This window comes from Oncorhynchus masou, chromosome 3 (assembly GCF_036934945.1).
Source record: "Oncorhynchus masou masou isolate Uvic2021 chromosome 3, UVic_Omas_1.1, whole genome shotgun sequence".
Taxonomy (NCBI): domain Eukaryota; kingdom Metazoa; phylum Chordata; class Actinopteri; order Salmoniformes; family Salmonidae; genus Oncorhynchus; species Oncorhynchus masou.
The window spans coordinates 41,037,573-41,319,398 of NC_088214.1; the positions used below are offsets into that span (position 1 = coordinate 41,037,573).

The 281,826-nt window shown below is 43.8% G+C and overlaps 4 protein-coding genes across 5 annotated transcripts; 3 read left to right on the forward strand and 1 right to left on the reverse strand.

The window, feature by feature from the left end:
- Nucleotides 1–3,683: 3,683 nt before the first annotated feature.
- LOC135516825 (low-density lipoprotein receptor-related protein 8-like) lies at nt 3,684–204,212 on the forward strand. The gene is made up of 19 exons (XM_064940961.1): nt 3,684–3,750; nt 4,674–4,796; nt 85,246–85,368; nt 117,381–117,502; nt 128,795–128,803; nt 140,797–141,184; nt 153,967–154,089; nt 154,525–154,647; nt 166,579–166,698; nt 167,468–167,593; nt 169,586–169,757; nt 171,909–172,142; nt 172,663–172,781; nt 178,047–178,186; nt 192,779–192,920; nt 193,971–194,123; nt 196,072–196,368; nt 198,688–198,756; nt 200,318–204,212. The coding sequence occupies exons 1-19, from the start codon at nt 3,684–3,686 to the stop codon at nt 200,662–200,664; spliced, it is 2,997 nt and encodes a 998-aa protein (XP_064797033.1). The 3' UTR covers nt 200,665–204,212.
- A 1,424-nt stretch (nt 204,213–205,636) lies between these two features.
- On the reverse strand, nt 205,637–236,809 carry LOC135516841 (KN motif and ankyrin repeat domain-containing protein 4-like). The gene is made up of 10 exons (XM_064940962.1): nt 236,607–236,809; nt 219,907–220,066; nt 218,091–219,713; nt 216,094–216,169; nt 215,508–215,870; nt 214,974–215,058; nt 210,942–211,161; nt 210,543–210,685; nt 208,335–208,535; nt 205,637–207,166 (listed from the first exon to the last, which is right to left on the reverse strand). The coding sequence occupies exons 2-10, from the start codon at nt 219,923–219,925 to the stop codon at nt 207,068–207,070; spliced, it is 2,829 nt and encodes a 942-aa protein (XP_064797034.1). The 5' UTR covers nt 219,926–220,066; nt 236,607–236,809; the 3' UTR covers nt 205,637–207,067.
- Nucleotides 236,810–252,270: 15,461 nt separating this feature from the next.
- On the forward strand, nt 252,271–255,641 carry LOC135516857 (angiopoietin-related protein 3-like). Of its 2 annotated transcripts, none has more exons than XM_064940963.1 (7): nt 252,271–252,891; nt 253,244–253,354; nt 253,471–253,594; nt 253,765–253,878; nt 253,960–254,055; nt 254,289–254,561; nt 254,772–255,641. In XM_064940963.1, the coding sequence occupies exons 1-7, from the start codon at nt 252,376–252,378 to the stop codon at nt 254,981–254,983; spliced, it is 1,446 nt and encodes a 481-aa protein (XP_064797035.1). In that variant the 5' UTR covers nt 252,271–252,375; the 3' UTR covers nt 254,984–255,641. The 2 variants fall into 2 exon arrangements, with proteins under 2 accessions (XP_064797035.1, XP_064797036.1); XM_064940964.1 differs by having other exon boundaries at nt 254,738–254,822.
- Nucleotides 255,642–256,904: 1,263 nt separating this feature from the next.
- Nucleotides 256,905–266,805, forward strand: LOC135508260 (phosphoglucomutase-1-like). The gene is made up of 11 exons (XM_064928327.1): nt 256,905–257,227; nt 258,004–258,166; nt 258,439–258,585; nt 262,966–263,091; nt 264,292–264,482; nt 264,939–265,093; nt 265,286–265,401; nt 265,508–265,643; nt 265,983–266,166; nt 266,261–266,395; nt 266,523–266,805. Exons 1-11 carry the CDS (start codon nt 256,970–256,972, stop codon nt 266,610–266,612), a joined length of 1,701 nt encoding a protein of 566 aa, XP_064784399.1. The 5' UTR covers nt 256,905–256,969; the 3' UTR covers nt 266,613–266,805.
- Nucleotides 266,806–281,826: the final 15,021 nt, after the last annotated feature.

The following is a 281,826-nucleotide window of genomic DNA, read 5'->3' on the forward strand; positions in this document are numbered from 1 at the left end:
AGTGTCGCTGGACAGCTACTTTCAGGTCTCTCCAGAGATGTTTGATCGGGTTCAAGTCCGGGCTCTGGTTGGGCCACTGAAGGACATTCAGAGACTTGTCCTGAAGCCACTCCTACGTTGTCTTGGCTGTGTGCTTAGGGTCATTTTCCTATTGGAAGGTGAGCCCAGTCTGAGGTCCTGAGCGCTCTGGAGCAGGTTTTCATCAAGGATCGCTCTGTACTTTGCTCCCTTCATCTTTGCCTCGATGCTGACTAGTTTCCCAGTCCCTGCCGCTGAAAAACAATTGTCCTTGTTTTACTATCCTTTTGAGAACTTCTGGTCCCCACAAGGATAATAAAACCAGACACACACACAATATATATTATGTAGTGCCTCCTACTTAATTCTTTGTGTGTCAAATGCATTTTCATTCAATCTTGATTCACTCTCTGCGGCAAATTGGCTGAAAACTAAATTCCGTCTGCGTTATCTTCAGTAGATGAGATTCCAATTTGATCTAGTGAATTTCTGACACTTACAAATTCCAAGTGATTTCACAACATTGTGCCATCTATCATTCTCGGTTGTGCTGTGGCCAGCAATTCTGTTCTATGAGTGGGGTTACAGGTTTGAGACTATTTATATTTAGGTATACATTTGCATATTTTTGCATCCAAACTTTGCCTGTGGTGTTCCCATGCCTATTACATAACTAAGCATTACACCTTAAACCTGACAGTGATGTATTTTTTATTTTAACACTTAAATTACTCAGATGGTGACAACAAGTGTAACATCATCTTTGTCTGAGAATGATTATAATTCACTTATCCTTATATTGGGCTCCCGAGTGGCGCAGCGGTCTAAGGCACTGCATCTTAGTGCTAGAGGCATCACTACAGACCTTGGTTAGAATCCAGGTTATATCACAACTGGCCATGATTGGGAGTCCCATAGGGCAGCACACAATTGGCCCAGCGTCATCCGTGTTAGGGTTTGGCCCGGGTAGGCCGTCATTGTAAATAAGAATTTGTTCTTAACTGACTTAAAAAGAAAATAAAAAAAATATTGAAGATCATGTGCATGTACCTTTCAAGAGGTCTAGAGTACAGTCCTCCAGTATTTCTCAGCTGGCAAGGGAACCGATGTCCATAGCCCTTTGGAGAATGAGACACCCCTAATCAGTGATATTCAGGCCCCCAATTTCTGCTTCTGCTTACTGGGGCGAGAGCAGGTTTCCATGGAGGTCTTGAAGTCAGTTATTGTATTTTTCTTTGCCAAGCACTCTGCTCTGTAATCTACTCAGTTGTATTTTTTTTGTAGCACTAGAATATAAGTTCCGCTTCAGTTCATCTCCATTAAAATGACGTATTATGCTGTCAGCAATGGTCGTGCCCTAGATTTGACTGACAGCATCATTTGTTCTGTAGATACGGATTATTGCACTTTTTTTTCCCACAGTGTAGCAACCTCATTGTGTTGGGCAAGACCAATAACAGTTTCATGGTGGGTAATGAGGGGAAGTAGTAGTGCTGTTCACTCATATGTGGCCATTACCTAGCTGTAGCCGAGGAGTATTATTTTGCATAATTGTTTGGTGAATAGTCTACTAAGACTAGGGTTGTTAAAAAGATATGGAAGTGTCAAAAGGGAATCGATTCTGTAACTATGCACGCAGGTGGGGACAGCAAAGTCACTTAGGGACTCGCCGACCCTTTTTAAAAGATGCCCAAATTGAGTGTTTTTGGTAAACAGGTCTAGACGTGTTTTGAACACCTGCAGGTGCAGAATCATTTAACCTTCGTAACCTCATTTACGACACCTTCTGTACTCCTTCCACTCCTTCCTTCAGTTTTTCAAGGACAAGACACCAAAATAAACTCACCATTGACCGATCATTCTCCCTCGGCCAGATCCTCTATCACGTCAACCTTGACTTCCATTGCTATGCCGATGACGCCCAGATCTACCTCAGCACCAAATCTCTCCTCAACCCACCTCTGACCCACATTGAATCCTGCCTCTCTATGATAAATACATGGATGCAGCAAAACATCCTCAACCTCAACAGTGATACAATGGAACTCCTACTCCTCGGCATCAAATCCACCCTCAACAAAGACCCTCACCATTGACAACACCACCGTGTCTCCCTCCCCCACACAGGCAACGTTGGCGTCATTCTCGACACCACCCTCTCTTTTGACCACCACAAGACAGATGGTCAAATCCTCATTCATCCACCTCCGCAACATTGCCAAAGTCAGGCACTCCCTCACCCGTTCTGCCGCTGAAACCCTCATACATGCATTGATCTCCTCCCGTCTTGACTAATGCACCTCACTACTCTCCGGCATCAACTCAAACTGCCTCCATAAGCTCCAAATTGTTCAAAACTCTGCAGCTCACCACACTCAGTCTTGGCAGCACGTCACCCATGTTCTCCGTGAACACCACTGGCTCTCAACACATTGATTACAATATCCTCCTTTGTACCTACAAAGCCCTTCACCACCTTGCCCCCCCTTACCTCTCAGACCTTCTTCTCCCCTACCAACCCACATCCCCAGGTCGAAGCTCCGAAGCTTCAGCGACAGGGACCTCACCAGGGATGCTCCTAGGCTCTGGAAGTCCCTCCTTTCAGCCATCTGTGACTCTGAGTCCTTCACCACCTTTCAGGGTCCTAATGCCCCCCCCAATCTCGCCCGTTACCCTAAACCGGGTTTGCATCTAAACCCAAATCCTACCTCATACACTGATACAGTACGTCACACACTTTCCCTTTCTTGAGCCGACCCCTCTCTTTGTTTTTTGTTTCGTCTGATGTTATATTTTGACTCCTGTTTTTTATTTTATTTCTACAATTGTAAAGTGATTTGGGGTCTTTAAAGTGCTAAACAAGTCCCATGTATTATTTGGATAACTATTTTCCTCTGCCTAGCACCTTCCTCTACCTCACTTAACTGCCTATCATGCCCCCCCAAAGAATCTGGTTGGGTAGATGTGATTGTGTATATCTAGCTCGCTCTGTGTGTGCGTGTGTGTGCCCCAGGGAAGTGTTTCTCTCGCTTAAATATTTATGTGTTGGCCTACATACAATTATTTTTCAGAACATTTTAAATTAAACATTTAATTAATGATTTAAAAAATAATAATTGTGTATTATTGTGGTAGGAGGAACCTTAGCTTTGGTCTGTGTTTTCCAGGGGACTCCAATTAGTAAAATATATGAATTCAACCTTAGACCTGTTGTTCGGGTGAGAGCTTTGTTCTGAACATCCACTGTGAAGTTAATCATTAAACATTTTGGAAATATATTGCTTTCATCTATTGCAAATAGAATAGGCTACTGTAGCCTAATAACGTTTTTTTTCACGAGTTCTTGGTCAATGCATCTTCATCTTTTTCTGCCTACTGGCGCGTGTAAAACAAAGTTCAATATTTTCGGCAATTCCCGCCAATGTTTTGGCTCCGCGAAGAACATTGTAAAAAATAATTATACTCGACAGTAGACCTGAACATATTTGAAAATACTGCTTTGTGGTTATTTGTACGAGCACAATTCCCGCCCATACACGCCATCGTCACTGATTCAAATTGCCAGAGAGGTTTTAGTTTGGTGAAGTACCACTGTCGCATCGCTAGAGGAACGGATACTAGGTCAGGCTTTGTTTGTGGATGAGCTCCATCACCTCCTCCCAGAAATGTGGACGGATATAAGGAAACTACTGCTCTTTCATTTGTTAGCCCTGGAACTTCATTCCTCAAAAGGTTTGTCCTATTTTATTCGATCCTTAAAATGATGGTAATCGGATGAAAGTATGCCGGTAATGAGCTAAACGGAGAGGGATCCAGCCTAACGCGGTCTCCTCCGGATGATAGCGAATGATTTCATGCGCTAGCCTACTGTTGCAACGATGTGGGAGAACCACTCATTGTTAGTGGAAAACTGAATGAAAATATCACAATACAAATTGTGGTAATATAAACTGTATGTTTGATGAACATTTATGGGAAAATGTATGGGAAATGTGTGCGTCAGCGTTTACTTGGCAATGTTGACATGTGTTCCTTGGATGTGAGAGCATCCATATAATTACAACATAGGTGGTAGTAGCCTAGGCTACATTAATCTTTGTTTCATTGTAACGATACGATGGTTAGGCCTAACGTGCGCCCACTCCCTTTTAAAATGCTATAATTATAAATGACAGAATCGGTCCTCACAATGGGCAAAGGCATCAGTTGAACTTCTAGTTTTGATTTACATTTGGTTGAGTTGTCAATGTCAACTAACGTGAAATCAATGTGAAATAAACAAACAAAAAATGTACCATGTCATTGCATTTAGGTTAAAAGTTGTGTGAAAAAAACGAAATTCCCTTACATTGATTACTTTTTTCAAACCCAATCAGTTTTCCACGTTGATTCAACGTCATCACATTTCTTTTTGTTTGTTGAAATTACGTGGAAACAACGTTGATTCAACCAGTTTGCCCAAGTGGGTTATGTTTCTATTGTAGCAAAACAACAGCCCAAAGTGACGCTCATAACGGAATCCTATTTCAATACTGACTGACTGGCTGAATATGCGGCATATCATAGGCATTCATTAGCAAATTACATTTTGAGCCCATGTATTAGGTGGATGGCGGGATGTGCGCGTATTATTTATGTTTTTTCCAACATTGCAGGAGCAGAGGCAGAAGAGTGTGAGGATGGTCAGTTTCAGTGCAATAACAAAAGGTGTATACCGACCATATGGAGGTGCGACGATGATGACGACTGCTCAGACAACAGCGACGAGGAAAACTGTGGTAAGTAAAACAATTCATAATAATGTCTGACATGGCCTTTAAATTGCCTACACGTGACACTTAGGCAACTTTTCAATTTCTAAAAACACACATGGACACTTGAGCAACAGACCATGACTAGGCTACTCAGAATAATAGTGACTTTTTGGCACATTTGGTGGCGGTGGCAAACTGTGACTATAGGACCATCAGAGGGATCAAAAATCTTCCAATACCTTGTATCAAACTCAAAAAATCAAGAAGAAAACATAGCATCACTTAATGTGCCCAACATATCTTCTGTAGATGTAACATTCTAGTTATAGTGAAGGAGGAACAATGCTTTTTGACATTATGAATGAATCAAACAGGCCTGGCCGCGCTTTGGGCTGCCTCACAAACAGAGATAGAACAGGCATGGAAACAACATGTGATACACAGCATAAAATAATTGGACCAGCAAAACAAAAAACACACTTTTTACACAACCTATGGTAGGCCAACACCTCTATCACCAAAAGTGACAGCAAAAGTGTCACATCTAAGGTGACAGGGCTTGTGGTGCTGAAAGGACAGGGACCGTAATACCTGTGCACTCCATAGCGCTGAAGGAGAGACAATTTTGGTCAAACAAGACAACTGGGAATCCTGCCAAAAACTAGCTCCGACTGGGATGATTATTTTTTGAACTATCATCAAACTCAGATTTCCAACTCAGGAACTCGGGCCTCTTTCTAGAGCTCCGACCTCAAGATCACTGATGTCATGATTTTGACCTCGTTTATATTTTTTGAGTTCCATGTTGTCTTGAAAGCACCAATAGACATTTAATTTCCATTAGAATATTTTTTAACAGACCCACCAATTACAAGTCAAAATGTGATTGGTTCATTGCACTGTCACTCCAAAATTCTGCTCTAATAGAGTTTAATGGCAGAGGCCTTCTGTCGAGCTTCTGAAGGCCTAGCCAATGGCTGGCTGAGCTAGATTTTTCTACCCATAGACCACCAATGAAAATAAATCCTGATTGGATATAAATTAGTATTAACCCTTGTCTTTCCAACACAAACTGAAGCGATGAAATCAGAAGATCATACAATTGATTGTAAAGATGAAATAGAAATTAAAACAACATTTTATTTGACATTTATTTATAAATCCTTAGGCCTTCTCTGAAGGCTTTAAAGGGGCTCCTTATTCCACTCTATTTTGTAGACTATGGTGGTTTGGTCTCGTTCTATCACCATAAAAATGTATGCCTATGTCAGATGATGTTAAAAGCAAGTAATGTTAATTCTACTCTCCACAGTAGCTATGTTGAATCGGGTGGCTAGTGCCTTGCATGTAAACCATTCCCCTTAATGTTTGAAAGAACAGGTGGATAGGGAGGGACCCATGGCATACAGTTGGGGGAATAACACACAGAGGGGACCGGTGCGACATCACACCTGAGTTAGGACGCTCGAGGGGCCTGTCATGCCAAACAGTGTCCACCTTCCAAAAAAGTGTCCTCCCTGCATCACAATGGGAATCGATATTCTATTAGCGTCCGTATTAGCGTCCGTTGCTATATCAGCGGTGTGTGATGACCTAATGCGTTGAATTTTGGAGATCATTACAGCCACAAAACATTTTTTAAATCCCCGCTATGTAAAACAAATCAGATTTCTTTGACAATTTAGCTGCTTAAACAACTTTTGTTGAGCTAATAAGATGAAAACTACTTTTGGGAACCTTGTTAACATGTCATCAACCTGAAATCCATGTCTTAAAAGTGGATATGTTTCGGACATAGCGAAGGAAACGTCTATTCGCTTGACAAGTTAATATTGCTTACCTTACATATCACAAAGTCAGCTAATTTCCACTCCATTCATAAGCACATCGATTTGATTCATACTCTGGCTTGTCTGGCTGGCATGTTTTTATTTTGAGCTTGTCTTGTCTACACTTAAACTCTATTATGATTTTTAAAAAATCTATATATCTCGCATGGCTCATTAGTACACCCTTGTGGTTGAATATATATGTACCTAGTGTCGGTCCTAGGCCAACAATGAATAATGTTCAACTAACAAATTACCGTCACGGGCTATGTTACAATTTACAACAGTGAACAGCTTGTGAAACAGTGAACAGCTTGTGAAACAGTGAACAGCCTTGTGAAACAGGTGCGTCAATTGACTCTAGGGGGTTAAGAGAAGGGGACCGAGATGAAAACAAGCAAACACACAGGTTACAGGTAGTTCAGGTATTGATTGATTTAAGTGTTCGATTAGACATGCAATAATGTAAATGGCAGTCAAAAAAGAAAGGATATCCGTCTGTAATTTTTTACACCAGAGGGGTTGATGAGTGCGGTAAGGAATAGGAGGAGGTCTCCAGAGATGGGGAAGGGATGGGATGAGGTCTCCAGAGATGGAGAAGGGATGGGATGAGGTCTCCAGAGATGGAGAAGGAATGGGATGAGGTCTCCAGAGATGGAGAAGGGATGGGATGAGGTCTCCAGAGATGGAGAAGGGATGGGGTCTCCAGAGATGGGGAAGGAATGGGATGAGGTCTCCAGAGATGGAGAAGGGATGGGGTCTCCAGAGATGGGGAAGGAATGGGATGAGGTCTCCAGAGATGGAGAAGGGATGGGATGAGGTCTCCAGAGATGGAGAAGGGATGGGGTCTCCAGAGATGGGGAAGGAATGGGATGAGGTCTCCAGAGATGGAGAAGGGATGGGAGGAGGTCGCCAGAGATGGAGAAGGGATGGGGTCTCCAGAGATGGGGAAGGAATGGGATGAGGTCTCCAGAGATGGAGAAGGGATGGGATGAGGTCTCCAGAGATGGGGAAGGAATGGGATGAGGTCTCCAGAGATGGAGAAGGGATGGGATGAGGTCTCCAGAGATGGAGAAGGGATGGGATGAGGTCTCCAGAGATGGAGAAGGGATGGGATGAGGTTTCCAGAGATGGGGAAGGAATGGGAGGAGGTCTCCAGAGATGGGGAAGGGATGGGATGAGGTCTCCAGAGATGGAGAAGGGATGGGATGAGGTCTCCAGAGATGGAGAAGGAATAGGATGAGGTCTCCAGAGATGGAGAAGGGATGGGATGAGGTCTCCAGAGATGGAGAAGGGATGGGGTCTCCAGAGATGGGGAAGGAATGGGATGAGGTCTCCAGAGATGGAGAAGGGATGGGATGAGGTCTCCAGAGATGGAGAAGGGATGGGAGGAGGTCTCCAGAGATGGAGAAGGGATGGGATGAGGTCTCCAGAGATGGAGAAGGGATGGGATGAGGTCTCCAGAGATGGAGAAGGGATGGGGTCTCCAGAGATGGGGAAGGAATGGGATGAGGTCTCCAGAGATGGAGAAGGGATGGGAGGAGGTCGCCAGAGATGGAGAAGGGATGGGGTCTCCAGAGATGGGGAAGGAATGGGATGAGGTCTCCAGAGATGGAGAAGGGATGGGGTCTCCAGAGATGGGGAAGGAATGGGATGAGGTCTCCAGAGATGGAGAAGGGATGGGATGAGGTCTCCAGAGATGGAGAAGGGATGGGGTTTCCAGAGATGGGGAAGGAATGGGAGGAGGTCTCCAGAGATGGAGAAGGGATGGGAGGAGGTCGCCAGAGATGGAGAAGGGATGGGAGGAGGTCTCCAGAGATGGAGAAGGGATGGGAGGAGGTCTCCAGAGATGGAGAAGGGATGGGAGGAGGTCTCCAGAGATGGAGAAGGGATGGGAGGAGGTCTCCAGAGATGGAGAAGGGATGGGAGGAGGTCTCCAGAGATGGAGAAGGGATGGGATGAGGTCTCCAGAGATGGAGAAGGAATGGGATGAGGTCTCCAGAGATGGAGAAGGGATGGGATGAGTGGGCAGATTGTTCTGCAATCAGATGTCACTAGATGCAGAATTTCGTCTGGAGTGAGAGGAGAAAGAGTTGAAAGATGATGGAAGAGACAGAATCAAGAGACAGGAGGTGCTACTTCTTCCTGTCACTTGTAATCGACAGGCAGCCAGTCTCGAAAGGGGGGCTTGAAGCTTGCTCAAGCTGGTCATTGTCTTGTCTCCTCGCCATCTTGAAACATAGCAGAACCCCTGGAGATCAAAAGCAGAGTAAAGGGAAAAGAGGTGGCGGGATGAAAAAGCAAACACAAAGGCTACTTCATTTTCAATATCATGGGCTTGGTTTTGTTGAAAGCCCTCACCACGTCAAGGTATAGGCTGTGAGTTTTTTCATTTTTTAAATTAAGTCCCTTAACCCACTACTCTATTTTTTCAGTGTTTGATCTGATGGGTAGGTGTAACAATATGGTGATGACCCCACCCTGCGTGTAATGGGCTCCGGGACACCTCTGTCATATTATTTACACAAATCTATTGCTTTTAAATTGTTTAACTTGGATCAAACGTTTTGGGTAGCCTTCCACATCCTTCCCACAATAAGTTGGGTGAATTTTGGCCCATTCCTCCAGACAGAGCTGGTGTAACTGAGTCAGGTTTGTAGGCCTCCTTGCTCCCACATGCTTATTAATTTCTGCCCACAAATCATCTATAGGATTGAGGTTAGGGCTTTCTGATGGCCACTCCAATACCTTGACTTTGTTGTCGTTAAGCCATTTTCCCACAACGTTTGAAGTATGCTTGGGGTCATTGTCCATTTGGAAGACCAATTTGTGACCAAGCTTTAACTTCCTGACTGATGTCTTGAGATGTTGCTTCAATATATCCACAAAATTTTCCCCCTAATGATTCCATCTATTTTGTGAAGTGCACCAGTCCCTCCTGCAGCAAAGCACCCCTATAACATGATGCTGCCACCCCCATGCTTCACGGTTGGGATGGTGTTCTTCGGCTTGCAAGCCTCCCCCTTTTTTCTCCAAACATAATGATGGTCATTATGGCCAAACAGTTCTATTTTTGTTTCATCAGACCAGAGGACATTTCTCCAAAAAGTATGATCTTTGTCCCAATCATCAGTTGCAAACCGTAGTCTGGCATTTTTATGGCGGTTTTGGAGCAGCGGCTTCTTCCTTGCTGAGCGGGTTATGTCTATGTTATGTCTGAGCGGGTTATGTCTATGTCAGGTTATGTCTATATAGGACTCGTTTTACTGTGGATATAGATACTTTTGTACCGGTTTCCTCCAGGATCTTCACAAGGGCCTTTACCCTTGTTCTGGGATTGATTTGCACTTTTCACACCAAAGTACGTGCATCTCTAGGAGACAGAATGTGTCTCCTTCTTGAGCGGTATGATGGCTGCATGGTCCCATGGTGTTTATACTTGCGTACTATTGTTTGTCCAGATGAACGTGGTACCTTCAGGCATTTGGAAATTGCTCCCAAGGATGAACCAGACTTGTGGACTACAATTTTTTTCTGAGGTCTTGGCTGATTTCTTTTGATTTTCCCATGATGTCAATTAAAGAGGCAATGAGTTTGAAGGTAGGCCTTGAAATACATCCACAGGTACAGCTTCAGTTGACTCAAATGATGTCAATTAGCTTATCAGAAGCTTCTAAAGCCATGACATAATTTTCAGGAATTTTCCAAGCTGTTTAAAGGCACAGTCAACTTGGAGTATGTAAACAATTGTTGGAAAAATTACTTGTGTCATGCACAAAGTAGATGTCGTAACCGACTTGCCAAAACTATAGTTTGTTAACAAGAAGTTTGTGGAGTGGTTGAAAAACGAGTTTTAATGACTCCAACCGAAGTGAATGGTAACGTCCGACATCAATTGTACATGTGCCTAACAAGTTGGAAGACATTGGTTGTTGAAATACTAAAGTTTACATACATCTCCACCCTGTCTTTCTCTCTGTTTTTCTGCTTTTCTCTGTCTCTCTCTCTCTCTTTCTCTCTGTCTCTCACTTGTATCCTCTTTCTCACTTACTTTTGTTCTCTGTCAGTCTGTTTCTCTCTCTCTCTCTCTCTCTCTCTCTCTCTGTCTCTCTCTCTGTCTCTCTCTCTGTCTCTGTCTCTGTCTCTGTCTCTGTCTCTGTCTCTGTCTCTGTCTCTGTCTCTGTATCTCTCTGTCTCTCTCTGTCTCTGTGTGTGTGTGTGACAACTAGTTAAGGGCAGTTGGTGTGACCATAATTGCTTACTATTGCTTAATCCATTTGTTTGATCTGGGTTAACTTATAGCTAGATACCTCAATATGACATAGACATATACTGTAACTATATGTATAGCTAGCAACATGTAGATGGCTAAGTATTGAAAAATGGTTGTACACTAAATCCTTCCAGTGATCTAATAATAGTTAACTACTTAACGTTTCCCTGAATTGTGAATTTCTCTGCCCCCCTACGAATGTTGCGCCTCTTGTCGAGATCACTGGTACCTTCATAGTACTTTTGGCTGGTTAGAAAATAAAATGAAAACTCCGAGGGATGCCATTAAAGTGCAAGCTACATACAAACAGAAAGGAACAATAACAGTTAGCTAGCTAGCTAACGTTAGCTAAATATAACTTTCTGGCTAGCTTGCTGACTAGGCAGATTGAGTAGCTAGCAATGTCAATATTTATTCCTATTTAACATTATTTTCTTATATAATGACAGAGTACCAGTCAAAAAATTTGGACACACCTATTTAAGGGTTTTTCTTTATTTCTACTATTTTCTATATTGTAGAATAACAGTGAAGACATCAAAACTATGAAATGACATATGGAATCATGTAGTAACCAAAAAGTGTTAAACAAATCAAAATGTATTTTCTATTTGATATTCTTCAAAGTAGCCACCCTTTGCCTTGATGACAGCTTTGCACAGTGCAAAGCTGTCACCAAGGCAAAGGGTGGCTACTTTGAAGAATGTAAAATATATTTAGATTTGTTTAACACTGTTTTGGTTACTACATGATTCCATATGTGGTATTTCATAGTTTTGATGTCTTCACTATTATTCTACAATGTAGAACATATTAAAAATAAATAAAAACCCTTGAATGAGTTGGTGTGTCCAATTTTTTACATTATAGCCTTATTCTATTCTATTCTTTTGACTGGTACTAGCGACATGTTGGTAAAGAAAGTTTTGTCTATCCAGTCTTTTCAGTCTTCTGAAGCAGTAGGAAGCAGGCAGGTAGTCACCCTCAAAACACTGTCCTTGGAGAGCGATTTTAAGTTAGTAAATTTGCACTGACCGAGCGAGCGCTTATGAGGTGAAATAAAACTAGAACTGTCCTCCGCGTCCTCCGTCCTCCACGACCGCTACAGAGGCAAGCAACGGGCGCTTTGGTTCTTTACGTAGGCCGGTCAGAATTTTGCCAGTTCTAGAAACTGCCCTAGCAACAGAAGCTAGAGCTCATCGAATTCCCTTGTGACGCAGGGGGTGGGGACACTTTTTGTCAGGTGGACACTATTTGGCATGATGGGCCCGATTTGTGTGCAGGTGATTTAACTTCTTCTGTCGAGAGTTCCTGGCTATTTTTCATTTAGGGCAGTGGTGCTATGTTTGTTTCTCAGGCCTCAGGGGCAATTTGTGGTGGAGGCGTGAACAATGATTGGACTGCACATCTTCCCATCTCTTCCCACCCACATAGAGAAACCAGCTGACAGATAGTATATAGCAGCCTATGAGAGCCTATAGAGCTTTGATAGTTATCCAGAATCCTGTCAGACTCCCTCAGAAAAAATAATAGAATTCCAATCCCCTTGCTCTTTGTGTACCCAGCCCGTGTCCTATATTTTCAGGAGAAGCACAAACAAAAACATTGGTTGTACTCTTGGCATGCGTTTCTCTTTTGTCTCTCTGGGTTAATTGTGGCTCAAGAGAAATTCCTACTGGTACCCACTCTGTGCACAACTCTCTCTGTCTCCCTCTCTTATGAACACGCACGCACACACACACACACACATTTTCACTATCTTTCGCTCTTCTCTCTCCTTTGTGTCTGTCTTAAGGCTTCTGCATGCTTCGGTTTGGCGTGCTTGCGTGCTGCCTTAAAAGACCTTTGCTTGAAAAATTAGAAAAAGCAGCAATAGTACTGTTTGTCCAGGATACACTTCCTCAAAATCGTCCCAATTAATCTAAAAGAATTCAATAAATCTTTCATTAATTTGGGCGTTTTTGCCGAGATCTTAGTTGTGCCGTTTTACATCTATTTCTCAAATAAAAAAAATGTGCATGAAAACGTGTCAATCGTTGAATGACAACAAACACTTAATTGAAAAATCCCTACTGTTGACCAATGGCCAACGAAGGGTCGTAGAGTTCATCTCCAAGCCTCCGCTTGTAGTGTGCATCAACAGCTGAAAAAACCCTTGCCGAAGACCAAAACAAACAAAAAAACGCCACAAACAGTTCCGAAATGATTCGGACGGGAAGCATGTGGACGCCTTTACTTACACAGATGGACACACGCATACCAGTGGTGGCTGCTGAGGGGAGGATGGCTCATAATAATGGCTGGAATAGAGTATAATGGCTGGAATAGAGTATAATGGCTGGAATAGAGTGTAATGGCTGGAATAGAGTATAATGGCTGGAATAGAGTATAATGGCTGGAATGGATTGCATCCGCTCCATTCTGGCCATTATTATGAGCCCTTCTCCCCTCAGCAGCTTCCATTGACCCACACACACACACACACACTTTGTAGAGCATTTAGATCTATTGTGGCGATAAAGCCAGTCTCCGGAGGCCGCTTGGTATCCTTGCCCCCTCGTCTCTGACAGTGACACCAGCAGGTTGAGTCCTCAGGCCTCAGTGAAAACAGGTCATTTGGAGCTTCTCTCTTCGTCTCCCTAAATGATTAATGTGTCACTGTTGCCTTATTGTTAGCCAGATTGTCGCCATCATCCTCATTCCTCATACAGTTGACCTGCTCTCAATGGGCCAAGACCCTTGCAATATTGGAGAATTACTCCCTTTTCAAATAGGCTAGGTTTTCAGAGGACTAGGCTTTATTATGAAGGTTGGAAATAATAAAATGAATACATGTACTGTATGTTAAAGAAGAATGCATGTAGGCTACTTGTACTGTATGAGAGTATCCCCTTTTCGAGGCTATTGTATAATAAGATGAATTTCCATTTGTGTGATGGTTCGACAGCATACTACAGTGTATGCATTTTGTCTATGTTAAAGGCCCAATGCAGTCATCAACATGATTTTCCCGTGTTTTATATATATTTCCACACTATGAAGTTGGAATAATACTGCGAAATTGTGAAAAATATGATAATTTAGTGTAAGGGCTGTTTGAAAAGGCCACCTGAAATTTCAGCCTGTTTTTGGTAGGATAGAGTTTTGGCCTGCCTGGTCGGTTAATAGACCAATAAGAAAGAGTTCCAAACCTCTGCCAATAACAGCTAGTTTTCAGTTTTCCCCTCCCAACTCAGGCTACTCCCAGACAGTCCTAGTAAAATTCTTGCTTGAGAAATCGCTCTTAGCAAAATAAGCTATTTTTATTTATTTGGGCAAATTGTAATGGAAAACAATCACAGTAAGGTACTTAATTGTAACACAGAAATGATTTGATATTGAGATAAATGCATTAGTATGTCGAAAGTGTTTAAGGCTAAACATAAGATGCGTTTACTGTATGGTGTAATGAAGGTAATGACAAAGGGGTAATGTGGGGCAGAGGAATATACATGTTTCCAATAGGGATGTGCATCTTTCCCTTTCAAGACCATTCGATACGTATCTATACTGAACAAAAATATCAATGCAACATTCAATGCAACATTCAATTATCTGGCAACAGCTCTGGTGGACATTCCTGCAGTCAGCATGCCAATTGCACGCTCCCTCAAAACTTGAGACATCTGTGGCATTGTGTTGTGTGACAAACCTGCACATTTTAGAGTGACCTTGTATTGTCCCCAGCACAAGGTGCATCTGTATAATTATCATGCTGTTTAATCAGCATCTTGATATGCCACACCTTTTCAAATGGATGGATTATCTTGGCAAAGGAGAAATGCTCACCAACAGGGATGTAAACAAATGTAAACAACATTTGAGAGAAATAAGCTTTTTGTGCATATGGAACATTTCTGTGATATTTTCTTTCAGCTCATGAAACATGGGACCAACACTTGCGTTTATATTTTTGTTCAGTGTAGACACAGTTGAAGTCGGAAGTGTACATACACTTATGTTGGAGTCATTAACATTTGTTTTTCAACCACTCCACACATTTCTTGTGAGCAAACTATAGTTTTGGCAAGTCGGTTAGTGCATGACATGTAAGTTCTCCAACAATTGTTTGCAGACAGATTATTTCACTTATAATTCACTGTATCACAATTCCAGTGCTTCAGAAGTTTACATACACTAAGTTGACTGTGCCTTTAAACAGCTTGGAAGATTCCAGAAAATAATGTTATGGATTTAGAAGCTACCTTCAAACTCAGTGCCTCTTTGCTTGACATCATGGAAAAATCTAAAGAAATCAGCCCCCAAAAATTGTAGACCTCCACAAGTCTAGTTCATCTTTGGGAGCAATTTCCAAACACCTAAATGTACCACGTTCATCTGTACCAACAATGGGACGCAAGTTTAAACACCATGGGACCACGCAGTCGTCATACCGCTCAGGAAGGAGACATGTTCTGTCACCTCGAGCTCAACGTACTTTATTGCGAAAAGTGCAAATCGATCCTAGAACAGCAAAGGACCTTGTGAAGATGCTGGAGGAAACGGGTACAAAAGTATCTATATCCACATCAAAGCGAGTGCTATATCGACATAACTTGAAAGGCTCCACAGCAAGGAAGAAGCCACTGCTCCAAAACTGCCATAAAAAGACAGACTACGGTTTGCAGCTGCACATGCGGACAAAGATCATACTTTTTGGAGAAATGTCCTCTGGTCTGATGAAACAAAAATAGAACTGTTTGGCCATAATGACCATCATTATGTTTGGATGAAAAGGGGGGAGGCTTGCAAGCCGAAGAACACCATCCCAACCATGATGCACGGGGATGGCAGCATCATGTAGTGGAGGTGTTTTGCTGCAGGAGGGACTGGTGCACTTCACAAAATAGATTGCTTCATGAGAAAGGAAAATTATGTGGATATACTGAAGCAACATCTCAAGACATCAGTCAGGAAGTTAAAGCTTGGTCGCAAATGGCTCTTCCAAATGGAGAGTAACACCAAGCATTCTTCCAAAGTTGTGGCAAAATGGCTTAACGACAACAAAGTCAAGGTATTGGAGTGGCCGTCACAAAGCCCTGACCTCATCCTATAGAAAATGTGTGGGCAGAACTGAAAAAGCGTGCGCGAGCAAGGAGGCCGACAAACCTGACTCAATTACACCAGCTCTGTCAGGAGGAATGGGCCAAAATTCACCCAACGTATTGTGGGAAGCTTGTGGAAAGCTACCCAAAACGTTTGACCAAAGTTAAACAATTTAAAGGCAATGCTACCAAATACTAATTGTGTGTATGTAAACTTCTGACCCACAGGGAATGTGATGAAAGAAATAAAAGCTGAAATAACTAATTCTCTCTACTGTTATTCTGACATTTCACATTCTTAAAATAAAGTGGTGATCCTAACTGACCTAAGACAGGGAATTTATACTAGGATTAAATGTCAGGAATTGTGAAAAACTGAGTTTAATTGTATTTGGCTAATGTGTATGTAAACTTCCGACTTCAACGGTACATGTGCTCTTATACAATACAGGACTAATACGTTTTAGTGTGAAATGTTTCAGTGCAATTCGGTTTTTTAGAGGAACAAATAGATGCGATTTGGTTTTACGAACATTTGTTGTCGTGCTGTCCGTCACAACAATTCTTGGTAGTCCAAAAGTCATCTGTTCTTTTGACAAATCGATTGGTCTACATTTTTTAAACGTGTATTTTTCCATATATAGACACACCCTTTGTTTTAATCAAATCAGCCATATGCATTGAGCTAGTCTGATTCTTTAAGCACACTATTTGATTAAATAAGACACAAATGACTCAAGAGTGAGCCAGAGATCAAGATAACCAGAAGGAAAAACCTTAACCTGACCCAACCGCTCCCCTGAAAGGATCAGTAATAGGCTGCACGAGGAGTCGGCAACCTTTTTCATGTGGAATGCCAATTTATCTTACCATTTCTACTGATCTGTGTGTTAGTTATGGTTTTCATATGCACATTTTCATTAACAGTTTAATTTAATTTATAACAACTTCATATCGCAAAGTAATTGTCATGTGGTTAAATCAAAATTCGATCTAAATATAAATGAAAATGAATCAAATCTAAAAAGTTGCTTCTATTGCCATTAATATCTATGTAAAAATAGTGTAATTAAAGCCAACAAAATAAAAACATTGCCATCTGCAGGTAGAAAATATCCTGATAAAAAGAAATATCCTATGAATCACATTGGCTACGCATGGCCAGTCTGTAACAAACTGTAAACATTTTATTCTCTTAGGTCCGGCTAAAGCTCGGCCAGCAAACTTGCAACATTGGATAAAATATTCTGGGCCCTCGAGTTTTCCGCACCAGTGAGCTCAGGACAGACACAGCTGTAGGCTATTTGTGCAAGGGATAACAGGTCATCAGGTAATTTAGGATGTTTCCACTGGATCAGAGCATTACATTTTTTCCATTTCACGCTGAGTGGTTATTGAAAGGGAGAGACCTGGAAAGATTTGTTAAATATTTTGAGGAACTATTGTCATCCTCAATGGATGTAAAAACTCTGCTTTCTTGCTGTTTGAGGTGAAGAAAACATTACTTTGAGAAGCTCTACAGCTCATTAGCGGTGATGCTTTAAGCCAGTCAGAAATACTATCAGATCCCCAAATCGGCACATTTATATTCCTAAATTTGCGTGCAGGCCAGGTAGCCTATGGGCCTACTACTATGTGTAATCAGGTCCGCATCCTTACTAAACATTGATAGGAGCACTCCAAACAAAAGACAATGACTAAATTGACAAAACTTGTAAATGGAATGAAATAAACAAAAACGTGTTTCTTGTTTCTCACGTGTAGGATAGGTTGTTTACTCTGCAAACAACATGTCCACTCTGACAATGGGAAAGGTAAAAGACTGGAATAATAATATATTGATTGCATTAACAGAAATTACCGTAACCAAGCAAACATTGTAGATGACAAATTATAGGAATTAATGGTAAAAGTACTACTGTTGATATACAGTATTTAATGGGGAATTGATAGACACAAATGCAAACAATTCACACGATGAAGTTATGAAATAATGACTGAGCACAAATTGGCGGGAGAGAGTGCATTCTGTGCACATCTCTCTCCAGAGCCACACTCCCCTTCTTCTTGGACTGTTCCATCCCTGCGGCCTCCGCAATGGATTAGTCTCGGCCTCCGCAATGGATTAGTTCACTGAGATCAGTGTGAATCAGACGGGTGTCTTGTGTGCCATAAAAAAACAACAACCTATGTATATATATATATATATACACACACACTCTGGTCAAAAGTTTTAGAACACCTACTCATTCAAGGGTTTTTCTTTATTTGTACTATTTTCTACATTGTAGAATAATAGTGAAGATATTAAAACTATGAAATAACACTTATGGAATCATGTAGTAACCAATAAAGTGTTAAACAAATCAAAATATATTTGAGATTTGTCAAATAGCCACCCTTTGCCTTGATGACAGCTTTGCATACTCTTGGCATTCACTCAAACAGCTTCACCTGGAATGCTTTCATGGAATGGGTTTCCATGGCTGAGCAGCCGTACACAAGCCTAAGATCACCATGCGCAATGCCAAGCGTCGGCTGTAGTGGTGTAAAGCTTGCTGCCTTTGGACTCTGGAGCAGTGGAAACACATTTCACCGTCTGGCAGTCAGACGGACGAATCTGGGAAAAGGCTAATGGTCCAAATGCATAGTGCCAACTGTTTGGTGGAGGAAGAATAAAGTTTTGGGGCTGTTTCTCATGGTTCGAGTCCTTCCTGGTTAAATAAAGGTTAAATTAAAAAAATAGGGCCCTTAGTTCCAGTGAAGCTTAGCTCTACAGCATACAATTACATTCTAGACGATTCTGTGCTTCCAACTTTGTAGCAACAGTTTGGGGAAGGCCTTTTCCTGTTTCAGCATGACAATGCCCCCGTGCACAAAGTGAGGTCCATACAGAAATGGTTTGTCGAGATTGGTGTGGACGAACTTTACTGGCCTGCACATAAGCCCTGACCTCAACTCCATCGAAGTCCTTTGGGATGAATTGGAATGCAGACTGCGAGCCAGGCCCAATCGCCCAACATCAGTGCTGGACCTCACTAATGGTCTTGTGGCTGAATGGAAGCAAGTTCCTGCAGCAATGTTCCAACATCTAGTGGAAACCCTCCCCAGAAGAGTGGAGGCTGTTATAGCAACAAAGGGGCCAACTTCATATTAATGCCCATGACTTTGGAATGAGACTTTGAACACGCAGGTTTCAACATACTTTTGGTCATATAGTGAATATAATAGCTTGCTTTAACTCTGGTAAAATACAATTTTCAACAGCGCATTGGATAACAATAACGTAGCAAATTACAGTGGTTGACACTAAACTAGTAAAGCCTAATATTGCCTAAGCCATTTCACAAGCATTTGAATGCTGAATGTGCAGATATGCAAGATCGGGAATATACCTCTTTTTGGTCAGCACTTGCTGCGCATAGTGCGCAGTTTGTCTCGGCTACTACTGTAGCCTGGGGTTGTTCAGCATGCAAAATGACTTATAGATCAATGACTGTCAATGCAGTTACGTGCTTAGATCGACACTGAAGGAGAGGAAGCATCAGTTATCACAAAAGATGTCTTTTTGGAAGGAAGAGAAAAAGTAATATGAAAAAAAACAAACATTTTAGTGAACAGGCGATTCGCAATGTTTGAAACGATTTTCTGACATGCATGCTAGATTTGGATCGGTTTGGCGTCTTGTGGACTGATGCACTCTTGTCTTAAACATTTGGACCGTGGACCAATCTTTATAGGTGAATTGTTACATCCCGTAGTTTCCAACCAATTTTGTGCAGAAGGAGAGAATGGGGAGAATTGAGATGTTTCAGAGAGCAAAGCCATTCCAGAAACTACTGCAAAATTATTTGGAGTGATTCTTACTAATGTTCTGGTTAAAGAACTACTGTGCTGCGTCTCACACTATGCCCCAGTCAGGTCACTTGACATTTCACATTTGAAAAATGTGTATGTGCGTGTCCAGTATTGTGCATTTATACTGTATAAAGTGCTGTGTGTGTGTATGTTGGAGATTGAGTCAAATGCTATGAAAACTTTGAAGGAATCTGTTCTGTGTTCCTTTGGCTTGAATAAAGCGTTGCATTTCTTAGGAATATGGCCGTTCCCTTGGGTAGACAGACAGGTGCGTTCTCAAACCAACCATCTGATGGTGGTACTGATGCTAGTCTGTCACTGTTCCTGGTCTCCATCCCCCACCATCTTCTCCACCACTACACCATCCTCCTCTTGCTACTCCATCCCCCACCAGTCCTCCCCCTAAGCACACCCCACTCTCTCTTAATCCCATGCCCTCCAACTCTCATCCTAGCTCCATAGACCCCACTGACTGGCCCCCCTCACAAACCCTCACACACTGACACACACACTTGCATGCATAATCTCACACACTCAGGCATACGTGCGCAAGCCCCCATCACACACACACACACTGGCATTAGTGGCACATTTTGCACTCACAGCTTATTTTTCTGCTTATGAATTATGAAAAAATTCAGACAATCAATTTAGTTAATATGCAATACCACAACACCATTGTGATATGCTCTGTTGTTACGTAACTTAGTTATTCCATTCTCGGCCAAACAGAATTTTATAATGCAGAGACACTCTTCTCATCTTCTAACAAGTTGACAGCACTGTGGATCGCACAAAGGAATCCTGTACAGCGTCCTGAAGTCATATTTGTGCCAACCCTGACATGGTGCCTAATATAGCAATATCTCCCAGGATGCGTCCCAAATGATACCCTATTCCTTTTGTAGTGCACTACTTCTGACCAGGGCCCACTATAAAGGGAATAGGGTTCCATATGGAACGCTGAGTTTGTCTCTCCCATGTATTCTTTTAAACCGTCCCTTGAAAATCTCGCTGGCCGCACTCTTTTCCCTTTCTTTTATTGGGTTGTCATCCAGATGGCAGATTATACCATATCTAGGCCTATTCCAACAACAATAGGCTACTCATGAATATAACATGTTTTGATATCGACACCAGGAGAGGGAGGCTCTCCATTGTCCATGTCAGGTTGAAACAGTTCTGTTTGTCTATAAACAGACATTTACATTTTAGTCATTTAGCAGATGCTCTTATTGTGAGTAACTTACGAACCAGTAAATTCAACTATGGTAGGTAAAGCAACCACATATCACAATCAGTCTCAAGGCCATCAGACTGTTAAAAAGCCACCACTAACATAGAGAGGCTGCTGCCAACATACAGACTCAAATCTCTGGCCACTTTAATAAAGGTATCACTAGTCACTTTAAATAATGCCACTTTAATAATGTTTACATATCCTACATTACTCATCTCTTAGGTTTATGCTGTATTCTATACCATCTATTCTTGCCTATGCCGCACGGCCATCGCTCATCCATATATTTTTATGTACATATTCTTATTCCATCCCTTTACATTTGTGTGTATAAGGTAGTCGTTGTGAATTTGTTAGATTACTGCGCTGTCGAAACTAGAAGCACATGCATTTTGCTGCCCTCGCATTAACATCTGCTAACCACGTGTATGTACCAATAAAATTTCATTTGATTTACAAGAAATTGCTTCTATCTACAAATATCAGTGCTTGTCTTGTATAAGTACAAACAATGGACAAGATCAACAGCCTAAGTTTGAGTCCTGGTCTATTTGCTCTATTTTTACAGCTAAGATAAATCCAGGCTTGTCTTTTGGAGGCATAGTGGGGTAAAAAACCTTGGACGCTCTCTCACTCTCTCTCTTCTTACCCCCTGTAGTGTTTGTTTATTCCTTCTTTCTTCATACCAGGTGTGCATCCCAGATGCTACCCTATACGCTGTATAGTGCACTACTTTTGACAAGCACTAGACCTATATAGGAAATAGGATGCTATTTTGGATGCACACCAAGTCTCCGATTGGATGTGGTCGATTCTTATTCTGTGCCAAAACACTTCATCCAATACCCACCACAATCCGCTTATATCAGGAAGTTATTTTGGGTGGGGGCACCAGTTTGATTGGCGGCGGAGGTTAGTCATGACTTTGGAGCTGCAGTGTTGCTGTGTCCCAATGCAGCACTCAATCCCCGTTGTGCTTTGGGGACAAAGAGATGATTTATTTACCCACGTTGACAGTACTGTCTTCTGTTCTGACTGCAAAAATTAACGCTTTTTAGAAATGCATTGCCTTCTGTCATGTGGTTGGTTCCACGTTTGCAGTATTATTTTCGGGCAACTTAAAAAAAAAAGCTATTCAGAATGTATTTCCACATCTATTTTCTCCTGAGTCATAATATAGACCGACAACAGTTCAATGGTTCAGGTTTGCATTGTCTTCAACAACTAAAAGCCTTTCAGAATGTATTTCCTCCTGTCCTGATATAGTGTATTCAGACCCCTTCACTTTTTTCACATTTTTGTTATGTTACAGCCTTATTTGGATCATATTATTTATTTGTGTTTTTTATTTTATTTTATTTAAATGACTGGGACGCGTCCATAGATACAGAACAAAAATACTTAATGACTGTGTCTCATGTCTGGCAACCAAACCGATAGAACGAACGAACGACCGGCCGGCTTGGGCAGCAACCTTAGATTTGTGTCGGGACTATATCTCGTGTAAGGATGAAATAATATGTTTTTTATGAAAATATGTCAATCATTGTTTGAATATGTTGGTAACCCATATAAAAGTGATGCCCTCAAAGCCAGTGTTTGGAGGATATATTGGCATTAGGCACTAGATGAAATCAAGGGCCAGCAAACCGTGCCAATATATCCTCCAAACACAGGCTTCGAGGGCATTATCACTTAAGTCCGCCACAGTTTTTTTAATGATCCTTTGAACCACTACTACTAGTTTGATGGTTGTAGCCGTCAATTGTTCCATTAACATCACCCATATTAGCAAACGTATTTCATTTAAAACTTCACATTTCTTTAGTATATGCTACTCCTCGTAATGAAGAAAATCAGCAAAATGCCTGCGATAAGCGATCAGTATGGTCGTTGTCGATAATTTTTGGTTTATCGGACCCAGCTTTACTCTACGAGCATATCCAGTTCTAGAGTGGGATCTCTGCTAGTTTTAAAGTTGTGGCCCATTTTAAACAGATAAATAGGCATAGTAGGCAATGTAACCAATCACAGTCCTCCTTTTACCTGTATCATTGCACATCTTTCAAGTTCCTTGGTGCCCACATCACCAACGAACTATCATGGTCCAAACATACCAAGACAGTTGTGAAGAGGGCACGACAAAACCTTTCCCCCACAGGAGACTGAAAAGACTTGGCATGGATCCCCCAGATACTCAAAAGGTTCTACAGCTGCACCATCGAGAGCATCCTGACTAGTTTCATCACCGCCTGGTATGGCAAATGCTCGGCATCTGACCGTAAGGCGGTACAAAGGGTAGTGCGTACGGCCCAGTACATCACGAGGGACAAGCTTCCTGCCACCCAGGACCTACATAATAGGCGGTGTCAGAGGAAAGCCCTAAAAATTGTCAGACTCCAGTCACCCAAGTTATAGACTGTTTTCTCTGCTACCCCACGGCAAGCGGTACCGGAGCGCCAAGTTTAGGACAAAAGTCTCCTCAACAGCTTCTACCCCCAAGCCATAAGACTGCTGAACAATTCATCAAATGGCCACTGGACTATTTACATTGACCCCTCCTCCCTTGTGTACACTGCTGCTACTCTCTGTTTATTGTCTATGCATTGTTCATGTGGATAATCTTGTGACAAAGCTTAAATTTAAATGAGGTTTTTATTTTTGTAAAAAGGCATGCTTCCCGCTTATGGCTAGAAAGAAGCTTGTTAATGTCACACCCTGACCATAGTTTGCTTTGTATGTTTCTATGTTTTGTTTGGTCAGGGTGTGATCTGAGTGGGCATTCTATGTTACATGTCTAGTTTGTCTATTTCTATGTTTGGCCTGATATGGTTCTCAATCAGAGGCAGGTGTTAGTCATTGTCTCTGATTGGGAACCATATTTAGGTAGCCTGTTTGGTGTTGGGTTTTGTGCGTGATTGTTCCTCTCTCTGTGTTTGTTTGCACCAGATGGGCTGGTTAGGTTTTTCACGGTTATTGTTTTTTGTATACTGTTTGTGGTTTCATCTTTATTAAAGATGTATACAAGTAACCTCGCTGCATTTTGGTCCGCCTCTCCTTCAACTCAAGAAAACCATTACAGTTAAGGCCACTTTTCTCTATGTAATTGATTATGGTGACTTGTTGTATATGCATTTAAATAATTAAAAAAATATATATATATATATATTTCACCTTTATTTAACCAGGTAGGCTAGTTGAGAACAAGTTCTCGTTTACAACTGCGACCTAGCCAAGATAAAGCAAAGCAGTGCGACACAAACAACAACACAGAGTTACACATGGAATAAACAAACATACAGTTAATAATACAATTGATAAAAAGTCTATATACAGTGTGCGCAAATGAGGTAAGATAAGGGAGGTAGGCAATAAATAGGCCATAGTGGCGAAATAATTCACAATTTAGCAATTAAACACGAGTGATAGATGTGCAAAATATGAATGTGCAAGTCGAGATACTGGGGTGCAAAGGAACTAAATAATAAATAACAGTATGGGGATGAGGTTGTTGGATGGGATATTTACAGATGAGCTATGTACATGTGCAATGATCTGTAAGCTGCTCTGACAGCTGGTGCTTAAAGTTAGTGAGGGAGAATGGGTCTCCAGCTTCAGTGATTTTTGCAATTCATTCCAGTCATTGGCAGCAGAGAACTGGAAGGAAAGGAGGCCAAAGTAGGATTTGGCTTTGGGGGTGACAAGTGAAATATACCTGCTGGAGTGCGTTCTATGGGTGGGTACTGCTATGGTGCTATGCTGCTATGCAGTGAGCTGAGATAAGGCAGAGCTTTATGCATGCAACTTCCTCCGTCTCCTAGAGACGGGCCTCTGTTTATCATGCATCCTTGCGCTTTATTACAAATGCCAAGTCACTCACCCACCGTTTCACATTGTACCAAATGGTAGGTTGGACCTCACTTTATATGCGCAGAAAGACACATTTGTATGTGTTCGTCTACAAAGCCCTTTTGGGTAAACCCTCTTTAACACTGTAGTCTGGTCTCCTTCACCACCAGCAGTTATCATACTTGGTCTACTAGGTACCCCTGCACACAGACTCAGTACCGGTACCACTGTAGGCTACCCTGGGGCGGCAGGGTAGCCTAGTGGTTAGAGTGTTGGACTTGTAACTGAAAGGTTGCAAGTTCAAATCCCCGAGCTGACAAGTTACAAATCTGTTGTTCTGCCCCTGAACAGGCAGTTAACCCACTGTTCCTAGGCTGTCATTGAAAATAAGATTTTTTCTTAACTGACTTGCCTAGTTAAATAAAGGTAAAATAAAAAATGTAGCCTCGTTATTCTTATTGTGTTCCTTTTTATTCTTGTTTTTTTACTTTAGTCTATTTGGTAAATATTTTCTTAACTCTTCTTGAACTGCACTGTTGGTTAAGGGCTTGTAAGTAAGCATTTCACGGTAAAGTTTACACTTGTATTCGGCGCATGTGACAAAGTTTGATTTGATTTTGATTTGATCTTACAAATCACCAGCAGAGGGCGACCATTTTCAATCCATTTTCACACTCACTCTGGTGATAATGCTTACAAAATGGATCAAAACTCCAATTTTTCAGTTTTTGATTTGTTAAAAAAGTTTGAAATATCCAATAAATGTCGTTCCACTTCATGATTGTGTCCCACTTGTTGTTGATTCTTCACAAAAAAATACAGTTTTATATCTTTATGTTTGAAGCCTGAAATGTGGCAAAAGGTGCAAAGTTCAAGGGGGCCGAATACTTTCGCAAGGTACTGTACTCCCAAAATTGTGGCACAATGTCTTAATGACGACAAAGTAATGGTATTGGAGTGGCTATCACAAAGCCCTGACCTCAATCCTATAGAAAATTTGTGGGCAGAAATGAAAAAGCATGTGTGAGCAAGGAGGCCTACAAACCTGACTCAGTTACAACAGCTCTGTCAGGAGGAATGGGCCAAAATTTACACACAATTGTGGGAAGCTTGTGTAAGTCTACCCAAAACGTTTGACCCAAGTTAAACAATTGAATGGCAATGTTACCAAATACTATTTGAGTGTATGTAAACTTCTGATCCACTGGGAATATGATGAAAGAAATAAAAGCTGAAATAAATCATTGTACTATTATTCTGACATTTCACATTTTTAAAATAAGGTAGTGATACTAACTGACCTAAGACTGGGAATTTTTACTGGGATTTAAATGTCAGGAATTGTGACAAAACTGAGTTTAAATGCATTTGGCTAAGGTGTATGTAAACTTCTGACTTCAACTGTATATTTACCTGTATGAAAAGGTAATGTCTGAATTTTGTTTAGCCACATATCAGACAATGTTTCTATCCCAGTGGTATCTTTGTCAGGTGACAAGTTGCAGAGAAATTTTTCAGGTAACCTTGTGGTCTTTAGCATACAGTTTGTGTGTGTGTGTGTGTGTGCACACGAGAAGATGAATATAATCCCATATAGGCCTACCGAAGGTAACAGTAAGCAAGCAGGCTTTAACTAAGATACGTGAAACTGTAAAAACATAAAACAAATCCATCACCTACTATTCCCTGCTTGCAATTTTAAAGCCCTCTCACATTTTTAAGAAAAGAGCAGAGAACCCACTATTTTGAAATCCTATTAAACTCTATTAATGATTCGCTATAGGCTAATGATGTCGGGAGAGAACTGCTTCACTGTTCAAATTTAAAGCCTCCCTAGGATTTTCACTGTGAAACAACTTAGAAGAGAATACTGTGGGAGAGAATACTGGTTGAAGGGAATTTCTGTGAGGATAGCGTTTTTGAGGACAATCCAACCCTCTTTTCTCCTTCAATTTGCCTCCTCTCCTTGTTCCCTCCCTTTCTCCCTTCATCCTCTCCCTCCCTCCTTCCTTACATCTTCTCCTCTCCTTCATATTTCACGCTCCAGACCCTAAAGGCATACTACAGTTGAAGCCATCTCTCCAAGTCTCTGTCCTTCCTGCTGTTGCCACTGTGTGTTGTCAGTGCTCAATGGCGCTCCACTAACATTCTGTTCCTCCCCTGCCTGTCGTAAGCCTTGGGGATGCTGTGAGACTGAGACATACCGACAGGTTCTTTTTTAACTTGCGTCATAATGTGAGTCTCTCCTGTGTGCTGTCATCCACCACACAATGCAATAGAGAGAGCCATAGACATCACAGTCAATACATGAGTGGTCGTATTCAGCTTCATAATTTTTTTATATTATTTGGAATGGTGTGTGTCTCTGAATCTGCGTGTCTGATGTCTATGTCCAAATACTTTCTTTGCTCTCTTCCAAATACTTTCTGCGAATAATCAGTGACAGTGATACATCTTGTTTGAGCTTGCCTGGCTCAATGGGACCATTGGAATAGTCACAACACTGAAAAATCCCACCCCTCTGGCACTCCAGGCAGGTTTAATCAAACACTCAAAGCATTTGAAAGGAAACAGGTTGGATGTGTGTGTCTTACGTCTATGCACGCGCAGCGATGTGAGACAGAGTACACCACAAAGAGATGGATTTGACGGTAAAGTGGATGTGTAAGTGAGAGAAGTGTGATGTTGGAGAAAGGAGGTGGGGTGACAACTAGGGATTGAGGTGGAGTGATGGAGACTGGATAAGAGAACAGTCATAGAGAGACAGAGTTCGGGAGGTTTGTGTCTCTGACAACCACTTTTTTAATCATCTCTGTATTTTTTTTTTGCAGATGTATGAAAATGATAATCTCTCAATGGAATTAAGTGTTTTCATTGCCCCTCATTTCAGAAACCAGGCTGTCGTAAATAACAATTTGCTCTTAACCAACTCGTCTGGATGAATAAATGTTGAATGAAATAGCCTATAAAACACAGCTGAGTTCTATACAGTGTTAAACAGAAAGCCTGTCTTTTCTTATGCCTATGGGAATCTTTTCCACCTAGATAAAGAGGTTGCTCAGTCAGTCCTACCGAAGGAAGGCTTTTAGAGAACACAATAAATTTGACTTCTCCTGCAGTATCTCCAACTACTCTGTTCCCACGTCAGTCTGGCTAGTGCCAAAAAGCCAGCAGTAACTCGGCCCAAGAGATCTGCGTTAGCTCTATCTTGGGGTCAGTCATCTGTACCTGTTGGTCATTTCCACGTAAAAGGACCCATGAGCACAAATGTGAAGTTTATAGGAAGATGTTAAGTCCCCTATATGGTCCTGGACCGGTTCCAAATGACATTTTGGTGTACAACGCGTTCTGTGAACGTTGTATGGTCCCAAGGGTTACAGTGCCAGAAAGCTCCATCTGTGTGCTCTCCACTGCCACTCTCCCAGCGAAGCTGACTTGAAGGTCATCACTGGGGCCAAGCTTCCTGCCATGCAGGACCTCTATACCAGACGGTGTCAGAGGAATGCCCTAAAAATTGTCAAAGACTCCAGCCACCCTAGTCATAGACTGTTCTCTCTGCTACCGCATGGCAAGTGGTGCCGGTGCACCAAGTCTAGGTCCAAGAGGCTTCTTGAGGCGGAAGAAACGCACACCTATTTAGGCGTGGTGTTGGCTAGCGGAGTGGAAGACTTAAAAAGAAATAAAGGAGAACCGCGCACTCTAGGAGCTCAGATGCAAAAATATTTATGTCCAACGTTTCGACCGACAGGCTGTCTTCATCAGGGTATAATGACAAACACTGCGGGATGACTCATTTATATAGTGTCCAAAGACACACACAGGTGTCTGTAATCATGGCCGGGTGTGGCCTGTTATCATTGGTTAATTCTCATATCTTAAAATAGCATACAAAAAACATAAATGGATAGCGTACGATCATAGATACAATTTGGCTCCATAAGCCTACAAACATTTACAATAGCAAAATCACAATCATCACAAGAATGGCTTCAGATCAAAGTCTACGTTGAGACCTAAGGGAGCAAGGGTCTTTAAATTAAAGATCCAGGCAGCCTCTCATTTTAAACAATAAAGGTCTCCCCCTCTCTTAGGGAGGGTGACACGTTCGATGCCAAAATAACGTAGAGACGAAATCCAGTGGTTTTCTTCCAAAAAGTGGGCCGTAACCGGGTAAGTCCAGTTTTTGCACCTAATGGTGCTACGATGAGATACGAGATACGTACTTTTAATTCACGCTTTGTTGTGGTAAATCAGAGTTTACCAATTGATCTCTGAGGTTTCTGCCCCGCTAGAATACGACACATTACCAATACTATCATCCGATCTTAAAATGTGCCAATGTTTGAATGATTCCCTTAATTTGTTTCAGAGCACTTTGAGTAGCGCGTAGTTAGAACACAATAATGCTTATTTTTCAGAGGCTTCTTAACAGCTTCTACCCCCAAGCCATAAGACTCCTGAACATCTAATCAATTGGCTACCCCCCCCCCCTCCCCCCACTCTTTACACCGCTGCTACTCTCTGTTGTTGTCATCTATGCATAGTCACTTCAATAACTCTACCTACATATACATAATACCTCAACTTGACCCTGTACCGGTAACCCCCTGTATATAGTCTCGCTGTTGTTGTTTTACTGCTGCTCTTCAATTACTTGTTACTTTTATCTCTTATTCTTATCTGTATTTTTTGAAACTGCATTGTTGGTTGGTGGCTCGTAAGTAAGCATTTCACTGTAAGGTCCACACCTGTTGTATTCGGCTCATGTGACAAATACAATTTGATTTGATTTGAATTAGCCACAATGGGAAATCATAGTTGTCACAAAACACAGTTGCAGTAGAGAACAGTGCAGTAGAGTGCAGTAGAGTAAAGAAAAGTAGATTATAGTTCAGGGTTTCTGTGTTGCACCGGACATTTGATCAGAAGCATTTTAATTTATCAAATTATTTGCGAAATTTACTGGAACCATTTGCATTGGGTGGGTAACCTGGGTTATCCACTAGGGTTCGTCTCTGTACCATTCCGGGTTATACGGTGTGTGTGTGTATATATGCATATATGTGTGTGTGTATATATATATATATATATATATACTACGTGACAAAAAGTATGTGTGCACCTGCTCATCCAACATTTCATTCCAAAATCATGGGCATGAATATGGAGTTTGTCCCCCTATTGCTGCTATAGAAGTTGGAAGCACAGAATCGTCTAGAATGTCATTGTATGCTGTGGTGTTAAGATTTCCCTTCACTGGAACTAGCCTGAACCATGAACAACCTCCCCAGACCATTCCTCCACCAAACTTTACAGTTTGCACTATGCATTCGGGCAGGTAGCGCCTCCAGGTATACTCCAAAACCTACATTCATCCATCTGACTGCTAGACGGTGAAGCGTGATTCATCACTCCAGAGAACGTGTTTCTACTGCTCCAGTGTCCAATAGCTGACGCTTGGCATTGCACACGGTGATTTTAGCCTTGTGTCTGGCTGCTCAGCCATGGAAACCAATTTCATGAAGCTCCCGACGAACAGTTATTGTGCTGACGTTGCTTCCAGAGGCAATTGGAACTCGGTAGTGAGTGTTGCAACCGAGGACAGGCGATTTGTACGTGCTACATGCTTCAGCGATCGGCGGTCCCATTCTTTGAGCTTGTGTGGCCTACCACTTTGCGGGAGAGCCATTGTTGCTCCTAGATGTTTCGACTTCACAATAACAGCACTTACAGTTGGCCGGGACAGCTCTAGCAGAGCACAAATTGTACGAACTCCCTTGTTGGAGAGGTGGCATCCTATGACGGTGCCACATTGAAAGTCACTGAGCTCCTCAGTGAGGCCATTCTACTCCTCAGTGAGGCCATTCCACTGACAATGTTTCGCTATGGAGATTGCAAGGCTGTCAGCAACGGGTGTGGCTGAAATAGCAGAATACGCTAATTTGAAGGGCTGTCCCTATAAATATAAATCATTTTGGGGAGGGACGCGCAAAACAATTTAGCCAACAGGGATCTTGATCCAGGAGGGGATTGAATGTCTCTGCAAGGGGCCCCACCCCCCCAAAAAACAAAAATGGTGACCATTTGCCCACTGTCAGTAATGTCGCCATACTGCTGTCAGTTCAAGACCCTGGTGATGACGACGAGCACACAGATGAGCTTCCCTGAGACGGTTTCTAACAGTTTGTGCAGAAATGATTTGGTTGTGCAAACCCACAGTTTCATCAGCTGTCCAGGTGGTTGGTCTCAGACAATCCCGCAGGTGAAGAAGTTTGATGTGGAGGTCCTTGGCTGGCATGGTTACTCGTGGTCTGCAGTTGTGAGGCCGGTTGGGCATAATGCCAAATTCTCTAAAACGACGTTGGAGGCGGCTTATGGTACAGAGGTGAATATTTAATTCTCTGGCAAGAGCTCTGGTGGACATTCCTTTAGTCAGCTTGCCAATTGCACGCTCCCTCAAAACTTGAGACATCTGTGGCATTTGTGTTGTGTGACAAAACTGAACATTTTAGAGTGGCCTTCTACTGTCCCCAGCACCTGTGTAATGATCATGCTGTTTAATCAGCTTCTTGATATGCCACACCTGTCGGGTGGATGGATTTTCTTGGCAAAGGGGAAATGCTCACTAACAGGGATGTAAACCAATTTGTGAACAACATTTGAGAGAAATAAGCTTTTTGTGCGTGTGGAACATTTCTGGGATATTTTATTTCAGCTCTTGAAACATGGGACCAACACTTTACATGTTGTGTTTATTTTTGTTCAGTGTAGATTATGGTTATTCATCGTAACATGACATGCAACTCGAGGATCAACAGGATGCGTTCTTCTTATCGAATTCCAATGCGCACTTTGTAGATGTTAGAATAACTGTCCACATTTACTTTCCCTCAGTCAACAAGACGAGTTACAAACAGCAAAATCACTAGCCGTTGTCAATCTACTATCCCCCTTTTGTGGAAACGTTTAGCATTTCTATTGGTCAGCTTGTCGTTCTGTACGAGAAAGAAATAGCCTATTCCAAACAGACTCTGGGACAGTCGTGGGGCAATAGATCCCGAATTCATACAAACAGTAGTCCCAGGCTACATAAACCAAAACTTTAAAAAAGCAATGCAACAGATCAGTTTAGCTTAAAATGTTGAAAGTGTGAGTTCTTCAAATATGAGCAGGGCAGCACAAGCCAGTAGGCTACGCGCAAATGTTCCTTCCATAATACAATTAGCAGGAAAACAGTTGCCAAAAGCACACCACACATGCGAGCGGTTTCATGTCACAGAGATGAAAATATCCATTTGAAATTTAGAAAGAGGATAGATCTAAAGATGCAACAACTAGCATGGGTTGTTAATATGACTAGGAATGTGTCTTTGGCTACTGGACAATGAAAGAACATTGATTTGAAAACCAATAGAACATGAGAGAATTAGGCTACTGGTTTCAATGGCAAATGGAAGTCTTAAATCGTGGCCATTTAAAACTGTTTTTAACACGGGATTGCATTTTGAATTGTTTGCACAATGATTGGGCTTATAAAAGCATGTTTCACTCCAGCAGCAACGAACGAGCTGTGTGAGTAGCTGTAGCAGGGGGCTCCCGAGTGGCGCAGAATCTGCATCTCAGTGCTAGAGGCATCACTACAGACCCTGGTTCAATTTCAGGCTGTATCACAACAGACTGTGATTGGGAGTCCAATAGGGAAGCGCACAACTGGCACAGTGTCATCCGGGTTAGGGTTTGGCCGGGGTAGGCCGTTATTGTAAATAAGAATTTGCTCCTAACTGACTTGCTTAGTTAATTTAAAATACATAAAAGCAGCAGCTCTTGTGCTGTCTGACAGATTTTCAGCTCAAATATAGGCTCTTTATCTGTATGCTTTTTCATAACGACTAATGAAAATACACACGCGCCAATTTAGTTCCACTAAATTATGCAAATTAACCTATAGGCCGATAATCATGACCGATCAAATGTATTTACATCGACTGGTATTTCCATCAATTAATGGGATTTTTTTTTTCTTCTCCCGAAACATTTAGCCGGCGCCAATTTATTTAGAGGCTTTTCATATTTTTGTATTGGCCAAAAGCTGGTTACTATCCGCTAACGGAAACCCTGATATAGTTCAGTGGAGTACAGTAGAGCACACATGAGTAGATTGCAGTATAATGTAATATACTGGACTGAACTACTCTACTTTTCTTTAGCATCATTGGACTGAGCTTGTTGTCATTGCAGGCAATCTTAATGCTGTGCGTTAGAGGGAAGACATCCTCCTCCCTCATGTGGTACCCTTCCTGCAGGCTTATCCTGACATGACCCTCCAGCATGACAATGCCACCAACCATACTGCTCGTTCTGTGTGTGATTTCCTGCAAGACAGGAATGTCAGTGTTCTGCCATGGCCAGCGAAGAGCCCGGATCTCAATCCCATTGAGCACGTCTGGGACCTGTTGGATCGGAGGCTGAGGGCTAGGGCCATTCCCCCCCAGAAATGTCCGGGAACTTGCAGGTGCCTTGGTGGAATAGTGGGGTAACATCTCACAGCAAGAACTGGTAAATCTGGTGCAGTCCATGAAGAGGAGCTGCACTGCAGTACTTAATACAGCTGGTGGCCACACCAGATACTGACTGTTACTTTAGATTTTGACCCCACCACTTTGTTCATGGACACATTATTCCATTTATGTTAGTCACATGTCTGTGGAACTTGTTTAGTTTGTCTCAGTTGTTGAATCTTGTTATGTTCATACAAATATTTACACATGCTAAGTTTTCTGAAAATGAACGCAGTTGACAATGAGAGGACGTTTCTTTTTTTGCTGAGTTAATATTCTATTCTACTTTTCTTTGCTGTACTGAATACTGTGCTGTGCTGTACTGTGATGTCCAAACTTGTGATGCATAGATGTCTATGATTGGTACAGATTTGGATCAACCATATTTCGTCTTACCTGGGATCAGAGCTCATTAGAATACCTATTTACCATTACCATGAAGAGAATGACATAAACAATTATGCATTTCTGTACAGTACAGATCAAGGACCCAGGATGTCATTTTTTTATTTTTTTATTTCACCTTTATTTAACCAGGTAGGCAAGTTGAGAACAAGTTTACAGTTTACAATTTACAATTGCGACCTGGCCAAGATAAAGCAAAGCAGTTCGACGCATACAACAACACAGAGTTACACATGGAGTAAAACAAACATACAGTCAATAATACAGTATAAACAAGTCTATATACGATGTGAGCAAATGAGGTAGGATAAGGGAGGTAAAGACAAAAAAAGGCCATGGTGGCAAAGTAAATACAATATAGCAAGTAAAACATTGGAATGGTAGATTTGCAGTGGAAGAATGTGCAAAGTAGAAATAAAAATAATGGGGTGCAAAGGAGCAAAATAAATAAATAAATTAAATACAGTAGGGAAAGAGGTAGTTGTTTGGGCTAAATTATAGGTGGGCTATGTACAGGTCATTCTGTTACCGTCATTCTGTTACCGCCTGTTGATCCTCTTTACTTACTGTAGTTCAATAACCAAAATACATTTTGGGGAAACTCAAGGTATCATGTCATAGCTGACACCCCATTCTTTCTGCAGACATCTTTGAATCTTAATTCAGACTAGATATTTAGGAGATTTCGAAAAACGTGGTCACATAAGAAAACCTAAGGGGAATTTTACTGTCATTCTGTAACCAAACTTTGCATCGGCGCTGTTCCCCAAGTAAATATTTTTAAGGCAATTTTCAGTGGCAATTGTTAAAAGTAGACTGCTCCATGTAGGTGTATGGTTTGTTAAACTTTGCAATCAATGGTTTTTGCTTGGCATACATTTTAAAGTGAAAAAGTAAGTATCAGCGTCACTCTGTTACCGTGGGATTTCTCTGTGTGAAAGAGAAGCTCTCAGAGGTACAGTGCCTTGCGAAAGTATTCGGCCCCCTTGAACTTTGCGACCTTTTGCCACATTTCAGGCTTCAAACATAAAGATATAAAACTGTATTTTTTTGTGAAGAATCAACAACAAGTGGGACACAATCATGAAGTGGAACGACATTTATTGGATATTTCAAACTTTTTTAACAAATCAAAAACTGAAAAATTGGGCGTGCAAAATTATTCAGCCCCTTTACTTTCAGTGCAGCAAACTCTCTCCAGAAGTTCAGTGAGGATCTCTGAATGATCCAATGTTGACCTAAATGACTAATGATGATAAATACAATCCACCTGTGTGTAATCAAGTCTCCGTATAAATGCACCTGCACTGTGATAGTCTCAGAGGTCTGTTAAAAGCGCAGAGAGCATCATGAAGAACAAGACTTCATGATTGTGTCCCACTTGCTGTTGATTCAGTCAGTATCCTTGTGAGTCTTGCTATGTGTATCTATGTGAGTGTGTCTATCATGTGAGTGAGTTTGTGAGTCAGTCTGTGTGTACATGTTCATATATGTGTGTGTGTGCGCACGAATGTGTTTGTGTGTGTTTGTCTGTACTTGTGTCTGTATGTCGTGTTAAACCCTGGACAATTGGCACTGTGTCCGAGTTAGTCAGTCCTCTAATGTAATCGTTAAGGAATCCGCGGCTTAAGTCCAGCTATTATCTCAGATTAGGGCGTGATGCTGCAGGGAGATTAGTGTGTCCTCACAGAGAGAGGAAAGGGTATTAATAGGGGTGGCAGGGGCAGGCATCACAAACAACAACTTTCTCACTCACACACACAAACACAGACACAGACAGACACACACTAGGGTTTAATAGCGGAAACTGGGGAAACCGGGTTACTGAGATGTCCCGCCCAAACCCACAGTCGTTTCCCGGGATAAATAACTGCGGAAAACTGGTAAAATAAAATACATTGTTTCTATGAACAGCATGACGTGAAATAGAACTGTTAAATCAGGTCTATATGCGATGTCAAAATCTGGCTTCTCTGCGGTCGTCTTTGCTCTGCTATCAGCATGATCGATCAGGGTGGGGACAGACAGCGCATCTCAGTATGGAGCGCAGTTCACAATGCACGTATCATCTCATTAGCTCATTTTTCTTGTGACAGTTATGCTACATTTTCTGCAGCATAGCCTATGCTACAGTAATATTAGGACTAATACTGTATATCTGAATGCATGTGTGATTTATACATCTCCACCTGTCTTTCGGGGATCATTGCAGCTACAGAGTTTTAAAACAGCCTATCACTCGAATAGGTGTTTCTTTAAATCAAATTGCATCCAAAAAAGATTAATATAGACATACAGTGTATTCAGAAAGTACCCTGTTAGAAAAAAAGGTGCTATCTAGAACCAAAAAAAAAAAACAAGAAATAAAAGTAACAAATAATTAAAGAGCAGCAGTAAAATAACAATAGCGAGGCTATGTACAGGGGGTACCGGTACAGAGTCAATGTGCGGGGGCACCAGTTAGTCGAGGTAATTGAGGTAATATGTACATGTAGGTAGAGTTATTAAAGTGACTATGCATAGATAATAACAGATAGTGGCAGCAGCGTAGAAGGGGGGGGGGGGGGGGGTAGCCATTTGATTAGAAGTTCAGGAGTTTTATGGTATGGGGGTAGAAGCTGTTTAGAAGCATCTTGGACCTAGACTTGGCGCTCCAGGACCGCTTGTCGTGCGGTAGCAGAGAGAACAGTCTATGACTAGGGTGGTTGGATTCTTTGACAATTTTTAGGACCTTCCTCTGACAACACCTGGTATAGAGTTACTGGATGGCAGGAAGCTTGGCCCCAGTGATGTACTGGGCCGTGCGCACTACCCTCTGTAGTGCCTTGCGGTCGGATGCCGAGCAGTTGCCATACCAGGCAGTGATGCAACCCGTCAGGAGGCTCTCGATGGTGCAGCTGTACAACCTTTTGAGGATCTGAGGACCCATGCCAAATCTTTTCAGTCTCCTGAGGGGGAATAGGTTTTGTCGTGCCCTCTTCATGACTGTCTTGGTGTGCTTGGACCACGTTAGTTTGTTGGTGATGTGGACGCCAAGGAACTCCACGACAGCACTGCCAATGAGAATACTTGGTCCTCCTTTTCCTGTAGTCCAAAATCATCTCCTTTGTCTGGAACATATTCCAGTCTGATCACGTTGAGGGGGAAGTTGTTTCCTTGCACCACACTAAGGTCTCTGACCTCCTCCCTATAGACTGTCTCGTCATTGTCAGTGATCAAGCCTACCACTGTCGTGTCATCGGAAAACTTAATGATGGTGTCGGAGTCGTGCCCCTGAGGGGCCCGGGTGTGCTGAGGATCAGTGTGGCGGATGTGTAGTTACCTACCCTTACTACCTGGGGGAGGCCCGTCTGGAAGTCCAGGATCCAGTTGCAGAGGGAGGTGTTTAGTCCCAGGGTCCTTAGCTTATTGATGAGCTTTGAAGGCACTGTGGTATTGAACGCTGAGCTGTAGACTATGAATAGCATTCTCACATAGGTTTTCCTTTTGTCCAGGTGTGAAAGGGCAGTGTGGAGTGCAATAGAGATTGCATCATCTGTGGATCTGTTGGGGTGGCATGCACATTGGAGTGGGTCAAGGGTTTCTGGGATAATGGTGTTGATGTGAGCCATGACCAGCCTCTCAAAGCACTTCATGGCTACTGACGTGAGTGCTACAGGTCGGTAGACATTTAGGCACGTTACCTTAGTGTTCTTGGGCACAGGGACTATGGTGGTCTGCTTGGAACATGTTGGTATTACAGACTCAGACAAGGGGAAGTTGAAAATGTCAGTGAAAACACTTGCCAGTTGGTCAGCGGATGCTTGGAGTACACAACCTGGTAATCCGTCTGGCCCTGCGACCTTGTAAATGTTGACCTGTTTAAAGGTCTTACTCACATCGTCTACGGAGAGCATGATCACACAGTCGTCCGGAACATCTGATGCTCTCATGCATGTTTCAGTGTTAATTGTCTTGAAGTGAGCATAGTCATTTAGCTAGTCTGTTAGGCTTGTGTCACTGGGCAGCTCTCGGCTGTGCTTCCCTTTGTAGTCTGTAATAGTTTGCAAGCCCTGCCACATCTGACGAGCGTCAGAGCCGGTGTAGCATGATTCGATCTTAGTCCTGTATTGACACTTTGTCTGTTTGATGGTTCTTCAGAGGGTATAACAGGATTTCTTATAAGCTTCCGGGTTAGAGTCCCGCTACTTGAAAGCGGCAGCTTTACCCTTTAGCTCAGTATGGATGTTGCCTGTAATCCATAGCTTCTGGTTGGGGTATGTACGTACAGTCATTGTGGGGACGACTTCAACGATGCACTTGTTGATGACTGATGTGGTGTACTCCTCATTACCATCGTGAGAATCCCAGAACATATTCCAGTCTGTGCTAGCAAAACAGTCCTGTAGCTTAGCATCTGCTTCATCTGACCACTTTTTTATTGACAGAGTCACTGTTGCTTTTCTGCTTACATTTTTGTTTGTAAGAAGGAATGAGGAGGATAGAATTATGGTCAGATTTGCCAAATGGAGGGTGATATAGAGCTTTGTACGCATCTCTGTGTGTGGAGTAAAAGTGGTTAGAGTTTTTTTTCCCTCTGGTTGTACATTTAACATGCTGGTGGAAATAGATTTAAGTTTCCCTGCATTAATGTCCCCGGCCACGAGTTCCAGCAGCGGTTTGTGGTGGTAAATAGACAGCTACGAAGAATATAGATGAAAACTCTCTAGGTAGATAGTGTGGTCTACAGCTTCTCGTGAGATACTCTACCTCAGGCGAGCAAAACCTTGAGACTTCCTCAGATAGTGTGCACCAGCTGTTGTTAACAAATATACATAGACCGCCACCCCTTGTCTTACCAGAAGCTGCTGTTCTATCCTGCCGATACAGTGTATAACCTCCCAGCTGTATGTTATTCATGTTGTCGTTCAGCCACAACTTGGTGAAACATTCGATATTACAGTTTTTAATGTCCTGTTGGTAGGATATACGTGCTTGTAGTTCGTCCACTTCATTATCGAGTGATTGTACGTTGGCCAATTGTACCGATGGCAAAGGAAGATTAGCCCTTCTTTGCCGGATACTCACAAGTTACCACGATCTCCTTCCCGGGAAACCTCCATCTCTTTTTCCTGTGAATGACAGGGATGAGGGACTGTTTTGCTGTCTGGAGTAAATCCCTCTTGTCCGACTCATGAAAGAAAAATTATTTGTCCAGTTCAAGGTGAATAATCGCTGTTCTGATGTCCAGAAGCTGTTTTTGGTCATAAGAGACTGTAGCAGCAACATTGTGTGCAAAATAAGTTACAAAACAAAATAGCACGGTTGGTTAACCTCTTACACTTATGGTGGCGCTATTTCATTTTTGGAAGAAAAACGTTCCCGTTTTAAACAAGATATTTTGTCACAAAAAGATGCTCGACTATGCATATAATTGCTACTGTTCGAAAGAAAACACTCTGACGTGTCCAGAAATACAAATATCTTCTCTGTGCGTGCCCTTTAACGTGAGCTTCAGGCAAAACCAAGATGACTTGGCATCCAGGAAATGACAAGGATTTTTGAGGCTCTGTCTTTCATGATCTCCTTATATGGCTGTGAACGCAAGAGGAATGAGTCTGCCCTTTCTGTCGTTTCCCCAAGGTGTCTGCAGCATTGTGACGTATTTGTAGGCAGATCGTTGGAAGATTGACCATAAGAGACCACATTTACCACGTGTCCGCCCGGTGTCCTGCGCCGAAATTGGTGCGCAAAAGTCACCTGCCAGTATTTTTCCATGGGGCACAGAGAGAGAAGCAAGCTTCCATGAACTGCATGTCAATGAAGAGATATGTGAAAAAACACAAACAACGTTTGCCATGTTTCGGTTGATATTATGTAGTTAATCCGGAGAAAGTTTCACGTTGTAGGTGACTGCATTTTCGGTTCGTTTCGGTAGCCAGGCGCAATGTAGAAAACGGAACGATTTCTCCTACACACAGACGCTTTCAGGAAACACTGCGCATTTGGTATGTGGCTGGGAGTCTCCTCATTGAAAACATCAGAAGCTCTTCAAAGGTAAATGATTTTATTTATTTGGTTATCTGGCTTTTGTGAAAATGTTGCGTGCTACATGCTACACAAAATGCTATGCTAGCTTTGCATACTCTTACACAAATTAGTCAATTTCTATGGTTCAAAAGCATATTTTGAAAATCTGAGATGACAGTGTTGTTAAGAAAAGGCTAAGCTTGAGAGCAAACGCATTATTTTAATTTTATTTGCGATTTTCAGAAATCGTTAACATTGCGTTATGCTAATGAGCCTGAGGCTTAGTCACAATCCCGGATCCGGGATGGGGAGTTTCAAGAGGTTTTAAGAGCCCATAAAACGGCAGACATCCCCTCCGGCACCATCTTGCTCAAGGTGAAAGCTATGATCCCTTATTGATGTCATTTGTTAAATTCACTTCAATCAGTATACATGAAGGGGAGGAGACAGGTTAAAGTAGGATATTTAAGCCTTGAGACAATTGAGGCATGGATTGTGTGTGTGTGTGTGTGTCATTCAGATGGTGAATGGGCAAGACACAAAATGTAAGTGCCTTTGAAAGGGGTATGATAATAGGTGCCAGGCACACCATTTTGTGTCAAGAACTTGCAATGCTGCTAGGTTTTTGACGCTCAACAGTTTCCCGTGTGTATCCAGAATGGTACACCACCCATAAGGACATACAGCCAACTTGGCACAACTGTGGGAAGAATTGGAGTCAACAGGGGCCAGCATCCCTGTGGAACACTTTCAACACCTTGTCGACAAATTTAGGCTGTTCTGAGTGCAAAAGGGGGTACAACTCAGTGTTAGGAAGTTGTTCCTAATGTTTGGTACACTCAGTGCATGTATCAATGTCCTAGCCTACCTCTTCAGGCAATAAATATAGCCTCTGCACTGTTCTTTTGCTCAATTGCACCTGCTCTCTGCTGCCCTCTCTCATTCTTTTAGGTCTTGTGGAGTCCAGGAAAGGTTGGACTAGAATAGCTTGTTGGATTTTTATTGTTGTTGCAGTTCTTATACTAATAGAGCATTGGAAGAGAGATGCAAGCTTACTGTACAGCAGAATAACTGATGATTTTGAAAGAAGAGTGAGAACGCGTGAGGTCCTGTAGCAGTTATTTGTGCAGACCCATAACCATTCAATCTTTGTGAAGAGACGTGAACGCCGTTTGCATCTTATTCTAGTCCTATATTACTCAAGCATGTCAAATCCAAATCAAATCAAACTTTACTTGCCACATGCCCCCGAGTACAAGTGTAGACTTTACTGTAAAATGCTTACTTACAAGCCCTTAACCAACAGTGCAGTTCAAGAGAAAGAAAATATTTACCAAGTAGGCTAAAATAAAAAGTAAAATAAAAAGTAACAATATCATTGTGTCAACGAAACATATTTCATTTAACTGTTGAGCGCAAGGAAGGAAGGAAGTAATGAATGAATGAAGCTACAATAGGCGACTAGAGAGAGAAAGAGGACGTAATAAGCAGGCCAGAACCTTAGGGGAAATATTATCAAAGGTTAATGCGTTGGCCTACTAAATATAACAATTTAAAATAGATAAATAAAATAATCCATATAATGTACAGTAATACAGTCCACACTTGATTCATTTAGTTACTCAAGAGGGTCAATGGGCTTTTATGTTTTTCTGTCGTGTGTAATGTGCGATGACCTTTTCCTGGAATGCCACAGGATTTTGTTCCAACTAGTAGGCACCACTCCTGGCTAACTGAGCTAATTGATCAGTTAAGTGATTGCCTCGATTCAAGAAACCTGGCCTCTGATTCAGAGGGTTTGGGTTAAATGTGGAAGACACATTTCAGTTGAATGCATTCAGTTGTACAACTGACTAGGTATCCTCCTTTCCCCTTCCAGATCGGTTAAATCAAAAACATGAAGTATCTGCTGCACTCCAGGACTAGGCTTGCCTACCCCTGGCCTTTCATATGTAGCTTGTTGGATAACAGCACAATCTTTTGGTCTTTTTTGGGCTTGGGCTCATTAAAATGAGCACACAAACGGACCGTCGCGCACACACATGAACAGAAATGTGTGCGTGCGCACACACACGCTGGCACAGCTTAGCTCCCTCTATGCCCTTTTCACTGTTCACCCCCTTTTGTTGGTGGGAATGGGAGTTTAATTGCTTCATTAGCCTTTTTTTTTAGCCTTGAATGTCAGTGCCCTCAGACGTCTCTGGCATTCTTTAAAGGACACAATTTAAAAATGTATTTGGGGGTGGGGGTTATTATGGAGTCACATGTAAGAGCTACACGTTCCCTTGAAAAACATTGCGTTTCGGTTCTGCTTTGCTTCAGCATTGAAACAGCATCGTAAATGGTTAATAATACACAAAAGCTAAAGTGTAGATTGGTTGTGATTGGCTATCCTAATAGCCGTCGCCTGGAACTCGGCGGTGACAAGGCCCGTTTGTCAGTTTGTGTCAGACCACAACTGACTTTCTATGAATTGCCAGTGCCCTCAAAAGCCTTGTGTTATTGTGTTCCTATTGCATCGCAAAACCGTTAGTCAAACCCCAACACAAAGTTTTCATGTATTGGCAGCTTGGCGTTGATAGAAGGTTGTGGGAATGACATTATTCCACTCTCCAGTCAATGGGGATACAGTAGTACCAGATGTGCTATCATTTCCATAAGTGCTACTCGGATGTATCTCCCTTGGAGGCACAGCGGTACTGCTAGAAAGTAGGAACACTTTGCCAAATGATAAGTAGACAGAGAACAGAAGCTGGGGACAAGGCCCAATAGACACGTCATGTCAACTCCATTACACGACCTGACTGTCACAGCTCATTTTTATTTAGGTTTGTGTAGCATACCTGCTGTGTGCCTCTAGGCTGTATCGTATAGTGCTAGACTGCTACTATAATGTTTAAGAAATCATTAACAAGTTAGATTTCCCTATAGCGATAGATCCAGTAAATGTATTTATATTGTTTTTCCAATGTCGAAGCAGTCTGCTGGGTGAGCAGCAAGGTTAAGGTCAGAGAATGAGATCGATAAGACACATGTTGGATCTGGGTTAGTCGCTGTAGAGTGAGTCTGCCTGTTGGGGAGACTCCTGAGTCTGGACCACAGGGATACAGGCAGACAGGCCCAATCTGTCTGACAGAAACTAACACAAGAGGGATGTTTGCACACATACCAAATACTCTGCTTTTTGCTCCTCACTCAGAGCTCGCTGCTCGTTGATGTTTCGCTGCGGGGAAAACTTGTTTCTTTTGCCTCAGCTGGCATTCTCGTTAATCCACAGCAGAACAACCGCCAGGATGGATGATCCGATTGGCTGCACTGGCCTGTGTGTTGTTTTGATGGGCTTATTTGGTTTGCGATTGGTTGATTTAATGTTTTGACTTAATTCTAGGAATATAACTGCATTCGGAATCAGAAGCACTCCCTCAGAGTAAATGGTACAAAAGCTGCCCCGCTTTGGTGTAAGACTTAATTCATTGGCCAATTTGTGATGGTTAAGTAAAGGGTCATCAATCAAAGCCAAACCAGGAGTTTTTCATGAGCACCTGAATTAACTGGGGAATACGCATGCCCTAATTCTAGCCTATAATACTAGTTATAGATAATTCCTCTTGTCCCCTTTGGTATGGTGTGAAGTATGACATTTAATTGCAGGCTGCATTAGGAGTGGTTCAAAGGCAGTCTCTGACTTTCAATAGTCACTAGGGCTAGTCTGGTGACCGTATTACCGGCACACTGGCAGTCAGGAGTCATGACCATTGAGCCATGGTAATCTCCTTTTATGCACTCAGGACATGCCTTTGTAGTACTCTAATGACTATTGGGTCGCTAATGGCCTGGTACTCAGGGCACTATTGTCCCTCTAAACACTCTGACATCAATGCAAATGCAGTCGAACATAACATCAAACACTTATCATCAGAACTTTATTATGCTTTTAAAACTCACCTCACTGTGATGATCAATTTGAAGAAGTTCAACAGCAGGTTGAAACTGAGTGGAAAACATGGTCGTTGTGGATGTTGTTTTGATGCCAAACACAACGAAATGGACAGCGTTTTCTAAGTTGAGGATTAATTCAAAAATATCCATAGGCATAAATTCCAAGCCCGAAAAACCCCCCAGAATAAAAACGATGATTGCGCTGTTATACAATACATAGCATATTGCATATTACACATGGCCCGAAAAACATAAAACAAAACTGATTTTAAGATGTATTTGGTACATAATTGGTCTAGCCTATACTCCAAAATGAAACACACTTGAGTAATCGCCTTTGAGTGTGGAATGTATTACTATGCATACTGGATGGACTGGTTCCCTTATACTACACTCCCAAATGTCTATCCATGAGTTTGGGAGAGAAAGTATAGCCTTATGCGATGCTGTTGGTTCATTGATTGTGCAGGGCGGCTTACAGTTAGCTTACAATTTATAGTGCATTTGTATGTGATTTTTAATAGCCTAGTCATAAGGAATTGTTGTATATTTTCATAATTAATAGGCTGACACAGTTCCTTTTAACTCGAGAATATCTCACCACCATGCATTCTCATCGCCTCTCTCTTTTTTCCTCTTTCTCAAGCACATAGAGGGGCTTAGTGAAATACGTTTTAGTTGCGAAATCATGATGCTATCGATGTTCCTGAACAGATTTCACTTGGTTTCCCAAATGAAGCACTGGGTAGTTAGAGGAACAGGGTCGGAGAGCCTGTGGCATAAAGAGTTTGGGCAGAATATCACCTGTCGGTCAGCGGCAGCTTGCTCCTCAAACAGTGTTTGATGTGTGGAGTGAAATAAGTCTTCTTAAATGTATTTCTCAGCTGCTCATATTAAGCACAGCTCCTCTATAAAACCGAAGTTGTCTATCTGGCATCACTGAAAAACAGACCTGTGGGTAAGTACAGGTGTGAAAGCCTGCTGCCGCCATTCGTTATTCGAGCGCAAACGGATGACATGCCTTTTTCCCCCCTGCCCCTGTTTCTGCCCATTCTGAAATTGAAACTAGTTTGACATCTTAGTAAAGACGAGATTAAATTGAGAAGTCTGATGGGTGAAAATATGATCACTTGATGAGAGAACAGCTGCAGCCTGAGGCAAGGAGCAGAGCGCATGCTTTTCTTCCGGCTTTCTCAAGTCCTCAGTAGACTATAGTTGCATCATGCAGCCCATATATGTTTTTGATTTCTAAGACATTCTTAGGTTTGCATCATTCAGAACAAAAAATTGACAAGTAACTTTAATCGAGTTTATAGGACCTGTTTCAAATGATCACTTTTATGCTCAACATAGCCACTTCATATGCACAGATTATCTGGAATGTGAAAAATATCCTTTCTATTTTATTCAGATAAATTCAATTATAATCTCCTTACTATAAAATAATATAATATAATGGTACGGGACTTATAAGCATATCTTGTCTGCTAAATGAACAAGTCTACAGCCTATGGTATGGAGCATAGCCAGATATAATACAGTAGAGCAACTCATATTTTATTCATATCATGTTTCTTTAGACCTGACTAAAGTAAATAATGGATTTATTGTGATGGTGTATATTTTTTGTAATCTTTATTTTATTATTTAAAAAAAAACTTTTACCCATTTTTCGTGGTATCCAATTGGTAGTTACAGTCTTGTCTCATTCCTGCAACTCCCGTACAGACTCGGGAGAGGTGAAGGTCGAGAGCCATGCGTCCCCCTGAAACACGACCCAACCAAGCCACAATGCTTCTTGACACAATGCCCGCTTAACCCGGAAGCCTGCCACACCAATGTGTCGGAGGAAACACGGTACACCAGGCGACCGTGTCAGCGTGCATGCGCCCGGCCCAACACATGAGTCACTAGAGTGCAATGGTACAAGGACATCCCTGCCGGCCAAACCCTTCACTAACCTGGACGACGCTGGGCCAATTGTGCACTGCCCCATGAGTCTCCCAGTCGCTGCCGGCTGCGACAGAGCCTGGACTTGAATCAAAATCTCTAGTGGCACGGCTAGCAACTGTGATGCAGTGCCTTAGACCACTGCACCACTCGGGAGGCCATGATGGTGTATATTAAATTGATTTATTCGACTTTTTAAATGTAGATGTTACAAAGGCGCACATCAGCGGCTTGAACGGAACTTGTATACGTAGAGGTCTGGAGATGCTAAACTTGCTTATGTTAATTAACGGTCAGTTACCGAGAGACCGGCAGTTTTTTGCATGACAATAACCAGCTGACAAAATATCATGACCGCCACAGCCCTGACAGTCACAATAGCAGCTCCTTCAGCTGGAGTGTCACCATAGAATTAGAACTACCCATGAGGGGTGCATTCAAAGTACCATGGTCTGAAAGGCTTTTCCCGTTCCCGTTCTCCATTCTTAAATGGAATAAGTTTGGAACCACCAAGACTCTTCCTAGAGCTGGCTGCCATACTGAGCAATCGGGGGAGAAGGGCCTTGGTCAGGGAGGTGAACAAGAACCCAATGTTCACTCTGACAGAGCTCTAGAGTTCCTCTGTGGAGAAGGGATAACCTTCCAGAAGCACAACCATTTTTGCATCTCCACCAATCAGGTCTTTATGTTAGAGTGGCCAGATGGAAGCCACTCCTCAGTAAAAGGCAAATGACAGGCCAATTGGAGTTTGCCAAAAGGCACCTGAAGACTCTCAGACCATGAGAAACAAAATTGTCTGGTCTGATGAAATCAAGATTAAACTCTTTGACCTGAATGCCAAGCGTCACGTCTGGAGGAAACCTGGCACGTTCCCTACGGTGAAGCATGTTGGTGACAGCATCATGCTTTGGTTGTGTTTTTCAGCGGCAGGGACTGGGAGACTAGTCAGGATCGAAGCAAAGATGAACGGAGCAAAGTACAGAGCGATCCTTGATGAAAACCTGCTCCAGAGCGCTCAGGACCTCAGACTGGTGCGACGGTTCTTCTTCCAACACAACAACGACCCTAAGCATACAGCCAAGACAACACAGGAGTGGCTTCGGGACAAGTCTTTGATTGTCCTTGAGTGGCCCAGCCAGAGCCCAGACATGAACTCGATCTAACATCTCTGGAGAGACCTGAAAATCGCTGTACAGCAACACTCCCCATCCAACCTGACATAGCTTGAGTTGATATGCAGAGAAGAATGAGAGAAACTCCTCAAATACAGGTGCGCCAAGCTTGTAGTGTCATACCCAAGAAGACTCTTGTCTGTAATTGCTGTGCAAGGTGCTTCAACAAACTACATCAAACACCTGTTTGAAAACAATATGTGGAGATATGGGATCAGAGCATGACAATGTTCTATTTCACACTGAGGCTTGGTGGTTATCGAGGGGGTGTGTTGGAAAGATTTTTCGTATTGAGATTCTAACTGTTATCCTTAACAATGGGATGTAAAAAAAAAATCTGACTTGGTTGACTTTCTGTGTATGGAAAAGAAAATGTGTCTCCTTGCCTATTTGGAAAATGAACAAGCTGAATGCAAGCATTCAAGGGAAATACAAAAACATTCTACAGATGAGTGACCGAATCAGTGGATTCAAAGGAAAGAATCTTATTGAAGAGAGTCTTTCAAAAGCGAACCATGCCTCCTTCCCTCGGCTGTGCATTTTCTAACAGAATATAGCATCAATAAGTGTCCCACACGAGTGATGACTGGTCACCTCCAACGCTTGGAAGAGCACTTTGGGACCTACTTCCCAATCTGTTTGACTGTCATCCTGGCTAAGTTGACAGGCCTCTTTCTAGAGCTCTGACTTTCTGACCTGAAGATCACTGACTTGCTCTCGTGCATTAAAATTAAATATCGATCCAGGTTGGATGTGACAGCAGAGATGAGGTGCGCACTGTCGACCACGCCCCCTGACTTGTGAAGCTCCGATGCGACATGCATTAAGCACATCCATAATTTGCATTTCACTGTCAAAGCCTCACATTAAAAGTATGTGATGGTGAGTTGAAAAGATAATCAGAAATAATGTCATAGCACCAAATTAAAAAATAAACATAGAATGTTAATTACATAATTGTTTTCATATGGTTGGGGTCGCGAGATTTTTCAAATATCAAAATGGGGCCGTGGGCTAAAAAAGTTTGGGGAACCCCTGGCCTATATCTCCAACTCTTTGAAAGCGGCAACTTTAGGACAATTGTACCTTCTTAGGCTATTAGAATATTTTGTAAATAGGCTGCTGTTCATGACTTTAATTTGTCTTAAAGCTTTTATGATAGGCTTAGTAGAAGGATAGGTTATTGGCCATTTGGTTTTTAACCTTGCATGGAGAGATTTTTCCACCCTGCACAGATCATTTATCTTTTAATAAGCTTAAACTGATTAAACGTAATTTAATAATTAAACTTGATTAAATCATTCAATTTTTCTACATGCCATTGATATTGTTTGTTCTCTCTCATTATTAGTCCCTGCTCGCTTAAGTTTTTAGGATGGAACTCTGTTAGATGAAAGCGTATTAGCCCAAAGTCATATTCATATTGAATGGAGAGACAAGGAATATAGCCTACACTTTTAAAACAGCTAGACACAATAACGAGTGTCTGTTGTAAAACAAAAATAAGAAAAGGTTTAGGCTACAAGGCCCATGCATCCGAGAGAGAGGGAGACAATATTTTCTGACTGGAGATTTTGTGCAGATTTGGTGGAATTCTCCACTCTGTCTAGCCTACATTCCTCTCTTGCATTATGTAGGCCTATAAAACATAGGCTATTTATTGAAATAGGCTATAGTAAATAGGAACAGGCAGATTACTCTTAATGTCACTCATGTTCTGCCCTGCTGTGTGCTGCCCGGCTCTGTTTTTAGACCTACTGTGCGGCACCAGTCAAGTTCAAATAGGCTAAACCATCTGTCACATCACAATGTCACCATCGACTATGGCTGTCAATTATTGTCGATAGAAGATACTATGGTAATATGGCTCAACACTAGTTCACTATATAGGGACTAGTGTGCCATTTGGGACATAGCCTAGGTGTCACTGACTCCCACAGAGGGCTGGATTAGAATATTAGAAGCCTGTATGGTACGGTTACTCTGCTCAGTCACTCCACTCGGCTAAGGTTACTCTGCTCAGTCAATCCGCTCGGCTATGGTTACTCTGCTCAATCGCTGGGCTGGCAGTCAGTCAGAGCCATGACCTCACACCGTCTGCCCACTCGTCTCCTTACCCCATAACCAACCACAGCTCGGAGGCGTCACTTCTTGCCTGGCCTCGGACGCTAAAGGTAATACATTCCTCAAAAGTGTGATCGAGAGACATTGAGAGAAAGTTGGCTAGCTGTGAATATGTTAATGCTTTGTCACAGGCTAATGGTATTGTCACAGGTTAAACTGTCAAGACGGAGATTATGGCTAAGTAGAGATAGACCTTTTCTTCCATGTTTGTTGTGTCTAAACTGAATAACAACCACAACGCTTATTACAGTAGTTTGGTTAGTTATTACCCTATTAGTAATATTAATGGCAATAATAGCAGTCGGAGCGGCTTTGGCAATGGTAGTGGATGTTGACGTAGTAGTAGCCTAGCATCAGTAGTATTAGTAGCACATAATTATACAAATGCAGTTTTAGTGTATGCGTCAGTAGTAGATTTTGTAGTACCATCAATAATATTGCTGAGTTGAAAGACAATTTATTGCTGAGTTGAAAGACAATTTTTTCAGGGTTACAAACCAAAATCTGTCTTTTCTCTATACAGACATTCAATTTAGTTTATTCGGCATGTTCTTTGGAATTTTCTGAATGGATTAACAATTCCATATTGAACGTTGCATGGTGATGAATTACGGGCTTGGTTTCTTTTTTGTTGTGTCCCGCAAATGCACATGTACAAATGGAACACTAGAGTCAAAGCAAATTAACATTGTCTTCAAGATAAAATTTAATACCAAATAGTTTCACAGTATTTAAAAAAAATGTGTTCTCTGGTTAAAGAGGGAGTTTTGACGTCCGTTTGAGTTGTGATCAAAGCTGAGCTGAGCCCAGCCCGGAGGTGGATTGGTTTTAATGCAATGTTGCTGGCCACTGTACTCTGGCAGCTAGGAACATACACACACACATAGAGAAATTGAAACACTGCACAAACACACACGATACGCATGGAGAGGCACAAAAAGAGGAAGGACACACACAGTGTGAGCCCGTTCTATTGATCGCTGCACCCTCCAGTACCTATCCCACAGAACGGGTTCGGACATGTTAGGGTCCCCCTTGAATCCGACACTGATCACAACAGAAAGAGGGAATGAGAAAAGAGAAAAAAAGAAGTTGGAGGTAGACAGAGGAGAGAGAAGCCAAGAGGGGGGATGAGATCTGGGGTTTTCTGGATCAACAAGGGGTTTGGGTGGTGGGTGTGGCAATGGACACATCAGCTGGTTGGCGTGGCTGAATTTTAGAGAACATTTTAGAGCCCTCGATCTTGGCGGTGTAGAGAAATATTTGCATTTTTAAGCCAATTTCCTGAAATTCTACACATTATTCTATGGAGCTGAGAGAAGATGTTGCAGTTTTAAAGCTAATTTCCTGGAATTCTATGCATTTTGCCATGGATAATTCTCTATTCTTTTGCTCAAATATAACAAAATCAATACTGCTTAATTCAGTGTTTTTGGGATTTTCAATTTTCCCTGGCTGTCTAGCTTTTATTTGGGTGATTGTTCGTTCTCAAAGATTATATTACATCTACATACAGTATCAGTCAAAATTTTGGAGACACCTACTCATTCAAGGGTTTATCTTTACTTGTACTTTTTTCTACATTGTAGAATAACAGTGAAGACATCAAAACTATGAAACAATACATATGGAATTATGTAGTACCAAAAAAGTGTTAAACAAATCAAAATATATTTTAGATTCTTCATAGTAGCCACTAGTGATGCACCGATATGACATTTTTGGCTGGTGCCGATCTCCTATATTTTCCTTGCCAAAAAAAACGATACCGATAACCGATATTTAAAATCTTAGCGTTCTAGTACAGTTAAATAGATAACCCACACACATGGACACAGCGTTCTAAGGCACTGCATCTCAGTGCGAGAGGGTCACTACAGTCCCTGCTTCGAATCCTGGCTGTATCGCATCCGGCCGTGATTGGGAGTCTCATAGGGCGGCGCACAATTGGCCTAGCGTTGTCTGGGCTGTCATTGTAAATAAGATTTTTTTCTTAACCGACTTTACCTAGTTAAATAAAGGTTACACACACACACCACACTGACCAAAAAGTTATTTTGTTGGCATTTATGTTTGTCCCCATTACCAGCAAAACCGAATCAAAACCTATTTCTTTCACATACTTGCTGTGCTGTTTCATTTTTCATTTGTTCAGTCGTTTCATTCTCAACCAGGATCTCTATGGAATGCCGTTTGGGTCTTTGCCTGTCAAAAAAGTTACACGTCAAATAACACAACATAATCTGTTTCAGTAGCTATAGTTAGCTAGCTAACTATATAGCTAGGTGTTATCTTCTAAAATAACCCTAATATATAATTTATACCCCATTTTATTAATGGTGGTCGGACCCATCTATGTGAAGCTAGCCACAATAAGGATTAGCCACAATAGTGGACTTTGCGGTTAGCCTTGAAAATTAAAGAATGGCATAATTCTACTTTGTGTATTCATTTGAATCACTGTCAAGGACATACTTTTATTTTAAAGGCAAACCGGTGTACCAGTGCTCGACCAGTCGGTGAAAGCCAACATAATCCATGACAGAGTTGATTGTCAAGGGCAATGAATTCCATTATCAAATCAAAATCAAATCAAATTGATTTATATAGCCCTTCGTACATCAGCTGATATCTCAAAGTGCTGTACAGAAACCCAGCCTAAAACCCCAAACAGCAAGCAATGCAGGTGTAGAAGCACGGTGGCTAGGAAAAACTCCCTAGAAAGGCCAACACCTAGGAAGAAACCTAGAGAGGAACCAGGCTATGTGGGGTGGCCAGTCCTCTTCTGGCTGTGCCGGGTGGAGATTATAACAGAACATGGCCAAGATTATCTTGGGTTTAATGGATTTTGCCTTTTGAGTTGTCTCGCTGAAATGTTCTTACTCTTTCAAATGACTGCTTGACTTGTTGACTGCTCGATCCACACAGCAGACATTGTGTGGGCTAGGTTAGGAATGTTGTGTTGCACGTGTAGCGACAAATTTTACGTGCCGTTATTACGTGATTTACCTATGTTATATAGTTATGCACGGTAGCTTTGACATCGGTTTTTAACATTGCCGTTAATTAAACTAGACATTGGGCCGATACTGATGTTGCCATTTTTTAGCTAATATCGGCCAATTCCGATATGTTCACCAATATATCTTGCATCCCTAGTATCCACCCTTTGCTTGATGACAGCTTTGCATACTCTTGGCATTCTCTCAACCAGCTGAGGAGTGAGGAATGATTTTCCTTCACTCTGCTGTCCAACTCATCCCAACCCATCTCAATTGGATTGAGGTCGGGTGATTGTGGAGGCCAGGTCATCTGATGCAGCACTCCATCACTCTCCTTGGTCAAATAGCCCTTACACAGCCTGGAGGTGTGTTTTGGCTCATTTTCCTGTTGACAAACAAATAGTTCCATTAAGTGCAAACCAGATGGGATGGTGTATTGTTTCAGAATGCTGTGGTAGCCATTCTGGTTAAGTGTGCCTTGAATTCTAAATAAATCACAGAATGTCTGGGGGTGCTTTGCTGGTGACACTATCACATCTCCTCCATACTGACAAAGACACAGTGGTTGGAACAAAAATCTCAAATTTAGACTCATCATTCCACCTGTCTAATGTCCATTGCTCGTGATTATTGGCCCAAGCAAGTCTCTTCTTCTTATTGGTGTCCTTTAGTAGTGGTTTCTTTGCAGTAATTCAACCATGAAGGCCTGATTCATGCAGTCTCCTCTTTTATGTTGAGATGTATCTGTTACTTAAACTCTTTTACGCATTTATTTGGGCTGCAATTTGAGGAGCAGTTAACTCTAATGAACTTATCCTCTGCAGCAGAGGTAATTCTGGGTCTTCCTTTACTGTGACGGTCCTCATGAGAGCCAGTTTCATCATAGCGCTTGATGGTTTTTGCGACTGCATTTGAAGAAACTTTCAAAGTTCTTGAAATATTCTGTATTGGCTGATCTTCATATCATAAAGTAATGATGGATTGTTGTTTCTCTCTGCTTATTTGAGCTGTTCTTACCATAATATGGACTTGATCTTTTAGCAAATAGCCCTATCTTCTATATACCACCCTACCATGTCACAACACAATTGATTGGCTCAAAATCATTAAGAAGGAAAGAAATTCCACATTAACTTTTAGCAAGGCACACCTGTTCATTAACATGCATTACAGGTGACCACCTCATGAAGCTGGTTGAGAGAATGCCAAGAGTGTGCAAAACTGTCAAGGCAAAGAGTTACTTTGAAGAATCTCAAATATTCAATATATTTTGATTTGTTTAACGCTTTTTTGGTTACTGCATGATTCCGTATGTGTTTAAGAGTTTATTATTCTACAATAAAGACAAATTAATAAAAATGTGTGTGTGAGTACAAAACATTAGGAACACCTGCTCATGATGTGGACTGGCCAGGTGAAAGCTAGGATCCCTTATTGATGTCACTTGTTAAATCCACGTTAATCAGTGCAGATGAAGGGGGGGAGACATGTTAAAGAAGTATGTTTAAGCCGTGAGACAATTGAGATATGGATTGTGTGCGCATGCCATTCAGAGGGTGAATGTGTCTTTGAACGGTATATGGTAGTAGGTTCCAGGCGCACCGGTTTGAATGTGTCAAGAACTGCAACGCTTCTGGGTTTTTCACGCTCAACAGTTTGCCGTTTTATAATTTATTACAAGGTTTACAATGTTCCAAACGGTCAGAAAAAGTACATTGTAATCTAACAACACATGTTTGGCAGACATAATATGCACGCAGCGCATACTCCTTAACTTATTTTTCTTGATCTCCAGTATTTTCCACAGCCAGTCAAATTTATTCCACACATCGGATTTCCCCTTTACCTCCTGAGCAACCAAACATTGAGGGAATAGAATTGTTTTTCCTAAACAAATTAGAGAATTTGATAACAGAACCAGTTATGTTGTAGCTTCGGCAAGATGGACAGTGCGATAAACACTGTTGATGTTCTGTGGTGGTCGCTGCAGCAGGGAGGAGAGACAAAGGGTGCTAATCACACAGTGACAGAGAGGGCTGCCTCGCTTCTAGTCCTTAGGAAACTTTGCAGTATTTTATTTTTTATGTATTATTTCTTACACTGTTAGCCCAGAAAATCTTAAGTGTACAGCCGGGAAGAACTTTTGTATACCAGCGCTACAACCAGGAACACGACTTTCCCGAAGCGGATCCTTTGTCTGGACCACCTATTTGAACTGATTCCAGAGGCTGACCCAAAACATCTCCACCGGTCTGATTTCGGAGTATTACACGCTAATGTCCAGTCTCTAGATAACATGGTAGTCAAAATTTGGGCAAGGGTTGCTTTCACGGAAACATGGCTCTCAGGATATGCTGTCGGAGCCGGTACAGCCACCTGGATTCTTTGTGCTTTGCGCCGACAGCAATAAACATCTCTCTGGGAAGAAGAAGGGCAGGGGTGTATGTTTCATGATTAACGACTCATGGTGTAATTGTAGCAACATACTCAAGTCATTTTGTTCCCCTGACCTAGATTCCTTACAGTCAAATGCCGACCGTATTATCTCCCATAGGAATTCTCCTCGTTTATTGTCACAGCCGCATATATCCCCCCTTAAGCCCATACCACGACAGCCCTCAAGGAACTTCATTGGACTTTCTGCAAACTGGAAGCCGTATATCCTGAGGTTGTATTTATTGGAGCTGGGAATTTTAACGAAGTACATTTGAGAACAAGGCTACCTAAATTCTATCAGTATATTGACTGTAGCACTCTCACTGGTAAAACACTGGATCACTGCTACTCTAACTTCCGCGATGCATACAAGGCCCTTCCCTGCCTTCCTTTTTGAAAATCTGAGCACAACTTCATTTTGCTCCTCCCTTCCATGCTAAGGACTATTCAACGCTGGTCTGACCAGTCGGAATCCACTGTTCAAGATTGTTTTGGGACCTGTTCCAGGTAGCCTCAGAGAACAATATCGACGTATATGCTAATTCGGTGAGTGAGTTTATAATGAAGTGCATAGGAGATGTTGTACCTACTATGACTATTTAAACGTATCTTATCTGTGGATAGATGGCGGAATTCGCGCAAAACTGAAAGCGCGAACCACCGTATTTAACAATGGAAAGGTGACGGAGTATGGCCGAATACAAACAGTGTAGTTATTCCCTCAGCAATGCAATCACACAAGTGAAATTTCAGTATAGAGACAAAGTGTAGTCACAATTCAACAGCTCAGACGTGAGATGTATGTTTATTTTTTAAATTTTATTTCACCTTTATTTAACCTGGTAGGCTAGTTGAGAACAAGTTCTCCTTTACAACTGCGACCTGGCTAAGATAAAGCATAGCAGTGTGAACAGACAACAACACAGAGTTACACATGGAGTAAACAATATAAACAAGTCAATAACACAGTAGAAAAAAAAGAAAGAAAAAGAGTCTATATACATTGTGTGCAAAAGGCATGAGGATGTAGGCGAATAATTACAATTTAGCAGATTAACACTGGAGTGATAAATGGTCATGTGCAGGTAGAGATACTGGTGTGCAAAAGAGCAGAAAAGTAAATAAATAAGAACAGTATGGGGATGAGGTAGGTACATTGGGTGGGCTATTTACCGATGGACTATGTACAGCTGTAGCGATAGGTTAGCTGCTCATATAGCAGATGTTTATGTGGCAGGGTCTACAGACAATCACAGACTACAAAAGTAGAACCAGCCACGTCACAGACACTGACGTCTTGCTTCCAGACAAACTAAACACCTTCTTTGCCCACTTTGAGGATAATACAGTTCCACCGTTGCAGCCCGATACCAAGGACTGTGGGCTCTCCTTCTCCTTGGCTGATGTGAGTAAGACATTTAAATGCGTTAACCCTAAATAGTTATTGCATAGTTTGAAGCTGTGCTTTGGGTCATTGTCCTGTTGTAGGTGGAAATTGGCTCCAATTAAGCGCTGTCCATAGAGTATGGCATGGTGTTGCAAAATGGAGTGATAACCTTCCTTCTTCAAGATCCCTTTTACCCTGTACAAATCTCCCACTTTACCACCAGCAAAACACCCCCAGACCATCACATTGCCTCCACCATGCTTGACATGAAGCTGCCAGTTGAGGACTTGTGAGGCATCTGTTTCTCAAACTAGACACTCTAATGTACTTGTCCTCTTTCTCAGTTGTGCACCGGGGCCTCCCACTTCTCTTTCTATTCTGGTTACAGACAGTTTGCGCTGTTCTGTGAAGGGAGTAGTACACAGCGTTGTACGAGGTCTTATGTTTATTTGCAATTTCTCGCATGGAATAGACTTCATTTCTCAGAACAAGAATAGACCAACGAGTTTCAGAAGAAAGTTCTTTGTTTCTGGCCATTGTTTTCAGCTGTGCTAACATAATTGCAAAAGGGTTTTCTAATGATAAATTCGCCTTTTAAAATGATAAACTTGAATAAGATGACGCAACGTGCCATTGGAACTCAGGAATGATGGTTGCTGATAATGGGCCTCTGCAAGCCTATTTAGATATTACATTAAAAATCAGCCGTTTCCAGCTACAATAGTCATTTACAACATTAACAATGTCTAGACTGTATTTCTGATCAATTTGATGTTATTTTAATGGACAAAAAACAAGCTTTTCTTTAAAAAACAAAAAGTTCTAAGTAACCCCAAACTTTTGAAATGTAGTGTATTCATATGTAAATGTATATATTCTTATTCCATTCCTTTTCTTAGATTTGTGTGTGTTAGGTTGTTGTTGTGGAATTGTTCGATTACGTGTTAGCTATTGCTGCACTGGCAGAGCAAGACGCACAAGCATTTCTCTACACTTGCATCTGCTAACCATGTGTACGTGACCAATAAAATGTAATTTGCTTTGATTTGAAGTCTGAGCCTGGCCCAGCACAATCAAATCAATTGCGTTTGGACTCCTTCTAGTCATCTGTGTGTCTTAATTATTTAATCAAACAGTGCGCTTAAAGCATCAGACAAGCTCAGTGCATATATTTGATTTGATTAAAATACAGAAAGTATACACACCCCTTGACTTTTTCCACATTTTGTTCTGTTACACTGGCCTACATGCAATAGCCCATATTGTCAGTGGAATATTTTTTAGAAACATTTAAAAATGTACTAACGCTGAAATGTCTTGAGTCAATACGTTGCATGGACTCACTCTGTGTGCAATAATAGTGTTTAACATGATTTTTGAATGACTACCTCATGTCTGTACGCCACACATAAAATGATCTGTAAGGTTCCTCAGTCGAGTAGTGAATTTCAAACATAGATTCTACCACAAAGACCAAAGAGGTTTCTCCAAATGCCTTGCAAAGAAGGGCAGCTATTGGTACATGGGTAAAAATAAAAAAGCAGACATTCCATATCCCTTTGAGCATGGTGAAGTTATTAATTACAATTTGGATGATGAATCAAAACACCCAGTCATTACAAAGATACAGACTTCCCTCCTAACTCAGTTGCCAGAGAGGAAGGTTACTGCTCAGTGATTTCACCATGAATCCAATTGTCACGCCTTGGTCATTGTATTTTGTGTTTTCGTTATATATTTGTTCAGGCCAGGGTGTGACATGGGTTTATTGTGTTGTCGTATTGTTTTTTTTTGTAGGCATTGGGATTGTGGTTGATTAGGGGTGTGTCTAGTTTAGGCTTGGCTGCCTGAGGCGGTTCTCAATCAGAGTCAGGTGATTCTTGTTGTCTCTGATGGGGAACCATATTTAGGTAGCCTGGGTTTCACTTTGTATTTCGTGGGTGATTGTTCCTGTCTCTGTGTAGTGTTCACCAGATAGGCTGTAATAGGATTCACGTTCCGTTTGTTGTTTTTGTATTTATTAGTTATTTCATGTATCGTTCCGTTTTTTCTTCATTAAAGACATGAGTAACCACCACGCTGCATTTCGGTCCGACTCTCTTTCAACAAACGAAGAACGCCGTTACACCAATGGTGACTTTCAAACAGTTACACTGTGATAGGAAAAAACTGAGGATGGATCAACATTGTAGTTACTCCACAATACTAATCTAATTTACAGAGTAAAAACACCAAAGGTACTTCTACAAAGTAATGACTCAGGGGTTTGAATATTTATGTACATTTATATTTCTGTATTTAATTTTCAATATATTAGATTATTTTCAAAAACAAATCTATTTAATCTATTTTGAATTCAGGCTCTAATGCAACAAAATGTAGAATAAGGTATGAATAATTTCCGAAGGCACTGTATATATATATTTTACTCTGTTTGGACTTTCGGATCCCGAAAAAACGCTTAATAAAACAAAAACAAAGGTTTCATTGTCACATATGTAACCGGTGTGAAATGGCTAGCTAGTTAGCAGTGGTGCGCGCTAATAGCGTTTCAATCGGTGAGGCCTTGAAGTAGTTGTTCCCCTTGCTCTGCAAGGGCCGCAGCTTTTGTGGCGCGATGGGTAACGATGGCTTTTGTGGCGCGATGGGTAACGATGCTTCGTGGGTGTCAGTTGTTGATGTGTGCATAGGGTCCCTGGTTCGAGCCCTGCGACGGGACGGACGAAAGTTATACTGTTACACATACACCGGATAGGTGCAGTGAAATGTGTTGTTTTCCAGGGTCAGCTATAGCAGTACAATGCCCTTGGAGTAAATTAGGGTACTTAACTCAAGGGCACATTGACAAGTTTTTCACCTCTTCGGCATGGGTTTTCGAACCAGCAACCTTTCGGTTACTGCCCCAACGCTCTAACTGCTAGGCCCGACCATTGGTTTCAAAGGCAGGATAAACCCCTAGTGACAACTAAAGCTGGGTGACGGTGAGCAGGAGAGCACAGGACTACTGCAGTGCCATTGATTTTGGAGGGGATGTTTTTGGTGTTTTTGTTGTGGATGCAGATGTGGTTGATTGGACAAGAATGGCACGTTCCTGAGGATGCACTGGTTTGGTTGAGGTTATATTATATTGAAGATGTACTGTAGGTTGCCGACTGCTGCTATCTTGACCAGGTCTCTCTTCTCTATGAGACTTAAACGTTTATAAAGGTTACACTGAAAAGGAGGTCTATGTATTGTAAATTGGACTATATCATAAACCTACGCTACAGTACATAGAGCAGAACAGGATTCAGGCTTGTTATATGTCCATCTCCATAGTGTATAATCATTGGCTGTACATTATGGCCATAACCCTGTCATCATCGATGGGGAGCATAAAATAGGGCTGGACGGTATACCGTATTTTACTATATACCAGTATTGATGCACGACCGGTTTGAGTTTTTACTTTACCTTTGAATGTTTGAATGGTTTGTTAAATGTGATACGCCGTGCGTAATATCCATTTTTTAATAATATAATTTACTTGAGACATCTCTCACCGCTCTCTCTCTCTCTCCATGCCGCTTTCCACACAGACCTAGCCCCACCCCGTCACTCAAGGAGCACATTTGTTGTTGCTCGACCAAGAGACACTTGCTTTCAGTCTGCGTGGTCAATGCAGCACATGCAACAGTGTTGATGACAACGATGCTGTCTCCACTTTGCGTCGTAATATAAACGTATAAGCATTCTATAATTACACTGTTATACTGAACAATATAAACGCAACACGTAAAGCGTTGGTCCCATTTTTCATGAACTGAAAGAAAAATGATTTTTTCTCCAAATGCACAAAAAGCTTATTTGTCTCAGATTTTGTGCACACATTTGTTTACATTCCTGTTAGTGAGCATTTAATCCATACACCTGACAGGTGTGACATATCAAGAAGCTGATTAAACATGATCATTACACAGGTGCACCTTGTGCTGGGGTCAATAAAAGGCCACTCTAAAATGTGCCATTTTGTCACACAACACAAAGCTACAGATGTCTCACATTTTGAGGGAACATGCAATTGGCATGCGAACTGCAGGAATGTCTAACAGAGCAGTTGGCAGAGAATTTAATGTTAATTTCTCTACCATTAGCCGCCTCCAGCGTCATTTTAGAGAATTTGGCATTACATTCAACCGGCCTCACAACCGCAGACCACGTGTAACCACGCCAGCCCAGGACCTCCACATCCGGCTTCTTCACCTATGGTACGGGTTTATCTGGGGAGTATTTCTGTCTGTAATAAAGCCTGTTTGTGGGGAAATAATAATTATGATTGGCTGGGCCTAGATCCCCTGGCTCCCAAGTGGGTGGGCCTATGCATTCCCAGGCCCACCCATGGCTGCGCCCCTGCACAGTCATATGAAATCCATAAATTAGGGTCTAATACATTAATTTCAATTGACATATTTCCTTCTATGAAATGTAGCTCAGTAATAGTTTGTGTTTTTTTGCATCAGCAAAGAGCTAGTTTGTATTTTCTTAGCAAGTTGTGGCTAAATCGTGTTAGCTGCTAATGCTAATTGCTAGACAGCTGGGAAGATAGCTAATAAATGTACTGAGTCAGAGCAAACGTACCTAGCTATACAGCCTGATACCAGTGATGGTGTAGGCCTAAATCAGCATGTTGTTTGTGTAACAGTATCTTATAAACCAAAAAGGATTAGGTGAAGCATGAATATGTTAGCTACATGAAATAGCTAAGAGAAAACATTTAATGTAACCAAAGATTATAGGGTCCCCTAGGAAACACTTAGCAACACTTTGGTTTATACCCTATCACAGTAACATTTTCATTCATTGTCATGTCAAACAACACTGTATTCTAAGTGCCCACAATTATATTCGAACTATATAATTATAATAATCATTATATTTCCATGATTCCAACAGTTCACCCAAGTGTTTTGATCTATTGCAAGTCAACTCGCAATTGCATTTAGTTAAGAATAACATTTAGTTAAAAATAAGGCCTCGATTTCTTTTGCCAATATCGTGCAGCCCTACGTGGCAGTGTGGAAATGAACTCAAATGAGTGCAGGAAAAGCGTACATTTATGAAAATGCTGAATATTTTGGGGGGTTAAAGTTGAATTGAACAGTATAAAGCAATCAGAGTGCAGAAAGACCCATTGAAATCACTTAGAATGTATGTGTTTCCACCCTAGGGTCATGCACTACTCATAAAGCCAATTTAGAACTTGTATTGTAGAACTTGTACTTGTATTCAAAAACATAAAATACCGCCATACCATCAAAAATGAGAAAAATACAGTGCTTTGATATTTTGGCCATATGACTCAGCCCTAGCAAAAAAAACAATGGATGTCTGTCTGCAGTGTTTCCCCTACCCACATTATTTTCCAGGCAAGGTGCCCAAGGCCCCCAACTAAACATCCAGCGCCAATTTAACCAAACATTTCAATTGAAACCAATTGAAGCCATGTTGAAGAGAAAAAAACACTCTTATCAGTATCCTCTCAGAAACAAGCGGTGGGTTTAGTAACAAAAACCCATGTGGCCAAATGCTATGCTTTGTAGTAGGTCGTCTTCTCCTAGTTCCAGGCTAGTAGTAGTTCCCCTTTCACCTGGGAAGAGGGCGAACAGAGCATCTTTCGGGGAGGGTCTCATACGGTGGGAACAGATGTCTACCTAGTGCTGGGGAACATCTGGGACACATGGTGTACCTCTAGTCTACTGCCCTAGTTTTAGGCTATTTCAAGTGTCTGTTTGCTGTCTCTCAGTCATGATTGGAGTCTCCTGTTGACAGAAAGCGATACTATTGCCAAGTCAACCTACTTGCTGGCTTAAAGGTGTACTGTAGGTGTGTAGATGCCAAACATCATGTAGGCTCAATGTTTGACACTGGTTTTAATCCCTCCTTCCCTACCAGAAAGTAGTTTGAAACTAGTGAACCGTGAGATACTGAATATTAGTCACACACTTTTTAAAACCACCATATACCAGATACGTACTTATTTTGACTTTTGATATTCAGATATTGCATCACTTTTACCTGGCCAGTAAAAACCTTTGACTCTAAGGATACCAGACCAGGGTTCAAACAGTATGTGTTTTCTTTCAAATACTTTGCGTATTTGACTGAGCTTGCCAGTAGTGCCAGATGGCCGGGGTTTGCACTTTTTTGACTATTCCATTGGTTCCATTGAGCCAGCCTGGCAAGCTCAATCAAACTCCGCTGTTTGAAAGAAAACCCTGGTCTGCTGAATACCCAGGCCTGCCTTCTATTGCTGTCACATGAAGGACTGGGGGACTGTTTAGTGTTTATGGAACAGTTTATGAAGCAGGTTCCCTCCTGTGTTAGTTGAGGTCAGTGGAGATGCCAACACTTTGATGTATTACCAATGTGCTTGGCTTTTAATGAATCCACCTCGGTTTATGCCTGCACGCTTCAGAAAACCATCAAAGCTGTGATCAAAGAGCATCATATGCTGCATACCGGCATGGAATTATAACACCAAACATACACATTTGCATCCTCTGAACATTTTCACACGGACAGATGGACATGTGTACTTTGGGAGCACACACACACAGAGGCGCACAGTCACATGCACGCACACACACGCACATGCTAACACAGGTACACACACACACCTGCAAAGTGGTGTGATGTAGGATATTTATGCAGCGTGACAGTTGTGAAAGGGCATGTGTAAGGTTAAATTACTGATCATTGAGATGGAGTAGCCTAATAAGTCAGCTTCTCTCCAGCTCATTAGCAACAACAATCCTACAGACCCTACAGTACATATGCTAGGCCTTGGCCCCTCGACCACCCTTATATACAGTATGCTGTCCAACGGCCATTTTCCCTTTTCATTCCAACAGATTAACTGAGCAACACAATAACTGCAATAGCGCACGAGCACAGACAGACAGACAGTGCTGTGTTGTGTTGCTCTTGCTGAATTTCATCATAGCCCTAGACACTGTGATACACCAATGTGAAACATTATTGCATCTGTACGGTATTGCTTTGTTGTTCTTGCTGCGTCGTTGTAATGGCCCTAGACTCTTTTCAGACAGCGACGAGGAGGCTTTTTGCCATGTTCAGTGTACTCTGTAATCTCTGTCTCTCTGCGAGTGTGAAGCGCAGCCCAGGCATGACCTTGTCATTGCATATCTCTGGTGTATTCGGTACAAAGGGCATGGCTCTGTTCACACAGAGAGTCCATCATCACTGAGAGATTTTTTTTTTCAAGTATTGGGTGTTTACTTGTTCTTTGGGGTATTGCCTGGGTTATTGAAAAGCACTTTGTGTGTGTGTGTGTGTGTGTGTGTGTGTGTGTATGTTAGGGCTGCACCTTTAATCATATTTCAATCAAAATTGTGATTATTGACATGCTCAATATCCATATTGCAAGAGGCTGCAGTATTTTGATACGCCACTTAGCCATCTGTAACGCCAGTTACAGTTACTCCGTCGCTCCTCTTTTGGACGCTTCCCAATCCCACACACACCAAGCCCCGCCCCCTGTCACTCAAGCAGACAGTTCCTAATGCCCGAGATTCACTCTGCATGCGTTGATGGTATGACCAAACAATATATTTCTTCCCCAACAAGAACTACATAGCATTCCACTTTTCTTCTTAATATAAATTCACGTGTTCTATTATTTTTACTACTCGTTTGTGTAATTTGCTATCTGCAAAACATTAGCAGTTGGAATTAGCAAGCTGCAAATGTGCCTAAGAAATGTGTGGTAGCACCTAATGCCCCACTGAGATAGGGCAAATCTTGCTAGCAAACTTTTCCTCAAATACAGACTGGTACCAGTGGTGGAGTACAACAGCTTGTTATTAATCAGAGTGGAAAAAGTAAAGAATATTCTAAAATCTTTGTCTGAATGTACCTATCTATTTAAATTGAATTTGGGTGCCCTCGGAAATACTGACCAACACTTTGGTTCCTACTGTCACAACCATCTCATCCCTTACTTTTTAATTTGTAGTCATGCCCAGCAAAACTGCATTCCAAGTGCCCACTGTATTCCAAATGTTTTGCCCATATCGTGCAGCTAGGGTTGCCAACTTTTTCACTACCAAATAAGGGACAAAAGGTTGCGTGCCAGTGCACGGTGCCACGGCGGTGTGGGTATGGTGTTGTGTGAATGAATTAATATACAGTGTATATTCTTATTCAATTGGAAAGGCAAAACATTTGTATATTCCATTTAGCCTAAAGCTTTACTAAAACTGTATCATTATGTAAACTTATGTGAATAAACCTCAAAATAAATGATCAAAGAAATCACAATTTGGACCTTTACAGCAAAAAAACAACGACTTTTCAAATGCAAAAGAGGAAAAGAGGGGCATGAGTCACTCACCAAGTCTACATATTTTTTGCTGCTCTTGACTGATTCCAGCAGTCCTTTCTCCTCTTGCAGAGCCAGAGAGAAGTCATCACATGACAAATCACAGTTCCCAGTAATTTGAAGTTCATTTTTGATCAGCTCTGTGCTACATCGGTTTCTTGAGTCTGAACATTTAATGGTCATCAGACAGAAAATCTTCTCTACAAAGGCATTTGAGTCTGGCACACTGAGGACAAATGAGACAATCCTGAACATGTTGATTAAGTTGGCTTTCCCTAGGTTTTGGTAAACGGACACCTGCTTCTCACTGGTGGATTTTGTGGCATCCTGTCTGGCTTTCTGTATTTCCTCTCGGCGAGCACAAAACTCTTCATAGAGTTGGTCCATACTGACTGTCTCTCTCATTTTGAGGGCAACCACCACCTGCTCCAGGTCAGTGAAGGAGAGCTGCTCATAGAGGCCAATCAATTTCACCATAACATGTTCTGGTGAGAAATCAAACCACTTGTCAATGTATGTAATGACAGTGTCATAGAACTTCACAAAGTCCTGTTGCTGCTTGGACCTTTGTGATGACAATTGTTTGACCATCAGCTGCTTGGTCTACTTAGAAAAAGCTGTCCTGTTTCAGCTGAAGCATCTTAAACGTTGAACTTTTTGACTTCCTCGTAAACATCTGTGATGCAGAGCGTTGTTTCGTCCAGATTTTTTACGAGTTGGTCAAAAACACACCCACTTTGTGGAAAATGCACAGATAAATCTCAGCAGCTTCCGTTTTTTCTTCATACTCAAAAATATTATTCAGTGCCACAGGACAGGTCTCCCTAAGGGACCTGAAGTATGATGTAAGAGCTGGCCAGCTTTGCTGGAGACGATCGACAGCTGGATGAAGAGAGAACCATTGTGTGCAAACATGTCACAGAATTTCACGCCACTCAGTGTCGGGAAGCAGATACTGATAAGTGGCTGTAGATCTGTAAAACAATTGTCTCAATATCCACGGACCGCTGATCGCAGGCGTGCTTGCAGGCATTATGAGCTATGTGAGCTGGGCAATTAGCTTTCAGAATGCGATTGTTGGCACTGCTCAATAACTGGTAAATGGAGAGGTGTTTTCCAATTATGTCAGTTTCCACAGTAGTCGTCACGAAGAATGCGTCACGATGAATGCGCCAATATTGCTAGCACCTTTAGCTAGCCTGGGTAAGGGGTGCGTAACTGGTGGCAGGGAAGTCAAATGCAGGAGAGCAGAACTTGGTGAATAGCCGGAGCAGTTTAATATACAAAACTAATGGCATACAAAACAACAAACACATGGGTACAAAACCCGTAGCGCACCAGTAACACATAGCACACGTACTTACAAATAAACAATTCCTGACAAGGACATGGGGGAAACAGAGGGAAAATATACAACACGTAATTAGGGAATTGAAACCAGGTGATTGTGAAAACAAGACAAAACAATTGGAACATGTTGGTGTGTGTGTTTGCACACATGTGTGTTTCCGAGCAGCTAGCCTATGCTCATTGGCGAGCAGCAGCTGGCCCCTAAAGCAAGTGCTTTAATTACACTGCTGCATTTTAGCTGGTAGCAGATTTGATCTGAAATGGGGATTTTAACCCGCGGGCGGTATCGGTGTCATGGTAATTCACATCTGGAGTAGGCAATGGGGAAATGCATAATAACTACAGTCAATGTTCATTGTTCCAGCTATCTGGCTTTTCTTCAGTCTGTAGGGTCCCTTCTGTTGATTGGGGATTCAGCCACTGACTGCTTGGATTGTTCGCATGTGTGTGTGTGTCTAACTCTGTGCGTCTCTCTCTTTCTGTGTGTGTCTACTCTGCGTTATTGCAGTCATTCTCTGAGAGCACAGTGGAACAGTAGATGATCACTTGAAAACCAGGGCAAAAGGCTAACCTCCCATTTCCAGTTGCAGTGGTTTATTTAGCCGACCACCCGACACGGTGATCTGTTGTGACGCCCATATATGTAAGGGCATAATGCATCAAAGTAGAGGAGAGATTGACTGCATCGCAACTTGTCTCTGTGAGAGGTATTGATGTGTTGAAGGCACTGAACTGTCTGTTCAAACAGCTAACACACATCTCAGGCCCCCATACACAACCCACAAGAAATGCCACCAGTGGTCTCTTCACAGTCCACAAGTCCAGAATGGACACTGGGAAACACTACATAGAGCCATGACTACATGAAACTCTCTTCCACATCAAGTAACTCAAGCGAGCAGAAAACTCTGATAAAAAACAACAACTGATAAAACAACACCTCACAGCTTCAATGTAGACTGTGAAGAGAGAGACATACACACACAAACACTCGGCAGCAGCTAATGGGGATCCTAATAAATACTAAGCATCGTCCGTTGCCTTCCTCTGAGGTGCAATAGAGTGGAGTTGACTCGAACTCTACATGCACAGTGTAAAATCTATACATAACCCGCAAGACAAGCCACCAGGGGTCTCTTCACAGTCCAGAACAGACTCTGGAAAACACACAGTACTACATAGAGCCATGACTACATGGAACTTACAGTGTAAAACCTGTGTCAAGAAACCAGATCTGGCAACGAAACCAACGTTAACAGGTCCTCTATTACTGGAAGGAATTGGTGTACATCGTTAATGCATAATGTTGTCCTTATACGGCATTGTGAGACTTGTCACTAGCATGTATGACCTCTTATAATGTCTTATTATCATCTCATATTGATCCTGACGAGCTAAATACCAGCCATTTGGGTTCAGTTGAAAATGTCCTACATAGAGACCATTTTATAAACCTAAGCCTTACAATGAGACATCATAAAGACTCATGTGGATTATTTAAAATTAAAATACATTTTAAATGCCTTCCTCACCATCTTAAATACGCATACCCCATTCAAGAAATTTAGAACCAGGAACAGATATAGCCCTTGGTTCTCTCCAGACCTGACGGCCCTTAACCAACACAAAAACATCCTATGGCGTTCTGTATTAGCATCGAACAGCCCCTGTGATATGCAACTTTTCAGGGAAGCTAGAAACCAATATACACAGGCAGTTAGAAAAGCCAAGGCTAGCTTTTTCAAGCAGAAATTTGCTTCCTGCAACACAAACTCAAAAAAAGTTGTCACCTGGTTCACCAACTACTTCTCTGATAGAGTTCAGTGTGTCAAATCGGAGGGCATGTTGTCCGGGCCCCTGGCAGTCTCTATGGGGGTGCCACAGGGTTCAATTCTTGGACCGACTCTCTTCTCTGTATACATCAATGATGTCGCGCTTGCTGCTGGTGAGTCTCTGATCCACCTCTACGCTGACGACACCATTCTGTATACTTCTGGCCCTTCTTTGGACACTGTGTTAACAACCCTCCAGACATGCTTCAATGCCATACAACTCTCCTTCTGTGGCCTCCAATTTCTCTTAAACGCAAGTAAAACTAAATGCATGCTTTTCAATCGATCGTTGCCCGCACCTGCTCGCCCGTCCAGCATCACTACTCTGGACGGCTCTGGCTTAGAATATGTGGACAACTGCAAATACCTGGGTGTCTGGTTAGACTGTAAACTCTCCTTCCAGACTCACATTAAGCATCTCCAATCCATAATTAAATCTAAAAACGGCTTCCTATATCGCAACAAAGCCTCCTTCACTCATGTTGCCAAACATACCCTTGTAAAACTGACCATCCTACCGATTCTCGACTTCGGTGATGTCATCTATAAAATAGCCTCCAACACTCTACTCAACAAATGCAGTCTATCACAGTGCCATCAGTTTTGTCATCAAAGCCCCATACACTACCCACCATTGCGACCTGTACGCTCTCGTTGGTTGGCCCTCGCTTCATACTCGTCGCCAAACCCACTGGCTACAGGTTATCTACAAGACTCTGCTAAGTAAAGCCCCGCCTTATCTCAGCTCACTGGTCACCATAGCAGCACCCACTCGTAGCACACTCTCCAGCAGGTATATCTCACTGGTCACCCCAAAAGCCAATTCCTCCTTTGGTTGTCTTTCCTTCCAGTTCTCTGCTGCCCATGACTGGAACGAATTGTAAAAATCTCTGAAGCTGGAGACACATCTCCCTCACTAGCTTTAAGCACCAGCTGTCAGAGCAGTTTACAGATCACTGTACCTGTACTTAGCCTATCTGTAAACAGCCCATCTATCTACCTACCTCATCCTCATACTGGTATTTATGTATTTATTTTGCTCCTTTGCACCCCAGTATCTCTACCTGCACATTCATCTTCTGCCGATCTACCATTCCTGTGTTTAATTGCTATATAGTAATTACTTCGCCACCATGGCCTATTTATTACCTTAAATTAACTCATTTGCACTCACTGTATATAGACTTTTTGTTTTGTTTTGTTCTACTGTATTATTGACTGTATGTTTAGTTTATTCCATGTGTAACTCTGTGTTGTTGTATATGTCGAATTGCTACGCTTTATTTTGGCCAGGTCGCAGTTGTAAATGTTCTAAATGAGAACAATGGATGGATGCAGTCTATCACAGTGCCATCCGTTTTGTCACCAAAGCCCCATATACTACCCACCACTGCGACCTGTACGCTCTCGTTGGCTGGCCCTCCCTTCATACTCGTCGCCAAACCCACTGGCTCCAGGTCATCTAAAAGACCCTGCTAGGTAAAGTCCCCCCTTATCTCAGCTCGCTGGTCAGCATAGCAGCACCCACCTGTAACACGCGCTCCAGCAGGTATACAGTGGGGCAAAAAAGTATTTAGTCAGCCACCAATTGTGCAAGTTCTCCCACTTAAAAAGATGAGAGAGGCCTGTAATTATCATCATAGGTACACTTCTACTACGACAGACAAAATGAGAGAGAAAATATCCAGAAAATCACATTGTAGGATTTTTAATGAATTTATTTGCAAATTATGGTGGAAAATAAGTATTTGGTCAATAACAATAACATCTCAATACTTTATTATATACCCTTTGTTGGCAATGACAGAGGTCAAATGTTTTCTGTAAGTCTTCACAAGGTTTTCACACACTGTTGCTGGTATTTTGGCCCATTCCTCCATGCAGATCTCCTCTAGAGCAGTGATGTTTTGGGGCTGTTGCTGGGCAACACGGACTTTCAACTCCCTCCAAAGATTTTCTATGGGGTTGAGATCTGGAGACTGGCTAGGCCACTCCAGGACCTTGAAATGCTTCTTACAAAGTCACTCGTTCGTTGCCCGGGCAGTGTGTTTGGGATCATTGTCATGCTGAAAGACCCAGCCACGTTTCATCTTCAATGCCCTTGCTAATGGAAGGAGGTTTTCACTCAAAATCTCACGATACATGGCCCCATTCATTCTTTCCTTTACACGGATCAGTCGTCCTGGTCCCTTTGCATAAAAACAGCCCCAAAGCATGATGTTTCCACCCCCATGCTTCACAGTAGGTATGGTGTTCTTTGGATGCAACTCAGCATTCTTTGTCCTCCAAACATTACGAGTTGAGTTTTTACCAAAAAGTTCTATTTTGGTTTGATCTGACCATATGACATTCTCCCAATCTTCTTCTGGATCATCCAAATGCTCTCTAGCAAACTTCAGATGGGCCTGGACATGTACTGGCTTAAGCAGGGGGACACGTCTGGCACTGCAGGATTTGAGTCCCTGGCGGCGTAGTGTGTTACTGATGGTAGGCTTTGTTACTTTGGTCCCAGCTTTCTGCAGTTCATTCACTTGGTTCCCCAAGTGTGGTTCTGGGATTTTTGCTCACCGTTCTTGTGATAATTTTGACCGCACGGGGTGAGATCTTGCGTGGAGCCCCAGATCGAGGGAGCTTATCAGTGGTCTTGTATGTCTTCCATTTCCTAATAATTGCTCCCACAGTTGATTTCTTCAAACCAAGCTGCTTACCTTTTGCAGATTCAGTCTTCCCAGCCTGGTGCAGGTCTACAATTATGTTTCTGGTGTCCTTTGACAGCTTTTTGGTCTTTGACAGCTCTTTGACAGCTCTTTGTTTGCGGTTGTGAACAGGTGTTTTATACTGATAACAAGTTCAAACAGGTGCCATTAATACAGGTAACGAGTGGAGGACAGAGGAGCCTCTTAAAGAAGTTATCGGTCTGTGAGAGCCAGAAATCTTGCTTGTTTGTAGGTGACCAAATACTTATTTTCCAAAATAATTTGCAAATAAAGTCATTAAAAATCCTGGATCATCCAAATGCTCTCTAGCAAACTTCAGATGGGCCTGGACATGTACTGGCTTAAGCAGGGGGACACGTCTGGCACTGCAGGATTTGAGTCCCTGGCGGCGTAGTGTGTTACTGATGGTAGGCTTTGTTACTTTGGTCCCAGCTTTCTGCAGTTCATTCACTTGGTTCCCCAAGTGTGGTTCTGGGATTTTTGCTCACCGTTCTTGTGATAATTTTGACCGCACGGGGTGAGATCTTGCGTGGAGCCCCAGATCGAGGGAGCTTATCAGTGGTCTTGTATGTCTTCCATTTCCTAATAATTGCTCCCACAGTTGATTTCTTCAAACCAAGCTGCTTACCTTTTGCAGATTCAGTCTTCCCAGCCTGGTGCAGGTCTACAATTATGTTTCTGGTGTCCTTTGACAGCTTTTTGGTCTTTGACAGCTCTTTGACAGCTCTTTGTTTGCGGTTGTGAACAGGTGTTTTATACTGATAACAAGTTCAAACAGGTGCCATTAATACAGGTAACGAGTGGAGGACAGAGGAGCCTCTTAAAGAAGTTATCGGTCTGTGAGAGCCAGAAATCTTGCTTGTTTGTAGGTGACCAAATACTTATTTTCCAAAATAATTTGCAAATAAAGTCATTAAAAATCCTACAATGTGATTTTTTTTTTTTAAATTCTCATTTTGTCTGTGATAGTTGAAGTGTACCTATGATGAAAATTACAGGCCTCTCATCTTTTTAATTGGGAGAACTTGCACAATTGGTGGCTGACTAAATACTTTTTTGTCCCACTGTATCTCTCTGGTCACCCCCAAAACCAATTCTTCCTTTGGCTGCCTCTCCTTCCAGTTCTCTGCTGCCAATGACTGGAACGAACTACTTAAATCTCTGAAACTGGAAACACTTATCTCCCTCACTAGTTTTAAGCACCAGCTGTCAGAGCAGCTCACAGATTACTGCACCTGAACATAGCCCATCTATAATTTATCCCAAACAACTACCTCTCCCCCTACTGTATTTATTTATTTATTTATTTTGCTCCTTTGCACCCCAATATTTCTATCTCTACCTTGCACATTCTTCCACTGCAAATCTACCATTCCAATGTTTTAACTTGCTATATTGTATTTACTTCACCACCATGGCCTTTTTTTGCCTTTACCTCCCTTATCTCACCTCATTTGCTCACATTGTATATAGACTTATTTTTCTACTGTATTATTGACTGTATGTTTGTTTTACTCCACGTGTAACTCTGTGTTGTTGTATGCGTCGAACTGCTTTGCTTTATCTTGGCCAGGTCGCAATTGTAAATGAGAACTTGTTCTCAACTTGCCTACCTGGTTAAATGAAAAATAAAAATGTGCTTAGAACAGGTAATAAATCATTGTACCTGTTGAGCAATTATGCCCTAACTGTTCTGTGTACTCTCTGCTCTGTATCAAGAGCTGTATCATGTGTTCTGATAACAAATGGCCGTAGTCCACTATCTGATTCACCGTAGCTCCTCTGTGTCAGCCTCCACTGTCTGGCCAGTATATAAGTGCTGCGACACAGCTACTATTTTCTACTGCCCAGACTCTGTATCTTTATGGGCAGTTCATTTGATAGCCTCTTTCCTTAATGGGTCTCAGTTACGGTGTTTTGTCGTATCGTCATTGTATTATCCATAGCCGATCATAGTTTTTTTGATTATTGATTCAATTTAGTCTAGTGTGTGTAGTTATGATGGATTACTACTGTGAGAGAAGTGACTGCAGCGGTGTCACCTAAGTGGAGGTGCTACACTTTGGTGGATGAGATACACACACACACACACACACACACACACACACACACACACACACACACACACACACACACACACACACACACACACACACACACACACACACACAGTTGGTACCCAGTGCTGTAATGATTTTGACAGAAAGATACGGATCATCAGTATAATGAAGCCTCTGTGTTTTGACTGAAGCCAAAAGAGTCTGTTGACTAGGCAATCTGAGTATCATCAGAGCTGTGGGAATTTGTCCTCATTAATCTTCAATAATCTCCCTTTGAAACACTAGGCATGCGTGCCAAATGGCACCCTATCCCCTACATAGTGCACTACTTTTGACCATTGTCAAAAGTAGTGCACTACATAGGGAAAGGGTTGCAATTTGGGACACATCCCAGTTGTCTGAGTCATACTTGTTCTTTTCTGTTTGGTCCCTTTGAAAAAATGAGTCTTTTACTGATCCAACTGGAGCTTGGCTGTGGATGAATACACTTTGCTGGACAATGAGTGTGTGTGCGTTTGCGCGCGCTTGAAGATGAGGAAGCAGTGTGGGGTTTTGATGCTCTAAATTCCAGTATAGTTTTATTTTACATAACAAAGAGTATGTAATGGTGTGTGTGTGTGTGTGTGTGTGTGTGTTTAATTAATTGACCTGCTAGTTTTGTGTTTACTGTTCTCCCTTGAGATCTCTCTACAGGGGCTGCCAGCTCTCTCTGTGCTCTGCCCCATGGCCTGTGAACTCACATTACATCATGTTCTTGATCTCTCGGCCGTGGTATTTGATTAAGATAACAGAGCTGTGAAAAGAATATGATTAATACTGTATATGTATCAATAGCCATTAAAAGCTGGTCGAATTGAACTGAGCTAGGGCTTTCATGTTCTTGATCTTTCAGCTGAGGAAATACACTGAACAAAAATATCAATTCAACATGTAAAGTGTTGGTCCCATGTTTCATGAGCTGAAATAAAATTTCCCAGAAATGTTCCATATGCACAAAAAGCGTATTGCTCTCAACATTTGTGCACACATTTGTTACATCCCTGTTCGTGAGCATTTGTCCTTTGCGAAGATAATTGTCTTGATAATCCATCCACTTGACAGGTGTGGCATATCAAGAAGCTGATTGAACAGCATGATCATTACACAGGTGCACCTTGTGCTGGGGGACAATTAAAGGCCACTGTAAAATGTTCCGTTTTGTGTCACACAACACAATGCCACAGATGTCTCAAGTTTTGAGGGAGCGTGCAATTGGAATGCTGACAGTAGGAATGTCCACCAGAGCTATTGCCAGAAAATGTTATGTTTATTTCTCTACCATAAGCCGCTTCCAACATTGTTTTAAAGAATGTGGCATTATATCCAACCAGCCTCACAACCGCAGACCACGTGTAACCACGCCAGCCTAGGACCTCCACATCCGGGTTCTTCACCTGCATGATCATCTGAGACAGGCCACCAGGACAGCTGATGAAACTGTGGGTTTGCACAACTGAAGCTCATCTGCGTGCTCGTCGTCCTCACCAGGGTCTTGACCTGACTGCATTTCGGCATCTTCACCGACTTCAGTGGGCAAATGCTCACCTTCTATGGCCACTGGCACACTGTAAATGTGCTCTTCACAGATGAATCCTGGTTTCAATTGTACCGAGCAGATGGCGGACAGCGTTGTGTGGGTGAGCAGTTTGCTGATGTCAACATTGTGAACACAATTGCATTTTATTGCTGGAAGTTTGATTGCACAGAGATACCGTGATGAGATCCTGAGGACCATTGTCATGCCATTCAACTGCCGCCATCACCTCATGTTTCAGCATGATAAAGCACGGCCTCATGTTGCAAGGATCTGTACACTATTTCTGGAAGCTGAAAATGAACTGCATACTCACAAGACATGTCACCCATTGAGCATGTTTAGGATGCTCTGGATTGATGTGTGCGACAGCATGTTTCAGTTCCCCCAAAATCCAGTAACTTAGCACAGCCGTTGAAGAGGAGTGGGACAACATTCCCCAGGCCACAATCAACAGCCTTATCAACTCTATGTGAAGGAGAAGTGTGGCGCTGCATGAGGCAAATGGTGTTCACACCTGATACTGACTGGTTTTCTGATCGAGGGCCCTACCTTTTTGTTGTTGTTGGTATCTGTGACTAACAGGTGCATATCTGTATTCCCAGTCATGTGAAATCCATAGATTAGGGCCTAATTTATTTATTTAAATTGACTGATTTCCTTATATGAACTGTAACTCAGTGCAATCTTTGAAATTGTTGCATGTTGCGTTGATATTTTTGTTCAGTGTAGATTAATAATATAACATGGGACTATGAAAAAAATAGCTTTTTCAATGGTATATCCGTGGACTGATTCTGAGAGAATTCTCCGTTTTCAGTCCATTGGGCAATGACTACTATAGTGTTGGGAATGACAGCAGCTGAAAATGTGTCTCCCTGGATAGTGTGTAGATCATGGTTGAGTGGTATTGGATGTGAGGCTGACCAGACCAGATAAGGTTTCAGCTGTTAGGCTGTGTATGGTTCTCCCTATCTCCCCTAAATGTTCACTCGGATAGCGTGACACCTTTCCTAATGGCTAAAGATGCAGGTGACAGAGAGTAGTAGCAGCTTGTGTATCCTTTTAGTTGGGAGGCACCTAGTGCAGTGCTGCAAGCCAAATATGAGTTTGGTCCTTCAGGTTACAAGATTTCCATTCATTTAAAGGGATAGTTCACCCAAATTACAATGTTAGTTGTAAGAGTTTGTTCCCACTTAAAAGTAGTCTATGGGGTTAGCCACAGTTCAGATTGTTTCTTTAACACTCAATTACATGATTAGATGTTACTTAGAGGCTAATGAATGGCCATTTGGAACACACTAATGTTGCCTCTCGTTCCATTAGTTTTTTGGTCAATAATGCAAAAGTATTAATTGGTGTCAATGGGTAGCCCAAAACATTTGAACTATGGATTACAGTCGCTCCTCAGAGGATAGTACAAAACAGGTTGTCCTAGCTTACTTTGACCAACAACCAGAAATATATGATTTTCTGGTTCATTTAAAAAAAAAATCTAAAGTTAGATATGTGTTTTTGGTTGTTGCGTCAATTAGACCATACCAATTTCAAGCTTATCTTTCTAACAAATAAAAAGTTATACCAGAATATTTAGACTACTTAGCTGGCTAACTCCTTGATCTTGCTTTGTACAGTATTATGCCCCATAGACTGGCCCATAGACTACTTTCAGGGTAAGCAACCATCTTATGTTGCAATTGAACTATCACTTTAACATGAGAACTATTGATTCATTATCGAGAAATGACTACAGAAGTCTACTTTATTGGCTTCTGTGTGAATTTTGCAGAGATGCACACACATACAGTATTACAGGAAAATGAATCCTCTTAACACATTTTAAAACCCCGAAAACCACATCCCACCCAACAGATGTGTTGCGGAATCATTTCATTTTCCTTCTCACTTTTTTAATGAAAGCGGGATTTGGAGGCAGCTGAGGAAAATCGTGTCACCGCATGACCCTTTCGAGAGATTTTGAAAACAGCAGTGAAGGACAATTGAAGCAACTCCCCTGCCGCCTAATACCAGACTCTCCACAACCCCCCCACCCCCACCCGCTATTTCAAACAAAAGGTTATTCAAGGAGAATCTAAGGCGTCTTGAATTTAGACTCTCTGGCAGTTGTAGTTTAACTGGATGGCATTTCATCAATGTTGCACTGGTGTTATGCTGCCGTTTCAGAGCTGTCGATGGTTGTCGAGTGTTAGATGTTCAGACACCGAACTGCTATGACTAACCTAACTGATGTGCTGCACCATCTGATCTGGCTTCCAGGCTGCCTACTGCTTTACATTGGTCCGCTAAATCAATCTTTCATTTCATCCATGTATTTGTTTTTGTTGCCAGCCCAGTACATACGGTTACTTATCTCCTCTCGCCAATATGACTAGTCTGTCTTAACTGATGTTAGCCGATAGAGTCTGATGTTTCGTCTCTGGCTGCTGGTGGCTCTATATCGGTCAGTTAAATCCATCAATCATTCCACCCATCTCTGTGTTCCTATACTCTACAGCGCAACCTCTCGTTTGCTCTCACCCATCGCTCCATTCTCGCTGAGCTTCCAGAGATGTGACTTGATCTTCTGTCTACTGGTGTGCAGTTGTGAAGCTTAGACTGTCGGCGTATTGTGTGGCGTTATAATAGACACACAGAGTTGACACAGAGTAAGGTAGCAGCATAGAAAGCCGCAGTTAGGCTGAGGTCAGCCGCGTGGAGTGGGTTTTAACGGTGCTAAGGGGCAGGGACTGTACTGAAGTGTGGGTGAGTCTGTATTAAGCTTGGGCAATATACCGTCTATCCAGGTATTTCGAAATGCTGACGGTAAACATTTTAATACCGAGAAGGAAAAAAAAAATTATAATAGAAATAGCGCCCCTTGTGTGCACATCCGGTAATACTGTATACCCCGGTATGGTACAGAAACAGTATGACAGCATGAAAATCTTGATACCGCCCAACCTCAGTTTGTGTGTGTGAAAGAGAGCATTTGTTATGTGTGTGTGTGTGTGTGTGTACTGTGTATTTGTTGTGTGTTTTATGTATTTGATGTGGGTTCTTTGTGTGTGTGTCCGTGGAGGAGGAGATCAGGGTTAGCCTAAGTTCACCATAAATAGAAAATGCGCAGTGAAACCTGAAAGGAGATCAATAAATCAAAGGCTACTCCCAAATGTCAGTGTGGCTCAGAGGGAGCATTGTGCTTTCTTCGCCACTCACATATGATCAGAGGATATCTGTCAGGTGAGCTACAGTATGACCACATTCTGATCAAATGGCCAAATGGCACACATCGATGATCTCTGTAGGCCATGCTCTACTGAAGAGGAATCACATGGGTTAAAGCTCGGGGTCTTAAATCAGGCTTAGCTGCTGAACTTATAGGGGATAATTATAGGCCACGAATGGTTCTTACCGAGGACCGGGACTATTTCCTAATGACATGACTGGAATTTGACCACCGATGACCTCCATAAACAAGGGTTCAAAGTTTTGCTTCGTTGGGTCACTTGGTCTTGAGGAAATCCTGGCCCTATAGGATATTATGGCATTGTATCCAGTTTACTGATGTCTCTCTGGGATAGAAGTGCTGATGCCCCTATTCAGCTATTCAGTAGACCAATGGTGTGTTATCATTGTGAGATTGTTTCTTTAACACTCAATTACATGATTAGATGTTACTTAGAGGCTAATGAATGGCCATTTGGAACACACTAATGTTGCCTCTCGTTCCATTAGTTTTTTGGTCAATAATGCAAAAGTATTAATTGGTGTCAATGGGTAGCCCAAAACATTTGAACTATGGATTACAGTCGCTCCTCAGAGGATAGTACAAAACAGGTTGTCCTAGCTTACTTTGACCAACAACCAGAAATATATGATTTTCTGGTTCATTTAAAAAAAAAATCTAAAGTTAGATATGTGTTTTTGGTTGTTGCGTCAATTAGACCATACCAATTTCAAGCTTATCTTTCTAACAAATAAAAAGTTATACCAGAATATTTAGACTACTTAGCTGGCTAACTCCTTGATCTTGCTTTGTACAGTATTATGCCCCATAGACTGGCCCATAGACTACTTTCAGGGTAAGCAACCATCTTATGTTGCAATTGAACTATCACTTTAACATGAGAACTATTGATTCATTATCGAGAAATGACTACAGAAGTCTACTTTATTGGCTTCTGTGTGAATTTTGCAGAGATGCACACACATACAGTATTACAGGGAAATGAATCCTCTTAACACATTTTAAAACCCCGAAAACCACATCCCACCCAACAGATGTGTTGCGGAATCATTTCATTTTCCTTCTCACTTTTTTAATGAAAGCGGGATTTGGAGGCAGCTGAGGAAAATCGTGTCACCGCATGACCCTTTCGAGAGATTTTGAAAACAGCAGTGAAGGACAATTGAAGCAACTCCCCTGCCGCCTAATACCAGACTCTCCACAACCCCCCCACCCCCACCCGCTATTTCAAACAAAAGGTTATTCAAGGAGAATCTAAGGCGTCTTGAATTTAGACTCTCTGGCAGTTGTAGTTTAACTGGATGGCATTTCATCAATGTTGCACTGGTGTTATGCTGCCGTTTCAGAGCTGTCGATGGTTGTCGAGTGTTAGATGTTCAGACACCGAACTGCTATGACTAACCTAACTGATGTGCTGCACCATCTGATCTGGCTTCCAGGCTGCCTACTGCTTTACATTGGTCCGCTAAATCAATCTTTCATTTCATCCATGTATTTGTTTTTGTTGCCAGCCCAGTACATACGGTTACTTATCTCCTCTCGCCAATATGACTAGTCTGTCTTAACTGATGTTAGCCGATAGAGTCTGATGTTTCGTCTCTGGCTGCTGGTGGCTCTATATCGGTCAGTTAAATCCATCAATCATTCCACCCATCTCTGTGTTCCTATACTCTACAGCGCAACCTCTCGTTTGCTCTCACCCATCGCTCCATTCTCGCTGAGCTTCCAGAGATGTGACTTGATCTTCTGTCTACTGGTGTGCAGTTGTGAAGCTTAGACTGTCGGCGTATTGTGTGGCGTTATAATAGACACACAGAGTTGACACAGAGTAAGGTAGCAGCATAGAAAGCCGCAGTTAGGCTGAGGTCAGCCGCGTGGAGTGGGTTTTAACGGTGCTAAGGGGCAGGGACTGTACTGAAGTGTGGGTGAGTCTGTATTAAGCTTGGGCAATATACCGTCTATCCAGGTATTTCGAAATGCTGACGGTAAACATTTTAATACCGAGAAGGAAAAAAAAAATAATAATAGAAATAGCGCCCCTTGTGTGCACATCCGGTAATACTGTATACCCCGGTATGGTACAGAAACAGTATGACAGCATGAAAATCTTGATACCGCCCAACCTCAGTTTGTGTGTGTGAAAGAGAGCATTTGTTATGTGTGTGTGTGTGTGTGTACTGTGTATTTGTTGTGTGTTTTATGTATTTGATGTGGGTTCTTTGTGTGTGTGTCCGTGGAGGAGGAGATCAGGGTTAGCCTAAGTTCACCATAAATAGAAAATGCGCAGTGAAACCTGAAAGGAGATCAATAAATCAAAGGCTACTCCCAAATGTCAGTGTGGCTCAGAGGGAGCATTGTGCTTTCTTCGCCACTCACATATGATCAGAGGATATCTGTCAGGTGAGCTACAGTATGACCACATTCTGATCAAATGGCCAAATGGCACACATCGATGATCTCTGTAGGCCATGCTCTACTGAAGAGGAATCACATGGGTTAAAGCTCGGGGTCTTAAATCAGGCTTAGCTGCTGAACTTATAGGGGATAATTATAGGCCACGAATGGTTCTTACCGAGGACCGGGACTATTTCCTAATGACATGACTGGAATTTGACCACCGATGACCTCCATAAACAAGGGTTCAAAGTTTTGCTTCGTTGGGTCACTTGGTCTTGAGGAAATCCTGGCCCTATAGGATATTATGGCATTGTATCCAGTTTACTGATGTCTCTCTGGGATAGAAGTGCTGATGCCCCTATTCAGCTATTCAGTAGACCAATGGTGTGTTATCATTGTGAGCATCGTATTGAATCTTAGTTTAAACGGGTAGGCATGCTCCAGGACTCCAGCTAACGAATGTTCAAATGCACAGCAGACGCAGCGGAGAAGATAATGTCACCCGAGTCCCTGGCTGTGTTTGCACAGGTAGCTCAATTTTCCCAATTACTGGCAATAGTTTGAGTTTATTTTATTTTTACAGGGACAGCGCACATTAATCAACGTTTCAGTCTAAGTGCCGATTTTAGCCAGCCGGCTAATTTTGAAACCGCAGTCCCTGGGCAGGTTATTAAAAACAATTACAATATATACAATCAGTGAGCACACGCAGAGCAGCATAGGACAAGCAAGACATAGCATACAAATAGAGCAACACAGAACAAAAAGCAACAAGACAAGAATTGATCAACAGATCTGATCTGACTGGTCAAAATACAGTTAGTAGCAAAATATCAAAATTGAGCTGCCTGTGTAAACACAGCCACCGTGTCTCTTCGCAACAGTTTTCTGTGTCCAGGTCAATAAGTAATCCACTACCACTGAGCAACTGTCTCCACTTTCTTCCCTAATTGAATGAGTAAAACCAATACAATAGGAATTGATCAATATGGAATTTTTGTCACAGTTGGTTCAACTGGCTGAATAATTACCCTTTTCGATTGCAGTTCGTTTGGAACCACTGGCTTTTGGGTGAAATAGTATTGGGAAATCCAATTGTTTACCATTCAGTGAAATCAATTACATGTATTTATTAACCAGTTTTAGCCTACATCAGTGGTTGTCACAAAGTGTGCCAAAAAGTAAACAATCCCTTTGCGCAACTAGGGCTACTGTACAGCGATTGGGTTTCAAGCAAAAAATATTTTATGGATGGGAGTAGGTTAGCCTCAAATGCCACAAGATGTCAATCTTTTGTGTGCATTGCATGAGATTCAGCAAATAAAAACCAATCCCAGTTTTTTTCCCCAAAATTCCTGAATTTCCAAAAAACAGGGAATTTTGGGAAAGTTTACTGGTCAAACTGGCAGGCGAGGTTATCTTCTTCACTGTTAAACCAATCGAGTAAATGTGGAGGAGGAGTTAAGATGGAGTGTCACCTTGCAGTGGTGTAAAGTACTTAAGTAAAAATACTTGAATGTACTACTTAAGTAGCGTTTTGGGGTATCTGTACTTTACTATTTATATTTTTGACAGCTTTTACTTTTTTCTTCACTAGATTCCTCAAGAAAATGATGTATTTTTTATTCCATACATTTTCCCTGACACCCAAAAGTACTCGTTACATTTTGAAGACTTAGCAGGACAGGAAAATTGTCTAATTCACACACTTCTCAGGAGAACATCCTTGGTCATCCCTACTGCCTCTGATCTGGCGGACTCACTAAACACAAAGGATTGGTTTGTGTTGGAGAGTTCCCCTGGCTAGCCGTAAATTAAATGTCATCTGGTTTGTTTTAAATAAGGAATTTGGAATGATTTAGTACTTTTACTTTTGATACTTAAGTATATTTAACACCAAATATTTTTAGACTTTTACTGAAGTAGTATTTTACAGGGTGACTTTCACTTTTACTTGAGTCATTTTCTATTAAGGTATCTATACTTTTACTCAAGTTTGAAAATCGGGTACTTTTTCCACCTTGTTATTATTATTATTCCGGATGGAAACCACTTCAGAGGCCAAGCGAGCAAACGTACCGTTGCTCATCCGCTATATGTTTCACCGGGGACTGTAAACAGCGAGGCGCACGTCCAAAAGCGGAAGTCGCGTCACACTGCTCTCCGATTTCTGACAATGCCGCTGAGGGTGCCTAACAGGGGCCATTATGTTTCCTGATCAGACAACACTTCCCCAATTTACTCTCGGCTAATGAGGCCATTTTTCTTCTGATGCTCAAAAGAATGTGCTTATTGATGCATTACCTATTAAAGGGATAGTTCACTCAAATGATAAAAATGTCATTGTACGACAAGGTATGAAAGCAATGCATGCTTTGGTTAAGTTGGCCTGGCACTGTTTCCACATGATAACGTTTTTACAATTTGTGGCACAAATCCCATTCAAGTCATGGGACTTTTGTTAAATGTTAGCATGTGGAAACAGTGCCAGGGAAACTAAACCAACGCATAGATTTCTGTCATACCTTGTCCATAGACTGCTTACAGGAGAAGAAAACCAATGGGGAGAGGAGTGTGTGTGTGTGTGTGTGTGTGTGTGTGTGTGTGTGTGTGTGCCTCTGTGATGAACACAACCGTCATCACTGCTGTGCACATCACAGCACCCAATGATAACAAAGGCGTGAGAAAAATGTGTGTGTGAGTCAGGGTTTCCGTTAGCTGGTAATAGCTGGCTTTTGGACCATTTGTAAACAAATAGAAAATTAAATTGCCTCTGGCCAATTGACCGGGAGAAAAAGAAATTATCCCATTGTGAAATAATGCTTTTTAGCCTATTCATTGATGGAAATACCAGTCGATGGAAATACATTTGACTGATCATGCTTATCTGTCTATAGGTTGATTTGCTTAATTTAGTGGAATTAAATTGGCTCGTGTGTACAGTATATTCATTATGTGTCTTATTTATCACACGCGTACAGCATACAGACACAGAGCTTTTGAGCGGGAAATCTGTCAAACAGCGTGAGAACCTCTGCTGCAGCATCTCCAAAGGCAACGGAAAGCAGGCTTCATCAGCACGACACACCACTCTGCAATGAACAGGAGGCAGTGTGCATTTTGAAAACATATACTTAATTGTTTGAAACCTAAGCGTTTTAATACATATTATGAGGCAGGTCTTACCTTACTTCAGAGTAGCCTTTTCGATCTCCTCTCTTTCAAAATTTCGAACAAATATATATATATATATATATATATATATTAATCTCAGTCACATAAAACCGCTTGTGTGTGTGGTGCACTTTTTCCCGCCTAATTTCATTGTGGAACAAACATTCACGCCTAGCCTACTGCCTTGTGCGCGCTGCTGCGCTTAAGATGTGAAGAAATAATAGTTTATCAGCATTTTAGTAGCCTAGGCCTACTGGTTGTATGCATTTGTGATCTATCATCCCACAACTGTCCCTGAGTCTGTTTTGAATTGGTCAGCTTTCTCGACAAGCTGACCAATAGAATAGGTCAACTTTTCCACCATGGGGGATAGTAAATTGACATATGTTCGTGATTTTGCTGTTTGTTACTAGTCTTATTGGCTGAGGACAGTTATTCAAACATCTTCAAAGTGGACAAATTCGCACGTCGTTGCATCCTCCACTTGCATTTTTATTTGTATATGAATTACCATAATATAAATGTGATTTCTGTCATTCAGAGCACCGTGGGTGGACACCCTAATCAGGTGACGCACCCAATGTATATGGGTCTGGTAGATTTCTCAAATGTCTGGTAAATTAAAATGTTGCCGGTCAAATGTCTGGTGCCACATTTTCCTGACTGAAACTCTGGTGGGTGTGTGGGTGCATGCTGGGTAGGAACTTAATTGGTTCCTCTCCCTGGTGTAGTCGTGACCCTGCCTGATGCTAGAACCTTCGTGGGCGTTGAAGTGTGTGTATGTGAGATAGGACTGTAGTAGGAGGGTCTTTGGGGTGGGCCCCTCTGCCCCCCCCCCCTCCCAGAGGTTTATTCTCACTTCATCTGTTGATTTGACCTGGAGCTGAATTCCTCGCTCTTCCCTAGTTCCGCAGCTGGCCTGCCTTATCAGAGACTAACTGTTGCGCTTCGCCTCCTTCAATGACTTTCCATACACATCCCTTTATTCACCCTTCATTGACACAGATCCTACATGTAACGTAGTCAATAAGTGATTATATAGTGGCAGGAATAAATATATTTCAAGTTAGAACCCAACACTAGATTAACCTTCTCGGTTCTCATCTCATTTTGGAATTGGTAAATCTCCGTGTCATGCTGCACTCTTATTTATATATATATATATATATATCTCTCTCTCTCTCATATTCATATATATATGTGTGAGAGAGAGATATATATATATATATACTATTTATTTATATATACATATTTATCTCTCTCTCTCTTATATTTATATATATATATATATCTCTCTCATATATATATGAGAGAGAGAGATATATATATATATCTCGCTCTCATATATATATATATATATATATATATATATATATATATATATATATATATATATATATATATATATATATATATTATATAAAGGTCTTTGTCTATGCTTTTACAGTGTTTCAAAAGATGTTCTACCTCTTTGTTATTCCTAACAGTGTGAACGATTTGGCTTCCAACCCAGGTTTCCTGTGTACCACTTTATTGTTATCCTGCTGAGCTTAAACTTATCGTTAGCTCGGGGAGGCAACACATTTTCAGCTATTTTTCACACAACGGTTGTTCCGAACAGTCCAACAGTAGGATATGCACACAGCAGGGCATTACATCATTTTCTTCCTCAGATGAGTAAAAACTGGTTGAGTTTTCAGAGCGAGAGAGTGAGAGTGAGACTGAGAGTGTGAGAGAGTGAGAGACTCTCTGCTTCATCTTCACAACTGTGAAGAGAAACAACAACCCCAAAATATAATCCTACCTCTTGAAAATTAGTGGCCAGTGTAATGACACCAGGAAGCTAGACTGAGAGTCTCTTACGGTTAGATTTTATTAGACGAACTGCACTGCCAGTCCCATTGCTGTTGGAGTAATGGCCCAGGGAAATGGAATGGCTCTGACCTCTGTATTGGCTGTGTTTGCATTTTCGTTGCCATGCGTGTGCCGTCACTACAGGTGGCGAACACTTTCTGGCGGTAATACAGCCAGTCTGCTGGGTCGGCTCATCACCATGGTGATCTGCAGGGCTGGGCTGTACTATGTGTTAATCAGACCTGGTTTCAAGTACCATTTGAAATCATTTCAACTACTAAATTGTGTTCGATTGAGCTTGCCTGTTGCAATGGAACCAATAGAAAAGTCCCCAAAAAGCATTTGAAAGATTTCAAATAGTATTTGATCCCAGGTCTGGTGTGAGCAACGTCTATCTGTATGGGTCTTCCTTTCAGTCTTTTCTCCCCACGGACATTTCCATTCAGAAAGAGTAAGACCTTTGCTTTCTATCAGTCCATGGCTGTCTACAGTCATCGTCTATTTCGATAACCATGTCTGGAACAAAGAGAACTAAGCTTCAGTATAACCCGGAGCACACAGCATTTAGCATTCAGCATCTACTTGTCTTCCGCCGTGTGGAAAGACCTGGAGTTAGGATTAGACTAGATACTCTCAGAGACAGACAGAGGGTAGGAGAGAATGTGTGATGAGTTAGAAAAGAGTTGGGGGGGGGGGGGGTAATGAACGAATGACCAGTGACTCCATCTTCCCAACATCCCTCTCTTCTCTCCCTCCCTCTCTCTCTCTGAGCAGCCAGGAAGACGTGTGCCCCGGCAGAGTTTGCCTGTGCAAACGGCCAGTGTGTACCAGGCCGCTGGCGCTGTGACGGGGAACCAGAGTGTCCCGACGGCTCAGATGAGGCAGAGGCCACCTGTAGTAAGTCTGAGCTGACTTGGTCGCCTCAACGCTAATGGTTTCCTTTCCATTCCTTTCCATTCACAGTCACCCAGCAACACTCACCGAACTCAAACACTCAACGTTTCCCCATTCTGTCATTCCACCACTCCATTCCAAGTGTACCAAGCTATCCATAGTCACTCAACCAACCACGCTAAACTCAACTCAACCAGCCTTACGTGATCACCCAACCATCTATACCGAACAAAAATCTAAACGTAACATGTAAAGTATTGGTCCCATGTTTCATGAGCTGAAATAAAAGACTCCAGAAATGTTACATACGCACAAAAAGTATAAAGTTTCAGGTAAGACGCAGATGCAGACAGTGACAGAAGTTAAAGTGTATTACTACTACAGGGGCGAGCAAAACGACAGGTCAAGGGCAGGCAGAGGTCAGTGATCCAGATAGGGTGCAAAAGGTCCAGAACGGCAGGCATTCTCAGGGTCAGAGCAGGCAGGCTCAGGGTAGGCAGAAGTGTCAAGAAAACACAAAAAAACAGGAATTAGAACAGCCAGGAGCAAGGGGAAAACCGCTGGTAGGTTTCACAAAACAAAATAAACTGGCAACAGGGGAACACAGGGGATACACTGGGGAAAATTGGGAAGATTGGCAACACCTGGAGGGGGGTAGAGACAAGCACAAAGACAGGTGAAGCAGATCAGGGTGAGACAAAGAGCTTATTTCTCCCAAGTTTTGTGCACAAATTTGTAAACGTCCCTGTTAGTGATCATTCTCCATTACCAAGATAATCCACCCACCTGACAGGTTTGGCATATCAAGAGGCTGATTCAACATCATGATCATTCCTCAGGTGCACCTTATGCCATGGACAATAAAAGGCCACCTTAATTGTGCAGTTTTGTCACACAGCACAATGTCATTGATGTCTTATGTTTTGAGGGTGCATGCAATTATGAGATCCTGAGGCCCACTGTCGTGCCATTCAACCTCCACCATCACCTCATGTTTCGGCATGATAATGCACGGCCCCATGTCGCAAAGATCTGTTCACACTTTCTGGATGCTGAAAATGTCCCAGTTCTTCCATGGCCTGCATACTCACCAGACATGCCACCCAATGAAAATGTTTGGAATGCTATGGATCGACGTGTATGACAGTGTGTTCCAGTTCCCGCCAATATCCAGAAACTTCACACAGCCATCGAAGAGGACTGGAACAACATTCCACAGGCCACATTCAACAGTCTGATCAATTCTATGCGAAGAAGAATCCAGGCCCCTACCTTTTTTTAAAGGTGTCTGTGACAAACAGATGCTTATCTGTGTTCGCAGTCATGTGAAATATATAGATTAGGGCCTGATAAATTTATTAAAATTGACTGATTTCTTATATGAACTGTAACTCAGTAAAAAAAAAATGTTTGCATGTTGCGTTTATGTATTTGTTCAGTATATTTACCCATCCAGTGCTTCAGAATTTACCCTCCCTTCTCTTCCTCTCCACTCTATCCCTCTACCTCACTCTGCTCAGCGAGTCATTGAGCGTAATTTCCAAAGATATTGGTACCAAAGTATCATTCATAAATAGGTCCAGAGGGAAGATGAGGTCCTAACCAACTAACATTCCAGATCATCATACCTCTGCATTTGAGAGGCTAATAGGCCAGGCCGATTTAATTACAGGTCTATTCTTCACACTCACGCCCCAATTTGAATATTATACAGCTTCTCCCCGCTCCGATGCACCAGCCAGACAGTCAGCATCTAATTTGGCTCTTGAAACCTAGACCCGTCGTTTATAATTTCCCCTGCTACTCCACTCAGGCACCGGTACAGCCACCTCCCCCTCACGCATCCAGCCAGGGCCCTTGCCTCGGCTCGCTTCTCCTCGCCCACACACTTCCCCATTACACCAGCGTCTGATGTTGGAGAGAGGCAGAGGTGTAACCTGATTAATGCCAAGCTCTTAGAGTAGGAGGGGAAAAGGGGGAACACTTTCATACTTTCGTTTAGGCTGTGTCAGACTGACTGAGACTGTGCTCATCCAGGAGGAGGAGAAGGGCGGTGGAGACGTTTTTCGGCTTGTCTGGACTGAGCTGGGCCACAGGTGTGGGAATTGGGAAATGGGAGATCAAAGGGGTTCTGAACTATTCCGTTTCCCCATCGCAGTCGGTTTTCCTCTGAGTCATGGGAAGCAGTGTGGACTTGAGACAAGATCGTTATCTTGTCTTTCCAAGCAGATCATTTAGAGGAATGACATTAAGATGTTATTCTAAGTTTATCTGATTTGACATTTATCCGTCAGCACTTGTTTCTCTGGTACCAACCAGAGTTGTAGACGAGACCGCCTTCAGCGAGTCCAATTCAAGAGGGACCAGAGCTATTCAAGTCTGAGACAAGATGGAGACTGGAGCCTTTCAAGTCCAGTTCAAGACAGAGACCACAGCTATTTCAGTCCGAGTCAAATCTGAGAACTCAGATATTCCAGGAGGGGACCAAGATGGGTTCATCTTCAGGGTCAGAACGTGACAAGTCAAGACTGAGACTACAGGTATTCCAGCTGAGTCCAGACCAAGACCAAGGGGGGGATCAAGACTTAGACCATAGCAACCTGAATACTACAACACTGGCACCATGTTTTCTTCTTGTGGTTGGTGAACCATTGGTTGATTGCACAGGCCTACAAAGTTTGTCATTGTGTAGTAAGTAGGTGGTCATTTTTTATGTGTATATTATAAATTCATCAAATGCGACTCGTAATAAGACTAAGCATTTAGGCTATTAGCCTGTTTATCCGACTCCATAACGATAATTAGCATTATGCAAGAGACTATGGTAGAGTTACAGTGATAGGCAAGGAAGAAATGTCTGAGCATGGAATTCTAAATCCAAGTGTATTTTATTCCTTTGTTAAACAAATGGATTCACATACAAAGCATTAAGGTTAAGTTACAATGCATTAATACGCATTACAAGGCACAATTCTAAGCATGGTCAGAGAGAGAGAGAGAGAAATGATAACCTGAAAGGCCATGCCCCAAAAGTCCATTGGGTGGAGAGAGTCAGAAAGAAAGAGTATCTCACTACAGCAGGTCAGGAACAAATAAGAGAATGAACAATGAATCTTAGACCCTTTTATAAGCATCTGAGTTGATTGGATTCAAAACCTGAGTTGTTGACCAATAGTATTTCTGTAAAGTTATCTCCAGTCAGATATCAGAGCTACATGATGTAACCTCTGCTTCTCAGAGGTGTGACAGTGGGGGTTGGCAAAACCAACACAGAGAATGATGAATTCCTAAGACAACACAGCAAATTCTTGAATGTAGTTGATAAGAGTCACTTCTGGGGCTGGGCTGGCCTACAATAGTGCATGTTATTAAAAATGAATTTGAATACAGAAAAGGAATTGGAGAAATATAATTTATATTTGACATTTTTTTCAGCATTCAAATGTTTGTAAAATGGCTTGCGCAATATTAGGCTTTATTGGTTGAGTGACAACCAATGTAATTTGCTAGGTTATTGTCATTGAATGCGCTGTTGAAAATGTACTAGGGCTACATTCAGTGTGGAGAACAAGTATTTGATACACTGCCGATTTTGCAGGTTTTCCTACTTACAAAGCATGTAGAGGTCTGTAATTTGTATCATAGGTACACTTCAACTGTTAGAGACAGAATCTAAAACAAAAATCCAGAAAATCACATTGTATGATTTTTAAGTAATTAATTAGCATTATATTTTATGACATAAGTATTTGATCACCTACCAACCAGTAAGAATTCCGGCTCTCACAGACCTGTTAGTTTTTCTTTAAGAAGCCCCCCTGTTCTCCACTCATTACCTGTATTAGCTGCACCTGTTTGAACTCGTTACCTGTATAAAAGACACCTGTCCACACACTCAATCAAACAGACTCCAACCTCTCCACAATGGCCAAGACCAGAGAGCTGTGTAAGGACATCAGAGATAAATTGTAGACCTGCACAAGGCTGGGATCGGCTACAGGACAATAGGCAAGCAGCTTGGTGAGAAGGCAACAACTGTTGGCGCAATTATTCGAAAATGGAAGAAGTTCAAGATGACGGTCAATCACCCTCGGTCTGGGGCTCAATGCAATATCTCACCTCATGGGGCATCAATGATCATGAGGAAGGTGAGGGATCAGCCCAGAACTACATGGGCAATGACCTGAAGAGAGCTGGGACCACAGTCTCAAAGAAAACCATTAGTAACACACTATGCCGTCATGGATTAAAATCCTGCAGCGCATGCAAGGTCCCCGTGCTCAAGCCAGCGCATGTCCAGGCCCGTCTGAAGTTTGCCAATGACCATCTGGACTACTGGGGCTACATACATGCTACTACTAGGGCTACATACATGCTACTACTAGGGCTACATACATGCTACTACTAGGGCTACATACAGTGCATGGTTGCATGAGGCTACAAAAAGGTTGTAAGTGTCTATAAACATGACTATGAGCATATACAGACTATGAACAGAATAGTATTCCCCCTGAAATTATACGTGAGTTACACCAGGCCTAACGAGCTAGCATTACTAGCTAACTTCTCGGCTTAGCTGGCTAGCAGTAGCGTGATGCACATGAACATTACTCTATAAATATTACAAACACGGTAAATATCTGAACTGCCTAGGCAACACCCAACTAAATATGCAATGACACGTCACTGTACTTATACAAGTCAAATACAGATACTCTTTAGGAATAGTCCATTCTCTTCTGACCACGATCTCACTCTAATGGCAAGAGCGGGGTTCAGTGAGTTGCACCGGGAATAGCAGACCGTTATTAGTGGATACAAGTGGGGGGACTTGTAGGGGTGTTGGGAAAGTACAACAAACTGCTAGTTCAGGGGTGCTGAAACTGCTTACTAAGGGCTGGCCTTTTCAACACAGTCTGTAGTCCACATGATGGTGTCCAAATTAGGACTTCCTAATGGCTGCTGTTGTGTCAGGAAGTAGATCCTCACAGCTGGCTCTGAGAGCAGCTCCTGCTGTCACAGTCGCATTAAAATGGATGGAGAAGCGAGCGACTAAATAGTGCCGCGAGAGCCAGGAAACCTGTTCACATCACCATAGTGAACGTCTCTTCATCAAAAGAACATTTTTCTCTCATCTCCTTGTTGAACTGATCAACCTGCTGTGTCAGAAGCACGTTATTAGCGAATGCTGTGAACTGATTTTGATGAACATTCAGTAGAATTTTGAGAATTAATTAATAGTGCCATTTAGCAAGAAACCTTGACCTGACATACTACAAATTGTGCATTAGTGTGCATTTCTCTTATGTTGGTGCCAGACAGAGACCTATGTTTGCAGTGATAGTGGAGCCTCTGTTTTACATCTGCTAATGCTCATTAACATACAGCCCACACACCTTCCGTCACGCTCCAATTACACTGAAGCTTGATCAGCTGAGGCATGCTGCGTGTCTTCTCTCTCTTTCTATTTAGTTTTCTTTTATCTATGCCTCATTCACATCCATAGACACACACACTGAGATAGATAGAGACAGGCCCTAGATCTGTGCCAGCCCAGATCATTGTAGCGCAATGAGTGGGCTCGCAATCACACGCTAAAGTAGCATTACACTGTCACATTAAAGATTTAGGCTGGGGCTTTGGCCAAGTGGGTTACTCAAAAGTATTGAGAAATGAATGGCTATCTGCGGAGATTCACGTGAAATGCCAGACCTCATTGATTTCCTAGCGAGGTAAGGTTGAATCACGGAGGACCATCAAAACATGTATACTTCCCTTCGTGTATACAGTGGTTCCTCCTTTAAAAGTTGCGAGCTTACACCACGGGACTTAGAGGTACCCAGCTTCACGGCTTCATTGCTCCAGATCACCCCAAGGGGGAGTTATGCATTTGGGTCCCAAGCTTTTTATGTGACCAATCATATCGAGTGGTTCCAATGACGAATTTGACGCGTGCCACCCGTCCCCGATGACTTCAGCAAAGATGGCTGACAAAACATTGCGGGGAAGCAAATGTATGTAGTTATGACGTCATAACGAGTCAAGCAATAAATGTACAATTGAGAGGAATATGTTAGTTAATGTAGAGACAAACGATTGTGCATATTATTTTGTTAATTTACAAAAATCTCTATTTAGCAAGTTTTTTTTCAGCCATATCCATTTTTTTGACCTTTTATTTAACGAGGCAAGTCAGTTAAGAACAAATTCTTATTTTCAATGATGACCAAGGAACAGTGGGTTAATTGCCTTGTTCAGGGGCAGAACGACAGATTTTTACCTTGTCAGCACAAGGATTTGATCTTGCAACCTTCCGGTTACTAGTCCAACACTCTAACCAATAGGCTACCTGCTGCCAATACCAGGTATATCAAACTCATTCATTATAGCAAACAGGGATCAGGTTTTGAACCCTCAACATTCTAGGCCGAAGTCCAGCACACAATCGACTGTGCCCAAATGTATTAATTGGGGTTGGGGCCGATTGTGGCTAAAAACACTTTATCAATTGGAATCTTTAACATGTGGAAAGGGGAAAAATTATTATTATTAGTTTTTCACAAGCATAGCAGTATGGGCTATTAGCTGAACAATAGACTATTCAACCTTTACTAAATAATTGTCTAAAGCCAAGCTAGGTGTGAACCACCCCTCCCCGACTTGAGCTAGGAAATCTGTATTTTTGGGCGCCGATTTTATTTAAAAAAATATATATTATAAAAAAAATTACACCTTTCTTTAATCTTTATTTAACTAGGCAAGTCAGTTAAGAACACATTCTTATTTTCAATGACGGCCTAGGAACAGTGGGTTAACTGCCTCGTTCAGGGGCAGAACGACAGATTTTCACCTTGTCAGCTCGGTGGATCCAATCTTGCAACCTTACAGTTAACTAGTCCAACGCAATAACGACCTGCCTCTCTCGTTGCACTCCACAAGGAGACTGACTGCCTGTTACGCAAATGCAGTAAGCCAAGGTAAGTTGCTAGCTAGCATTAAACTTATCTTATAAAAAACAATCAATCATAATCACTAGTTAACTACACATGGTTGATGATATTACTAGATATTATCTAGCGTGTCCTGTGTTGCATATAATCTGACTGAGCATACAAGCATACATATATCTAAGTATCTGACTGAGCAGTGGTAGGCAGAAGCAGGCACATAAACATTCATTCAAACAGCGCTTTCATGCATTTCGCAAGCAGCTCTTCGTTGTGCGTCAAGCATTGCGCTGTTTATGACTTCAAACCTATCAACTCCCGAGATGAGGCTGGTGTGCAAAAGAGCAGAAAAGTAAATAAATAAAAACAGTATGGGGATGAGGTAGGTAAATTGGGTGGGCTATTTACCGATGGACCATGTACAGCTGCAGCGACCGGTTAGCTGCTCAGATAGCAGATGTTTAAAGTTGGTGAGGGAGATAAAAGTCTCCAACTTCAGCAATTTTTGCAATTCGTTCCAGTCACAGTCAGCAGAGAACTGGAAGGAAAAGCCGGCCAAATGAGGTGTTGGCTTTAGGGATGATCTGTGAGATAAACCTGCTGGAGCGCGTGCTACGGGTGGGTGTTGCCATCGTGACCAGTGAACTGAGATAAGGCGGAGCTTTACCTAGCATGGACTTGTAGATGACCTGGAGCAAGTGGGTCTGGCGACGAATATGTAGCGAGGGCCAGCCGACAAGAGCATACAGGTCGCAGTGATGGGTGGTATAAGGTGCTGTGATAAACTGCATCCAGTTTGCTGAGTAGAGTATTGGAAGCCATTTTGTAGATGACATCGCCGAAGTCAAGGATCGGTAGAATAGTCAGTTTTACTAGGGTAAGTTTGGCGGCATGAGTGAAGGAGGCTTTGTTGCGAAATAGAAAGCCGATTCTAGATTTGATTTTGGATTGGAGATGTTTGATATGAGTCTGGAATGAGAGTTTACATTCTCGCCAGACACCTAGGTACTTATAGATGTCCACATATTCTAGGTCGGAACCATCCAGGGTGGTGATGCTAGTCGGGCGTACGGGTGCAGGCAGCGAACGGTTGAAAAGCATGCATTTGGTTTTACTAGCGTTTAAGAGCAGTTGGAGGCCACGGAAGGAGTGTTGTCTGGCATTGAAGCTCGTTTGGAGGTTAGATAGCACAGTGTCCAAGGAAGGGCCATTAGTATACAGAATGGTGTCGTCTGCGTAGAGGTGGATCAGGGAATCGCCCGCAGCAAGAGCAACATCATTGATATATACAGAGAAAAGACTCGGCCTGAGATTTAAACCCTGTGGCACCCCCATAGAGACTGCCAGAGGACCGGACAACATGTCCTCCGATTTGACACACTAAACCCTGTCTGCAAAGTAGTTGGAGAACCAGGCAAGGCAGTCATTAGAAAAACCGAGACTACTGAATCTGCCGATAAGAATATCGTGATTGACAGAGTCAAAAGCCTTGGCCAGGTCAATGAAGACGGCTGCACAGTACTGTCTTTTATCGATGGCGGTTATGATATCGTTTAGTACCTTTAGCGTGGCTGAGGTGCACCCGTGACCGGCTCGGAAACCAGATTGCACAGCGGAGAAGGTACGGTTGGATTCGAGATGGTCAGTGATCTGTTTGTTGACTTGGCTTTCGAAGACCTTAGATAGGTAGGGCAGGATGGATATAGGTATGTAAAAGTTTGGGTCCAGGGTGTCTTCCCTTTTGAAGAGGGGGATGACCGCAGCAGCTTTCCAGTCCTTGGGGATCTCAGACGATATGAAAGAGAGGTTGAACAGGCTGGTAATAGGGGTTGCGACAATAGCGGCGGATAGTTTCAGAAATAGAGGGTCCAGATTGTCAAGCCCAGCTGATTTGTACGGGTCCAGGTTCTGCAGCTCTTTCAGGACATCTGCTATCTGGATTTGGGTAAAGGAGAAGCTGGGGAGACTTGGGTGAGTAGCTGCGGGGGGGGAGCTGTTGGCCGAGGTTGGAGTAGCCAGGAGGAAGGCATGGCCAGCCGTTGAGAAATGCTTGTTGAAGTTTTCGATTATCATGGATTTATCGGTGGTGACTAGCTTCAGTGCAGTGGGCAGCTGGGAGGAGGTGCTCTTGTTCTCCATGGACTTTACAGTGTCCCAGAACTTTTTGGAGTTAGAGCTTCAAGATAAAAATTTCTGCTTGAAAGAGATGGCCTTTGCTTTCCTGACTGACTGCGTGTATTGGTTCCTGACTTCACTGAACAGTTGCATATCGCGGGGACTATTCGAAGCTATTGTAGTCCACCACAGAATGTTTTTGTGCTTGTTGAGGGCAGTCAGGTCTGGAGTGAACCAGGAGCTAAATCTGTTCTTAGTACTGCATTTTTTGAACGGAGCATGCTTATCTAAGATGTTGAGGAAGTTACTTTTAAAGAATGACCAGGCATCTTCAACTGATGGTATGAGGTCAATATCCTTCCAGGATACCCGGGCCAGGTCGATTAGAAAGGCCTGCTCGCAGAAGTGTTTCATGGTGCGTTTGATTAGGGGTTGTCGTTTGACTGCGGACCCGTAGCGGATACAGGCAATGACGCAGTGATTGCTGAGATCCTGATTGAAGACAGCGGAGGTGTATTTGGAGGGCCAGTTGGTCAGGATAACGTCTATGAGGGTGCCCTTGTTTACAGATTTAGGGTTGTACCTGGTGGGTTCCTTGATGATTTGTGTGAGAATGAGGGCATCTAGCTTAGATTGTAGGACTGCCAGGGTGTTAAGCATATCCCAGTTTAGGTCACCTAACAGAACAAACTCTGAAGCTAGATGGGGGGCGATCAATTCACAAATGGTGTCCATGGCACAGCTGGGAGCTGAGGTAGTAGGCAGCAACAGTGAGAGACTTATTTCTGGAGAGATTCATTTTTAAAATTAGAAGTTCGAACTGTTTGGGTATGGACCTGGAAAGTATGACTACTTTGCAGGCTATCTCTGCAGTAGACTGCAACTCCTCCCCCTTTGGCATTACTCTGTAATGTTCACAACTACATATACTTTGAACTCGTGAAAAGTGTGAGATGCGGTCAAGAAACACTGGCATGTTTTATCATCGGACCCAGCTTTGCCTGCTGAATTTAAGAATCCACCATTGTATATAGGAGAGGTCGCAATTTACGCGATTTTGGTGCGTGCCAACTGCCAGCCACAAAAGAAAATCAGCCAGGCTCCCTCTTCCAAATGGTAGCTATAAATGCAGAGGTTGGCAACAGTGCAACAATATGATGAAGTGAGATTATTTCTTCCACCAACATACAAGAAAACAGTTCCAAATAAATGACGTTATCACGTGCTCCACCACCCATGTTATCTACATTATTAAATGTCCATGTGGGCTGTGCTATGTAAAACCTCTCGTTCTCTCAAACAGAGAATCAGTGAACATAAAAGTTCAATTAGGAGAAACGACAGGGATTATCCAGTCGCAGTACATTTTAATGTCCTAAAACATGACATTTCAACCTTTAGATTTTGTGGCATAGTAAAAGTTAAGATAACAGACAGGGGAGGTGATATAAATAATGCTCTGAGTAAAACAGAATGTTTTGGGATTTTCACCCTCCAGACATTATTTCCTAACGGTCTTAATTATGAAATGCTATGTTATGTTGTAAATTTTTAACATGAATTATGCCCCTGTTTCAGATTACTCTGACTTTTTTATTACTCTGTACCCAATGATTTATGAAAACTTGCTCGGTAGGTCGATGTCCACATTGGGGTTTTACAGACGTGTTTAATACGTTTTATGTACACACTTTATTTTTATATTTATGAAATGCATATGGTTATATTTGGTAGCACTTATTTGTTTTTCCTTTGCCTCCAACCCTTTCGATGCGTGGAACGGATGTGGGTGTGGCCAGGTCTACATAAGGGTGCTAATTTAAGAAACTCACAAAAGCTCTGACGAAGGCCGTGATGCCGATACGTAAGGCTTATTAAAGATCAGTGATACGATCAAGAGCAGTGTGCGGGTTCCTTCTTTTTCCGGCTGTTGCCATGCACCTGCAAAAAAGATAGCTCAGATGTGGGAGTGCCTTTTGAATTTTTAATTTGACTTTACAAACAACAAGAGAGCTTAATTGGAGCCTTATTTCTTCGGAGCCTAGACCTATACAAAATACCTTAACTGCTGATCCTAAAGTAGGATTTTTTTATTAGGCCTACTTTGTCAACTGGTCAAAAATGTGGCATCCTACATAAAACAATCATTTTAAGAAAAAAAGTCTGCACGTTCGAACCTAAAACAAATTACGAAAAAGCGCACGTTTGTAATTCCCAAACTCTAAAAGTAATTGGAAAGGGAGATACAAATGATCTATGACATTGTGGTTACAATAAAGAATGTAGCCCATCATGCAAATGATTCCTTATTAGCAGGACAATAGACATTTCATAGCCCGGCAACTGTTGTAAAAATACATCAACTTGCAATGAATTCGATGCATAAGTACTCCAAACTGTTACATTTCTAACTCAAAACAGCATTTCTTCATCAATATCTTTATGCTTTCATTAATCTTCTGGATCTTGTTTTTTTCTGAAGCAATTTTGAGCAAATTGCTCAAGGGCCATGGTTGAATCGTCTCTGAAGATGGCGTTATTGAATGTCTCACCAGCTTTGATCCATGCCCGGGCCTGCAGGATGCAAAGTTCTTTGTTTTTCAGACAAATTATTGGGTCGAAACTACAGAACTGTACAAAACAAGTGAACACACGGGGTTAATGTTCTGAGATGTAAAAAAATATATAGACAGTGCCTTGCGAAAGTATTTGGCCCCTTTGAACTTTGCGACCTTTTGCCACATTTCAGGGTTCAAACATAAAGATATAAAACTGTATTTTTTTGTGAAGAATCAACAACAAGTGGGACACAATCATGAAGTGGCACGACATTTATTGGATATTTCAAACTTTTTTAACAAATCAAAAACTGTAAAATTGGGCGTGCAAAATTATTCAGCCCCTTTACTTTCAGTGCAGCAAACTCTCTCCAGAAGTTCAGTGAGGATCTCTGAATGATCCAATGTTGACCTAAATGACTAATGATGATAAATACAATTCACCTGTGTGTAATCAAGTCTCCGTATAAATGCACCTGCACTGTGATACTCTCAGAGGTCCGTAAAAAGCGCAGAGAGCATCATGAAGAACAAGGAACACACCAGGCCGGTCCGAGATACTGTTGTGAAGAGGTTTAAAGCCGGATTTGGATACAAAAAGATTTCCCAAGCTTTAAACATCCCAAGGAGCACTGTGCAAGCGATAATATTGAAATGGAAGGAGTATCAGACCACTGCAAATCTACCAAGACCTGGCCGTCCCTCTAAACTTTCAGCTCATACAAGGAGAAGACTGATCAGAGATGCAGCCAAGAGGCCCATGATCACTCTGGATGAACTGCAGAGATCTACAGCTGAGGTGTGAGACTCTGTCCATAGGACAACAATCAGTCGTATATTGCACAAATCTGGCCTTTATGGAAGAGTGGCAAGAAGAAAGCCATTTCTTAAAGATATCCATAAAAAGTGTCGTTTAAAATTTGCCACAAGCCACCTGGGAGACACACCAAACATGTGGAAGAAGGTGCTCTGGTCAGATGAAACCAAAATTGAACTTTTTGGCAACAATGCAAAACGTTATGTTTGGTGTAAAAGCAATACAGCTCATCACCCTGAACACACCATACCCACTGTCAAACATGGTGGTGGCAGCATCATGGTTTGGGCCTGCTTTTCTTCAGCAGGGACAGGGAAGATGGTTAAAATTGATGGAAAGATGGATGGAGCCAAATACAGAACCATTCTGGAAGAAAACCTGATGGAGTCTGCAAAAGACCTGAAACTAGGACGGAGATTTGTCTTCCAACAAGACAATGATCCAAAACATAAAGCAAAATCTACAATGGAATGGTTCAAAAATAAACATATCCAGGTGTTAGAATGGCCAAGTCAAAGTCCAGACCCGAATCCAATCGAGAATCTGTGGAAAGAACTGAAAACTGTTGTTCACAAATGCTCTCCATCCAACCTCACTGAGCTCGAGCTGTTTTGCAAGGAGGAATGTGAAAAAAATTCAGTCTCTCGATGTGCAAAACTGATAGAGACATACCCCAAGCGACTTACAGCTGTAATCGCAGCAAAAGGTGGCGTTACAAAGTATTAACTTAAGGGGGCTGAATAATTTTGCACGCCCAATTTTACAGTTTTTGATTTGTTAAAAAATTTGAAATATCCAATAAATGTCGTTCCACTTCATGATTGTGTCCCACTTGTTGTTGATTCTTCACAAAAAATACAGTTTTATATCTTTATGTTTGAAGCCTGAAATGTGGCAAAAGGTCGCAAAGTTCAAGGGGGCCAAATACTTTCGCAAGGCACTGTATATACAGTGTATATACATACTGTACGTGACCGACCGACTCGATCTTATGTTGCAAAATATGAAATTGTGTTTTTACATTGGATAAAAGTAGAGACTCAGAGCTAGAAAATTATCATACATTACAGTTAAGGAACATTGGGAAAGTAATTCTGCTTTGAAAATTGCTAAACTTGTAACCAAATTTTTGGGAAATGGCCCTTGAATTTTTGGTACCTACTGGAGAGCTCTTCTTTGTCTAGACCCATTCAGCATCGTTCACACCCTCTTAAGCTTTAGACCACACCCATCTCTGAGGATTCACGTGAGACTATATACTAAACAACCAAAGATTTCAAGACTAAAGGCTGGTTTATACTACGGGTGTGTTCGTAATTTAATCTGGAGTGCTAGAGTGTGCTATGGGCGTTCATACACTGAGAGCGTTGTCAGATTGTCCGTTTGTAAATTTAGAGTGTTTTGGTCTCGGAGCGTTCAGAGCGCACACTGAACGCTCTGGCCGAGGAGTAGGGTTGATCCGAGTGGTCTGCCTAACAGCAGTCAAGCACCCAAGCTAACTGGCTAACGATGGCTAGCTTACTAGCTACTTCCAGACACAAATGAGAGAACAGCTCACTCTGACCATTTTAGTGAATTTATTTGCAAATTATGGTGGAAAATAATTATTTGGTCATCTACAAACAAGCAAGATTTCTGGCTCTCACAGACCTTCAATTAAGAGGCTCCTCTGTCCTCCACTCGTTAGCTGTATTAATGGCACCTGTTTGAACTTGTTATCAGCATAAAAGACACCTTTCCACAACCTCAACCTCAAACAGTCACACTCCAAACTCCACTATGGCCAAGACCAAAGAGCTGTCAAAGGACACCAGAAACAAAATTGTAAACCTGCACCAGTAGGAGCAATTATTAGGAAATGGAAGACATACACGACCACTGATAATCTCCCTCGATCTGGGGCTCCACGCAAGATCTCACCCTGTGGGGTCTAAATGATCACAAGAATGGTGAGCAGAAATCCCAGAACCACACGGGGGGACCTAGTGAATGACCTGCAGAGAGCTGGGACCAAAGTAACAAAGCCTACCATCAGTAACACACTACGCCGCCAGGGACTCAAATCCTGCAATGCCAGACGTGTCCCCCTGCTTAAGCCAGTACATGTCCAGGCCCGTCTGAAGTTTGCTAGAGAGCATTTGGGTGATCCAGAAGAAGATTGGGAGAATGTCATATGGTCAGATGAAACCAAAATAGAACTTTTTGGTAAAAACTCAACTCGTCATGTTTGGAGGACAAAGAATGCTGAGTTGCATCCAAACAACACCATACCTACTGTGAAGCCGTTGCTTGATATGACACACACCAGCCATTTTAGAGTGACAGCTAATGCATAGCTGGCTTCATTGTAGAAAAGAGTACTACTGCACAGTCAGTATTAACTAATGTGCAGCTTCCGGAATAAACCTGCAATACCTGAAGACACATCCTTCACACGATACGAATCCTCTCTATCGATCGACATCGGATTTCTTAAACCTCTTGCATTATTTCCTAATTTTGTCCCATTTAAATTACATAACCACAGAGGATTATGGATCATTCTCTGAGGAGGGAGTTTAATGAAAACAGCCTCATCCAGTCTCTTTGTAGATATTGAGTTTCAACTCCATTGAGATTTTCCACTGTTAGGGGGAATGAGTAATAAGGCTTTGCCACACTTTATTGACTTAATAACGGAGGGGATTTTAGTTACGTAAAGATGTGCATTTCAGTCGGGTGGGAGGGTGTGTGCGTGTGTGGCAGTATGTGTGTGTGAAGATTTCTTTCATTGAATGCACTTTACTCTAGTTAACGTTTTTTCAAGGTTCACACTCTGTGTACTGTAGATACATGTATCAGCATTAGCGTTTGCCATTATATTAACACGTGCCTTCCCTTCCCGTGTACTGAGCCTTCGTGTGTACTGAGCCTTCGTGTGTACTGAGCCTTCGTGTGTACTGAGCCTTCGTGTGTACTGAGCCTTCGTGTGTACTGAGCCTTCCCGTGTACTGAGCCTTCATGTGTACTGAGCCTTCCCGTGTACTGAGCCTTCCCGTGTACTGAGCCTTCATGTGTACTGAGCCTTCATGTGTACTGAGCCTTCCCGTGTACTGAGCCTTCATGTGTACTGAGCCTTCCCGTGTACTGAGCCTTCACGTGTACTGAGCCTTCCCGTGTACTGAGCCTTCCCGTGTACTGAGCCTTCATGTGTACTGAGCCTTCACGTGTACTGAGCCTTCCCGTGTACTGAGCCTTCATGTCTACTGAGCCTTCACGTGTACTGAGCCTTCACGTGTACTGAGCCTTCCCGTGTACTGAGCCTTCCCGTGTACTGAGCCTTCCCGTGTACTGAGCCTTCCCGTGTACTGAGCCTTCCCGTGTACTGAGCCTTCACGTGTACTGAGCCTTCACGTGTACTGAGCCTTCACGTGTACTGAGCCTTCACGTGTACTGAGCCTTCACGTGTACTGAGCCTTCACGTGTACTGAGCCTTCACGTCTACTGAGCCTTCACGTGTACTGAGCCTTCACGTGTACAGAGCCTTCACGTGTACTGAGCCTTCCCGTGTACTGAGCCTTCACGTGTACTGAGCCTTCCCGTGTACTGAGCCTTCATGTCTACTGAGCCTTCCCGTGTACTGAGCCTTCACGTGTACTGAGCCTTCCCGTGTACTGAGCCTTCCCGTGTACTGAGCCTTCACGTTGTACTGAGCCTTCCCGTGTACTGAGCCTTCCCGTGTACTGAGCCTTCACGTGTACTGAGCCTTCACGTGTACTGAGCCTTCACGTGTACTGAGCCTTCACGTGTACTGAGCCTTCCCGTGTACTGAGCCTTCCCGTGTACTGAGCCTTCACGTGTACTGAGCCTTCCCGTGTACTGAGCCTTCACGTGTACTGAGCCTTCACGTGTACTGAGCCTTCCCGTGTACTGAGCCTTCACGTGTACTGAGCCTTCACGTGTACTGAGCCTTCACGTGTACTGAGCCTTCACGTGTACTGAGCCTTCACGTGTACTGAGCCTTCACGTGTACTGAGCCTTCCCGTGTACTGAGCCTTCCCGTGTACTGAGCCTTCCCGTGTACTGAGCCTTCACGTGTACTGAGCCTTCACGTGTACTGAGCCTTCACGTGTACTGAGCCTTCACGTGTACTGAGCCTTCACGTGTACTGAGCCTTCATGTCTACTGAGCCTTCACGTGTACTGAGCCTTCACGTGTACTGAGCCTTCCCGTGTACTGAGCCTTCCCGTGTACTGAGCCTTCATGTGTACTGAGCCTTCATGTGTACTGAGCCTTCACGTGTACTGAGCCTTCACGTGTACTGAGCCTTCCCGTGTACTGAGCCTTCACGTGTACTGAGCCTTCACGTGTACTGAGCCTTCACGTGTACTGAGCCTTCACGTGTACTGAGCCTTCACGTGTACTGAGCCTTCACGTGTACTGAGCCTTCACGTGTACTGAGCCTTCACGTGTACTGAGCCTTCACGTGTACTGAGCCTTCACGTGTACTGAGCCTTCCCGTGTACTGAGCCTTCCCGTGTACTGAGCCTTCATGTGTACTGAGCCTTCAGGTGTACTGAGCCTTCCCGTGTACTGAGTCATGCCACATACCGCATTATTGCCTGCATTGAACCCAGGTGATACTCATATTGTGATATACAACAATGTGAGCTGGATAGGCTACAGTAGTATGCTAACGCTAGCTATGCTAAGGGTCTGTACGATGTTATACTTCTTATGCAACGATTTTGACGTCCCAGACAAAATTTCCACATCATGGGCAAATTGTTAGGTCGTAAACGATTGTCGGACATCTTGGCTCATTCAGGGTCTACGGTCTGCCAATTAAGTATCACTACATGCTGTCGTCGTCTCCAACAAAGTTCTGTCAGTGTCCAAAAATGTTTAGCCTTTGTTGTGTAGTGTGGCTGGTGTTATGAGCCGATGCCTAGGAACACGTCTGGCAATAAGTATAAGTAATCTGAATAGTCAGATTAATCTAATAGTTTGATTTCAACATTTACACGATTTTCCTAATAATGTCGTTTACACGACATCTGAAATCAGTCTACCTGATGGGATTTTGATCAATGCACAAAATCGTCAATCAAAAGAACTGCTGCTTTAACGATGTGCGCTGAGGGTCGGGAAGCAAGTTCAGGGAGTGAGTGTTTTAATAAATAGATGCAACATAATACAAAACTTGAAACACAAACAACGCACAGACATGAAACAGAAACAATGACGAAACAATGGGGGAAAAAACAAAGGGAGCGACATACAGTTGAAGTCAGAAGTTTACATACACTTGGTTGGAGGTTGGAGTCATTAAAACTAATTTTTCAACCACTCCACAAATGTCTTGTTAACAAACTATAGTTTTGTCAAGTCGGTTGGGACATCTACTTTGTACATGACACAAGTCATTTTTCCAACAATTGTTCACAGACAGATTATTTAAATTATAATTCACTGTATCACAATTCCAGTGGGTCAGAAGTTTACATACACTAAGTTGACTGTGCCTTTAAACAGCTTGGAAAATTCTAGAAAATTATGTCATGGCTTTATAATCTTCTGATAGGCTAATTGACATAATTTCAGTCAATTGGAGGTATACCTGTGGATGTATTTTAAGGCCAACCTTCAATCTCAGTGCATCTTTGCTTGACATCATGGGAAAATCAAAAGAAATCAGCGAAGACCTCAGAAAAAAAACATTGTAGACCTCCACAAGTCTGGTTCATCCTTGGGAGCAATTTCCAAACGCCTGAAGGTACCACGTTCATCTGTACAAACAACAGTACGCAAGTATAAACACCATGGGACCACGCAGCCGTCATACCACTCAGGAAGGAGACACTTTCTGTTCCTTAGAGATGAACGTACTTTGGTGTGAGAAGTGCGAATCAATCCCAGAACAACAGCAAAGGACCTTGTCAAGATACTTTTGAACCTGTTTCCTTCAGCATCTCTATCCACAGTAAAACAAGTCCAAAATCGACATAACCTGAAAGGCCGCTCAGCAATTGAGAAGCCACTGCTCCAAAACCACCATAAAAAAGCCAGACTACGATTTGCAACTGCACATGGGGACAAAGATCGTACTTTTTGGAGAAATGTCCTCTGGTCTGATGAAACAAAAATAGAACTGTTTGGCCATAATGACCATTGTTATGTTTGGAGGAAAAAGGGGGAGGCTTGCAAGACGAAGAACACCATCCCAACCGTGAAGCACGGGGGTGGCAGCATCATGTTGTGGGGGTGCTTTGCTGCAGGAGGGACTAGTGCACTTCACAAAATAGATTGCATCATGATGTAGGAAAATTATGTGGATATATTGAAGCAACATCTCAAGACATCGGTCAGAAAGTTAAAGCTTGGTCGTAAACGGGTCTTTCAAATGGACAATTACCCCAAGCATACTTCCAAAGTTGTGGCAAAATGGCTTCAGGACAACAAAGTCAAGGTATTGGAGTGGTCATCACAAAGCCCTTGACCTCAATCCCAAAAGAAAATTTGTGGGCCAAACTGAAAAAGCGTGTGCAAGCAAGGAGACCTACAAACCTGACCAAATTTAGCCAACTTATTGTGGGAAGCTTGTGGAAGGCTACCAAAAATTGAGTGTATGTAAACTTCTGACCCACTGGGAATGTGATGAAAGAAATCAAAGCTGAAATAAATCATTTTCTCTACTATTATTCTTATAGACATTTCACATTCTTAAAATAAAGTGGCGATCCTAACTGACCTAAGAAAGGGAATTTTTACTCTGATAAAATGTCAGGAATTGTGAAAAACAGAGTTTAAATGTATTTGGCTAAGGTGCATGTAAACTTCTGACTTCAACTGTAGGTGCTGTTGAATTCTAGCTATTTTGAAGAAAAAGCCAAAAGAGGATTTATTCAGTGATATTTGGCACTCTTTTGGTGTAGGCATCTGTCACAATGAATCTACAGATGGTGTTTAAATCAGATTTCTGACAAATCTACCGCACAGCCAACAAAGTAACTACGGTGCTGGGAGATTATACTAAAATGGAGAAAAAAGACCTCACAGTGCGCTTAGATCAGATGCCAATTTCAGTAAGCAATGTTCTAAGCTTTCAGTTAAAGCAGCTGAGCAGAAATCAGACTTATAAATTCTAACCACTGTGCCAGATGATCAATGCTGTTTAGACATTGTGGATGATGGTGCTTAGTCATCTCTCTCTAAATCACAGACCATGTTCCTGTTTGATTCCTTCCTTCCTTCCTTCCTTCCTTCCTTCCTTCCTTCCTTCCTAGAAGTAATCACTGATTGGATCTGTGAAAAGCAATGCACCGGAAGCTTTGAACGATGCTTTTCCTTTGAAATCTAAATCTGTTCAAACCAGCCATCAGAAAGGAAATGCCGCCATTTTGCAAACCCTAACAGGGCCCATCACCAAGTCACATTCACTTAGAGGCAGTGTGTGTTGGTGTGACTCTGGCCTGAACGTGTGAAGGTCGCTCGGTGGTGAGGGAAGCAGCTGGTGCCCAGGGGAGGCAGGTTGAGTGGTGGGGCCTGACATATCCGCCAACTGCCCCCTAGAGAAACGCTGACCTGGGCCCTGGGTGTTATAGCTGCAAAACAAGGTAGCCTAAGTACTCAGGGAGCACAGTATGGCACTGATATATTTACTAATACAATAAAGAGGGAGACAGAGAAAGCAAGAGAGAGGGAGAGGAGAGGAGGCGATAAGAGAGCGAGCAAGACAAAGGGCAAATGAGATGAGTGGATTTTAGTGGGAAAACGGTGATACAGACCCAGAGCAATAGAGAAATGAATGAGGTCCTAAGAGTGCAGCATGACACAGATATTTACCAATTCCAAAATGAGAACCGCTCAATGGCAGGAAGAGAAAGACGAAGGGAAGGAGAGATGAGGAAGGAGTGGGTGACACATGGGGAGAGAGAAAGAGTAAAAAGGAGGTTGTGATACAGACACGCACTGCCAAATGACCTTTTCAATTCTTATCCTCGAGCAAAATCAAAGCCCTCCATACTGAGCGGCAGAGCGGAGAATAATGAAGGGAGGAGAGAAGGAGGGGTGAATGGGCGGAGGCCTGGATGAAGGCCTTGTGTTGAATCAGAAAAGCAAGATACGGTGGCAAGAGAGAGAGAGAGAGAGAGAGGGTGAATGAGAGAGTGAGAGTGACATGGAGAGAAAGAAAGAGTGGATAGAGCTGTTCTATCCTCTAACCGATCGCCCTTTGATGAACTACACACTTAATCCCCCTTCGACGCACACAACTGAATCAAATACCAACTGCGTGCCAAAGTGGCTCACGACACTTAAACAACAAGGTAGTGATTGATTAGATTACGCTAAACCCCGGTGACTTCCACAAGCTGCCGCTAAAGTTGTGGCTAATGTGTTTTGTTGGAGATGGGGGCCATATAGGCCTGGTAAACAACAATTACTCAGAGGCAGAGTGACATTTGTGTCTCAGTTGTTTACCGCTGGAGTGACAAACGAGGACTCAACGTTATGACATGGGAGCTGTAAGGAATTCATAATCTGTCGTAAAGGAGTTGGCTCATTGAACTTAATTTGAAGTTCACTGAAGTTTCTATGACGTGAGGGAAGTGTGGCTTTCGTTTTGGTTTGTATGTCCACATTTGTCGGTAAAGTATGGTGTGTACTTTTTAAGCAGTCCATTTTGACCCATAGGTATCTCCTTTCACTGTTTTATGTTGTAGATGGATAAATCACTCCTGCCTGACTGATGTGATTGGTCAGTTTCTTCTAACTGGAACAAACGGTTTAATTCACAGTAATTCATCTATTAATATTATATGTACCCCGCTGAAAAAAATGCTGGTGACTCGTGCTGTGTTTTTTCTGTTGACCAGCAGCACCAGCATAAATTGGTCACCAGCATAGCATACCAGCATGAGTTGGTCACCAGCATCACCAGCGGGTCAGACAACCTCACCATCTACCCCCTTTTGTAGCCACCCTTTGCCTTGATGACAGCTTTGCACACTCTTGGCATTCTCTCAACCAGCTTCACCTTTAATGCTTTTTCAACAGTCTTGGAAAGGGAGTTTCCACATATGCTGAGCACTTCTTGGCTGCTTTTCCTTCACTCTGCGGTCTGACTCATTCTAAACCATCTCAATTTGGTTGAGGTCAGAGGATTATGGAGGCCAGGTCATCTGATGCAGCACTCCATCACTCTCCTTGGTCAAATAATCTTGTGGTGTGTTGGGTCATTGACCTGTTGAAAAACAAATGATAGTCCCAGTAAGCCAAAACCAGATGGGATGGCGTATCCCGGCAGAATGCTCTGGTAGCCATGCTGGTTAAGTGTGCCTTGAATTCTAAATAATACAGATAGTGTCACCAACAAAGCACCCCCACACCATAACACCTCCTCCTCCATGCTTTATGGTGGGAAATACACATGCAGAGATTATTCGCTCACCCACACCGGTCTGACAGTCACGTCGGTTGGAAACAAAAATCTACAATTTGTACTCCAGACCAAAGGACAGATTTCCACCGGTCTAATGTCCATTGCTCGTGTTTCTTGGCCCAAGCAAGTCTCTTATTATTGGTGCCCTTTAGTAGTGGTTTCTTTGCAGCAAATCGACCATGAAGGCCTGATTTACACAGTCTCCTCTGAACAGTTGATGTTGAGATGTGTCTGTAACTTGAACTCTGAAGCATTTATTTGGACTACAATTTCTGACGCTGGTAACTCTAATGAACTTATCGTCTGCAGCAGAGGTAACTCTGGGTCTTCCATTCCTGTGGCGGTCCTCATGAGAGCCAGTTTCATCATAGAGCTTGATGGTTTTTGCGACTGCACTTGAAGAAACTTTCAAAGTTCTTGAAATGTTCTGTATTGACTAGAGGTCGACCGATTTATGATTTTTCAACGCCGATACCGATATCGATTATCGGAGGACTAAAAAAGCTGATATCGATTAATCGGCCGATTAAAAAAAAAAATGTATTTTACATTTATTTGTAATAATGACAATTACAACAATACTGAATGAACACTTATTTTAACTTAAATATAGTACATCAATAAAAATCCATTTAGCCTCAAGTAAATAATGAAACATGTTCAATTTGGTTTAAATAATGCAAAAACAAAGTGTTGGAGAAGAAAGTGCAGTATGTGCCATGTAAGAAAGCTAACGTTTAAGTTCTTTGCTCAGAACATGAGAACATATGAAAGCTGGTGGTTCCTTTTAACATGAGACTTCAATATTCCAAGGTAAGAGGTTTTAGGTTGTAGTTAATATAGTATTTATAGGACTATTTCTCTCTATACCATTTTTATTTCATATACCATTGACTATTGGATGTTTTTATAGGCACTTTAGTATTGCCAGTGTAACAGTATAGCTTTTGTCCCTCTCCTCGCCCCTACCTGGGCTCGAACCAGGAACACATCGACAACAGCCACCCTCAAAGCATCGTTGCCCATCGCTCCACAAAAGCCGTGGCCCTTGCAGAGCAAGGGGAACAACTACTCCAAGTCTCAGAGCGAGTGACGTTTGAAACGCTATTAGCGTGCATCCCGCTAACTAGCTAGCCATTTCACATCGGTTACACCAGCCTAATCTCGGGAGTTGATTGGCTTGAAGTCTTCAACAGCTCAATGCTTGAAGCACAGAGAAGAGCTGCTGGCAAAATGCACGAAAGTGCTGTTTGAATGAATGCTTACGAGCCTGCTGCTGCCTACCACTGCTCAGTCAGACTGCTCTATCAAATATCAAATCATAGACTTAATTATAACATAATAACACACAGAAATACGAGCCTTTGGTCATTAATATGGTCGAATCCGGAAACTATCATATCGAAAACAAAACGTTTATTATTTCAGTGAAATACGGAACCGTTCCGTATTTTATCTAACGGGTTGCATCCCTAAGTCTAAATATTGCTGTTACATTGTACAACCTTCAATGTATGTCATAATTATGTAAAATTCTGGCAAATTAGTTCGCATCGAGCCAGGCGGCCCAAACTGTTGCATATACCCTGACTCTGCGTGCAATGAACGCAAGAGAAGTGACACAATTTCACCAAGTTAATATTGCCTGCTAACCTAGATGTATTTTAGCTAAATATGCAAGTTTAAAAATACATACTTCTGTGTATTGATTTTAAGAAAGGCATTGGTGTTTATGGTTCGGTACAGTCGTGCAACGATTGTGCTTTTTTCGCAAATGCGCTTTTGTTAAATCATCCCCTGTTTGGCGAAGTTGGCTGTCTTTGTTAGGAAGAAATAGTCTTCACACAGTTCACAATGAGCCAGGTTCACAACTGCTACATATACCCTGACTCTGTTGCAAGAGAAGTGATACAATTTACCTAGTTAAAATAAATTCATGTTAGCAGGCAATAGTAACTAAATATGCAGGTTTAAAAATATATACTTGTGTATTGATTTTAATCGGTCGACCTCTAGTATTGACCCTCATGTCTTCATGTAATGATGGACTGTCATTGCTTATTTGAGTTGTTCTTGCCATAATATGGACTTAATAATATGGCCTCTATCAACCCTTGATTCAGTTTGGAAATCAACTTTAGAGGTTTGTCAGACTGCCTTAAAACAGCTCCAATCTTTGAAGCTTCTTGCTTGTCCAGTGTTTGCTGCACAGAAAGAATAAAGTCTTGTATCGGCAAGAATTTACCTCTGCGCTGTCACCATCTGATCCTGCTCAGATGAGGCATGACAAAGAAATACCTTGGTGTACATTTATACATTATATTAATGAATAGAATCAATGGTTGAATCATTGAAATGACCATAATTCCCAGACCCCAGACTGTAGCCTACCCATCAACTCAAGATGACATTTTGTATACATTCACTGATTGTAATAATGTACTGCAAAATGCACCCGAGCTCCATAGACTGGTCTTCTGTTCCCCGGAAGACGTGGATGTTGATTATGGCAGCCCCCCCGCACCTGATTCAGAGGGGTTTGGTTAAATGCAGAAGAAGCATTTCAGTTGAATGCATTGTTGTACAAATGATTAGGTATCCCCCTTTCCCTGGCTGTCTGACCCTGTAGGGACACATGTCACCATCAGATCCTGCTAACACACGATGAGCATAGTGTGACAGTGAAGCTTGTAGAGCGGTCTATACCTTGGCAGTGTGAAAAGTAGGGAATTAGCTAGGGAAACTGACAGCTCAATAGCGGTATGTTACTATACAGACTAATAAAAACTAACATTGCGCTGAAAAACGTCAGAATATCAATTTTCAATCGTTTGGCAGTTGGTTTCGTCATTTGATTCAGGTCTATTGTGATTGAACAAAAATTATAGCTAAAGTTAGTGAGCTAGCTGTGTCGGCACAAACTGTGGTGTCTGTGTGATTCGTGTGGTCTTTTTTTCAGCAGGGTAGATACTTTTCTTGTTACCAATTATGTGTTGCGGTTTTATTCGGCATGTCTCACTTTAGAGGGGGATTTTAACCAGCCGTACTCTGTTTTCCTTCAAACACTTTTTTGGGATTGAGATCGTCTGGGGATATGAAACTAATGGAATCGTCCCAAAAGTGCATACCCTGCCCATCTGTCACTCAGGCAGGCCCAATCAAGCGTTTAAAGTTTTAAAAGTATTGTCAGGAAAACAAATACTATTTGCATCCAGGTCTGATTTGAACTGTCATCGAGGTTAAGGTGACACTATTTCTTAGCCTGCCGCTGAGTGCTCCTGGCTCTGCAGTACAGCCCCACAATGCAGACAGAGTCAGCCAGTGTGTCATGCTGCCTGGTGGTGGGTGATGGGGAGCATAAGAGAGTGACTTGGCCCGGTCCGCTGGGCAGAATAAATGGCACCAAACGATCAGATAGCATGAGTTACAGGCAGATGTACTGCTTCATTACGCTGGGCTAGCATAGCCGCGTCCCTCTCTGTGAATTGTGGTTTAGGTACAAGAATGCTAGCTTGCTTGCTAAAGCCCTTCCAACGCTGTACAGTGCCTTCAGAAAGTACTCATACTCCTTGAGTTATTCCTAATTTTGTTGTGTTACAGCCTGAATTCAAAATGGATTAAATATGTTTTTTATCATCTATCTACACACAACGTCCCATAATGACAAAGAGAAAACTACATGTTTGTAAATACAGAAATATATAATTTACGTAACTATTTAAACCCCTGAGTCAATATGTTAGAATCACCTTTGGCAGCGATTACAGCTATGAGTCTTACTGGGTAAGTCACTAAGAGCCATCCACACCTGGATTGTACAATATTTGCCCATTATTATTTAAGAAATTCTTCAAGTTTTGTCAAATTGATTGTTGATCATTGCTAGAAACCATTTTCAAGTCTTGCCATAGATTTTCAAGCATATTTAAGTCAAAACTGTAATTCAGCCACTCAGGAACATTCACTGACCTCTTGGTGAGAAACTCCAGTGTAGATTTGGCCTTGTGTTTTAGGTTATTGTCCTGCTGAAAGGTGAATTCATCTCCCAGTGTCTGGTGGAAAGCAGACTTAACCAGGTTTTCCTTTAGGATTTTGCTTGTGTTTAGCTCCATTCCATTAATGTTTTATCCTGAAAAACTCCCCAGTCCTTAACGATTACAAGCCTACCCAGAACATGACGCAGCCACCACTATATTTGACAATATGGAAAGTGATACTCAGTAATCTGTTGTATTAGATTTGCCCCAAACATAACACTTTGTTTGTATTATGGACAAAAAGTTAATATCTTTCCCATTTTCTTTTTACAGTATTACTTTAGTGCCTTGTTACAAACAGGATGCATTTTTTTGAATATTTTTATTCTGTACAGGCTTCTTTCTTTTCACTCTGTCAACTAGGTTAGTATTGTTGAGTAACTACAATGCTATTTATCCTCAGTTTTCTCCTATCACAGCCATTGAACTCTGTAACTGTTTTGAAGTCACCATTGGCCTCAAATCAAATCAAATTTTATTTGTCACATACACATGGTTAGCAGATGTTAATGCGAGTGTAGCGAAATGCTTGTGCTTCTAGTTCCGACAATGCAGTAATAACCAACAAGTAATCTAACTAACAAATCCTAAACTACTGTCTTATACACAGTGTAAGGGGATAAAGAATATGTACATAAGGATATATGAATGAGTGATGGTACAGAGCAGCATAGGCAAGATACAGTAGATGGTATCGAGTACAGTATATACATATGAGATGAGTATGTAAACAAAGTGGCATAGTTAAAGTGGCTAGTGATACATGTATTACATAAGGATGCAGTCGATGATATAGAGTACAGTATATACGTATGCATATGAGATGAATAATGTAGGGTAAGTAACATTATATAAGGTAGCATTGTTTAAAGTGGCTAGTGATATATTTACATCATTTCCCATCAATTCCCATTATTAAAGTGGCTGGAGTTGAGTCAGTGTCAGTGTGTTGGCAGCAGCCACTCAATGTTAGTGGTGGCTGTTTAACAGTCTGATGGCCTTGAGATAGAAGCTGTTTTTCAGTCTCTCGGTCCCAGCTTTGATGCACCTGTACTGACCTCGCCTTCTGGATGATAGCGGGGTGAACAGGCAGTGGCTCGGGTGGTAGATGTCCTTGATGATCTTTATGGCCTTCCTGTAACATCGGGTGGTGTAGGTGTCCTGGAGGGCAGGTAGTTTGCCCCCGATGATGTGTTGTGCAGACCTCACTACCCTCTGGAGAGCCTTACGGTTGAGGGCGGAGCAGTTGCCGTACCAGGCGGTGATACAGCCCGCCAGGATGCTCTCGATTGTGCAACTGTAGAAGTTTGTGAGTGCTTTTGGTGACAAGCCAAATTTCTTCAGCCTCCTGAGGTTGAAGAGGCGCTGCTGCGCCTTCTTCACGATGCTGTCTGTGTGAGTGGACCAATTCAGTTTGTCTGTGATGTGTATGCCGAGGAACTTAAAACTTGCTACTCTCTCCACTACGGTTCCATCGATGTGGATAGGGGGGTGTTCCCTCTGCTGTTTCCTGAAGTCCACAATCATCTCCTTTGTTTTGTTGACGTTGAGTGTGAGGTTATTTTCCTGACACCACACTCCGAGGGCCCTCGCCTCCTCCCTGTAGGCCGTCTCGTCGTTGTTGGTAATCAAGCCTACCACTGTTGTGTCGTCCGCAAACTTGATGATTGAGTTGGAGGCGTGCGTGGCCACGCAGTCGTGGGTGAACAGGGAGTACAGGAGAGGGCTCAGAACGCACCCTTGTGGGGCCCCAGTGTTGAGGATCAGCGGGGAGGAGATGTTGTTACCTACCCTCACCACCTGGGGGCGGCCCGTCAGGAAGTCCAGTACCCAGTTGCACAGGGCGGGGTCGAGACCCAGGGTCTTGAGCTTGATGACGAGCTTGGAAGGTACTATGGTGTTGAATGCCGAGCTGTAGTCGATGAACAGCATTCTCACATAGGTATTCCTCTTGTCCAGATGGGTTAGGGCAGTGTGCAGTGTGGTTGAGATTGCATCGTCTGTGGACCTATTTGAGCGGTAAGCAAATTGGAGTGGGTCTAGGGTGTCAGGTAGGGTGGAGGTGATATGGTCCTTGACTAGTCTCTCAAAGCACTTCATGATGACGGAAGTGAGTGCTACGGGGCGGTAGTCGTTTAGCTCAGTTACCTTAGCTTTCTTGGGAACAGGAACGATGGTGGCCCACTTGAAGCATGTGGGAACAGCAGACTGGTATAGGGATTGATTGAATATGTCTGTAAACACACCAGCCAGCTGGTCTGCGCATGCTCTGAGGGCGCGGCTGGTGATGCCGTCTGGGCCTGCAGCCTTGCGAGGGTTAACACGTTTAAATGTTTTACTCACCTCGGCTGCAGTGAAGGAGAGACCGCATTTTTCCGTTGCAGGCAGTGTCAGTGGCACTGTATTGTCCTCAAAGCGGGCAAAAAAGTTATTTAGTCTGCCTGGGAGCAAGACATCCTGGTCCGTGACTGGGCTGGATTTCTTCCTGTAGTCTGTGATTGACTGTAGACCCTGCCACATGCCTCTTGTGTCTGAGCCGTTGAATTGGGATTCTACTTTATCTCTGTACTGACGCTTAGCTTGTTTGATAGCCTTACGGAGGGAATAGCTGCATTGTTTGTATTCAGTCATGTTACCAGACACCTTGCCCTGATTGAAAGCAGTGGTTCGCGCCTTCAGTTTCACACGAATGCTGCCATCAATCCAAGGTTTCTGGTGAAACCCCTGAGCGATTTCCTTCCTCTCCGGCAACTGAGTTGGGAAGGACGCCTGTATCTTTGTAGTGACTAGGCTTATTGATACACCACCTAAAGTATAATTCATAATTTCACCTTTTTCAAAAAGGATTTTCAATGTCAGTTTTCTTTTCTTTGTACCAATCTACCAATATGTGCCTTTCTTAGAGTGGCATTGGAAAACCTCCCTGGTCTTTTTTGTTGAATCTGTGTGTGGGGTACCGAGATGAGGTAGTCATTCAAATATCATGTTAAACACAATTATTGCACACGTGCAACTTATTATGTCTCCATGCAACTTGTGTGATTGTTAAGCAAATTTTAACTAATGAACTTATTTAGGCTTGCCATAACAAAGGAGTTAAATACTTATTGACTCAAGACATGTCAGCTTTTCATTTTTTATTAATAAATAAAGGAAAAATGTAATTCCACTTTATGGGTTATGGAACGCAGGCCAGTGACAAAACATCTTAATTTAATCTATTTTAAATTCAGGCTATAACACAATAACATTTAGAAAAAAACAAGGGTTGTGAATACTTTCTGAAGATACTGTACGTCGGATTCAGTCTTTTACGATTGGCTTCAGTTCTGTAATCACGTTCTGCTTCTGTTTATGGTGCACACCTGTCACCAGTGTTACGCACATCTGCGCATAATGACACTCACCTGGACTCCATCACCACCTTGATTACCTGCCCTATATACAGTTGAAGTTGGAAGTTTACATACACCTTAGCCAAATACAGTACATTTAAACTCAGTTTTTCACAATTCCTGACATTTTATCAGAGTAAAAATTCCCTGTTTTAGTAAAGTTAGGATGACCACTTTATTTTAAGAATGTGAAATGTCAGAATAATAGTAGAGAGAATGATTTATTTATGCTTTTATTTATTTTATCACATTCCCAGTGGGTCAGAAGTTCACATACACTCAATTAGTATTTGGTAGCATTGCCTTTAAATTGTTTAACTTGGGTCAAACATTTTGGGTAGCCTTCCACAAACTTCCCACAATAAGTTGGGTAAATTGTGACCCATTCCTCCTGACAGAGCTTGTGTAACTTTAGAGTCAGGTTTGCAGGCCTCCTTGCTTGCACACAGTTTTTCAGCTCTGCCCACAAATGTTCTATAGGATTGAGGTCAGGGCTTTGTGATGACCACTCCAATACCTTGACTTTGTTGTCCTTAAGCCATTTTTTTACAACTTTGGATGTATGCTTGGGGTCATTGACAATTTGAAAGACCCGTAGGCGACCAAGCTTTAACTTCCTGACTGATTTCTTGAGATGTTGCTTCAATATATCCACATCATTTCCTACCTCATGATGCAATCTATTTTGTGAAGTACACCAGTCCCTCTTGCAGAAAGCACCCCCACAACATGATGCTGCCACCTCCGTGCTTCATGGTTGGGATGGTGTTCTTCGGCTTGCAAGCCTCCCCCTTTTTCCTCCAAACATAACGATGGTCATTATAGCCAAACAGTTCTATTTTTGTTTCATCAGACCAGAGGACATTTCTCCAAAAAGTACAATCTTTGTCCCCATGTGCAGTTGCAAACCATAGTCTGGCTTTTTTATGGCGGTTTTGGAGCAGTGGCTTCTTCCTTGCTGAACGGTTTTTCAGGTTATGTCGATATATGACTCGTTTTTACTGTGAATAGAGATACTTTTGAACCTGTTTCCTCCAGCATCTTCACAAGGTCCTTTGCTGTTGTTCTGGGAATGATTTGCACTTTTCGAACAAAGCACTTTCATCTCTAGGAGACAGAATACGTCTCCTTCATGAGCGGTATGATGGCTGCGTGGTCCCATGGTGCTTATACTTGTGTACTGTTGTTTGTACAGATGAACGTGGTACCTTCAGGCATTTGGAAATTGCTCCCAAGGATGAACCAGACTTGTGGAGGTCTACATTTTTTTTCTGAGGTCTTGACTGATTTCTTTTGATTTCCCTATGATGTCAAGCAAAGAGGCACTGCGTTTGAAGGTAGGCCTTAAAATACATCCACAGGTTCACCTCCAATTGACTGAAATTATGTCAATTAGCCTATCAGTAGCTTCTGAAGCCATGACATTATTTTCTAGAATTTTCCAAGCTGTTTAAAGGCACAGTCAACTTAGTTTATGTAAACTTCTGACCAACTGGAATTGTGATACAGTGAATTATAAGTGAAATAATCTGTCTGTAAACAATTGTTGTAAAAAATTACTTGTGTCATATACAAAGTAGATGTCCTAAACGACTTGCCAAAACTATAGTTTGTTAACAAGAATTTTGTGGAGTGGTTGAAAAATTATTTTTAATGACGCCAACCTAAGTGTATGTAAACTTCTGACTTCAACTGTAGATACTACTCCTGTTTGCTTTATACCACCATGAAATAAATAATTTTATTTGATCAAATGAAAATACATTATGTATAGTACATGTATACCATCATACTGTTAATCATTTTCGTTAATCGTTAAATATCTCCAATGCCTTTTTTGCCTTTTTTGCGCATTACGTGAAAATCCGAGACCCTGCTAAACCAGCCCTCAGCTCGACTATGACAAGCTAATAAAAGGTTATGACACTATTAACATCTAACACACTCGAAAACAAGACCAAATCAAATTACCACCAGATTTTTTTTCTTTGTTGATTCGATTCGGGGGCGACTGTGAAAAACGGCTTAAATCCAGCCGGCTGTATGTACTGTAAGCAGAGATGTATAATTAACGACAGCAGGGCTTGATACTAAACGCTGCGTAATCTGGATCAAACGGCGCCCGTGCCAAATACACCAACCAACAGATTGGGCTGGAAAGAGGGGGAGATGGAGGAGACTGTGAGCTGGGGGGACCTTTTGCTGTATTAAATGTTCTTGTCATGTCTCTAGGGTTGAGGCGAGAAAACAAAATATGTTGGCTGAGTGGTTGTGCTTCTGGATGTGTGTCAGTGACATGGGGATGTTGTTTTGTTTATAGACAGTAGGTCCATGAAGATACTAGGGCTGAATTCTATCTAGACCCCTCGCCCCTTACATACACCATAGACATTCCTGTAGTTATGAGTGGATTGGATAGAATTCCATATCGACACCTAGCCTCTACAACCTAGATCTAGGATTTGATAGATATAAGCATCATGTTGATAGCTTCACCATTGCGTTTTATAGGCCCAAGGGGATACAAGGGCTCGCTCGCTCTCCTGATACACAAATCTGGTATTATGGTGATGAGCAATGTAGCAGTAACTCGGTGGCCAAATTACTTACACCTACTCAGTCGCCTCAGGTCTGCAAAGTGGAGTGAGTGAGGGCAGCAGGGGGAGGGTGTTGGAATGGAACGCAGCCTAACAAGTCATCTCTGCCTTCCCTCCCTCCCCTCCAGGAAAACAGACGTGCCCTCCGGAGAAGTTTGACTGTGGCGGCTCTACCAACAAGTGTGTCTCAGTGTCGTGGCGATGCGACGGCGAGCGGGACTGTGAGAATGGGTCAGACGAGGAGGACTGTGCCGCCGGTGAGTGTAACGGACAGCTGTCAATCGAAGGCCATAGAAGCGACTTATTGGCAGAGACAGGTGTCCTCACGCTAAGGACGGGCAGCAGTCTGGCCCACTGCCAAAGTGCCTGACTGATTTTTGTATGGAAAACTATGTTGAAAATAGAAGGGGGGAAAAAGCTTTTATAAGGTGTTCTGCTCAGTTGTCTTTTGAGACATAAAATGAATCAATAGGATGCATTACCTGTCAAACCACGCCCCAGCCAAACCCGGGCAACACTGAGCCAATTGTGCACCACCCTTACGGAACTTCCAATCACTGCCGGATGTGATACAGCCTGGATTCGACCCAGGGACTGTAGTCATGCCTTTTGCACTGAGATGCAGTGCCTCAGACCACTGCGCCACCCGGGAGTGTTTCCATGACATAGACTAACCAGGTCGTAGATGCCAGGCGCACCAGCTTGAATGTGTCAAGACCTGCAACGCTGCTGGGTCTTTCATGCTCAATTGTTTCCTGTGTGTATCATGAATGGTCCACCACCCAAAAGACATTCAGCCAACTTGACACAACTGTGGGAAGCATTGGAGTCAACTTTAGCCAGCATCCCTGTGGAAGGCTTTCGACACCATGTGGAGTCCATGCCCTTGCAAATTGAGGCTGTTCTGAGGGCAAAGGGAGCAGGGTTAAACTCAATGTTAGGAAGGTTTTCTTAATGTTTTGTACACGGTGTATATCTGGCGCTAATAGTGGAATGATAGTGTTTCACAGTATTACTTACCCACCAGTGTTGTGATTGACTGTGACATTCACCTATTGACTTCTCTGTTGGCTGTTCTGACTTTGTGGAAATCACAAATTTCCTGGTTTCTAAAATTCTAAACTTTTTGCTCCATTTCAGTTCATGTGAGAAAACAAGCACTAAATCGCCAGCATTAAACAGCTGTAAAAATGACATTTTTTGGTTATTGAAAAGATACAGTGCCTTCAGAATGTATTCACACTCTTTGACATTTTCCACATTTCGTTGTGTTACAAGGTGGGATTTAAATGAATTTAATTGTCATTTATTTGACAACGATCTACACAAGATATTCTGTATTGTCAAAGTGTATGGTAAAATACAACCATTTTCAGGTCTTGCCATAGATTTTCATGCATATTTAAGTCAAAACTGTAACTCGGCCACTCAGGAACATTCACAGTTTTCTTGGTAAGCAACTCCAGTGTATATTTGGCCTTAAGCTTTAGGTTATTGTCCGGCTGGAAGGTAAATTAATCTCCCAGTGTCTGGTGGAAATCAGACTGAACCAGGTTTTCATCTAGGATTTGGCCTGTGCTTAGCTCCATTCTGTTTATTTTTTTATCCTGGAAAACTCGCCAGTCCTTAACGATTACAAGCATATCCATAACATGATGCAGCCACCCACTATGCTGTGGGACTCAGTAATGTGTTGTATTGGATTTTCCCCAAACATAACACTTTGTATTCAGGACAAAAAGTGAATTGCTTTGCCACATGTTTTACAGTATTACTTTAGTGCCTTGTTATAAACAGGATGCATGTTTTGGAATATTTGTGTTCTTTACAGGCTTCCTTCATTTCACTCTGTCAATCAGGTCAGAATTGTTCATAATGATAGCCAAAATATGGTCCCTACAACACCTGCTGTAAGAATAATCAGTCAAGTGTCTTCCAATCCTAACAAAACTAAGTCCTAAGCTTCTCAAACTTTTGCTCTAGTGTTCAAAATGCCACTACTTATTATTTTTTACCATAATCTAGGTGTGTGTAATGTTCTATTTACTTTTAGAATTGTCCCTATATTTTAATTGTCCCTACAAGACCAACTGTCCTTCCTTATCTGTTAATTATCCCATAGGTCACATCCTATCCTAGAACACCATTTACCCATCCCCCCTTTGTTACCTGGCTCTGCCCAGGCAACAACCTTGCCTACTCTTAAACAATGACTTAGGTAAGATTAGTAAAGTATACTACTTTTGGGTACCTTGTTAACATGTCATCAACCTGAAATCCATGTCTTAAGACCATGGTGCTTGCCTACGGAGCTGTGAGGGGAACGGCAACGCAGTACCTCCAGGCTCTGATCAGGCCCTACACCCAAACAAGGGCACTGCGTTCATCCACCTCTGGCCTGCTCGCCTCCCTACCACTGAGGAAGTACAGTTCCCGCTCAGCCCAGTCAAAACTGTTCGCTGCTCTGGCCCCCCAATGGTGGAACAAACTCCCTCACGACGCCAGGACAGCGGAGTCAATCACCACCTTCCGGAGACACCTGAAACCCCACCTCTTCAAGGAATACCTAGGATAGGATAAAGTAATCCTTCTCACCCCCCCTTAAATGATTTAGATGCACTATTGTAAAGTGGCTGTTCTACTGGATGTCAGAAGGTGAATTCACCAATTTGTAAGTCGCTCTGGATAAGAGCGTCTGCTAAATGACTTAAATGTAAATGTAAATGTAAATTGTTGAGTAACTACAATGTTGTTGATCCAACCTCAGTTTTCCCCTATCACAGCCAGAGTTGAATACTCTGTAACTGTTTTAAAGTCACCATTGGCCTCACGCTGGAATCCCTGAGCGGTTTCCTTCTTCTCCGGCAACTGAGTTGGGAAGGACCCCTGTATCTTTGTGGCGACTGGATTTATTGATCTAAAGTGTAATTAATGACTTCACCGTGCTCAAAAAGGGATATTCAATGTCTGCTTGTTGTACAGCTAGCAAAAAGTGCCCTTCTTCGAGAGGCATTGGAAAACTCCCTGGTCTTTGTGGTTGAATCTGTGTTTGAAATCCACTACTCGACTGAAGTACCTTACAGATAGTTGTATGTGTGGGGTACAGACATGGGGTAGTCATTCAAAAATCACGTTAAACACTATTATTACACACAGAGTGAGTCCATGCAACTTATTATGTGACTATTTTAGGCTTGCCAAAACAAAGGTGATGAGTACTTCTTAACTCTAGACATAACAGCTTTTCATTTTGAATTAATTTGTACAAATAACTCCACTTTGACATTATTGGGTAATGTGTGTAGTAGGCCAGTGACCCAAAAAAATATTAATTTCAGCCATTTTAAATTCAGTACTGACTGAACATGTATGCCATTCTGCGGCAGTACCCTTGTCTTAGAATTGGGTTTAAACAATTGTCGCCATGTTACAATTCTATGTATTTTAAATAGGCCACTACTGTGTGACATTAAAGTGTTTTCTTCTTAGAGATCCCTATCTTCTCCATATCTGGCTTTTTGGTGTTTCTTTTCTCCGTATGCTTATCTTCTGACGATGGAGGACACGACAGCTCGGTGTGCAGCACTTGAGATTTCTCGGGCATCGCAAATGGCACCGTATTCCCTACATAGTGCACTACCTTTTGTCAGGGCCTGTCAAAAGTAGTGCTCAGTGTTGGGAATAGAGTCCCATTTGGGACGCATCCCCTATCGATGGAAACGGGGGCTAATGAATAAATCAGCTCTGCTGAGAAAATAAATAGACTTTGATGCACAAATCAAAGGTTGCAATTCAATATCAAGTATGAGAATCAGTGTGTATAGAATTTGCCCTTGGCGGCCGGCGAGAGCTTTGGTATCTTCCATGACTTATCGCAATCATAGCGGTAGGAAGAGCCACCCATTAAACTTGACCCAGCTTTGCATGGTGCAAGCGCCAATCCATCAACAATGGATGATGACATCGCCCTCCTCTTTACCTAATCACGTGCCACCCTGGTGCGTCTCCACACACTCATACACACACCCCGCCGTGACTACACTCCTGCCCTACTTTACACAGCAGCGTGAAGAATTGACTTCTCCTTTTCTCTCGTGCCCTCTTCTCTCCCGCATGTCGGGAAAAATTGATTGAAGCGAAAGCACCACGGGAGGCTGAATGTTTGGACTTTGAAGATTGTGTGCCGCCGTGGCATGCGCGCAGAAAGCTACACTTGGAGAAACCCTGTCTTATTTTCCCCAGATGAGGGAAAGAGCAGAGAGAAGGAGAATATAATGCTGTATGTTTCCCTGGTATCATTTGAGTCCCCAAGGTTCTTGTGTATATGTGTGTTCTTATTTTTAACTAGGAAAGTCAGTTAGGAACAAATTCTTATTTTCAACGATGGCCTTGTTCAGGGGCAGAATGAGAGATTTTTTTCTTTGTCAGCTCGGCGATTTGATCTTCCAACCTTTTGGTTACTAGTTCTACACTCTAACCACGAGGCTACCTGTCGCCCCAGGCTACCTGCTGCGCGACTTCACAGTGTTCGCTCAATTTATATTTCATCAAATTGTAAATCAAAACAACTATTTACTCCTCTCAGATATGGTCTGTGAGCATGCATTTACTACAGTACATCATAGAACATTCAAAAATAGACCTGGTTTCAAATACTATTTGAAATCTTTGTTTTTTTTATTTAGCTAGATGGGCATGGTTTGTGTTTTTGCTTTTATTCTACTGGTCCCATTACACCACGCAAGTACAATCACGCCACATTCAACCGTATTTGATCCAAGGTCTGTGTAAAATACATCTATGCCACTTTGCCCATAACACTCCTTTGGCTAAAAGAGCTAATGGTTGACTGAAAATGGCACACCCACTAGCATTACGAGATCCCACTGACTTTCGCTGAAATACCTTCTTAAGTTTTTAGCTGTAGTCAGCCCGGCTCCATTGAGAGCCCTTCGAGCCTGCTCTAATCTCTTTCTCATTCTAATTTCTCCATTGACCCCTCCAGACTAAGCCTCTCAGTGATGACTTCAGGCCAGTGGCCACTGCCTCCCCTAGAGCTCAAACACTGCTGGGCTTGTCGAGTATGAGGTATGGCATCCATATTAGGATTTCCCTCAGTTGTCAGACGGATCTCACGTTATTGTCAAAACTCCGTCAGTTGTCAGTTTTCAGACAAAAGTCCCCCTCGGTCTTGGCAGTCAAGTTTAGTCTGAGGACTGAGTACGGAAGGACTTCAGAATACGGATGCTGTAATATTAGGATTGGGAGTTATACTGGTCGGGTAATCTGATGCTACAGTAGATCTTCGATTTAATAATAGGTATCATTTCTACCGTTTCTACATTGCTATAATACTGTAGGGGCCTGAGTTTTTCTGACCAGGTTCTTCCAATGATGACCTGGCCACATGGTCAGGGAAATCAGTGATTGTAAATAGCCTACAACAGTAGTGTAGCCTGTAAACCCTGAGGGAATCCCGAGGACATGGAGAGTATGATACCACACCACCACAGTGATAACGCACCTGGTCTGTCGTAGATGATAATTGATTGCCTGCCGGCATCGGTCGGAGATCGAATTAAATACGTCCGAGGGCCTCAGATCTTTAATAGTGTGTATGTGTTTTTGGTTTTGCTATCGTTGTGGGGACCAGAACCCCTCACAAGGATAGTAAAAGTTTAGGGGTAAGGGTTTGGGGTTAAGGTAAGGGTTATGGAAAATATGATTTAGAATTTTATCAAATGTTTCGTCCCCACAAGGATAAGCGTGTGTGTGTGTGTGCCTGGAGATATGCTAAATAGATGGAATTACCACCGGCAGCTCTGATAATGCAACTCTGTCTGACTGACAATAAAGTTTTAACTTCTTGAAACTCCCCATCCCGGATCCGGGATCGTGACTAAAGCCTCAGGCTCATTAGCATAACGCAATGTTAACGATTTCTGAAAATCGCAAATAAAATTAAAATAATGCGTTTGCTCTCAAGCTTAGCATTTTCTTAACAACACTGTCATCTCAGATTTTAAAAATATGCTTTTGAACCATAGAAATTGACTAATTTGTGTAAGAGTATGCAAAGCTAGCATAGCATTTTGTGTAGCATGTAGCACGCAACATTTTCACAAAAGCCAGATAACCAAATAAATAAAATCATTAACTTTGAAGAGCTTCGGATGTTTTCAATGAGGAGACTCTCAGTTACATAGCAAATGTGCAGTTTTTCAAAAAAAATATTATTTGTGTAGGACAAATCGCTCCGTTTTGTTCACGTTTGGCTATGAAAAAACCCTGTATACAGTTATAGCCTGAAGCTCATTAGCATAATGTAACGTTAACGATTTCTGAAAATCGCAAATAAAATGAAAATAATGCATCTGCTCTCAAGCTTAGCCTTTTCTTAACAACACTGTCATCTCAGATTTTCAAAATATGCTTTTGAACCATAGAAATGGACTAATTTGTGTAAGAGTATGCAAAGCTAGCAATGCATTTTGAATAACATGTAGCACGCAACATTTTCACAAAAACCAGATAACCAAATAAATAAAATCATTTACCTTTGAAGAGCTTCTGATGTTTTCAATGAGGAGACTCTCAGTTACACACCAAATGCGCAGTGTTTCCTGAAAGCGTCTGTGTGTAGGAGAAATCGTTCCGTTTTCTACATTGCGCCTGGCTACTGAAACGAACCGAAAATGCAGTCACCTACAACGTAAAACTTTTTCCGGATTAACTACATAATATCGACCGAAACATGGCAAACGTTGTTTGGAATCAGTCCTCAAGGTGTTTTTTCACATATCTCTTCATTGACATGCAGTTCGTGGAAGCTTGCTTTACTCTCTGTATTGTTTGGAAAAATACTGGCAGGTGACTTTTGCGCACCAATTTCGGCGCAGGACACCGGGCGGACACGTGGTAAATGTGGTCTCTTATGGTCAATCTTCCAATGATCTGCCTACAAATACGTCACAATGCTGCAGACACCTTGGGGAAACGACAGAAAGGGCAGACTCATTCCTCTTGCGTTCACAGCCATATAAGGAGATCATGACAAACAGAGCCTCAAAAATCCTTGTCATTTCCTGGATGCCATCTCATCTTGGTTTTGCCTGAAGCTCACGTTAAAGGGCACGCACAGAGAAGATCTTTGTATTTCTGGACACGTCAGAGTGTTTTCTTTCGAACAGTAGCAATTATATGCATAGTCGAGCATCTTTTTGTGACAAAATATCTTGTTTAAAACGGGAACGTTTTTCATCCAAAAATGAAATTGCGCCCCTAGAGTTCCAACAGGTTAATTGAATTGAATTAAAGATCTTATGATTAACAAGACGTGGTGTGATCATAACAACATACAGGAACTCAAGTCCTTCTGTTACCTGACTTAGAATTCCTCACAATCAAATGTCGACCGCATTATCTACCAAGGGAATTCTCTTCGATTATAATCACAGCAGTATATATTACCCCCCCCCCAAGCAGACACATCGATGGCCCTGAACAAACTTTATTTGACTCTATGTAAACTGGAAACCACATATCCTGAGGCTGCATTCATTGTAACAAGGCTAATCTGAAAACAAGACTCCCTAAATTCTATCAGCATATCGATTGCGCAACCAGGGCTGGTAAAACCCTGGATCATTGTTACTCTAACTTCCGCGACGCATATAAGGCCCTCACCCGCCCTCCTTTCGGAAAAGCTGACCACGGCTCCATTTTGTTGCTTCCATCCTACAGACAGAGACTAAAACAAGAATCTCCCATGCTCAGGTCTGTTCAACGCTGGTCCGACCAATCCGATTCCACGCTTCAAGACTGCTTCGATCACGTGGATTGGGATATGTTCCTCATTGCGTCCAACAACAACATTGACGAATACGCTGATTCGGTGAGTTAGTTCATTAGAAAGTGCATTGACAATGTTATACCCACAGCAACGATTAAAACATTGCCAAACCAGAAACCGTGGATTGATGGCAGCATTCGCGCAAAACTGAAAGCGCGAACCACTGCTTTTAACCAGGGCAAGGTGACCGGAAACATGACTGAATACAAACAGTGTAGCTATTCCCTCCGCAAGGCAATCAAACAAGCTAAGTGTCAGTATAGAGACAAAGTAGAGTCGCAATTCAACGGCTCAGACACGAGGTATGTGGCAGGGTCTACAGTCAATCACGGATTACAAAAAGACAACCAGCCCCGTCGCGGACCAGGATGTCTTGCTCCCAGACAGACTAAATAACGTTTTTGCTCACTTTGAGGACAATACAGTGCCACTGACACGGCCCGCTACCAAATCCTGCTGACTCTCCTTCACTGCAGCCGACGTGAGGAAAACATTTAAACGTGTCAACCCTCGCAAGGCTGCAGGCTCAGACAGCATCCCCAGCCGGGTCCTCAGAGCATGCGCAGACCAGCTGGCTGGTGTGTTTACGGACATATTCCATCAATCGTTATCCCAGTCAGCTGTTCCAACATGCTTCAAGAGGGCCACCATTGTTCCTGTTCCCAAGAAAGCTAAGGTAACTGAGCTAAATGACTACCGCCCCGTAGCACTCACTTCCATCATCATGAAGTGCTTTGAGAGAATAGTCAAGGACCATATCACCTCCACCCTACCTGACACCCTAGACCCACTCCAATTTGCTTACCGCCCCAATAGGTCCACAGACGACGCAATCGCAACCACACTGCACACTGCCCTAACCCATCTGGACAAGAGGAATACCTATGTGAGAATGCTGTCCATCGACTACAGCTCAGCATTTAACACCATAGTACCCTCCAAACTCGTCATCAAGCTCGAGACCCTGGGTCTCGACCCCGCCCTGTGCAACTGGGTACTGGACTTCCTGACGGGCCGCCCCCAGGTGGTGAGGGTAGGTAACAACATCTCCACCCCGCTGATCCTCGACACTGGGGCCCCACAAGGGTGCGTTCTGAGCCCACTCCTGTACTCCCTGTTCACCCATGACTGTGTGGCCATGCATGCCTCCAACTCAATCATCAAGTTTGTGGACGCACCACAGTGGTAGGCTTGATTACCAACAACGACGAGGCGGCCTACAGGGAGGAGGTGCGAGCCATCGGAGTGTGGTGTCAACAAAACAAAGGAGATGATTGTGGACTTCAGGAAACAGCAGAGGGAACACCCCCCTATCCACATCGATGGAACAGTAGTGGAGAGGGTAGTAAGTTTTATGTTCCTCTGCATACACATCACAGACAAACTGAATTGGTCCACCCACACAGACAGCGTTGTGAAGAAGGCGCAGCAGCGCCTCTTCAACCTCAGGAGGCTGAAGAAATTCGGCTTGTCACCAAAAGCACTCACAAACTTCTACAGATCCACAATCGAGAGCATCCTGTCGGGCTGTATCACCCCCTGGTACGGCAACTGCTCCGCCCACAACCGTAAGGCTCTGTAGAGGGTAGTGAGGTCTGCACAACGCATCACTGGGGGGGGGGGCAAACTACCTGCCCTCCAGGACACCTACACCACCCGGTGTCACAGGAAGGCCATAAAGATCATCAAGGACGACAACCACCCGAGCCACTGCCTGTTCACCCCACTATCATCCAGAAGGCGAGGTCAGTACAGGTGCATCAAAGCAGGGAGAGAGAGACTGAAAAACAGCTTCTATATCAAGGCCATCAGACTTTTAAACAGCCACCACTAACACTGAGTGGCTGCTGCCAACATACTGACTCAACTCCATCCACTTTAATAATGGAAATTGATGTAAAAAAATGTATCACTAGCCTCTTTAAACAATGCTTAATATAATGTTTACATACCCTACATTACCAATCTTGTATGTTTATGTATATACTTTACTCTATATCATCTACTGCATCTTTATGTAATACATGTATCACTAGCCACTTTAAACTATGCCACTTTGTTTACATACCCTACATTACTCATCTCATGTATATACTGTACTCGATACCATCTATTACATCTTGCCTATGCCGTTCTGTACCATCACTCATTCATATCTTTATGTACATATTCTTTATCCCTTTACACTTGTGTGTATAAGGTAGTAGTTGTGGAATTGCTAGGTTAGATTACTCGTTGGTTTTTACTGCATTGTCGGAACTAGAAGCACAAGCATTTCGACACACTCGCATTAACATCTGCTAACCATGTGTATGTGACAAATAAGATTTGATTTGATTGACTCGCCATTCAGAGAGGCGGCAATGTCTCTGTGTTGGTATTCACCAGGAGAAGTGAAATTGGACAATGACTGGCACATAATAATACATGCCATTCCTCGCAGCCAGCCAGTTAACATCTAGATACATTTTACATTACATTTAAGTGATATAGCAGACGCTTTTATCCAAAGCGTGCATTCATCTTAAGACAGCTAGGTGAGATAACCACGTTGTAGTAAATTCTTTTTTTTTTTTTATGGGGTTTGGGAATAAGATTTCGATGTTTTATTTAAGATACTCTTTGAAGATGCAGGTTTTCAGTTGTTTTTGGAAGATGGGCAGGGACTCTGCTTTCCTACCATCAGAGGGAAGCTTGCTCCATCATTGGGGTGCCAGGACAGGGAAGAGCTTTGACTGGGCTGAGTGGGCCTGCACAGAGCCCTGACCTCAACCTCATCAAACACCTTTGGGATGAATTGGAAGGCCAACTGCGAACCAGGCCTAATCACCCAACATCAGTGCCCGACCTCACTAATCCTCTTGTGACTAAATGGAAGCAAGTCCCTACAGCAATGTTCCAACTTCTAGTGGAAAGCCTTTCCAGAAGAGTGGAAGCTGTTAGAGCTGCAAAGGAGGGACCACTCCATATTAATGTCCATGATTTTGGAATGAGATGTTCGACGAGCACTTGTCCACATACTTTTGGTTGTGTCTGTTCCCAGATTTCTTTGTGCTAAGGTCATTGTAACTTGACAGCACAAATAGATCTGGGATCAGTCCAATACTCTTTGAAGATGTTGGTTTTCAGTTGTTTTTGGAAGATGGGCAGGGACTCTGTTTTCCTACCATCAGAGGGAAGCTTGTTCCACCAATGGGGTGCCAGGACACGGAAGAGCTTTGACTGGGCTAAGCGAGAGCTTGACCCCCGGTAGGGGTGGGACCAGAGGTGGCAGAACGGAGTGTTCGGATTGGGGTGTAGGGTTTGAGCATAGCCTGAAGGTAGGGAGGGGCAGTTCCCCTTGCTGCTCTGTAGGCAAGCACCACGGTCTTATAGTAGATGCGAGCTTCAACTGGAAGCCAGTGGAGTGTGCGGAGGAGTGTGGTGAAATGGGAGAACACCGGGCGGCTGCAACGTAAATTGCAAGGGTTTGATGGCACAAGCGGAGAACCCAGCCAACAGGGAGTTGCAGTAGGCCAGACAGGAGATTTAAAGTGCCTGGATTAGGACCTGCACCGCTTCCTGTGTGAGGTAGGGTCGTACTCTACGGATGTTGTAGAACGTGAACCTGCAGGAGCGAGTCACTGCTTTGATGTTTGCAGAGAATGACAGTTGTCCATGGTCAAGCCAAGGTTCTTTGCATTCTTGGAGGGAGACATTGTGGAGTTCTCAACTGTGATGGAGAGGTCTTGGAGCGGGCGGGCCTTCTACGGAAGAGCAGCTCTGTCTTGGTTAGCTTGAGGTGGTGGGCCGACATCCAAGCTGTGATGTTGGCCAGGCACGCAGAGTTGCGTGTCACCACCTGGGTGTCAGAAGGGGGGAAGGAGAAAGGTAGTTGAGTGTCATCCGTATATCAATGATAGAAGAGACCATGAGGACATGACGGAGCCGGGGGCCTAGAACCGAGCCCTGGAGAACACCAGTAATGTGAGCATGTGGTGTAGACATAGATCCTTTCCACGTCACCTGGTCAGAGCGGCCTGCCAGGTAGGATGCAATCCAAGAATGTGCAGAGCCTGATACGCCAAGCCCTGAGAGGGTGAAGAGAAGGATCTGATGTTTCAAGTTATCGAAGGCAGCGGATAGATCTAGGAGGACAGAGGAGAGTCAGCTTTGGCCGTGTGGAGATCCTCCGTGGCACAGAGGAGAGCGGTCTCGGTTGAGGGATCCATCTTGAAGCGTGACTGGTTAGGGTCAAGAAGATTGTTCTGTTTCGGAAAGTTACAGGACTAAACTGTGATAGATTCAAAATGCAAGTAATGTCTATCTTATAAGTCTGTCTTTTACATGGACATGTGTAGGTGTTAAACACATAGACACTAGACTCAAGCAGCATACACACAGGGTTAGTAAGTATAGATATTTGTAATTGTATAAAAATAAGCTTGTTTTGTTTTGCTTGAGTTTCACGCTTTACCGACAATGGCCCCAAAATGCATGTCAATAATTGACAAGAGTATGTGGACCGGCTATGGTTTAATCCTGCTTAGAGAGAACTTCAATAGTACGCACACAAACATACACATTCCAACAACCTTGCCCTCCATGCCAGAGTCTGGGGCCTTGAGACCATAGAGACAGTTGTGCTCCCTCTTGGATGCCATCCAAATCCTAGCAAAGCTCTCTGCACTTCATCCAGTCAGCTTAAAAACGTAAATTGCATCAAGGAGTTTCGCTAATTGAGTCATCCACATGTTAAATAATGCATTAAGTCGAATCCTGCCCTCCGTCCGTCTCTTTCTTTCTTTCTCTCTCCCTCACTCTCTCTCTCTCACACATTACATAACATTAAGCAGGCAGCAGTCCCCTAAAGAGAAAGTTGAGCTCCTCTGTCCAGTCAGCTGTAGTAAGGTAAATGTGCTGCCCTGTACTCACACACACAGGCTCTGAGGTCCTCTCACGAGCAAGGAACACGGTTGTCGCATGGGATCTCTGAGTAGTAGAGTAGGGGAGTGTGTATGACATGGTGATGAGCAATTAACCAAAATGTCAGTAATTTATGTGGGTTTAAACTAGTTGACTACATTTTGTTTGTTTTATTCTGTGAGTGTAACGTTCTTCGTCGGGCGAAAGAGAAGAGGACCAAAATGCAGCGTGATGATTATCCATTTACTATCCATTTACTATTTATTATCCATTATCCAATACTTTAACAATGAACAAAAACAATAAACTGACAAAATGAATGAAGACGAAACAGTCCCATAATGTGAACACAAAACCAGGAACACTCACCCACACTCCACAATACAAAACAGGCTACCTAAATATGGTTCCCAATCAGAGACAACGACTAACACCTGCTTCTGAATGAGAACCATATCATGCCAAACACATCGAAACAGACAAACTAGGCATACAACATAGAATGCCCACTCATATCACACCCTGACCAAACAAAACATAGAAACAAACAACGCAAACTACAATATTCTACATAGTTTTGCACATCTTGATATATTATCTTGCACTTCACGAAATATCGCCAATGTCAAATATCATGATTTTAGATTTAATCATACTGTTTATCGTCCCAATCCTAAAGGCGACTGAACAGAAAATCACCTTGTCTTTGAGGGTATAAAAAAATAGTGGATTTGGCTATTTCAGCCACACCTGTTCCTGAAAGGTGTATAAAATCAAGTGCACAGCCATGCAATCTCCATAGACAAACATTGGCAGTAGAATGGCCTTACTAAAGAGCTCAATGACTTTCAGTGTGGCACCATCATAGGATGCCAACTTTCCAACAAGTTGCCTTTGTCAAATTTCTGTCCTGCTAGTGCTGCCCCGGTCAACTGTAAGTGTTGTTATTGTGAAGTGGAAACATCTAGGAGCAACAACGGCTCAGCCACAAGGTGGTAGGCCAAACAATCTCATAGAACGAGACCACCGAGTGCTGATGCGCGTAGTGCATAAAAACCGTCTGTCCTCAGTTGCAACTCCCACTAACGAGTTCCAAACTGTCTCTGGAAGCAACGTCAGCACAAGAACTGTTCTTCGGGAGATTCAGGAAATGGGTTTCCATGGCCGAGGAGCTGCACACAAGCCTAAGATCACCATGCACTATGCCAAGCTTCGGCTGGAGTTGTAAGGACAGATACTAGGAGATGAGAAGCAAGTACAGGGAGTGAATATTTAATGAGTAAACAGACAGGAAACAAAACATGAACAGCGTCTGGACAAGGGACACATAACGACATTAATGCTGATTCGGGAAAGAGTCACCATTAACGTGATGTGATGGAGCATTAACGTAACGTGATGGAGTCCAGGTGAGTCCAATGAAGCGCTGATGTGTAATGATAAGCAGCCTGGCAACCTCAAGAGCCAGAGAGGGGGAGCGGGAGCAGACGTAACAGGAGTGGGGGTGTAAAGCTCGCCACCATTGAACTCTGGAGCAGTGGAAATGCGCTCTGGAGTGATGAATCACGCTTCACCATCTGGCAGTCTAACGGACAAGTCTGGGTTTGACGAAGTAATCTGGGCTACCTGCCCCAATGATTAGTGCCAACTGTAATGTTTGGTGGAGGAGGAATAATGGTCTGGGGCTGTTTTTATGGTTTAGCCTAGGCCCCTTAATTCCAGTGAAGGGAAATCTTAATGCTAAAGCATACAATGACATTCTCAACGATTCTGTGTTTCCAACTTTGTGGCAACAGTTTGAGGAAGGCCCTGTTTCAGTATGACAATGCCCCCGTGCACAAAGCGAGGTCCATACAGACATAGTTTGTCGAGATCTGTGTTGAAGAGCTTGACTGGTCTGCACAGAGCCCTGACCTCAACCCCATCAAACACCTTTGCGATGAATTGGAAGGCCGACGGCGAGCAAGGCCTAATCACCCAACATCAGTGCCCGACCTCACTAATGCTCTTGTGGCTGAATGGACAGCCAACACAGCTTTCGCTGCTATGCAGTGTCTTAGACCGTTGCGCCACTCAGGCGCTGTACAATGTGACTGGTTGGGAGTGGCCTACAGTACTACATAAGTGAGAGCAAAATAATCCTAGCAAAATAAAAGAATAACAATGTTAGTGTAACAACAGTTTTAGTAAGTAATACTGAAGTCATGCACAATTGTCCGTTTCTATATAGGTTTATGTCGCCCATTCATTGTCAGTTTGAGACACAGTAGCGCCTTGGGACCCAAAAGCATAATCAAGGCTCTAACTCCCCCTTGCGCTGGTCTGGAGCAATGAAGCGGTGACGCAGGGTGCCGTACTAAACCACAAATGACTTCTAAGTCCTGTGGCATAAGCTCGCAACTTTTAAAGGAGGAACAATTGTAGTATGCTTTTTTATCTCAACAATCCTGTTTGCGTCTAGCATTGTCCCTGATCATATCTAGGAGTTAGGTTTAGCCAATATATCTGACTTCGTGTTACATAAATTGGAAAATTCTAGTAACTTAATATTCCCTATTAATTCCAATTCCTGCTTATTCCGTCTTGAACCAGGAATTTATCAACCAGGATTTCTGTAAAACCCGGGGATTTATATGTTGCAACCCTACAGTACACAGTCAAATAGTCTCCCAATCCCTGACAACAGCAGTGATTTGGGTCTGGGATAATGACGGACTCTCTTGGTAACTTAAAAAAATGGAAAATCAATTGTTCCAGGGAGGTTTCTCTCCAGAAAATTCTCCCAACAAATCACGAGGCTGAAAAACCCCCTCTCTATCTCTCTCCTCTATCTCTCTCCTCTATCTCTCACTCCATCCATCATACTCCTGGTAGCAAGTTGTACGTGTGGTCATAATAATACTGACATCACTGTGGAAAAAAATCCCTCCACTCTTTCCTCTCTTCCTCTACTGTATTCTATATCCTTTCTCCATCTCTCTCTCTCCCCCACCTATATTATCTGTCTCCCATCTCGTCTATTATCTCTCTTTTTCTCTCTCCCCAATCTCCCCCTTCATTGTCATCCTCCTCTCTCCAGCGTCCACTTCTCCCTCTCCATTATCACACCGTTTTGCTGTGTAAATGTGTCTGTGGCATTAGTCGAAAGGTCAATCTGCTGAGTCGTTCCCCGGTGAAGGGCTGGCCTCTCTAAACCGCCTGAGATGTGGGTTGTGTCCCAAATGGCATCCTATTCCCTATAGAGTGTACTACTTTTGACCAGAGCCCCATGCACTACCAAGAAACTCGGCTGCCATTCAGGATGTAACTTGACCTTCCTGTAGAGTAGAGAAGGCCTATGGAGGACTCGATGGGTAGCACTTTGCTCTATGGTCCTTGGGGAGTTAGTATTTCTATGAGTAATAGTGTGACAATTGTGCTTAGGGTTCTAGTATCTATGAATGCCATCTGTTAGAGTCAAACGTCACTTAACCTCGTGACATGGATTGATGTGAGTAGGGGTAAGGTGGATGGATGGAGGCAGCCGTCTACCCCCCCTTCGCTGCGGCTCCTCGTCCAATCAGAGATAAAGAACCGGGTCACACCACAGCCACGCCCTTCATGTTTGGCTGGCTGGGGATGATGTCACACTCCGATTGGATCATGATCCTTCAAAGTCAAGAACATGTACAGGAATTAAAGTTACTCTGAGCCCATTGGCAAAAGCCAGGGGAAGTCTGTCAGAAGTCTTTAAATGTTTTTACCACAGGCCCCAACTGAAATTATGTCTCTACCGATGTAGCAGGAAATGCTAATGTATTTCACTAATGGGCCTCGCCATGTGTAATATGCATGTTTATTGAGTCTCCTTAATAATTTAACTGCAAATTAGTTGATAAGTGGGGCTAGGTTGCGCATGATGTGTCTGTGTGTACTGATTCAGTGTGTGCGCGCACGCACGTACATGTGTGTATTTGTACTGATAAGAAACGGCAAATTCAAATGGAACGCTGTGGTTTAATATCGATGAAGATTAGATGAAGCCTGCAGCTCAGCCGAATCCCAAAATGTCTGTTTCTATCAGTGGTGCAGCGGGTGTAGTTTAGTGTGTGATAATCCTCATCTATGGCCTTAGCTAAATGAATTCATTAAGCAGTGTTTGTGTGTGTGTGTGTGCGCGGGTGTGTATGTGTGTGTGTAATGGAACACACATGGTGATTTGCACATATGGGTATAATAAACAGGATGATCATGGTGTTCTGTTCCCACATTCCGCCAGAGGAGGTTAATTTACAGCAGTCAGCTTGAGAATAAGTGGTTATTAGAATGAAAAAATAAGTCTCTCTTTGATTCTCTCTTCTTTAGCTACTGGTATGGTCTGGTAAGCCTACTCTGAAAAAGCAAGTCATGTACTGCAATAAATGCGTGAGAAAATAACAGCACTCGCACATCTGAATTGGCTTGTTGCAGGTGCGTGGGAATAACCCAATGAAATCTTTGAGGAATGAAAAACCTGCACACTGCTCTTGCCAGTATCACTAAGATTGTCATGATAAAGTAGGCCCTTAACCAGACTTAAGTCAATGGGAACAGATGTTATTTCAATGTTCTCTAACACTAGAACCGCTGGGCCTCGAGGGACCACTCTTCAAGCTAACCAGCAGTCATTCTGACTGCAACATTCTAATAGTGTAATTAATACAGTTCATCAAATCAAATCAACGTTTATTTGTCATGTGCGCCGAATACAACCTTACAGTGAAATGCTTACTAACCAGTAGTGCAAAAAAGGTATTAGGGGAACAATAGGTAAGTAAAGAAATAAAAACAACAGTAAAAAAGACCAGTGAAAAATAACAGTAGCGAGACTATATACAGTAGCGAGACTATATACAGTAGCGAGGCTACATACAGACACCGGTTAGTCAGGCTGATTGAGGTAGTATGTACATGTAGATATGGTTAAAGTTACTATGCATATAGGATGAACAGATAGTAGCAGTAATGTAAAAGAGGGGTGTGTGTGGGGGGGGGGGGGCACACAATGCAAATAGTCAGGGTAGTCATTTGGTTACCTGTTCAGGAGTGTTATTGCTTGGGGATAAAAACTGTTGAGAAGCCTTTTTGTCCTAGACTTGGCACTCCAGTACCGCTTGCCATGTGATAGTAGAGAGAACAGTCTATGACTGGGGTGGATGGGGTCTTTTGACTATTTTTAGGGCCTTCCTCTGAAACCGCCTGGTGTAGAGGTCCTGGATGGCAGGAAGCTTGGCCCCAGTGATGTACTGGGCCTTACGCACTATCCTCTGTAGGAGGCCGAGCAGTTGCCATACCAGGTAGTGATGCAACCAGTCAAGATGCTCTCGATGTTGCAGCTGTAGAACCTTTTGAGGATCTCAGGACCCGTGCCAAATCTTTTTAGTCTCCTGAGGGGGAATAGGCTTTGTCGTGCCCTCTTCACGACTGTCTTGGTGTGTTTGGACCATTCTAGTTTGTTGGTGATGTGGACACCAAGGAACTTGAAGCTCTCAACCTGCTCCACTACAGCCCAGTCAGTGAGAATGGGGGGGGTGCTTGGTCCTCCTTTTCCTGTTGTCCACAATCATCTCCTTAGTCTTGGTTACGTTGAGGGATAGGTTGTTATTCTGGCACCACCTGGCCAGGTCTCTGACCTCCTCCCTATAGGCTGTCTCGTCGTTGTCAGTGGTCAGTCTACCACTGCCTACCACTGTTGTGTTGTCTGCAAACCTCATGTATGCTATTGCTAAAATAATCGTTTGGTTGTGTTCATGAAGCTGTTAGGTAATATTAGAATATAATAATTATTTTATTTCAAATAAGAAAATAGCATTTTCATTAGTTTGTTACTGTAGGCTATATGTAAAAACACAACCTAAAAACTGTTCAATACATTATATTAGTGGATTGCCTTTGTTACAACTATGAAACCGAAAGAATATGTGTTGGAACACGTAAACAGCTTGTTTTTTGTAAAACAATTTTTTTGCAAAATACCCCAACCACAAAGACGCATGGTCGGCAAAACGCAAAGTAAAAATATGAAAACATCAGTAGCCTAAACATCACTATAAGTGCCAAGTGTGCTAGATAAATAGTGAAAATCAGCACAATAGCAATAAGGGAATTATAATGAATATACAGTTGAAGTCAGAAGTTTACATACACACCGGTTGGAGCCATTAAAACTCATTTTTCAACCACTCCACAAATTACTTGCTAGCAAACTTTAGTTTTGGCATGTCGGTTAGGACATCTACTTTGTGCATGACACAAGTCATTTTTCCAACAATTGTTTACAGACAGATTATTTCACTTATAATTCACTGTATCACAATTCCAGTGGGTCAGAAGTTTACATACACTAAGTTGACTGTGCCTTTAAATAGCTTGGAAAATTCCAGAAAATTATGTCATGGCTTTAGAAGCTTCTGATAGGCTAATTGACATAATTTCAGTCAATTGGAGATGTACCTGTGGATGTATTTCAAGGCCTACCTTCACACTCAGTGCCTCTTTGCTTGACATCACGGGGAAATCAAAAGAAATCAGCCAAGACCTCAGAAAAAACATTGTAGACCTCCACAAGTCTGGTTCATCCTTGGGAACAATTTCCAAATGCCTGAAGGTACCAAGTTCATCTGTACAAACAATAATACACAAGTATAAACACCATGGGACCACGCAGCCGTCATACCACTCAGGAAGGAGACACGTTTTATCTCCTAGAGATGAACGTGCTTTGGTGCGAAAAGTGCAAATCAATCCTAGAAAAACATCAAAGGACCTTGTGAAGATGTGGAGGAAACAGGTACAAAGTTTCTATATCCACAGTAAAACGAGTCCTAAATCGACATAACCTGAAAGGCCGCTCAGCAAGGAAGAAGCCACTGCTCCAAAACCGCCATAAAAAAGCCATACTACGGTTAGCAACTGCACATTGGGACAAAGATTGTACTTTTTGGAGAAATGTCCTCTGGTCTGATGAAACAAAAATAGAACTGTTTGGCCATAATGACCATTATTATGTTTGGAGGAAAAAGGGGATTGCTTGCAAGCCGAAGAACACCATCCCAACCGTGATGCACGGGGTGGCAGCATCATGTTGTGCGGTTGCTTTGCTACAGGAGGGACTTGTGCACTTCACAAAATAGATGGCATCATGAGGAGGAAAATTATGTGGATATATTGAAGCAACATTTCAAGACGTCAGTACTGGAGAACTTATTTGTATTGCTTTTCATTTTTTTAATGAATTTATCTTATTAACACTTTGTTCTTGCTAGCTATGTGTGTAGGTAGCAATCAAGTAAACACAATGATTTCTCATGTCATTGCTTACATGTATGCATAAATAAGACCTTGTAGATGCCAAGTTTTGGTCATGATTTGGATTCAGTTAAAAAAAAAAATGTTTATGTGTATATATTGACTTTCAATGTATGCAAAAACTGAAACCACATTGAAAGTCAATATATATAAAAAATAAAAATAAAAATACAAAAAAAACTGAAACCATATCATGACCAAGGTCTTATTTATGCATACATGAACATTGAAAGTCAATATATATAAAAAATAAAAATAAAAATACAAAAAAAACTGAAACCATATCATGACCAAGACTTGGCATCTATAAGGTCTTATTTATGCATACATGAACATTGAAAGTCAATATATATAAAACATATTTAAAAAATAAAAAGAGTTCTTAACAGGACGTGTTTTTTTTACCCTTTAAGTTAAAGCTTGGTCGCAAATTGGTCTTACAAATGGACAGTGACCCCAAGCATACTTCCAAAGTTGTGAAAAAATGGCTTAAGGACACCAAAGTCAAGGTATTGGAGTAGCCATCACAAAGCCCTGACCTCAATCCCATAGAAAATTTGTGGGCAGAACTATAAAAGTGTGTGCGAGCAAGGAGGCCTACAAACCTGACTCAGTTACACCAGCTCTGTCAGGAGGAATGGGCCAAAATTCACCCAACTTATTGTGGGAATATTGCGGAAGGCTACCCAAAACATTTGATCCAAGGTAAACAATTTAAAGGAAATGCTACCAATTACTAATTGAGTGTATGTAAACTTCTGACCCACTGGGAACGTGATGAAAGAAATCAAAGCTGAAATAAATCATTCCCTCTACTATTATTCTGACATTTCACATTCTTAAAATAAAGTGCTGACCCTAACTGACCTAAGACAGGGACATTTTACTTGGATTAAATGTCAGGAATGGTGAAAAACTGAGTTTAAATGTATTTGGCTAAGGTGTATGGACACTTCCAACTTCAACTGTAAGTGTCAATATGACAGCAGTCAAAAATAGTCAATTGTTGTCAGCTCGTGCTTACATGGTCTGCGTATTCACGCAATGGCATCAGTGGCATTTCATTTAGCGGTTATCCCTTGCCCTAACAGCTGACAGAAATCTTCGCCACTCTGACTTGCTTGACACACTTCCCACAAACATGTCGCTTGCAGGTTACACAGATGTCTTGGGTTCTGTTCTTTGTGCATCTGGCCACCTGGCACTGTCTCCTCCTTGGGAGCTGTGTGCAATTTAGCTCGCGCAAAGGCTCGCGTGGAATCTTTGCTGCTGCCTTGGCCCTCATATGTCTCTTAAATAGCCCATATGCCAGACTGGGCACGGTGTTCTCGATGCACTGCTTGAACAACATGTGTGCATTGATAGCAGCCAAGTGCACAGCAACGGGAGCGACGGGAGCCTCCTTTCACAGAGTACAGCCGTGCCATCCAAGTAGGCCAGAGTAGACTACTTGGATTGGTGGACTGATATAGGGTACATACCACTTTGAGATTATGAATACCAATGCAATAGAATGGCCCGCCCCGTTCTTCATTCACAATTGGTGATTACATCATTAGGCATCGTTCGCTTCCCCTACTGCTTCCCCTGGAAGAGGAGCAGAGCAGGACCTACTGTCGGTAGGAGGAGCAGAGCAGGTCCTACTGTCGGGAGGAGGAGCAGAGCAGGCCCTACTGTCGGGAGGAAGAGCAGAGCAGGCCCTACTGTCGGGAGGAGGAGCAGAGCAGGCCCTACTGTCGGGAGGAGGAGCAAAGCAGGCCCTACTGTCGGGAGGAGGAGCAGAGCAGGCCCTACTGTCGGGAAGAGGAGCAGAGCAGGCCCTACTGTTGGGAAGAGGAGGAGAGCAGGCCCTACTGTCGGGAGGAGGAGCAGAGCAGGCCCTACTGTCGGGAAGAGGAGCAGAGCAGGCCCTACTGTCGGGAGGAGGAGCAGAGCAGGCCATACTGTCGGTAGGAGGAGCAGAGCAGGCCCTACTGTCGGGAAGAGGAGCAGAGCAGGCCCTACTGTCAGGAGGAGGAGCAGAGCAGACCCTACTGTCGGGAGGAGGAGCAGAGCAGGCCCTACTGTCGGGAAGAGGAGCAGAGCAGGCCCTACTGTCGGGAGGAGGAGCAGAGCAGGCCCAACTGTCGGGAGGAGGAGCAGAACAGGCCCTACTGTCGGGAGGAGGAGCAGAGCAGGCCCTACTGTCGGGAGGAGGCGCAGAGCAGGCCCTACTGTCGGGAGGAGGAGCAGAACAGGCCCTACTGTCGGGAAGAGGAGTGGGCAACATTGGAAAACCATTTAAATAATGACATGCCCTCCTAAAACTGTTTATAACTCCAGTTCTGTTTGTGATATTACTATTCTAACAACGGCATTGTGTTATATAGACTTATTTAGGAAAAGCCAAGGACGGAAGGGGGCATGTCTTTAAAATGGCAGAGTAATAAAATAATTACGTTGATGAGTAGTGAAACTGACTGCTTTTAGCAGTTCTAGTGTTAATGGTTGAGATACAGTTGTGAATGAACATTAATTCGATGTGGGATTAACTCAATGTTGAAGCCATGCCTTTAAATGCTTGGTTAAAGGCAAGATTTAAAAAATGCTCAATGTTATCAATGTTATCGACATTGATACAGTGCATCATTGAAATAATGTGGAAACAACTTTGAGTCAACATATGTACGGATGTACCAGTGGGCGGGCACACGCACCTACACACAAACACACTCACACACTGTTTAAACTCTGCAGGTGGAAATGAGTCACTAAAATCCTAAATTAAATGTCTCCATTTGACGAATGACATTTTATTTGCATGCTGTATTCTTCCCCCCCCCCCCCCCTGTCATTTGTCACACAGAACAGAATGCTTAAGACAGTAGCCCAGAGTCGTGTTCATTAGGGATGAAACGGAAAACAATTACCCAAACCGAAGTGAAACAGGGAGGTATTTTCTGACCTTGTTCAATAAAAAAAGGCTAATTTTCAAATCAAATATTGGGCCCTAAGATGGGCCTAAGATAGCCCAGACCTATATCCCCTATAAGAATAAACCCAGGCCGACAGCAGCAGCAGGGAGAAACTCCCTGTAGCCTATATGAATAACAAAGCTCCGCTCTCAGTAAGTTTTCTGAGATAAAGAAGTGTGTCCCAAGTGACACCCTATTATGTACTGCACTACTTTTGACAACAGCCCCTAGGGCTCTGGTTAAAAGTAGTGCACTACATAGAGAATAGGGTGTCATTTGGGACACATCCAGAGACTGTAGGAGTGATGGTATGTCTGTAATTCTCTGACTCTTGACTGTGAGAGAGCGAGAGAATAGAGAGATAGAGGTCTACCATGGAGCAGAGGTGTGTGCGCTAGGTATTTCTGTCTTGTTGTGTGCCTTATATCACGATCAGCAGTTGATTTTCTCACTCTAGCTGACCTCTCTCTCCCTATCTCCCTCCCCTCTTCTCATCTAGATGCCAAGTCCTGCCCGAAAAGCGAATTCCAGTGCGCCAACCGCAAGTGCCTGGCACCTGTCTACGTGTGCGACGGCGATGACGACTGCGACGACGGCTCTGACGAACTAAAATGCTCCTCCCGCCACTCGCCAACGACTACCTGTGGTCCGCACGAGTTCCGCTGCAACACCTCAGAGTGCGTGCCTGTCATGTGGAGCTGTGACGGCGACCCAGACTGCCCAGACGGCTCTGACGAGTGGCCGGAGCGTTGTGGGAGTGAAGGGTCGCAGTCGCGACGCAGGATGAACTGTACGGTGGAGGAGTTTCGGTGCGCCAACGGGGAGTGTGTGAGGCTGGCGTGGAAATGTGACGGGGATCCGGACTGCAAGGATAAATCAGACGAGGCGGATTGTCGTAAGTCAATGGAAATGTTTTTTTCTTCTCTCTAGATACATATTAAGCCTTATTACACTGCATTATTCTAAGCCTCAGGCTCTCCTAAGCTCCAGCCTCAGACTTATCCCATATTCACGAGAGCATTTCTAAACCATGGGCTAACAGACAAACACAACACGCAACCAATGTGACATTCTATCTATGTAGAGTCCTGCATGGGCATTACATTTACGCCCAAGTCCTACACACACCCACGACCGACGTTCAAGCCCTGTCCTCACTGCAGTAACTTCCTCCATTAGTTAGCTGCTTGTCTCTGTCTGTCTAACGCTCCTCGCTGCAGTAACTTCCTCCATTAGTTAGCTGCTTGTCTCTGTCTGTCTCCCGCTCCTTGCTGCAGTAACTTCCTCCATTAGTTAGCTGCTTGTCTCTGTCTGTCTCCCGCTCCTCGCTGCAGTAACTTCCTCCATTAGTTAGCTGCTTGTCTCTGTCTGTCTCCCGCTCCTCGCTGCAGTAACTTCCTCCATTAGTTAGCTGCTTGTCTCTGTCTGTCTACCGCTCCTCGCTGCAGTAACTTCCTCCATTAGTTAGCTGCTTGTCTCTGTCTGTCTCCCGCTCCTCGCTGCAGTAACTTCCTCCATTAGTTAGCTGCTTGTCTCTGTCTGTCTAACGCTCCTCGCTGCAGTAACTTCCTCCATTAGTTAGCTGCTTGTCTCTGTCTGTCTACCGTTCCTCGCTGCAGTAAATGCCTCCATTAGTTAGCTGCTTGTCTCTGTCTGTCTCCCGCTCCTCGCTGCAGTAACTTCCTCCATTAGTTAGCTGCTTGTCTCTGTCTGTCTACCGCTCCTCACTGCAGTAACTTCCTCCATTAGTTAGCTGCTTGTCTCTGTCTGTCTCCCGCTCCTCGCTGCAGTAACTTCCTCCATTAGTTAGCTGCTTGTCTCTGTCTGTCTACCGCTCCTCGCTGCAGTAACTTCCTCCATTAGTTAGCTGCTTGTCTCTGTCTAACGCTCCTCGCTGCAGTAACTTCCTCCATTAGTTAGCTGCTTGTCTCTGTCTGTCTACCGCTCCTCGCTGCAGTAACTTCCTCCATTAGTTAGCTGCTTGTCTCTGTCTGTCTCCCGCTCCTCGCTGCAGTAACTTCCCCCATTAGTTAGCTGCTTGTCTCTGTCTGTCTCCCGCTCCTTGCTGCAGTAACTTCCTCCATTAGTTAGCTGCTTGTCTCTGTCTGTCTCCCGCTCCTCGCTGCAGTAACTTCCTCCATTAGTTAGCTGCTTGTCTCTGTCTGTCTCCCGCTCCTCGCTGCAGTAACTTCCTCCATTAGTTAGCTGCTTGTCTCTGTCTGTCTACCGCTCCTCGCTGCAGTAACTTCCTCCATTAGTTAGCTGCTTGTCTCTGTCTGTCTCCCGCTCCTCGCTGCAGTAACTTCCTCCATTAGTTAGCTGCTTGTCTCTGTCTGTCTAACGCTCCTCGCTGCAGTAACTTCCTCCATTAGTTAGCTGCTTGTCTCTGTCTGTCTACCGTTCCTCGCTGCAGTAAATGCCTCCATTAGTTAGCTGCTTGTCTCTGTCTGTCTCCCGCTCCTCGCTGCAGTAACTTCCTCCATTAGTTAGCTGCTTGTCTCTGTCTGTCTACCGCTCCTCACTGCAGTAACTTCCTCCATTAGTTAGCTGCTTGTCTCTGTCTGTCTCCCGCTCCTCGCTGCAGTAACTTCCTCCATTAGTTAGCTGCTTGTCTCTGTCTAACGCTCCTCGCTGCAGTAACTTCCTCCATTAGTTAGCTGCTTGTCTCTGTCTGTCTACCGCTCCTCGCTGCAGTAACTTCCTCCATTAGTTAGCTGCTTGTCTCTGTCTGTCTCCCGCTCCTCGCTGCAGTAACTTCCCCCATTAGTTAGCTGCTTGTCTCTGTCTGTCTCCCGCTCCTCGCTGCAGTAACTTCCTCCATTAGTTAGCTGCTTGTCTCTGTCTGTCTCCCACTCCTCACTGCCCCTGCTCTGCCTGTTTGGGTAACCATAGCAACGGCTCAGTTTTGTGCTGCTCCTCAAGCTAAGTACAGTGTGAACACGCCTGTACATACACATACATGCATGCAAAAACACTCAAATTCAGAGCAAAACTCATATACAGGCATGTGTAACAGAACGAGATGGTACCGTAACCTCACTCCCCAGTTAAACTGTTTCTCTCCGCTATGGAATTGGTACCTTTTCGGTGGCGCAACTGGCTAAGACATTGTCAAGCAGGCAGTCACATGTTTACATTTTTATTCATGTATTAATGGTTATTATTATTGGCCCATCCACACTTTTCAGAGGACAAAAGTAACATTATTATTTATTTGTGTTTTTTATACATTATTCATACATTTTACATGCATGATACTTTCATACACAGTATTACATGACAGAAATATAGTTTGATATATACATTAAAAGGTACAGTGCCTTCGGAAAGTATTCAGACCCCTTGACTTTTTCCACATTTTGTTACGTTACAGCCTTGTTCAAAAATGGATTAAATACAAGAAAATCATCTGAGATCTACACACAGTACCCCATAATGACAAAGTGAAAACAGATTTTTATACATTTTTGCAAATTTATAAAATAAAAAACATAAGTAAGTGTTCAGACCATTTGCTGTGTGACTCGAAATTGAGCTCAGGTGCATTCTGTTTCCATTGATCATCCTTCAGATGTTTCTACAACTTGATTGGAGTCCACCTGTGGTTAATTCAATTAATTGGACATGATTTGGAAAGGCACACATCTGTCTATATAAGGTCCCACAATTGACAGTGCATGTCAGAGCAAAACCCAAGCCATGAGGTTGAAGGGATTGTCAGTAGAGCTCCGAGACAGGATTGTGTCGAGGCACAGATCTGGGGAAGGGTACAAAACAATTCTGCAGCATTAAAGGTCCCCAAGAACACAGTGGCCTCCATCATTCTTAAATGGAAGAATTTTGGAACCACCAATCAGACTATTCCTAGAGCTGGCCGCCCGGCCAAACTGAGCAATCAGGGGAGAAGTGCCTTGGTCAGTGAGGTGACCCAAGAAACAAATGCTCACTCTGACAGAGTTCCTCTGTGGAGATGGGAGAACATTCCAGAAGGACAACCATCTCTACAGCACTCCACCAATCAGGCCTTTGTGGTAGAGTGGCCAGACGGTAGCCCCTCCTCAGTAAAAGGCACATAACAGTCTGCTTTGAGTTTGCCAAAATGTACCTAAAGACTCTCAAACCATGAGAAACCAGATTCTCTGGTCTGATGAAACCAAGATTAAACTCTTTGGCCTGAATGCCAAGCGTCATTTCTGGAGGAAACTTGGCACCATCCCAGCTGTGAAGCATGGTGGTAGCAGCATCATGCTGTGGGGATGTTTTTCAGCGGCAAGGACTGGGAGACTAGTCAGGGTTGAGGCAAAGATGAACGGAGCAAAGTACAGAGAGATCCTTGATGAAAACCTGCTCTAGTGTGCTCAGGACCTTAGACTGGGGCGAAGGTTTACCTTCCAACAGGACAACGACCCTAAGCACACAGCCAAGACAACGCATGACTGGCTTTGGGACAAGTCTCTGAATGTCCTTGAGTGACCCAGCCAGAGCCAGACTTGAACCCGATCGAACGTCTCTAGAGAGACCTGAAAATAGCTGTGTAGCAACACTCACCATCCAACTTGACAAAGCTGGAGAGGATCTGCAGAGAAGAATGGGAATAACTCCCCAAATACAGGTGTGCCAAGCTTGTCGCATCATACCCAAGAAGACTCAAGGCTGTAATCGCTGCCAAAGGTGCTTCAAGAAGGCACTGAGTAAAGGGTCTGAATACTTACGTAAATGTGATATTATAAAAAATATAAATATTTTCATACCTTAAGGGAACTTTTTGACAATCACCGTATGGTTAGTGAGAAAGTCCCTATTGGAACTGTACGGTCCCTTACTAGACGTCCGAAAACATTTTTAAAATTCGGGGACGGCGTCGGGCCGAGCGGCAGGGCCAGACCTACCGGGAAGTCATCAAATGAACTTTGTCGGACATTCGGTTTTCGTTTTATAAAATAATCAAATTTTGGTCCATTTTTCCGCTATGCCGGAAGATCCCACAAGAGGGCATAAGCAATCATATTGCTATTGGACAAAACATTCCGAATCACGACGTGCCATATCTCGAAAACTGAAAATATTTCGAAGCCGAAACTTGGTGAGCGTAGGTTTGGCATAATGGGCAGATGGCCCCGAACAAGATGGCGTCTAGGCCTCAACGGTTTTTAAGTTATGGCCATATTTCTGGGATTAAAGGTCCAAAATGAAAATAGAGAAATGATTTTTTCACTTCACGTCAAAGTCAAGGAGCCTCCGGTGTCAATAAAAAAAAAATCAGCCATTTATCTATCGTCATTTAAGAGAAATCGTACGATGACCAGATTGTGATGTTCAGATATAGGTTTTTTTTTTTTTAACGGTTACAGATCCAGTTGCAGGGTGTTCATACGAATATTTTTAAAGTGTGCTGCGGAGCTCTGCGACATTTCTGTGATTTTCTATGATTTTCTGAAATAACACACACTCACTAAACCCTCCGTAAATAACTCAGTTCTTAACGTAAAGACTTAAAACTCAGGATTCTGTAAAGGCATACCCCAATGAGGATATGAGTTTATTTATAGCTTCCTGTGCCAACAGGAAGTGCCTTAAATGGTGTCATAGTGGCTGTATCCAAGGGTTAAAAAGGTCAGATCTTTTCAAAACTTCATATGTGATTAGGCAACCCTCCTGAACTGTAAAATCACTCATTTCTCCCAACAGATGTCAAAGAAAAGCTCTCACACACACACACAGCAAGGATGGAGTGACAAAGCGCGGTGTTTAAAGACACAGAGAGCAGGCAATGGCATAAACATAATCCCAAGGCCGTGCCGAGTTCAACGAGATATCCCGCTTGACCGTAGCTCGCTCGGTCTAAGCGCAGCGACCATGAGAAAAATAGGCCCACAATGAAGCCTGCACCACAATGTCATTTGATTTTGGGTGACAGCGGCGGAACCGTTAGGTTTAGAAGGACAATTCAACCACAGGACTGTTCCTAAGGTCCTCCCGATCTGTGCAAGCCTAACCTTGACTGTGTGGCACTTACCTTTCACAGTTAAAAGAAGGTGTTTACAAAAAAACAGTGTGCATTGACTTCTCTCCCCATAGGAATACATTGCCTGCTCCCCTAAATACAACCTGGGGTCTTTATGGGTTATGAATGCTGTATGAACCTGTCTTCTATGACATTCCATCAGACCACTATGAGGTCTACCTGTGTCGATTCTAAGCTTCCTGGAGCAACCGGAAGTGGTTAAATTGACCCAAAAGGTATTTGGATGTACATCACCTCGAAAGGTGGAAATGACTCTGCATTATTCAACCCTGTGTAGATCAGTCAATTCTCAACTTAAAGACTTAAAACTCAGGATTCCGTAGGTTTCTATGTCAATCAAGACATGTGTGTATTTATAGCTTCCTGTGCCAACCGGAAGTGCCATAATTGGTGTCTCAGGGGCTGTTTGGAAGGGTTAAAAAATCAGATCTGTCCAAAACTTCATATGTGTGATTAGGCAACCCCCATGAACTGTAAATCAGTCATTTCTCCCAACAGATGTCAAAGAAAAGCTCTCACACACACACACAGCAAGGATGGAGTGACAAAGCGCTGTGTTTAAAGACACAGAGAGCAGGCAATGGCATAAACATAATCCCAAGGCCGTGCCGAGTTCAACGAGATATCCCGCTTGACCGTAGCTCGCTCGGTCTAAGCGCAGCGTCCATGAGAAAAATAGGCCCACAATGAAGCCTGCACCACAATGTCATTTGATTTTGGGTGACAGCGGCGGAACCGTTAAGTTTAGAAGGACAATTCAACCACAGGACTGTTCCTAAGGTCCTCCCGATCTGTGCAAGCCTAACCTTGACTGTGTGGCATTAACCTTTCACAGTTAAAAGAAGGTGTTTACAAAAAAACAGTGTGCATTGACTTCTCTCCCCATAGGAATACATTGCCTGCTCCCCTAAATACAACCTGGAGTCTATATGGGTTATGAATGCTGTATGAACCTGTCTTCTATGACATTCCATCAGACCACTATGAGGTCTACCTGTGTCGATTCTAAGCTTCCTGGAGCAACCGGAAGTGGTTAAATTGACCCAAAAGGTATTTGGATGTACATCACCTCGAAAGGTGAAAATGACTCTGCATTATTCAACCCTGTGTAGATCAGTCAATTCTCAACTTAAAGACTTAAAACTCAGGATTCCGTAGGTTTCTGTGTCAGTCAAGACATGTGTGTATTTATAGCTTCCTGTGCCAACCGGAAGTGCCATAATTGGTGTCTCAGGGGCTGTTTGGAAGGGTTAAAAAAATCAGATCTGTCCAAAACTTCATATGTGTGATTAGACAACCCCCATGAACTGTAAATCAGTCATTTTTCCCAACAGATGTCAAAGAAAAGCTCTCACACACACACAGCAAGGATGGAGTGACAAAGCGTGGTGTTTAAAGACACAGAGAGCAGGCAATGGCATAAACATAATCCCAAGGCTGTGCCGAGTCCAACGAGGTGCCCCGCTTGACCGTAGCTCGCTCGGTCTGAGCGCAGCGACCATGAGAAAAATAGGCCCACAATGAAGCCTGCACCACAATGTCATTTGATTTTGGGTGACAGCGGCGGAACCGTTAGGTTTAGAAAGACAATTCAACCACAGGAATGTTCCTAAGGTCCTCTTGATCTGTCCAAGCCTATCCTTGACCGTGTGACATTAACCCTTCACAGTCAAAAGAAGGTGTTTACATAAAAACAGTGTGCATTGACTTCTCTCCCCATAGGAATACATTGGCTGCTCCACTAAATACAACCTGGTGTCTATATGGGTTATGAATGCTGTATGAACCTGTCTTTGGTACCAGTCCATCAGGCCACTATAAGGTCTACCTGTGTCGATTCTAAGCTTCCTGGACCAACCGGAAGTGGTTCAAATCGCCCTAAAAGTGTATACCCATAACCTGCCTGCAGTTTGATAGACATAGTGCATTCAACCCTGTGTAAATCAGTCAGTTTTAATGGTAAAGACTTAAAACTCAGGATTCTGTAATGGAATACCCCGATGAGGATGTATGTTGAGTTACAGCTTCCTGTGCCAACCGGAAGTGCCATAATTGGTGTCTCATGGGCTGTTTGGAGGGGTTAAAAAAATCAGATCTTTCCAAAACTTCATATATATGATTAGGCAACCCCCATGAACTGTAAATCAGTCATTTTTCCCATAAAAAATTCAAAGGAAAACTAAATCACACAGATACACAACTTGGATGGAGGGACGTATTATTGGGGTGCGTAGAGACTGACAGTACCTCCAATAGTTAGCTTTGAATGATATCAAATTTACTGATGGACGGTGACTTGCAGTTGACTCTTGTCCATTTGTAATATGTTTAAGCGGTGAGGTACCATCACCAAAAGCGACATTCTGAAATCAACCCTAACGAACAATGGAGAGGTACCAGTATCACTGCCCAGCCATCCTGAGTTCATCGGGCCAGTCAATTTGGCATTCCTGCATGATTTTTATAGCATGACAAATTGGTGATGGTGACTGCCCAGTTAACCATATGGCAAATGCACAGTGACTTTGCAAAAGTGAGACAACATTTGCAATATGTTTTAACAGTGAGGTACCATCACCAAAAGTGACATTCTGAAATCAACCCAAACGAGCGATGGAGAGGTACCAGAATCACTGCCCAGCCATCCCGAGTTCATCGGGCCAGTCAATTTGGCATTCCTGCACAAATTTTCAGTGACTTTGCAAAAGTGAGAAAACATTTGCAATATGTTTTAACAGTGAGGTACCATCACCAAAAGTGACATTCTGAAATCAACCCAAACGAGCGATGGAGAGGTACCAGAATCACTGCCCAGCCATCCCGAGTTCATCGGTTCAGTCAATTTGGCATTCCTGCATGATTTTTATAGCATGACAAATTGGTAATGGTGACTGCCCAGTTAACCATATGGTAAATGCACAGTGACTTTGCAAAAGTGAGACAACATTTGCAATATGTTTTAACAGTGAGGTACCATCACCAAAAGTGACATTCTGAAATCAACCCAAACGAGCGATGGAGAGGTACCAGAATCACTGCCAAGCCATCCCGAGTTCATCGGGCCAGTCAATTTGGCATTCCTGCACAAATTTTCAGTGACTTTGCAAAAGTGAGAAAACATTTGCAATATGTTTTAACAGTGAGGTACCATCACCAAAAGTGACATTCTGAAATCAACCCAAACGAGCGATGGAGAGGTACCAGAATCACTGCCCAGCCATCCCGAGGTCATCGGGCCAGTCAATTTGGCATCCCTGCATGATTTATATAGCATGACAAATTGGTGATGGTGACTGCCCAGTTAACCATATGGCAAATGCACAGTGACTTTGCAAAAGTGAGACAACATTTGCAATATGTTTTAACAGTGAGGTACCATCACCAAAAGCGACATTCTGAAATCAACCCAAACGAGCGATGGAGAGGTACCAGAATCACTGCCCAGCCATCCCGAGTTCATCGGGCCAGTCAATTTGGCATTCCTGCATGATTTTTATAGCATGACAAATTGGTGATGGTGAATGCCCAGTTAACCATATGGCAAATGCACAGTGACTTTGCAAAAGTGAGACAACATTTGCAATATGTTTTAACAGTGAGGTACCATCACCAAAAGCGACATTCTGAAATCAACCCAAACGAGCGATGGAGAGGTACCAGAATCACTGCCCAGCCATCCCGAGTTCATCGGGCCAGTCAATTTGGCAGTCCTGCATGATTTTTATAGCATGACAAATTGGTGATGGTGAATGTCCAGTTAACCATATGGCAAATGCACAGTGACTTTGAAAGAGTGAGAAAAATCACCAAATGGACATTCTGGAATCAACCCTAACGAGCGATGGAGAGGTACCAGAATCACTGCCAAGCCATCCCGAGTTCATCGGGCCAGTCAATTTGGCATTCCTGCACAAATTTTCAGTGACTTTGCAAAAGTGAGAGAACATTTTCAATATGTTTTAACAGTGAGGTACCATCACCAAAAGCGACATTCTGAAATCAACCCAAACGAGCGATGGAGAGGTACCAGAATCACTGCCCAGCCATCCCGAGTTCATCGGGCCAGTCAATTTGGCATTCCTGCATGATTTTTATAGCATGACAAATTGGTGATGGTGAATGCCCAGTTAACCATATTGCAAATGCACAGTGACTTTGCAAAAGTGAGAAAACATAAACAAATGGACATGATGAAATCAACACCACGAGTGATTGAAAGGAACAACAATCACTGCCCGGCCATCCCGAGTTCATCAGGCCAGTCAATTTTGCATTTCTGAAGGATTTTTGAGCATGTCAAATTTCTTATGACATTTGGCCCCCACAAAACATATGCCTTATGCACAAGTAAAAAAAAAAAACATTATGATAATAAAATATGACTAAAGTATGTTGATACAGTTCTTATACGTGTGTAACTGACACAAAATTCGAAAAAAATTCGAAAAACGGTCCAGAAAGCACTTTTTTAGGGGTGTGTGAAGTTTTTTATGAAATTTTGCAATTATTGACTTTTGACTTCTGACTTCCTATGAAATCATATTGCAGATGGACAAAACATATGCAATAATGCGCAAGTAAAAAAAATAAAAAAATAATGATAATAAAATTGGACAAAAGTATATTCATACAGTTCTTACACATGTTTAATTGACAAAAAAAGCGAAAGAATTTCGAAAAACGGTCCAGAAAGCACTTTTTTAAGGGGTGATAAGTTTTTAACAAAAAATCCATTTTTTCAAAATTTGGCTTTTGGATGTTGACAATATCAATATGAAAAACCACGGTGGAGCGCACACGCCACCTGTTGGATTTTTGAAGTGTTACAACTGGCAATAGCCATATGGCATTTGAAGTAAACTTTGCATGAATCAACGCCGATTTGGGTGGTATTGACCAATGTGTACATGGTTTGTCCTATGCCAATAATTTGCCATTCATTTTTGTCCACTACGGGGGTGAATTCCCTTACATAAATTAGCAAAAATTTATAAAAATCAGTTTCTGCTTTGTCATTATGTCGATGGATGAGGGGGAAAAACTATGTAGTACATTTTAGAATAAGGCAGTAACCTAACAATATGTGGAAAAAGTCAAGGGGTCTGAATACTTAACGAAGGCAGTTTACATGAGAAATGACAGGGTAGCCTAGTGGTTAGAGCGTTGGACTAGTAACCGAAAGGTTGCAAGTTCGAATCCCCAAGCTGACAAGGTACAAATCTGTCGTTCTGCCCCTGAACAGGCAGTTAACACACTGTTCCTAGGCCGTCATAGAAAATAAGAATTTGTTCTTAACTGACTTGCCTAGTAAAATAAAGGTAAAATAAAAAACATTGTATACATGGTGTTTTCGGTCATAACTATTACAGATCATGACATTTTAATCCCAGCCCTCAGCTAATCTCAGCCAATCCCACCTATGTCCGCAGACCCTTTAGATTTGTCAACTGTGCTGGGATGTCTTGCATCAATTTCTAATGGTATTCACAGATTGTAAATTAAGACAAATATTTTTGCTAAGATCATTATCACATTAATTTATTGAATATGGCTTTTGCAAATCGTCCAGCGGTGCTCTTTGTAGGGTTTGTTTTAAGTGACTATTGTGATTTTTAAGCCACTGGGACCAGAAACAAGCTAGAAGGGGGCAATACCAGATGACTAAATTCTCACAATTACAATAACAGGGGCGCAATTTTAGGGGGGTATGATTTTTGTGCACCTGTAACTTTATCATTATTAACAATTCATTCAGGATGATCCGTAATCCTGGTAGCATCCAAATGAACGTAGAAGTGTTTAGAAACATATTCTATTCTTATTTACAATAAAAGTGACTCCAAAATGACACAATACATTATTTACCATTCATTTCTATTGGGCACAATGTAATATGAAAATACAACCAAACCAAAAAAGTTTGTAGAGTCACAATCTTGATGTAATCCTTGTGTGCTAGGAATACATTTTTGACTACTTTACACATATACAGACACATATAAGTGAATTTGTCCCAATACTTTTGGTCCCTTAAAATGAGGAGGACTATGCAGAAAAAGTGCTGAAATTTCTAAACGATTCACCCGATATGGATGAAAATATACCTCAAAAATACCCTCAAATTAAAGCTGACAGTCTGCACTTTGACCTCAAAGTCATCGTATCATTTCACATCTAGTGGCAGAAAGTGTGTTTTGCCTGCGCTACAGACAACTACCGTATATCATTCCGCTAATTCATATTTATATTTAACCCAGCTTTTTCAGGGGGTGTTGCAGTACCCTCAGGACCCTTACTTCACACAGCTATGACCAGCCCTAGTTGCTAGGCAACCCATTAATGTCCTTGAGCGTTTAAAAGCCCTTGAATAATATCGAGGTCTCGGGTTTGACAAGAAAGCCAGGGCTGGGGAGAACGATCATATCGCTCGCTGTGTCTCTGTGGCGCTTTTGGCCCACCACACAATCACTGGCTTGTAGCATTATTCAAAGTGACTGGTAACTCACACACATATATATATTATTCACTGTTATGTGGCCCAGGCTTTTGAATAATAAAGAGATCTTCAGTTTTGACAAGAAAGCCAGAGCTCGGGCGAATGACATCGCTTTGTCTCTGTGTGTCCCTTTTGGCCACAGCAAGTTCAGTGGTGGCGTACACAGTTTTGCGGATGTTGTCGCAGGTGCAGCGAAATGGTTATGTTTCACGCTCCAACAGTGCAGCAATATCTAGCTATTCAATACCAATACGCACATATTCCAAAAGTAAGTCATGTCAGAACGAGTTCAAGCTACACTGTTGTTATATTACGATGTAGCACACATATCCATTGAGTTACTTGTAGTACATTCAGTAGTAGGACAGTGTACTGTATGTGTAAACTGTATTCTCTGTGTGTTGCCCATATACAGGAATCCAACCCACAATGCAGTGTTTCCCCTAGCTCGATTCTTTTCCATGCAGGGTGTAACATCTAGGTCCTGTATTATCTAGGTCCTGTTCAACCAACCAAAGACAAATGAAGATTAAACAATGATAGGAGAAAAACAGCCACCCACAACTCTGTTGTTGTGTTGCAAAGCCACTCTGAGCTATCGGATTCTACTATTGGTACAGTATCTACAGTATGATTAAATAATGTGGAGAGGCATTCCCCAGCCGCAGTCTGGCCTGTGTATGAGAGTGTGCTTTCGTGGTGGAGCAGCACTAGATTAGTGGGCCTTAATCAGATCCCACCGCTGCTAAATTTACATGTACGTCATTTAGCAGACGCTCTTATCCAGGGCGACTTACAGTAGTAGTGAGTGCATACATTTTCATAATGAATATAGGAGAAACTGTATGTTGTTTATAGATCTCCTCCTCTTTACCTGTAGCCTAGTTTCAATGCTCATTTTCATCCAACTCTCTCTCCATCCTGTGTGTGTGTGGGTCCGTGTGTGTATCTGTGCGCATGAATGCATGTGGGTATGTCCATGTGTGTGTGGGTATGTCTGTGTGTGTATGGGTATGTCCATGTGTGTGTGTGTGTGTGTATGTCCGTCTGTGTGTGTATGGGTATGTCCGTCTGTGTGTGTATGGGTATGTCCGTGTGTGGGTATGTCCGTTTGTGTGTGGGTATGTCCATGTGTGTGGATGTGTGTGTGCTATAGCTCTGCTGACGTGCCGCCCAGATGAATTCCAGTGTGGGGATGGCTCCTGTATCCACGGCACCAAGCAGTGTAACAAGGTCCATGACTGTCCTGACCAGAGTGACGAGTCAGGCTGTGTCAACGGTAGGAAGGCAGTTTCATGTCTGGGCTAGGGAATTAATGGCGACTGGGGGGGTGGACTCGGGGCAGGATATCGGTCACATGTCTGTCTGTGGCTGGCTGGATGGATGACTGAATGTCTAGCTGGCTGGGTGGATGACTGGATAGCTGGCTGGCTGTGTGTGTGTGGCTGGTTGGGTGGCTGGATTTCGGTCTGGATGGCCGTCTGTTTGGCTGGTTATCTGTCTGGTTGTTTGACTGGCTGGCTGGCTGGCGGCCTCTGTCTGTCTATTTATGTATCTGGCTGGCTGGCTGCTTGGCCAACTTCCTGACTGGCTGGATTTATGTCTGGCTGACCTTTTGTCTGTCTGTCTGTGCCTATCTGACTGCTTCTCTGTGTATGTCTTCCTGGCTACCTGTCTGTAGTAAAACTATTTCCCGTCTCTCTTCCTGCAACAGCCACTAAGTGTGAGGGGCCCCTGAAGTTCCTGTGTAAGAACGGAGAGTGTATCGACAGCGCTAAGGTGTGTGACAACGTCAAGGACTGCAAGGACCGCTCCGATGAGCCCAAGAAGGAGTGTGGTAAGGACACATGCACACACACGGGCACACACACACATTGTTAATACGTTGTTTGAATCCACAAATCACATTACAGTCAAAGGATTCAAACACCTCAGAGGTTTATTTTGTCTTATTGTGCCTCTAATTCTTTCAACAACAAAAAAGTTTCCTTGACAGTACATGGCCTTCAGATTACAGGCCTGCATAAGACAAAGGCAAAGCAGCTAGCAAGGTACTGACTGCTCTGTGTCAGCCTTGCTGTAGGGAGAAAAAGGTACAGGTCTTCTGTCTCTTCCTTTTGTAACGCTCCCTGTATCTCACCTCTCTATGGGTAAGGACAAAATACAGGCGCCTCGTGGTGTAACGCCTGGCCTAATTGTGCCTCGTGGTGTTGTGCCTGGCATAATTGTGCCTCGTGGTGTAGCGCCTGGCCTAATTGTGCCTCGTGGTGTAGCGTCTGGCCTAATTGTGCCTCGTGGTGTAGCGTCTGGCCTAATTGTGCCTCGTGGTGTAGCGTCTGGCCTAATTGTGCCTCGTGGTGTAGCGCCTGGCCTAATTGTGCCTCGTGGTATAGCGCCTGGCCTAATTGTGCCTCATGGTGTAGCGCCTGGCCTAATTGTGCCTCGTGGTGTAGCGCCTGGCCTAATTGTGCCTCGTGGTGTAGCGCCTGGCCTAATTGTGCCTCGTGGTGTAGCGCCTGGCCTAATTGTGCCTCGTGGTATAGCGCCTGGCCTAATTGTGCCTCGTGGTGTAGCGCCTGGCCTAATTGTGCCTCGTGGTGTAGCGCCTGGCCTAATTGTGCCTCGTGGTGTAGCGCCTGGCCTAATTGTGCCTCGTGGTGTAGCGCCTGGCCTAATATTGCCTCGTGGTGTAGCGCCTGGCCTAATTATTAATTTCCCTGATTGTTGTAGAGCTTACAGACAGTGAGACAGACAGTCTGTCCCAAACGGCACCCTATTCTCTACTGTATATAGTGCACTGCTTTTGACCAAGGTTTATTTTGTCTTATGATGACTCTAATTCTTAAGATAAAAAAAATAAAGTTTCCTTGACAGAGTAATTATTCTCCTCTTTGACTGTGCTTTTTTGGCTTCAATTGCATTTCTTTAACTTATTTGGCATGCTTGCCCTCCCAAAGTTGTTGAATTGTTGTGCTTAGTAATTGTGCTTAGGGTTTGGGCAGTATCTAGATTTACATACCGTCATACCGTTTCAGTATTATACCAGGGTATACGGTATTACCGGAAGTACACACTAGGGCCGCTATTTATTTAGGAAATAATGAAGTATTATAATTGTTATTTTGTATTTCTTGGGGGGGAGGAACAAAACAATTTAGGCAACAGGAACCTTGATACATGATGGGATTGAATGTCTCTGCTGTCGTCAAGAAGCTTGATCTTGACATCTAGCCACTTAGCTAGCAAGTTAGCAAATCAAATGCATATCTGGAGCTCTGAGGTGGACACAATTCATGTGACACATCTTAGATTTACTACAGTTATACTTAACTTACCGTTAGTCATAAGCCGTGGCGTAGCACGCACCCCTGTTTTGAAAATCATACTGTCTGTATTCCGATATACCCCGGCATACGGTATAAACGGTATAGCGACCCCAGCCTAGTTGTGCTAGCAAGGTTCATCCTCCTAGCAGAGGAAACCAGGTTTTTGGCTAAAATGTCCTTGTACTGGGTAAAAAAAAGGGCCCCGGGACCAGTGGAAACAAAACTGCTCCATAACATCATAGATCCGCCACCCTATTTTACAGTACGTATGGGGTTCTTTTCATTCTCGTTTCGGTGCCAAACCCACCACTGGTGTGGGTGGCCAGTACGGCATCGGTAAATTAAAGTAGGTTCCTCTGGAAATGTTTTTCATGTGGGTGTTGAAGGAGAGAACGGTCAGAGTCAAGTTTAAGAGCGGGCCGTCTATTTTAACAATGGGGTTGTTAAATAATAATAATTTATGTTTTGTATGAAATTTAGGTTCTGCAAGTTTAATATTTAATAGTTGAGTATCATCAGCATAACAATGAAAATTGATTTTGATTTTGTAAATTACATCTCCTAGGGGTAACATGTGCAATGAAAACTATAACGCTCCCTAAACTGACCCTTCAGGTACGCCGAATCTGACACTGGTTATGGGCGAGGATTCATTATCTAATTGCACAAATTGGAGTCTGTCTGACAGATGGGAGGGAAACCAAGAGTGCGCCTGACCTTGAAGAGCAACATTTGTCTCTAGGCGCCTGATGAGAATGTGATAGTCAAAAGCTGAGCTTAAATTGAGAAGCATTAGTATAGAGAGAGTGTCGTGGTAATAAGTAATAACAAGTAACAAGGCATTAGTGACTTTTATACGGGTGGTGAGGTCAAAACCAGACTGATAGGATTCATAGATCGAATTTTGAAAGTCTGTAAATTGCTGGGCAACGGATTTCTGACGGACTACACACCTCCAAATCCCTGGAGACAGGGGAGGTGAAAGGGGAAGGAGAGGGGAAGGAGAGGTGAAGGGGGAAGGAGAGGTGAAGGGGGAAGGAGAGGTGAAGGGGGAAGGAGAGGTGAAGGGGAGGAAAGAGGGAGTTAGAGGGGGAAGGAGAGGTAGAGGGGGAAGGAGAGGTAGAGGGGGAAGGAGAGGTAGAGGGGGAAGGAGAGGTAGAGGGGGAAGGAGAGGTAGAGGGGGAATGAGAGGTAGAGGGGGAAGGGGAGGAAGAGAGGGAGGTAAAGGGGGAAGGAGAGGTAGAGGGGGAAGGGAAGGAAGAGAGGGAGGTAAAGGGGGAAGGAGAGGTGAAGGGGGAAGGAGAGGTGAAGGGGAGGAAAGAGGGAGGTAGAGGGAGAATGGGAGGTGAAGGGGGAAGGAGAGGTAGAGGGTAAGGGGGGTAGAGGGGGAAGGGGAGGTAGAGGGGGAAGGGGAGGTAGAGGGGGAAGGGGAGGTAGAGGGGGAAGGGGAGGTAGAGGGGGAAGGGGAGGTAGAGGGGGAAGGGGAGGTGAAGGGGGAAGGAGAGGTAGAGGGGGAAGGGGAGGAAGAGAGGGAAGTAAAGGGGGAAGGGGAGGTAGAGGGTAAGGGGGGTAGAAGGGAAGGGGAGGTAGAGGGGGAAGGGAAGGTAGAGGGGGAAGGGGAGGGTAAAGGGGGAAGGGGAGGTGAAGGGGAGGAAAGAGGGAGGTAGAGGGGGAAGGGGAGGTAGAGGGGGAAGGGGAGGGGGAAGGGGAGGAAGAGAGGGAGGTAAAGGGGGAAGGGGAGGTAGAGGGTAAGGGGGGATAGAGGGGAAGGGGAGGTAGAGGGGGAAGGGAAGGTAGAGGGGGAAGGAGAGGTAAGAGGGGGAAGGGGAGGGTAAAGGGGGAAGGGGAGGGTAAAGGGGGAAGGGGAGGTGAAGGGGAGGTGAAGGGGAGGAAAGAGGGAGGTAGAGGGGGAAGGGGAGGTAGAGGGGGAAGGGGAGGAAGAGAGGGAGGTAAAGGGGGAAGGGGAGGTGAAGTGGGAAGGGGAGGTAGAGGGTAAGGGGGGGTAGAGGGGGAAGGGGAGGTAGAGGGTAAGGGGAGGTAGAGAGGGAAGGAGAGGTGAAGGGGGAAGGAGAGGTGAAGGGGGAAGGAGAGGTAGAGGGGGAAGGGGAGGAAGATAGGGAGGTAAAGGAGGAAGGGGAGGTAGAGGGTAAGGGGGGGATAGAGGGGAAGGGGAGGTAGAGGGTAAGGGGAGGAGAGGTGAAGGGGGAAGGGGAGGTAGAGGGGGAAGGGGCGGTAGAGGGGGAAGGGGCGGTAGAGGGGGAAGGGGAGGTGAAGGGGGAAGGAGATGTAGAGGGGGAAGGGGAGGTGAAGGGGGAAGGAGAGGTAGAGGGGGAAGGGGAGGAAGAGAGGGAGGTAAAGGGGGAAGGAGAGGTGAAGGGGGAAGGAGAGGTGAAGGGGAGGAAAGAGGGAGGTAGAGGGAGAAGGGGAGGTGAATGGGGAAGGGGAGGAAGAGAGGGAGGTAAAGGGGGAAGGGGAGGTGAAGTGGGAAGGGGAGGTAGAGGGTAAGGGGGGGGTAGAGGGGGAAGGGGAGGTAGAGGGTAAGGGGAGGTAGAGGGGGAAGGGGAGGTAGAGGGGGAAGGGGAGGAAGAGAGGGAGGTAAAGGGGGAAGGCGAGGTAGAGGGTAAGGGGGGTAGAGGGTAAGGGGGGATAGAGGGGAAGGGGAGGTAGAGGGGGAAGGGAAGGTAGAGGGGGAAGGGGAGGTGAAGGGGGAAGGAGAGGTAAGAGGGGGAAGGGGAGGGTGAAGGGGAGGAAAGAGGGAGGTAGAGGGGGACGGGGAGGTAGAGGGGGAAGGCGAGGTAGAGGGGGAAGGGGAGGAAGAGAGGGAGGTAAAGGGGGAAGGGGAGGTGAAGTGGGAAGGGGAGGTAGAGGGTAAGGGGAGGTAGAGAGGGAAGGAGAGGTGAAGGGGGAAGGAGAGATGAAGGGGGAAGGAGAGGTAGAGGGGGAAGGGGAGGAAGACAGGGAGGTAAAGGAGGAAGGGGAGGTAGAGGGTAAGGGGGTAGAGGGTAAGGGGGGATAGAGGGTAAGGGGAGGAGAGGTAGAGGGTAAGGGGAGGAGAGGTAGAGGGGGAAGGAGAGGTAGAGGGGGAAGGAGAGGTAGAGGGGAAGGGGAGGTAGAGGGGGAAGGGGAGGTAGAGGGGGAAGGGGAGGTGAAGGGGGAAGGAGAGGTAGAGGGGGAAGGGGAGGAAGAGAGGGAGGTAAAGGGGGAAGGAGAGGTGAAGGGGGAAGGAGAGGTGAAGGGGAGGAAAGAGGGAGGTAGAGGGGGAAGGGGAGGTAGTGGGGAAGGGGATGTAGAGGGGGAAGGGGCGGTAGAGGGGAAGGGGGAGGTGAAGGGGGAAGGAGATGTAGAGGGGGAAGGGGAGGTGAAGGGGGAAGGAGAGGTAGAGGGGGAAGGGGAGGAAGAGAGGGAGGTAAAGGGGGAAGGGGAGGTGAAGTGGGAAGGGGAGGTAGAGGGTAAGGGGGGTAGAGGGGGAAGGGGAGGTAGAGGGTAAGGGGAGGTAGAGGGGGAAGGGGAGGAAGAGAGGGAGGTAAAGGGGGAAGGAGAGGTGAAGGGGGAAGGAGAGGTGAAGGGGAGGAAAGAGGGAGGTAGAGGGAGAAGGGGAGGTGAATGGGGAAGGGGAGGAAGAGAGGGAGGTAAAGGGGGAAGGGGAGGTGAAGTGGGAAGGGGAGGTAGAGGGTAAGGGGGGGTAGAGGGTAAGGGGAGGTAGAGGGGGAAGGGGAGGTAGAGGGGGAAGGGGAGGTGAAGGGGGAAGGGGAGGTGAAGGGGGAAGGGGAGGTGAATGGGGAAGGAGAGGTAGAGGGGGAAGGGGAGGAAGAGAGGGAGGTAAAGGGGGAAGGGGAGGTAGAGGGTAAGGGGGTAGAGGGTAAGGGGGGATAGAGGGTAAGGGGAGGTAGAGGGTAAGGGGGGATAGAGGGGAAGGGGGAGGTAGAGGGGGAAGGGAAGGTAGAGGGGGAAGGAGAGGTAAGAGGGGAAGGGGGAGGGTAAAGGGGGAAGGGGAGGGTAAAGGGGGAAGGGGAGGTGAAGGGGAGGTGAAGGGGAGGAAAGAGGGAGGTAGAGGGGGAAGGGGAGGTAGAGGGGGAAGGGGAGGAAGAGAGGGAGGTAAAGGGGGAAGGGGAGGTGAAGTGGGAAGGGGAGGTAGAGGGTAAGGGGGGTAGAGGGGGAAGGGGAGGTAGAGGGTAAGGGGAGGTAGAGAGGGAAGGAGAGGTGAAGGGGGAAGGAGAGGTGAAGGGGGAAGGAGAGGTAGAGGGGGAAGGGGAGGAAGACAGGGAGGTAAAGGAGGAAGGGGAGGTAGAGGGTAAGGGGGGTAGAGGGTAAGGGGGGATAGAGGGGAAGGGGAGGTAGAGGGTAAGGGGAGGAGAGGTGAAGGGGGAAGGGGAGGTAGAGGGGGAAGGGGCGGTAGAGGGGGAAGGGGCGGTAGAGGGGGAAGGGGAGGTGAAGGGGGAAGGAGATGTAGAGGGGGAAGGGGAGGTGAAGGGGGAAGGAGAGGTAGAGGGGGAAGGGGAGGAAGAGAGGGAGGTAAAGGGGGAAGGAGAGGTGAAGGGGGAAGGAGAGGTGAAGGGGAGGAAAGAGGGAGGTAGAGGGAGAAGGGGAGGTGAATGGGGAAGGGGAGGAAGAGAGGGAGGTAAAGGGGGAAGGGGAGGTGAAGTGGGAAGGGGAGGTAGAGGGTAAGGGGGGTAGAGGGGGAAGGGGAGGTAGAGGGTAAGGGGAGGTAGAGGGGGAAGGGGAGGTAGAGGGGGAAGGGGAGGAAGAGAGGGAGGTAAAGGGGGAAGGCGAGGTAGAGGGTAAGGGGGTAGAGGGTAAGGGGGGATAGAGGGAAGGGGAGGTAGAGGGGGAAGGGAAGGTAGAGGGGGAAGGGGAGGTGAAGGGGGAAGGAGAGGTAAGAGGGGGAAGGGGAGGGTGAAGGGGAGGAAAGAGGGAGGTAGAGGGGGACGTGGAGGTAGAGGGGGAAGGCGAGGTAGAGGGGGAAGGGGAGAAGAGAGGGAGGTAAAGGGGGAAGGGGAGGTGAAGTGGGAAGGGGAGGTAGAGGGTAAGGGGAGGTAGAGAGGGAAGGAGAGGTGAAGGGGGAAGGAGAGATGAAGGGGGAAGGAGAGGTAGAGGGGGAAGGGGAGGAAGACAGGGAGGTAAAGGAGGAAGGGGAGGTAGAGGGTAAGGGGGTAGAGGGTAAGGGGGATAGAGGGTAAGGGGAGGAGAGGTAGAGGGTAAGGGGAGGAGAGGTAGAGGGGGAAGGAGAGGTAGAGGGGGAAGGAGAGGTAGAGGGGGAAGGGGAGGTAGAGGGGGAAGGGGAGGTAGAGGGGAAGGGGAGGTGAAGGGGGAAGGAGAGGTAGAGGGGGAAGGGGAGGAAGAGAGGGAGGTAAAGGGGGAAGGAGAGGTGAAGGGGGAAGGAGAGGTGAAGGGGAGGAAAGAGGGAGGTAGAGGGGGAAGGGGAGGTAGTGGGGGAAGGGGATGTAGAGGGGGAAGGGGCGGTAGAGGGGGAAGGGGAGGTGAAGGGGGAAGGAGATGTAGAGGGGGAAGGGGAGGTGAAGGGGGAAGGAGAGGTAGAGGGGGAAGGGGAGGAAGAGAGGGAGGTAAAGGGGGAAGGGGAGGTGAAGTGGGAAGGGGAGGTAGAGGGTAAGGGGGGGTAGAGGGGGAAGGGGAGGTAGAGGGTAAGGGGAGGTAGAGGGGGAAGGGGAGGAAGAGAGGGAGGTAAAGGGGGAAGGAGAGGTGAAGGGGGAAGGAGAGGTGAAGGGGAGGAAAGAGGGAGGTAGAGGGAGAAGGGGAGGTGAATGGGGAAGGGGAGGAAGAGAGGGAGGTAAAGGGGGAAGGGGAGGGGAAGTGGGAAGGGGAGGTAGAGGGTAAGGGGGGTAGAGGGTAAGGGGAGGTAGAGGGGGAAGGGGAGGTAGAGGGGGAAGGGGAGGTGAAGGGGGAAGGGGAGGTGAAGGGGGAAGGGGAGGTGAAGGGGGAAGGGGAGGTGAATGGGGAAGGAGAGGTAGAGGGGGAAGGGGAGGAAGAGAGGGAGGTAAAGGGGGAAGGGGAGGTAGAGGGTAAGGGGGTAGAGGGTAAGGGGGGATAGAGGGGAAGGGGAGGTAGAGGGGGAAGGGGGAGGTGAAGGGGGAAGGAGAGGTAAGAGGGGGAAGGGGAGGTAAAGGGTGTAAGGGGAGGAAAGAGGGAGATAGAGGGGGAAGGGGAGGTGAAGGGGGAAGGAGAGGTAGAGGTGGAAGGGGAGGAAGAGAGGGAGGTAAAGGGGGAAGGAGAGGTGAAGGGGAGGAAAGAGGGAGGTAGAGGGGGAAGGGGAGGTGAAGGGGGAAGGAGAGGTAGAGGGGGAAGGGGAGGAAGAGAGGGAGGTAAAGGGGGAAGGGGAGGTAGAGGGTAAGGGGAGGTAGAGAGGGAAGGAGAGGTGAAGGGGAAGGAGAGGTGAAGGGGAAGGAGAGGTGAAGGGGGAAGGAGAGGTAGAGGGGGAAGGGGAGTAAGAGAGGGAGGTAAAGGGGTAAGGGGAGGTAGAGGGTAAGGGGGGTAGAGGGTAAGGGGGGGTAGAGGGGAAGGGGAGGAGAGGTGAAGGGGGAAGGAGAGGTAGAGGGGGAAGGGGAGGAAGAGAGGGAGGTAAAGGGGGAAGGGGAGGTGAAGTGGGAAGGGGAGGTAGAGGGTATGGGGGGGTAAAGGGGGAAGGGGAGGTAGAGAGTAAGGGGAGCTAGAGAGGGAGGTAGAGGGGGAAGGGGTGGTAGAGGGGGAAGGGGAGGTAGAGGGGTGGTGTAAGGGTGAGATTAAAGGAGTGAGAAGAGGGTGCAGAGAACATAAGAGAGGGAAGGGCAATGGAAGGGCAAGGAAGGAGAAAGTATGAAACCGAAACAGAAATCCCAATGGGAGCTCCTCTCCCTTTTCTCGTTCTCTCTTTATTTTTTCTGTCTCTCCATCTGTCTCGTCTCTTTTTAACTCCTTTCCTCTCTTCTTTTTTTTCTCTTCCCTTCCTCCCCCTCTCCCTTTGTCCATCTCTCCCCCTCTCCTGCCCCATCTCTCTCTTTCTCTGCCCCTCCCCCCTCTCTTCTCCTTTTCCTCTCTCTCCTTCCCTCCCTCTCTGTCTCTCCGACTCAGGGTCTCATCAGCCTTTATTGCAGCTCATTAAAAGCGTGTCCACAGACACCTAGCTCATCCCTCTGCTCGCTCAACCCTTCACTGGCAAGATGTTCCCCTTAAAGCGGAGCAGCCCAGCAAACACACTCATGTTTATACAGCATACGGTAGACACACCAAAACACAGATGCCGTAAACCACACACACGCACAGCACGCACACACCTATGTACTCACACAAACATGTATACACAGACACGACACACACGCACACACATTTATACGCATATTTATAAGCACACATACACAAACACACACACAGCGGCCAGGATAATGGGCCCCAATTTACTCCAATTTACTCCCCTCAACCTTAACGCTGAAAAAATAAAGCGGAGTGTATTTCTCGGTGCGCTCAGGCGTGTGTTTTTATGTATTTGATATTTTACCGTTCCATTAGAAATAAAAGCCTATTACCACAAGTATTGATTGAATGCTGTTTCCTGATACAGCCTTTCTCATTTGAACACGGACAGATGCTGCTTTTATCTCCGGGGTGAGCTTATGAGGAGCGCCGATGGAAGGAGGGAGATAAAAAAGGGATAGGGAGAGAAAGTGTGTGTGTGTGTGTGTGTGTGTGTGTGTGTGTGTGTGTGTGTGTGTGTGTGTGTGTGTGTGTGTGTGTGTGTGTGTGTGTGCGTGTGCGTGCGTGTGTGTGTGTGCACATACAGGTAACTGCCAAAATAATGGAAACACTTGAGTAAATGAGGGATACAAAGTGTATTGGAAGCACTGGCTTCCAAACAGGTGTGATTCTCAAGTTAATTAACGTCCCATCATGCTTAGGGTCATGTATAAAAACGTTGGACAGGCCATTATTTTGGCTACCATGGCTATGCCCCCCATAGGATGACAATTCCCCCATCCACGGGGTACGTGTGGTCACTGAATGGTTTGATGAAAATGATGTAAACCATATGCTCAGTCGATCTCAACCCAGCTGAACACTTATGGGAGATTCTGGAGTGGTGCTTGAGACAGCGTTTTCCACCACCATCAAACAAATCAACAAATTAGGGTATTTCTCGTTGAAGAATGGTGTCACATCTGGTGTGAAGAATGGTGTCACATCTGTCCCATCTGTCCCAACACCTTATTAAGACACTTTGTATTGGTGTTTCTGTTATTTGGGCAGTTACCTGTGTGTGTGTGTGTGTGTGTGTGTGTGTGTGTGTGTGTGTGTGTGTGTGTGTGTTCTCGCCAACCCTAACCATATGAAAAAAAAAGAATGTAGTTAACAGCCAATTTTTTCTTTTTCTTTTATTTGGGGCTATGGCAGTCAATTGCAAAACATAGCATCTAATAGCATTTCTGATTGTCTTCCCAACTCACCATCATGTCTTTTGTCTCACCACCACTAATGTGTGCACGTCATCTCCGCTGTCACATCCAACCGGGATGGTTATTTATTTTTTGGTTTTAATGCAGACGAGAGTACTGAATCCAGCTTCACACAGATAAGAGCCGGCAAAAGGGTAGCCTACCATGAGTTGTATTGTGCTTTCAAAACACCCGGGAACGAGGTCAACTCATGACGTCAGTGATCTTTAGGTCGGAAAGTCTGAAGACTCTAGAAAGAGGCCTGAGTTCCCGAGTTGGATTGCCGTTCAAAGTGATCAGTTCAGTGAACGCACTGAAGTCTTGAGATTTCCCAGTTCTGAGTTCCCAGTTGTTTTCATGCTCAGAGGGAGACGGCAGGGTATTCCCTTTTGAGTCAGGAACCAAAACTCCACTGTAGTGACCCATGAATGCGTTGTCTGTAGCATTCGGTCACGACAGCCGTTTGATTCCACTTACTGGCATGTCAACTGATCCAGAATCACAGTCAAACGGATTGAGAAGTAGGTCCGTCCCAAAGTGCTTTCCCAAGCGTTGGAGGTGAGCAGTCATCACTCGTGTGGGACACTTACTGATGCTGTTTTCTGTTCTTTTCTTTACTCCTTTTCTTTACTCCCCCCCCCCCCGACAACCACCAAGCCTGTGTGAAATAGAACATCATCATGCTCTGGTGTCATATCTCCACATAGTATTGCAAACAAACACATCTAGCGCAGTGGATGTAGTTAGATGTAGTTTACAATCTAAGTTACCTGCTGCAGTATCTCGGAGTTCTGTGCCCAGCGCCTTTGCCGCCAATTGCTCTCGGGGTAGAGGGAGAGGGAGACTCATTCATAACTAGAGTGCAGAGGCCGCGATAGATGGAGCCCCATCTGTGAAAAAGCATTCGATCCCATATGGAATCTGTTTATCGTCAACAAATTCAAGGACATTTAGGCCCTCACCATTTGGAGAGCATAAGCTGTGGAGGTTTTTGAGTCATTCCCTCAGACTTTCCTCTTGGTTGCTAGCAATTAGCGTCAATTCTTCGTTTAACAGTGTTATCTGACTACGGTACTGATCTGAGTTTCTGTGCCTTTGCCTCCCCGCACAATTTTTTCACCATATTGTCACGCCTTGACCTTAGAGAGCCTTGTTATTTCTCTATTTGATTAGGTCAGGGTGCGATTTTGGTGGGCATTCTAGTTTTCTATTTCTTTGTTGGCCGGGTATGGTTCCCAATCAGAGGCAGCTGTCTATTGTTGTCTCTGATTGGGAATCTTACTTAGGCAGCGTGTTTTCCACCTGAGTTTGTGAGATCTTGTTTTTGTTCAGTTACTGTGTAGCCTGCAGAACGTTACGGTCGTTTATCGTGTTTTTTTTGGTGTTCATCTAAAATAAAGATAGATGTATGCTGCGCGTTGGTCTCATACCGACGGCGGCCGTAACACATGTCAATTGCGGCTGGTAATATCAAAGTCTCTGCAGTAGTCTGTGGTTTCATAGTGTAGCCATTCACTGTGGGAGGGTCAAGTTTCTTATTATTATTATTTCCCATTATGTAAGGTGGCTCTGTGGTTGAATGTTGTCTTTTAGATTTGAATCATTTTCATTTCGATTTTTAAGGTTAACCAAATTACAATGATTTTGAGATACAAGTACGATATTATGATACACTATATATTAAAAAAAAGTATGTGGACACCCCTTCAAATTAGTGGATTCGGCTATTTAAGCCACACCCGTTGCTGACAGGTGTATAAAGTCGAGCACACAACCATGCAATCTCAATAGACACGGCAGCAGAATGGCCTTACTGAAGAGCTCAGTGACATTCAAAGTGTCACCGTCATAGGATGCCACCTTTCCAACAAGTTGTTTCATAGAATTCTGCCCTGCCAGAGCTGCACCGGTCAACTGTGCTGTTATTGGGAATTTAGTCCGTTTTCTATTGTTTGGTGCTGAATGGACATGACCCAGGTGCTAAAAGGCCTCTCTTAGTGGTTATATCTGACCTCTGTCTCCCAGGACTCAACGAGTGCGCGCTCAACAATGGCGGCTGCTCTCACATCTGCCTGGATCGACCAATCGGCTACGAGTGCCATTGTCCCACCGGGTACCAGCTACTGGACAAGAGGACATGTGGAGGTGAATATTGAGAGCGTGCACACACACATACGACAGAATACAGATGCCAACACACACACACAGAGACACACACAGTACAGTATAGACACACACAGCACAGTATAGACACATGCACATAAATAGTACCGTGACCTTCATACCCCCTTCTCAAAATTCCATTCCTTTTTTATCAGTATCGTTTCTCTATCTCACTCAAAGTTAGACTGCTATCTGTTGGAAGAAATGTGAAGGCTTGAACCCACAGATACGGTCTCATGTTTTCACCTCTCTTTTTGAATTTCAATGTCTCTCTTCAAAGTACAGCTTTTAAGCCACAGAATTGATTGATCACCTTTTATTTTACCGAGATCTGGTCGGTCCAAGGTGACAGCTCTTTGCCCCCCACATTAAATTCAGAACTGCACCCACATACAAACACACACATTATGTTAGTCTGTCCTCGTGGGGACCTAAAATGTGTTTCCATCCTAACCTTAACTCTAACCTTAACCTTAACCTTAACCCATAACCCTAAACCTAACCATTAACTCCTTACCCTAACACTAATTGTAACCCTGAACCTAACCCCTAAGCTTAAAATAGCCTTTGTCCTCATGGGGACGTGGGAAATGTCCCCACGAGGGAGGATTGTCCTTGTTTTTTTTATCCTTATGGGGACTTTGGGGGATTTTAGGTTCTCACAAGGATATAAGAACCAACCAACCAACATGCACACCTCCACCATTAGAGTCCTGTGTGATTGATAACCCCCTCTTCCATTCCACCCCAGACATTGATGAGTGCGAGAGCCCCAACGCCTGCAGCCAGATCTGCATCAACTACAAGGGAGACTTCAAGTGTGAATGCTACCAAGGCTATGAGATGGACCCCGTCACCAAGACCTGCAAGGCAGAGGGTGAGTGACAGCGGGAGGGAAGGGAGAGAGTGAGGGTTGAAGCAGAGGGAGGAAGGAATGAAGGGAAGGACAGAGAGAGAGAGAGGGAGGTAGAGACATCAAGTATGAGTGCTACGAAGGCTATGAGATGGACCCCGTCACCAAGACCGGCAAGGCAGAGGGTGAGTGACAGCGGGAGGGAAGGGGGATAGGGAGGGAGGGAGGGAGGAGGAAAAGAGATGAACCCCAAACCGATCCCTAGCCCATACCCCTTAAGCACTCATGTAGAATTGGATAGGTGTAAGCAGTATGGTTCAAATTCCACCTAGACTGTCAGAGAGCAAGGTGGAGCTTTCAGCTTTGTTCATATCCATTCTCCTGAGATCGAGTGCCTATGAATGTGTGGCACAGGAGCTGGAGAAAAAAATGGAATATTTATACAGAAAGATCATAAGGTTATATCCGCTCTCTGTTTGCTGCATCAACAAGCACCCAAGAGGTTCAATTAGGTGTTTCTGTATTTCAGGAAAGAAACGACACCCGTAGCACCCATATAAAGGTTTTAATGCCATATAGTTTTTTTTTTGATAACAAAGAAGCACTTACGTTTTCCTCAGAATTATCTTGTTGCTCCTCATTGTCTTTTCATGCACCTGGGTTCGAACGTAGTTCATCTAAAACGCCTAACAAGTGTCAGTATGACTACTGATTCACACACACACACACACACACACACACACACACACACACACACACACACACACACACACACACACACACACACACACACTCTCTCATACCTACACACACACAGCCCAGCCATGCTGAATGATATTAGTGCATTTTAATCAGAGTAATATCACAGCAGTCGACAGGCTTGAGGGACCCGCTGCTACTTTAGTCACACTCCCTCACTCACTCATTCACAAACTCACTCATTCACGCACTCATTCACTCACTCACTGACACACACACACCACTGCTTCTTTCGTCGGTGAATCAGCGCTGTGTGTAACTCTAACACTCCTTCCAATTAGGAAATGCTTTTTTAAGAATGTAAACATGGCCTCTTCTCTCCTCTTCTCTCAATTCCTCTCTCTCTTCAAGCTTTTGGAGATTATTTTCTGAGGAGACAGGAATTACAGAAATGACCCTCTTGGCATTGTTATTTAGGAGAGGTACTCATGTTACGCTATTAGAAATAATTTGTTGTAATGAGCTAAACTGCTGTGACTCACCTTGGTACCCTGAGGGCATGTGAGCGTAATTAGATTGATTCCGAATGTAAATACGTCACTCTGTCGCTAAAGCTAGATAGGAAAGTAGTGTGGTTTAATTAGATGATGTTTCTTTATCCTGCTCCACTAGCTTTTGAGTTTTTTTGTTGGCAAGCGTATATACAGTGTGCACTTGCGTATCATGTACGCCATGTGGACTAGGCTATTTCAGCCACACCTGTTGCTGACAGGTGTATAAGATCTAACACACAGCCTTGCAATCTCCATAGACAAACATTGGCAGTAGAATGGTTTACAGCTGTGAGTCTTTCTGGGTAAGTCTTTCTGGGTAACGCTACTTAACAGCTGCTACCCCCGAGCCGTAATTAATCAATTTGACTATTTGTATTTTACACTGCTGCTACTCACTGTTTACCCCTACCTACATGTACATATTACCTAATTTACCTTGACTAACCTGTACCCCCACACATTGACTCGGTTATTGTTACTTTTTTACTTTAGTTTATCTCGTAAATATTTTATTAACTCTTATTTCATTAAAACTGCATTGTTGGTTAAGGGCTTGTAAATAAACATTTCACTGTAAGTTCTACACCTGTTGTATTCGGGCACATGTGATAAATAAAAGGAGATTTGATTGGAAAAGTCAAGGGGTGTGAATACTTTCTCACCCCTTCCGTAGAAAGAGCCCAGGAAGATGGGCCATAGAATTTGAATTCTGGCCATAGAATATGGGTGAAATAAATGGACCTCTCCACTTTCCCTTCTGCAGGGAAGTCTCCCTACCTGATGTTCACCAACCGCCATGAGATCCGTCGGGTGGATACAGTGAAGAAGGATTACAGCCAGGTGCTGGCAACCCAGAAAAACGCTGTGGCGCTTGACATAGACGTGGCCAATAACCGCCTGTTCTGGTGCGACCGCTTCCACCGCAACATCTACAGGTACTGGTTCTGACACTTGACCTTAGGGTTGCAATTGACAAAATTCCTGAAACTTTCCCCAAGTTCACAGGTTTTTCAGAGATCCTACTTGGAGGATTTCCAATTGAAGCATTGCCTCCTGATTCCCACCTAGGAACTTTGAGGGGAAAAAATCTGACCCCTTTCCGGATAGTTAACCTATGAACTTTGGGAAGGACAATCACTCGCTCCCTCACTCACTAATGTCCTTATGCAATCACCTCTTAGGATTGCTTTGTTTTTGAAACTGTTTTGTCTTGAAAAATAAATATATTTCAAAAGTTGTTCATCTGAATGCATTTCAACACAGATGGATTGGATTAATATGGATTCATCTAGTGGATTATGTAAATTCTTATATTATCATTTTTTTCTACTTGGGTGGGAGCAAGTCACATTTAATGAACTCATTTGTTTTATCCCTCATACCTCTCTAACCTCTACCTGGTGTCTCTTATCCCACATGGGAGTGTGCTAATTGGGACAGTATATCAGAGAACTGGAATCTATATGCATTACCTATACTCATCTCCCCTGTTGTAAAAGTGCCCAGTCATTAGCTTGTAGGACAGCTCCCTGTGTGGACAGCTGCTATTCTGGATACAGTGTCTCACCTACAGAGACTGACTGTGAGATGAACCCTTTGAAATTAACACAAGGTTATTTTATTTCGTTAAGCCATGGCCAGCCACAAGTGTCACTCTGTTACTGGCACCACTAGGACCAGCAGCAATTGAAGCAGAGATTCAAACCAACACAGGTTACTGACCTGTGCACTAGAGGTCTTCACGGGTCCAAAAAGTTAAGTCTCTTCTGAATTGGATCTTTGGATTTCCCACCTGACCCGATATACATTAAGAAAAACAGACCCGCTCAGAATGAACCCGAGGACAGTCAGACCCGTTCTGAAAAGGCCTGTTGGTAATAAGACACAAACAGACCCGTGCTGGTTCGGATCCCAGAGACCCATTCAGATCTGAGAGTAGAACGAAAGAGCGAAAGAAACCGCCGACTGGGTGCTGCCAGCCATCAATAAACAAGCAATATTGTCCAAATGATCCACAGTTACATGTCCTTAAAAATTGCGTATAACAACAACAACAAATATGTGTTGTGTTTCATGTGTAGCATATTCAAAACTTTATAGCCTATTGTTTTATTGGTTTTTACTTTCCTGAAACATGAATTGCCCTCCTTGGAGATTTAAGCGCTAAATTCATCAGGGCATTGCTTGCATGTAGGCCTATAAGCTAAGGCATCCACTGTATGATATTAATATTGCAAAAAAACAATATATAAAGGAAGAGAAGCTTACTCCTAGCCCTAGAGAGACCAAGAGAAAGATAGAGATATGCCAGCAATATGTTCCCAATACCAACATGCGTCCGCTATACAGCTAAAGCATACAAAAGGAAGCTAACTTGTTCATTTTTCAATCAGAATATTTTTTAGATATTATATTGTTAGATTAAAGGAGTAATTCTGGTAGGCCTAAAACATTCTTCATCACCTCAAGTTCAACTGTCGGAGCCAGTTGGAGGGCTGACGCGTTCTGCCTCCATAGGCCTGCAGTAGCTAATCCTACTAATAGCCACACCACCTCAAACCTTGACAACTTTATTAGGGTAGTATCAAAAGTAAGTTATTGTTTATAGGGAAAACATAAACAGGTTATTATATTGTGGCATCTCGCCTTTTTTTAGTTTTTCCTTTTCATGTTTTGAGAGCCAGTAGCCCTAGTAACCCTACCGGTAAATCTATTATGTTTCGGCAAACACAACATTACAGTTGGAACTTAATTTGTCCGAAGAAAATGGCTCAACATAATGAAACAAAACACTTGTTGCATATTTAAAGAACTGATTTGAATACAAGACGGCTAATTAAAATCATACATGTAAAAGAACCTTTATAAAAGTGTCTTCAGCAGGGATATAAACCTACCAGTCTGACGTTTGTTCAAGTTTAAATCCCCTTTAAAATTGATTCACAGTGCACAGGTTATCTATCTGCGTTGAATCCTGGCTCTTACTTTCGAGGTAGCTGGTGCAAGTCTTTGAGTGTGATTCACAAGCTTTTCTTTTTACACCCCTATCTATTATTCATATTCACATGTCCCCCTCTCTCCCACAGTGCTCTGATCCCGGAGGCCAGTGTCCCGTCCCAGCAGGTGACCCTGGTGGACTCTGGCTCTCTCCTCTCCCCCGAGGGCCTGGCCCTAGACTGGGTCCAGCACAACCTCTACTGGACCGACTCGGGCCACAAGACCGTCTCGGTGGCCTCGGCCTACGACGGCCTCAAGAGGAGGGTGCTGGTGGACACGGAACTCAGCGAGCCCAGAGCCATAGCCCTGGACCCCCAGCACGGGTAAGTGTGGGGGTTTGTGTATTGGTTTGTGGTCATGTTGGTGCAACCACCTCGTGAATCAAGAAGGCCAACAATGCCATGTTGAAAAGACAAGAGCACAGGTGAAAAACGAGCTCATGCTCTGGCAGAACTTCCACCAATAATATATAATGTCCACTGCGCCACAGAGTGTTACGGGCACAGATATGACCTCACCAGCTGTCAGCACAGTCACTGTACTTGTGATATGTTTTAACATTGTCATTGTCGTCAATGAGGACGAACGAACATGAGTTGGACACCGATGTGAATGTTTGTCAATATGTAGAGAGTATGTATGTCTGTGTAAACATGCATACAGCAGTAAACAGCTTGATTTCGTGTTAGTTTCCCATAATATATGCCATTTAGCAGATGCCTTTTTCTAACCAGACTTAGTCATGCAGGCATACATTTTACATAATGGTGGTCACTGGGATCAACCCACTATCCTGGCTTTGCAAGCGCTCCACCAACTGAGGACCACCATTCCTCTCCCCAGGTTCATGTACTGGTCTGACTGGGGCACCCGGGCCAAGATTGAGAAGGCGGGGATGAATGGGGTGGACCGACAGGTCTTGGTGTCCGACAACATCGAGTGGCCCAACGGCATCACCCTAGGTAAGAGGGCGCGCACACTCTCACACAGACTCGCATATATGGTCACGTATATACACACACATACAAACACAAACAGATCCAGACAGACCCAGACGCACACACGCACGCACACACGGGAGGTGAGTGCCTTACAGTGGGTTTTCACCAACAACAAATTCGGCATTATAAGTTCTGCCCCCAGCGAGATATGCGGGGGATTGTAGGAAGGTAAGCTGCGAGAATCCTGCTCGCGGAGTGATAGAAAAAGTTCAGCTCTGCTCTACTTTATGCAAATTTCAAGCGAAGCGTTGGGTTGGAACGAAGCGTTGTCAAGAGGGGGCGCCACGTGAGATTTACCCTGTTGAAAGCCTTTGCTGAAATGCTTTGGTTTTAACAATAAAATGTGTTTTAAATTGTTTGTTTTTTTTCCTCTATATCTGTGCGCCTTAGAAACCTTTTAACACTAAAACCGCTGGGCCTCAACCTAATGAGCAGTCATTGCGACTGCAACATTCTAACAGTGTAATTAATACATTTCATATATGCTATCGCAAAAATAATAAGGCCTTGGGTAACATTAGAATACTGATATTATTATTTTATAACACAACAGAATTTTCAGTGTGTTATGCAGACTTTTTGTAAAAACACAACATTCAAGTGTTCAATCAATTTTATTCATCGAGTGCCTTTGTTACAACAATGAAACAGAACGCATATATATTGTGTTGGAACACGGTAACAGCTTCTTAGTACGACAAAATAAAAATCACCAATCACCGGGACGCATGGTCAAATGATTAAAACATCAGTAGCCTAAACATTATGAGTGCCAAGTGACCTTGATAAATAGTGAAAATCAGCACAAAGGCATCCAAATAAAAAATGTATTGGTCACATAACACATGGTTAGCAGATGTTAATGTGAGGGTAGCGAAATGCTTGTGCTTCTGATTCTGACTAAAAAAGACAGACTACAATTTGCAACTGCACATGGGGACAAAGATTGTACTTTTTGGAGAAAAGTCCTCTGGTCTGATGAAACAAAAATAGAACTGTTTGGCCATAATGACCATCATTATGTTTGGAGGAAAAAGGTGGAGGCTTGCAAGCTGAAGAATCCCATCCCAATCGTGATGCACGGGGGTGGCAGCATCATGTTGTGGGGGTGCTGCAGGAGGGACTGTTGCACTTCACAAAATAGATGGCATCATGAGGGAGGAAAATTATGTGGATATATTGAAGAAACATCAAGACATCAGTCAGGAAGTTAAAGCTTGGTTGCAAATAAGTAACCCCAAGCATACTTCCAAAGTTATGGCAAAATGGCTTAAGGGCAACAAAGTCAAGGTATTGGAGTGGCCGTCACAAAGCCCTGACCTCAATCCTATAGAACATTTGTGGGCAGAACTGAAAAAGTGTGTGCGAGCAAGTCGGCCTACAAACCTGACTCAGTTACACCAGCTCTGTCAGGAGGAATGGGCCAAAATTCACCCAACTTATTGTGGGAAGCTTGTGGAAGGCTACCAGAAACATTTGACCGAAGTTAAACAATTTAAAGGCAATACTACCAAATAGTAATTGAGTGTATGTAAACTTCTGACCCACTGGGAATGTGATTAAAAAAATAAAAGCTGAAATAAATCATTCTCTCTACTGTTATTCTGACATTTCACATTCTTAAAATAAAGTGGTGATCCTAACTGACCTAAGACAGGGAATTTTTACTCAGATTAAATGTCAGGAACGGTGAAAAACTGAGTTTAAATGTATTTGGCTAAGGTGTATGTTAACTTCCAACTTCAACTCTATTAAATGATGTGAGTAATGTAAGATATGCAAACATTGTGTGGCATTATATAAAGTGGCATAATTTAAAGTGACTAGTGATCCATTTGTTAAAGTGGCCAGTGATTGGGTTTCCATGTAGGCAGCAGCCTCTCTGAGTTATTGATTGCTGTTTAGCAGTCTGATGGCCTTGAGATGGAAGCTGTTCTTCAGTCTCTCGGGCCCAGCTTTGATGCACCTGTACTGACCTCTACTTCTGGATAGTAGCGATGTGAACAGGCAGTGGCTCGGGTAGCTGTTGTCTTTGATCTTTTTTGCCTTCCTGTGACATCGGATGCTATAGGAGTCATGGAGGGCAGGTAGTTTTCCCCCAGTGATCGCGTTGTGCAGACCGCATCACCCTCTGGAGGGCCTTGCGGTTGAGGGCGGAGCAGTTGCCGTACCAGGCTGTGATAAAGCCCAACAGGATGCTCTTGATTGTGGATCTGTAAATGTTAGTCAGGGTTTTGGGTAACAAGCCAAATATCATCAGCCCCCTGAGGTTGAAGAGGTGCTGTTGCGCCTTCTTCACCACACTGTCTGTGTGGGTGGACCATTTCAGTTTGTCGTTGATGTGTACACCGAGGAACTTAAAACTTTCCACCTTCTCCACTGCTGTCCCTTCAATGTGGATAGGGGGCTGCTCCCTCTGCTGCTTCCTGAAGTCCACGATCATCTCCTTTGTTTTGTTGACGTTGAGTGAGAGGTTGTTTTCCTGACACCACACTCTGAGTGCCCTCACCTCCTCCCTGTAGGCTGTCTCGTCATTTTTGGTAATTAACGTTGAGTGAGAGGTTGTTTTCCTGACACCACACTCCAAGTGCCCTCACCTCCTCCCTGTAGGCTGTCTCGTAATTTTTGGCAATCAAGCCCCATACTGTTGTGTCGTCTGTGAATTTGATGATTGAGTTGGAGGCATGCATGGCCACGCAGTCATGGGTGAACAGGGAGTACAGGAGTGGGCTGAGAACGCACCCTTGTGGGGCCCTAGTGTTGATGGTCAGTGAGGTGGAGATGTTGTTTCCTACTTTCACCACCTGGGGCGGCCCGTCAAAGTCCAGGACCCAATTGCACAGGGTGGGGTTGAGGCCCAGGGCCTCCAGCTTGATGTTGAGCTTGGTGGGTACTATGGTGTTGAATGCTGAGCTGTAGTCAATGAACAGCATTCTTACATAGGTATTCCTGTTGTACATGATGGGATAGGGCAGTGTGGTGGCAATTGCGTCGTTTGTGGGCCTGTTAGGGCTTTATGCAAATTGAAGTGGGTCTATGGTGGCCGGTAAGGAGGTTGCCGGTAAGGAGGTGCTACGGGAAGGTATGGTGGCCGGTAAGGAGGTGGCCGGTGGTATGGTGGCCGGTAAAGGAGGTGCTACGGGGTGGTATGGTGGCCGGTAAGGAGGTGGCCGGTAAGGAGGTGCTACGGGGTGGTATGGTGGCCAGTAAGGAGGTGCTACGGGATGGTATGGTGGCTGGTAAGGAGTTGGCCGGTAAGGAGGTGCTACGGGATGGTATGGTGGCCGGTAAGGAGGTGGCCGGTAAGGAGGTGCTACGGGATGGTATGGTGGCAGGTAAGGAGGTGCTACGGGGTGGTATGGTGGCCGGTAAGGAGGTGGCCGGTAAGGAGGTGCTACGGGATGGTATGGTGGCCGGTAAGGAGGTGCTACTGGGTGGTAAGGAGGTGGCCGGTAAGGAGGTGCAACGGGGTGGTATGGTGGCCGGTAAGGAGGTGGCCGGTAAGGAGTTGGCCGGTAAGGAGGTGCTACGGGATGGTATGGTGGCCGGTAAGGAGGTGCTACGGGATGGTATGGTGGCCGGTAAGGAGGTGCTACGGGATGGTATGGTGGCCGGTAAAGAGGTGCTACTGGGTGGTAAAGGAGGTGGCCGGTAAGGAGGTGCTACGGGGTGGTATGGTGGCTGGTAAGGAGGTCGCCGGTAAGGAGGTGCTACGGGATGGTATGGTGGCCGGTAATGAGGTGATATGATCCTTGACTAGTCTCTCAAAGCACTTCATGATGACAGAAGTGAGTGCTACAGGGCGGTAGTCATTTAGTTCAGTTATCTTTGCCTTCTTGGGGGGAAAAAATAATGTTGGCCATCATGAAGCATGTGGGAACAGCAGACTGGGATAGGGAGCGATTGAATGTGTCTGTAAACATACCAGCCAGCTGGTCTGCACATGCTCTGGCATTATAATGAATTAAAATGAATGTGTCAATGTGACAGTAGTAAAAAATTGCCAATTATTGTCAGCTCGTGCTTACATTGAGTGCGTCTTTGCGCAATGGAATCAGTTGGATTTAATTTAGCTGTTATCCCTTGTCCTAACAGTTGATACATTCTTCGTTATTGTCACTTGCTTGGCACTTCAACATACCTTTGTTGGCTTGTATTGCTTAATAGTCTCCAGTTTTCCGCCGTGCAGGTGCCTTATTTTGCAGAGGGAGGGTTCTCCCATCTCACTCCGTTCATGGTGCCCGACTGGGCTTGTTTTCTTTGCAGTAGTGGTTCGCCAATGACAATGAGTTGAAGAAATTGCCCATGGTGACATTTCTCCCCTTGCCAACAACATAAGGTTCTACAAGCCTCATCACCGCATTCTCCTATACTCGCTCTCCTTCTGCCCGATGTGAATCTTTTCCCAGGTGTTGAAATCTGTTCAGCATGTACAGTTACACATGCTTTCACTGTGTAGCCTACTCCAAGTAGGTCAGAGTAGACTGATAAGACTACTTGGATTGGTGGACTGATATAGGGTACATACCATTTAGAGATTATGATTAGAGTATACCAATGCAATAGAATGGCCCACCCTGTTCTTCATTCACAATTGGTGATTACATCATTGTGCTTTGTTCGCTTCCCCTCGCTCAACAACTCACCCATTCTCCCTTTCTCCCACATCATACTTTACCTCGTTTATTTCATCTGTTGTTATATTGGTTCAAATTAGTTTTGGGATACTTTAGGATCAGTATCGAGGCAGTTATCGGCGTGATTATCAGCTGGGGAGAAGGAGCGGAGCAGGCCAAACTGTTGGGAAAAGGAGGGTTAACGGGGGGAAAACCGTTCAAAAAATGAAAGGTTATAACTCCAGTTCTGTGTGTGATATTAAGATTCTAACACTGACGATGTGTTATATATATACTTATTTTGGAAAAGTAGCAGTCAAAATAACTGCGTTTAGCAGTTCCAATGTTAACAATGATAATACAGTCCATTTGTAAAGTGCTTTTCCTTAGTTTCTTGCTTTGTTTTGTTTTGGTTTTCACTAGTTTTGTTACATAGTGAACTTAGACTTTTACAGTTGATCACTCATCTCCTTCGAGTTGAAACTTCTTGATATAACCCCAATTGATTGTTTGACTAAATATTTTAATGAACAGTGTTTTCGGAGCTTTATGTCTGCCCAAGTGGCCATCAATGTGTGTGTGTGTGTGTGTGTGTGTGTGTGCGCATCAGATGTAGCCAACAGACGTCTGTACTGGGTGGACTCCAAGCTGCACCTCATCTCCAGTGTGGACCTGAACGGGGCTCACCGCCGAACACACCTGTCCTCTTCAGAGAGACTGGGACACCCCTACGCACTGGCCGTGTTTGAGGTGAGAGAGTGTGTGTGTGTGGTTTTGCCGGTGTGTGCCGCTCTAATGGGAACATCTTGCGAGCGAAGGGTTGAGCGAGCAGAGGAATAAGCTAGGTGTCTGTGGGAATGCTTTTAATGAGCTGAAATAAAGGCCGATGAGAAGTTGGAGACACAGATAGAGGGTGGAAGGGTAGGAGAGCGGTAAAAAGGTGAAAGGGCAGAGAGAGAGAACTTTATTCTGGAAAAATAAAGTAATAAAAAAATGATCTATGTGGGTTAAGATGGGAAATGAAGGCCTGACAATTGTCTATTCAATTATATACTTTCAGTTAGGGTTGCATGTTATAGTAACTTTCCCAAAATTCCCAGGTTTCCCAATTGGAAGATTATTATCCCAGTTGGAAGAATTTTGCAACCCTTGTCTCATTTATCCTAGGATCGACCAGGGTGCACAATAACTATTTGTGTAACGCCAATAGTTATACAAGCTACAAAAGTTAAAGGGGTAGTTCACCCAAATTACTAAATACACATCGGTTTCCTTAAAGGCCCAGTGCACTCAACTAGTTTTATATACATTTCCATACTATGAGGTTGGAATAATACTGTGAAATTGTAAAAGCTGAAATTTGTAAAAGCTGAAAATTCAGCCTGTTTTGGTGGGATGGAGCTTTGGTATGGTGTTAATAGACAAATAAGAAAAAATGTTCCAAACCTCTCTGCCAATAACAGCTAGTTTTCGGTTTTCCCCATCCCCACTCAGACATTCCTAGCTAAATTATTTATTGAGAAATTGAGATATGCCAAGAAGCTATTTTTGTTGTTTTTTGACCATTTATTTGAATAGAATCACAGCAAGGCACTTAATTGTTACCCAGAAAGGATTTGATATTGATATAAAAACATTGAACTTTGAAGCAAACTATGGACAATGCATGACCGCAATCCATGCTTTGGTTTTGTTTACCTGGCCACTGTTTCAAATGCTAACTTTTTTGCGTTTGTTGCACAAATATATTAGCATTATTAGCGCATCATGTCCAAATCATCCATAAGTAACTTCATTGAGCTACACAATCAACTTGTGATTTTTTTTTTACCCCTATTTCGAGGTATCCAATTGGTAGTTATAGTCCTGTCCCATCGCTGCAACTCCCGTATGGACTCAGGAGAGGTGAATTTCAAGAGCCGTGCGTCCTCTGAAACACAACCCAGCCAAGCCGCGCTGCTTCTTGACACAACACCCACTCAAACAGGAAGCCAACCGCACCAATGTGTCAGAGGAAACACCGTACACACCTGGCGACCATGTCAGTGTGCTTTGCGCCGGGTCCAGCCACAGGAGTCACTAGTGTGCGATGGGACAGGAACGTCCCTGCCGGCCAAACCCTCCCCTAACCCGGACGACGGGGGCCAATTGTGCGCCGCCCCATGGGTCTCCCGGTCACGGCCGGCTTCGACAGAGCCTGGACTCAAACCAGGTTCTCTAGTGGCACAGCTAGCACAGCGATGCAGTGACTTAGACCACTGCGCCACTCGGGAGGCCTTAAGGATGATTTTGACATGAAGCACAAACATACTGTAGGTACCATGTCCTCCTAATTCAATATCTAGACACATTTTTTTTATGTCTTTCAAATATCATTAATTTCCGACTTGACTGTCCCCATTACCCTCCCCATTACCCTCCTGAGACAGAAACTCCAGAAGTAGAGACAGCCATTAAGTAATTAATGGCGCTACACAGACGGAGCGATCGTTACCCTGGGCTGCTATCTTCTCCTAAACAAATATCAACACACGTTAGATTTTTATTTTTTTTACTGTGTATGTCTTTCATTGCTTGACTGTCCTTATTGACCTATGCAGACTAGGGACCCCAGACAGAAAGACATTCAAGTCTTTGAATGGTGTAACGCTGACTGACGGAGCTATCATTTGCCGGGTGCTGCTGTGTCACGCAGCGCTTGATGTCTGTGTTTCGTCTCCCACTGCTGTGTGCGCGGGTGTGTGTTTAGTCTATGACTGCTGTGTTTGTTTTGTCTTCCCCTCTGGGACGACAGACTGTGCGGAATAAACAGAGGAGTTAGTGGAGAGGAGAGGGAACTGAGAGCTGACACACACTGCAGGCAAGGGCCACAACATTGGCACACACAGATGCAAGTGCGTGGGCACATATATATACACACACACACACACACACACACACTGCAGTCAGGGCCACAACACTGGCACACACATGCATATTGATGTACACACATACAGATTATTGCACGTACACACAGATGCTCGTATGCACACACACACTGCAGGCACAGCTATGACACACTGGCATCCACCCAGATTAAAGTTTTACTGCTGGCCCTAGTCATATCGCACACAGACAGGCTGGCAGCTGGGTAACGGGTGGGCCAGAGGGAAGTGTCTGTCTGTGTGATGTGTGTGTGCTTATGCATACACAGCATGTGTTTGTGCGTGGTGCATTTGCTTGCTCCCAAGTAGGGCTGCGGTGGTCATGAAACTTTGGAACGTCTACATCGGGGATCATTAACTAAATTCAGCTGTGGCACAACTTTCTATTTTGCGGATGGTCAGGGGGCCGGAACATATTTACTAATAATTTGGGGACTGAAAATTGACGGCAAGAAGCCCAAACAGATATAATATTAGACTAAAACATAACAATTTTATACCTTGCTTACATTTGTATACCATCACATATACTGAACAAAAATATGAACGCAACATGTCAAGGGTTTGTTCCATGTTTCAAGAGCTGAAATAAGCAATTCCAGAAATGTTCCATATGTACAAAAATATTATTTCTCTCAAATTTTGTGCACAAGTTTGTTTACATCCCTGTTAGTGAGCATTTCTCCTTTGTCAAGATAATCCATCCACCTGACAGGTGTGGCATATCAAGAAGCTGATTAAACAGCATGATGGCCGCGGCCACCCTAATCTGGTGGTCCCAGTGCGCACGACCCACGTGGAGTTCCAGGTCTCCGGTAGCCTCTGGAACTGCCGATCTGCGGCCAACAAGGCAGAGTTCATCTCAGCCTATGCCTCCCTCCAGTCCCTCGACTTCTTGGCACTGACGGAAACATGGATCACCACAGATAACACTGCTACTCCTACTGCTCTCTCTTCGTCCGCCCACGTGTTCTCGCACACCCCGAGAGCTTCTGGTCAGCGGGGTGGTGGCACCGGGATCCTCATCTCTCCCAAGTGGTCATTCTCTCTTTCTCCCCTTACCCATCTGTCTATCGCCTCCTTTGAATTCCATGCTGTCACAGTTACCAGCCCTTTCAAGCTTAACATCCTTATCATTTATCGCCCTCCAGGTTCCCTCGGAGAGTTCATCAATGAGCTTGATGCCTTGATAAGCTCCTTTCCTGAGGACGGCTTTACGGACGATTTACAATGGGCCATTATCAAACGGGACATGTAATCCGTGTGCTCATATACCAGTTGAGAAATAAATATAGTAGCCTAGCAATATAGCTGGGATCCTCCTCTTTTGAATAGAGGCAATCAAAACATATTTTTTTCACACGTGATTGCATATAGAAATGTTGCGCAATTCCTGGGTTTATAAGAAAACGTATTTCATTCCACGCATTGACCAGCTATTGTCACGGCTTTCGTCTGGTGAAGGAGGAGCAGACCAAAATGCAGCGTGGTTGTTATTCTTTTTTTTTTTATCAGGAAACTATACACGATTAAACTAACAAAATAACAAACGTGTGAAAACCGAAAACAGCCCTATCTGTTGCAAAACACAGAGACAGGAACAATCACCCACAAACAGAGACAATGACTAACACCTGCCTCTGAGAACCATATCAGGCCAGACATAGAAATAGACAAACAAGACATCCAACATAGAATACCCACTCAGATCACACCCTGACCAACCAAAACATAGAAACATACAAAGTATACTATGGCCAGGGTGTGACAGTATCACCCCCCCCCCCCCAAGGTGCGGACTCCGGCCGCAAACCCTGAACCTATCGGGGAGGGTCTGGGTGGGCATCTGTCCGTGGTGGCGGCTCCGGTGCTAGACGTGGCCCCCAGTTCACCATAGTCCTCCCCCACCTTGTCTGCTTCCGTGATCTCCTAGCCACGGCAACCCTACTAAATAACACGGGACAGAGGGGCAGCTCAGACTCCGGCAGCAGCGCCGGACAGGCGGGAGACTCCGGCAGCAGCGCCGGACAGGCGGGAGACTCCGGCAGCAGCGCCGGACAGGCGGGAGACTCCGGCAGCAGCGCCGGACAGGCGGGAGACTCCGGCAGCAGCGCCGGACAGGCGGGAGACTCCGGCAGCAGCGCCGGACAGGCGGGAGACTCCGGCAGCAGCGGAGAGGAGGAAGGCTCTGGCAGATCCTGGCTGACTGGCGGATCTGGAAGAGTCTGGCTGACTGGCGGATCTGGAAGAGTCTGGCTGACTGGCGGATCTGGAAGAGTCTGGCTGACTGGCGGATCTGGAAGAGTCTGGCTGACTGGCGGATCTGGAAGAGTCTGGCTGGCTGGCGGATCTGGAAGAGTCTGGCTGGCTGGCGGATCTGGAAGAGTCTGGCTGGCTGGCGGATCTGGAAGAGTCTGGCTGGCTGGCGGATCTGGAAGAGTCTGGCTGGCTGGCGGATCTGGAAGAGTCTGGCTGGCTGGCGGATCTGGAAGAGTCTGGCTGGCTGGCGGATCTGGAAGAGTCTGGCTGGCTGGCGGATCTGGAAGAGTCTGGCTGGCTGGCGGATCTGGAAGATTCTGGCTGGCTGGCGGATCTGGAAGAGTCTGGCTGGCGGATCTGGAAGAGTCTGGCGGATCTGGAAGAGTCTGGCTGACTGGCAGATCTGGAAGAGTCTGGCTGACTGGCGGATTCTGGCAGACTGATGGCTCTGGCTGCTCCATGCTGACTGGCGGCTCTGGCTGCTCCATGCTGACTGGCGGCTCTGGCTGCTCCATGCTGACTGGCGGCTCTGGCTGCTCCATGCTGACTGGCGGCTCAGGCTTCTCCATGCAGATTGGCAGCTCTGGCGGCTTCTTGCAGACTGGCAGCTCTGGCGGCTTCTTGCAGACTGGCAGCTCTGGCAGCTCCTTGCAGACTGGCAGCTTCTTGCAGACTGGCAGCTCCATGCAGACTGGCAGCTCCATGCAGACTGGCAGCTCTGGCTGCTTCATGCAGGCTGACAGCTCTGGCTGCTCCATGCAGGCTGACAGCTCTGGCTGCTCCATGCAGGCTGACAGCTCTGGCTGCGCTAAACAGTCAGGAGACTCCGGCAACGCTGTAGAGGCGGAAGGCTCGGGCAGCGCTGAACAGGCGGGAGACTCCGGCAGCGCAGGAGAGGAGGAAGGCTCCGGCAGCGCTGGAGAGGCGAGGCGCACTGTAGGCCTGATGCGTGGTGCTGGCACTGGTGGTACTGGGCTGAGGACACGCACAGGAAGCCTGGTGCGGGGAGCTGCCATCGGAGGGCTGGTGTTTAGAGGTGGCACAGGATGGGCTAGACCGTGAAGGCGTACTGGAGATCTTGAGAGCAGTGCTGGCACAGGACATGCAAGGCTAGGGAGGTGCACAGGAAGCCTGGTGCGTGAGGCTGGCACCAACTTCACCAGCCGACTAACACACACTTCAGGACGAGTATGGAGCGCTGACCCAGGTGCCATCAAATCCCCGACACGCTCCGTCTGGCAAATTCCATACTCAAAGCACCAACATAGCAACTCCCTCATTACTCTCTCCTCCAATTTCCCCATTAACTCCTTCACAGTCTCTCTCCTTGGCTCCTCACGATAAACAGGGAGAGTGGGCTCAGGTCTGACTCCTGACTCTGCCACACTCTCCCTGAGCCCCCCCCAAGAAATTTTTGGGGCTGACTCTCGGGCTTCCATCCGTTTCGCCGTGCTGCCTCCTCATACCGGCGCCTCTCCGTTCTCCAGGCTGAGCCCAGGGTCCTTCTCCGTCTATTTCGTCCTCCCATGTCCATTCCTTCTTTTGTTGCTCCTGCTGTTGCTTTTGCCTGTTACCACGCCGCTTGGTCCTGTTGTGGTGGGTGATTCTGTCACGGCTTTCGTCTGGTGAAGGAGGAGCGGACCAAAATTCAGCGTGGTTGTTATTCATTTTATTTTAATAAGGAAACTATACACGATTAAACTAACAAAATAACAAACGTGCGAAAACCGAAAACAGCCCTATCTGGTGCAAAACACAGAGACAGGAACAATCACCCACAAACACACAGTGAAACCCAGGCTACCTAAATATGGTTCCCAATCAGAGACGATGACTAACACCTGCCTCTGATTGAGAACCATATCAGGCCAGACATAGAAATAGACAAACAAGACATCCAACATAGAATTGTCAGGACCCGGTTACGAACCTGGGTCTCCGGAGTGAGAAACAGTCACTTAACCAACTGAGCCACGAATAGTCAGCAGAACCCAGAAGATGAGGCAGACACAGCAGTACTTAAGACGGTGTATTTAATAAAGTAAAAAAGGAGAAGTCCTTAAATACAAAAATGGCAAATCCAAAAGGTGGTAGGAATAGCACAAAAAAACCTCAAGAGATACTCAAAAACAAAAACAGAATTCCACAAGAGCATCCACCGGAATCGACAAGAAAACACAGAACACTAGGGCTGGGTGCTAACATACAAACACAGAGCACAGAACTGAGGGAAACTAAGGGTTTAAATACAATCAGGGGAAACGAGGTACAGGTGCAAATAATAATGGGGAACAAGGGAAAAAACATAAGGTCAAAAAGCACAATGGGGGCATCTAGTGACCAAAACCCGGAACAACCCTGGCCAAATCCTGACAGAATCCCCCCTAGGAACGGCTCCTGACGTTCCTACCAGCTCTCTCAGGGTGGAGGGCCCTGAACTGACGAATGAGGTCAGGATCCAGGATGTCTTTGGCAGGAACCCAGGAGCGCTCCTCGGGACCGTAGCCTTCCCAGTCCACCAGATACTGCCAGGACCGCTGCACCCGGCGGGAATCCAGTATCCGATGGACGGTATAAAGCCGGCTGGCCTCCAATGACACGAGGCGGAGGGGAGGTCTGTCTGCCGGGACAAGGGGAGAAAAAACAACAGGTTTTAACAATGAAATGTGAAATGTGGGATTAATCTTAAGGGATCTGGGTAAGTGTAGGCGATAAGAAACTGGGTTAACTCTCCTGGCAACCTTGAAGGGACCGATGTATTTTTGGGACAGCTTGCGAGACTCCACCCATAGAGGTAAGTCTCTTGTGGAGAGCCAGACTCTCTGGCCGGGGCGCAGGGTAGGCCCGGGACGGCGACGTCTGTTGGCTTGTTGTTGGTACCTCTGTGAGGAACGCATAAGATTAAGACGGGTTTTCCTCCACATAAGCCGACAGCGTCTGACGAACTTCAAGGCTGAAGGCACTCTGATTTCTGCCTCCTGGTCCGGGAACAATGGAGGAGCATAGCCAAACTGACACTCGTGCGGGGACATACCAGTGGAGGAGGAGCGCAAGGTGTTGTGCGCGTATTCGGCCCAAACAATAAAGGATGACCATGTGGACGGGTTGTCACGAGTCATACATCGGAGGGTGGTTTCCAGCTCTTGATTCATCCTCTGTTTGGCCGTTGGACTCCGGATGGTACCCTGAAGATAGACTGGCAGAAGCCCCCATGAGTTGGCAGAAGGCCTTCCAAAACCTTGAGGCGAACTGGGGACCTCTGTCAGAAACCACATCTTGAGGAATGCCGAAGATTCGGAACACATGATTAATTACCAACTCAGCCGTTTCCTTGGCAGAAGGTAACTTAGTCAGAGGGACGAACCTGGCCGCCTTTGAAAACCTGTCGATTATGACTAGGATAGTAGTATTGCCATGGGATGGAGGAAGTCCAGTAATAAAGTCCAATGAGATATGGGACCAGGGTCTGTGGGGAACAGGTAAAGGGTGAAGGAGTCCTTGAGGGCGGAGGTGAGAAGATTTGCCCTGGCAGCACACGGGACAGGCATTGACGAAAGTGGCAACGTCTTCTCTTATGGTAGGCCACCAGAACTTACGCTGGATGAACTCCAAGGTGCGACCTACGCCCGGATGACAGGTGAGGCGAGAGGAGTGCCCCCACAGAAGGACCTGAGTCCTCACTGCCTTGGGGACAAACAACCGATTGGCAGGACCTCCTTTCGGGTCCGGTTCGCTAGCTTGAGCACGTCTCACGGTATCCTCAACTTGCCACGAGATCGGAGCCACAATCTTAGCAGCAGGAAGGACAGGCATGTCCGTGTCATCTCGAATGGCAGGAGCGTAGACTCGGGACAGGGCATCCGGTTTGAGATTCTTCGACCCGGGCCGATAGGTGAGGATAAACTGGAATCGATTGAAGAAAAGAGACCATCTAGCTTGTCTAGAGTTCAACCGCTTCGCCTGCTGGATATACTCCAGATTTTTGTGGTCCGTAAGCACTTGAAACGGGTGAGAAGCCCCCTCGAGCCAGTGTCTCCATTCCTTCAATGCCATCTTAACCGCTAGGAGTTCACGATCCCCCACATCGTAGTTCCTCTCAGTCGGGGTAAGCCGGTGTGAGAAGAAAGCGCATGGATGAAGCTTCTTGTCTTCACCCCTCTGAGACAGGACAGCTCCAACACCAACCTCTGATGCGTCTACCTCCACCACAAATGGTTCATCCGTAGTCGGTAGTATCAGGATGGGAGCAGAGAGAACGCGCTGCTTGAGTCCTTGGAAGGCCGTCTCAGCTTCTCTTCCCCACAAAAACCTTGCATTGCCACCCTTGGTTAAAGCTGAGAGAGGGGCTGCCACCAAGCTGAAGTTCTTGATGAACTTGCGGTAAAAGTTTGTGAAGCCCAGGAAACGCTGAACTTCCTTAACGGATTTGGGGGTGGGCCAATCCGCTACCGCCCCTACCTTCCTGGGGTCCATTTGGACTCGACCGGGTTCCACTACAAATCCCAGGAATTGTACTCGGGATGAATGGAATTCACATTTTTCCGGCTTAACGTACAGATGGCTGTCCAGGAGGCGTTTGAGTACTTGTCTGACATGCTTAGTGTGTTCTTGAAGGGAGCTCGAATAGATGAGGATGTCATCCAAGTAAACGAACACAAATATGTTAAGCATATCCCTAAGCACATCGTTTATGAGCGCTTGGAACACCGCTGGGGCGTTGGTCAGGCCGAAGGGCATCACCAAGTATTCATAGTGACCAGTAGGCGTGTTGAAAGCGGTCTTCCACTCGTCACCAGGTCTGATCCGCACAAGACGGTATGCGTTCCGCAGGTCAAGCTTAGTGAAAACAACTGCTTCCTGGAGCAGCTCGAAGGCTGTGGCCATAAGGGGTAGCGGGTAACGGTTACGGACGGTTATGGCATTGAGTCCCCGGTAGTCGATGCAAGGACGTAATCCACCGTCTTTCTTGGCCACAAAGAAAAACCCTGCTCCCGCCGGGGAGGTGGATGGACGCATGAGGCCTGCTTCCAGAGCGTCCTTGATGTAGGTATCCATAGCAGCTCGTTCGGGTGGAGATAGGGAAAAGATCCGACACCTGGGGGGCAAGTGCCCGGAAACAGGTCGATGGGGCAATCGTAAGGTCTATGGGGTGGTAGCATGGTGGCCCTCTGTTTGCTAAACACCAGTTTGAGGTCATGGTAACACTCGGGAACTCGGGTCAGGTCGATGGATTCTAAAGACTCGGGAGTAGAACTCGGGGAATTCTGGAAAATACAAGTAGCTTGGCACGTAGGACCCCACTGCTTGATAGTGCCCACAGACCAGTCGATGTGAGGGTTATGGCTGTGAAGCCAGGGGTATCCAAGGACGAGAGGGAACTCGGAACAGGAGATCAAATGAAAGTTCATCAATTCCTGGTGTTGTGAAACTGAAAGTCGCAAGGAGGTAGTGACATGAGTGACAAGTCCAGATCCCAAAGGGCTTCCATCCAATGTAGTGACCCTCATGGGTTCACTTAGAGGTTCAGAGGGAACGCCATTCTCCTTCGCCCAGACACCATCCATGAAGTTACCTGCGGCTCCAGAGTCTACCAAAGCTTGAAGGTGAAGCTTGTGGTTGTCCCAGGAGAGGGTGACTGGAATGAGCAGACGGGAGTTGGACGGATGGGAGGAGGTTATGTTTCCCGTTACAGTTCCCCCCGGTCTGTACGGGACAGAGCGTTTCCCTGGAGCCCGGGACACGTGGAACGGAAATGGCCCGGTTTGCCGCAATATAGACAGCGTCGCTCCCTCATCCGGCGGTCTCTCTCAGCCTGGGAGATGCGTCCAATCTGCATGGGTTCCGATGGAGCCAGCGAGGATAAAGGTGGGGACTCGGAGCTGGGACTGATAGGGGCTAGAGGTCTACGGTTGAGTTCTCTCTCTCTGACGCTGGTCAATGCGTGAGGCCAACTTGATCAGGGACTCGAGATTGTCCGGTGGTTCCCGAGTGGCCAGTTCATCTTGGATAGTGTCGGAAAGGCCTTTCAGAAAGCACACCGTGAGCGCCTCGTTGTTCCAGCCACTTGCTGCTGCCACCGTGCGGAACTGGATGGCATAGTCCGTCACGCTGCGCCAACCTTGGTGGAGAGTCAGGAGCTGTTTGCCTGAGTCAGAACCACTGCTTGGGCCTTGAAACACTCGTTTGAATTCCTCAGCAAAGGCAGAGTAGCTGGCACAGCAGGAACTATGGGCATCCCACACAGCAGTAGCCCAGGCCAGGGCTTTTTCCGGCAGCAGGGTGATGATATAAGCGATCTTAGACCGGTCGGTGGGAAACGACGAGGGTTGTAGCTCAAAGGAGAGAGAACATTGGGTGAGAAACCCTTTACAAGCACTTGGATCACCTGAGAACTGTTGGGGAGGTGGAAGACGAGGTTCAGCCAGGGGGTTAACTGCCATGGGTACATGAATCTGAGGTACTGGGACGGGAACTGTTGCCGGGGTAAGACGATCAGATATTTGCTTAATGGAAGTCAGCATCTCCGACAGAAGATGAGAATGTCTAGCCATTAAGGCCTCTTGCTGAACCAGGGCGGCTTCGTGGCGTTGGACAGTCTCCTGGTGGTGGGACAGCATGGCAAAAAGGTCCTGGGAACTGGCTGCCTCTGGGTTCATTTTTGGCTCAGTCAGTTAACCAACTGAGCCACGAATAGTCAGCAGAACCCAGAAGATGAGGCAGACACAGCAGTACTTAAGACGGTGTATTTAATAAAGTAAAAAGGAGAAGTCCTTAAATACAAAAATGGCAAATCCAAAAGGTGGTAGGAATAGCACAAAAAAGCCTCAAGAGATACTCAAAAACAAAAACAGAATTCCACAAGAGCATCCACCGGAATCGACAAGAAAACACAGAACACTAGGGCTGGGTGCTAACATACAAACACAGAGCACAGAACTGAGGGAAACTAAGGGTTTAAATACAATCAGGGGAAACGAGGTACAGGTGCAAATAATAATGGGGAACAAGGGAAAAAACATAAGGTCAAAAAGCACAATGGGGGCATCTAGTGACCAAAACCCGGAACAACCCTGGCCAAATCCTGACAAGAATGCCCACTCAGATCACAACCTGACCAGCCAAAACATAGAAACATACAAAGTAAACTCTGGCCAGGGTGTGACAGCTATTTGAGAAACTGGTTCTCACTACGCGACAGTTGATGATGCCCTGTTCCCAGAGAGCTACCCTCCTGAAGGTTTTTGCTCCAACCTCAGATGTTACTAACCTGATTCAGCTTACCGACAAGCTAATTATTAGCTTTGCATCCAAAATGCGTCCAAATGTCTGCCATTGTGTTTGGCTTTGACTTTGAAACAAGATCCACAACGACCATGGAATGTCTTAATTTGCAACGGGACCTCTAACTCCCATCATTTATCCTCGTCATTCAGATTACTCTAATTCAATCGTGTTTGATTTTCGATTTTATTTGCATTGACGTCATTGTGATTAGAATGGTAAAAAAAAGACTGCAGAGTACCAGGCTATTTGCGACTTGAGGGCCGTTAGCAAATCAGGCTATTAACGGCCGTCAAGCTACATCCATTTACAGAGCACAGTTTTGGAGTAGTTACCGTGACTCAACGGTCACGTGGAATTTGACAGCAGTCATGATTCGTGACCACCGATGTGGCGGTAACACAATCACCGTTACAGACAAGTGTGTGTCACTTTCATCTCTCATTGGGACTGTCACAGCCTGTTTAGCCATTGTGGTTAATGACACATACCCCACTGCCTTATTCCACTGTGGTAATGACATACCCCACTGCCTTATTCCACTGTGGTAATGACATATACCCCACTGCCTTATTCCACTGTGGTATTGACATATACCCCACTGCCTTATTCCACTGTGGTAATGACACATACCCCACTGCCTTATTCCACTGTGGTAATGACATATACCCCGCTGCCTTATTCCATTGTGGTTAATGACACATACCCCGCTGCCTTATTCCACTGTGGTAATGACATATACCCCACTGCCTTATTCCACTGTGGTAATGACATATACCCCACTGCCTTATTCCACTGTGGTAATGACATATACCCCACTGCCTTATTCCACTGTGGTAATGACATTATACCCAGCTGCCTTATTCCACTGTGGTAATGACATATACCCCGCTGCCTTATTCCACTGTGGTAATGACATTATACCCAGCTGCCTTATTCCACTGTGGTAATGACATAAACCCCGCTGCCTTATTGCACTGTTGTAAGGACAATTACCCAGCTGCCTTATTCCACTGTGGTAATGACATTATACCCCGCTGCCTAATTCCGCTGTTGTAAGGACAATTACCCAGCTGCCTTATTCCACTGTGGTAATGACATTATACCCCGCTGCCTAATTCCGCTGTTGTAAGGACAATTACCCAGCTGCCTTATTCCACTGTGGTAATGACATTATACCCAGCTGCCTTATTCCACTGTGGTAATGACATTATACCCCGCTGCCTTATTCCGCTGTGGTAATGACATTATACCCCGCTGCCTTATTCCACTGTGGTAATGACATTATACCCAGCTGCCTTATTCCACTGTGGTAATGACATTATACCCAGCTGTCTAATTCTGCTGTGGTAATGACATTATACCCCGCTGCCTTATTCCACTATGGTAATGACATATACCCCACTGCCTTATTCCACTATGGTAATGACATTATACCCTGCTGCCTATTCCACTGTGGTAATGACATATACCCAGCTACCTTATTCTACTGTGGTAATGACATATACCCAGCTGCCTTATTCCACTGTGGTAATGACATATACCCAGCTGCCTTATTCCACTGTGGTAATGACATATACCCAGCTGCCTTATTCCACTGTGGTAATGACATATACCCAGCTGCCTTATTCCACTGTGGTAATGACATATACCCAGCTGCCTTATTCCACTGTGGTAATGACATATACCCAGCTGCCTTATTCCGCTGTGGTAATGACATTATACCCTGCTGCCTATTCCACTGTGCAAATTCCTATAGAGACTCCTAACTCTCCGCTCCTAACTCTCCGCTCCTAACATTGCTGGTGGATTGGAACGGAGCTTTTTACAGCAGAATTGAATCCACAGTAGAGCTCTACTTTTAAAAGTGCAAATCCTCTGTTGCATTGGTTACAGTAAGTAGCTAAAAGGGAAAATATGTTCTTATTGAAAGCTGCTACAAATGTAAGACCAGTAAGAAAAAGCTTCTGCGGGAAGGTGGTTAATAATACATTCCTTATTGTCCATTTTGTGAGAGGAGGAAATGTCTTTCTACTCTAACTGACCTTGTTTGACAATGTTAGCTTTTTGTTAAACATGCTCTACTTCAGTTTTATTACGTGGATTGTAACACACACACACACACACGCACATGCAGACACACTCTCACGCACATTCCCCCTATACACAGTTCTGTACCACAGGATGTGCTGTCTCGCCGCCGCACTCTAATGGGGATTAAGCCCATGGTTTCCACAGCAACCGTGGAACGATGCCAGCTCCCCTCCGCACAGCATCTTCCCGAAGCCTGATAACGTTAGGGGAACGTTCCGGTAAACAGACAGGATATAATGAAATAAACAACCACAAGGTGACGTCTGGTTGCAGTCAGAGTTTGTTTAACCTCCCAACGGAGGAGCAGTGAGAATGCTCACCCTTTACGGTAGCACTGGTGAGATCTCGGCAAGGATTTCTGCAGAGAGGGCGATAGCTAGACAGTTAAACTGTAAAAGTAGCGCTTATTCACGTAACATCGCTTGAGAAGTCAGTCTGTCTGTCGTTCTGTTTTGTCTGACAATCAAATGTGTTTTTACAACAGCATGTTCCAAAAGTCCTTACTCTGGCTAGCCGCTCTAAAAGTCTTGTACTAGCTAGCTCAGCCTTTTATAAATCAGGCGAGAGAGACGACAAACTGCTGTCTGTCTACTGCATTCTTTTTTACAGATGCCTATACACAATGTTAATTGACGTAAAAAATTGACTGTGCTTTCATTGCCTCCCCTCCCTTTCTCCTGCCTCTTATCTATCCACCTCCTCTTACTCTTTATCCCTCCCTCCTTCCCTCTCCTCCTTTTTTGTCTTTCTTATTCCCTCTTTCCATCTCTCTCCCCCCTGTCAGGACCGTATCTACTGGACAGACAGGGAGAGGGAGGCGGTGTACAGCGCTAACAGGCTAACCGGCCAAGATGTCAGCACACTGGCCGAGCACCTCAACGACCCCCACGACATAGTGGTCTTCCACCCACTCCGACAGCCCCAAGGTGTGTGTGTGTGTGTGTGTGTGTGAGAGAGAGAGAGCAAGTAAGACAACAAAAAATAACTTGTTTTCTCTGTTCTGTCGGTGTACCTTTGTGTGTGTGTGTGTGTGTGTGTTTGAGAGTGAAAGAGAGAAAGAGAAAGAACAAGAAAGAGCTTGTTGTCTCTGGTTGTTTATCTGTGTCCCTAGTGTGTTATGCAATGCTTCTAGTACACTTCTCCCTATGACTGAACACATGTCCTTACCTGAGTACACAAGGTGTGAGTCATTCTTCCTCTGTGATCCTTTGAGACACACACACACGGCAGGAAGCCTAGCGGTTAAGAGTGTTGAGTTGGTGGTTCGAATCCCTGAGCCGACTCTGTCGATGTCCCCTTGAGCAAGACACTTAACCCTAATTGCTCCCGTAAGTTGCTCTGGATAAGAGTGTCTGCTAAATGACTAAAATGCCATAAAACACACAAACTACACTAGTTCAACCTGGTCTTCACAGATTGATCCCTGGTCTCATGTAACAGACCCATCACATTATTACATTAAGAAGCTAGTATTTACAAAGATCAAATGTGCCATGTGTATCTTAACAGTGCAGTTACACCAGAAACTACTATGTAGTTTCATGTTTTTATTATATGAATAAGTGAACAGTTCGCCTGGATTATCAATCATTCAAATGTATTTTATAAGTCCCTTTTTACATCAGCAGCCGCAAAGTGATTTACAGATACCCAGCTTAAAACCCCAAAGAGCAAGCAATGCATAGGCCGACTAGCAAGGAATTCCTCAGATCTCCCCTGGCACGTTGGTTATTAGCTTATCTAGCATGGTGTCAAAGTTAGCTAGAGAGACTCTCCTTACCCCAATGCGTCCGAGTCTCTGACTGTGTGTCTCTTTGGCTGCGTTTACACAGGCAAACCAATTCTGATATTTTTAGACCAATCAGATCAGCTCTTTTGCCAATAATTGGGCAAAAGATCAGAATGGGGTGCCTGTGTAAACACAGCCTTTTGTATTTCTGTCTCTTACTGTGTGTTTCTCTATTTCCCTCTCTAAGGCCCAGACAGCTGTAACTTGGGCAGTGAGGCCAACGGTGGCTGTGAGTACCTGTGTCTCAAAGCCCCCCAGATCACAGAGCACTCTCCCAAGTACACCTGCGCCTGCCCCACAGGACAGGACCTGGGGCCCGACATGCGGGGCTGTGTGCCAGGTGAGAATGTGTGTGTCAGTGGGTGGCTGTTAGTGGAGGCTGGTGGAGGGAGAAAAGGGGTGATGGGCTCATTTGGTACCATCCATTCATTCCAACCATTACCATGAGCCTGTCCTCCATTTCAAAGTGACACCAGCTTCCACTGATGTGTGTGATTTGCAGACCCCCGGTATACGATCTGGAGTGAGGAGTCATGACCTCTGCTGGTCGGCTACTGCGTAGCAACCTATCAGTGCCAAAAGCCTTGGTCTGCCCTAGAAAGCCTATGTAAATTACGATCGCCAGAAAGGAGAAAATGTATTTTTAGACGCCAATTTTGGTTTATTATGATCAAGTTCGGTCCCCAGTGTGAATTATTTTTAAGTTCGCTACAATATTTAATTTAAATATTGATCCATTCTGACTATTACATTTGTCGTAACACAGAACCACATGCTGACAGACTAATCACAGGCCGGTAGGCGACGAGGAGGCTCGCCCTCATGCACGCTCTTTGCACATGTCTCTCAGGCAGGATTAAAATGACTACATCGACCATGATCCTTTGATAGTTCCGGTCATTTTTTTTCTCTATGATCCAATTTTTTGGTGCCATTCAGCCCCATACAGCAATATGGCTCGCTTCAAATACAAAAGTATGTGGACATACTCAAATTAGTGGGTTCGGCTATTTCAGCCACACCCGTTGCTGACAGTTGTATAAAATCGAGCACACTGCCATGCAATCTCCATAGACAGACATGGACTTTCAACATGGCACCACCATAGGATGCCACTTTTTCCAATAAGTCAGTTCGTCAAATTTCTGCCCTGCTCGATCTGCCCCGGTCAGCTGTTAAGTGCTGTTATTGTAAAGTGGAAACATCTGGGAGCAACAACAGCTCAGCCGTGAAGTGGTAGGCCACACAAGCTCACAGAGTGCTGAAGCACATTGCGCATAAAAAATTGGCTGTCCTCGGGTTGCAACACCCACTACCAAGTTCCAAGCTGCCTCGGAAGCAACGTCAGCACAATAACTGTTTGTCGGGAGGTTCATGAAATGGGTTTCCATAGCCGTGCAGCCGCACACAAGACTAAGATCACCATGTGCAATGGAAAGTGTTGGCTGGAGTGGTGTAAAGCTCACCGCCATTGGACTCTGGAGCAGTGGAAACACGTTCTCTGGAGTGATGAATCACACTTCACCGTCTGGCAGTCCGACAGAGAAATGTGGGTTTGGCGGATGCCAGGAGAACGCTACCTGCCCCAATGCATAGTGCCAACTGTAAAGTTTGGAGGAAGAATAATGTTCTGGGGCTGTTTTTCATTGTTTGGCCTAGGCCCCTTAGTTCCAGTGAATGGAATTCTTAACGCTACAGCATACTATGACATTCTAGACAATTCTGTGCTTCCAACTTTGTGGTAACAGTTTGGGGAATGCTCTTCCTGTTTCAGCATGACAAAGCGAGGTCCATACAAAAATGGTTTGTCGAGATTGGTGTGGAAGAACTTGACTGACCGACACAGAGCCCTGACCTCAACTCTATCAAACACCTTTGGGATGAATTGGAATGCCGACTGCGACCCAGGCCTAATCGCCCAACATCAGTGCCCGACCTCACTTATGCTCTTGTGGCTGAATGGAAGGAAGTCCCCGTAGCAATGTTCCAACATCTAGTGGAAATCCTTCTCAGAAGAGTGGAGGCTGTTATAGCAGCAAAGGGGGGACAAACTCTATATTAATGCCCATAATTTTGGAATGAGATGTTGGACGCGCAGGTGTCCACATACTTTTGGTCATGTAGTGTACTTCCGGCACCATCGGGAGTTTTCCATAGTTGAGGTTTGATTGAGTAAAACTCTATTATGATGATCTTACTGTTCTAATCTTGTAAAACAGCTACATATAGTTGATATGGCATACATACAAGGGTGTAATGTAACTAATTGTATTTTCTTGTTCTTTAAGCAAATGAGACTATTACCACACCGTCGCCATTCCCCACTGGCTCGGTAGCCATCATCACGGCAAGTATCGAGGAGGACAAAGAGGACTCCCATTCCACTTCTGGGTTGTCCCAGGCAGATGCCGGGGTCCGCCACCTCACCCCCGCCCCCTCCAGCACCCCAGAACTCCTCCTCATCGCCAAACCTGGGGCAGAGGTGAAGGAGAAAGATGGCCGGCGTTTGGATCACACCACCTCCACCACAGTAGGGTCTGGGGACACTAATGTCATCAAGGAGGACAGCAACCTCTCTCACCACTGTAAGTGCCATCAAGTGGCCGTGTGTGTGTGTGTGTGTGTGTGGGTCTGTCTGTGTACCTGATATGTATCTGTGTGTACTATGTTTAATTGACATGAATTTGTAGTAATTACCTACAGTTCTTGAGCAAGATCGCTATATTTAATATTTCAGAAACCAGCTCTTTGTAGACCTGTTGATGTTCTAGCCCTCCTGTCAGATTTGGAACTGGTTAGGACAATGAGGGAGAGGGGGACATTATTTGAAGTAATTACCTACAGCTATTAGCATGGAAGTGTATTTCCAGCAGTTTACAGCGATACAATGATCAGTTCACCTGAATTTTACATGATCATGTTTCAGAAACCATCTATTTCCTGGACATTATGGGAGCAAATGGGACTCTATTCCATATATGCACTACTTTTAACCAGGGCATATAGCGCACTATATAGGGAATAGGGTGTCATTTTGGGCACAGCCAGAGTGTTATCTGATGAAGCTTAGCCTCTTCCACCACCTCTTTGTCTCCTGCCAAATACTGCTTCATTTCCAAACCAGGGTTTCTGTTACCTGGCAAAAGCCCCCCCAAAAAAGTGTTGCCCAATGCAAAATAATGCTTTTTATTAATTGATAGAAATACCAGTCGATGGAAATACGTTTGATCTATAGGTTATTTTGCATACTTTTTTAAAATTCAATTGGCCTGTGTGTGTATTTTCGCTAGTTGTCATGTATGTTATTTATTCAACACAACAATCACACACGCACAGCATATAGAGCCTATTTTGAGTGGGATTTCTCCTGCAGCTCCTCAACATATGCTTTTAAAAGCCCATTCATTGCGCAACAATTCTAAATGCAATCGCCTGTTAAAAACAGTTTTGGTGCACAATTTAAAAGAGCTACTATTTTGTTTTCTGAACTGGTAATTGAAGCTCGCCTCCCCATTCACCATTCAAGTGCAGGCGACAGGCTATCAGAGAGTCACACACCGCGTTGTAATTTGAGCTGGAGACAGTATGCGTTCTGAAAACATACTTAATGGTTTGAAACGTGAATGTTTTTTTTTTTCATATTATGATGATGTCTTGCCTTGCTTCAAAGTTGCTTATTGCCAAAAATCCAACCATAGAAACGTGGAGGCAAATATTTTTATTTAGACTTTGGCGGCACATGAATTTCAAGCTCCGGGAAGCTTACAATTATCCTACCATTGCTACCGATCTGCGTGCCATTTATGATTTTCATATGCGCATTTTTCGTTTCTCAAAATCATTGTCATGTGGTTAATTGTAAAAAATCTGAATTAAATTGATACCAATCTAAAAGTAAAAAAATGCAACTCATTTGAGATCTCCAGCCTCTGCCATATGGACACATTGATACGCCGTGATTCATTGGCAGCTAAAGAAACGAGAGCATGGAACTCACAGCCTATTGGCCAATGCAGCAGTAGGCCTATAACTTCCATTGCTCTTTCACACCGAGGATGGGTGACTATTGAGGGGGAGATTGTTGAAAGAAAATTCAATAGCCTACTCTGGGGAACTGTAGTTTTAATATAATATAATTCGCAATGGATGTTATTAAAACAGACTTCGCTGACTTACTGCGTGAGGTAAAGAAAAAATGACTTAGAAGCTCAAGCTTATTAGTGGGGGTGACGTGGTGAATTAAGATAATCAGAAATCCAACATCCCCAAATGGTCCCTTTCCTAAATTGTTTCATCTTTAGATTCCCACTCTTTCTAAATTTTCATCTCTCTCACATATGGAACCGCTCTCATCAGGTGCGCTGTTTAGAATGATGTTTTCCTGCGAATTTCATTTTGGCAAATGTTAGAAACTGACGTTTTATCGGCTATTTCATTACAGGGAGTTGCATGTTCTGTTAAGATGAATTACCATAGTCAAAATGGGATTGCTGAGCACCGTGGGTGGACACCCTAATGGGTTACAAACCCAATCCATATGGGTCTGGTAAATTTCTCAAATGGCCGGTAAATTACAATCTTCCCGGTCACGTTGTCTGGTGCCACATTTTCCTAATGGAAACCCTGTTCCAAACGCACACACACCTAATAGCAGGGCTAACCACGCTCTCTCTCTCTCTCTCCCACTTTTATTTTCTTCTCTGACACTCCCTATCGGTTTTTCTCACTCTCTCTCTCTCCTTTGTCATCCTTACTCTGTAAAAAAAAAAAATCTGTCTCCCCCACTCCTCTCTCTCTCCCCTCTCTCTATCTTATGGCCCTCTCTCTCTCCTATGTCCCTCTCTCGCTCTGTCACTCCTATGTCCCTCTCTCTTTCTCTTGCCTCCATGCCGCATCCTCTGTAGCTGGAAGTGAGCATTTTCTCCTGGGGGAGAACCTGACAGTGGCAGTTCTGGGAGTAGTCATCCCTATAGGTAAGTACATGTCCTCTATCTGTACCCCCACAGGGGCTGCTTCTCCTGTCTGACCGGCTATATTTAGTCTACTCCCTACTATGCCTGGGTTCAAATAGTATTTTAAATCTTTCAAATACTTTGAGTGTTTGCCCTAGCCTGCCTAGAGTGCCAGATGTAGGGTCCATTAAGCCATAAATGTTCAATCAGGCATAGATAAAAGTAGTTACAATTATTTCAAATAGTATTTGAACCCAAGCTTGCTATATTTAGTCTATTGTCTACACTATCCACTGATCCTGGTTCAGTTTGGACCAGAGGGACCATGCCTCGAGACATGGCCACTCAGAAACCATTGTGTGTCTGTGTCTTGACATTCTGCCACTGCATATCCATTCATTTATTGTGTGTTGGGTGCGTTCCAACCAAAACAACCATGGTGGCAGGCGGGTTTTGTTTGGATATATTATTGCAGGCAGTCAGAAAACACGCATTCCAAATGGAATAATACTGACTGAAACAGTGGGGGAGTACATGGATTTGTCCAATAAGAAACGCTTATTTCTTTTTTAACACAACCCTATGCTACTCTTCTTTTCTGGGGGCGCTGATGGCATATTGAAGGCATTTAGGAAATGCCAGTCTCTCCTGCCCTTCTAATGACAAGGGTGATGGGCATACAGGTCAGCGGGGAATTAGCCAATCAGTCTAAATAACCCAGCAATTTTTGGGTTGCCCCCCTTCACCTGGCAATGCCTCTCCTCTGCATTAAGTATATAAATATAATATAAAGATTATATTGAAGTAGCAAATTAAGTCATGTTAGCTTCCAGACACACTTCTCGCTCAATACTTAAATGTATTAGTCAAATATACAACACCAAAAGATTATGTTTAATTTAACCAGGCAAGTCAGTTAAGAACACATTCTTATTTTCAATGACGGCCTAGGAACAGTGGGTTAACTGCCTGTTCAGGGGCAGAACGACAGATTTGTACCTTGTCAGCTCAGGGGTTTGAACTCGCAACCTTCCGGTTACTAGTCCAACGCTCTAACCACTAGGCTACCCTGCCGCCCCTGGTAAATTCTCAGTTTTATGAGCTTGCTGGAAGCGTGCTGGACAGTTGTGGTTCCTCTGTTACAAACCGTACTTCACAACCCAAAAGTCCAAATTCCCACTGTTTTTCATGAAATCTGCCTCAAGCTCAGTTTTGCTAAGATCTCTCAGAAATTTCCCATCTGGCTTGGCTTGGGGTCACGGGTACACATACCCTAGTTGGCTCGAGAAGTTCTGTGACAACTATATGGCTACCTGCCTACAAACCATGCTCTTCGAAGTTATGAGATTATTCCCTGATGATAATGTCAATTGATCCACCAAGCCAAGCACAGAAATCCCCAGCAAAAGGCCAGTTCGCTCCGTCCCCTCCCCCTCTGTCCACCCGCATGTCTTGATTTGCTATACTTCCACTCTGTGCCTGTCATCTCACGATGCTCATGGTCCGACAACATTAACACTCCTCCATCTTCCCCGTGTCCCCCCATCCCTTCCCCCTGCCACTGTGTGTTAAACGCATGCAGTTCCTATTGTTGCCACAGTGGTCTTCGGTCTGCTCTGCACTGGCGTCTACCTGGTTTGGCGGAACTATCGTGTAAACTCTACCAAGAGTATGAACTTTGACAACCCCGTTTACCGCAAGACCACAGGCGAGGGCGAAGAGGATGAGATTCACATCGGACGGACGGACAATGGCATGAGCGGCCAGCACGGGCATCACCCGTACCCAGTTGGAGTGGGGTGTGGCGTAGTCGGCGGGGGTGGAAATACATGCCCTCAGTTTATCGCTCTACCACTGGGTGGCAGTATGCCCGACCCGGGGACTCACTGGTACACGGAGCAGCCTATGCTGTCCACTACGGCTAAGTGAGGCAAAGTGGGAGGATGGAAACTAGACTAAATGGCTGCTCAGGGGGTTAATTTTCAAGATGGCCGCTGCTCAGGCGCACACACATACACACATGCACACACACACAGTACTAAGGTCAGGGGTCACTCACTGAGTCTGTTCAAAGGATGGACATATGATGTTCTCGTCACATCCAGCCATTCGGGACCATGCTGTGCGAATTCATCACACAAAATTGACAGTTTGACACTTTCTAAGGTTTATTTATGTTATGTCAGAGTTGGGGTTGGTTCGGTTTGAATTCCTGTCAATTCAGTTCTTGAATTCTCTATGAATCAATTGAATTTAGATCACTGGACTTGAGTTGCAACTGAGTCGACACCAATTCTGGATGTTTTTCATCCACTTTTGATCAATTTCAGCAGTATTGAGCTGTGCTATCTGTCTCACGTTTAAGGCCGAGAGGAGTTCCAAGAGAGTCATTTTGCCCTTGATGTTATATATCTATGCTCTCCATTTTATATCCCTGGTGGATCCTCATTCTCTGGCTTTTTAGGGGGAGGTTTAAAATGAGGGCAGCACCTTAGTTGATGGGACAATCTGTATAGTTTTAAGCTATTCATTCAACACGTTTTATTGTTCACCTCACGATTACTAAAGATGTCATGGTGTTTTGTTATTCTGGTCAGGGCTTTTGTCTTGGAGTGGAGTGAAAGGTTTGAGAGAGGTTGTTGTTGTTGTGTGTGTGTGTTTGCACTTAGGTGTGTGTACCTACTCTCTACAGTTATCCTTTGACGTTATCCTTATTGAACCTAAAAGGCTACAAGAGGGCAAGCAGGGCAAAGGGTCGTTGAGAAAGTTTTGTGGCAGCTTTGGGATCCAAAAGAAAGCGTAAGGCTTAGCGAGAGAAGCCTTTGTAGTAATTAACTGTAGGCTGGATTTTTATGCCCAGTGAAGACGTCTAGCTAGTGGCTAACAGTATCCGTGTTAAGGCTTTTGTGTGTGTCTACGACATGTCTCTAGACAATTAGGATGCGGCAAGTATTGCTGGTCAAATCTACATTTCATTTATACTCAGGCTGACTGTCTGTAGATCATCACAACGGTGAAAACGGTTCTACTTTGACCCTGCCACAGTGTCCATTGTCACGAGTAGATAGAGCCAATGGCGCTACATAGCCATGACAATAAATTCCAAATGCCTGATTGACAGCTAGCTAGCTTGCATTAGCATACAGAATATACATACATTTAATATGATGGATGACTGTATTTTTTGTAGAGCATATGTTAAGTTTAGCTATGGAGCACCCTTGTCTCTTTGCCGTTGGGAGTGAAGACTCCAAAGATTCTCAACAACAAAAGAATCCTGGTTAGCAATTGGTAGCCAGCTTAATTCAACCTGTAATTAAACTGACTTTAGCTGAGCTGCCTATCTAGTCAATCTAATTCCAGACTAGGTGTGAGTATGAGAAATCAAACAAACTATTACTATTAATCTCTTCTCAGGAGAAAGGCAGCTTAGATAGAATGTAAGTCACTATCACGTGGCAATATAATGCTCATGATGTCAACTTTGTGTTTATACAAACAAACCGAGTTTGTAAATAAAATTTTCATGATATCACTGCAACAACATGTCAATAGATGGACTAAAAACCAGCCTTTAGGTATGATAATGAGAAAAGAGTTGGCTAGAGCAGAATTAGCTAGCTCGAAGGCTAATGTTTAACTAGGCTAAAGCAGAACCAGATATGGCTAATGGCTACCAGGCTAATGCTTAGCTAACAGTTTGAGAAAAGCAATTAGAGGGTTGTTGTACTGAGGTGAATCGTTTAGGCTATTATTCTCCTCTCCTCTTTTTAGCTGTTTTCCATGGCCACAGGTGAATTTGTCATCTGTTATTGTTGATTTTATTTCCCCTTTATCTACTCTCTTTGTCAGTACAACACACACACAGAGTCACTCACCCTCAAGAGATCACACACAGGGGGTATTCTATTAGTGTCCCCATTAGCTGTTGAGATAGCAGCAGCTACTATTCCTGGGGTCCACACAGAACATGAAGCATGACATAATACAGAACATTAATAGACAAGAACAGCTCAAGGGCAGAACTCCATAAATTGGACAGAACTACAGAAACATTCACTTTACTAGGAAGATTACACACAGCATTACACACACTGCATACTCACTCGCCCTTCACAAACACAAGCATTACACTCACCCCAAAGACACACACACACACACACACACACACACACACACACACACACACACACACACCAGACACGCGAACACAAACATCCATGCCCCTGTCTTCATTCTTTGAGAAGATGTCAATGTGAGCTTTCATATAGGAGGCACTCAGTCAGTGGGAGGTCGACTGCTGACAAAAGGCCCGTCAGCTATTCTGGTGGCCGACATCACTGTGACAGATTTTTTTTTGCTTGCTTCCTAAATGGCACCCTATTCCCTTTATAGTACACTACTCTTTTTTTTTTTTTTACCAGGACCCATAGGGCTCTGGTCAAAAGTAGTGCACTATGTAGGGAAAAGGATGTCATTTGGGACACGTGCTTAAACAGTAATGAGGTTCAGTCAGGTTGGATTCTCCTGTCAGTAAACACAACTGTCTTTTGTCCACCTCTCCCTTTGTCCTGTCCCGCACATTGGGGATCCGCTCAGAAAATAGATATTTCTGAGTCCCCTCCATTGTAGTATTGTCGATCACGGTGATGGGATGAAATAGGATTTGGTAAGAGCCAGATTGAATAGGTGTGTGTAGTGGGGGTGGATATGTGTGTGTGCCTGTGTGTGTGTTTATGCATGTGTGCGAGTATTTGTGTTCATTTCACAGCCATATTGGAAACGTTTTGTACACTTTGTTGCCCAGCCCTCTCAGAATGCCTTCTGTATTGTGTGTGTGTGTGTGTGTGTGTGTCAGAATGAGTGCATGTGAGTATGTATGTTTTTGGGACCGGAGTAGCTGCGAGGGTGTTTTTTGAAATCATGATTTGTAAATACATTTTCATATTGCAAACCAGTTTTTGATAAAGTATTATACAATTCTTTAAAAGAAAAATATGTACATAAGATTTTAGATAAGAATAAAGTGTTGATGACAGTATATTAATTTATTTGTATAAAAGAGCACTGCATTCCCTGATTGTACGAAATATGAATTATCCGCCCAAGTGTTTTGTGTTGTTACTTGGTCTTGCTTCATTTGATAACATTTTCTCTTTCCTAATGTGTACTTATTTATCAGTACAAGTAATACAACGTGGTTCCTCCTCAATATCTTCCCGTATCTCATTGTTTCTCAACCCCAGCGTTTTATAATATCAACGATTGTTTTCTGGTGCCTTTTTTTCTCTCTCTTTTTTGTTGTACTGCTGTTTCGCTGTGGGAGATGGGTTCTTTTCAAGCAACTTCTGTAACATGCAAATAAGAACATCTGTACCCAGAATTGACAAAAAACGGTCTCGCTCACCTTTTTATTATTTCATGAAGTTGTTCTTAAATATCTATATATTGATATATAAAACTTTATTGCAAATCTCTTCCCTGTGTCTTTTTTTAAATCTCCCATCTCCCTTCTCTTAATATTTGTATCTTCATATGTTTACAGACATCATTTCTGTCAAGAGCATCTATCGAGACACACATACATTAAACTGACCAAGAATCTCTGGGTCTTTTGGCACGGTCTTATGTGGACTGCGTCTGCACTGCAGTTATAGAGTAGTCCATTTGCGATGCCTTCTGTTAAAATGGCGTAGCTGGCGGAAGACACTGGACATTTCAGGTGTGTATTCAAGAGCAGGGAGTGAGAGCGGCCGCGAGCAAACCAAGTCACAGACTCCGTATCGTTGCTAACTCGCAAAAATTGTCTCATTCCAAGAGGATGCTAACTTTTGAGGCAGCCATTTGACAGCCCGAAAAGTTAAAATCACCATTCATCTGCATAGTTCCTTTATGATCCCCATTTAAACAGGAAATCATGCAGGATGCATAGGGAGCCCAGTTGAACTTTGGGCCAGACAGGGATACGTCACAGATGTTGGTCCTCTTGACTAGAGCCCAGATGGACACCTTAAATCCGAGCCCCGTGAACACTGGTTGGGGATGAGGGAGAGGATGGAGCTCTTTATCCTACTGTGACAGTGATGCCTCACACACACACCTGATACCGTATGAATATAAATGACATACAGTATGTCTCTCTCTTTATATTTATGTGGTTTTGCAGTTGTTGTTTGATTCCGTAACAGGGATAGAAGTGTGTGTGGTTGTGTGTTGGTGTGCTTGCATGCTTATGTGCGAGCGGGCGTGTGTGTGTGTGGCTGTAATAGATACAGTATATTGCTGACTCAGTCTCTTCTTTGTGTGATGGGGATGCAACACTGCAGGCGTGGGGTCAGTGTGACAGACAGCAACAGGCATCCTGGGGATCCCGTGGGGAATTGTGGGGCTTTGCTGCCATGGCGATAAAGCCAACCACGTGCACACACACTCTCTCTTTCACTATCACACACACTGCCTCTATCTCAGTCTTATTTCTCACACACAATTTCCATGCAGCCAAGCCTCACACATACATACACATACCAGCATAGAGAATGAGACCTACTGGTCCAGTACCAAGAATTCATATAATCTATTATGGCTGACAAGGCATTGTATTTCAAAGTGTAAGCGCAAGGTGGATTACTTTGAATGCTTGTATGATTATTATAATACTAGTAATGGATTGGAGCTTTTCGTAAATGCTAAAAGCATTTTGGCATTTCATGGGGGCGGACTCACCTTATCCAGACGCACTGCTACCAATGAGTAGCACTCACCAGAAAGAATTGTGTGTCATATTACAAAGGGATTGTATACCTCCTAATCCCGTACATACAGAATGTACGTGTCTGAATTGAAAGACATTCAGTCAGGACAGCATTCATTGCATGCATGCAGTTATAACAGAATGGAAAAGTAGCGCCATCTGCTGGCCATTTATGTCATTACATAGTACAATGGATGTCATGTGTTTTGCCCCATATCAATACAAAATCATTGGCAAAAACATTTAATTAAAACTGTCATATGTCAGCAATTTTGCTTAGCTTTAAGAGTAATGCATACAAAATGAGTAGAGAAATCCACTGTCTGGTTTGTCTATAATGGATTTTGATAATAAGGAAACAAACTTTACCAGTATAGCGCACTGATATTTTAAAATACATGCAACAATTTGCTGATAGTGGGAAACAGTTCAATCCAGACAAGCATCAATGTAAATGTACTGCCTATTTACTGTAATAATTATCTCTAGCTGAATGAAATGCCCAGAGGGTAGTGGTGCAGACCTGAATACCAATTAGATTTGATTTCTCTGAGATTTCTATATTATCCAACACAGTTGCTCTCTTCCCTGTTGCACATGGTAGAGATGGTGTAAGGCGGAGTCAAAATAATAGATATTAAAAATAGAATCCCCACCGTACAATCACAGAATAAAGGCCATGTGAAGAGATGTAAAGGCGTTGACACACAGATAGGACATTGTCACTCCCCTAATGCCATACAGGGGATAACGACACTGAAACGTATACAGTACCAGCAGAGCAATCAACCCATCCACCCATTGGTGGTCCAGCATATACTGTAATAATGCATTTTCGAAAATAACACGGGGATAGAAGGCTCGAGGTCTCAAGGGCCTCAGTTTGGCTGTTTTTTAAATGTTTTTAAATCTCCCATTGTGGAACTCGGCTGACGAGTCCACTTTGCTATTTGCCCAGGTATGAATAGACACCTGGATCAATTTTAATAGGCAAGGACTAAAACCAGCAGACAATATCGCACTCCAAGTTTGGAGCAGTGCACACCTGCCACAATAACACTTCCACTGGCACACAAGAGTCTTAAAATCAAATGTTTTCCTGTCCAGGAACAGGAAGTGGACTGAAGAGCTAACTCCAAGCATGGTTGGGAATAGTGAATGATATTGACCTCCCAACCTGAACCTTAGTGGCCCAAGACGGAGATGAGAAGAGACACGGGCCACCTCCGAATCAGACGGGCAGAGGTGAGGGATCTTCGGCTGTGTCTGAAATGGCACTCTATTCCCTACTGTGTAGTGAGTGCACTACTCTTGGCCAGAGCCTAGTACTTGAAGTCAGTGAGAAATGCTAACATGACATGCTGAGCACAGTAAGTGGTGAGTGTTGGAGAAGTCAAGCGACAGCCAAAAGGCTACCGACACAGTTTTCTACCATAGCTTTTAGATGTACTTAGCTAGTTAGATTGTAGTCAAAAGTGCACTATATACAGTAGGGAATAAGTTGCCATTTAGGATTGGACATTCCTTGCACTGTGGCATCTGTGTCTTTGACCTATCCACGGGAACAGGGGGGTCAAGGTCTCAGAGAGATGTCCCAGCATGTGTGTGGTGGGCCTGGATTAGGGCTGTGATGTCACCGTAGGACCCCTGCTGGGCCACGAAGAGGGCCGTGCGACCACGCTGGAAGAGGAAGAGAGGAAAAGAGGGGGAAGAAAGCAGAGAAGGTCAACACTTGAGGTATGGGCGAAGGCAGTGTTTTCCAAACCTCTGCTCGAGTACCTCCATTTAAAAAAAATCTATTCCAGTACTAACACAGCTGATTCAACTAATGAAGGGCTTGATGATCAGTTAACCAATTTAATCAGGTGTGCTCGTACTAGAATACATCAAATAAGTGGAATGGGTGGGGGTACTTGAGGAAAGGTTTGGCACACACTACTAAGGTATGTAACCATGCTAAACGACAGTGATATAGACTAAATGAGAGAGAACGGTTGAATGCACATTCCCGGGTGAATTAGAATTTATACAATTAACACTTTTGCATCTAGGATAGTGTCAATTCAAGGCAGTAGGCCCTTCATCGTGAGAGCTTTCCGCTCCTCTTTTTAGTGAGCTAAGCGTGACCTGCCTGGCTAACGCTCTGCTAGCTCTCTGTGGATTAATGAAGCCTATTGTAGAGGCAAACCTCACTGGGCTACGACGAGCTAATCGCTGAGTCAAGGGATGCCCCCCAAATGGCACCCTATTTCCTATTTAGTCCACTACTTTTAACCAGGGCCCATAGAGAATAGGGTTCCACTTGGGACGCAACCAAGGTATTTGGGCTTTCAAATGCTTCAAATAGCCTAAGCTGCTCTTTCAGCAAAGGCGCTAATTCTAGTGAGAAAAGAGGGCTGACATCCTGTTCACATTGAATCTTATAATGGCAATACTTGGAGGCACTCTTATCCCCCCCAGGGGTGTATTTTGTATACTTGTCCACTAGGTGGCGCATGGTCTGGGTGTTGGATGTATTGCTTACTCCTGAAGTCGTGGTTAGTAACTGAGGGCCTGCAGGGGGGTGGGGGATTGTATGGGTGTGTGTGTGAGCATCCATATCTGTGTTTGTGTGTATGATAAAGTGCATAGCACTGTTAATCTGTTTCTCTTCCTGAGTTGTCCAACAGGCACAATGAGAGCCAGTGACATACTGCAGGCATAGACTTCCTGTTAGCACCAGATACCAAATCCTGACCTACTGCACAGGGCAAAACCTGTTTAAGATGCTACTACACACTATGCGTGTAGTGTGTGCGTCTATGCACTTGGGTTTGTGTATTCTCTAGTCTATTCATCCAACACTCACCTGGTCTGTGAGGCTGGTGTCACACTCGGCCCTCTCCAGCAGAAGCCAGGCGACGTGTGTGTGGCCCCTCTCACAGGCACACATGAGGGCCGTGGCCCCCTGGCGGTCCTGGACATTGGGGTCTGCCCTGCAGCGTAGCAGCAGACGCACCATCGGGCCCCTGCCATGTCTCACTGCTAGCATCAGAGCTGTCTGACCCCCCTGGAGGGAGAGAGATGGGGAAGAGGAATGAGGAGGGCCAAGCGGAGAATCATCTCAATATGCCGAGCTAAAAACTGACTGGCCATAAGGAAGTTGTGACAAATTCCTGGTGGGATGGTTCATCTTTAGGCCAGTCTTATGGGAGAATATTTTACTGTGTGTTTAAAAGAGAGAGAGAAACAAAGTATGCAGGCTTGGCCTATGGTGGTCATGAAATGTTGTCCGCAGGTTATTGTTATGCAAAAGACTTCCGGTCTCATGGTAATTGATCGTTAATGAACATATACACGTTTAGCGTCTCCGGGTCTCTGCGCATACAAGCCGCTGATGCACGTCTTTGGGACATTTGACAAAGTTGAATTAATCCATTTACTATACACCATCACAATAAATCCACGATTTATTTTAGGCAGGTCTAAAGAGACATTGTGATGTGAAGAAAATGTATTTCAAAAGAACAGAAAATGAGTTGGCCTACTTTATATCTGGCTATGCGCCGTGCCATAGGCTGTAGGCTGGTTCATTTAGCAGGCAAGATATGCTTATAAGTCCCGTACCATTATTTTATATTATATGATTTTATATTAAGAAGAATATAATTGATTTTAGCTGAATAAAATAGAAAGGATATATAATCCCATTCTGGAGAGAGTGCGCATATGATGTGGATATGTTTAGCCTAAAAGTGATCATTTGAAACAGGTCCTATATGCTAGATTTTGAGTTATTTGGCAACTTTAGTTGGGTATGATGCAAACCTTAGAATGTCTTAGAAATCAAAACATACCTATGGGTATTTATAAACACTTAATATGCATAAGGGTGTTTTAAATGAATCATCACCTTAGAAAGCGCTGTCCATTTCGTAGTGTTTGGCTTTGAAACAACATCCACAGCGACCATGTTTTCCACTCCGTTTCAACCTGTTGCTAAACTTCTTTCTTCAATTTGATCACAGTGAGCTGAATTTTAAAAGCATGATACTGTTTTGATGATAATAGACTTTGATGTGGTTTTTTTGCATTCATGTCAGAGTGGGTAGAGGGACAGTAGAGCCCTGAGTACCAGGCCATTGGCGACCCGGTGGTTGTTAGCGAGTTGAGTACTACCAACGCATGTCCAGAGTGCAGAAGAGAAGATTACCGTGATGGTCACGTGGAATGTTACTGCGGTCATGACTCATGACGACCGGAGTGGCAGTAATACAGCCACCACAACAGCCCGAGGCGCGGCCCATGGGTCCGTTAAGACATGTTATTATGGTTCTTGTGTCATTTGGTTTTTGATCAATCATGGAGAAGATTGAAGCTCTCTCTGTATGTGAGAGGAGATGAGAGGACAGAGGTCCAGGCAGCGGGAGAGAGCTCACGATAACCTCCAGTCTTCTGTAGCCATGCCAGAAACATAAGGGCATTCCTGCTCCAGTACCTTAGCCTGGTTAAACCAGACTGAATGCTGCTCTGGAACAATGGTGAGCACAGTGTTCATTCTGGTGTAACCAAGCTACTGGTTTCTCCCGCTGCTCTCAGTGGTACAGAGGTGATTCATCCTAACCCAGGCTGCAAGCTGTAAAGGTCAACTCAATATTTCCTCTCTCCAAAGCCGAGCTATAAGCCTCTGTTTATCAAAAAGCCCTTTTACCCTCTCTGTGAGCAGAATGACAGACCACTGGCCCTTGGTGCGGATTCATATGGTTTATAGTTTATAGTCTGCGGCATGACAATTGAAATCTATTATTATTCAAAACAAGTACTCACTGCACAGGTCCAATTTACTGTACATTACTTTGATGTTCCATAGCTATAATCATAATGTTAACTCTGTAACACCCACGATGGATTGTTGGAGCCATTCTTGTCTATTGCTTTGTGTTATGGAACCGTTTGGACAACACACAGTTATACATTTGGAATACCAAGATACTTGATCGTATAGTATATTATGTGCCATACAAGAGTGTTAGGAGGAAGTATGAGGTGTGTACTTGGCAGTTATAGAGGTAGTGACCTGGCTGGCTCGAGCGTTGACGTCCCCCAGCTCCATGAGCCTGCGGACCACCTCCATGTCCCCAGAGCCGTCCGGGGCCGTTAGGGAGGCCAGCATCACCGTTGTGTACCCTGCCTTGTTCTGGAGGTCCACCTCACACACACCTGTATGGGGAAGGACAAACACACACATACGGTGTATTGGAATGCTCAATACACAATGTCAACCTGTTAGATATGGAATAGTAAGTACAAATGTATAACCATTTAGATACACATAATTCCATACAATAAGTGTTTATGCTCACTCACTCACTCACTCACTCACTCACTCACTCACTCACTCACTCACTCACTCACTCACTGTCTTACCTTAGATTGCCCCATAGCTGTGTAATAACACACACACAGTGGTACCAACCTGTGTCCAGTAGCAGGCTGACGATGGGGTAGTTGGCATGGGATACGCTATAGTGCAGCACTGTGTTGCCGTTGTCGTCCGCCATGTTAACAAGGAAGGGGAGGAGCGAGGGCGTGGCCTTCCTCACCTCTCTGAGGTACACAGACACGGTATTGGCCAAGGAGTCCTCTTCAGCCGCCACCCGGAACCAATCTCGGAACAGCACCACCAAAGCCCGCCTCTGGGGAGCAAATGAAATTTGACCGTTTTTCTCCCCAAAATGGAGGGTAAGCTAGTCCTAGATCTGTATCTGAGGGCAACATCTATTCATAATGCTTGGATATTTCCAAGAGAAAATGCACATAGCAGAGAGTTTGAGGCCAATAGCACTAATGAAAGTGCCCGTGCTGACCACCCTACAACGTAGCCTTAACAACATCCAGCATGCTTTATCTGACCTTGACCTACTACTCAATACCAACAAAATGATGTATGCTCTTCAACCGGAACCTACCTGCCCTCCTAACATTCTCACCCTGAACGGGTCTGAGCTAGAGTACTGTATGTCGACACTTATAAATATCTTGGTATATAGCTGGACCGATCACTCTCATTCCATACCCACGTCACACACCTTAGGTCTAAAGTTAAATCCAGAATTTGGTTTCCTCTACTTCAACAAAAACATCCTTCACCCACACTGCCATGCGCATCCTTGTAAAAATGACCATCCTGCCAATCCTGGACAATGCAATGTAGTTTACAGGCTCGCCCCTAAAACCTCCCTCAATAAACTAGACGCCATTTACCACACGCCAACCGCTTTCCCACTGGGCACAGACATCAGTTCAACGTCTATTCCACATTGGTTTAATTGAAATGACGTGGAAACAACATTGATTTAACCAGTGTGTGCCCAGTGGGTTGTTACCAGTCCCCCTTTCAACACTCTTAACTGTGACCTTTGCACCCTGGTCAACTGGCCCTCATTACATACAGTACACGACGCCAGACTCACTGCTACCAATTTATTTACAAGTCCCTCATAGGCAAGTCCCACCTCTACCTCAGCTCACTCCTCAACATCCCCCACTACCAATAGCATCCTGCGCTCTGGTACTGTAGATACAGTGCCTTGCAAAAGTATTCAGACCCCTTGGATTTCTGTTACAAAGTTGGATTAAAATGGACTTAATTGTCTTTTTTGTCAACAATCTACACAAAAGACTCTGTAATGTCAAAGTGGAAGAAAAATGTTTTGAATTTATTTTTATGATTATTAAAAGTCATGGCATACGTATTCAGCTGCCTGAGTCAATACATGTTAGAAACACCTTTGGTAGCAATGACAGCTGTGAGTCTTCTTGGGAAAGTGTCTAAGAGCTTTGCACACCTGAATTGTGCAATTCTTCAAGCTCTGTCAAGATTTCGGGGATCATGGCTAGACAGCCATTTTCAAGTCTTGCCATATATTTCCATGCAGATTTAAGTCAAACCTGTAACATGGCCACTCAGGAACATTCACTATGTTCTTGGTAGGCAACTCCAACGTAGTGTTGGCCTTGTGTTGTGGGTTATTGTCCCGCTGAAAGGGGAATTACTCTCCCCGTGTCTGGTGTAAGGCATACTGAAGCAGGTTTTCCTTAAGGATATAGCCTGTGCTTGGCTCCATTCAGTTTATATTCATTCTGGAAAACTCTCCAGCATTTGCCAATGTCAAGCATACCACAATGCTTTAAAATAAGGAGGCAATTACTCTGCGGTGTGTTTTATTCGATTTGCCCGAAACATAAGGCTTTGCATTTAGCCCAAAAAGTGTATTTGCTGTGTTATTTTTTTGCAGTATTACTTTAGTGCCTTGCTGCATACAAGATGCATGTTTTGGAATATTTTTATTCTGTATATTTGTATTGTTATTTTCACTCTGTAATTTAGGCAATTATTGTGAAGTAACTACAATGTTTTTGATCCATCCTTAGTTTTCTCCCATCACAACCATTCAACTCTGTAGCTGTTCTAAAATCACCAATGGCCTCATGGTAACATCCCTAAGCAGTTTCATTCCTTACCTGCAGCTCAGTTCAGAAAGACGACTCTATCTTTGATGTGTCTGGGTGGTTTAATAGATATTCCACAGCATAATTATTATTGGCACATTTTACTGCTGAAATAATTTAGGCTTGGCTAAACAAAGGCTAAATACACTGAACAAAAATATAAATTCAACAAAGATGTTACTATTGTTACAGTTCATATAAGGAAATCAGTTAGTTGAAATAAATGCATTAAGCCCTAATCTATGGATTTCACATGACTGGAAATACAGATATGCATCTGTTGGTCACAGAGACCTTAAAAAAACCAGTCAGTATCAGGTGTGAACACCATTTGCCTCATGCAGCGCCACACTTCTCCTTCACATAGAGTTAATCAGGCTGTTGATTGTGGCCTGGGGAGTGTTGTCCCACTCCTCTTCAACGGCTGTGCAAAGTTGCTGGATTTTGGCAGGAACTGGAACACACTATCGTACACATCGATCCAGAGCATCCTAAACATGCTCAATGGGTGACATGTCTGGTGAATATGCAGGCCATGGAAGAACTGGGACATTTTCAGCTTCTAGGAATTGTGTACAGATCCTTGCGACATGGGGCTGTGTAATATCATGCTGAAACATGAGGTGATGGTGGTGGATGAATGGCTCGACAATGGGCTTCAGGATATCGTCACTGCGTCTCTGTGTATTCAAACTGCCATCGATAAAATGAAATTGTGTTTGTTGTCCGTAGCGTATGCTTGCCCATTAAGTCTGCTGTGTTGCCTTGGACTTTTCATACCATAACCCCACCACTATGGGGCACTCTGTTCACAACGTTGACATCAGCAAACCGCTCACCCAAACGACGCCATACATGTGGTCTGCGGTTGTGAGGCCAGTTGGACTTACTGCCAAATTTTCTGAAGAGACATGGGAGGCAGCTTATGGTAGAGAAATGAACATTACATTCTCTGGTGGACATTCCTGCAGTCAGCATGCCAATTGCACATGCCCTCAAACCTTGAGACATCTGTGGCATTGTTGAGTGGCATTTTATTGTTCCCCGCACAAGGTGCACCTGTGTAATGATCAGCCTCTTGCTATGCCACACCTGTCAGGTGGATGAATTATCATGGAAAAGGAGAAATGCTCACTAACAGGGATGAAAACAAATTTGTGCAAAACATTTGAGAGAAATAAGCTTTTTGCGTGTATGGAACATTTCTGGGATATTTTATTTCAGCTCATGAAACATGGGACCAACACTTTACATGTTGCATTTATATTTTTGTTCAGTGCAACTATGCAACAACTATATTTTTTGTTAGAATTTCTCTTCCACTTTGACGTTAGTATTTTATGTAGATTCTTTACAAAAAAAATACTATTGAATCCACTTTGTAACACAATTAAATGTGGCACTGTATATCACACAGGTCATTCCCAAAGCCCGCACATCCTTTAGCCGTCATTCCTTCCATTTTTCCGCCGCCAATGACTGGAATGAGCTGCAAACGACCCTCAATCTTGACACATCCATCCCACCACACTCCTTCAAAAACATATTAACTGAGCTGCTATCTGATCAATGTATCTGCTGATCATTAAGTCTGCTGTGTTGCCTTGGACTCATCTGCTCCCAACGTGAACATTTCTTACCTTTCCTCGGTATACTGTGTTCTTATTTATTTGTTGTGTTATTTTGTGTTGTCCTGTTCAGTGTTGCGATGTTTATGCCTCTTGGCCAGGTCACTATTGTAAATGAGAATTGGTTCTCAATTGACTTATCTGGTTAAATACAGGTGAAATAAGAGAAAGAAAGGAGGTGCATAGCTATCCTCTTCCGTTCAATAAATGAAAAAGGATGCGGTCACAAATTGTGCTCACCTTTTAAGACACTGTTTGGTAGTGCCTCGTCTATCTCAACAGATATTCACAGAAGCGTTCGAATAACACTTGTGTGATTAGTTGTGCCTATATGCCTATGTTTAAGTGTATTGCTGTACCATGCGTACCATTTCATCATTGGGGTTATCCATGTTGTCCATGTGATCTTTGAGGAAATTACACGCTGCTATGAACTCTCCATCTACAGTGTCCCTATGAGGAAAGACAATCATTAGTCCCATGAGTTGGATTGCCAGCAATATTCATATACTCTCACTAACATCAATATATTATAATAAATATTGTGTTTTTTTTTACATAGTCTGAAGAAAAAAAATTGGTCACTCTTCAAAATATGACAAATGCCAAATAAATATGTCCAAATGTTAACTGGGGCTGCAGGGCAGCCTAGTGGTTAGAGCGTTGGACTAGTAACCGGAGGTTGCAATTTCAAACTCCCGAGCTGACAAGGTACAAATCTGTTGTTCTGCCCCTGAGCAGGCAGTTAACCCGCTGTTCCTAGGCCGTCATTGAATATAAGAATTTGTTCTTAACTGACTTGCCTCGTTAAATAAAGGTAAGTTTTTAAAAAACGGGCAAATCCTCAAATTGTATAATTCATGAACAAAATAATATATAAATATATATTCAGTTCTCTTCACCTGTCTTTCAGTTCATGTTTGGAATCTCTGTTTGGGTCTGGTTCTGCCTCCATAGGTTCCTCTTTGTTGGTGTCTATCTTGGCCTGTTTTTCTGGTTCTCCAGCTTTCAGATTTTCACCACTATCTGTATGTGAGTCTGGTTGTACATATTGAGTAGTCTGGTCCATTGGATCGGTTCCTTCCATCATCTCTTGACTTGGGTCTCCCTCTTTCTGGTCTCCATGGTTGGAACCACCATGTTCTGCAGGTTTCTCTACCATCTCCCCAGGGTGGAGTTGTCCTTTTGGCTGTTGCTGTAGGTCGGAGATGTCCTCATTCTCATGGCTCTTACTGTCCAAATCCTCATTTGGTGTTGTTTCAAAGCTAAACACATGTGCAAAAAATATTCAGACACTACAGTGTCATTATGAACCAATGTGCTTTGCCCATTATAGCCATCATGATGGTTTTTATACTGTAGCTGAACGCAGACAGTACAAAATTAGTGTTGCTGCACAGGGTTAGCCATAAGTTGGTCATAAATTCAAAGGGCGATGCTCAAGTTAGTTATTTGTCAACAATAAACAGCAGGAGCCTTGTGTCTTACCCGCTGTGCACACCCGTAAAGTGGAGGTTCTTTGACATCTGAGCACCGCCATTTCTCCTCATGATAGATTTCGGGGCTAAGAGAGAAAAAGACGAGGACGATTGTATTTTAAGGCCGGAGCTGTTAAATCACACTCTCCCACTTTGAATACAAAAACAGCTAAACAACCACAACAACCACAACTGAAGGCTAAATGAACCCTTTATAAAAAGCTACAGAATTGTAGATGCTTTGCTAAGTGGGACCAACCCCAGTATAAGAGGACGATGAGGAGGCCAACAAGACATAGACAATGAGATAGAAAGTCTGTAGACATACTCCATTTTACATGGTTGGTAGCCTAATCACAATGGGAGGCATTGATAACGATCAATTCAAGTGAAACTCTAGTCAAAAACTGTTGGTATTAGTTGTTTCATCTTTTGAAAAATATTGTTTTTGAGTGGAGTTTTTTTTTTTTAAGTTGGATGATAACTATATATAAACTGCATTTCGGTTCATTTCCCTGCTTTAATGAAACAAATGGGTCTGGTGAGTTCTTTCCATAGCAGCTTCGAATTGTTCTTTGCATGAGAACGAAATAGTTTCCCTGTAATTATGACAAACTGCTCTCATTTTAGAAGAAAGGAAGAAATGGGAAGTACTGGTGCTGGTTCAGTCTCCTAGGACTGAGTCAGGGCATTCCAGTATGGCAAAAAATGAAAATCCTTAAGTACAAACATTAAGGAAGAGTTACAGTCATCAATAAAAAAACAACTATAATGCAATAAAGCCAGACTAACTACAACCATCAATGTACACTGCATAGCAAATTGTGGGTCTGAATTTGAGAAAGGAAAATAAAGTTGTCTGAAAGTGGTCTCTTTGAAATTGGCAATGGAATTTGCGCACGGTGAATTTCCGCCATTGACTCGCGTATCGGACCTGGTCTTTCAGGATAGATGGAGAAATAGCTCAAAGCTATGAGTGAAATGTGCTGACATGACGTGAATGGAGTAAAACAAAAACACTGGGAATGGATTGTGTTACAGTTAGACTCATTCCAATGAGTCGGAATATATATATATATATCTAATAACTTATGAAAGACAGAAAAGAGCCCTGTACTATAAAATAAACATTGGGAAAAAATCAGAGCGCCAGTCACTAGATTAGATTTCCATCCAAATGGCGACAGATTTTCTTGCGAATATTGTTTTTAAAAATGCGTGAAGAAAGTATGCACATTTTCCCACCAGTGATGTGTTTCCAACAAACGGACTTGTTGTGGATATAAAATTATTGCGTGATGACGTAGTACACACACAATTGTTGTTTTTTTCACTTACGTTTTCATGTTTCCATAGCATTTTCAACTATACCCAGATTTTTGTCACAAAAACTGTGTTAAATAGCAAATGTGCCTACTATGGTCTTGGCACGTGCGCTCTAGCCAACAGCTAGTCTGTGTGGGTAGCCTAGTATACATGATGAGAGTATCATGGATAGCCTAATATTTGTTTTTGTCAAACGGCAGTCAAGCATCTATCATGTCACTAGATAGAATAAGAACCGAGATATTTATTGGAAAGAGCATCAAGATCAAGATCATCATACGTTATTTAATTTCCTCTGTAGCCTAATAAACTGAATGGTTTCCTGCGTCGTAGTTGGGGACCACACACATTGCACATGAAGGCGTTTCCAACGCCATTTCTCGCATAATTGATTTTACCGACACCACAAAAAGATCCCGCCATGTCGAATAAAGAAATGATCTGTCGGCATTTACATTTCTGTGACAAAACTTACTGTTTCCATCACAGCGGTCGTGATTTTTGTTTTTTAGTGCGATATGACTTTACTCACGTAAAAACTGTGGATGGAAACATGGTTCATGTAGACTGTACATTATTGTCCAGGCTTTTCCTGGACTAGAACGCACTTTCAATGGAGATTCTCCATTGAGCATGCTAGTTCTGGAAATCAACCCAAATTTCTGTGACGATAAACCATACCTCCTTGAAAAGCCTCTCCGTCACTAGATCCATTGTTGTAGTAAGAGGAAAGGGTATGAACCAGACTCATCATCTCCTCCTGTAGCGAATTGACCTTGGGGTCTGGGTGCTCCAGGGCCTTGCCCTCCTCTGTTGCTGTCCCCCCACACAGACACCCCCACTGCTGTTCCAGGAGAACCTGGATCCTCTTCACGTGGAGGGCTGCCACAGGTTGCTCCATGCCACCTGGGGAGCCTTCTTTCTGCGGCATGTGCTCCGTGGTTACTGCCAGGCCTGGTTCTCTGTCAAAGCCATGGAGCGCCATTTCTGAATTGTGTTGACCAGCTTGGGCCTCCATCATGGAAGAGCTAGCTGAAACCCAAATGTGATGATCTCCAAGGCCCTCGATCTGAGTGCTAGAGTTTTGTCTATTTCTTCCGATGGACACTGCATTGGTCGACAAAGATTCTCCTTCATTAAACAATTTTCGACTGGACGCACCATGAGCACCTGCTAAAGACCACCTCGAGTAATTATCGGTCTCTTCATCATCTTGGTCCACTGGGACTCTCTCCGCTCTCACCCAGCCCTCGGTGTTTCTGGTGAGCTGCTTCATCCTCAATTCCTTCCTCCGGCCCTCCTCCTGCAGTTCTCTCAGCAGCAAGGTGGCGTTCTGGAGGTCCAAGCTGCTCTCATGAAGCCTTTGCTCCAGCATGGCCACTTTGGCTTGCAGGGATGTCACTGTAAGTAGCTCATCTAGGTCTGTGCTCGTCCTCCATTCGTCTGTCTGGTTAGAGTCGTCATCGGTGACATCGTTGTTGTGGGTGAAGAGATTACTTTCTTTCCTGGGTCTTTTGAGATCAGAGGTCGCATAAGAGGGGTTTTTGGCCCCGTTGACCAGGGTTTGGGATCTGGGTCGGGGATTCAGTCCGAGACGGAACCTCTCCCTCTCCTCCTGCAGGATGCAGATCTGTGCCTTGAGCTCCGGGATGACCTGGACCTCCTCCTCCAGCTCGCCAACGCGCTCCAGGGCTTCGGTGAGTCGGCGGAGGGTTCCAGAAAAGTCTTGGTTTGAACGAAAGTCGGATGAACAGTCCAGGGAGTAGAAGCTGTCTTCTGTGGACATGTCCCTTCCTCCGAGACGGTCTCTGGAGCTTCGGAGACTGGCCGTGTTTTCAGTTGACTCGGAATCTTTCCTCAGCAGAACGGTGAGAGGTAGGCTGGTGGCCCGCAGGAGATTTGGCCTGATGTGCTCCCCCAAGGGCTGCTCATCAAAGGCTCGGATACTGGCCTCCATCTCAGCCACAGACTTATACCTTCCAGAGGAGGCTGACGACCTGCCATCATAAGCCCAGGAGCCATAGTGGGGGTCGGCTAGGCGAGACCTGGGGGCCAGAGCTCCAGTGGAGCCCCAGGGGGTAGGCCGATAGCCAAGCCCAGAGAGGTTGAGGTGTCTGGGGAGTGTGTTGGGCCTCTGCCCCCTGCTCCGGCGCTGGATGGGGACCCTCTTTATGGTGTGGCCCTTCTCGATGTCGTCAACGTACTTGAGGAAGTCCAGGTCCAGGTGGAAGCCATAGGGCGTCTCCACCGAGTACGGAGGAGGCTTCCCCTTCACCCTATTCTCTGGGGCTTTGGGCCCATTTCCTAAAAGAGTAATAGCAGTGTTTCAATACTTGTTGCCATAGTATTGACACATAATAAGCACTATAGAATGTGGATCATACCATAAACCATATATTTAGGAATAATCTAACTTACAGTTATAGATAACCAACAAATTAAAAAAAACATTGCCAATTTTTGTTGATACATTTCATATGTTTTTAAAGGCTGTTACCATTTTGTTTGTCCATCATTTGCAGGCTTCAGCTGTGAGCATTGTTTGTTGGCACATTATCTGGTTGTTGGTAGTCTGAGTGCCAGTCTGAGTGTCTTCCCTTTTGCCAACTTCTACAGGTGTTGTGACTCTGTTCTTGTGGTGTAAATCAGGTGATTGACTGGCAAGAGAGTGAAAACGGGACAAAGGAAGAGGTGAGAAATTGCTGATCAACTTGCTGATTACCTTAAGCATGTTAACCACAATTCATTTCTCCATGATTCAAAATAGGGAGATCACATCTAAGATCACATCTGAGTCGGAATAACTAGAACTCTTTAAAGAAAAGAAAGACTTGCAGTTTAAACTGAATTCAAATTATACTGGTGAGAGCAGAGTGCAGGTCTTTAAAAAAAAGGTATCCATGCTTAAATTGAAATTATTAACTGGGTAGTTTGGGTCCTGAATGCTGATTGGCTGTAGCAGCATTCCAGCCGTGTGTATATCAGACAGTGTACCATGGGTATGACACAAAAATACTTGTTTACTGTTCTAGTTATGTTGGTAACCGATTTATAATAGCAATAAGGCACCTTGGGAGTTTGAGTATATGGCCAATATACCACTTTGCGTCATGCCGATGAACAGCCCTTAGCCGTGGTATATTTAAGCTATGGAAATTTACACACAATAATCGCTAATTACAAATGTAGTTATTACATAACCTTCTGTGACCTTCCAATACATCATTATTGCATTATGGCCCTACTGGTAGTCTTGTGCTTAGGTTCTAGTATTTCCAAATGAAAAATTGCCCTAGGGTTTCGAGTAGACAGCTTATTATGAACTTGTGGCACTAGCCTTCACTTCCATCTCATTCATATATTATTTCTCTTTCTCTCTCACTCACACATCAGAGTGAACCCTCCCGGCTTGCATACAACAGCGGTAGACCTGATGTTCTCTTGATTATAGCCCTTATTCCAAATACAGATCTCAAAATAACTCCGAGACTGTTGAGACCAGTAGCCATGGAACCCAATACACTCCTACATATAAAAATAAATACAGACAGCCATTGTTCTGGCTCATTTCTCTTCTACTCTCTTGGCCTCCCACTTTTCTCTCAAGTTTTTCTCTCTCTTCTCATATATTTCTCTCCTCTTACTTTGTCCCCTCTCTTCTCCTCTTTACTATCTTTCCTTATTCTACCTTCTCCCTCCTTATCCAACCTTCTCCCTCCCTATCCTACCTTCTCCCTCCAGGGTAGCCTAGTGATTAGAGCGTTGGACTAGTAACCAGAAGGTTGCAAGTTCAAACTGACAAGGTACAAATCTGTCGTTCTGCCCCTGAACAGGCAGTTAACCCACTGTTCCTAGGCCATCATTGAAAATAAGAATTTGTTCTTAACTGACTTGCCTAGTTAAATAAAGGTCAAATAAAGAAAATAAAAAGTAATCCTACCTTCTCCCTCCTTATCCTACCTTCTCCCTCCCTATCCTACCTTCTCCCTCCCTATCTTAACCTTCTTCCTCTTTATTCTACCTTCTTCCTCCTTATCCAACTTTCTTCCTCCTTATCCAACTTTCTCCCTCCTTATTAAAACCTTCTTCCTCCTTATCCAACCTTCTCCCTCATTATCCTACACGTATCCCTCCTTATTCTAATTGTCTCCCTCCTTATCCTACCTTCTCCCCTCTTGCCTCATCTCTCCCCATCTCTTATTTTACTTTTTCTCTTTCCTGACCATCCATATATATCCCTCTCGCTCTTCTTTTACTCTCTTCCCTCATCCCAAGCTTCCCCTTCCTCCCTCCCTCTCTGTCTGTCCTCCCCCTCTCAAACCCTAACCCCCACCCTCTCTCTGTCTGTCCTCCCCCATCTCCCCCTCTCAAACCCTAACCCCCTCCCCCTCTCTGTCTGTCCTCCCCCATCTCCCCCTCTCAAACCCCTCTGTCTGTCCTCCCCCTCTCAAACCCTAACCCCCACCCTCTCTCTGTCTGTCCTCCCCCATCTCCCCCTCTCAAACCCTAACCCCCTCCCTCTCGCTCCTGACCACCAGGCTCAGTGACTGCTAGACTCTCTGGCCTCTTGGGGGACCACAGTGACAGCCGCACGCAGCCACAGACCCAAACAATGTCAGCTATGCAGTAAACAGAAGACGAAAAAACACTGACTGAACAGCTCCGCTGGAAAAGTAGACCAACACACACACCCTGATAAGCACAGTAACACACACACACACACACTACACACACACACACACACACACACACACACTACACATGCTCATACATACTAAGCATAGATTCACAAAGATCACTCACATACATGTGCATACTACAGTACAGTACATATCCTGTGTCGATGGTATGTATTGAGATTATACAGCTCTTGTTACACACACACAAGCACATGACCTGTGCCATGTAACCCACAACAATTCACACACCACCTGTGACTTGTTCTATTCCCGTAGCTACACACTGCTGGCACCAATTGCCCCGATATAAACAAGTGAAAGAATTACAGGGCGATGGTCGATAGAGACATAGAGATGATAGATACATTGTCCTGCCAGAGGCATTTTCACAGAGATGAAAGAAGTCTTACAACACCTAACTAAGCTAAGCCTTGCCCGCATCGCTGATATTTAGTCTGAAGACATGGAGCCGTGACGGCAGAGTACCACTGTACAGCATAGGACACGTGCATCTATGTTCAAAGTTGACTTTTGACAGCACTAATATCTTCAGGAGGGAAAGACAGTGACATGTTAGGAAGGAAAGAGAGGAAGCCCATTTTTCTTGTTGGAAATGTCAATCAAAACAACCTGTCTTATGAGTTGGTAACTGTACGTACAGGTAACTACCAAAATACAGGAAACACCAACATAAAGTGTCTTGTGGCATTGGGCCACCACCAGCTTCAATGCAACTTGGCATAGATTCTACGAGTGTCTAGAACACTATTGGAGGGTTGCGACAAAATTCTGCCAGGAGAAATTCCATAATTTGGTGTTTTGTGGATGGTGGTGGAATACGCTGTCTCAGGTGCCGCTCCAGAATCTTCTATAAGTGTTAAATTGGGTTGATATGTGGTGACTGAGAGGGCCATGGAATATGGTTTACATTGTTTTCATGTTCATCAAACCATTCAGTGACCACTCGTGCCCTGTGGATGGGGGCATTGTCATTCAAAGCCATGGTAGCCAAAATATTGGCCAAACTAACGACCTTCCCAGTATTTTTAAACATGACCCAAGCATGATTGGATGTTATTTGCTTAATTAACTCAGTGTGTTGAAGCATTCAATGCGTTAAATATACTTTGTAGCCCTCATTTACTTGAGTGTTTCCATTATTTTAGCAGTTACATGTAAAACCTTCGCTGTGGTGTAAAGCTATACTGACAAAAATATATTTTATTTATCCATTATTTTACCAGGTAAGTTGACTGAGAACACGTTCTCATTTGCAGCAACAACCTGGGGAATAGTTATAGGGGAGAGGAGGGGGATGATTGAGCCAATTGTAAACTGGGGATTATTAGGTAACCGTGATGGTAACCGTGATGGTTTTACTCTTACGATAAGTGCCATGGGATCTTTAATGACCTCCGAGAGTCAGGACACCCGTTTAACGTCCCAAAATAAACACAGCATACTACAATTTCAATGATTTTTCTGAATTACAGTTCATATAAGGAAATTAGTCAATTGAAATACATTCATTAGGCCCTCATCTATGGATTTCACATGACTGGGCAGGGGTGTGGGCAGGGCTGGAGCCATGGGTGTCAGAATGAGTTTTTCCCCACAAATTAATTACAGACAGTTTCATCAGCTGTCTGGGTGGCTGGTCTCAGACCATCCCACAGGTGAAGAAGACGGATGTGGAGTTCCTTGGCTGGTGTGGTTACACGTGATCTGCGGTTGTGAGGCCGGGTGGACGTACTAACAAATTATCTAAAACAACGTTGAAGGAGGCTTATGGTAGAGAAATTAACATTCAGTTCTCTGGCAACAGTTCTGGTGGACATTCCTGCTGTCAGCATGCCAATTGCACACTCCCTCAAAACTTGAGACATCTGTGGCTTTGTGTGGTGTGACACAAATGCACATTTTAGAGTGGTCTTTTATTGTCCGCAGCACAAGGTGCACCTGTGTAATGATTATGCTGTTTAATCAGCATCTTGATATGCCACATCTGTCAGGTGGATGGATTATATTGTCAAAGGAGAAATGCTCACTAACAGGGATGTAAACAAATTTGTGCACAGAATTTGAGAGAAATAAGCTCTTTGTGCATATGGAACATTTCTGGGATCTTTTAGCTCATAAAACATGTGACCAACACTTTATTTGTTGCGTTTACATTTTTGTTCAGTATACATACATAACTGTTACTATTGTAAGGACCTTAACCCAAAACCTACAGATCTCGTCAAGAGGTTCAGACCTTGACAGTTGACAGTTGATGGACCTGGGTTTGAGTCCTGGACGGGGCTACCACCAAATTTGCTGCATTGGTGTCAAAAGTGGAATGACACCCGTGAGGGACTTATAGAGAAGCATTGGGACATATAGAGAAGCATTGATACATGCTCTCCCCAAAAGAAGGGGGTGACATAGCGACCTTAAAGGGGAATTTCACTTTGGCTCTGCCATGGCATATAGACATTACTATATAACATTCTGCTTTTGTCATAAACGTCACAATTATCCAAACCACAAGCTAGAACTAGCACCTTTTCATTTCACTGGTAGAATCGGGAAGTTTTGACTTCCTGTGTATTTGTCTGCTCATAGTGAACCACAAAGTCCGGCATTCATAGCGAATGCAGATACTGCCCACCAAGGTAGACGGGGTGTGCCCGCAAATTCGGACTAGGAGACTGTGTACATTGAACGAACAACACATTTTTTGGGACAATACTTGTTATTCAGTAAAGTTTGTCATGCCTGTGTGGTGTTCTGTGCCTGGCTGTCCTCATTACAAACAAGCGCAAAAATTAGTTTTCTTTTAACAATCTATCTTCCTGAGATATTTATTCACACTGTCAATCAATTGCGCCTATGCTATGGGAGTCACTGCTAGAATGGTAACTATCTTCAGCAGAGTAAACATGTTTGTTTGTTTGTTCGTTCGTTCTATCTTTAACTTGTTGAGTGTAGGGGGCAGTATTTTGATGTTTGGATGAAAAATGTACCCAAATGAAACTGCCTACTTCTCAGGACCAGAATCTAGAATATGCATATAATTGTCAAAATATTGTCTGTGAGTATAACAGAACTGATATTGCATGCGAAAACCTGTGGAAAATCCAAAGAGGAAGTGCCTTCTATTTTGAAAGCTCCCTGTTCCATTGCATACCTTCCCTCCATTTAAAGGGATATCAACCAGATTCCTTTTCCTATGGCTTCCACATGGTCTGAACAGTCTTTAGACATAGTTTTAGACTTTTATTCGGAATAATTAGCGAGAAAGATCACATCGCGTCAGTGGATGGCTGGGTGCCAGCAGCGTTGTGTATGCGCGAGCAGCTTGGAGCTGACATTTTCTCTCTCTTCTATTGAAAAAGCTACGGTCTGGTTGAAATATTATTGATTATATATTGTGAAGACAACCTGAGGATTGATTATAAAAACGTTTGACATGTTTCCACGAACTTTACGGATACTATTTGGAATTTTCGTCTGCCCCGTTGTGACCGCTCGAGCCTGTGGATTTCTGAATATAATGCGCCAACCAAATGGAGGTATTTTGGATATAAAATGATTCTTTATGGAACAAAAGTAACATTTATTGTGTAACTGGGAGTCTCATGAGTGCAAACATCCAAAGATCATCAAAGGTAAGCGATTAATTTTATTGCTTTTCTGACTTTCGTGACCAATCTACTTTGCTGCTAGCTGTTTAATGTTTTGTCTGCTGAGAGAGAAGCTAGCTAATGTTAGCAAGGAAGAGTAGATCAATGTGGTATCCATCTATTCAATCAAATCAATCAATGCTATGGGAGTCACTGCTAGACTGGTAACTATCTTCAGCAGAGTAAACATGTTTGTTGGTTCGTTCTATCTTTGACTGACTTTAGCTAACGTAAGCTAGCTAATGTTAGCAAATAAGAGTAGCTCAATCTGGTAGCCATCAAATCAATCAATCAAATGTATTTATAAAGCCCTTCTACATCAGCAGATGTCACAAAGTGCTATACAGGAACCCAGCCTAAAACCCCAAACGGCAAGCAATGCAGATATTGAAGCACGGTGGCTTGGAAAAACTCCCTAGAAAGGCAGGAACCTAGGAAGAATCCTAGAGAGGCACCAGGCTCTGAGGGGTGGCCAGACCTCTTCTGGCTGTGCCGGGTGGAGAATATAAGAGTACATGACCATTTAAGGCCAGTTTATTCTTCAAAAGTTCATAGATTACCAGCAGGGTCAAATAATAATCACAGTGGTTGCAGAGGGCGCAACAGGTCAGTACCTCAGGAGTAAATGTCAGTTGGCATTTCATAGCTAATCATTCAGAGGTTGAGACATCAGGTGCGTTAAGAGAGAGAGAGATGAAAACAGAATGTCCGGTACAAGGTAACACGTCCGGGGAACAGGTCTCAGGTTCCCTCGCCACAGGCAGAACAGTTGAAACTGGAGCAGCAGCACGACCAGGTGGACTGGGTCTGGAAAACACTCCGTTACCAAAAATATAATTGTCGATATAGCTAACAATGATGAATGTGTAGAAATAGTCTATGTTGGGTTCACAGCCAGTCTCAGTTGGATAGCAATCTTGCTGCCTATTTAGTGACGCTAATTACGCGATGTTAGCTATTGTAAACTAGCCAGTCTAAAAGAGGTCAATACAATTAGTGGGGTGGTTAAATAGTGTATCGTTCTGTATTTTGTTGTAGGTGGTACAGATTCTGATTCCACCATCATGTGCTTCCAACCCCCAGCTCTGCACAAGGTGAAGGTCATTTTGGCTACACAAGCATGGGGGAACGGATACATCTTGTGGTTATGGAGCACAACAACATTATCGGACAGAAACCACCAAGGGACACTGAAAGGTATAATATCAAGACTACAACAGTAATGACACAACCACATCATTCATCTCTCTGCAGATTCTAAAAAAATATATATATAAAGACAAAGGGCTACTATTGACAAGAATGATCTGTCATTGGGCAACACTTTTGAGATAAGAAAGAGGGTTTTGTTGCGCAGGGTTGTGATTATACAGACTATATAGACTTTTCAAATCTTCAGCCCTCCCCACCCCATTCACTTTGTTGACTGATCTTTCCTTTTAAAAGCAGGTTGGTCCCATTCGGTTGACATCAACAAAGGCATGTTGCCCTACGTACCTTCCACAAAATGTGTAAAATGCTAACACAACAACCATGTCTTTCCAGGAGACATGCAGTACCAGCAAATATTCTGCAAGAGGACCAAACAGTTGGTGGTTAAGAAGCCCTACACAACTTTTGGCAGAGTCTTATCCAGCTAGTCGTTCATCGCATACAGGACCAGACCATTCGCCATAAGCACAAAGAGTCTCAGCTTCCCCAGCCCGTCAAATTCTGAAATTTCCATCACCAATTTCAACATTTTCCTTCAAGATAGAACTGCTAAAGGGGGCGGAGTTGCAATCTACTGTAGAGATAGCCTGCAGAGTTCTGTTCTACTTTCCAGGTCTATGCCCACACAGTTCGAGCTACTACTTTTAAAAATCCATCTCTCCAGAAATAAGTCTCTCACTGTTGCCGCTTGTTATAGACTCCCCTCAGCTCCCAGCTGTGCCCTGGACACCATATGTGAATTGATTGCCCCCATCTATCGTCAGAGTTTGTACTGTTAGGTGACCTAAACTGAGATATGCTTAACACACCGGACGTCCTACAATCTAAGCAAGATGCCCTCAATCTCACACAAATGATCAAGGAACCTACCAGGTACAATCTACATAAACAACATCTGCTGTTTTCAACCTGGATCTCAGTGATCACCGCCTCATTGCCTGCATCCGTTATGGGTCCGCGGTCAAACGACCACCCCTCATCACTGTCAAATGCTCCCTAAAACAATTCTGCGAGCAGGCCTTTCTAATCAACCTGGCCTGGGTATCCTGGAAGGATATTGACCACATCCTGTCAGTAGAGGATGCCTGGATGTTCTTCAAAAGTGCCTTTCTCGCCATCTTAAGATATAGCTAATGGTTCACTCCAGACTTGACTGCCCTTGACCAGCACAAAAACATCCTGTGGCACACTGCACTAGCTTTGAATACTCCCCGCAATATGCAACTTTTCAGTCAGGAACCCATATACACAGTCAGTTAGGAAAGCAAAGGCTAGCTTTTTAAAACAGAAATTTGCATCCTGCAGCACTAATTCCAAAACATTTTGGGACACTGTAAAGACCATGGAGAGTAAGAGCTCCTCCTCTCAGCTAGGAAAGGCTAGGAAACACTGTCACCCCCGATAAATCCACGACAATCCATAATTGAGAATTTTAATAAGCATTTCTCTACGGCTGGCCACGCTTTCCACCTGGCTACCCCAACTCCAGCCAACCGCTCTGCACCCCACGCAGCAACTGGCCCAAGGCCCCCCCCCCCCCTCCCGCTTCTCCTTCACCCAAATCCAGACAGCTGATGCCCTGAAAGAGCTGCAGAATCTGGATCCCAAGAAATCAGCTGGGCTATACAATCTGTCTCTTCCTAAAATTATCCACCGCCATTTTCGCAACCCCTATTACTAGTCTGTTCAACTTTTGTCTCTTTTGTATCGTCTGAGATTCCTAAAGATTGGAAAGCGGCCGTGGTCATCCCCCTCTTCATAGAGGGAGACACTCTAGACCCAAATTTTACAGACCTATATCCATCCTGCCCTGCCTTTCTAAAGTCTTTGAAAGCCAAGTGAACAAACAGATCACCGACCATCTCGAATCCCACCGTACATTCTCCGCTATGCAATCCGGTTTCTGAGCTGGTCACGGGTGCACCTCAGCCACTGTCCTAAACGATATCATACCACCATCGCTAAAAAACAATACTGTGCAGCCAAGGCTTTCGACTCTCAACAGACTTGGTTTCTCTAGTGACTAACTCGCCTGGTTCACTAACTACTTCTCAGAGTTCAGTGTGTCAAATCGGAGAGCTGTTGTCCGGACCTCTGGCAGTCTCTATGGGGGTGCCACAGGGTTCAATTCTCGTGCCGACTCTTTTCTCTGTATATATCAATGATGTTGCTCTTGCTGCGGGTGATTCTTTGTCCACATCTATGCAGACAACACCATTCTGTATACATCTGGCCCTTCTTTGGACACTGTGTTAACCTGTCTAGGACTGGGGTTCCGCTCGTTCCGCTAGCGGAACCTCTCGCCAACAGGCAATGAAATTGCAGGGCGCCAAATATAAATCAACATGAACTCATAAATCACATTTCTCAAACATAAGTATTAGGCACCATTTTAAAGATACAATTTTCGTTAATCCAGCCACAGTGTCTGATTTTAAAAATGCTTTACAGCGAAAGCTCCACAAACAATTATGTTAGGTCACCACCAAGTAACAGAAAAACCCAGCAATTTTTCCAGCCAAAGAGAGGAGTCACAAAAAGCACAAATAGAGATAAAATTAATCACTAATCTTTGATGATCATCATCAGATGACACTCATAGGACTTCATGTTACACAATACATGTATGTTTTGTTCGATAAAGTGCATATTTATATCCAAAAATCTCATTTTACATTGATGTGTTGTGTTCAGTAGTTCAAAAACATGCTGTGATTTTGCAGAGAGCCACATCAATTCGCAGAAATACTCATTATAAATGCTGATGAAAATGTAAGTGTTATGAATGGAACTTTAGATACACTTCTCCTTAATGCAACCGCTGTGTCAGATTTCAATTTTTTTTTACAGAAAAAAGCATAGCATGCAATAATCTGAGTACGGAGCTCAGAGCCCAAACCAGCCAAAAGAAATATCCGCCATGTTGCGCAGTCAACATTAGTCAGAAATAGTATTATAAATATTCACTTACCTTTGTCGATCTTCATCAGAATGCACACCCAGGAATCGCAGTTCCACAATAAATGTATGTTTTGCTCGATAAAGTTCATCATTTATGTCCAAATAGCTTCTTTTGTTAGGGCGTTTGGTAAACAAATCCAAACGCGCGTTCAGGTCCAGACGAAAAGTTCAAAAAGTTATATTACAGGTCGTAGAAACTTGTCAAACTAAGTATAGAATCAATCTTTAGGATGTTTTTATCATAAATGTTCTATAATGTTCCAACCGAAGAATTCCATTGTCTGTAGAAAAGCAATGGAACGAGAGCTACCTCTCATGTGAATGCACGTGACTGAGATCGAGGCTGCTGCCAGACCTCTGACTCAATCAGCTCTCATTCGCCCCCCCTTCACAGTAGAAGCCTGAAACAACGTTCTAAAGACGGTTGACATCTAGTGGAAGCCTTAGGAAGTGCAAAATAACCCATATCCCACTGTGTATTCGATAGGGGCTGAGTTCAAAAACTACAAACCTGTGGGAAATCTCCCACTTCCTGTTTGGATTTTTTCTCAGGATTTTGCCTGCCATATGAGTTCTGTTATACTCACAGACATCATTCAAACAGTTTTAGGAACTTCAGAGTATTTTCTATCCAATACTAATAATAATAATATGCATATATTTGCATCTGGGACTGAGTAGGAGGCAGTTTACTCTGGGCACGCTATTCATCCAAAAGTGAAAATGCTGCCCCCTATCCCAAAGAAGTTTTAAAAAACCTCCAGGCGAGCCATACAACGCTCGTTCCGTGGCCTCCAACTGCTCTTAAATGCTATTACAACTAAATGCATGCTCTTTAACCGATCGCTGCCCGTACCCACCCGCCCGCCTAGGATCACTACTCTGGACGGTTCTGACTTAGAATATGTGGACAACTATAAATACCTAGGTGTCTGGCTAGACTTTCAGACTCATATTAAGCATCTCCAATCCAAAATTAAATCTAGAATTGGCTTCCTATTTCGCAACAAAGCCTCCTTCACTCATGCTGCCAAACATACCCTCGTAAAACTGACTATCCTGCCAATCCTTGACTTCGGCGATGACATTTACAAAATAGCCTCCAACACTACTCAGCAAATTGGATGCAGTCTATCACAGTGCCATCCGTTTTGTCACCAAAGCCCCATATACTACCCGCCATTGCAACCTGTATGCTCTCTTTGGCTGGTCCTCGCTACATTACATTTACATTTAAGTCATTTAGCAGACGCTCTTATCCAGAGCGACTTACAAATACATATTTGTCATCAAACCCACTGGCTCCAGGTCATCTATAAATCTTTGCTAGATAAAGTTCCTCCTTGTCAGCTCACTGGTCACCATAGCAACACCCACCCGTAGCAAGTGCTCTAGCAGGTATATTTCACTGGTCATCCCCAAAGCCAACACCTACTTTGGCCGCCATTCTTTCCAGTTCTCTGCTGCTAATGACTGGATCGATATGCAAAAATCACTGAAGCTGGAGACTTCTCCTTCACTAACTTCAAGCATCGGCTGTCAGGGCAGCTTACAGATCGCTGCAGCTGTACACAGCCCATCTGTAAATAGCCCATCCAACCAACAACCTATCTCATCCCCATATTTATTTATTTTATTTTTTTCTGCTCTTTTGCACACTAGTATTTCTACTTGCACATCATCTGCACATCTATCACTCCAGTGTTAATTCCTAATTTGTAATTACTTCGCCACTATGGCCTATTTATTGACTTACCTCCTTACTTCAGTTGCACATACTATATAGATTTTCTATTGTGTTATTAACTGTACATTTGTTTATCCCATGTGTAACTCTGTATTGTTGATTTTGTCGCACTGCTTTGCTTTATCTTGGCCAGGTCGCATATGTAAATGAGAACTTGTTTTCAACTGGATTACTGGTTAAATAAAGGTGAAATAAAAAAAAATACTGAACCCCGTTGCCAGTGTACCAAAGCCAGACAAAGGACTATGGCTGTGTTTACACAGGCAGCTCAATTCTGTTTCGTCACGACCAATTAGTGAAAAAACAAACAGATCAGTTCTGAAAAAGATCTGATGTGATTAAGACCACTTAGTGGGAAAAATATCAGAATTGGGCTGCCTGTGTAAACGCAGCTAGTATGGCTCAGCATAATACCATGTAGAACACCTCTAGGTTTTCGCTCCAACCCCAGTTGTAACTAACCTGGTTCAGTTTATCAACCAGTTAATTATTAGAATCAGGTATGCTAGATTATGATTGGAGTGAAAACCTCCAAGAACAGGTTTGGAGAGCCCTGGTGTAGAACAATAAATATAATAAATATAGATCTTTTCTGTTAATCTTCAAAATGTGTCTGCCTTTATGGATTCACAAAATATATTCATATAAGCTGTAAAGGACTCTGATGCATCAAACAGATGCATTCAGATATCCAAAGAATGTTTATTTGTCAAAATCTAAAATACAGTTGAGTGTACGCTTTTTAACGCTAACTCAAGAGAACTGGGTATTCCACAAGAATGTTATATGGTAAAAGTAACATGCCAAATAAATTGTATGAACAGTGAGGTTCAGTGTGTCCGAGTGTGTCTCAGGTGTAGAGACACACAAGTACAGAGAAATGTAGCTACAGATTGTTACACAATGTATTGTGATTTACTCAAAGATGTTTTGTCAACATCTTGTCTATTTCAAGTCTTCTCTCATTGATCTAGACAAGTGGGTGTCTTGATGACACAGACCTGTCTTGGTAAATGAGAGAAGACTTGAAATAGACAAGATGGCAGCGTGGCACATTGTCTAAATACAACAGAAAACAGTAAATTGCTGTATTATTGTTTCTCCTCACTGTTTGCTAGTAAACTGTTTGGATTTTTTTTTTTTTTGACCTTTATGTAACTTTATTTTACCTTTTATTTAAGTCAGTTATGAATAAATTCTTATTTACAATGTCGGCCTACCCCGGCGAAACCTGACAATGCTGGGCCACTTGTGCGCCGCTCTATAGGAATCCCAATCACGGCCGGATGTGATACAGCCTGGTAACGTTTGCTGGTAAACCTAGGTTTAGTTGGCAGGTTGTAATGTTGTAGCTTGCTGTTTAGTAACCAAATCTACAACTAAAAAGAGAAGACGTTTTACAATGACGATACAAAATATCTCCAATTGTAAATCTCTTCTATTTTTTAGTCATAGATATGGCTACCAGTAGTTGTTTAGCTAGCTAAATAGCTAAGTTAGCAAACAGAAAAGTCAATTTTATTTTCTCCCCACTGTAACACAGTAGTATGTCAGCCAGCAATACAGTATGGGTTTCAGTAGATAAACTACATTTTGCTAGCTTGCTAGGTGGCTTGCAGGAAAAATAACATAGCTAGGCACTGTATTTGTCATCTGCTCTCTTGGTGCTGGCATCAGCTATAGCTAAACGTTAGCTATCCAACTCTTTGTTTTGAATACTCTTCTCTATATTCCGTTTTAAACACGTATGATTGAATGTCACCATGTAGCTAATATTACATCAAAAAGTGCTCCATGTTGATAAGAGGGATCACTTGAAGCCATTGCGATCTGGACAGTTCTTTCAGTTTTGCCCAAAGGATTGTGTTGTTAGTGTTGCCCTCCTTTAAAAAAAAATGCCTTGTGGGGGAGGGTCAGGGGCCAGAATACGAATCAGTGAGATGAAACACATCTCGCTGTCCTAGAAATGCCTCAGACATGATGAAAACAAGCCCAGATTTCCCCAGGGTGAAATTCCCCTTTAACCCAACACCTAGCAACCTCGATAAGAGGTTCAAGCCTCTTGGCTTAACGGTACGTCACCCCCTGAATTGTCCACACTATGGTGCATCGCTACATACAACACTTTAACTGTGGTGTATTGCTACAGACATAACCATAACTTCTACTGTCATGTACATGTAACTGGCAGGATATGAACCCAGGACTGCCGCGGGAGAAACCAACGTCTAGACCATTTAGACCAAAATGAAATTCTCTCTAGGGCAAAGGGCTTGACACTGATTTTTAAGTCGCAGGAGGGCTACCTTATCACGTGACCATGAGCAACCATGACCAACTCATGTCCGTTACATATAGCTAGACATTCCAGCGTTGAGTCACATCAACACTCCAGCAGCTGTTGCTATGATCATCTCAATCTCTCAACGGCATCATGATAAAACAGGCAGGCATTGATACGAGTTGTGTTATTTGTCTTGAGATTGTCCTCCATAGTGCAAACACAGTACCTGATTGGTTTACATTCATGTTAATAGGGTATCAGTAGGTACGTTTATGGTAATTTTGAGACAGACAGAGAGACAGTTTTAGAGAGAGACAGCTACACACTCACTCACACAAACACACACACACTTATTCCCCACCGTCTCACCACAGAGGATAGAATATAGCACAATCGGTTACAGTCCTACCCTAAACCTCTCCACATTTCCATGGCACAAATTTTAATTGTCACTGCTTAGAGCGACTGGCCTACCTCACAGGAAAGCCATTTGGGAGAAACAGAAGGAAAAATATACACTTTCCCCACATAAGCCCCATCCAACTGTAACCTACAGTAAGCTACCTCAAATAAATGAACTTCAGTACTTTTAGCCTGATCCCAGATCTGTTTGTTACCTTGTCAAGTTTTATGGACCATAGCAGCACAAGCAGATCTAAGACCAGGTTAGAGTACTTGGAGCTTTCACTATTTTCATAATTTCGGGACTTTTCTAGATCAAGGTCTTAGAACAAGGACGTCTCAATATTTTTGCGGCCAATTTCAGGGCTTTGTTTCTTCCTGTTCCCACCACTGCCCTGTCCTGGGGATAAATGCAGCCTTCTTCCTCACACAGCCTCCTCACATCATTATAAACTTTGCAATCCAGACATCTCCGTCCACAGCATTCTTGACGACAAATTAAATTTGAACACATGACACTTAAAACGGTAGCCTCACCAAGAAGACATGTTTTAAAACATTGAGGCCTCAAGAAGATATGTTCTAAAACATTGAGGCCTCTGCTGCAGAATATCACATTTCAGATATTAGTTTGGGCTGAGGGACAAACAACTGACATGTGATGGGCACATACACACATTGTTTGGATTGCTGTTCCTGGAACACCTCGAAGTTAGCCTGGTCCAAGGTCTATTTGTGCTGTATTGCCAACACCTATCGATGTGACAATGACCATAATTGGCCAGCACAAACACGTCTGGGACCAGGCTACCTTGACGTTGCTCCATCAGCTGCTACACTTAAACAAAGAGTTCATAGTTTTCAGCCTTGGGAATTGGGCTCTGATATAAGGTTTGTGAAGAATGTTGTAGAACGTGAACATGAAGACTACCAATTTTTTCAGCTGTTCCTGGACGGATTATTCTGCAAAGATCAGATGATTCTCTCTCTCGTTAACTGTGGTGGTGACGTGTATGCAGTTTATTTGTGATGCACTTTTTCCCAAACCCAAAGTGCTACTTACAAAGTGCTGTGGACTCGAGAATGGCTCTGGCCGACAGTAGTACACTATATAGGGAATACACTGCCATTTGGGACACACATTACAACTGGAGGGGGCAGTGACTTGGATGAATTGGATATCCTATGGCATCCTGTGGGCCCTTCTCGTGTTCTCAATAACCATTTACATGTATGTGTACAGCATGTCTGTCTTTAACTCCCTCTCTCTCTGTTCTGTTCTTTAAAAAAGGGATATTTTCTTCATCCAGTATGGACATGCTGACTGTGTGGTTTTTCCAGCACACAACCTCATTCCTTGTCTTCTATTTGGACTTGGTTTAGAAACTAAAGCCAACTTCTATGACTCCCTCTACAACTCCCTCCACCTAACCCCTCTTTCTCTCCTCCCAACTCTCTCTTTCTGTGTCTTTGTGTCTCACACACATGCACGCACACACACTTTCTCTCTATCGCTCCATCCAGTTTGTTCTGTCCTGGTGTCTCTCCAACAGCAACAGGGTCTCAATCTCCACTCCGTGTGCAGGACAAAAGTCCATAGGATAAAAGCTGCCAGTGGGGCTTTCACGCAGGGAGGAAAAACAGCATTGTATTTTAAATGCTTGGGCCAAAACAGTGAGTGAGTGAGTGAGTGAGTGAGTGAGTGAGTGAGTGAGTGAGTGAGTGAGTGAGTGAGTGAGTGAGTTTATATGTGTGTGTGTGAGGGGTTGAGAGGTAATGCATGTGTGATAGACAATCGATTTTTAGAGGTCACACTCTTAGGGGGAAAAAAGGTGCTATCTCGAACCTTAAAGGGTTATTTGGCTGTCCCAATAGGAGAACCCTTTGAATAACCTTTTTTTTGGTTCCAGATAGAACCCTTTTGGTTCCAGTAGAACCATTTCCACAGAGGGTTCTAATTGGAAACCAAAAAAGGGTTCTACCTGGAACCAAAAAGGGTTTTCTTATGGGGACAGCTGAAGACCCCTTTTTTCTAAGAGTGCAGATGTCTATCAGATGGTCATTAAGTGCACCAAATCCAACCTGTATGCCTGATTTGTTCAGACTATTAAATAACACTTTCCTATCTATTCAGTTCTACGATTAAAACAACCCATTCTTATTTGAATGACCAACTTCTACCCACGATCAATAACAGTACATTCAACTAGCAGAGAAATAGAAGAAAAAGCAACTTTCTCTTACCTTTAACAATTCTGGTGTTCTCCACTGTAACCTGATGTGAGGGTGTCAGAGTATCCACTCCAGTCTGAGTTCCAGTACTTCTCCAGTCACTTCTCTCTCATCTCAGCCCTGCCTGTCTGTCTCTCTCCTAGAAGGAGGTACCATCAGGGAGAGTGGGATGCGGTGGCTGTTTGGCAAATACCTCTTTAGAATCCTCTCATAGCACAAGCTTTGTTGTTGTGTGTAAAGAGCAGAGTGGGGAGGGGTTTCAGAGCATGACTTTCTCCCTCTGTCCAATGAGACTGCGGGTGGGGGCCCACACAGAGCGGCCACACCCATGTCATAGGATATCGACCAATAGGAGCATGCAGGTGGGGCCCCTTACTTAAAGCAGCTCACCCCAGACCCTGGCAGCTGGTAGTGGGTTTTCAAAATAAACTCCCCTAGGTAGTCAGTGAGGGTACTGTGTGCAGTGTTCCCTCAAAACACACAGACACACAGTTATTTTTTCACTCAAGTAATGCATTTTTATACATGAAAATACTCACACAACACACACCACACACACAGTTATTTTTTAACTCAGCAAATGGCACTTCATATATTATTATTATATTATATTATTCATATGCATGGACACACATACACACAGGCAACTGGTGCAAACTTTTCCTCTGTTATGTTGACTGTGACCGCCCTTATAATCAAGAAAATAACAAGGCAGAGAAGTGTGGGGCAATTCACAGGGGTTAATGCACAAAGACATACCTCTTATTCCTCATGAGTTCCCTTTCCCCTCTTGACCACCATCCTGTCTACCCCCTCTTCACAATGCTACAATCGTCCCCTTGTCGTAAGGCCATTATTGTCAAAAACCAGCCCTGCGACCCCTCCTTCCACCAAGGAGCCCTATGACCCATCCTTCCACCAAGCTACTGTTTGCTAGAGCAATTAAGAGGTGTGTGTGTGTTGTTTGTGAAGTGGGGCAATCTTCTTAGGCCAAGATAAATATAATCCAAGCAGCAATAGAGGAAGAATTTACCCCTAAAAAAAAAGGAAATATTTCAACAAGTTTGCAGCCTGTGCACAAACTAACGACACATCTTATTGACTTGCTCAAAATAACATTCAGAATTCCATTAAGCAGAAAGAGATGCCTTCAGAGCCATAACCACAGCATTTCACATTCACAGTGTTCATAACACGGATGGAAAAGGAATTAGCGGAGAAAGGCTCATTTTCCATTACACACACAGACCACTGACTCCGAAAGGGATTGTGGTTTTACTGAGGGCAGAAAAAAAACATTTTATTGGACAAAAGCACTGCTGACTGACCACATACTGCAGTGTACACAACAGAAAACTCAGAGCTGCGTTAGTTGGTTATGGCAGCTACAGTATAAAGAGAAGAATTCATCCTAAAGTATTTAAAAATTGATTGCATTGGAAGGTACTTGGACATGATTTGCACAGGAAGTGTGAAAATGCTAATATGCACTGAGTATACAAAACATTAAGAACACCTGCTCCTTCCATGGCATAGATTGACCAGGTGAATTAAGATGAAAGCTATGATCCCTTATTGCTGTCCCTTGTTAAATACACTTAAATCAGTGTAGATTAAGGGGAGGAGACAGGTTAAATAAGTATTTTCAAGCCTTGAGATAATTGAGATATGGATTGTGTGTGTCCCATTCAACAAGACACAAAACATTTAAGTGCCTTTGTATGGGGCATGGTAGTACGTGCCAGGCTCACCTGTTTATGTCAAGAACTGCAACACTGATGGGCTTTTCACACTCAACAGTTTTCCTTATGTATCAAGAATCGTCTATCCCCCAAAAGAAAACCAGCAAACTTGACACAACTGTGGGAACATTGGAGTCAACATGGGCCAGCATTTCTGTGGAACGTTTTCGACACCTTGTATGTAAGAGTCCATACTCTGATGAAGGGGGTGCAACTCAATATTAGGAAGGTGTTCCTGATGTTTGGTACACTCCGTGTAAGTATCAATGACTTGCATTGGATTTGTGCCAGAAATGCTAAAACGTTAGCATTTGAAACAGTGGCCAGGTAAACAAAACCAAAGCATGGACTGCTGTCATACCTAGTCCATAGGCTGCTTACAAGGTAAGGAAACCAATATGTCATTTGGGTGAACTATCCCTTTTAAGTGCTAATGTAGGCTCGTTGAAGATCATTATCTTTTGATTTGTACCAAGACAGCAAATTATGTAGAGGTTTTGTTTTTACCTGTACAAATCCTTGTTCTGTCTACTGTACATGTATTTTCAATGTAAAATTTCCCCTTTTGCCTATCTTGTTCATTTGCCGAGAATGCCCTCTAGTGATGAAAGGTGATCATCACATAAAGTTGTAACTAAGGTTAGTAGTTTAAAAAAAATATATATCTATATGAACAATATCCCAAGGTTTGGTGTAGAACAGTGGTTCCCAAACGTTTCATAGTCCAGGACCCTTTCAAACATTCAACCTCCAGCTGCGTACCCCCTCTAGCACCAGGGTCAGCGCACTCTCAAATGTTGTTTTTTTGCCATCATTGTAAGCCTACATCAATTAAACATAAGAATGAGTGTGAGTTTTTGTCACAACCCGGCTCGTGGGAAGTGACAAAGAGCTCTTATAGGACCAGGGCACAAATAATAACATAATATAATCATAAATCATGTTGCTCTTTATTTAGCCATCTTACATATTAAACCTTAGTTGGTCATCACAAATTGTAAATAACTCACCACAGGTTCATGAGAAGGGTGTGCTTGAAAGGATGCACATAACCTCTGCAATGTTGGGTTGTATTGGAGAGAGTCTTATGAAGTGGGGCAAATCATTTCCCACACAGTCTGCCTGCATTTAGTTTTCATGCTCGCGAGGTCTGAGAATCCACTCTCACATAGGTACGTGGTTGCAAAGGGCATCAGTGTCTTAACAGCGCGATTTGCCAAGGCAAGATACTCTTGAGCGCAGCCCAATCCAGAAATCTAGCAGTGGCTTCTGATTAAATTGTTGCAATTGCGTACTCAGGTGCTTCACTATATCACATTTGACATTTTCCATAAGCTTGAGTTCATTTGCACACAAAACAAATCATACAATGATGGAAAGACCTGTGTGTTGTCCTTGTTAATGCAGACAGAGAAGAGCTCCAATTTAATCATAGCCTTGATTTTGTCCCGCACATTGAATATAGTTACGGAGAATCCCTGTAATCATAGATTCAGATCATTCAGGCAAGAAAAAACATAACCCAGATACGCCAGTTGTGTGAAAAACCTGTCATCATGCAAGCGGTCAGACAAGTGAAAATTATGGTCAGTAAAGAAAAGTTCTCGTCTCTCAATTTAAAAAAATGTTTCAATTCTTTGCCCCTTGATAACCAGCGTATGTTGTAAAAGCATAATGCAGAAAATACACAAGAGTTCAGGGGCCTTGCTTCAACAACGTTAACCATTTTCACTGTAGTGTCCAAAACGTCTTTCAAGTTGTCAGGCATTTCCATGGCAGCAAGTGTCACGACTTCCGCCAAAGACTTTCTCCTTGTACGGGCGGCGTTCGCTGTACGCGGTCGACGTCACCGGTCTTCTAGCCATCGCCGATCCACCTTTCATTTTCCATTTGTTTTGCCTTTGTTTTCTACACGGCTGGTTTCATTCCCCAATTACATGTTCATGTATTTAACCTTCTGTTTCCCCCGTGTTTTTGTGCATGATTGTTTCTATGTTCATTCGGTACGTTTTGGCTGTTTTTTCAACGGGTGCTGTTTAGACCCGTGCGTAATTGATTACCGTTTATTGTTGGTCAAGTGTATGTTTACCTTGTGCCTTTATTTTAAGTAAAGTACGTTGCTCACTCATTCTGCTCTCCTGCGCCTGACTTCATATACCAGCTACACCCACCTTCTGACAGCAAGATCCTCTCGGGGGATGCTGCAGTGTACCCAAGTGGCGTCAGGAGCAACTGCTTGCCACTCCACTATGTCTCCCTGTCATGACCTTTGTGCCATCAGTACAGATACCAACAGATCTTGATCACCAAAGTCCATTTGATGTCACAAAGCTGTCCAGTACTTTAAAAATATCCTCACCTGTTGTCCTGGTTTCCAGAAGAGGGTGTCTTCCTTATTTGGCGCTCTGCAATTTCACTGGATGTTGTCAAATCTATCCCACTTAACCGGATTGGCGTGTGAAGGGATCACTAAGAGGTTAATTGACCCCCCATAAATGTAACGGACAAATACCAGGAGTTGTGCCAGGCCCGCCACATCTGTTGACTCATCCAGCTGTAAACGCATATAATTCACTAGCTTGTATGCGAAGCAGTAATTGTTGCAAAACATCTCCTGCCATGTCACTGATGCCTCTTGAAACAGTGTTGTTTGATGAAGTCATTGTCTGTATAGTTTTTTGGGCCTTTTCCCCCAGTACTGTCCCAGCCATATCCGCAGCAGCAGGAAGAAGTAAGTTCTCCACAATAGTATGGGGTTTGCCTGTCCTAGCCACTCAGTATCTCACCACATAAGACACTTCTAGCCCCTTTTAATTAATGGTATCTGTTGCTTTTATGCATGTGTTACTACTCGAAAGTTGTCTTAATTCTCACTCAAAAAACTCCTGTCGCTTATTTTTCATATTGGCATGTTTTGTTTCTAAATGTCTGCCTAAGAGTGAAGGTTTCATCGAGTTGTGAGATAGTACTTTTGCACATTTAACACACTGTGGCTGAGGAAAGGCACAACTCACAATATAAGTGAACCCCAAATCAATGTAGTTCTCATCATATTTGCACCTCTTCGATGGTCCAACACCCCTGTCTGTTGTTCGATGGTTTCCCGGGTAAGGGGGCAGTAGCTTTTCGGCTGCATCAGATTCACAACTGTCAGTGTCCTTGCTAGCTGGGCTAGCAACAAAAGTAGAATTACTGATGCTAGAATTGGATGTGATCATGGAAGCAGAACAACTTGTGTCATTGACAGGTGCAGGTGTAGTACTGCTGGTAGTAGCAGTACTACCAGTAGAGCAGGTATGTGTCTCTATGGACACGGGCCTTACTTTTCTTTAACCATTTATCAATTTTCGAGCAATCAGAATGAGCAGCAGCTACGTTTGGCTGCATACGGACCGTTAGTGGAATTCCTGTGAGAGACTAATGGTTAATGTGATTGGATTACATTTACATTACATTTAAGTCCTTTGGCAGACGCTCTTATCCAGAGCGACTTACAAATTGGTGAATTCACCTTATGACATCCAGTGGAACAGCCACTTTACAATAGTGCATCTAAATCATTTAAGGGGGGGGTGAGAAGGATTACTTTATCCTATCCTAGGTATTCCTTAAAGAGGTGGGGTTTCAGGTGTCTCCGGAAGGTGGTGATTGACTCCGCTGTCCTGGCGTCGTGAGGGAGTTTGTTCCACCATTGGGGGGCCAGAGCAGCGAACAGTTTTGACTGGGCTGAGCGGGAACTGTACTTCCTCAGTGGTAGGGAGGCGAGCAGGCCAGAGGTGGATGAACGCAGTGCCCTTGTTTGGGTGTAGGGCCTGATCAGAGCCTGGAGGTACTGCGGTGCCGTTCCCCTCACAGCTCCGTAGGCAAGCACCATGGTCTTGTAGCGGATGCGAGCTTCAACTGGAAGCCAGTGGAGAGAGCGGAGGAGCGGGGTGACGTGAGAGAACTTGGGAAGGTTGAACACCAGACGGGCTGCGGCGTTCTGGATGAGTTGTAGGGGTTTAATGGCACAGGCAGGGAGCCCAGCCAACAGCGAGTTGCAGTAATCCAGACGGGAGATGACAAGTGCCTGGATTAGGACCTGCGCCGCTTCCTGTGTGAGGCAGGGTCGTACTCTGCGGATGTTGTAGAGCATGAACCTACAGGAACGGGCCACCGCCTTGATGTTAGTTGAGAACGACAGGGTGTTGTCCAGGATCACGCCAAGGTTCTTAGCGCTCTGGGAGGAGGACACAATGGAGTTGTCAACCGTGATGGCGAGATCATGGAACGGGCAGTCCTTCCCCGGGAGGAAGAGCAGCTCCGTCTTGCCGAGGTTCAGCTTGAGGTGGTGATCCGTCATCCACACTGATATGTCTGCCAGACATGCAGAGATGCGATTCGCCACCTGGTCATCAGACGGGGGAAAGGAGAAGATTAATTGTGTGTCGTCTGCATAGCAATGATAGGAGAGACCATGTGAGGTTATGACAAAGCCAAGTGACTTGGTGTATAGCGAGAATAGGAGAGGGCCTAGAACAGAGCCCTGGGGGACACCAGTGGTGAGAGCGCGTGGTGAGGAGACAGATTCTCGCCACGCCACCTGGTAGGAGCGACCTGTCAGGTAGGACGCAATCCAAGCGTGGGCCGCGCCGGAGATGCCCAACTCGGAGAGGGTGGAGAGGAGGATCTGATGGTTCACAGTATCGAAGGCAGCCGATAGGTCTAGAAGGATGAGAGCAGAGGAGAGAGAGTTAGCTTTAGCAGTGCGGAGCGCCTCCGTGATACAGAGAAGAGCAGTCTCAGTTGAATGACTAGTCTTGAAACCTGACTGATTTGGATCAAGAAGGTCATTCTGAGAGAGATAGCGGGAGAGCTGGCCAAGGACGGCACGTTCAAGAGTTTTGGAGAGAAAAGAAAGAAGGGATACTGGTCTGTAGTTGTTGACATCGGAGGGATCGAGTGTAGGTTTTTTCAGAAGGGGTGCAACTCTCGCTCTCTTGAAGACGGAAGGGACGTAGCCAGCGGTCAGGGATGAGTTGATGAGCGAGGTGAGGTAAGGGAGAAGGTCTCCGGAAATGGTCTGGAGAAGAGAGGAGGGGATAGGGTCAAGCGGGCAGGTTGTTGGGCGGCCGGCCGTCACAAGAAGCGAGATTTCATCTGGAGAGAGAGGGGAGAAAGAGGTCAGAGCACAGGGTAGGGCAGTGTGAGCAGAACCAGCGGTGTCGTTTGACTTAGCAAACGAGGATCGGATGTCGTCGACCTTCTTTTCAAAATGGTTGACGAAGTCATCTGCGGAGAGGGAGGAGGGGGGAGGAGGATTCAGGAGGGAGAAGGTGGCAAAGAGCTTCCTAGGGTTAGAGGCAGATGCTTGGAATTTAGAGTGGTAGAAAGTGGCTTTAGCAGCAGAGACAGAGGAGGAAAATGTAGAGAGGAGGGAGTGAAAGGATGCCAGGTCCGCAGGGAGGCGAGTTTTCCTCCATTTCCGCTCGGCTGCCCGGAGCCCTGTTCTGTGAGCTCGCAATGAGTCGTCGAGCCACGGAGCGGGAGGGGAGGACCGAGCCGGCCTGGAGGATAGGGGACATAGAGAGTCAAAGGATGCAGAAAGGGAAGAGAGGAGGGTTGAGGAGGCAGAATCAGGAGATAAGTTGGAGAAGGTTTGAGCAGAGGGAAGAGATGATAGGATGGAAGAGGAGAGAGTAGCGGGGTAGAGAGAGCGAAGGTTGGGACGGCGCGATACCATCCGAGTTGGGGCAGTGTGGGAAGTGTTGGATGAGAGCGAGAGGGAAAAGGATACAAGGTAGTGGTCGGAGACTTGGAGGGGAGTTGCAATGAGGTTAGTGGAAGAACAGCATCTAGTAAAGATGAGGTCGAGCATATTGCCTGCCTTGTGAGTAGGGGGGGAAGGTGAGAGGGTGAGGTCAAAAGAGGAGAGGAGTGGAAAGAAGGAGGCAGAGAGGAATGAGTCAAAGGTAGACGTGGGGAGGTTAAAGTCGCCCAGGACTGTGAGAGGTGAGCCGTCCTCAGGAAAGGAGCTTATCAAGGCATCAAGCTCATTGATGAACTCTCCGAGGGAACCTGGGGGGCGATAAATGATAAGGATGTTAAGCTTGAAAGGGCTGGTAACTGTGACAGCATGGAATTCAAAGGAGGCGATAGACAGATGGGTAAGGGGAGAAATAGAGAATGACCACTTGGGAGAGATGAGGATCCCGGTGCCACCACACCGCTGACCAGAAGCTCTCGGGGTGTGCGAGAACACGTGGGCGGACGAAGAGAGAGCAGTAGGAGTAGCAGTGTTATCTGTGGTGATCCATGTTTCCGTCAGTGCCAAGAAGTCGAGGGACTGGAGGGAGGCATAGGGTGAGATGAACTCTGCCTTGTTGGCCGCAGATCGGCAGTTCCAGAGGCTACCGGAGACCTGGAACTCCACGTGGGTCGTGCGCGCTGGGACCACCAGATTAGGGTGGCCACGGCCACGCGGTGTGGAGCGTTTGTATGGTCTGTGCAGAGAGGAGAGAACAGGGATAGATAGACACATAGTTGACAGGCTACAGAAGAGGCTACGCTAATGCAGAGGAGATTGGAATGACAAGTGGACTACACGTCTCGAATGTTCAGAAAGTTAAGCTTACGTAGCAAGAATCTTATTGACTAAAATGATTGAAATGATACAGTACTGCTGGAGTAGGCTAGCTGGCAGTGGCTGCGTTGTTGACTTTGTAGGCTAGCTGGCAGTGGCTGCGTTGTTGACACTACACTAATCAAGTCGTTCCGTTGAGTGTAATAGTTTCTACAGTGCTGCTATTCGGGGGCTAGCTGGCTAGCTAGCAGTGTTGATTACGTTACGTTACGTTAAAAGAACGACAATAGCTGGCTAGCTAACCTAGAAAATCGCTCTAGACTACACAATTGTCTTTGATACAAAGACGGCTATGTAGCTAGCTAGCTACGATCAAACAAATCAAACCGTTGTACTGTAATGAAGTGAAATGAAAATGTGATACTACCTGTGGAGCGAAGCAGAATGTTGACCGGGTTGTTGAAGTTCTATTCGGTAGACGTTGGCTAGCTGTTGGCTAGCTAGCTAGCAGTATCTCCTACGTTAAGGACGACAAATAGCTGGCTAGCTAACCTCGGTAAATTAAGATAATCACTCTAAGTCTACACACTCTAAACTACACAATTATCTTGGATACGAAGACAGCAAAGACAACTATGTAGCTAGCTAACACTACACTAATCAAGTCGTTCAGTTGAGAGTAATAGTTTCTACAGTGCTGGTATTCGGTGGACGTTAGCTAGCTGCTGGGCAGATAGCAGTGTAGACTACGTTAGGATGACGAAATACGATAATTACGCAATTATCTTTGATACAAAGACGGCTATGTAGCTAGCTAAGAAGAAATTGCTAAGATTAGACAAATCAAACCGTTGTACTATAATGAAATGTAATGAAAAGTTATACTACCTGCGGACCGAAGTGTAGATGCGACCGCTCGCTCCAACCCGGAAGTAGAAAATTATTTGACTAGGATGTAAATTATTTGACTAGGCTACCTGTATTTGACATTGTGTTGTTATTTCGCTGAACTCTACTGTAGATGGTTTAATTTTATTTTTGGCAATGAAACAAGGCTACTCAGGCGAGAAAAACACCTCACCCAAATGCATAGCCCCGTTGGACAATCTAAATGGACTGTTATTCAGTTTGGGAATAGCCGGTGTAGAAGATGTTCGATCGGGGAGATTGTTGCTTTTACAAGGTTTACATGTGATACTGGTAACACTTTACCTAACACCTGCAGATATAATGCTCCATAACTTATTTTAAGCATATACTATATGAGCCTTTATAATTGAGGCTTTAGGTTAAAGTGTTACTGTGATGATATTTGTGGGTAACTTTTCAACCCACATTTAGTCAGTATCAATAGCATAGTGTGAAAATAGAAAACTGAAAATAGAAATTCTATTGGAAGTGATACACAATCAATAGGTAGGTGCCATTGGGTTTGACAGTCCCAGCAGACTCCTAATTTGATGTGCATTATGTAACTCTATGCTACTGTAGGCCACTGTGGTTACATATTGGTTACATATTGACTGTGTTGGTGTAGTCCTCTATGATGTGGATGCCTCCCCTTGATGGGAAGTTCACAGACCCTTAAACACAGCTGGCCTTTTCAACAAGAAGGACCAATCACAACTTCTTTACTAGAATCCACACCCACAAAAGTATTATGTATATGTACTGTATGTGACCAAATCTGTGGCCTTGTGGTTACTTAGGCACACTGAGACTGGAAGCATTTTAGGAATTACATGTTGAAGTCGGAAGTTTACGTACACCTTAGCCAAATATATTTAAACTGTTCTTCACAATTCCTGACATTTAATCAAATTAAAATTCCCTGTTTTAGGTAAGTTAGGATCACCACTTTATTTTAAGAACGTGAATTGTCAGAATAATAGTAGAGAATTATTTATTTCAGCTTTTATTTCTTTCATCACATTCCCAGTGGGTCAGAAGTTTACATACACTCAATTAGTATTTGGTAGCATTGCCTTAAAATTGTTTAATTTGGGTCAAACGTTTCGGGTAGCCTTCCACAACCTTCCCACAATAAGTTGGGTGAATTTTGGCCCATTCCTCCTAACAGAGCTGGTGTAACTGAGGCAGGTTTGTAGGCCTCCTTGCTCGCACACGCTTTTTCAGTTCTGCCCACAAATGTTCTATAGGATTGAGGTCAGGGTTTGTGATGGCCACACCAGCACCTTGACTTTGTTGTCCTTAAGTCATTTTACCACAAATTTGGAATATGCTTGGAGTCATTGTCCATTTGGAAGACCCATTTGCAACCAAGCTTTAACTTCCTGACTGATGTCTTGAGATGTTGCTTCAATATATCCAAATAATTTTCCTACCTCATGATGCCATCTATTTTGTGAAGTGCACCAGTCCGTCCTGCAGCAAAGTACCCCCACAACATGATGCTTCCACCCCCGTGCTTCACGTTTAGGATGGTGTTCTTCAGCTTGCAAGCCTCCTCCTTTTTCCTCCAAACATAACGATGGTCATTATGGCCAAACAGGTCTATTTTTGTTTTATCAGACCAGAACACATTTCTCCAAAAAGTACGATCTTTGTCCCCATGTGCAGTTGCAAACCGTAGTCTGTCTTTTTTATGGCGGTTTTGGAGCAGTGGCTTCTTCCTTGCTGAGCTGCCTTTCAGGTTATGTCGATATAGGACAAATTTTACTGTGGATAAAGATACTTTTGTGCCTGTTTCCTCTAGCATCTTCACAAGGTCCTTGGCTGTTGTTCTGGGATTGATTTGCACTTTTCACACCTTCCGGAGCGGTATGACGGTTGCATGGTCCCATCGTGTTTATACAAGCGTACTATTGTTTGTACAGATGAACTTGGTACCTTCAGGCATTTGGAAATTGCTCCCAAGGATGAACCAGACTTGTGGAGGTTTACAATTATTTTTCTGAGGTCTTGGCTGATTTCTTTTGATTTCCCCATGATGCCAAGCCAAGAGGCACTGAGTTTGAAGGTAGGCCTTGAAATACATCCACAGGTACACCTCCAATTGACTCAAATTATGTCAATTACCTACCCTAACAGAAGCTTCTAAAGGCATGACATCATTTACTAGAATTTTCCAATCTGTTTAAAGTCACAGTCAACTTAGTGTATGTACACTTCTGACCCACTGGAATTGTGATACAGTCAATTATAAGTGAAATAATCTGTCTGTAAACAATTGTTGGAAAATGACTTGTGTCATATACAAAGTAGATGTCCTAACCCTTGCCAAAACTATAGTTTGTTAACAAGAAATCTGTGGAGTGGTTGAAAAATGAGTTTTAATGACTACAACTTAAGTGTATGTAAACTTCTGACTTCAACTGGACATAGAAAGTGCTGTAAAGTAAACTCAACAAAAAAAGAAACGTCCCTTTTTCAGGACCCTGTCTTTCAAAGATAATTCGAAAATTCAAATAACTTCACAGATCTTCATTGTAAAGGGTTTAAACATTGTTTCCCATGCTTGTTCAAAGAACCATAAACAATTAATGAACATGCACCAGTGGAAAGATCGTTAAGGCACTAACAGCTTACAGACAGTAGGCAATTAAGGTCACAGTTATGAAAACTTAGGACACTAAAGAGGCCTTTCTACTGACTCTGAAAAACACCAAAAGAATGATGCCCAGTGTCTCTGCTCATCTGCGTGAACGTGCCTTAGGCATGCTGCAAGGAGGCATGAGGACTGCAGATGTGGCCAGGGCAATAACTTGCAATGCCTGTACTGTGAGACGCCTAAGACAGCGCTACATGGAGACAGGATGGACAGCTGATCATCCTCGCAGTGGCAGACAACACCTGCAAAGGATTGGTACATCCGGACATCACACCTGCGGGACAGGTACAGGATGGCAACAACAACTGCCCGAGTTACACCAGGAACGCACAATCCCTCCATCAGTGCTCAGACATTTCGCAATAGGCTGAGAGGCTGGATTGAGGGCTTGTAAGCCTGTTGTAAGGCAGGTCCTCACCAGACATCACCGGCAACAACGTCGCCTATGGGCACAAACCCACAGTCTCTGGACCAGACAGGACTGGCAAAAAGTGCTCTTCACTGACGAGTCGCAGTTTTGTCTCACAATGGGTGATGGAAAAAGGAAAGGAAAGGAATGAGCATTACACCGAGGCCTGTACTCTGGATGGGATCAATTTGGAGGTGGAGGGTCCGTCATGGTCTGGGGCGGTGTGTCACAGCCTCATCGGACTGAGCTTGTTGTCATTGCAGGCAATCGTAATGCTGTGCGTTAGAGGGAAGACATCCTCCTTCGTCATGTGGTACCCTTCCTGCAGGCTCATCCTGACATGACCCTCCAGCATGACAATGTCACCAGCCATACTGCTCGTTCTGTGAATGATTTCCTGCAAGATGGGAATGTCAGTATTCTGCCATGGCCAGCGAAGAGCCCGGATCTCAATCCCATTGAGCACGTCTGGGACCTGTTGGATCGGAGGCTGAGGGCTAGGGCCATTCCCCCCCAGAAATGCCCGGGAACTTGCAGGTGCCTTGGTGGAAGAGTGGGGTAACATCTCACAGCAAGAACTGTCAAATCTGGTGCAGTCCATGAGGAGGAGATGCACTGCAGTACTTAATGCAGCTACTGACTGTTACTTTTGATTTTGACCCCCCCCCCCCCTTTGTTCAGGGATACCTTATACCATTTCTGTTAGTCACATGTCTGTGGAACTTGTTAAGTTTATATGTCTGTTGTTGAATCTTGATATGTTCATGCAAATATTTACACATTTTTGCTGAGTTTATATGTCAAGGATCAAATATATGTAATATTCACCTGTCTCTGTGTAAAATTCCCCTGTACACTCATATAGTGTGCCAATTTCCTGGCCACATACAGTTAAAGGAAAACAACTAGTTATCAACTGTCAAACTTACTGAATCTTTAGGCCCAGTGCAGTCAAAATTCTGATGAAACTAACACTGTAACCGTGTGAATAACACTGTATATGTGATTAGTGCTATTTCCTAATAGTTGCTGGTTGATAATACAGTCTACGCAGGACTTTCTAATCAGCAGGTTTGCATGGACGGGAGATTTGGCTTTCAATGGTGACATCATCATACGGTAAATTGATTAATAGACCAATAACAAAGGGAGTTCAAAACCTCTCTGCCAATAACAGCTAGATTTCAGTTTCCCCCTCCCCATTTAGACCACTCCCAAACAGTCATAGCAAAATTCTTGCTTGAGAAATATTTTATCTAAAAAGCTATTTTTCCAATTTGGATGGAAATCTATTAAACATCAAATACATATTAGAGTTTAAAGATCAATTGGTCAAATCAGGTTTTCCTCAATGAGTCAATTTTGAAGCCTAATTTACTGTTTACAGAACGCAAGACCACAATTAGCTATGCAAAATTGCTACACTGTATAGTTGCGACGCTTTACAAATGTTGGCAAAATTCCACCCTGATTGGGGAGAGTAGCTGCTCCTGCATCACCACCCTTAGCGGAGCTGCCAACAACTAGAAGCATGTGGTTTTCAGGGAAACAGCTAATTCAACCTAGCTTCCTAAAACTAAAACACGAATGTGGGAACTCCACTCAGCCTTTTCTACCTTAGGTTTCTGTATCACTATGAAATGTTTGTGGACATGCTGTGGAGATGCTGACTAAGGAAGAATAAACTGTATAAAAATAAAGAAAATCACACAATACCCAGCTAGCACATTTGGATCTTTGGAAGTTGTGGGAACGTTTGTTTTTGGTTTCACATTGGTTGTGGGAACAGAAGCCATATGTTTAATTACCGGAATGTTAAATGTTTATTAATTGTTCTGAGAACAGAAGTGAAAACTACACCTGTTCTTGGAACATTTATTTTTTAGGTTGCAGGGAGGTTCTGAGAACATTTTTATCTGGTTCCTTAAAAGTTTTCCTGAGAGGTTTTATTAACGCTCTAAGAATGTAAATTATAGGTTATTTTGAGGGTTTTGAATAACTTCCATTAACCTTACACTGATATGTTTCAAGCACAGATAGGACACATGGAAAGAATTTGCTTAGGCAGTAATCATGCAAACATATATCTTTTTTATTGTGGCACGGCATCAGTGAGATTAGAAGCTATGATATTATGTTCTCTATCCATGGAATTAGTCAAGCTCTAAGAAATATATGGTTCTCAGAATGTTGTGTGCTAGCTGGGATATCACCACTACTATACATGTAGCAGTATCAGCTGTATCAGTAGAGTGGAATGATCAGTAGAATGATTACCCGATTTTGCAGGATAGATGCACAAGTAGAAAGGAATGTCCGCAACTCTGATATGCTCCCATGGGGATTTAATCAGACGCACCAAAAATATGTCACGGTGATCTCAGAGTGAAATGTTGACCGTACATTCTCAGTCATTGCAGAGGGCTGCCATTAAAATATTTACATTGCTTACATTTCCAACCTTAGTTATACATCATTGACCTTTTCTCGGGTAAAAAAAATAGCTTAAACAAAATATTGCAAAACTATAGGACAATTATCCGGCAGCAACAGGATTTTAACATTTTGTCAATAATGTTTCTTGATCTGTGGTTAGGCTATTAGCTGGTCAAAATGAGGATACATGAAAAGTGCAGCAATGTTAATATAACTGTTTTAGTGTGGGTTGTCATTGAATTTATGTACATCTTGAAGCTCATCTGCATTTCCTGTGGTGCAGGACATTTATCAGCAACATCATAGTGATACAATTAAGATCCTACACCTGTAGGACATGTTACACAACTGGGTCATCAGAAGATTACAACCCAGCCTCATTAGTAACTCTTTCACTGAGAGAGACAAACAGACCCTTCATTACCTGCGACTCTCCAAACTTGAATGATATGAATGTCTATACAAAGGAAGAAAATAAACTCAAATCAGATGTAACATTTTATGCACAGATGTTGTTGATAATAGTGCACACTGTTCCAAGTGCAAATATATTTTGGGACTTTGGCCCCACCATTGAGAACCAACAACAATTTATTTGGGCATCCATGATGATTCACCGACTGGGACACTGAAGTGGACATTTTGGAATAGCCATTTGTTGGTGGCTGCTGGTACCAGGCTGGCACACCAATGTGTTTTCAACTGAACATTCCAATTGATTGCATCACACACAGCTGCCCAATCAGTTCTTTTGTTTGGAATTTCAGAATAGAACACTGACATAACTGAAATAACTGACTCCAGTCATTTCAAAACAAAGCCTATAATCAAAGGGTTAAACTCTTTTGTAAACTGGACTCGTGGATGCTGCAGCCATATTTGCAGAAGCAAATTCAGTTGAGACTAAGGCTGTTAATAATCTACCTCATCCAAGGCAGCCTATATAGTTTCCCAGTACTGTGTCCTGTGGCGTCTTTTCAAGGGAAGAGGGGACTCAAGTGGCCGGCTGGCCAGCTCTACCAACAACACGAGACGGTCTAAAGACAGAAACAACCAACATCATGAAGCTAACGCTAATCTTTATGTTCGTACTTGTGGCTTCTTGGACAATGGTCCTCTGCACCAAGGAGGAGCCCATGTCTGAAGACCCTCCCCTCCTTCAGGTTCCCGCCGTCGAGGCCCGCTCCCGCTTCGCCGCTCTGGACGACGTGCGTCTCCTGGCCAATGGTCTCCACCAGCTTGGCCACAGCCTCAGGGACTTCGTCCACAAGACCAAGGGCCAGATCAATGACATCTTCCAGAAACTCAACATATTCGACCACTCCTTCAACCAGCTCTCTGTGCTGGCCAGCGAGATCAAGGAGGAAGAGGAGGAGTTGAAGAAGACTACGGTAGTACTCGAGGCCAACAACGAGGAGATCAAGAGCCTATCGCTGGAGATCAACTCCAAGGTGGAGAACATACTGCAGGAGCGTAGCCAGCTTCAAAGCATGGTGGGCGGGCTGGAGGAGAAATTGAGCGGCCTGTCTCAGGGCCTGGTGCCCGCCGAGCAGCTGGCTGAGATCAACACACTGAAGGTGAGTCACCCCAAACCGACCTTAACCCATGGAGAAATGTTGTTTTGAATTGAGCATGGGGTTAAAGCTGATTAACATTCTCAAAAAACTCACAAAATATCCATGTAGAATATTGGTATGGTAAGAAACCAAGGTAAAGTTTACGGGGAATTTTGACATGATTTTCAGACACTTCAACAAACCTCAAGAAGGTAAATTAACTAAAGTCGCCTTTGGTTCTTTTACACACAGTAGCGATTAGCCTACTCCATTTTTCTTGAAGTGTAACAGCACAATACTACCAGATAGACATATTGTACCCAATGATAAATATGTCTGGAGAAATTACCCTGTCCCATCATGTGTCCCACAGGATGTGATCCACACCCAGGAGAGAAGCATTTCTGAGCTGCTGAAGGCTGTGAGAGAGCAGAGCGACCAGCTTGTTCAGCAGAGGAGCAAGATCAAGAATCTGGAGGAGAAGGTAGTTGCTGCCATAGTGCAACAAATGATGTAGCTTGAGCCTTACAGTCTTCCAATCATGACAGCAGGCAATTCACTACATTTTTATAGCACAACATTATTCCTTCACATTTTTAGCTCACCTATAACCCTTCCATGCAAGAGACCATTGAGAAACCATCTGACAACTTCCAGTCTTTCACGCCGGACCTCACTGTGTATCTGACCAACACCTCTGCAAATGGCAGCTTCGACATGACAGGTAAGGTGGCTTAAAAGAGTCATGATCATTTGTTGATTTTTGTATTCCCTTTAGCTCATTCTTTGGCAACAGTTACCGTTTTAGGGGCCCTACAAAACACAATGTTTGAGGGATTGATCCATCACCCCTTAGTGCTGCTGATGGACTGTGAGTGTGGTTGTGTGCTACAGATCTCCCATCAGAATGCGGTGAACTATTTACCAGGGGCGAGAGAGCCAGTGGAATGTACACCATCAAGCCTAACCAATCTGAGCCCTTCGTGGCTTACTGTGACATGGATCAAGGTAAGACAGACAACGAGTAGCGCCAATGCTGTGTACTCATGTATATTTATTGATGAAGTATTTCCCACTTCCTTTCCGCAGATGGAGGGGCTACTATAATCCAGAGAAGGAAGGATGGGTCCGTGAATTTCGATCAGAATTGGGAAAAGTTTGAAAACGGATTCGGAGACTTTCACGGTGAGTGATCGAGTTGTGAGGTGCAACGTGTATTTTCTCATGACCAGTGTATCAGGCCAGAGTACTCAGTGCTTTTATTAAAGCACATCACCTCGTGTGTGTGTGTGTGTGTGTGTGTGTGTGTGTGTGTGTGTGTGTGTGTGTGTGTGTGTGTGTGTGTGTGTGTGTGTGTGTGTGTGTGTGTGTGTGTGTGTGTACAGCACTGAGCCGTGTTGATTTGTCTGTGTTACCAGGGGAGTTCTGGCTGGGTCTGAAGAAGGTCCACTCCCTGGCTAGTCAAGGTGACTCTTTCCTGAACATCCAACTGCAGGACTGGAAACAGGGCAAACGCTTCATCGAATACAACTTCTCTCTGGATGGACCAGAGGCCCACTATACTATCCACCTCTCACAGGCATCCGGAAATCTGCCTGATGCAATGAGCAACCATACCGGTATGAAGTTCTCCACTAAGGACCGGGACAATGACAACCTTGAAGACTCACACTGCGCTTACACCTACACAGGTACAGTAGTGGGGACTGGGGAGGACAACATTTTATGGATGCATGGTTTATCGTAAGGCTCAAGTACAGGGTTTGTTCTGAATTAAATTATTTATTGAAAGATTTTCTTCTAATTTATGAAGAATATGGTTTGATGGAACATTAGTTTGAATGGAGTTTGCTGTTTTTCACACCAGCATCAAGTTGAACGAATCCTCTGGGCTTTCTCAGGTGGCTGGTGGTTCAACGCTTGTGGAGACACCAATCTGAACGGGAGATACATCCACGTGAGATCCAAGGGACGTTCAGAGTGTAGGAGGGGAATCCACTGGAAGCCCACCAGAGGGGCCTCCTACTACTTCCGATCCACTCAGATCTCCATTCGCTCCACCCCCACCACTACAGCCACCTCAACCTCCTCAGAAACAGGCAACTTCCGCTGAGAACAAACACAAGACGTATGGACAGAAATAAGACATTAACCAAGCTTTGGCAAAGATACATGTGACTGACAGTCCCTGACAACAAGGCCTTAAGGAGATTTAGGAGGCCAGTTTAGTCAGGTCTCTTCTGTCGACTGCACAGTGGGACCACGTTGATTAAATAGACTCTAAGCCACTGTTTATCTTATAGCTAATCTAAAAAGAACTCGCTTCTCCTCTTCAGCATTAAAGGCTTTGGGACACAAGGAACCAAATGAACTGTCAAACATTTTTATACTCAGGTTTAGCGTTCTAATTTTTGGGCTAAATTGATTGATAACATCCTCCTATTGTTACATGCATTTGTGGAATCCTATAGAGTTCTTGTTTAAGCATTGGAAACTATTAATTAATGGTGGGCGGTATTCATACCTGTGATCTGCGCACAAACCTCGTAAATATGCAAAACATACATAATTCTTTCATGTCAAATTTGTGTTAAACGTGCCAATCTTAAGTCAGAATATAACCAGGTATGAAGTGGTGAGGAATTGGATGGACAGCACACAGGCATCCACCTTAATGACAGCAGTTATCACCAGGATCTTAGTCACATTGACTCTCAGCACATCTGTACTGTAAATACTGTATTTTTGTTACATAAATCATATTTATGACACTTCTGGGTGTGGTTCTGAATAATTTCCCTCGAAAGACTACAACGGTATTTCGACTATGCCGAAAGACTAGCACAAATCATTTGATTTCTAATTAGCTAATCAGCAGAAACATGGCTATCCAGTTGAAAGATTGGAATGTCTATATGCCTATCTATGTCCACGTCTATCTATAGCCGTTAGTAGCTATACCTGTAAATATACTGTACCCTAAAACCCCTCCCTATTCAAGCCTTTACACAGTGTATTATTACTACTCAATTAAAATGTACTTGAATGGACTTATCAGAGGTTATGGGAGGGATGGGAGTGTCATGATTGGCAGAATAAGTTTAGCCTGGGTACCAGTCTATTTAGCTAACACTCCTCTCCTTGTACTTTGTGTCTTGTTTCGCAATGACACAAAGTGCCAGGAGTGGCTCGAACAAGTTGGCCCCTTTATGTAAACACAGGGATGGCCTTCGGCGAGGGTATGACAACATGGTCCGACAGGTACTTCCCCTGTATACACTGTTCAGCCTTGACCTGAAACAAATTGCCGATATCTCACCGATCTCTGTTGAAATCAGACCTAGAATTGATATTTTCTTACCAAGCTAATGAGAGGACATCGTGGGGCAGCAGAGCCCTATAGCACAAGTAGTTTGTCCCCCCCAAAATTGTGCACCTGTACTTTAAATCAACTTTCAACTGAAAATATTGTTTTGTCTGACTGGAGGGTCACAAGACAAGTGGAAAGAAAGACCCCCGTAATGCTGGCGATGCAGCACTAGCAAAACAATATCCGACATTAGCCCTATGAAGCGGCAATGCATTCTACACTCAGAGAAGAAGTTGACCTTTCACACTGGTCTGCAACTAGTATTACCACCACATCTCAATCCTGTGCATCAGCAAGTCAATTCAAATCAAAACTGACCCCGGAATCAGTGCTCGGGGAATCTCTTACTTGGAGACAACATCCACCTCTCAAATATCATTGTCAGCATAGCTGCAGAGTACAGAGCCTAAACCACATGGCACTCCCACCTACTGCCTGGAAGGACCACACAGGGTCTGCTGCAGCCCTGACAGTGATCCCCCTGTAAATGTGCAAACTAAGGAGCGTCTTCATTTACCATCTGTCTCTGCACACACATTAGCCTGCCTGGTTTATTTTTGGACCCATAACTACCCCCTACCAGCCTGTGAAATACTGGGAGTGGCTAAGACTTTTCCCTCCCGTTACGCCTGTACACCCTTTTTAACTGTCAGGGGATCACATCTACACAACAGGTTACCCCTCTTTCCTTGTTTTTTGTTATTTTGTTTTTTGTACCACATTGAAACAATGGATGATAGTCCACTGCAAGTTCTGACTCTACCCACAGCCCCTTACCCAGACCAGAGACCAGGTACTAGTGGTCTGAGAAAGAAGGTGTTTGTCTTCCAGTCCAAAAGGAACTACCTTCAGAACTTCGTCCAGAGTATATATTCCTCCATCGATCTGCTAGACCGCCAGGGGTCCACAATGGTAGTTGGGGGAGATGGACGCTACTTCAATCAAACAGCCATCGAGGTCATTGTTCAGATGGCAGCTGCGAACGGGGTCAGTGTTACCTGTCACTGTAACCTGTCACTACGTGGGCGACTGTGTATCAGTGTCACCTTTTCCAAATCACTGGTTGGTGGTGCTACCTATTTGACACCACGTGGCCTATCCAGGGCATGCAAACATTAGTAACGGATTAAAGGTGTCTGAAAATATGCCCGGATGAAATTAACAAATTAACAACTGGTTGTGTTATATCTTTGAATCACATACTGTTTTAAGAAAGACTGTCTACATATGCCACGTTTTTCACAGTTGTTGAATACTTATTCGAAGTTGGTATGGAAAACAAACTTTCTTAACTAAGGACTCACTGTCTTGAAATAGATGTGTATTTAAACTAGCTTTGTTGTTGTCCCAGTGCCAGCACTAATGTGGCCCCGAGGTGCTGGGTCATAAATTAGAGAACCTAGGACGCTTTTGCAGATGGGGGTATTTTTAGGGGGATTAAAAGGAAGTTGCACATGATGACACCTGCACCTAATGTGTTTCCACCGCTGTCATTTCTATGGCCGTCCTAAGTATAACCACCAGCAACCATAGCTTATGGACTTCTCATGTTAAAATCCAGAAGTAAATATGGAATCAAATGAAATCTATACCGTCAACGTGAGGCTTTCAGTCATAAGACGTGTTCAACTCCAAGCGATAGTGGCTTGTTTCAAAATAACTGCTCAAATATGTAACCAACCGCGACAGATGCGCTAACCTGAAAGTCAACTTTACAACACCCCTGCTTTGGCATACACAACTGACCTGTGTCATCTTGGCAGGTTGGACGGCTCGTGATTGGTCATCATGGGATCATGTCCACGCCAGCGGTTTCCTGTGTGATCAGAAAGTACAAGGCCATCGGCGGTATCGTCCTCACAGCCAGTCACAACCCTGGGGGACGCGAAGGAGACTTTGGCATCAAGTTCAACACTGCTAACGGAGGTACTGTAACTAGAGAAAAGGGAATAGGAGGAAAGGGTTAGCCAAGAGTGTTACAAAATGAGATAGAGACATTTCACACGTATCATGCTCAGTGATGCAGATATTTGACACAGTTGATACCATTTCAGTCTGTATTAACAATTGAAAAGACGAGAGCAGCACAATTAAGATCAACACAAATGAGTGCCCTTGTGTAACACAAGACATGAAGTTGAATGTGTATTCAGAGGATACTAGAGCATTAAGTCTTGCTTCTGTTTGACCCAACCCAGGCCCAGCCCAGGATGCAGTCACCAACAGAATCTTCCAGATCAGCAGAACCATAGAGGAGTATGCCATCTGCCCAGAGATCCGGGTAGACTTGGCTACCCTGAGCAAACAGACGTTTGATCTGGAGAACAAGTTCAAACCCTTCACAGGTGAGCACAAACACATCACTCATAACCTGACATGAGAATTGTATTTATTTTTATTTAACTTTTATTTAACTAGGCAAGTCAGGTAAGAACAAATTCTTATTGACAATGATGGCCTACCAAAAGGCCAAAGGCCTCCTGCGGGGATGGGGGCTAGGATTAAAAAAATATAATAATAATATTGGACAAAACACAGATCACGACAAGAGAGACAACACAACACTACAAAAAGAGAGACCTAAGACAACAACATAGCAAGGCAGCAACACATGACAAAACAGCATGGTAGGAACACAACATGGCAGCAGCACAAAATGATAGCAGCACAAAAGATGGTACAAACAATATTGGGCACAGACAACAGCACAAAGGGAAAGAAGGTAGAGACAACAATACTTCACGCAAAACAGCCACAACTGTCAGTAAGAGTGTCCATGATTGAGTCTTTGAATGAAGAGATTGAGATAAAACTGTCCAGTTTGAGTGTTTGTTAGAGCTCGTTCCAGTCACTAGCTGCAGCGAACTGAAAAGAGTAGCAACCCAGGGATGTGTGTGCTTTGGGGACCTTTACAGAATGTGACTGGCAAAACGGGCGTTGCATGTGGAGGATGAGGGCTGCAGTAGATATCTCAGATTTTTTTATTTTTTTTATTTTATTTCACCTTTATTTAACCAGGTAGGCTAGTTGAGAACAACTAGCCTACCTTGCAACTGCGACCTGGCCAAGATAAAGCTTAGCAGTGTGAACAGACAACACAGAGTTACACATGGAGTAAACAATTAACAAGTCAATAACACAGTACAAAAAAAGGCGAGTCTATATACATTGTGTGCAAAAGGCATGAGGAGGTAGGCGAATAATTACAATTTTGCAGATTAGCACTGGAGTGATAAATGATCAGAAGGTCATGTACAGGTAGAGATACTGGTGTGCAAAAGAGCAGAAAAGTAAATAAATAAAAACAGTGTGGGGATGAGGTAGGTGAAAATGGGTGGGTTATTTACCAATAGACTATGTACAGCTGCAGCGATCGGTTAGCTGCTCAGATAGCACATGTTTGAAGTTGGTGAGGGAGATAAAAGTCTCCAACTTCAGGGATTTTTGCAATTCGTTCCAGTCACAGGCAGCAGAGTACTGGAACGAAAGGCGGCCAAATGAGGTGTTGGCTTTAGGGATGATCAGTGAGATACACCTGCTGGAGCGCGTGCTACGGATGGGTGTTGCCATCGTGACCAGTGAACTGAGATAAGGCGGAGCTTTACCTAGCATGGATTTGTAGATGACCTGGAGCCAGTGAGTCTGTCGACGAATATGTAGCGAGGGCCAGCCGACTAGAGCATACAAGTCGCAGTGGTGGGTGGTATAAGGTGCTTTAGTGACAAAACGGATGGCACTGTGATAAACTGCATCCAGTTTGCTGAGTAGAGTGTTGGAGGCAATTTTGTAGATGACATCGCCGAAGTCGAGGATCGGTAGGATAGTCAGTTTTACTTGGGTAAGTTTGGCGGCGTGAGTGAAGGAGGCTTTGTTGCGGAATAGAAAGCCGACTCTTGATTTGATTTTCGATTGGAGATGTTTGATATGAGTCTGGAAGGAGAGCTTACAGTCTAGCCAGACACCTAGGTACTTATAGGTGTCCACATATTCAAGGTTGGAACCATCCAGGGTGGTGATGCTCGTCGGGCATGCGGGTGCAGGCAACGATCGGTTGAAAAGCATGCATTTGGTTTTACTAGCGTTTAAGAGCAGTTGGAGGCCACGGAAGGAGTGTTGTATGGCATTGAAGCTTGTTTGGAGGTTAGACAGCACAGTGTCCAAGGACGGGCCGGAAGTATATAGAATGGTGTCGTCTGCGTAGAGGTGGATCAGGGAATCGCCCGCAGCAAGAGCAACATCATTGATATATACAGAGAAAAGAGTCGGCCCGAGAATTGAACCCTGTGGCACCCCCATAGAGACTGCCAGAGGACCGGACAGCACGCCCTCCGATTTGACACACTGAACTCTGTCTGCAAAGTAATTGGTGAACCAGGCAAGGCAGTCATCCGAAAAACCGAGGCTACTGAGTCTGCCGATAAGAATATGGTGATTGACAGAGTCGAAAGCCTTGGCAAGGTCGATGAAGACGGCTGCACAGTAATGTCTTTTATCGATGGCGGTTATGATATCGTTTAGTACCTTGAGTGTGGCTGAGGTGCACCCTTGACCGGCTCGGAAACCAGAGTGCACAGCGGAGAAGGTACGGTGGGATTCGAGATGGTCAGTGACCTGTTTGTTGACTTGGCTTTCGAAGTCCTTAGATAGGCAGGGCAGGATGGATATAGGTCTGTAACAGTTTGGGTCCTGGGTGTCTCCCCCTTTGAAAAGGGGGATGACTGCGGCAGCTTTCCAATCCTTGGGGATCTCAGACGATATGAGAGAGAGGTTGAACAGGCTGGTAATAGGGGTTGCGACAATGGCGGCGGATAGTTTCAGAAATAGAGGGTCCAGATTGTCAAGCCCAGCTGATTTGTACGGGTCCAGGTTTTGCAGCTCTTTCAGAACATCTGCTATCTGGATTTGGGTAAAGGAGAACCTGGAAGGGCTTGGGCGAGAAGCTGCGGTGGGGGCGGAGCTGTTGGCCGATGTTGGAGTAGCCAGGCGGAAGGCATGGCCAGCCGTTGAGAAATGCTTGTTGAAGTTTTCGATAATCATGGATTTATCGGTGGTGACCGTGTTATCTAGCCTCAATGCAGTGGGCAGCTGGGCGGAGGTGCTAGATAGGGGGGAGGGAGGCCTAAGAGGGTTTTATAAATAAGCATCAACCAGGGGGTCTTGCGACTGGTATACAGAGATGACGAGTTTACAGAAGAATATAGAGTGCAGTGATGTATCTTATAAGGAGCATTGGTGGCAAATCTGATGGCCGAATGGTAAAGTACAGCTAGCCTCTCAAGAGCACCCTTACCTGCCGATCTATAAATTACATCACCGTAATCTAGCTTGGGTTGGATGGTCATCTGAATCAGGGTTAGTTTGGCAGCTGGGGTGAAAGAGGAGCGAATATGATAGAGGAATACAAGTCTAGATTTAACTTTAGACTGCAGCTTTGACATGTGCTGAGAGAAGGACTGTGTACTGTCTAGCCATACTCCCAAGTACTTGTATGAGGTGACTACCTCAAGCTCTAAACCTTCAGAGGTAGTAATCACACCTGTGGGGAGAGGGGCATTCTTCTTGCTTGCCAAACAACATGACCTTTGTTTTGGAGGTGTTCAGAACAAGGTTAAGGACAGAGAAAGCTTGTTGGACACTAAGAAAGCTTTGTTGTAGAGCATTTAACACAACATCCAGGGAGGTTCCAGCTGAGTATAAGACTGTATCATCTGCATATAAATGGATGAGAGACCTTCCTACTGCCTGAGCTATGTTGTTGATGTGAATTGGGAAGAGCGTTGGGCCAAGTCAATAAAAATAACAGCACAACATTGTTTATAATCAAGGGAAATGGTGACATCATTGAGGACCTTTAAGGTTGCAGTGACACATCCATAACTTGAGTGGAAACCAGATTACATAACAGAGAGAATACTAGAGACATCAAGAAAGCCAGTCAGTTGATTATTTACAAGTTTTTCCAACACTTTTGATAAACAGGGCAAAATAGAAATAGGCCTATAACAGTTAGGATCAGCTTGATCTCCCCCTTTAAATAAAGGACAAGCCATAACTACCTTCCACGCAATGGGAACCTCCCCAGAAAGGTTAAAAAGGTCAGACATAGGCTTGGCGATGATAGGGGCAGCAACCTTAAAGAAGAAAGGGTCTAAACCATCTGACCCAGATGTTTTTTTGGGGCCAAGTTTTTAATTTTTGTTTTTTTAAATAATTTTTTTACCTTTCTTTAACTAGGCAGGTCAGTTAAGAACAAATTCTTATTTTCAATGACAGCCAAGGAACAGTGGGTTAACTGCCTGTTCAGGGGCAGAACGACAGATTTGTACCTTGTCAGCTCTGGGATTTGAACTTGCAACCTTTTGGTTACTCGTCCAATGCTCTAACCACTAGGCTACCCTGCCGCCCCGGGGCCAAGTTTAAGGAGCTCAAGAGAACTGGAGAAATAAACTGGATGTTTGGTTCCATGTTGGCTGTTTTAGAGTAGGCAATAAGAGAAAACTCACATTATTAAACTCAGAATTAAATAAAACTTGCACTATAAAAAACAAATGAAAACCATGACAGTCCAAGTTTGCAGTGCAAGATCAATGTGACTTTTTAACAACACAGTTTCTGGGTTGACTTAATCTGTCTGCTGAACATTGCTTCTATTTTTATTCTTTGAACTGTTTCCCTACTTTGCTTACTGAGATGTACAACTGAAGGGATTCTTTGTCTTGCCACAGTGGAGATAGTGGACTCGGTAGAGTCTTATGCCAACATGCTAAGGAACATCTTTGACTTCGCTGCACTGAAGGAGCTGCTTTCTGGGGAGAACCACATCAAGATCCAGCTAGATGCCATGCATGGAGGTTAGTAATCTAGCGTGCCAGACTTCACAGCTACGACGTCGACGTGTAGTCGGAGTATATGCAATATTCAGAGACACACTCGACTGACTCTGTAAGATTAGGAGGTAAGAAGAAGACTGCTCTGTTCAGATGCACAGTACAGCAAAACCTATACTATAGTTATGCTGTTTTCACAAGCGCATATGTTGATATATAGCTTAGGTTTCATATAATCTCACATGGTGCCACAGTAAAGATGAGCAGAGCACGATTTGTGAAAGCAGAAGCCCAGTCGAGAATTCAGCTGTCGTATCTCACTATCCGTTACATGATCCAGTCTTTAAGGAGAGAGGGGTTACAGCTCCCCTGTGATAACACTGAAACCAAAGGCGGGACCCCCCCCTTTGCACAGGAAAGCCGGTGTCCTTAGACTGCCACATCGCAGAAGATCTTGACATGAATGGAATTTTAACAAGGTTCCACGTTCATGCCTACTCCCTCTCTCCAATAAGAAGTGCATGTCTATGTGGCTTGGAGCAATCAGCCGGTCAACCCAAGGATGTGTGTATGTTGAACCGACTTCAAAGCTTCTGAAATTGAGAGACCAAAGTTATGATGATGATGAGTAATTGGATACGCTGGTATCTAAAATGTGGGCTAACAGTGTACTTGCCAAATTTTTTATCAGGACTGGGAAGAGGGTCAATATCATTAAATAATCCATTAAGAGAAAGGATACTCTTTCAATAAAAATTTCCTTCCAATTCTCAAAAATCTCTATCACTATGGTTCCCCAAATGTCCCCATCACAGTATTAAGCGATCACTATTTAACTCTCAAATTCTTTGCCATGTCTTCGCCATAACCGCCAAAACCCACTTACAGAATTCCACACCTTGATCCTGTTTCTCTACTCTGTCAAAGACTGCGATTCCCCTAATTCTAGTCTCTTTCAACAGCCACACTATAAATCAGGCACTAGACTTGTCCAATTCAAATTCTCTATTTCTCTAATCCTGTCTCTTGGACCCCATGGCACTTGTCCCATTAAAGTGTTTATTATTAAACGTGACTCTATCCCTCTTTCTCTCTCTCTCTCTCTCTCTCTCTCTCTCTCTCTCTCTCTCTCTCTACCTCTCTCTCTCTCTCTACCTCTCTCTCTCTCTCTACCTCTCTACCTCTCTCTCTCTCTCTACCTCTCTACCTCTGTCTACTTCTCAGTGATGGGTCCCTATGTGAAGAGGATACTGTGTGAGGAGCTAGGCTCCCCTGCGAACTCTGCCATTAACTGTGTCCCCCTGCAAGACTTTGGGGGCCAGCATCCTGATCCCAACCTCTCCTATGCAGCCGACCTGGTTGAGACCATGAGGGGTGGCCAGTACGATTTTGGAGCTGCCTTTGATGGTGACGGTGTGCGTGCTAAATCAAACAATAATTTGACTGTCTTTATAATAATGATCACCATTTTAAGTAATCATCTTTAATTTGTGAATTTCTCCTTTATATAGAAAACAACTAGAACCCCCCCACCCCAAGAAATATTAAAGTGCTTTAACAGCCAATGCTGACACAACAACTGAAAATCTACTGAGAAACGTTTTCTTGTTTTTCATCCAAGACAATTAAATATTATACAATGTTAAAATATTACCCATCAAGCATCCCAGACAGACTGAAGACTTCTATCACAACTTTAGGGTTAGATGCTTTGAATTGTATTTAGATAAATCACCATGCTGCTAAACCCTCTCTTTTTTTTTTTTACTTAACCTTTATTTAACTAGGCAAGCCAGTTAAGAACACATTCTTATTTACAATGACAACCTGTCTCTTGTCGCCTGACCTCTAACCTCTGTCTGGTTTTCCAGGACCGTAGCATGATTCTGGGTAAGCATGGCTTTTTCGTCAACCCCTCGGACTCGGTGGCTGTCATCGCTGCCAATGTCTTCAGCATCCCCTACTTTCAGCACACAGGGGTGAGAGGCTATGCCCGCAGCATGCCCACCAGCGCTGCCCTGGACAAGTAAGGCCTCGGCCTGGCATTATCCAATGAGAAAATGAGCCATTGACCATTACTGCATTTCATCCTGTCTCAATGAACAAATGATAACGAACTTGAATGTTGAATGTACAGATGTGTGCAGAATGATCATAAACCATAATGATGTATGATAACCAAAACAACAAAATCCCCCCATTTCTCTGTATTTCGTAGTGTGGCCAGGGCAACAAAGATTGAACTTTATGAGACCCCCATGGGGTGGAAGTTCTTTGGCAACCTGATGGACGCAGGCAAGCTGTCACTGTGCGGAGAAGAGAGTTTCGGCACAGGTATCTCATCAGTGAGTCAAAATGTCAGGAACTATGTTGTAGTTACAAGAAACGTGGCAAACGCTGCAAGAACCTCAAGCAATCTACACTGTTTCTATCATGTCAGGCGCTGACCATATCCGTGAGAAGGATGGACTTTGGGCCGTGCTGGCATGGCTGTCAATCCTGGCAACGAGGAAGCAGAGTGTGGAGGATATCATAAAGGACCACTGGCAGACGTTTGGCAGGAACTTCTTTACCAAGTGAGCAATGGACAGTGTGAATCACGGTACTGACCTCTGGTGGTCAAAGCATATCCTTGCGGACGTTTTTTTTCTTCTGAATCTTCACAGACTTTCTCAGGGAGATGTAGTGAGGTTTGGCTACTGCTCAAGTCTGAGTGAAACCGAGAGTTGTATAACACGCTGGAAAAATTAAATCAAGCTGGGAAAAAAACACATTATGATATGAAAGCAAGTGTCAAAAAGTGGCAGTGTGATTCTCTTAGACAGTGACAGATGGGTTGGCCTCAGAAAGAGGAAACACGTGAGCAATGTAGCCAAAGCTTCTCATTTCATCTTCTGCTGTGCTGCCTTGGGCAGGTATGACTATGAGGAAGTCGACCTGGATGCAGCCATTCAGATGATGGAGGATCTGGAGCTGAGGATACTGGGGAAGGCCTTTATGGGCCAGCGGTTTGCTGTGGGGGAGAAGCTCTACCAGGTGGAGAAGGCAGACAACTTTGAATACACGGATCCCGTAGACGGGCGCATCTGCAGAAACCAAGTGAGGAATGGAGGCGGATATTTCGGGCGTGGACGCAGAAGTGGACCTACATGTCACACTGGACTAATTCATCTTCATCTCCTCTCTCTTGCAGGGCCTGAGGATAATATTCACAGATGGCTCCCGGATCATCTACAGGCTCAGTGGAACAGGGAGTATGGGGGCAACAGTTCGGGTCTACATCGACAGCTATGAGAAAGACCCTGACAAGATCTTCCGAGACCCACAGGTAAGTCTAAGAACAGGCAAACGATGATTCAGAGATTAGATCTCACTTACCAAACTGTGGTGTTTCTAATAATATCATCATGGCCATGTAGCTAAGTGTATTACCTATGTGTGTGTGTGTGTGCCAGGTGATGCTGGAACCCCTGGTTACCGTAGCCCTGAAGGTTTCACAGCTTCATGAGAGGACAGGCCGCAGTGGCCCATCAGTCATCACATGATCATCCATTACCACCCCTGCCCTTCCTAATAAAAGCCTCAAACTACACTGTCTTTTCCCCATCCTACCTTCCCTGAGATGATCATTTTACCCTTCATCCAAAGCATCTTTGTGCGATTTTGTACTTTCTGATCAACCCCAACTATCACCACTCAGCTTCTTATTAATTGAGAAAGAGTGAACTGTACCAAAAATAAAACATTCTCAACTTTGTATTTAGTTGTTGGTGTCATTAGTGAAATCCCCATCGATCAGGGCTAGCCAACCTTGTTCCTGGAGAGCTGCTGTCCTGTAGATATTCACTCCAAAAACCTACAGGAGGGTATCTCTCCAGGAACAGAGAGTTGGAGAGCACTGCCATAGATGCTATAGGTCTACATACAGTAGCATGGGAAATTCCCCAAGAAATCGGTAATGAGAAGGCCTTGGTCTTTATATCAAAACTATTTCAATACAGAAATATTGATATGCCTGTTCTGTCTTCAAAGTGGGATTTAAGATTAAGCTCTTTCTGTAATACTATCTAGAACTACCGTACTATAAATGGGTCGTTTTAGGTACACTACATCAAGTGAAGTTGAGAAGTATGTAGCCTAGGCTAGGACTATTTGTCGGCTGTCTGGCTCCATCCAAAGCAGTTCTTCCCGCCAAATTGGCTGACAACAGCTTCGAAACATATCAACTTGCTCCATTGTTCTCTTGTAAAGAATGTGTTCAAGTGTGCCTAGCTCCAATGCAATATTGTATCATGGAAAGCATGCATTTGTTGTAGGAAATATTGCCACATACCGTTGACAAGTTGTGTAGCAACGAAAACATTACCTCAAAACTGCAGACAGCAGATCTAACAGTTTCTAACTTTGTTTACAGCTATGTCTTCTGTACCCATCATATCTTCAGATATTAGATCATCCTACCTGTGTGTGCTTGTAAAAACGTTTTCACTGGAACAAGTGTGTATTCATGTCACCTTCAAATAACCTGTGAGCACTGAAAAGTTGTTTTTATGCAGGTGGAGGCAAAGCCCGTGAGTGACAACCTGCGCGAATGGGAGGCTAAAGTGGAGGGACTGAAGGACACCTTGTCGGAAGGTGTGATATGGCATGGAGTGTTCAGAGCATCCCCAAACAAAAGTATATTGTTGATGATGATCAGCTACTGATGATGATTATATGGTGTCTACACTTGGTGTTTATATATGGTGTCTACAATTTATTTTTTTAGAATCTTTCTGTTCTATAAGGTGTTACAGTTTAGTGAGGCTTATAGCTCTGTCCCCCCAACTGTTGAGTTCAGCACCGTCCCCTTCCACACCAGTGGTGAGTTGTCAGCAATACTTCATCTATTGCCAAGATAGGGAAACAGTTTCCTTTTTATGACACTATCTGTTTTAGCTGAAGTGGACAAGGACGCAGGTAGGACCATGTATCCCCTGCCTGGGCAGCGAGTGGAACCCCAGCATCTCAATTAGCAGCATTCTACTCAGCATAATACAGTACTGCACATTTTTTAAATATAGGGTCGAAAATTTGCAGGGAAATATTAATGTCCTTACAGTGTTTTTGTATGCGTATTTAATCAATAGAACTGCAGTTAGTTACATTTTGCTCGTGCAATTCCACTAGTGTTTGTCTTGCAAATCACTTACATTTACATTTAAGTCATTTAGCAGACGCTCTTATCCAGAGCGACTTACAAATTGGTGAATTCACCTTCTGACATCCAGTGGAACAGCCACTTTACAATAGTGCATCTAAATCATTAAGGGGAGGGGGGGGTGGTGAGAAGGATTACTTATCCTATCCTAGGTATTCCTTGAAGAGGTGGGGTTTCAGGTGTCTCCGGAAGGTGGTGATTGACTCCGCTGTCCTGGCGTCGTGAGGGAGTTTGTTCCACCATTGGGGGGCCAGAGCAGCGAACAGTTTTGACTGGGCTGAGCGGGAACTTCTGGTGCCTTGAGTGAGCCTACGCAGATTTGTCTGTCCCTAATAACAGCGGTTAGTATATAAAAAGCAGTACTATTTACAATGTTCATAGACCTATATTATCCACTCTGATGTTGGTCTCCTCTCCTATGTCCCCTCTCCTAACCATGCTGTCTAACCCAGTCCTGGAGGGAGCAGTGAATCCAGAGGCTGCTGGCATGCTCTGATCCAACCCCTCCACATATCAGTATTTTATAAATGCTTCTTTATTGGTTAGAGAGGAACAGAGCCTGGACTCTGCGACAGAGCCTGGACTCGAACCAGGTTCTATAGTGGCACAGCTAGCACTGTGATGCAGTGCCTTAAACCACTGCACCCCAGGAGGACCTGGGGAGCTCATTAAAGCATTACAGTACGGTGCTCCCCTCTCATCGGGAAGAGCAGGAAACCCCTAAAAGTAAAATTATTTCATTCTAAACAGAACCGTTACTTTTCTCGTTCTGTTCCGCTGTTCCGACCAGAGTTTGAGAGCTAGACAAGAGCTAGCTAGCTAACAACCTTGTGTGAGCAGAGCGCCACCAAAATAAAAACACGTCTTACCTTTTTATTGATAATAAAGCCAATGTGAAAACTATAGTAACCTTAACTAGCTTTGAAAAAGTTAATCTATTCTTCTCTTATCAAAAATCTCTCTCCCTAATTTCTGAATCATGCTTGTAACGTCTGTAGCTACAGTAGACTATGCATTGGAGGGAGGGGAGGGGCAGGTAGCCTATACACACACTGGCAAAGATTTTCAGCCGGCAGACAGGCAGATATTGGAATACGTTAGGGCTTTGCATAGGCACTTCGTTGCGTTTTTTTGCAGTAACGTAAAATAACATTATTAACCAATGCTTGTAAAATAATGGTTCAGTTCCGAAACAGTATAGATCAATTTCGTTCTAGGTTCTGGTTCTGTTCCTATTACAGTTTCTGGTTCTGTTCCCTGAACCTGTCAAGTACTGTCATAGAGCCCAATGCCTAAGTGGACACTCATGTAGACCACATCCCCCTGCTCCAGCACATAATTATGTTGATGGTCAGTGTGCACAATATTATGCACAACTTTTTGGTCATTTGTGGTACAGGCTTACTCCCAGGCTTACTCGTTGCAAATTGCGGTATCCCCAGGCAGTGAATCTGAAGTAGTAGACTCTTCACACTGGTGCTTCTAAGTGACCTGTAATTTGGTTGTAGGCCGTGCCAATGTTGGTGATGACTCTCTTGTAGTAGATCAGTTGGGTTTCAGTAATGAATGGTCCTACAATTCCTGAATCAATCAAACCAACAGAGAAGGCCACCTTTGGTCTGTCTTTTCTCCCTCTTCGGCTCCTCTACCTCCCTCTCATTGGCTGTCACTCTGGCCTTCAGGGCTGCATTCTCTCCCTCCAGCTCCACCTTGTTCTTCTGGAGCTGTAGTTCAGTCTTGGTGATGCTCACCTTCTCTCTAAGTAATGTCAACTCCTTTTTCTGCTCCTTCACATCCTGCTCACTGACTCTCACTCTGGCTTCCATTGGCTGACAGTTCAGCTGTTTGGGCTGTGTTCTCTGTCTTCAGCTACTCCACTTCCTTCTTGGCAAATCAAAGCTCAAATCATTGGTCCTTTGCCTGGTCCTCCTTGTCCTTCAGTCTGGCCTCCATGTTCTTTCCTCCATGACACTCAGCTCCATCTTCTGCTCCACTACCATGTCTCATCTACTTCAGATCTCAGGGGAAGGGGGGGGGGGGATCTGGCCGCTCATCTGTTTGTGGGTCGTCTCAGCAGCTTCAGTCTCTTCGCTCTCGATCAAACTCTCTCTGACCCCTCCATATGCTCCCCCTGAGTCCAACACCAACAGAGCTACTGCTCATTCTGAAATTAGGCCTCTTCAGAAACATTGACATTTTTGAGGCTCAGTACCCTTTTCTTTATACACACACACTCATGATGTAATGAGCCAATGCATGAGAATTCAACACGTGTTTCTGACGTGAAACACCTGTTGAGCAGACCTCAAATCAGATCTTTTGAATCCATCACTGTAAAAGGATGTGGGATAAGTCAACCTGTTATTCAGTTAGTCTCTTGCCCCCCCCCACTTCTCTTTTTTTACTGGTGGTGGATTTGGCATCTTCTTAATTTTGCACCAAGGGGGTAGGCTACTTGAGATTGGTGTCAATGCTCTGTTGCTGATGATAGTCAGGCCATTGTACATTATGACCGTTCCCTTGTAGGGAACAGACAAGCTGTGCAGTTGGACTCAATGAACAGGTGAGGGAATGTCTCCACTTTCCATGTGCTCATCACTTTTATTTATATCCTATTTTTCCACTCTGTTCCCTTTATTGATGAGTTACTGTATTGAATTTGTTAATTCACAGTGTTCAAATCAAACTTAATTTGTCACATTCGCCGAATACAACAAGTGTAGACATTACCGTGTTATCTTACTGACAAGCCCTTAACCAACAGCGCAGTTCAAGAAGAATTAAAAAATAAAATTAAAATAATAAAAAGTAACACAATAACATAACAATATCAAGGCTATATACAGGGGGTACCGGTACCAAGTCAGTGTGGGGGGTACAGGTTAGTTGAGGTAATTTATACAGAAGGGGTGAAGTGACTATGCATAGATAATAAACAGCGTGTAGCAGCAGTGTACAAAACAAATGGAGGGGGGGGGGGTCAATGTAACTAGTCCGGTGGCCATTAGATTAATTGTTCAGCAGTCTTATGGATTGGAGGTAGAAGTAGAAGCTGTTAAAGGAACCTTTTGGTCCTAGACTTGGCGCTCCGCTACCACTTGCCTTGCGCTCCGGTACCGCTTGCAGTGCAGTAGAAGAAAAAACAGTCTGTGACTAGAGTCTCTGAGAATTTTATGGGCTTTCCTCTGACACTGCCTATTATATAGGTCTGGGATGGCAGGAAACTCAGCCCCAGTGATGTATTGGGCCGTACGCACTACCCTCTGTAGCGCCTTACGGTCAGATACCGAGCATTTGCCATACCAGGCGGTGATGCAACCGGTCAGGATGCTCTCGATGATGCAGCTGTATAACTTTTTGGGGATCTGGGGATCCATGCCAAATCTTTTCAGTCTCCTGAAGGGGAAAATGTTTTGTCGTGCCCTCTTCACGACTGTCTTGGTGTGTTTGGATCATGGTAGTTCGTTGGTGATGTGGACACTCTCGATCCGCTCCACTACAGCCCCGTCAATGTTAATGGGGGCCTGTTCAACCTGCCTTTTCCTGTAGTCCACGATCAGCTCCTTTGTCTTGCTCACATTGAGGGAGAGGTTGTTCTGGCACCACACTGACAGTTCTCTGACCTCCTCCCTGTAGGCTGTCTCATCGTTGTCGGTGATCAGGCCTACCACTGTTGTGTCGTCAGCAAACTTAATGATGGTGTTGGAGTCGTGTTTGGCCATGCAGTCGTGGGTGAACTGGGAGTACAGGAGGGGACTAAGCAAGCACCCCTGTTGAGGGTCAGCATCACAGATATGATGTTGAAAACCCTCACCATCTAGGGGTGGCCGGTCAGGATGTCCAGGATCCAGTTGCAGAGGGATGTGTTTAATCCCATAGTCCTGAGGTTCGTGATGAGCTTGGAGGGCACTATGGTGTTCAACGCTGATCTATAGTCAATGAACAGCATTCTTACATACAGTTGAAGTCGGAAGTTTACATACACTTATGTTGGAGTCATTACAACTCGTTTTTCAACCACTCCACAAATTTCTTGTTAATAAACTATAGTTTTGGCAAGTCGGTTAGGACATCTACTTTGTGCATGACAAGTCATTTTTCAAACAATTGTTTACAGGCAGATAATTTCACCTAGAATTCACTGTACCACAATTCCAGTGGGCCAGACATTTACATACGCTATGTTGACTGTGCTTTAAAACAGCTTGGAAAATTCCAAAAAATGGGGTCATGGCTTTAGAAGCTTCTGATAGGCTAATTGACCGGTGGATGTATTTCAAGGCCTGCCTTCAAACTCAGTGCCTATTTGCTTGACATCATGGGAAAATAAAAAGAAATCAGACAAAACCTCAGAAAACAAAATTGTAGACCTCCACAAGCCTGGTTCATCCTTGGGAGCAATTTACAAACGCCTGAAGGTACCACGTTCATCTGTACAAACAATAGTACGCAAGTATAAACACCACAGGACCACGCGGCTCAGGAAGGAGACACGTTCTGTCTCCTAGAGATGAACGTACCTTTGTGTGAAAAGTGCAAATCAATCCCAGAACAGCTGCAAAGGACCTTGTGAAGATGCTGGAGGAAACAGGTACAGAAGTATCTATATCCACAGTCAAACGAGTCCTATATTGACATAATCTGAAAGGCCGATAAGCAAGGAAGAAGCGACTGCTCCAAAACCGCCATAAAAAAGCCAGACTAAGATTTGCACCTGCACATAGGGACAAAGATCATATATTTTGGAGAAATGTCCTCTGGTCTGATGAAACAAAAACAGAACTGTTTGGCCATAATGACCATCGTTATGTTTGGAGGAAAAAGCTGGAGGCTTGCAAGCTGAAGAACCTCATCCCAACCGTGAAGCACAGGGGTGGCAGCATCATGTTGTGGGGTACTTTGCTGCAGGAGGGACAAGTGCACTTCACAAAATGGATGGCTTCATGAGGGAGGAAAATTATGTGGATATATTGAAGCAACATCTCAAGACATCAGTCAGGAAGTTATAGCTTGGTCGCAAATGGGTCTTCCAAATGGACAATGACCCCAAGCATACTTCCAAAGTTGTGGAAAAATGGCTTAAGGACAACAAAGTTAAGGTATTGGAGTCACCCTCACAAAGCCCGGACCTCAACCATATAGAAGATTTGTGGGCAGAAATGAAAAAGCGTATACCAGCAAGGAGGCCTACAAACCTGACTCAGTTACACCAGCTTTGTCTGGAGGAATGGGCCAAAATTCACCCAACTTATTGTGGGAAGGTTGTGGAAGGCTAGCCGAAACGTTTGACCCAAGTTAAATTATTTAAAGGCAATGCTACCAAATACGAATTGAGTGTATGTAAACTTCTGATCCACTGGGAATGTGATGAAAGAAATAAAAGCTGAAATAAATCATTCTCTCTACTATTATTCTGACATTTCACATTCTTAAAATAAAGTGGTGATCCTAACTGATCTAAAACAGGGAATTTTTACTAGGATTAAATGTCAGGAAATGTGAAACTGAGTTTAAATATATTTGGCTAAAGTGTATGTAAACTTCCGACTTCAACTGTTGGTGTTCCTCTTGTCCGGGTGGGAGGGCAGTGTGTAGTGCAATAGAGATTGCGTCATCTGTGGATCTGTTGGGGCGGTATGTGAATTGGACTGGGTCCAGGGTGTCTTAGCAGCGTCCATATTAGTGTCCCGTTCCTTAAAAGTGGCAGCTCTAACCTTTAGCTCAGTAATATGTTGCTTGTAATCCATGGCTTTTGGTTGGGATATGTACGTACAGTCAATGTGGGGACGACATCGTCGATGTACTTATTAATGAGGCCGGTGACTGATGTGGTATGCTCCTCAATGTTATTGAACAGATTCTAGTCTATCTGCTAGTGAAGCAGTCCTGTAGCTTAGCATCCGCTTCATCGGACCAGTTCCATATTGAGCACGTCACTGATACTTCCTGTTTGAGTTTTTACTTGTAATTAGGAATCAGGAGAATAGATTTATGGTCAGATTTGCCAAAGGAGGGTGACGGAGAGACTTGTATGTGTCTCTGTTTGTGGAATCGAGGTGGTCTAGAGTTCTTACCTCTAGTTGCACAGGTGACATGCATGTAAAAATTTGGTTAAACGTATTTCAGTTTCCGTGCATTAAAATCACCGGACATGAGAAGCGGCGCATCTGGATGTGGATTTTCTTGTTTGCTTATGGCACTATACAGCGTTGTATCTATCCCTAACATAGGCTAAGTAGATAATTATAGCCTATCCTGCCTAAAATTCTTAACCATCTAATAAGCCAAAATCTGAAGTTTTTGTTAACTTCTTATGGCTACAGGGGCAGTATTGAGTAGCTTGGTTGAAAGGTGCCCAGATTAAACGGCCTGCTCCTCAGTCCCAGTTGCTAATATATGCATAGTATTATTAGTATTGGATAGAAAACACTCTGAAGTTTCTAAAACGATTTGAATGATGTCTGTGAGTATAACAGAACTCATATGGCAGGCAAAAACATGAAAAGAAATCCAAACAGGAAGTGGGAAATCTGAGGTTGGTCGATTTTCAACCCAGCCCCTATTGAATACACAGTGAGATATTGGTTATGTTGCACTTCCTAATGCTTCCACTAGATGTCAACCGTCTTTAGAAACTTGTTTGAGGATTCTGCTGTGACGTGGGGGTTCATAAGGGCTGTTTGAGCCAGGCTCTGAGGCGCGGTCACGAGAGAGTTAGCTCTTGTTCCATTGCTTTTCTACAGACATAGGAATTCTCCGGTTGGAACATTATTGATGTTTTATGTTAAAAACATCCTAAAGATTGATTTCATACATCGTTTGACATGTTTCTACGGACAGGAACGGAACGTTTTGACATTTCATCTGCAACTAGGGAACGCGCTTCATGACTGGATTTGTTTACCAAACGAGCTAACAAAAGTCCCTCTTTGGACATAAATGATGGACATTATCGAACTAAATCAAACATTTAATGTGGAACTGGGATTCATGGGAGTGCATTCTGATGATCATCAAACTCAACTTCTGTTGACTCCCCAATATGGCAGATAACTTTTTGGCTGCTTTGTTGTCTGAAAGCTGTACTCAGATTATTGCATGGTTTGCTTATTCCGTAAAGGTTTTTTGAAATCTGACACAGCGGTTGTATTAAGGAGAAGTGTATCTATGTTTCCATCAACATTTATAATGAGTATTTCTGTAAAATGATGTGACTCCCTGCAATTTCACCGGATGTTTTTGGAACTAGTGAACATAAAGCGCCAATGTATACTGAGATGTATTGTGTAACATGAAGTCCTATGAGTGTCATCTGATGAAGATCATCAAAAGGTTAGTGATTCATTTTCTCTCTATTTGTGTGTTTTGTGACTCCTCTCTTTGGCTGGAAAAATGGCTTAATTTTTCTGTGGCTTGGCTCTGACCTAACATAATCGTTTGTGGTGCTTTCGCTGTAAAGCTTATTTGAAATCGGACACTTTGGTGGGGTTAACAACAAGATTACCTTTAAAATGGTATAAGATACATGTATGTTTGAAGAATTTTAATTATGAGATTTCTGTTGTTTGAATTTGGCGCTCTGCACTTTCACTGGCTGTTGTCATATTGATCCTGTTAACGGGATTTCAGCCCTAAAAGGCCATCTTTAATTTAAGCATTTCAACACTACTGGGGAGCCATCGGTCAGCAGAATCAGGAGGGGCCAGTTAGGTCAGATAGGTTATCTGGCCTGTCTAACACCTCCTGCGGCCTGCGACGCCGGGACACCCTGGGGGCGGCCTGCGACGCTGGGACACCCTGGGGCGGCTGCAGCGCCTGCAGACAGGGCGGCTGGTGGATGCGATATGTCTTCTGGGCATTGTGATTGATAGAGAAGACTACGACTCACTTTTACACAGACCGGGGGACACTTTTATAGGGCTAGAGGAGGCGGGAGTGACGTCATCATAGGATAAATGATGGCGCAATAATTATGATAGTTTGAATTTGGAAAACTCCTGTCTTCAGTGATATCATAGTAGCCCTTGGGGTTCTGATAGGTCCAGTCGGTATTGGATAGAATGTCACAGCCCCACCCGCTTGTGGGAAAACAACAATTGGCTCAACAAAAACTTGACCTTTTTCAAATGCAATTTTCTTGTCTGCTTGTTTTAGTCAATTACAAAACTACATTTAAGAATAGTACAACTTGTCTAGAAATGTATTTTCAACATTGTCTGTCCTAAGATTTCTCACTACTTGGAAAAAGTAACATTGTAGGGCTTCCCTCGTGCCCCTTTTCATGTTGGAGCTAGCAGTTACGTGAGTGCTAGCTGGTACCTACAGGAACATTAAGCTAGCCAAGACCGACAACACAAACAAATGGACTATAAAGTTACAAGTAGTGAGTGGAGTTACAAACGGACTATAGGCCTAATAAACAAGTTATGTCTTACCTGTGATGAAATGTTTTCCACACACACAGTGCCTTGCTAAAGTATTCGGCCCCCTTGAACTTTGCGACCTTTTGCCACATTTCAGGCTTCAAACATAAAGATATAAAACTATTTTTTTGTGAAGAATCAACAACAAGTGGGACACAATCATGAAGTGGAACGACATTTATTGGATATTTCAAACTTTTTTAACAAATCAAAAACTGAAAAATTGGGCGTGCAAAATTATTCAGCCCCTTTACTTTCAGTGCAGCAAACTCTCCAGAAGTTCAGTGAGGATCTCTGAATGATCCAATGTTGACCTAAATGACTAATGATGATAAATACAATCCACCTGTGTGTAATCAAGTCTCCGTATAAATGCACCTGCACTGTGATAGTCTCAGAGGTCCGTTAAAAGCGCAGAGAGCATCATGAAGAACAAGGAACACACCAGGCAGGTCCGAGATACAGTTGTGAAGAAGTTTAAAGCCGGATTTGGATACAAAAAGATTTCCCAAGCTTTAAACATCCCAAGGAGCACTGTGCAAGCGATAATATTGAAATGGAAGGAGTATCAGACCACTGCGATTCTACCAAGACCTGGCCGTCCCTCTAAACTTTCAGCTCATACAAGGAGAAGACTGATCAGAGATGCAGCCAAGAGGCCCATGATCACTCTAGATGAACTGCAGAGATCTACAGCTGAGGTGGGAGACTCTGTCCATAGGACAACAATCAGTCGTATATTGCACAAATCTGGCCTTTATGGAAGAGTGGCAAGAAGAAAGTAATTTCTTAAAGATATCCATAAAAAGTGTCGTTTAAAGTTTGCCACAAGCCACCTGGGAGACACACCAAACATGTGGAAGAAGGTGCTCTGGTCAGATGAAACCAAAATTGAACTTTTTGGCAACAATGCAAAACGTTATGTTTGGCGTAAAAGCAACACAGCTCATCACCCTGACCACACCATACCCACTGTCAAACATGGTGGTGACAGCACCATGGTTTGGGCCTGATTTTCTTCAGCAGGGACAGGGAAGATGGTTAAAATTGATGGGAAGATGGATGGAGCCAAATACAGGACCATTCTGGAAGAAAACCTGATGGAGTCTGCAAAAGACCTGAGACTGGGACGGAGATTTGTCTTCCAACAAGACAATGATCCAAAACAAAGCAAAATCTACAATGGAATGGTTCAAAAATAAACATATCCAGGTGTTAGAATGGCCAAGTCAAAGTCCAGACCTGAATCCAATCGAGAATCTGTGGAAAGAACTGAAAACTGCTGTTCACAAATGCTCTCCATCCAACCTCACTGAGCTCGAGCTGTTTTGCAAGGAGGAATGTGAAAAAATTTCAGTCTCTCGATGTGCAAAACTGATAGAGACATACCCCAGGTGACTTACAGCTTTAATCGCAGCAAAAGGTGGCGCTACAAAGTATTAACTTAAGGGGGCTGAATAATTTTGCACGCCCAATTTTTCAGTTTTTGAGTTGTTAAAAAAAGTTTGAAATATCCAATAAATGTCGTTCCACTTCATGATTGTGTCCCACTTGTTGTTGATTCTTCACAAAAAAATACAGTTTTATATCTTTATGTTTGAAGCCTGAAATGTGGCAAAAGGTCGCAAAATTCAAGGGGGCCGAATACTTTCGCAAGGCACTGTAGCTATATGTAGCCTACTTGGACACCAGATCTCCACATTTCCCACGCTGAATAGCCTGAAGCCACAAGGCTCTTCTCGCAGGCTTTATTTCCCTACGTGGGGAGCAATGCTTAGGTTGGGATTTTTGACCTGGTTACACCAGAATTAATCAGTTGGACAGGCCTTTGCTATCCATAGGCAGGCATGTTTTTTTCATGGGACCTCCTGTGTGGACATGCTTGCACATTCACCATTTTTTAAAATTGTGTTTAATAGTATAGACCATAGGCAGCTCCTGAGTTTGGGGAAGCTTACAATTTATCCTTCCACCGATCTGCATTAGTTATTGATTATTTTATATGCACATTTTCGTGGAACAGTTTCATTTCAATAATAACTTTTTTGTTTCTCAAAATCATTGTCACTTTGTTAATCATAAAAATCTCAAGTAAAATGTTACAAATTGAAAAGTTAAAATTCTACTAAGGTGAGAGCACCAGCCTCATTGATACACTGGTGGCTGAAGAAATTAGCGCATAGAGCTCAGAAATAGCCTGTAGGCCTTCAACTTCCATCGTGAACTAAGTAAAATATATAGGCCTAAAGCAGACAGATAAAAACAGAAAATATCCCGGTGGAAATTCTGGTTATTTCAATCACATTCATCTTTCTAGTCCATCTCCTTGCCTCCCTTTGACTTGAGCTATTGCTAGTGAAGTGCAACAATGCATCAAATTATCAACTGGGTCCGGCCGGAAGCTATCGCTCGCGAACTTGCAAAATTGTATCAAACAGCCTATTCCGGGTTTCCGTGGCAGTGAGCTCGGGGCAGACAGCTGTTTTTTGTGAAGTGAAGGGAAAATTGTGGAGAGTTAAGACAATCAGAAATCAGACATTGCCAAATGAGCACTTTCCTACATTTGTACACAGGAGACCAGGTAAATGACTGTAATTAAAACTTGCATTGACAGAAATTCAAGTAACCAGATTACGGATTAATTAAGATTAAACAATGAATGTGCATGAATTGCCGGTAGAGAGTCGAGTACATTTTGGAGAGCTGAGTGCATGCATTCTGGAGAGATAAATGCCACACACCCTCCCCTTCTTGTTGCAACATTTTAAATTATACTCAAGAAACATTATCTTCACACATATTTTAGATGCTTTTCACTGACAGCCGCAACTCAATCAACTGGACATATTGCAACATGTGCTGCCCAAATTGTGGGCTTGCCAAATAGGCCTACCATGCTTTTGATTTGAAACAATCCACAGCCATTTTTTTTAAAGAAGCTAATGATCCTCTGTGGTTATGTTATGCTCTCTGGTGAAGTATTTTGAATGTTTTTATTTAGACAGGAGGAATTATATAATTTGGGCAAAACATCAATTTACTTTAGAGGAAGCCAGCATCCTAGCAGTGCACTGTCCACATGCCAACTTTCATTTCCAATTCTCAAGAGGCTGAAACCAGAGCTCTGTATATAATGACGAGATGATCATGTCTCTGCCCTATCAATGGAAGTTGTGAAAGTATACAAAACCTTTTTTTGATATACTCAGAGGACCATTATTAGCATGTTTTAACCGCTCCTATATAAATGGTAGATTATCAGACACGCAACAAGGTCTGATCTCATTGATTTCATGATCTCATGAAACAGGACCCAAGTGGTGTATATATAAAGATCCAGTTCATTTAAAAAAATTGGAGACCTCTTACACTTCAGTGATGTGATGTAAAAATCATAGCGCATAGAATTAAAAAAGTATTGTCAGATATTATTCATCCTAATCAGACAGGTTTTTTACATGGACAATACAGTGGAGATAATATAAGACAAGTACTGGAAACAATAGAACACTATGAAATATCGGGGACACCAGGCCTGGTTTTCATAGCTGAATTTGAAAAGGCTTTTGAGAAAGTAAGACTGGAGTTTATATATAAATGCCTAGAATATTTCAATTTTGAGGAATCTCTTATAAAATGGGTTACGGTTATGTATAGCAACCCTAGGTGTAAAATAGTAAATAATGGCTACATCTCAGAAAGTTGTAAACTATATCTGGAGAAGTAAAACAAGGTTGTCCACTATCGGCATATCGATTTATTATTGCCATTGAAATGTTAGCTGTTAAAATGAGGTCAAACAATAATATTAAGGGATTAGAAATAAACAACCAATTTGGCTCTTTTACAATGGGGGTCAATGGGAAAGAATGTTTGTTTCCTTCAATTTGTTGGGCGTGGTCGAGGGGAATTCCTTATGACGTGATTATCGATTCAGAGTTTTGGCAGGATGATGCAATAGTAACCGTGCAATTCCAAACACATAAACCAAGAAAATGTATACAAAACACAGCGGAATATGAAGTGGATAACCCCATGTGGGACGATGAGCCTAAAATTAAGAAAATCGGCCCAAAATTGTAGGAGATATTCTCGCAGATTAGAACCCCTAGCGTATTATAAAATAATATTAAAAGTGCATGCCTTAAAGATGCAGGCCAGGCTTAAATCAGATCAGCGGTAACCCGCATTAGCCAACAAATGCATTGCTTTTCATTGCCTTAGTTTAGGCGCTATCGGAGGTATAACTGCGTTAAGAGGTGTCAAATCCATAAGGGTCCCCTGCGTTACCTATCGCCATTGGACACACCTAGTCGCATCATGAGTAGAAATCCCATGCAGCAGTTTGAACACTGGAATGTGTGAAATAATCTACTCAATTGGGCTCACAGATTTGACAGTTCTAACACAGTTAACTGATTAGCCTATAAAGGTTCAATCAATTATGGGGTGAAAGCTATTGAAGTTTAAAGGTTACTACAAGCTTTACTCTGTTGATCTACGTGTACACACGTGGGTGGAGTGGGATTTTTGGAGTAGCGGACAACTTTATTAACATGATATCCTCACCGGTTCCACTCCCATTGACTAGGGGGCAATAGCAAAGTTTTAATATTTTAGTCTTTCCATTTTGTGAAGGCAAGGAACTATTGCCTTCCCTTGCTAGTAGTAGCGAGCTGGCAGCATGGCTAGCTGGCTTTAGCCTGGCTAAAACATTTCAAGCTAGCTTGCCTTTTTACCTTCCCACATCTCCATGTGAAATAATCAGATTTATAATTTTAAAAAATATGCCCTGGCAAATATTTGTATACTTGCCGGTGTAACCTAAAACATTATCCCAGTTTGACATGCTGCTTGTGTATTCATTCCCATATCAGCTAAAAATAGAACATCATGTTTTGGTAATAGAGAAAAATGCACATGGCTAGCTAGTTGACTACAGCAGGTTCTACCATTTCGCAATAGCCTGAATCAATAGTTATTACTTCTAAACTAAAATGCCTTTTGGGGTGGATTCTTGTCGTGTGGTTTACTGTTTGAACCGTCACTGAGAATATATTTCAATGCAAAATGGGCTACTGTGATGATGAATAGCCTCTGTAGCCTACAGATTAGATCAAGGAACCAAGCGACAAA

Coding starts and splice junctions, on each gene's coding strand:
- LOC135516825 (XM_064940961.1), top strand. CDS start 3,684: ATGTGGACGGATATAAGGAAACTACTGCTCTTTCATTTGTTAGCCCTG. Junction 154,090..154,524: donor CGAGTCAGGCTGTGTCAACG/GTAGGAAGGCAG, acceptor TTCCTGCAACAG/CCACTAAGTGTGAGGGGCCC. Junction 198,757..200,317: donor GGGAGTAGTCATCCCTATAG/GTAAGTACATGT, acceptor AAACGCATGCAG/TTCCTATTGTTGCCACAGTG.
- LOC135516841 (XM_064940962.1), bottom strand. Junction 216,170..218,090: donor CGGAGAGGCTTTTCAAGGAG/GTATGGTTTATC, acceptor TTTCTCTCTTAG/CCCCGAAATCTATCATGAGG. Junction 210,686..210,941: donor CAGCCTGCTACTGGACACAG/GTTGGTACCACT, acceptor TTCCCCATACAG/GTGTGTGTGAGGTGGACCTC.
- LOC135516857 (XM_064940963.1), top strand. CDS start 252,376: ATGAAGCTAACGCTAATCTTTATGTTCGTACTTGTGGCTTCTTGGACA. Junction 253,595..253,764: donor TGGCAGCTTCGACATGACAG/GTAAGGTGGCTT, acceptor TGTGTGCTACAG/ATCTCCCATCAGAATGCGGT. Junction 253,879..253,959: donor TTACTGTGACATGGATCAAG/GTAAGACAGACA, acceptor TCCTTTCCGCAG/ATGGAGGGGCTACTATAATC.
- LOC135508260 (XM_064928327.1), top strand. CDS start 256,970: ATGGATGATAGTCCACTGCAAGTTCTGACTCTACCCACAGCCCCTTAC. Junction 258,167..258,438: donor GTTCAACACTGCTAACGGAG/GTACTGTAACTA, acceptor GACCCAACCCAG/GCCCAGCCCAGGATGCAGTC. Junction 263,092..264,291: donor GCTAGATGCCATGCATGGAG/GTTAGTAATCTA, acceptor TCTACTTCTCAG/TGATGGGTCCCTATGTGAAG.